At 42.5% G+C, this 278,835-nt stretch overlaps 1 protein-coding gene and 2 long non-coding RNA genes across 15 annotated transcripts; 2 read left to right on the forward strand and 1 right to left on the reverse strand.

Annotated features, from left to right (window-relative positions):
* Nucleotides 1-341: 341 nt before the first annotated feature.
* Nucleotides 342-187,957, reverse strand: BACH2 (BTB domain and CNC homolog 2). Of its 11 annotated transcripts, none has more exons than XM_068184041.1 (8): nt 187,512-187,957; nt 144,240-144,326; nt 102,325-102,433; nt 83,334-83,484; nt 49,182-49,436; nt 19,947-21,491; nt 10,531-10,737; nt 342-7,312 (listed from the first exon to the last, which is right to left on the reverse strand). In XM_068184041.1, exons 5-8 carry the CDS (start codon nt 49,422-49,424, stop codon nt 6,833-6,835), a joined length of 2,475 nt encoding a protein of 824 aa, XP_068040142.1. In that variant the 5' UTR covers nt 49,425-49,436; nt 83,334-83,484; nt 102,325-102,433; nt 144,240-144,326; nt 187,512-187,957; the 3' UTR covers nt 342-6,832. The 11 variants fall into 11 exon arrangements, with proteins under 11 accessions (XP_068040142.1, XP_068040141.1, XP_068040143.1 ...); XM_068184040.1 differs by having other exon boundaries at nt 187,265-187,957; XM_068184042.1 differs by lacking the exon at nt 187,512-187,957 and adding an exon at nt 144,505-144,532.
* On the forward strand, nt 125,916-134,238 carry LOC137470551 (uncharacterized). 3 transcript variants are annotated; one of them, XR_010997124.1, is made up of 3 exons: nt 125,916-126,067; nt 127,311-127,504; nt 132,664-134,238. It is a non-coding gene; the product is annotated as an uncharacterized lncRNA (long non-coding RNA). The 3 variants fall into 3 exon arrangements; XR_010997123.1 differs by lacking the exon at nt 132,664-134,238 and adding an exon at nt 131,409-131,594; XR_010997122.1 differs by lacking the exon at nt 132,664-134,238 and adding an exon at nt 127,758-129,391.
* Nucleotides 187,958-188,141: 184 nt separating the features above from the next.
* On the forward strand, nt 188,142-198,717 carry LOC137470565 (uncharacterized). Its single transcript, XR_010997130.1, has 3 exons — nt 188,142-188,749; nt 188,818-190,871; nt 197,695-198,717. It is a non-coding gene; the product is annotated as an uncharacterized lncRNA (long non-coding RNA).
* The last annotated feature ends 80,118 nt before the right edge of the window (nt 198,718-278,835 follow it).

Below are 278,835 nucleotides of genomic sequence, written 5' to 3' on the forward strand. Positions count from 1 at the left end.
CTGGCGCTTTAGAAGACCAAAACAAAGACTGAGCAGAATTGCCTTAAGTCTTGCACTAGGGGAACAAGTATAGATACAGCTTATTTGATCTTCCAAAAAAACTTATTTCATGTTTGCAATGGAACACTCTGGGCTGTTCCTGCAGATCAAAGGTAACTGGATCCCTGGATCAAAGACTGCTAGTGAATTAGCAGTGGGACCACTTGAGTAGAAGTCTCTTCATCTGTCCAGAGATTCACCTGGCAGTTAAAACCACTTCCAACCCACCCTCTTGCATCTTACCTACAACCCACGCATTAACCGAGCCCTGCAACATCAATTTCGGAGTCATGATGAGACAATTTACAATACATAATGATATGTCTTTATTTCATCAACAGAAATGGTGTCTAGACAAAATTCAGTTAACACTAGCAATTCAAATGAATGAAAAGGGTTGGGTGTTTTTTTTTTCATTTTTGTTTTTTTGCACAATACTGTATTTACAATGAGTAAATGACATTTTAAATTCATTAGTTCATAGCAATGCTTTCTTCCAAAAAGGTAAAAATTCTTAGTAACAGAGAGTAAGCATCAACAGCCACCTCATTTATTTATACAATAAAAATCACAAGAAACCACAGTCACCTAGAAAAAAAAAATAAAGACAAGCTTAAGAACTAGTACAATAAAATGATGCATTGAATTAAGTTACATTAATCGCATAGAATTTGTGTAAAAAGTATGTAGAAAAAACACCTGATGTAACCTGTTACAGTCATTGACCAGTTATGAGAGGTACAGAGGGTTATACAGGTAGATATGTGTGAAAACTGTCCATACTGTTTGACCTGGGGAGGAAGAGAAGAGGGGTTGCACCCCCTTGCATACACTGAAAAAACCCTGTTTTGAATATGGCCTCTGAAGTTTGTAAGGCATATATAAGAGGTGCACTTGTAACCAACTGGTTCTGGAACAAACTCTTAGGGCATCCCCACCCTTGAAATCAAAGGTGATGCTTGCAACTTTGAGTAAACAACCACGCATCGAATATCACCAAAGTGTTTAGTATCATTCCTGCTGCTCTGAGGGATCCAGAGAGCTTCAGGCGGAGCAAACGCAGCAGTGAGAACAGGACTGAAACCATGCATATTTCTCTTGGGTACATCACAGCTGCAGGGAACCACCGGCCTGGACAGGGGGTGCCAGCCACAACACCCAGCACGGGGCAGCTGCTCCCTCCTCTGCCTGCATCCCAGAGCATGGGCTCCTCCGGCTGCAGGGATGAGCCCACCGTCCACTGCAGCCCCTGCCTGGCTCCCTCCAAAGCAGGGGGGGTCATTTGGGTTCGTAGCCTGTGACCATCTCTGCTTCTAAGCAATCAATGAAATCAAACACTGCCAGTTCCCATTTCTATTTTGGGATGTTAGTTTCTTTCTGCATGCCCTTAATTAGCCAAAAGGGATAACAGTGGCACTGCATGAACCACACAGTGACTTTCACTTATGGCAAGGGCTCGGCCCACAGTCACTTAAGTTTGCACAAGAACAGGAGTCACCTAACTGGCTTTTTAGCAATTGTTTAGTTGGGGTAATAAGCCTATAAAAAGATATTTTTAGCATTCCTTCCTGCCAAAAAGTGATTTTGTTTGCAAAAATGGCAATATTATTCATGTACTACCTTAAAATGCTCATCAATAATTGACTTCAATATAAATAATACCTATCTTGGTGGAGTGTAGGAAAATACTATACACTTAATCTTTGCAAGTAATGCCATTAAAATTTTGAGAGTAAAGGAAATAATTATTCTACAGACCACCAACAATAGATCTTTTAAATATACACACAGTATTTGAACATATGCATATACACATATATTGTATTCTACAGCATCAGACCTGATGCCTGAGTCATCAAATACTCCAGGGAGTATTATAAATATACATATATGTATTATAAACAGAAAAATACACAAACACACACTCTGACTAGAATTATAGATGTATGTATACATACATACATACATACATACATGTATTTTATATATGGATGCAAAATTAACTTGGACTGTGTTGGCAGAGACAAAACTGAAATGAAGTCAAAACGTGTTGAGAAAATTTTTAATAGGAAAGAGAGAAGAAATTCTTTATGTTAATAGTTTGAGTTTCACCTCACTTCTCATAAAAATAAAACTGCTCCATACTTAGCAGATCCCCTCCCTATGCAAAGCCGCTGCTCATACTGAGCTAAAACTTCTCAAGGCAGCCCTAAAATAGAGACTTTTAAAATGCTGTAGCCATGGGCTACAACATTCACCCAGAGGCACCTTCAAAAGCATCTCAGATCAGGGAAAAAAAAAAAGGGTGGAAGCAGCACTCCTTACTGCAGTGGTAGAGGATGTCAAGTGGAGCAGAATATGAGCCTGTGGAACCTGGCAAATGTCCACTTTGTCTCACTGCAAAATTCACTATGGGTCTCCTATTCTGCAAACGCACCCCGTGCTCTCTCTTTGCCACCACAGCAGTGGATTACAAGACACAGATGAGGATGTGGTGTTGATTCTGGAATTGTAATGCTTCACCATGCTTTCTCCTAGTGGATCAGTTTTCATTTTATGACAAGATTATAGTGATTCCAGCATGCAGATTTGTTTTATTTACTAGGCAATCATGAAGTCACATATTAAAAAAATTAACAATGTATCTAGGCATTTTAACATCTATTTAAGCACTCTTTAGGATACAGACATGATGAAGTGTCACACTCCAGATTAACAACCACGGTATCAGCATTAATCATTTCTCTGGCAGGAGTTAATCCATTTAGCAAAGTTACGTATCTCGTTCCCACTCTGCTTTTTAAAGCGAAGTAGCAGTTAGCATACTAATCACTGTGGCTTGCTTTTGCAGCACATTTTACTTCCTTGGGAAAAAAAATAATACAGGGATTAGATCCAAAAATATAGTGCATCTTAAAAGCAGCATATACCCTTAGAAAGACATTTAATAAATTACTTGTACAATATATAAAATAATAGTTTTATACTGCAGCATCAAACTCTTGACGCCTGAGTCATCACGTTAGGAAGTCAGTGATATAAATACTGGGATCTCCTGATAATGCAGCCAACGTTTTTGCTTTTGTTTTGCTTGTTTTCTGTTTTATTTTCACTCTTTTTTTTTTTTTTTTAATTTATTTTTCACTACCTTTTTGTTCCAGAATCAGCTTGCAATGAGCTTTAATTGTGTTCAAGGCACCCCCAGAGAACGCAGAGAAACAAACACATTATATAGTGTAGTACTCACCTGACAAAGCATAACAAGCCTAAATGAAATGAGGTTTCCTGGCAATACAAGTATAGCAATGGCAGAGGAAAAGGAGGACTAGATACAGACTGGACAGAGCTCCAAGGACTCATGTGCCCATGGGAGAAGAGCAGTGCTCAGCGGGGAGATGGGGGTCTCGCCATGCCATTCCCAAGCAACGCCCAGCAGAAGAGATGCTGCATGTATCCTCTTTGACAAATGCAAAGAGATTCTTAAGATCACAGTGACCACTGGCCAAAGTCTTAGAATTCTGCAGTCAGATTTTTTTTTCGCTCTTTCCAATGATGTTTTGTGGTCATTTGGTTTGACCTCATGAGACAAGAATGGTTGGGTATGTAAACTGACGTCCAGGTCTGAAACTAATTCTCCCAGTATTTTCCTCTAAACGTTAGCCCAGTAACTGCTTTGAAAGCCACATGGTTCAAAATAGCAAAAAAACCTCAAAACAAAATAGAAACAAAAAACAACCACCACCATCACCAAAAAAACCCCACTGAAAAACCATGATACATGTAAATATAGGAAGCAATGACACAAAATCAGCCACTTCTAATGGGAAAGAATGAAATCAAACATCCAGAAGAGCTTGCAGAGGAGGGAAAGAGAGAGACGAGAGAAAGGTTGAGGAAGAGACACTTATTTGAGCAGTGGTTTTAAATATCAGTTCCCAAGGTAGAGGAAATCAAGGGACCCAGCACCAGTATGAGGCCAGGTCAAACCTAAGAGCTGCAGCACAATGGGTTGTGTGGGTGGGTTTTTTAAACCGTTGGAATGAGGTCAAGAGTACCAGTTGCACATGAGTTGTTAGTAGAGTAAATCTTCATGTCAGGAAGCAAGATAAAACTTGGTTTTATACTCATAAAACATTCTATCTATTCATATATATAGGAGGTCACTTAAAAATAAAAAAGGCAACAGAAAAACATCTTTAAAATACTGTGTCAGTTGACCCTTCCCTCCCGTCCATCCCCAACCCCCCCCAAGTAGCTATGACTCTATAATGTGATTCACATTTAGTTTTAAATTCTAGCTTTCGCCATGGTCTCATAGAAACAAAACTTCTCTGCGAAGCACAGAACTGCTTTGCAACGTCAACGAATTCAAAAGAAAATCAAATCCCACCCCCCACCAAAGAGCTTCTCAGTGAAGTTACCTGCAAAAGATGGTTGGGAGGGGGTTCAGATATTTTTAGGTTAAGCTATTTTAAAAAGAAAGGACAACTCCTCCCCCCTTTTCAACCGTGTGAACTAGGAGTTTATGGCATTTGTATATTTTTGAACATTTAAAGGTAAGGATTTTGTACAGTAATGATTAATACCTAAACATAAATATTCTCCTACATTATATACTAGTTTTTCTTTGTACATGCGGGGAAAAAAAGTATTTTCAACAAACATGGCACATGCTATATGCAGTTCCTCCTCAGTAGCTTGGCTACAATTACAATAGTTTGCATGAGGAGGATAAAAGCAAGACTTTGTGGCGAGTGGGCGACAGTCCATGAGCACAGTCTGAAGATGGAAGAAGGTGGAGAGAGGGAGCTGATTCCTCCTCCAGGGTTCAAGATGCTGATCTACTTGAGTGCCTCAAAAAACCACCAGCGCACACCTCTAGTGTAAACGTTAGCACAGAAGACCACATTATCACTTAGTGCTTCTGAGAAGCTGCTTCCCCACGCTTTTTTTTTTTAACAGGTGTGAACAGCTGGTCATTTTTTTTCAGTGAGAACAAACAATATCAGCCAATAAAGCACATGACAGTTGTCGTCGATAAAGCCACACAACCTGGCACACGTAGGGCAAAGAACCACAAAATAAAAACTCAGTACACTTAGAATAGTAATAATTATTAAAAAAAAGTATTAGGAGGTTGTTCTTCTGTCTACACTGTACATACAGATGTTATGCTTGGAAAGCTGCTGTCTCACACAGTCATAACATGAGTCAACATTAAGATACAAGTCCAATACAGTTACAACTAAGCCAATTCACTGAGTAGTCTCCTTTGAGACAGCGCTCTTTTAGCTGCAGTTTGTGCTGAGGGCAATGCTGCAGGATGAGAGGATCCTGGAACACAACAATTTGATGGGTAAGTGACCAAATTGGGTGTTGGCAAACGTATGTTTTGCTCTTAAGAGGATACAGTGCTAGCTGGACTTCCATAAGGAAGCCAAAGTCAACAACTAGGGGTGTGATCCTGTAACTCTGCCTACCTAGGCAGGGTCACTGACTTCACCAGATCCACCTCTGCAACTTGGGTCTGGTGGGGAGAACAGGTAACGTCTGAGGACAGCTGAGGTCAGGCTCTGGGGACTAGCCGGAGCAGCAGTTGCTTCCATGAGTAAAGGATGCAGAGTGGGGCTGGAGAAAAAAGCCCCCAAGTATATTGACGTGATCTCTGTTTGCTTTACTTCGTGGAACATTTGATGAATTGATCCAGTTGTCAAATACACTTTTCTCTAAAGAGTGATATATACTTTCCCCTATAAGACTCCAAAAGCATCATTAACAGCACTTAAACTTGGTTTGTGAAACAGAAAGAAGTCTAAATATAAAAATAATTCAAGCAGATTCTCTTTACAAATTGTTTAGTGAATTCAGTATTTGGCAAGACTGTTTTTACTACATAATGAGCTCCTGAGTGTTTGTCTATTAGATAAAAATTTTCTATTTCCTTTAAGCCATAAAGCAAAGAAAACCATATACTCAAGTTATTCTGAAGTCATGACTTCATTAATGAAAAGAGGTTTGACCAGAAACTCAGTGCAAGTGGCAAAGTTGACCATTACTGTACAGTATCTGCAAGAAAATAAAATAACTCCACATTGCTCAAGTGGCACGAAATGGCTGTGCCAAAAAAATTGTCTATAATAAAATCTCAAATAAGTTTCTGACATTAAAGTTTTATAAATAAGTACAAATTGAATGCTATTGCTGAACGGCGAACTGAGGAAAAAATTATCGTGTAACAAGTTACCAAACTAGTTCTAGCATCAAAGACAAAAAGGAATGTTGGAACTTGTTTGTACAATAGAAATGAAAGCTTCCAGTTTGTAGGATGAGAAAATTGAGGCATGCAGGGACTCTTGCATATGGATATATATATTTTATATATATTATATATAATATGTACAGTTTAGCTATAAAACTTTGATGTGTAAAGAAGCTGTCTTCAATGAAAAATTGAACATTCAGAGGAAATTCCTGAGTTAGGGTTTTGTGACATGGGCCACTGAGAAAAAAGCTGCGGTTGGGTCCTCAGAGGTGTTATGTCCATCCCTGTTAAGATTGAAATCAACATACAAAAACAGACAGTGTTGCCACTGCTTCGTTCCCTGCCTGAGCAAGGGATAGCACCATTGTGAAGAGAACTCCTGCTTGTAGAGAGGAGGGAATACTTAAAAACAGTATTGCTGCTAAGACCACTGTAGTGTGCACCAAATACGTTCTTCTAGACAACAAATGAACACTGCCACTGGCTGACTGAAGAACACCTGACCAGGTGTAACGTTAAGGTTACGAGTCACTAGGTGTAATCTTTCCTAGGTTGTTCATCTGTTGTACATTTATCAGTCATTTCCTGACAGAAGTCTACCGTGACCGTTTGGCTGCTCTGCTCTGGTGGAAGCTCTCTCTCGGGGTAAGTACCTGCGTCGGCTCCATCCAATCCCGCACCGGCCGAACAATTTTCCGAGATGTTGTTGGGCAGCCAGGGTGCTCCCAGCTGCACTGAGCCTTGCTCCGAGCAGCACTGCATGCTCTCCCCGACGCACTGCGAGGTCACCAGGCTCTGCTCCACACCAGCTGGGGCAGGGCTGATGGTGGTGACTGGCTGTAGATCCATGGGTCTGAGAACAGGGCAGTATCGGTGGAGGGCTTGGATCTGTTCTGGGCTCTGCATGTCTCTACACACTTCTTGGGAAAGACACGAGAAGTTGTCTAACAATTCTCCCATGCTTGCTTTCAGCTGGTTCCTTTCTGAGAGCAATTTCTCTTTCTCACACACCTGAAAAAGAAAGAAGGCATCTTAGGCTGACGAAGGGACATCCATTGCCTGCTCACTTTGGGCATGTATGCAGCAGTACCCAAGAACACCAGTGTGTCACACTTGTTTTCATATGGTCAGAGGAAAAGTCACAAAGACATCAAGTATTTGACCACCATGGCCTGTGTGGACAGCAGTTCGGGAAACATCTGGAGAAAAACATTTGAACTGGAAGAGGATAGAATCCCAAATTATTCCCACAGAACTGTTCCCTTTATAAACTAAGGCTGCCTGACACATGATACAAAAGAACTCTGAACAAAACATTTTGAGGAAGAAGTACCATTTCCCATCTAATCAGCAAGAAAATGGGATAATTCCTGAAGTGAGGAATGCTGCTGATGTTCAGTTCAGCCTTGAACTGTCAGGTTGGCAGCTTAGGCTGGGTGCACACCTTGGAGCCCTGTTACCACTGAGAGAGGTGAGTTTATTCAGTAGAGGATCTAAGTGTGCTCTGTGGCCTGCAACATGGCTTGTTTTCTTATGTTCTGCTGCTTAATGGTTTGGGCTTGATCTAATACAGATATTTTTATGAACCCAGCCTAGGGTTTCACCTCTAAAAAATGGTGTTGACTCAGTGTAGACTGACTGGGATGGTCCTGCTGCATTTCCTTCTGTCTCAGGCAGGTGGGCATACAGCTCAAGAGAGAAGATGAGATTTTGTAGAGTACCAGAACTATTTCCAGAGCTGAGCTGGCCCCAAAAGCAGCGCAGCCACGTATCTCACCTAGTAACACTGCTAAACCCAAGATGTCTCAGCATCTGAGGTGTGAAAGCTCCACAACTCAGATAATCCAACTATGGGTGGTTGTTGACAGCTGATAGTATTGCTCTGGGTACAGAGCCCACACTGGAAGCATACAGCTGTGTGAATGTGAAAGAGAACAGTGCACATGAAAAGAGCTAACTGCTAAAATATTGATAAATCTATCAAGAAAGCATAAAAATAATAAAAAAATAAACAGATGCTCAAGTACATCTTGAGATGATGAATTATGGAGGAGAATATGCTGTGAGTTTGCAGGGAAAAAAAGGAATGTGAGTGGGTAGATGAATGAGTGAGAGAAAGCAGGCAAAAAAATTACCTATCAAACTCTGAGGATACAACCATTTCACTCACTGTCTGCTGTGAAACCATCTGTGTCAAGAAGATGGGTGACTTACAGTAAGTAACTACAGGGGGAAAAGGGGTCTTTCATAAAAAAGACCCAGCCAAGTGAAAAACCCTTAAACCACAGCACCATTATGTAATCCATGAGACTGGAAACTACTGTTCACAAAGTGGACAGACGATAACAAAGCAATTTCCAGTGGCCATGTGTTGTGTGTTTATTCTTTTCCCTGTCCCTGTCTGCCAGCTCAGGAGGCTGGGTACCCAGAGAACAACTGGTCTTTCTATTGAGACTGAGGCAAAGAAGGCATTAAGTACCTCAGCCTTTTCCTCCTTCTCTGTTGCTATGTTTTTACTGCATTCAATAAAGGACGGAGATTCTCCTTGGCCTTCCTTTTCTTGCTTGTCTGCTTAAAAAAACATTTTTTATTGTCTTTTACAGCAGTAGCCTGATTAAGTTCTAGTTGGACTTCTAATTTTCTTCCTGCATAACTTCATGATATCCTTGTAGTCCTCCTGAGTAGCTGCTCTTCTTCCAAAGATAATAAACCTAATTTTTTCCTCGAGTTCCAGCTGAAACTCTTTGTTCAGCCAGGCTGAACAGTGTCTCATATTTCAGCACATGGGATCAGCCTGGTCTTGTGCCTGCAAGATTTACTTCTTGAAGAATGTCCAACCCTCCTGGACTCCTCTGCCCTTCAGTACTGCCTCCTAAGGGATTTTTCCAACCAGTCTCCTAAACAGGCCAAATTCTGCATTCTGAAAGTCCAAGGTGGCAGTTCTGCTGACCCTCCTACTTAATTCCCCAGCAACCAAAAACTCCATCATTTTGTCATCACTGTGCCAAAGAAGGCATCCAACCATCACTTCACCACCAGCCCTTCACTGCAAACAGGTCCAGCAGGACCTCTTGCCTTCCCTACTTGGCTCACTCACTGCACATTGCCACATTTTCAAGTCCCCTTTGCTAAATAGAAACATCAACTTTTTTTTTGGAAGAATCCCGCACCTCAAATGGTTTTTGATTCCTCAAATTGAGCAGGGATCAAGCCCACAAGGCCACTCATATGCCTTTCATTCATTCCCCTGAGATGAGTATTTGTGCAGGAGAGAGGACTTAAAATTTTTATTTTGTCTGTCTGCAGTTTACCATATCAGACAATAATAGCAATGTCACAGGATTGCATGAAATCAATTAACTCAAACTAATTTTCAAGTGAAGGCTACAGGTATAAGGCTGAATCACCCCCTGCTGCATGTCCAGTCCTCAGAGTGCTGCTCGTGGGGCTCTGGAGAGAGAGACAGGAACTCCTCCCCATCACCAGCTCAGTGCAGAGGGACAGGCATGTGCAGCTAAGACTGGATCTGCTTCTTCTGGCAACTTGATGAGGATCCATCCACTCTTTCACTGTGCAGAACCTCTGACTCACCCTGTACACACTGTGCATTATACTCAGTGCAGGAAGCAGTTGCTCACTATTTTGTTTATCTTTGTTGTGTTGTTTGTTTTGCATCAGTGGAGCACTACTCTGAACAATGTTTTGATTTTTCTTTTCTTTCCCCCCAGGGCTTCAGCAGCACAGCATCTGAAGGCTTCACAAGCCTTGATGATTTCAGCCTCCCAACCAGCTTGTGAGGTCAGTGTCATCTCCCTGTTACAGGCAGAAGCAGACAGGCACAGGCAGTAAGTGAGTAACCCAAAGTCATGCGGCTTTCTGCCATTTGTGAGGTGATGGTAACTCAGCTTCTTCCAACAAATCTCTGCCTCTTTCACACTATGTTTCCTACAGCTTGAGCAGAGAAAAAGGAAAAATGAAGCACAAAAAACTCCACCTGAGGTGTCCATACCATGACTGAAAGTGAGAGGAATTTTCTGAGCAGCCACTTGGACTTGCTCCAGTCTCCTCACTCCCTTACATTAAAATGTGGCAGCTCTGTCCACTGTGCATTTTGCTCATGAACGTACAAACTGACTGAACCCACTGAAGTCTGGACTGGAATTGCTGTTGGTGCCCTGCAGGCTACAGTGCAAGGGTGATTTGGGCTGCAGCGAGGGCATGGAACTCACCAACTTGCGGATTTCACATTCGAGGTTCTGAATACAGTCCAGTTTCCTCTTGCGGCAGCGCTGAGCTGCAATCCGGTTCTTGCTGCGCCGGCGGACATCGTGGATGAACTCGAGCTGCTCTGAGGTTAGCTTGTGCATCTTTATCATCATCTGGAAATCATTCCTTGGAAGATCTGTGATTTGATCAACAGGAAAAGGAAGTTTCACCTAAAACAAACACAAGACAAGAGCAAAGAGTCATATTTTGCTTGCTCAATGCAAGCTGAACAAGAGTGAGCGGAAGGATGATTATCTTTGCTGCCACCCCCTCAATAAACAACAAACCAAGTTTTACATTGAACAAGTTCTTCCCTTGTGGCACATTGTGGAGGTCCAGATGGTAAGGATAAGATGATAATTGTACTTAAATCAGCAACAAATATAAATACCAGATAAAAGATTTCATCTTTCTACGAAGCCTTAATAAATGATCTCATTGCATTTAAAGAAGGTTCTGTCCACTAAGAGACACGGCCTTTTGGAAAGAGTGAAGTACCTTGCTGCTATTATATTCAAACTAGTTTCAAGGAAGGGGCTATTACCACAGCAGGAAATGTGTACCTGCTTGGACTGCAGGACTGAAAGTTTGATTAAGTATGAGGTTAAAAATACAACCTGACGCCTCAAGTGGATGAAAAATAATGTATTGCAATTAGGAAAGGTCACCTAATCAGCATTTCAACTAAGCAAAACACTGTGTAAGAAGAAAGGGTCAGAGGAGTATGATGCAATATATACTATCCTGCTAAAATATATACATTTAAAAATAAACCTATATATGTTGATACTCTAATATTCTTGCAGACTAAAGAGCACTGAAATTGTATTTCTTGAAAAGGTCAGGGTCTGACTTCAAGAATCCTAGCAATTATACATTAAAGCAGAGCAAAACACAAAGCTCCCAGCAGTCTGAAGCAATGAACACACACTGTGTCAAAAGCTGAAGAATGGTGCATGTGCTCAAAGCCTTTTAGGTTTTTTTGCCCAAAATCTATCAGCTTGCTCAAATCAAAGTAAGTACCTCCCCTTAGAAACCTTGCTTCACTTAGAGCCTCAGACTGAAAACTATCAAAAAACTGATGTTCTTCAGCCAACTGTTTTATTTGGTGGTCAGATAAGAGTCAGCTGACAAAGCTGAAGGAGATACAGAGTAATTAGACTGAACCCTTCTTTTTTTTGAGTCATACACACACTGCCCAAAAGATGGCAGTAAATATTTATGTTTCTGTCCCTGTTCGGTACAATCTAACCTCTGGAACAAGGAGACTATTCCGCACACAGGCTATCAAAGAAGGTAAGTTGCTCCAGCCAAACGAAAGATATGGGTTGAAAACAGTCCTTTGATATTTAAAACATGTATTTTCTTCAAATGGCGCACTTAATAATTATTTGGAAATAAAAAAGTAACAACATGGATTAAAAGTTTTCTTCTTCAGAGAGCCGAGTTGTTGAAGCAGAACAGTTTGCTGAGGACACACGTACACCAACACACAGCAGTGGCCTCTGGCATCGACAGTCATGGACCCTCACCAGGCACCTGAGCCTGCCAGCAACCAGCTCCTCACCTAGTTTATAGGTGTTCTTGGCTGTTTTCTTGTACCCTTCTAACACTGCTCCGTGCATCGCCAAGCCTGTGGTACGTGAAGTTCTGTGCAAACACCTACCACATTGTTTGAGATGGCTTCATGCCCTGAATGTTCATTCATGCCCCTCTGCCTCACATGTCCAGGCACTGCTTCATAACACACTACTTGACAGGTCAATTTAAAGCAGCAAGGAATGCCAAACACTGCCCAAACCCTCCCAGATTCTTGCTTGTACACACAAAGGCTGACCTTAGGCACAGGGATGTGAACTACCTTGTTTACAGACTGCCAGTTAATGACATGAAACCTGTTTGATTTCCCCTCCCGAGCCTTTGGATGGTCAACATAAACTCAGTGTAACCTGCTTTTCTCTCAAGCTTCTACCAGGGTCTGAAAATGAAAACAGACAGTTCTTTCCTCTGAAAGACATCACAGTTTCACTGCAAAACCAGCCAGTTCATGTTCACAGTTTTTCCTTATTTTCTTAAGACCAAAATGGAAAGCAATGTTAACTTTATTTCTCCCTACCTCTCCCTTTCAAAACATATTTACTTGCAAGGAGATGTGCTTGCAGCTGGAATGAAAGAGAAGCAATTTAAATATGTCAGGTAGAAGTTGCTGAAGGGAAATGGGAAAATAAATTAAAAAAATAATATAAAAAAGGGATTTAAAATAAAACCATCTACACAGCATATCAGAGACTGCTATCAGTAATCCCAGCATAATCCCACTCCTGTCACAGGCAGCATTGCACAGGATTAAAAATGTAAAAGGGAAAGTGGAAGTGAGTCAGACTCATTTCCTTCACCATTCACAGCATTTTTATTGCCTGTCTCCCTCTTTGAAATCAGCTGTCAACTGAAAAAAAAAAAACAAAAAAACAACCCACCAAGCTTTTGGCACGGACACAGTGAGTAACTGCACCAGGGTGTTGCTGCAGTGAGAGGCTAAAGTGTTTTACATCTGCACAGGGCAAGACTCTCAGCTGCTATTTATCATAACAGAGTGGTGAGTCATTTTGCTAGAGCCTGCAACTGTGCAGTGGGTGGGATTCATCTGACTCACCCAGAGCTGCCTGAAATGATGGGTTGGGACTACCTAATGTCCTGCTCCCTTCAGATGGCAATGCTACACAGCTTCTCCCTCCTGGCTGCAGAAGGAGTGGACTTAAAACTCAGAAAAGATTCTGCATCTTACAGTATCTACGGGAGGTGAGAGAAACTTACCTGAGGTGTCTGAGAAAGACAATCTTTTCTAAGATATGAAAGAAAACCCCAACGAGTATGCTTTCTTGTAAAGTTTTCTTTCTAATTACTAGGATTTTTTTGTTCAAACTATTTCAAATTTAAAACGTAAGTGGGATCCCTGCTCTTTTGAGGAGTTACTCCAGCCAAAGCTAACCTCACAGAAATCCAAAATCTTCCCTTATCAGCACAATTACTCTTTCCCTGCATTTTTACACCAGCAGCACAAGCTTGCTTTCCACCACACAACAAGTAAACTGACACCTTCTACCACCACTGCAGACTCTACTGCCCCAACATTGCCAGTCCACTCTGGGGGAAAAGGAAATCTGGTTAGGATTTTGTGGTATTTCCCCCCCCCCCCTTATTAGCATTAGGATGCCAGTGGAAATGTCAATGCTTTGAGAGGCTAGGTCAGAGCAGTGATGTAGACAGACAGGGACAGTGTCTGACTCAGCACATGCAAGGACCATATATAACCAAATAATTCCTTCAAGCTTCACTAGTTTGTGCCAGCTTGGATCACATGCCAGTTACTGCTGTTCTGCTCATCTATTGTACTAGTTACTGCTGCTGCTCTCCCCCCTCTCTTTTTCACCTGGAATAAAGGAAAGAACCAAAGACCTGTATTCATTCCCATTAAAACATAAAATGTTAACTCTTGGGAATTTCTTTATCCTATGAATAACCTTAGCTTCTTCATTCTTTCTTTATATCTTAATTAAGACATCAACTCTCCCTAGCCAAGTGTTAGTAAAGGCAATGAACTTCCCAAGTGTCACTTTAACATCACAGTAACTTAAAGGACAAATGTATTATCCATAAGAAAAAGCAACCATTATGTAGTGGCCATGGGAAGGTGGAACTCATTGTACCAGTTGGTCAATTGCTCCAGAGCTGCAAGAAAAAAACCCGCTGCCTTAGTGCCCTCAAATCTTGAAAGCCTCAGACACTCAATCTTGCTGACTCCTTGGAAGGCTCTCAGGACCCATCCAAGCAATCCAGCCCAGGTGCTCAATCATATTAATGCCTTTTAAATGCAGAAATGGGTACTTAGCTTCACAAAAAGAGCCCAAGGCATTAATGTTGTGTTTTCAAGTATCTTCCTTAGCATGCAAGTCTGTCTTCCACAAACACTCAGGAAGAAATTCATTCCAGGGCAGGAGCTGAGGAGTGTCCACCTGTGATAGGGGCTCAACTGTCTACAGGGTATTTCAGGCACCACATGCGGTCCTACAAACTAGGGACCTATTCCTGTCCTGATTTCACCTGGACAGAGGCTATCTAAGAAGCACAAAGGTAATGGGCCATACTTTGTGTAAGGGATAGCCAAGATGCATTTTCTCATCCTGCTGTCTACTGGCACAGGTAAAGCCTTCAAAACACCTCCTTTTTCCAGGTGTCAACTACACCAAGATGGCAGAGGACTGCAAAAGGGGAACAATGAGCCCAGGCAATGAAGATTACCATTGTGTCAACAAACCAGGGTCTAAACTGTCCCACTTCAGATCAGAAGGTTCCACTGCAGGGTGTTCCATCTGACACAAGACAACTGATGGCCCCATAGCGGCATGGGGTGAACTCCAGCCTCACCTTGTGAGGGCCATGGGAGGCGTTTGGGTCAGCAAATACTGCCTGAGAGGGCACTGCTGTGGAGGCAGCCTGGGTAACCTTTGATTTGCTACCTGCCTCATAGAAGTGGGGGACCAGGCTAATCCCACGCCTGAGTGCTTTAACCCAGTAATCAGGAAATGTGGATGGGATTCTCATCCTTTAGCCCATGATTTGGACTTGTATTCAGACCACACACTGCTGGTACTTAGAATGCTGGGCTGACCTCTTCCCATTCACTGCTTGCAGTGTCCCCAGCTTCCAGCCCTTCAAAGGGCACAACACTATGACACTCCTGCCGTTTAACAGGCTTCTCTGAGACCAGGGATAGCACAGAAACACTGACAGAAGCCACAGGTGCACTTAAGAATGGAAGATCAGACAGTGAAATGACAGGGGATAAAGTACAGTATTTCTCTGAAAGAGTTGCTTCTGCAGCTCAAGAATTGGGAGTCCTTCAAGAGCTTGTGCAAGGTCTTCAGATTAGAGTATAAAAGAATTGGTTGTAGGGCTCCACAAAATAATACAGTTTTTAAAAGGACCCTCCTGAAATTTCAAACCCTCCGTGTTGTTGTAATCCAGCAATTCTTTGCTACCAGTATGGATACCATTCCTACTGAAGAGAGGAAAGAAAACAAAACTTTCATTAAGTTTATCTTACAAGACCAGTGTTTGACATCATTTAAACAGACATTGAGAAACAATTCCCAGTGCTCTGCTGATGCTATCCTAGTCAGGAGAACATCTACCTGAAAACAATCTGGAGATTAATTTTTCTCATTTTCAAATTTGCAAGCCTAGTAAAATCAGGAAAGCTGGGGTGACTGATCATCAAATTCTGGGGAGGTATCACATACTACAGCAAGTTAAAACCTTCACAGATATTTTTATTCCTTGCCTTTCTTTCCATGTAACATTCTTCACTGAGTAGGAATATTAAGCAGTGAAGCAGTCTCAGATGAGGTAACTCAATACAGTTACAAGAGATTTCTGGTAGAGCAGCTTTGGTTTACTCCTCTTTTCTGGGGCTCTGATTTGCAGTATTTTGCTAAGCACCAGCAGATGAACAGGGAAAGGGTGGCTGCCTGTCACTTAACATGGAGGGGTTTCAGCTCTTGCTGAAAGTTATTTACCTACAATATCCTCAAAGGTCAAATTGCATTAGCTTTCCCTTTATGAAAATTTCCTTTGAAAAGTGAGTCACTAACCCAGGCGGGAAATTCTTTTGAAATACAGATGTGGAGACATTGAATGCAACTCTCTAGATAGTAATAGTTCTTGGAAAACTCCACCTCTTACCTGCTCTTACCCTTGTTTATTTTTTTCCTCAGAAAACCCACTTATCATATTAGACTGAGCCGAGATTTCTTTTTAACTGGTTTAGTAGTACAATGTTTTTTACAAATTTTCTAGCAGATAAAAACTCTAAAGTACTTGCCGAAGAAAAGGAATACCAAAAAAAGTAGGTAGTGCAGAAGTTTCTGTTCCTTAAGTAGGTTAACAGATTGACAGACTACTTCCTTCTCAACAATTCATTATTTCAAGGCTTATTGTTTTGTTGTTGCTATTTTAAGCAGGATTGTCAGAACCTGCCTGTAATCACTGAGCTTTATGTCTTCTCTCTAGTATTATATCTCATTAATTGACTTTTCACAGTCTGTGTAGGCCTGAGAGAACTGAGTGAAAAGAGCAACACAAACTATTAAATATTTCTGTGAAGTCCCAACAGCTCAAGTAACAGCCCTGTTCCTGCAACTCTGTACCATGGGTACAGCCTACACTGCACTTGCTGCTTTTGTCAGGAAGCCTTAACAAAGGGAGATCACAGAAGAGTCCTGGTGGCTCCAGGAAGGGAAGCAATAAGCAAGGACATCCTGGAGAAGATTTACCAAGTGGTGTTCCAAGGACTGCCACCTCCTCTGACAGTTGTGACCGCCTTCTGCACCTTGAATAAGATGGAGGCTCGTCACAAGGTGGGGTCACCTTCACCCACATGGCATCGTGCTGAACCCTAGCACCCCACTTCTGGCACCAAACAACTTTGGCCATGTGCTCCGGAACGGCATCTGTCTGTGGGAAAGCAGAATGCCCGAAAAAAGCAGAGAGAAGCCTCTCACCTACTTCTCACACAATCAATACCCCAGCAAATGATGTTTTGTGACATTAATTCTGGCAGCGACAGCACTCTGTGAGCCAAATTATGACCATCTAGGTCCAAATTCCAGGGGAACTGAGAAGCCCTGTGAGATAACTGATGGTCAGAGTCCACCAGACTTATTCCTATCAGGCCATCCCACCCCAATAAAAGTTGACCTGCAGCAGAAGAACCTGCATGGCCACTCTCCAGAAGGTCAAGCATGTCACCCCCAGATATCTTATCAGGTGCTTTTTGAATAGAAGCCCAGAAAAAACTGTGTGTTCTGATATGGAGGGGGAAAGGGCCCTGTCTGTGAAGTCATCAGGACAGGAAGGGCAAAGCAACAATTTCAGGAATGGAGAAAGATTCCCATGCAGCTTGCAGGGAGGTGAAGAACAGAAAGCTGTCCATTTCAGACAGTTGTGAGTCTCTCCTGCTGTTTTAATCACAGCCAAACTGCTAAAAGCAGGTAGAGCATTTTATACAAGAACTTCCTGCTGCTGATACTTATTTTCTACTGTCTGGTTTAAGATAGCCTTTACTGAGCTTTCCACAGCAGCAAATCTTGCAGGATACACACCCAAGTCACTGTATTAATACCGTATTGTTTAATGAGGCTGCAAAGTCTGCTCTTGTATTGGTAACAGCCTTCAAAAGATCAATTTTTAAACAAAATAACAAAATCTCTACCAATTCACTGGTGTGATTTGTTTACCCTTGGCTTGTTCAGGATAGTGCAGTGCAACCTCCCAGAGCATTAATTTCCTCACCACAATTTTAATGTCTAGCAGTCCTAAACAAAATACCCTGGGGAAGAAAAAAAAAGAAAAAAAAAAAGCCTTCTCAGCAGTCCCAGGGAGAAAACTTGCTCAGCACAGTTCAGAAAATCTTCCCCAGAGGAAACCAGAACCAGAAGCAAAACCAGGAGTGGAGCAGACCTTTCCTAGCACTGTCTCAGAGCCAGATGTGTCTGCCTGCCAGCAGCACACCCAGACAGCTTCCTATAGCTGCCCGTTTGCTCCTTGTGTGTCCCTCCTCTCATCCCTGCTCTCCTGCACATATTCATGTACCTTTTTTCTAGGAAACCACCACCTATAAGCTTCTAATTTCACTCTTCCAGGCTCATTTTTGCTGAAGCATATTTCCACAAAATTAGGTAATTATGACAGCTAATTAATTATCAAATCTCAAAAGGCTAACCTCTGCCCTCTGTGCTGCCTCATGCTGAGCAAGCAGCACACATGGGTGGAAATGGATGGTCCCTGGTCCTTGCTTCCCTCTGCCCCTTGTAAAGACAGGACTTCACTGAGTAACTCAGCTACAGCCTGGGCTGCTGTAGGGCTTCCCAAATGAGATATCCTGCACACTATCCCAGATAGCCTTACAAAGAGACTTCTCTCCCTTCTGCATCATCCCCTGCTTACGTCATGAGGACAAAGAAGAACTGTCCTCTAAGAATCACTGGTCCAGTGTGACCAGGGATTAGGACACCAGAGGCTCCCCTGGCTCTTCAGCTCTTTCTGAAAACTAAGCAGCCATCGAAAGGAAGCACTCACATCTGTCTGAAAAAATAAAGCCTGGGATGTAGCTGGAATAAAGACTGAGGGATAGAATAAAGTTCACTCTTTTCATCCCCACTCCATAACTAAGCCCACATGGTTCTGAACTGGATGCTCTCAGCATATGAACCCTCCTTTCAGCATATGAGCACTTGTTGCTCCCCACACTGAAGCAAAAGCTCTCAGTGGAGTTTTTCAGCATTACTAGAGGAAGCTGATACTTGATTTTACTCAGATGTTCTCTAGGTCATGCAGATTCCGAATGAAACTGTGAATAAACATCCAGTCTTTTCCACTTTCTGGGCTCCACAACACATCTCCTTGATTTAAGTCTGCCCTAAAAGTAGTGACTTCACACAGTTTATTGGTCATGGTTAGCCAGTTATCACTGCAGCATCTTCAGCTGGCCCACCTCTAGTTTTAGAGAGGGACCCTCTTTCTCCTCCGCCTCTTGGGGGAGCTACATGAAAATTGACAACTTGCTCTTCAGCCCCAGATCATTCTCTCATCATTCCCTTAGCAATCCTGGAAATTAAAGGATAACTTCTCTCTGAAACCATTCGTGCCATGGCTGCTAGAGCTGTGAACAAAATGTCACAGGCAGGGAACATGATCTCAAGTTGTCACATAATAGAGGCAAAACCCAGTACCTGAACATGCAACACAAGCGCGCGTGCACACACACACACACGTGAAGATGACTTGAATGCCATTCCCACAGCACTGGGTGGCCAGCTATACAATTGTTTGAGTAATTTTACACCTCTGCTGGCAACATGCAGACTGCCTCTTCAAGCAAGCTGTCCAACCCTTGATGTCAGGAAAGGCACAGCTTGAGGTTGCTCAAACACACACACAGCAGTAACAAGTGGAGCTGGAAACACCTCATCAAATTAAGAATAAGAAGCAGTGCTCTGTGCCACAGAAGTGGGTGAGGGAGGGAGGAAGACAGGACACTGCTGGCAGAACCCTAAGCACATCAATGCACTCTTATCATTCAGCAGTTTGCTGTTTTCCTACACCCAGAATTTCAGAAGTGTCGAACACCTCAGAGATCAAACAGACCTATTAATGTGAAGTCAATCATGTGCACTCAGCTGATGAGGGAATGACCAGAAGTTACTCTTTACCCCTATAAACAAAGAAAGTGCTGGGGAAATGCGAAGTCATTTGAGAGAATCAAGGAGAGATTAATCGGGTCATAACAACAGTGATGTATGTACTTATCTTAAATCCCTACCTCATGCCCTCTGTCTTGCACAGGACATGATTCACTGTCTGCTTCTGAGAATGACCCAGACTCATCGCTGGAGTTTGTTCCATAGGATGGCTCACATTTAATCTGGGCTCGGACCGGGTTGTACAATCCATCCCCCACCACGCCGGGCTCCTGGTGCTCAGGCGCCAGGAATCGGGGGCCTTGGGAGCAAGGGGAAGAGGAGAGCTCGCAAAGACGCAGGCTGCAGGGAGAGCCACCGCTGCCGTCCTCTGCGTACGAGTAGGAAGAGCACGAGCTGGAGGTCCTGGTTCTGGTTTCCAGAGGAGGAGAGCGAGGGCAAACTTTAATTGGCACCGGACAGCTGGTGTTCGGCCGCATCCTTCCCGGCAAGTGATCAGCTGTCAGTCCACTGTGCGAATAGGTCTGAGAGCTGGGGAGAGACTGGCTACTGCCGGCCCACAGACCCTTTGGCACAGTCTCAGTGAGGTCTTTGTCCAAGCTGCTCACACCAGAATATGAATGCACAGAAGTGTTTACTTGGTCACAAGCATTTGAAGAGAATATAACACTCCTCCTGTCCAGTTCCCCTTCTTGCTTACAGAGAGTTTCAAAGCCGGGCCCCCTGAGTGGTGATCCCACTGTGAAGTTGGAAGCATCCTTCTGCATGGCATGGGACTGTCCATAGTTCCCTGTGAAAGGGACATAATCAGTTTTGTGGTCACCCTGAGTTGTCCCTTTTTCAAAAGGGCATGCTGGACTCCTGCCAAAGTGCTGTTGGGAAGTGCTGGGGAAGCCAACCAAATCTATGCTTTTTGTTCTGTTGAAGAAAGACCGCAAGCAAGAAGGAGAAGACCCACTTTTTGGCCTGTCGACACAAGTGAGGCTTGGCTGTTTCCTGTCCATTTCAACATCTCCTTCTTTATCCCTGATGTCAGGTTCATCTCCAGACAGGCAAAGTGTGATGCTTTCTTCATCGTTCTCTTCATTCTGAGGCTCACTTTTTATCTGCCCCATAGCAAGTCCTGATTTGAGGCCATTTCCAGAGCTCTCTTCACTGAATGTGCTTGCAAAACCTGAGGTACTGATGTGTGATGTGTTGTAGACATTCTTGGTACAAGCAAGCTGGTATTTCTTGTATCTGGGGTACCGTGTTACTGCATCTTTATCCAAATTGTCCTTGCTATCTCTCAGCATGTCAGAGTCAGGCAGCATCCCTTCGCTTTTGTCTGCTCCAGCAACAGTGGTTTCAAAATTGAAGGGTTCTTGGTGCATCCTCTCCCTTGGGCAAGATATTTTTGATGTCTCCGATTCCATTGTCTCTTCCTCATCTCCATCCGAGTTCTCCTCATCGTGCATGCGCTGACAGGTGGTATCTTTTTTGCACAGGAACAGGCCATCTTCGTTGTTCAGCAGTTGTGTCTGAAGGAAGCTGAAGCAGGAGTCCTCCAGGTTGTGCATGCGCAGGAACTCAGCGCAGTGGATGACCTCCTGGATGTTTTCCCTGCTGAGTAACAGCTTAGCAGTGTAGGCGAACTGTAACAATGGACCAAATCCCCTGACAGTGACCTGCAAAAGTAGAGAGGAAATTGCCAGTGTTACCATCAGCTTTTGCTATCATCCCAAGTCCTTCATCATGTGGTTAGATAAACTAACAGATCTGGCATTCAGAAATAAATACTGCTCAGCACCAGCTGTTCTTCTGTCACACCTGCAATGACGCTGCATCCAGGAACATTGCTCCCTTTGTGTTGCTCCTGTACATCACTGTACAGGTTGAATTGAGACTATTTTTCCCAAGTATCTTGAAGATCTATGAACTAAGTCTCTGCCCTAATAAAAGACTGACAAAACTAGCTTGGACACTATTAAGTTTTACATGGATTTCATTTTAACTCTGCTACAGCACCCAACCATGAAAGTACCAATTAAATTTTTGATTCTTCTGCTCTGATGGAAGCTCCAACGAACAGTGGTTTCAAGCTTAAGATACCACTTATCCAAAAAGTGTTTTGGGAAGGAAACACTTTGTATTACAGCAAAATTCAACAGAAAGCATCTTTCTGCCTCTTTCAAAAGCAAACAATTTCCTTTTCTTCCTCTCAATTTTTTGCAAGCCATTGCTGAATACATAATAGGTAAGTACAGACTGCATAACTTTCCTCCATCCCAAGGAGATTATTCCCCTCATACTGTTCCTGATTTTAGTGAGCCTGAGGTGCAGCTAACAGAAAAGAAATTAATATTTATAGTTCAAATGGTAGAAATTATTCTGAGTCCCACCTCAGTACTTAATTTCCCACAATTTTCTTTGTAGAAAGAGTAAACACTGTTTCCAGGAGAGTGATCTTTAGTCAGCTGTTCCAGGTCTGACTTATGCACTGCTACTCACCTTGTTTTCTTTCCATACCATCTGTGTTTAACATTAACATACCATATATTAAAAAGTACACAGTTCCCCCCCACTTTTTACAGTTGTATCTTTACATACAGCTATCTAATAAGTTGCTAAGCCACATAGTAAACTATAGATATTGTCTATTTTTGACAAAAATACTTTGACTGCCACTAACTTCTCTTACATTTCTTTCTCCCAGTGGGTATGAAACAAAGGGATTGGAAAAATTATTCTTCATGAAGCAGCAAGAGGCTGCTTCAGAACCACAATACACCATCAAGGATTAAGGTTTCTGCACAAGAAAATTCAGTGCTTTGGCCACAAGGCTGAGACGTGGAAGATCACAACTCAATTTCCCATTGCACCAACCACCTTCTACATGACCCTGGTAAGTGCCTTCAGTCTTAATTCACTGAGACACCTTCTTGCCTTTCTTGCAAATAGCACTTATTTATCTGAGTTCCCCGTGCTTTGCATACCAGGCAAAGGCCTCTAGATGGGATTCAGCACAGCCAACACCTGCATACCTGTGTGAGGTTGAGATGCATGGCCTGCAACCTCCTTCTGGATGCAGATGTCACTGGTAGGCATCCCCAGCTCAGTTTCTTTGTTTCAAACAAACAAGAAGAGGAAGCACTGCTGTCTCCCTTTTTTTTTTTTTTTTTGCAAAATGGCTAAAGACAGAAGGGGAACCTAGAAAGTAGGAGACCAGGTTCCTTCCTCAGGCTGTGAGGACTGAAATTCCATTTTCCCAGCTCCTCAGAAGTGTATATTTGGGATGGTATGGGATACCCTGAAGGTGAGTTGCTTTTTACTATTCTTCCAACTGAATTAATGCCACCACGCAAAGAATATGCTCAGAAGGCTAGTGAGCCATCAGGCCATGGATTTGCGAGGGTCTATTTTGTGACTAGAGTGTATCTGAGTGAATAATTTGGTTCATCTCAATGAAAAGCCTATAAAGCTCTATACTGCCTCAGGACCAGCAGTAGAGTTCACAGATTTTTATAGAAAATCCTGACTTCCAGAAACAAGCCTTTGCTATTCATAGATCTGTACTTATGATAGCAGATTACAAAGGCACCTCAAGTGGTGCAGATTTTGATGGGGAGAAAAATATTTTAAAACACCTCTAAAATTGCTCCCAATAGCTATTCCATCCATAGTATTACTGCTCTATCTACTATTTTAAGAAGCAGTGCATTTTCATGCACATACTTACACACTTGCACATTCCTGTTTAACAATATGCCTCTGGTACAGAATTGCCAAGATTTACAGCTGGCTATTAAAATAAAAATCTCTGCTTTATCAGTGTTACACTTTCTGCCTATTTGTTAGATTATCAGCTCACTAAAGGCCTATCTGCATTTTATCTATGCAGCATGATTAACAAAATTGCTCGAGAACTTAATGAGCTACTCGCAGGCTGCTGGTAAGATCTTCATTGTGGTGGCTTACGTATTGCTGCATGTCTTGTAAGCAGCCAAGGTCTGCAGGGACTGTGGAGCACAAACACAGCTCTCCTGGCAGTGGTGTCACTTGGCCACTAGGTGGAATGGCTGGAAAGCAAATTAGAATAATTTTCTATGCTGGGCCAGGGTTTCACCTGCCTGCCTGCCACCCCAGCACAGGCACTCTGCACAGCCTCGGGCTGACTCATATAACCCCACAGCAAGGCTGTCTCCCACGCTGACACAGGCTTTTGCTCCAGGTAAATCAGCACGATAACAAACAGCAGCAAGGCAGCTGTTAGAGCTGCTCTGTGCTGGATGTATGGGGAGCAGAGCACGAGACTGTGCCGTGGGCTCCCCATGGTGCCCAGCACATGCCTCATGTGAAGGATGATGAAAACTCCGAGCAAATGTGTACCTTGACTGCCTTTGGAGATATCACCCAGTGACACAACCTTCACTCTCACAATCTTCAGATCCAAAGGGGGAAAGTTTCTTTTCAAGCACCCGGCACTTGTCATTGCCCTCAGGCAGAAATCTCTCTAGTGCCAATTCTTGAAACTGCACAAACAATAACTTTGGAAACAAACGGGTGCAAAGCTTGCTGCCAAGTGTGAAAGCCAGTGCAAGCTCTGCCGCCTGAAGCTGTCTAAATATTGATTCGGCTCCCATGGCAGGTTCCCTGCCTCGGCCCCACCAGTTTTGGGACTGCTTGCATCTGATGCATTCTGGCAGGAAGGCTGGAATCGAGCCACTGGAGTGTGACTATGAACACTGCACATTGGGAAAGAAAAGGCTTTGAAGCTGCATGTACTACCACCACACAGACATTCCTCTAGGAAGAGATAAGGACAGACTTTTAAAATTATTTGATCTGACTGATGCATCCCAGTGAAAAAAGTTAGTGAAAACAAATTGATCTACTTTTTCAAAAGGAAAGAGATAATTTCTCTGCTATAACAGTCTTCATTTACACGTGAGAAAGGCCTTTGTTAGATGGGTAAAACCCATGCCAGCAACAATCCCAGGGGTATTTTTTCTCTATTGAAAATAAGATGCCCAAGAGTTGTTTGCTTTTAAACCTTATTTTCTGTATAAATTAATGTTTAAGCAGGCAGGTCAGTTTCTGGGAACCTCCACTGGGCACCCTGACCAAGCTTATATGCCAAGTCACTACTTCTCTGCCTTTCAATCCTTTGCCTTATTCCAATTTCTACCCATTTCTATTGTTTAAACAGAATTGACTGGCTAGTAGAAAACCAGCCAGAGAAAAGGTAAAACATACATATAAAACAACAATGCTCACATAGAGAGAAAAGCAAAGATCCTAGCTTCTTGGAGGCTTGATTTCTTTCCCTTATGTTTACTTGTTTGTTTCCCTTATGTGTACTTGGAGCATGCCGAACAGCCCACCAAGACTAAGGATAAAGCACTGTATTTGTCTTGCTTCTGTCCCAGTTGGTCTTGTATGCATTAGAAGCATCTAGTGCACAGAGGACATGGGTACTGCAGCCCTTCCTAAGGCACCTGGCACACCTCCTTGCTGTACAGCAATCCAAGAGACCAAGTCCACGTGCTGCTCCTGCCTCTGCTGTGCTGCCACAGGTACACTGTGCTCAGTGTACAGTACAGAGGTCTGCGGCAATTCAGCATTGTGGCGATAACAAGCCTGACCCTGGTTAAGGTGAGAGAAAACAACTTCTCCTGCCCTTTATCTGCCTCTTGTCTTTCAGACTGGGCTAGCTGAGCTGGGGGACGTGTTTTGTTTGGCCATGCCCTAGTGAGTGTGTGCTATTGAGGAACAGGCTGGAAACAATGCAATGATATGATCACCATCAAGAGATGTTAATCAGCATTAGCCATATTGAATTTACCAGCAAAACACAGACAGCAGCCCTGCAGAAAATAAGCACGCAAAGTCTATTGCAGTTCAGTTTGACATTGCTTTTCTCCTTACAGAGTCCTGGGGAGTGCGATGCTCTGGTTAGTCCTAATTGATTTAAGTGACCAGACTTCCACTACTTCCTTTGGGAGATCATTGCCAGACTCTACTTAAAACCTCCTTGTGAGGAGATATTTCCCTTATTTTCCTCCATCATCTCTCATTACATTTCCTTGATGCATTCCGGGTAATGCTTTTTCCTTTTGGAGAAATAGTTGTATTGTTGTTAGACTTTCTGCCTTCCCTATTTGCTGGTCATTAACAAAAAAACTGGCTAATTCAAGGAAAAGAGTATTGATCACTGTCGGATGGGAGAATAAGAAGCTGAGAAGACAGTCAACACTAAATGCTAGTAAAGGAGGCAGCATTACAGATGCAAATAGAGCATTCTCAGCAAAGCATTCTTCTGGTTCTGGGCCTGTACTATTTTAAAATGAGGAGGAGGGTTAGCTCACTTCCACATTGGGAACACCATCTTTTTGTAAGGGACTTCTGGGTCAGAAATTCTATTTTAAACGTAGCTGTACACAGAGGCACGGTGGAAGATGCAGCACTGTGGGTGAACTGGCTCTGGCTCCCTGCTGTACCCGTGTCCCCCATGAGGGCTGAATGGGCATGCCATGGAGGCCTCCGTGCTATTCTGAACACACGGGACGTGGCCTTGGAGCACATGCAGAGGGCTGACATTTCTGTGGATGGGCCTGACTCACTGTGCGCCGCAGAGTTCATCAGTGCATGCTCATTAGCGAGCTGCCCAGACTTCCAGATGTCTCAAAATCCCAGACAAATAGACAAAACCCTCCAATTCTGCACAGACACAGTATTTCTTATGGGGGGTGGGAAGGAAGGTTATTTCCAAAGGAAACATGGATGTCTGGTAACCCCTCTCAGAATGGCATCTGTTTGAAAAGCTGCATCTGGAGCAGGGAAGGTCAACCCCTGCGAAATGCCAGCAAAGTCTGACTTCAATTTAAAGAGGGGAAAAGTGATTAAGGGCAAGAAAAGATCACTGGAAACATGTAGGAATGTAAAACTTGGCAAGGCAGTATCTAAAATGGAGCAAGAGAATGTTTACAGAAATCTGATGCAAACTAACATCAAGAACAGAGAAGAACTGTCTGGTTTGCTATGGGGCGCTATTGGCATTTGCAGTGAAAAGAAATTAAAACATAGGGATTTTTTCCCCGACTCTTAACCTAACAGTCAATTCAGAGCGGTCTTGGAAGGCTTTGCAGGGAAGATGATGGATACTTTATGTCTGGGTACTGCAAAGGAAAACTAACAAAGCACAACCTTGTTCTGGAGAGCTGGGCTTTAATTTAGTAGACTTTTCCCGGGCTAATTTCTGTGTTAATGAGGGCACAGTGCCAATGATCTGCTAGAAAAGAGCAATAAAGTTCAACAGCAAATGCACATGCAATTGTTCCTTTCCAAATAAAGCATACCTGGGGCACATGCAAAGAATAAGATCATAGGTAGTGGCGTGAGAGGGCAGAACCCTCTCCTCCCCTCCAGGGATACAATGAAATCTGCAGAGCATTAGGTGCTAAATCCTACTGAACTGGGGGTAATTTCGGTGGTGAGACCTTCAGACCAACTGAGAATGCACAAGTCCTGACAGAGCAGCACAGGCGCATGTTATTGTCTTTACACATCTGAGTAGACTTGTTAAAACTCAATAAAAGCACTGATAGGTTTGCTGTGAAGCATGCAAGCTGCTTGTAGGTTAATGATTTATATTTTTAGTATTTTGATTTTCAGGTTAAATTCATCACCAGGCACCTAAGAACATTTAGAAACCCCTCATCTCTTAATTTCCAATCATCAATTCAATTAAGCCATTTTGTGGGGAAGGAAGAAAGGAAGATTGAATCAAACCTCACACACTGAATATCAAATCTCAAACTAAGTATTATTTAAAAGAGCTGGATAGAAAAATAGCTGATATGTAACTGTTTCTTGCAGAAATCCAAATGAATCAGTTATTCACATATTGTTTCATAGCAGGTCTATGAAGCAGGTCTATGTGGTACCTGTTTTACTGGCCTTTCAGCATTGCTACTGCAGTCCAAAGGCACGTGTAGAGCTTTTTAATCCATCTCAGCCCTGACGTTGTCTAATATGCCCAAGCATGTAGCCAACAAACCACCAACTTCTCACTCAGCCAGTGGGTTCCCAGCACTACAAGTTATATAATCAAACACATGCTAGAAAAATAGGAGATAAGATTAGTGACAGTTAACTGCTGCTATTTTTTTCCACAGCCTGAAGAAGGTCTCTGGGATTAAATATTAACTCTAATCTTATTCACTAAAATTAGCACACAGTGTATTCTTTTTCTTCTACAGCCAATTGCAAGTATAGCACAGAAGTTATTTTCAGAGAGTAATCTGATAACCAAAATCAGTCACCAAAGCTGTTATTCCATTAAGAATTAAGAGACTTCCTGGTTATTTACTTGGTTATTTTTACCTGGGATGGTGAAGCCTGGCTTTTTCCTAGCTTGAGCCTATTTGGTTTTGGAAAACTCTCTGAAAGATTTAAGTATATTACTGTGCTCAAACAGGTCAGTCACATGTGTAAAACCAACAGTGTTAAGACATCACGGTTTGTTCCTATATATGCACACAGACAGGAATTATTTTGAAACCATGATCCTTTTACATAAGGTGGGAATATGCAGGAGGCAGGAAAAAAGAAGAGATGATAAACAGCAAAGTACTTTTGTAAGGCAATGCCACACCAGTATTTTATTGCATTTCCCCTCTTTAATTTAACAGCATTTACATGTTCCTCACCAGCAGGTTGCAGATGTATTTCCCTTATTTATTTGCTCATATGGCTGTGGAGCTCCTAAAATGAGTAATCATTCCTTAAAAATTCCACTTGGGTGAGAAGATCAGCTGTTTTTTGTCTTATGTAAGCTTTTAAACAACAAAGGAATGTACAAGAAGCTGATGGAGAAGACCAACAAAGAGAGGCCTTTGTTTTTACTGTAAAAACATTTTTTAAAATTAAGTAGATACCCTGCCAACCCCAGTTTAACATTCTGCCTCTTTTGGTACTGCATACAAATTTTGTGCAGAAGAGTAACTTGAAGACCAAGTGACAGACATCGCATCACATTGCAGGGGTGGGAGGCCACCACATCATCACCACACATTCTCTGGGCACGAACGCACACCAGGGGAGCAGAGAAACTGGACAGACAACTCCCTCCATTCTTTAGGAGGCCCATTACCCAATTATTAATTTCAAAAGTCCCCCTGGAAAAACTGCCATCTGCACAGCCACACCCTGAGCAGTCTAAGGAGTATCCTGGTGTCTTTCCAGTGCATCCTCCACAGCAACCTCTTGAAGCTGTCAAACTGAGAGCTTTAAGAAGATGCTTAACTGCCCTTAGTGGTACTTTTACAGAAGATGCCACACTGGAAGTGCTTGTCCAAAATCCAATTTTGTGCCTTCAAAAGAAAAAAACCCTACAAGTGCCCCCCTCAGCCACCCCCCGTGAAATCCCAGCTGTTGGCCAGACAACAAATTTACACTAGAAGCCCTGACTGTCTGTGTGAGAGTAGAGGGAAACCAAGTGACTTCTCATTCTCCTCTCTCTGGCATAATGAACACATCAAGGGGCAGCGTGAGCACTTTAAACAGCCTCCTCCCTCGGCACCCGAAAGGGAAGGAGAGACCAATATCCCTCAGTGCCCGCAGAGCATTCCAATGTGGCAAGTGTGACCGCAGGAGGTGAGACGGGGAGGAAGGAGAAGTCATTCACGCTAGGCTCGCCTGGAGGATGGGAAGCAATAATCGCAAACTGTGTCCACTGCTCCGTGAGAAGTGCGTCAGCGCTGACAGCGGGGCAAGTGGCTTGGAATTGATTGCCAAGCGCAAAGATGGCGTAAACAGCCACTGGATCGATGATCATGTTACTGGTTATGTCAGCACTCGGCCACGCATGGCTCACGGGTGGAGCGTAAGAGTTGAGGCACCCACATACTTAGGTTTGTCTGAATCAAATTCACTGTGGCAATAGCCCCAGCTTTGAAGCACTCTCAAAAACCCCAGGCCTTAAGTCTGAGGCCAGTAATGCCAGAGGAACCAAAGGGGAAGAGAGAATCAGAAGATGTCTAGGAAATTAAAAAAATAACCTAGAGTGTAGTAAAAGTAAAAATAATCTCTGATCCAACTGCAATGCTTATTTTTAATTCACAACTTCTAGTTTTATTTCCTCTCAGAGTTACTGAAGCCAAATTGAAATTCTTTCAACCTTTCAAAAGTGAGACTGGTTTCAAATCAACGCAAAGAATTTACTTTTGGAAATTGTGACAGTATCCCTGCACGTTTTCACCATCTCTGAAAATTCTGAGGAAAAAGCAATTTGTTGAATTTGCCACACCTTTTGGAATGTACACTGTTTATTGAAAAGGAAGGTAGAAATCATAGGCATAAGCCTAATACTTTGCTGCAGACACATCTCTGTGCAGGAAGATGCAGGCATCTTACCAAAGATCAATGAATACACTTGGAAAACTGAAAGGCTGTAGGACGGGAAGATGCAGTGCTCTTGCATAGCAGGGATGCACTGCCTGCATCACATCTACTCTAAACATCGGATGTTTAGATGTACCTGCCAGATGTACCCATTGGGCAGCCCGAGGTTTTACCATTCACAGCAGTCTTCTGAGCAAAAAGGGACATTTGCCTGCCATATGGCTGCTCCTCTGGGCCACAGAGAAGCTCAGTCATGAGAAGTTGGGCAGCTCAGGAATGCAGCTTTGTGTTGCACCTCTCTCTGCTACCTTTGGCAAAATAGCTCTTGGACGGGAGGGGGAAAATTCTTAAACCCCTGCAAGCAAACCCACCACATGATACCTGCCAGAGCCCTTATTTTAAAATCTCCCTCAGTAACCTGTTTTGAAGTCAAATACCATTTTATTGTTTTTTTCTAACTAATTCTTTGGCTTGGGGTATGTTGTTGATGTCAAAGGTTATCCATGGCATAACAAGAACATTGAAAACTCCAAGTTATGGCCAAGAGAATACCTGCAGGCAAGCCTAGGTGAAACGACTTTGGGAGGAGAACTTTGGGGCTGCTAAGGTAAGACTCTGAGTGAAGGTGTTAAAAAGAAAATTAGAGATGAAGATGTTTCAAAGAACAGTCTCTCTGAAGGGACAACATGGCCACAACATTACTCTATCAACAAAGCACATGTAAAAACCAGTGGCACTAAGTAGCAGTTTAAACACTCAGGCATGAACTGGAAGAGGAAGCAAAGGGAAACATGGCTGTGATACCTGGCTGTTTCAAATACTTTTGTGTTCTCCAGTACAAAGTGCATGTTAAGAAACCTGAAACAGAGTAATGAAGGATGACACAAGAAGGTGGCTCAGCAGAAATGCTGCCTTTGCTCCCTGGGTGCCTGTGCAAGCCATACTGAAACCAGTGGGGAAGAAAAAAGCAGAAATGAACAGATTTTAACTGAAAAGCATCATCAGAATTAAAGTGCAACTGCAATTTAAAATTAAAATTAGTCCCACATTTTTGCAAAAGGAAAATTAAACTGACCCCAAGATTAAAAAAGAAAGAAAAACAAGAGAAAGTGTTAGCAGTAAGGGGGGGTGAGGAAGGAGTGGGAAAGCTTTCACAGAATATAAATTGTGAGAGGAGTCTGTGAAAGATCTGTTTAAGTGCATAACATGAGCCAAAGTGGGTAGAAAAAGGGAAAACAAAAGCAGTTTCAGAACTTTTAGAATAAAGAAAGAATCCTAGAAACTTCCAAATTACATTATGAAATATCAAAATAGGCAGAAAATAAAGATGCATGTAGAATTTTGCTAATTCAGGGGGGTGCTTAGAGGAGTGGTTCAGAGTTTCTGAAGCTGTAATTGATATACAAGTAAGCACAACAACACTGGAAAATTACCAAGACTTGTAAATTCACCAATATTCCTCTTTCCCAGGCATGGCAGAATGTATTTATGCACACAAACTATGTAATAGTGTATTAAACACAAAGTGCATTAAATACACTGTAATTACTTTATAAAAACAAGGAGTACTTCACAGCAAGCCGCCTCACTACAAGCCCTACTATTATACTCCATGCAGTGCAGGAGAGGAAGAAGCAGGCTCTGTCAGATATGATTTAAAAACCGCAAGGTTGCACTCTGAGGAAGAGCACTAAGTGGGAAGACAAAGGCGCTGGAGAAGAAGCAGGCTCAGGAGACAGGGCTGGGTAACATCCAAAGCAGCTCACGGATGCTCTGTCGTGGTTTCCACAGGGCTGACGACACCCATGCTTCTGGCCCTGCCTCTCACCCTGTGCTGGCATAGCACAGCAGATAAAATCACTGGCATCCTTACACTGGCGCAGCAGACAGTGCTGCCCATCAAACACTGTAGCATTTGAAATCCAGAGACGCTCTTGCTGGGCTGTAGATGGAAATGAATGTAAAAGGCTTTACTATTGCACTTCATGAGGTAACCAAGCAATTACAGCTATTAACTGGTAGGCTGAAACCCTGTAAAACTGACCCAGCTTCCTATTTTTAAAAGAAAACCTGCCAAATGCTGCATTTGTTCCCCTTTTCCTTCTCCTCCCCTGCCTTGCCATTTAATTTCTGGTATTTGGATGTGCAATTCTTCTGCCATCACCTTGTTTTTGTTCTTGCATTGCTACAGCAGATCTGAGGATTACGGTGGCTTTTGTTCCACTGCTTGGAACATTTCATCAGTGACCTGCAATGCTGCTCAGTTCAGCAATGCAGGTTTGAAAGGAGAACCAGCCACTGCTGATCTAGCAAAGTTGGTTCCCTCCCATCCTCCACGAGGAGCAGTTAACTCTTCTCTCAGTGGCCCAAAAGGTTAACTAGGCTCTGTAAATCCCACCAGAAAAAAATTGTAGGCATTTGCCTTCTTGCTGAGATTTCATGTCTGCTATGAATAAAAGGTAAATGGTTCTTTTAGTCCCTAAAGGAGTGCAGGCTTAGCAGGAATGACCCATAGTGAAGAGATCAAAGGCAGGGAAAGATGGGAAGGTTGGGCAACAGCATCCCAGTGCAGCCATGACCTTGTGCCCAGCTCTGGGCTATCCCCAAAGAAATGACTTTCCCCTTTACGCTTCATACATGGTATTTTTAAGATCTACCCAGAAGTTAAGGAGTAGAAAATGCCATGTACCTTAGAAGCCCCAGAAAGACTTCACATAGAAAAATGATGGCATTTCCAGCTTGACTTCCTCAGAGGGTAGAAGGTGGGACTTTACAGCTATTTGTGTGTGTGTGTGTGTGTGTGACTACATATGCTCACGTGCACCCACGCATGCCAGTGTGAGAAAGAAACTAGATAACGTGAACGTGTGTGAAAGGGATTGAATTAGCCCCATCTGCTCCGAAAAGATTGTTTTTTCCTTGGATTTCTATTACCATCGTATCATTGCCACACTGGAGTGATTCTAAAAGGCTACAGCTCTGGCAGCCAGCATCATTACAGCTGCTCAGATTATTAACAGCATAAATAAACTCTCAGAGACACTACTAAGAAAATATTAACTACAATTATCACTGCCTGATAAAATAACGAACAGCTAAGTGTTACTCTGCTGCCTCAGTCACCAGTGCGTATTTATGTGTGCTGTGAGCAATGAAAACCAGTTTATGTGCATACTGAAGTACTCTGGAATTGGTTCGTGATACTTTATTTTGTTTTACTTATATTTTTCTAAAGATCAAGCAGCACAGGCTGAAGCTCTGTATTCGCAGAATTCAGTGTACCCTGCCTCCTCTTGCACTGTAGATAATCCCATTAATTCCAAGTGAACAGAAAGCCATGCCTGTAGCCATGCATGTCTGTTGGAGGAGGGAGATGGGCAGTATGCAAGCTACCAGCAGCAACTCCAAAACCTCTTGATGGATTTTTACTCTTGGGCCTTGCTGGCTTTTTCCCTAGATGAGGAGCAAGGGCCCACACGATGTCAATGCCGTGTTTGCTGCATGGATACTCCTTGTCTTCACCTTTTCCACTGGCCTGCACCACTTTGGCTTTGTGAGCTTGTTTTTCCTCCCATTTCTCAGTGACACTCTTGAGTCCTGTTCTTTCTCGAGTGCACTGGGGAGATTTGGCTTGGTTTCTAATTAATAGAAATTATTAATTCCCTGCAAGCACTGGGGAAAAAAGTTCTTAATTGCGTAGAGAGCAGGACATGGGAGCAGGAGCCTCTTGCGCCACGTCCCCAGGCTGGGCTCCAGCCCCAGCAACACCCTCCTTAGCAGTCATCTCATCTTCACTGTCTGCTGGAGTTCACCACAAAGAGGAGGAAGAAGCTGCCTGGTCCTGGAACCACTGCAGGGCAGACATGGTGCTGAAGCTCCAGCCCAGGCAGATGGCTCTCACAGCCCCAGGGCAGGAGAGGCTGCCCTCCCCTGAGTGGGACCCTGTGGGTCAGTGCCCACCCTGCCCTCCTACACCTTCCATGTCTTCTCAGGAAAGAAAGGTGATGGTGGCAGGGTGACACAGGAAGAACAGGCACATTACTGAGCTGAACGCACACACTGGGACCTTTCTGCCTGAGCATGGGAGGCCAGTCCAGGGTGAGAGCAGACTCCTGGAGAAAGGGCCACATCCCTGCCAGGTATGAAGGAAAATTAGAAAGATGCTGGAGAGGGCAGCTGCAACTAAATACAGCTAGAAAGGAAGGCAAAACCACAATGCTGAGTGAGAGAAAAGAGAAGGGGGGATTTTCTAAAACAGCTTCCCTCAATCTAAGCCAAAAAAAAATCATGCACTGTACATTTAGTGTTTTTATCCCACTGCCTTTTTTGATAGTTTCTGTAGCATCTCATGCTCTCTCCCTGGTCTCTTTTTTTCCTCTGCAAGCCTTTTGTTCCACCAACCCCCACTCCAGTGCTTACTGCCAGCTTCCAGCAGCCACGGCAGGACCACCTTTCCATTTGTGCACCCCGGGGCTCTCCTTGCCTGCATTGGTACGACAGTGACAGATGAAGAAAAGTGGGGTGCAGAGGCAGGAGGAAACATCATCTTTGAGTGCCCCACTCTACCAGCTGTAAGGGAAGGAAGGACAGCAAGGAGGAGGTGACCTTCTCTCTCCACAGAAATCACTGTGAGAATGAACCTCTGCTCCTGAGAGGGGAAGAGTCGAGCCACAACCCTCCTGACTATTTTCTCTCCAGCATCCTCCCTCTCTTCATTCTCAGCAATTGGCCTCTTCTGGCCACTGAAGCAGGTTAGCTGTGGCTTGGCCTGAATAAGTGACCTACATTAATTTTTCTTCTGTAATTAAAGTTGTCTTCTGTGAAACAATTTGCAAGAACTTTGGAAAAGAAAACACTGTATTGTTTCATACATGTTTTCAAATAAAAAATATTCTCTTCAAATGAACTTTGTCCCCCAAAAAGCCTCTATGGAAGGTAAAACACAGAGAATGGTAAAGGATTCGTTGAAGAAGAACTGAAGTTCATTTTAAATCAGTGTACCATGTACAAATGCTGTCTTACAAATAGGATTATTTAATTTAAACCTTAGATCTGTCAAGTTCCATTACTTCAAATGGAGCCTGTCATTTCTTGACTTCATTATAAATCAGGATTATATTACAATTTATGTTAGGTAAAGTCTCTGCTTCCACAGGAGATGGTGAAAAAAAAATTACACAGCAGTCAGTAAATAGAGCAAAGTCACCGCACTGTTCTTGAAAGGCAAAAAGTCATCTTGCTAAATGAGGGTCCAAGCTGTCCTGTACCAAGACTGTTCCTAATAAATAAAAGACCTCTGGGAAAAGTGCTGAGCATACGCTGGATCTATTTTCAGCTTGCATCAGCAGCTGCTGCCCCTGGGATCGCATCTTTGCTCATACCCTACACCATATGTAATCACTCCAGTGCTGCAACCAGTAAGATAATGAAAGAGCATGGCATAAATCTATACTTGAGTGGAATGCTAAATGAGAAAAATAATACAAAAAAGGGGGAAATAAACCACATTTTCAAGTCATTAGGAAGAAAGACTTTGACATATGAAGTGTTGCAACCATTAATAGCACTTATCATATAGAGTGGAGACAAAGAGACAAATTAATCAAACTGACAGAACTGGGACATTTTATGCTAATGCAGGCTCCTGGGTTTTCGTTTGTATTCCTCTGTGTCTGGAAAACTGATACCATTACAGGGCAGGAAATTGCATGAATAACATGCAACAGATCATAAAAATTCGCACACCAAGTGCAGAAACAGTGCCAAAAGCACTGTAAAAACAAGGCTAGAGACCTCAACAGCGGAGCTCCCAACAGCTAATGAATGCAAATAAGTACAGGAATATTTCCCATCCATGCATAACAATGAGACATAGGCTGTGACTCGAGAGTCTCCAATAGTGTAGGTAAAATAAAGCCTGGAGAGCAAACATGCAGATAGCTGGGGGGAACTGCTGGCCAAGCCAGGGTCTGAATGTGTTTGCAGTATTGCAGCCAGCAGTTTAAAGCCACTGGGGAACTGGCACAGCCAAGTGTCGCCTCTGTCTGAATGTACTGCTATGTTAGATTTAATTTAATGTTTCAGGTACAAGAGACAGGGAAGGAGGATGTGAGAGGAAACAGAAGAGTCACAAAACAGCACATAATCACACAAACCAAAAATCCCCCCGTCCCTGTGCAAATGCACTGCACACTGTAAAACCCCCACAGATAAGACATTTAAAACACAGAATGTGCTTGCTGTCCAAAGTCACAGCCATGTTGTAAGGGGCAGGAAATGGTAAGAACTACAGGAATGCTGGGCAGGGCATGGTGTAATGCAGGATCTTGCCAAGGTTCCCTCGTTTGCTGTAAAGGCTTCTCAAGGACCTTTTAAAGCCCCTGGCAAAACAGAGCCCTGCTGAAGTGCAGAGAACTCATCAGCCATATAAACTCAAAGGTAAATGCTTTCACTTGACAGGCAGCCATGGCATTTCTCATTGTTGTTTTCTAAAAAAGCGATGTTTCCCCCCCTGTACAGCAGCTACCACACAAACCTAAAGCAAGGAAAAGCTCTGGGGGGTAAAAGGAGTAAAGCTGATACCTTGTGGAGCTGAGTCATTTCCAGCACTGCTCTCACCTTCCTCAGAATAGAATGATACGTAGCTGATAGGATTGAGCAAGAGCATTTACGTGCCAATACTATGTGCATAAAGAGGGAGTGGAAATGCCAAGGGCTGCTGCTTTCCCAAGTCCTTCCCACATTTGGTGCTGGAGAACCCCATGTTCAGAGGTGGCAGGGCAGCAGCTGGCTCACCTCAGCAGGGATGGGCATGGGGAGCACAAAATACAGACCCCAGCTCCCCATCACTCTCCAGCAGATCATTGTGGTGGTTTTACAGAGTTTTAGCCATGTGAACAGGGTTTATCCCCAAAACTCCTTCTGTCCCTTTGGTGACTACTAGAGTCCCAACAGGGCACCCGGCACTGTACCAAAAAAAGGGCATGCACACCCCAAAGAAAGCTAGTCCAAAAGCTTTCTGAGGACAATGACAGAGTAACCTTTGTTCTAATGGGAGAAATCAGAAACAGGCATTCATCTTGTAAATACACACCCATCTGACAGATGGACAAGAGTTGCAATCTGCAAATGGAATTACTTTCGCCCTTAAATGTAAAAAAAATTGATAGCACAGACAACTAATTACAGAAGAGCCTCATGAAAACCTTGGCTTTAAGAAAACAGTAGTATTGGAACAAATTGGTCAAATAGTTATAACCACTTGGATTTCTTCTGATTTTTACAAGAGAAAAGACACCTTTGGAGTCTCTTGAGAGCACATATGACCACTGACCTTTTCTGTTCCTTTACCCAAATCAGAGCAGTTTGGGAAAAGAAAAGCCTAGATATGAGTAATAGAGAAGAGAATAGAGAGGTCTTTACTACCACCTTATCATTCAACCAAGAGGCTGAAAGCACAAGTGACAAGAAACAACCATAAATTCTCACAGCCTTTTAGCTAAGCAATTCCTCTGCAAAAAAGCAGTTATAAAACCAAAATGTAACTTGGCCAAATAATTCAGATTAAAACCACATCAGAGAACTCTCATCACATAAGATGAGAGTGCAAGAGCAGATGATACTAATAGTCTGGTTCTCCAAGGCTGGGATTGACCTGAAACCCTCTGCAGAGCAGTTTATGTGTTCAGTGCCTGTCTGCCCTACAGAGCTGCTTGCAGAGGTCCACTGTAGCTCCTGCTAGGATCACCATGGCTGTGCACCACCAGCTGAAGACAAAGGCCAGAAACATAATCAAATGCTTGTCTTTAAAAATTTACTTGTGTATGGCCTCTCAACTGAGTTTTCCAATTGGAGAGTTCATGCATAATCATGAAATAAAACCTGTAAGGGAAGGATTAGGCTCATCTTTGAAAAGGAAGTAAAACTAAACCAAGCCTGAGGAAGCCCTTGCTGGGTGTTCTTCTCAGTCCTCCAACTGCAAGACACGCTGAAGACAGGGAAAAAAGTAAAGGAAGTTAGTGATTTAAAGGCTTCTGCCACTACTGAAAGCAATGCTTTCTGCTTTTTGAATACAGTGATGACTTTGTAAATGTGAACAAGTTTCTCTGTAGAGTGCCCCAGTGCTTATATATCTCAGGGACATCTCTTCATTGTTCCCTTCCTTGGACAATGGTATAGATATTCTGTGACGTCAATGGCTACTGCTTATATAAACCGGGCAAAAATGACAAGGAGAGATGGGTCTTACAAAAGACAGGCAACTCTCTATTTCTTGTGCCTTGCATTTGACAAATTAATTTCAACATTTAAAACATACCCATTAAAATATGGTTTGATGTGTTCAGTCTCCTGAAAACTAGCAAATTCAAGGAATAGACAGAAACTTCTTGATTTATGTCCAAACAAAAGTGCCATATGCAGAAAGCCATCCACAGTACAACAAGAAAATGTGCAGGGAGACAAAAATAAGGTTAAAAAATAGTTGAATTCAACAGGCAGATTGAATGGCTGCAGACCTATCCACCTCAAGTCCAGCTTCCCCTTCCAGAAACAGAAATAAGCACTAGTCCTCTATGGAGATCAGAAGGGAAGTTGTCAAGTTTTGTCTCTCCACAGCTTTTTCCTGTCTTGAAAATTTACTGGCTCCAACATTGTCCTTTGAAGGAAACAGGAAACAACTGAAACTAACTCTGTTTTTACTTGACCAGGAATCCTCTGACAGGCAAATTTTCTCTGAAGGCTGCCTGTGTATCTGAGGAGAGAGGTGGCAAGGCATGTTGTACTACTGCTGTGTGGTCAGAGATGGAAAGATATTTTGCTTTCAGAGTTGTTTAAGACTTGCTTCTTATTAGCTGCAGGCCCTTGAAACAGATAACCACAGGTCTGAATTTCAAAGGTAAGCAAAAACCCAAGACATTTCTCAGAAGCAAAAGTTTTCTTTACACAGTCAGAAATGTAGTCTCAGCCTCCTAGATGACAGTCTCAAAAATCCAGGACCACTTGATCAAAAGTATTTTTTCCAGAAACTAAGAACTGTACTGGTAAAGTCTGAATAGACAATTCTTTTTTCTTTTGATCTACTTTCTAAACCTTGAAACATTAACACAGACTGCACTCCCATCCATTCTGGGAACATAAAGTAGGAGATATATGCAGAGATGTGGGAATTTGGTCTTATCACAACTCAAAGCAAGGAAATTCCAAGCAGAGCATTACCATGTGTTTCAAGTACAATACACTGGATGCCCACAGGTCTTTGAACTATTAGCCCTGTTCAGGTCCCTTTCTGGGCCAACTCATTTATTTAGATGGTCTCCTTTCTCTTTTGCTATCCCCATAAACCCACCTCAGCCCTGTCTTTGGGAAGTACATCTGACACTGTAGGAACAGAAGGAAGCACTGAGAACACAACAGCACCCATGAATCCATCCTGGCTCACACTTGCCAAATCTCTCTGCTATCCTTACAGTAAGTCTGTACTTCTCCATTTTTCTGAAGTGTTGCTCTGAAATGATGAGCAGCTGCTGCAGGGAATGATGCGGACCAGGTGCAATATATACTCAGCTAAATATGGTTCCTTCAACACTAAAAGAAAGATGGCCTGTTTTTGATGTCCTGAAAACCTACAGCTTCCATTTGCCAATAATGATCAGCTCTCTTTGGAGGAGATTCAGTCTTGCTAGGAACCTGCTCGTCTGTTGTTTGGGATATATGGGGTGGTCTGCAACTGCTATCACTTAAACAAAATTTCCTAATTTAGCATCCTCAAAGTGCCCCAAGTCTCCTGGTGAGGGACAGGAACCCTGTAGCTATTCACAGTCTCATTCTGATCTGCCCCATGCCGCCAATCCTACTTTCCTCTTGGATATGGCAGTTTCAGCAGCTGTTGTCAATGGCAGTGCACAGGACCACAGGAGTGATGCAAGAAGAACAGGCAGAGGACACAGAGCAGACTTCATCTGTCACTCAGGACCAGTCACCCAGGTAAAGTGAGCAGCTCCATCCTACCCTGATCATCCTGGGAAATGCTGCAGCTAATCCAACAAGTTCCAGTGCCTTATAGAGAGGGAAGAAAATGAGACTGAAACTGGCTGAGGACTGATAAGCTGGAAGCTCTAGGTCAGGTATGTGGGCTGCTCTGGGATCAGCAGCTGTGCCAGCTGTGGGTTAGTCTGTTCACCTCCATGTGAGGTAATGTGAACCGGAGCATTTAGAGAGAGGTAAACATTGCTGAGTGGTTCACACAAGGTGATTTAATCATCACTGACCTGATGCACAGACCTGTGCTGTAATTCCCATCTGATGCATCAACTTCCATGCCAGCACGTGCAGAGAGGTGATGACAGTATTTTATCTGGTCACAAGAGACCTCAGAAATCTAGTGCTGAAGGTTTTATATTACTGTTATTTAACTTCAGAGCCCATACCTCTCAATTCCAGCTGTTTGGTGACACCTTGTATCTTCGTTTTACTGAAAGTTTTAGCATTGCAGTTTTCTGCCATTCTCAGTTCAGCTATGGTTATTTTGACTGTGGACCCCCAGCAAGGAGCAGGGTACCACTTCAACTGCAAGTCAACTTTCTCCACAATGTCTTTTAAAGGCTTCTAAATAAAAAAAAAAAAAAAAAAAAAAAAAAAAAAAAAAAAAAAAAAAAAAAAAAAAATTCAACTAATTTTATGTGCAGGGAAACAGACACAGCTAAATGCAGACTTTGATTCCATCAACTCTTAGAAGGTCAGATTTAGCAAAGAGAGGGACAGAAAGATTGATTAGCAATCTGATCTATCTTCTTTTAGGATATTGAATTCCACTGAACTACACCAGTACTGAGCACCAAATTTCTTAAAGGGGTGTCTAAATCTTGTTGCTCTCAAATGCCATTTACCTTTACAGTTATGAAAAAATGTGCAGTCACACATATATCATTGAAGAGTTTGTTGATAAAAACTCATGCCAAATTTTTCAGTTAATTTTAATCTGGCTTCAAAACAATTGCCAGTGGCTCTCTTGATACCTTTCTCCAGTAATTTACAACATGCTTCCTAGAGAGATGCCTGATACTTTCTTTTCATTTAAGTCTTTAAACAACCACACAAGCCTTCTCTCAGGGGCTTTCAGAGAAATTAAAACTCTCTTTTTTAAATAAACCAAGCCTGGGCTAGATCTGTAGTTTGACCAGCTACAGCTGCTCCAATTTATTTATTTTATTAAAGTAAATAAAAGTACCCAAGGACAAAGCTTTTAGTAGCGTTAGACTGCACTGAGACTCAGAGGTGTTTGCCGTCTGTCTCTTGTCAAAATAGGACAGATAAAAATTCATTACAGCACAAAAATCCTGGAATAAATTGGCCATTTTGCTCTTTAGAGTTTGCATCAAATTTAACAGAATGTTTGTGTCTACTTCTTCCTCTAAAAAAATCCTACCCTGCAAAACTCACAAAAAGCATCTCATTCCCAAATCCTTATACAATTCAATTGCCTTCTGCTCACCTAAACCCCATACTTCACTTCCAAATTGAACCATACTTCCTAGGCTTAATGTTTGTTGACTGCTGCAATGCATCATTTGTATACATAACATATTCCACCCCATAACATGCTCAATTTCATTAGTAGCTGAGAAAAACAAGCAGTCTGACAATATTCACCAGGGAATCCTTGTCAGAAAGTGCTGTATGAAGGTTAAAATCTTGTTTTTTGGGGGTCTTGGGAACAAAACCTGGTACTGTAATCACTAAGTACCTTACAGGTTGTGTTGTCTGATGTTGTGAAGCTGATAGGTGTCTTCACTGGACCTTACCTATCTGTTTAGTCAAATTCCCAGCCTGTATTTCTGGACTCTAAAAGAGCATATACCTAGTTTGAAGTCATTAAAGAAATGGAAAGGGCTTTTTAGATAAGAGATAAAGCAAAGGTAAGAGAATTGTAAGTGGAGGGGGAGGAGAGGGAGAAATCTTTCAGTCTGCAGGGCCAGAGTGCTCAGAGCTGAGGCACAGTCATGGCTCAACCATCTCATTTTTGTTCATATATATTTGAACACAGCAAATAAAAACAAAAAGCCCAAACAAACAAACAAACAAAACCAACCCACCTCCTGTTATGCATTCTTATTGCTTCTTCTCATGCCCTTAACATAAGACTCACTATTCAAGCTATCTTTTACATTTTAGATCATGTTTGTTATGTTTGACCAAGAAAGTTTCCACACTGCAAACTGCCTTTTCACTAGCAAGTGCAGTAACAGTCAATCAGCCCAACTGAACAGTAATGGCAGGCAGGAGTCTAACAGAGGCAAAAAACCTGAGTCCAGTTATTGCAGTGGTGAATTTTGTTCTGTGCATTCATCTCCTAATCCCCTTCCACAGTACACTTTTATATGCCTACTCGAATACATAAATAAATTGTACAGCTACTGCTGAAGGGAGAGAAAGGAGCTATTGCAAGATTTTCTCTACTCAACATGTATAGATGACTTCTGTTTTGCTTTTTAAAGCCTATCTCTCACCACAACATAGATGTATTTTGCTTTTCTCCACCTGAAAAGATCTGAGAATGTTATGAACAGCAAGACAGCCCTCATCAGAAAATAATGGAAGTTACACTATGCGGAATGAAAAGTATGTGGCTAGTTTCTTCATCACACTTGAGGCATGAAAAATCAAGCAGTGCTGGAAGCTTTTGCAGTGATACATGGATGGAATTTCATTTCACATCTTGAAGATCTCATTTCTGTTTTATTGCTCACCTCCTAGAAACAAAGTACATCATTTGCACTTTGTACTGTGCTACATAAGTAACACACATAAAACAACATCCTATTCTGTCTCATAGTTTCTCCTGAATTAGAGTACTGTCATGTCAGACTTCAAAGAGTACCCAAATGCTTAGTTTTACTCTCAGTGCAGAACTGCAGCCTCCAGTCATCCCTCTGTGCGGTCAGTGCCAGCACTGTGGGGCAGCAGGAAGAATAACACATTAGCAGGGAGGAATTTAACAAACCAAAGACCCAACCTTCTATCCATATGAACTGATTAAAGTGGCATTATTGAGGTAAGGCTGAAGCATAAGTGAGTTTGAAGCCTGATGGAGATAACCCCTTTCCACTACAAAAAGCTCTGCAGATGAAGGGAATAATAGCTTTCAGGTTCTTGCCACCTCCTGAGCCAAAGCAGAAATAATTTTGGCCAGTGCTTCAATCTGTGAGGAACATCAATGGCCAATACAGTCATGTAAAGAGAAAACCACATTACTGCTTTACATTCTCTAAGAGCTAACCTTAGCTACTACTAATATATCTCCAGGGTGCCAATGAAAAAGGGTCTTTGTTGTTCCCTACTGTGTTAAATATCCCTCCAGCTGGGAAATAAACTTCTTGCCCTCTTGCTCCTCTTTTCCACATTTATCACCTCTTTCACTCTATGCTCCTGTGCAGAGCACTCCCAGCTCAGTCCCTACACTCTTCAAAGATATTATATTTATACATACAAAGAATACAAAGGAAAAAGACAAAGTAAGTAAGAGAACGCTGTTTATTTCTAGAGAGATAAAAAGGAATAGTAAGTGCCTTTAGCCAGCAGGGTATATAATAGTTGACCTCCTGCATCCTGCCTTTGATTTTCTCCTCATCGCAATCATCTCTCATTGGCTAATTCCCAGCATTTTTCCCTCAGGCTGGCAGGTTGGCATGGATGGTTAGCAGCTGCCAGTGTTTCTCCTCCCTGTCAGCTACGAGCCATGCTAATGTTAGATGCCTGGCTCAGTCCCACCCAGAGTGCTGCTGCATGCCTTTGCCTTCCAACATACTCAGCTTTTGCCAGCCTTGAATCCCAAATCCGAGGTCCTGTCCTGCCTTTCTCCCAGCAAAGCTTAACCAACCGTGTGAGGGAGTTAACCCAAGCCAACCGAAGAAGCAGATGACAAATTTCACAGGACTAGACCCTGTGGGGAAAAGGCAGGTTTCGCAGCAGTGAAGGAGAGAGAATGTGGAGGAATTCAGCCTTTACATCTACTTTGAACATCATTCTCTTAACAGCAAAGGAAAGAGCTCTGTAGATAAATCCCACCACCTCATTATAAAAGAGATGCTACTTCCTTTTGCCCCTTGGAAGATGTGGGCACCACAGATAGCTCAGTTTAATCCTTTTGGAAGAAAACATTCCCAGCAGACAGTGCATTGCACTAAAAAAGGTCACCACTCTGAAGCAGATTCAAGAAATTCGAGGGATACAGGTAAAACTAACCAATCTACTGGGAAAGCAAGTTTCTAAAAGAACACAAAGGCTGGTATCAGACCAGTGCTAAAGAAAGCTTTCGTCTGCTGGTTTCAGAAAATCTTTGTTTAGCTTCATCTGAGAGGGAGACATTTGGTGCTCTCATGGATGGTGACAATTTTTTTTTTCAAATGTAAGCCACCAAATCAAAAAAATTCAAGCAACGTTGAGAATCTCTTTTTCTAACCTGTAGGAATCGAATGCCACTGAGGAATTTTACTTGTTGCTGTTTCTGTTTCTGTCTTTTCACCATTTAACTGCACCTGCAGCTTGCAAAAGTGAATAAGGTGTTTGCACAGATGATGCTCCCTTGTCCAGTGCCCAGCTTTCACCCTGCCCATGCAGACTCGCTGTGCACTTCCATTAGCAGAGTTAGGCAGGTAATAATAGCAAATAAAAAGCCCATTTGATGAAGCACTGGCTCCTTCTCAAGTAAAGTTGAGTACCACTACAGCATGAATGACTCAATCATCTACTCGAGAGCTATTACTTGCAGCGATGAAGCAATGCTAATTGGATAACGGCCTGCTGCCAGCTAATATTGGCATGACCTACAATACCCCTGGCTGACAGCCGTGTCTCTCTCCATCACACCTTTTTTTGTAATCTGGATGGGAAGTGGAAACCATTAAAAAAACCTCCTAAGTGCCATTTAACTTCTTATCATAAATTAAAAACTTAATTAAGTGCCTTGTTAGAGGAAGGAAGACCAGTTTTTGTGATTAAATAAAACAAAACAACAGTTAGGGGTATGGAGTGAATAACGAACTTTACATCTTCAAACTCAGTTCTTTGAAAGTACTAATTCTGGGTTGCATTTAACGGCACCTGCTAGAGGAAAACTGCATTAATTGCTGAAAAACACCCCGGGTAAAAGCAGGCAAGGTTCCAGTTGTTTGGCAAAACTGAAAATGAAGATAAAAGCATAGAAGTTAAGAGCTAATGGGGCCCTCTTTTATTAGCTGTAGGCAGCTGAAACACTCCATTTTTCTAACTTGCTCTGAGGGCTGATAGTTCGCACACCACGGTCACATCTGAGCCCTTGCTATTATGCAGCTGCTCTGGGCAGCTTGTCTACACACTGAAATATGTTGCCTTAACAAAAGGTGTGGTACAAAATCAAATTACCAAGGCCAGCACAAAAGGGTTTATGGAAACTCTTCAATCAGTGTAAAATTAGCTCCATACTGACTTTGTTTAAGTTGATTAAGGAAAGGTTTGAACTGAGGCCTGTTAAGACATGCTTGAACTAACCTTAAATGTCTAACACAAGATTTTGCAGGGGTTTAAAACCCTCTAAATCCAACTAGTCCCAATTCTGTGTGTGCACAATGTCTCCCTACTGAAATGACTGGTGTATTGTAAAGACTGCTCTCGCTTGTAACTGGATATAAACAAGAAATAATGTGAAAAACATCTGTTCCCTGTTTAGCTAGACAACAGTTAACAATGTCTGGATGCCAGATTAACAAAATGACCCCAACATGCTATGAAGTAAAAGAAGAAGTCTGCAGTTTAGACTTCAGAGGCAGATTTACTGCTTTGAATAATCAGAAGTAAGTTCTTTTCTTTGATGTTAAGCTTCCTCACACCAACATAACATGAATGTAAAAGCTTTATATATAAAGCTTTATCCAGCTCCAACATCAAACCTTTGAGAAATAATAGTAACAACAATGCCCTTTCTCCACAAGGTACTTCAGCAGTTTTCAAACTATGCTCAGATTTAAAATACAGTGTTTGTGTGGTTGACTAAAAAATAGCTCTGTAAATTTATGAGCAATTGTCACCTTCAGAAAAGTTTTGAACAGTGAAGACTACATTTAAAAAGTGTTTTCAGTATCTGTTTTTCTATAATATTATACACCAACATAAATTGTCTCTAAGCACAAAAAAGTAGTCACTCAGGATATTCACTTTCAACTTTTGTTTCAAATTATTCCACTGGAGGAATAACCCCCTACATAACAGAGCAAGTCAGTTTCCACGGATAGCTTAAGAAATAATTCACTGCTGCTAGAGTTCTGCAGACCACAGTCTGAAAACAGTAGCCTTGGTAAGCGTACTTAGCTTGTGAACCAAAGATGACCCTGCTAACTTCTTTAAATGCAATATAACTAAGATGGTGTTTCCTCTGCCTTATCAGCTTTTAAAAACCAGGAGTGTTTCAGTTCCTCTTGCAGGGAGCTCCGACGCTGTTGGAGGCACTTCCCGTATCTCTGCACAGGCACCTACCAAAGCGCCCAGTGCTGCGAAGCTGAGCAACAGCAGAAGAAGAGATGTGCACCTTAATCAAGGAGTAACTGAGAAATAGTGAGGTGCATCAGGCAGCTCTCCCTATCCCAAGTGACTAGCTTTTGTGAGGAAATTATTTAGCTGACCACCTCACACACAGCTATTCCAGTAAAGTAGCCACCAAGAGAACTAAGATTCAATGTGTTTAGCAGCAATTAATTTGCATGTAGAAAAGAAAGTATCTGTACAAGTAAACATTGGTAACTTTATCATTATCTCTTTTAATAGGCCAAGAGAGTTCTTTTCTAGGATGAGAAAGTCAAAGCCCTGGTGCTCTGCTACTTATAGAAGCATGTAGCAAAGTAGCAGTAATGGTCTTGAGTAAGGCACGACAATTTCAAAGTTCTTGCAGAAACCTTAAGAACTAAATTTACTACTTCTGCAACTCCACGAGCTTCACTGGAGCCGTAAAAGCAGCCACTGCAACCCTAAGTCACAAACATTTTTTGATCTTTCACTGAGATACATTCCAAAATGTAAAACTTTAATACTTCATTTATTTGAAGAGGATTCACTTAAATAGAAATTATTTATGGTTGAACTGGAGGATTTTTTTCTCAGACAGCATCTCATATAAAACACATAGAAAGGCAAACCTTTGTATTTTAAATCTTCAGTGTCATATTAACATAGGACTGGGTGACCAAGTGCAAACACATCATGACCCCTCCACTGGCCTGCAACTCAGCACCTCACTGCTGCTGGAATTAGAAATCTTCTAATTTCCAATCTACTTTTACTGAAAGCCGGTTGAAACCAATCAATGCTTGAGCCAACAGTGTCTTTTAGCATTAAAGAGAAATTCCTCCTCTCGGCTGTTTCAGCTCCTCTGCCTAACTAGAGCTGCAGCACATCTTAGTCGTCGCACCAGCAGTATGAGCCTGCCATGATCTTTTCTTCTCCTTTAGGCCAGGCTCATTCTTCTGAACATCTCAGTGACTCTTCTACCTGCTTATTTGAATGTCAATTACTTTTCTTTATGTAACAGGATCTGAATTATACAAAGAGGTTTCACTAATTCTTCGTAGAAGAGCACTGCAATTTCACACCTCTGCACCCTTGGGCATGTTTTGTCACCTCTCTGCTCCTACCCTTGCTTTGTGGCAGGAAAGCCATTCAGCACTGACTGAGACTTGATTCTTCCACTGGAAATTATTAGTGGACACTGCAGAATCAAAGTGTGCATCCTAGAGCGTCCTCTGCGATACCTCTAAACTCCTATGCAAAATGTCTGGGTTGAAGTGTCTTCATGAGTAATACTCGGTGTCAGGACTCATGAAGTCACTGCCAGTGACCTACTTCTAATGCTCTCCAACTTGTGCTGTGACAACATTACAATGCTGCTGAAGTCTCCGGAGAACTAAACCAGAGGGGGAAAAAATGATGTGTGACACTTTGGGACCTGTCATCATTTAAAAATACACCATGCCTCTGCAAGGGTGTTAAGCAAATGATGGTGAAAAACCTTCCGTATGCCAGAGTACCTTCCCACTGAGCGACTGCTGTGCTGTGCCCTGGGTACATTGTCACCCTCCTCATGCCACCCTTCCCAGCTGGAGACGCCAGTAGGCAGTGTCAAGGCAGCAGGTGATGGCAGCCCTGGCCATCAGGCATGCACTTCCCCTCTGTGGGCAGCAAAGCCACCAGCATGCCCTATGGTAGGTGTGCTGTCATGGCTCTACGGCTGTGAGGAAATTACAGTGGGGGTGGAAGCCAGCCAGTGAGATTCTGTGATAAAATAAAGTAAACTTTCCAGTGAGGTATGTGTTTTCTACGTCCGTGGGCTTCCTGCTGCGGGAGCTACGCTGCATGACAAAACCTCTGCTTTCTGACAGACTGAGTTCATGATTTCTTGGTGGAAAACACAGTTAAATCCCAAACTCTTTATGAGGGGAGCTGTGAGGAAGCCAGTCTGAATGAGGAGCAGAAAAGGGGAAAGAAGTGGAATAAAGATATGAGCTGCCAGAGAGGGGTGGACAGCAATGGAACTCCCAACAACATGACAGCTCAAATGATTTTTCAGCAATAACCTGCCATGTAGCTGTCACATCACTCCTTTCAGATTTCCTGTCTAGAAGAGCAGAGGAATATCAGGGTCCTAATACTGCCCTGAACGAGGCTACGGTAATGAAATGTTTGGTACAATTCCTTCAGCAGCAGTGACAAAGGCGAGCTGAAGCATCTTGCATCTTTGCCTCCATCATAAGGCTGGTGTGGTGTGAACATGTCCATCCTTCAGTGATTTGCAACCCACCCAAACACAAAAAGCACATTCTGAGCCATGCTGGGGCAGCCACTGACACCTGTGCCACTCTCCCTTTGGCCACCCAGCAGACCACAGAAGTTTTCCTCCCCAGACGGGAGGAAAGGGCGCGTTGTTACGGTGGTGGCATGGTGACATACTGTACCTCTTCTGGCAGGCTGACCACCAGGTCATTTTCCGTCTGCCCAACCAAGGCCTGCAAGAAGTACTCGCTGCAGGCAGCCAGCACAGCCCGGTGGGCGCGGAACTCCTTCCCCTCCACGATCAGCGTCACGTCACAGAGAATGTCCTGCTTCCGCTGGTCATTTAAGCAGAGGAGAATATTGGTACAGTGCACCGTTGACTCATACACATACATGGGGGAGTCAGTCTTCTCATCCACAGACATGCCGTTCACACCCTGCAGGGGACAAGGGAGAAGAAAGCACAAACAAGGTGGTGAGGAGCAGCATCGTCCCTGGCTGAATACAGTATGGTGAGATTCAGCCCAATATCCGGACACATCAAGACCACAGCCAAACAGCCCATTAATCCTTAAATCCAAGAAAGTTCCCAGGGAAAGATACCATGATTGATAGTGGTTTGATGCCACTGGATTTCACCCTGTCATGCTTGGATTACCTTCTTGCCCCACCAACTTCCCCCCTCAAAACTATAAATAGGGTTTAGACAGACTGAAAAGTGCTTTTCTTCAACCACCTACTATGCATCTCCAATTTCCAATTTAGTAATGGCAACAACACGGGGACATTGGAAATTTTAGAATATTTTAGAAAAAAAGAGCTAGAGTGACTGTTGGGTTTTCTAATGGTGAAAAAAAGGGCTTTGCGCTTGCTTCTGATATTTTCAGATCAAAGGGAAAAAACCCCTCAAACTCCCAAGTCTACTCTCCAGTGGACAGGCACGACACAGTCACATTGAAGACCTCAGCTCAAGTAAAAGCAAGGTGGAACTGTACCTGACGAAGACAAGCTACTAACTACAGCAACTTAATTTCTCAATCAGAATTTTAAGCTTTAAGAGGGAGAGAAAGATATTTAGCAACTCCAGAATAAATCTGTTTCCATGTATGGCTAAAGCAACACTCCTTCATTGGTAGCTTAATGCCATTTACAGAAGAGTAGATCCTCCCGAATTCCAGAGCTGCAGACCCAAAAAATCCCTTCACCTGAATGGATGTCCAGCCCCATGCAGCCCATGGGTGCTGAGGCTACTCCTGCCTGCAGGTCTCCCCCTTCTGACTGAAGAGCAGAGGTTGGAATGATGTCAAGACACCCATTACACATCCATTGCTACTGTCTGAGTCAGGGAAATTCTCTGTCTGATGTTCTGCAGTTTCTGACGTGTAGAACTGGCAAAACCTCTGAACATGGTGACTGGATTTGCAGTGGCGATGGTGGAGGGAAACAGCTCTCCCCAATACCCCACACTGCATGAACCCCCTTTGCACCTGAACACACTGAAGTCATTAATTTACCCAAAACATTCTCCCCAGGATTAGACTGAATCCTTTTTGCATTATTTTCCCATTTCAACTTCTCTGAGTAGGAAGGTGTAAAAGCCTGTGACTGAACAGACTATGTATCCCAAAACAAACTTGCTTGTTTTCAGGCTTATATGGGAAAAAGGATTATTTGTATGTATTACTCTATCTGCTGCTGAAGGGAAAGTTGTGCAAATCCACAAACCTGCAGCATTTTAAAGGAATTATTCTTCCTTATTGAGAACAACAACTGCCTTCTGAGAGGTAAAATTCAGAGGCATCAAGGGCTAAGGGATGGTATTTTGGTACAGTACCGCTGGCACTATAAATACCTGACTACCATATCAAGTAAAAGCAAAACTCCTCCTCTGCTACTTTTTAATGTGGATTGTTGCAGCATTCTCCTTTGCTAGTGCAATATAGAGGCACATCACTAGACACAACATGACTTCAAACTATTTCTCTTACTGTGAGTTCAAACTAGGTTACCATTTTCCTACACTGCCACTTGAAAGACACTAATCATGTAGACAAGAATGGGCTTAAGAGGACACACTTGATACTTATATTGACTAAACTTCTCAATGGTCACTTCATCTTCCCACCTTTATATGAGTATTTTTAAGCTAGTGGCTATGATGACTCTGTACAGAATAGGCATTTTTGCCAACAGTGCAAAACTGTAATATTACTGGAAGTCTTAATAGAATGCTTACAGATTCTCTTTTACTGGTATTTTCAATCTTTATGCTGACTCATGCTACACTTTTGAGCACTCAGCCGAAATGCTTACATGAACAGAAAAAACCCACAACCAACCAACAAAGATTAGCCCTTCAACAAGTTAACATGTAGAGAGAAGATACATAGCTGCTAATTGATCTGCGTACAGACAGGGGAGGGAGACACTTTGTGGGGGGTGAGTTATACCAGCTGGATTCTTACCCAGAAATAATAAAAAAAAAAGGAATTTTCTCCATATAAATTGAGACTAATGAGAAGAATTGACAGCAATCACGTTATTAGCACTCCACCAAGGTAAAAGAGAAAATGACACTTAGCTCATCTCACTCACAGCTTTCTGTATAACTAAACTCTGATGCTAACGATAACACTACAATGATGTTCTAAGTGGTCACTCTTTCGTGCTATGAAATGAAAGGGTTTACAAGAACAATCCAGTGGGAAAACCTGAGAGTTGCAAATGACAATGCAAAGGGGAAAGCAGTAAGCTTTTTTTCCCCCTTTATTTTCCAGACATGTCTTATGGCTGTAATATCTCAGATGATGAAAAAGGACAAGAAACCCGACACCTGGCAGATAATGAACAGAACATCAATTATATTTTCAGTGCCTTAGAAAAAACCCACCAAACCCCAGCTAGCCTGAAATTGCAATCCTCTCTTACAGTAATAGTGCAATTTGTGTGAATCAAACCCTGAATTACTTAGTTACTAATTAGTAATTTCTCACTTTTTAACTACAGCTCTCATCAAGTGTATTTTTTAAAAAAAATTGCTGCATGTGCTGTGAAGTGCTGAAAATACCACGGTGTATTTCCCCACTGGTAAGCAAGCCTGTCTTCTCTGCTAGGAAACGTGAGTGGAGCAGTCCTGAGGTGCTGGGGCTGTAAACTGCACCTGCGCTCCCAGGAAGGGCTTCCACCCTTATCATACTTTACCAAGGCTACTGTTGTGACTCCAGGGGCTTCCTGAGGGTGGATCCATGCCATTCACCTTCCCACAGCCACTGAGAATCCACATGGATGCCCTGTCTGGCAGCTGTGATCTCAGCTTTCCGCAGACTTCCCCCTGACCGTGCCCCTGACCGCTCTAGGAAGCACCCTGAGCCCTGCATTGCGCACAGGGAAACCGGGGCTGGGCTATGGCTCAGGACCACCTATTTATCAGCTTTTAATGCTTCAACACGAGTGATTTACAGTCTTTCCTTTTCCATGATCTGCCATTGCCCACATGACCTCCAGACACGAGGTGTTTCCTCTCCAAGAGGGCTTTATCCTGCAGGAAAGGTGCAAGATGGTGAAACCCTTCACTGGGAAGTATATTGTTCATTTTCACAGGGAAAGGGTTTAGAGGGCAAAGAGAAAAGGTCACTGTAGGGCTTTGGCATGTAGTAGCACAAAAATTAGAAGAATTCAACTAGTTTTTCCCCCTTTCCTTGGAATAAAAAGACCCAGGGATCTGGTATTATCTCTGAACTCTGAGGCAAGCTGGGCTGCAAGCCTTTTACACAGTGTTAATTCAAACTGCATCATTTTTTGCTGAATTCAGTATTATGCTGAGTTTGCAGAACCTTATTCATGGAAATCATTGCTACACACTTCGTATTTCTTCAAACAGAAAAGGGAATGTCTTAGCAAGCCTTTCTCTGACTCAAAAGAACATGCTGTGCATTTGTTTGCATATAGGTCACCATGCTGCCAGAAAAAGCCTCTATGAAACAAAAGTTTCCAGAAACTGGCACAAACTGTTGTGGGCAAGGAAAGCACCATTGAAACCAAGCCAAAAAAGTTGCTGGTAGAGGCCAGCAACTGCAGTGAAATGAAATGAAAAGTTGCTTACACGTTCCTTCCATGGTGATGGGTGGAAGATCCCACCAAACCCTTCTGCATGGGCAGCATGGAAGAAGCATACAAAACCTCAGGAGACCAAAAATGTTGCTCATGGAACATCCAAAGCACTTTGGTTTCCACCACATTGTCTGTACTGGCTGGTGCTCATCCAAAACTCTCCAGGAACTCATAAACACGTTGACTGAGCTGCTACCAAAAATACATTACCTATCACAAAAAACCAGCTCCTGCCTCACAAGCCTGGAGCACAGGCAATGTGGTGTCTGTTTTTAAAGGGAAACATGAGGGGAGAGAAAATCTTATCAAGACACACCAGAAAGTTCTGCATCAGAACTGGACTAATTATGTGAAAAGGTAAATCTCTATCATGGCAGAGCTACAGAGCACTTAACAAGGCAAATTATCATTGTGACAAAGCAGCATGGCTTCTGCAAGGGGAAGTCATATCTCTGATGGGCTCTATTAGAATTTCTGAAGTGTGTCAAATTAGCAGAGAGGAACATTGGTGTGTATAATTAGTGTTGACTTTCAGAAATTCTTTGACACAACCTTTAGAAATGGCTGTTAGATAAACTCAGTTGCCATAAGCTGAGAAGTTGCATCAGACTGGAAATCACTTAGGATAAACTGTATTCAACTGAGGAGGAATGCAGGGACAATTTTCAGCATGTTAGCAGTGAAATTTCTTCAGAAACTGGCTTACATCTGGCTGTGGTCATGCTGTTCAATGTGCCCAAACTTCTCTGCTCTCTGGAGCTACAACAAGGTTGGGCACACTTAATTCTAGGATGGCAGACTGCCTGGATGTACATACAGGGTCCTCACAGCAGCCTGACACTCCCTCTGCAAGGTCAATGACACAATTGAGCCAGACACTGGGAACAGTTTGAAACAACAGAGGTTTAGACTGAACGTAAGAAAAAACTGAGGAACAAGTTGCCTGGAGAGGCTGTGATACTGACCATTGAAATGAACCAAAATAGTACCTCATAGCAGGATGGTTGTTTAATTTTTCCTTGGGAGATTTCACAGTCACTGCAATAAGCCATATGTACAACTGACCACTGCTGAACATTACTGGGCAAAGAATTCACTCCATATGTAAAAGGATTAGTTACTCCTAATAAAAATATCTAGAGCCACATTACTAAGAGTACAAGTTTACATGGGATGAATATTTACATGCTGCAGCATGGATATTCCACTGTCCAATATTCCACAGGCAATATTCCACTGTCCAACAACAAATGTGCTTGTATTATCCATCCTTCCTGACCTACTAATCACTGCAAAACCCCAAATCTACTGCTTCCTAGACCTCTGCATCCTGTGTCCCCAGCTGTGGGACACAGCAATGGACATACTGCCTGGTGCTCCCCTTTCTCAAGCAGCAACTGAAGTTGTGTGGGACCAAGTTTTTGAAAACAGGCAGTAGAAAACATCTGTCCAAAGATTATATGTGGTGGGTGTCACTGACACCAGGGACTCCCACTCCCAATGGCTCCAGCAGAGCAGCTGGTTTAGGACATGAGAAGCCAGATGCTGCTAAATTCAACTCATAAAAGGTGTATAAACTGCAGCAGAAGCATCTTTGTAGTCTGTCCATGGCAAACCACCAGCAAGGATGGGGGAAAAAAGGGACCTAAAGGCATCATCTCATCCCCCTCCTTGTACCCTTGGCAATGTAAACAGCACATCACATCTACAACAGTGTGCAGAGGACTCCCAACAACTTCACTACAAAGGTCAAAAAAGGTTTATCAGTATCTCCTCATTATGCCTGTAATGCTACATTTTAACAGAGAAGCCAACAGATAACACTGGGATTCCTCATTTAGGAATTGCAGTACCTGACCTGGTGTAAAATAAACCACAGGTTTTTCTTGGAAGCATATGCTGGAGATCACATTTTATGTCCTGCTACACAAGGTGACTCCCAACTTCCTCCTTATTGTGTTAAGAGAGGATCAATTCTGAATTGAGAGTATTTTTAGTCCCAGTTTACGTTCTCTCAATCAGCTCCACTAACAGCAGAAGACAGAATCTTAGGAACAGTTTCAAGTGGCCAGCTTGAACACATCTAAGGCTCTCTGGTCAGCAGTTGCTGGAGTCTGCATTACAGGTTTGCATGTAAACGTCTCACAGTATTCCTGTTCAACCAGATTCAGGCAGAGAACGTGAAAAAATGCTCTTTTGTTCTGACATTTTCTATTATTTTTTTGCCCTCCTAACAATTTAGCAAAAGGTACTCAGAAAAAAATGGGGAGAATGATGATAAAATAATGAAAAAAAGTTGAGAGCAGCTTGTACTTCTGACAATTGGCAGCAGAAGCACATCAGACTTGACAGTTTTTAGGGATAAACATGCACTGGTTTTAAGTGGCAAGTGGGAGGAAAATAATTTTCCAGGCTTCCTTTCCCATCTCCTAATATTTTTTCTATGAAAAGACTTGTTCTGTGTAATCAACACTTTGATTTTAAAAAAAGTTATCAATAACTGACACTTCAGAGCTCCTAAAATGACCATCTTATAATTGGTTATTACGATCTCTCAATTATAGCTATAATAACAAAGGATATGATTATATTGTCACTGCTTTCCTTTAAAAAGAAACTATTGAAAGGCCTAATGATTAATTCACCATTTTTGAGAGCTCATTGTAATGACAGCAGACTATATACAAAGGTCTCTTCAGTGAGCCCATTATTCAATTAATAAATGCTGAATACTGAGCAGTCATAGTCATATGAAACTCCCAAGAATTGTGTGAATTTTTAACCAATTAATTATCAATTACAACATCATAAAACACCAGCACAAAAATAGAAACAACGAAATTTAATTATAGATTATTCTTCTTAGTTGCCGCAAATACTATACAAGACTGATTTTGATTAATAATTCATACAAGCAATAAAGTATCAGGAAAGATAATTATACTGTGCCACAATTCTCACACTGATTTCTGTAATTACAGATTACAACAGTGTTAGCAATTTAAAAAGGTTAGGGAGCAGTAGTAATTTGCTATGTCATCCTTAGCAATATTAATGTCTTCTTCTCTGAGCACCCCAGATAATTGAAAATAGACTTGCAGTCCGCCAGGCTACATGGACTTCCTCCTGCCAAACATACTGTGGGTGCCAGGGCCATTAGCAAGATTGTCTTAAGAGATGAACTTTTCACACTGATCAAGTAGCTTCTGCTGTAAAGCAGAATGTACATGGACAACTGGAAAAGACACTGCAGAGCATTCCCAGCCAGCAGCTGCAGACGTGTTGCTCCCGAGAGTGATGGCTGGTGCTCCTGACCATAGTGTCTTGAAGAAGGACCTTCACTGGACTGTGAGTGGGAAGGGGGACAACTAAGAGAAACACAGGGAGAATTGAACCACGGGCCTTCTAGACAGGCAGGTCTGGTTGGGCACACAGCAGGGCCCTGCAGACATTTGCTAACGTCTCCTAAAGGCAAGAATTCCTGTTGTCGAGGTGGCTGCATGGCTCCAACACAGTGAGCATCCAGAGCCTAGGGAGCACCTTTGGAATTGCTGAACAGCTGCAAGTGGTTCAAGGGCCACAAACTGGTCCCCCATGAGTTACACCACAGGCAGTGAGCAGAAGCACCAGTGCCTGAGCTGGCTGCAGGGCTGGGCCATAAGCCCCATTTTTGTACAGCAAGCTTCACATGGATTCCACATGGAAATGAGAATACTGGATATTCCTTCCTTAGCTAAACTGACAGATACAGGGATGTATCTCTGATCCTGCAGACCTTTAAACAGAATTGCTGAATATGACTTTAATCTGTAGCATTTTTATTCACAATGGTTTTGCTATTGGTAGAATGCACACACGAGCAAAAGTGTACTGCAGCTTCATGTCTACACTGAATCTTTTTTTTTTTTTGAAGTACTGTCAGGACGCCTGTATTCTCCATGATGAATGCTTATTTAAACCCCAGGTGTCTACTCTAAAGAAATTGTGCTTCAGGTTGTTCAGAGATTGGTACCATAAGGAGTCAGGGATTCCCAGTGGAGGTTGCTTTGACGAGTCCAAACAGATTTATGTTCCTTATAGAGATAAAACTTATTTCTCGACTTCAGAGGGTTGTGTTGCTATTGTTTCTTGAGAGAGCAACCCAGATGAACAAGGTAATGAGAGCTCACATTCTTCAGGGACTTTAGTTAACATGCAAATAATGTTTACACACAGTACATGCATTAACCTATACATTCTATACAGACCTACTAGGCAAAGTATACACATGAATTTTTTTATGACTCAGTAAAAATATAATTATACTACTAATTTCATACACTGAGTGAGTCAGGCTTAGTTTAACATGAATTTTCCATGTTCTGTAAATAAACTGATGATGCCCTCAGGAAAGAGGCATGGTAGATGTGTGGGGGAAGGCAGATTCATGGAATGGTTAGAGTTTGAAGGGACCTTAAAAATAATCTAGTTCCAATTCCCCTGCCAATGGCAGGGACATCTTCCACATAGACCAGGTAGGAAAACAGGAGGAACAACACAAAACCCATCTGCTATCCTTATTTCTCAGAAGCTACTTAACTGACATATACGAACCTGGAAAGTAAGAAACACAGAACTCTTTCCTGATAAGATCTCCTCTCTTTCCTGATAAAATCTCCTCTAGCAGCTTTCACATTGCTCTTTACAGTAGTTGGCCACCGTGAAGGGGACCGGAACTAAGTCTGCTACTCGAAATAGCTTATTCAAAGCAGAATGGGGAATGCCCAACACTGAAACACTGCCAGGAAACCACCAAGCACAACAAACAACACATTATGTTCTTCTGAAGTAGTCAATGGTTTCAGGACCTTGGTAAAAGACATAACCTTTTGGATTGTTCTTGGGTGAGCTGAAATGCCAGATTAAAGAATCTGAGAGGGAAAAATGAAACAGTGGTTTGTTTTTATTTTGCCTACCAGCTTGGTAAGATCTCTGAAAAAGTTTAAGGTCTCCACACAAACAGGAGCTGGAAATTTTGGCAAAGGCCCGCTGCTTTTCTTGCTTTAAATGAGTATTTGGGGTTTTTGCTTGAGGAGTGATACAGTGTTAGGGCTTCCTCCTTTTTTCCTAAACCTTTAAGTAATTTATGTGTACTGGTGTGGGCATATGTGTACATGTATGTATAACTCACACTGCAAAAATGCCATCTGAAATGATGGAATTGCTGAAGTACAAATGGTTTGTCAAATATCCAGGTCACTTGCCAGTATGACAATATCTCAGGATAGTAAAGAAGGTGCCTCTGTATTTGACATCTCTTTTGCTAATATGACTATGAGAACAAAGGCACAGCTGATATTGCCCTAATGCCACCGAAGTTTGGAAGCTATAAATTATGAACAACAGCACCGTGCAGCTCCTTTCAGCAGCCTTTGAATGTCAAAGACTATGCTAACAAGTTATTTGAATAGAAGTTATTAATTTCCCTTATGTTCTATTCTCAGGTTTAAAGCTCCAGTGGAATTCAGTGCTGAAGTGCTATACTTTAAATTTTAGTTGCTATCAAATGAGCATTGTTTTCACTTTTTAAAAAAAAGAAAAAACCCAAAAAATCACCAAAAAACCCTCAAATAGGCAAACAGGAAAAGTTCTCTCTCAAAATTGTTTTGTTGTTTTTTCTTTTTCTTCACTAAGCTGTTCTAATTACTGCTTTTCCAGCCTATCTGCAGAAGTGGTGGAAGAGCTCTATCTGCTTGAGAGGCAATGGCTAAAACCACTGTGAACACCTTTGACAACACAAATTGCAGAGGCTGTGAAAGCGGCCCAATCCCTTTTTTTCCTGTCATACTGCATAGTTGTTATGGGAAAAATCTGCTCTCTTTGTTTTACCCCCTAAAATGCAAGCTTTTCACCTTTGCTGCAAGTTAATAGGTGGTCAAAACATCCTTCATCCTTCCTTGGGACACAAACTGGCATGTCCTTTGGAATGTGTCTGTAGTGATTAATGTGTGAAGAGCAGGGATGCATGCAGTAGGTCACTGGGTAAATTTGGGACAGACTTGAGTAGGGTGTTAACTTTGCACCTTCTGCTCTCAAGAAAGAATACAGGTGTTGCCTTCTCCTAAGAGTGGGCCACTATCTGTCTGTGCAGTGTTTTCCACAACCAAAGGGATACCAACTGTAACGTTCTCCCTTGAAAACTGAACTAAAAAATGTTTCTTTATGGCTAGATCATTGATTCTGATCAATCTATAACAAAGTAACTAAACAAATAAATATATTCTAGTGACTACTGCATTAGGATCCACAGATTTACACATCTGAATCTTGGAAGTACCATCAATATATGCAAAAAAGTATTTTCACATGTTTTTCTAATGATCAAATGATCAGAAGATCACTGAAATGACTATTTAGACACTCAGAGCAAGTGCCAAGGGGACACCTGTGATTTTGATCCTGCAAAGATCTGAGAATTGCTGTTTTGTTGTCAGAAGTTTTAAGCAGGAGTTGCAAGCTTTCCCACTATTCTCAGAGTCTGACATCTATCTAGGTGCCTACTTAAAGCCCCTTTATCCATGCACTGGCCCTGATTCTGGAACTTGACTGCCTTTCCTGTTGTAGACAATAAAACATCCCACGGAGAAAGGTGCACAGAAAGCAAACAATTCTGCTGCCAACACCTACTAGACTACAGCCAAGGTAAGGAGAGGATGAGAGACAAAAATGGACCCTTGGACTCAGTGCAACTACAGTCTGAAGGAGCCCAGAGAAAAAGAAAAGATTTGATGCATTTGGGTACTTGTTCTGAAAGTACGTAAAGCCAACATAGCATCTGGATCTGTAGTTTCTTACAGGACTGCAAAGCCAGCAGAAGGCAAACACAAGCTTTCCTTCTCCTGTAAGATCCAGAGGAGCTTATGAAATCTTCTTTGCCATGGTAAAGAGCGAGGGATTAAAGCTACAAAGGCTGCTGTAAGAAGAACTTGGATTTTATCTTTGTTTGAGAATACTTTTATTATTTGTTGAGCTTTTAATGAAGCTTTTTGAAGTTTGTTTTTTTCTTTACCCCCACAGAACTACAATGTACTCAAACACACTTAAAGCTGCAAAAGACATCAAATCAAATCAAATCAAATCAAATCAAATCAAATCAGGGATTAACACTCCAAACCCAAAACTAAGCCATGCTTTATCCCAGGGAAACAGTGTGGCTTGATTATTTCTTATTAGTTTGAAACTCTGTCATGGGAGTTTTAATCTCTGGGCATTCCTTATATGGTTCACAAACCCGAAAGGCAGAAAGGACCACCTACTCTGGCCTCCTAAAGGCAAATCAACAGCTGCTTTTATCACATAGACTTGCAATCCTGACAGAGCAAAGAAATCCAGCAAGTTTTTTTGACAGGCTCACTCTTCAACTGTTACTGGAATTATCTGTACCTTTAACCTCCAAGTTCTCTCTTGACAGATTCTGAAATAGCTGTTCCACTATTTTACCCTGTACTGACGTCAAGTTAAACCAGCCATCAGTTCCCTGGGACATCCCTTTTATCTTTGTGAAATATTGGAAATACAGTTGGCAGCCCTCCAATTTTCTGGAATTTCCCATTTCCCAAGATTTATTATAAATTACCAGCTACTTAACAGAGCTTTTCAGCTACTTCCTTTAAAATTCCTGGATGTAAAAGTTAGTAGGATATAAGAATGTTTAATTTCAATCACTCTTGCCTCCCAGATCATCCTTTGTTATAAGCAGCATACTTTCTCTTCTTTCCATATTACTGCACAGGATGGACACATCCTCCTCCTCAGTTTCAAATACAAAGAACACTGGGGAACACTGGGGAACACTTCTGCCTTTTCTATTTTCCCTTTTTGGATATTAAACTAATAAATGTTTTATCACGACTTGTATTTCTTCATTTAACCAGAATGGCTTCTCATTAGAGTAACTTTTTTGTTATTGATGGCAGTATAAAATCCTAATTTTGAGAGCTGGCAGAATATTCTTCAACAATTCCCAGTGCGTTCAACGCTTTTTACTTTAAATGCAATGTTATGCCAACACAACAGATTCTAACTTTGGAAAACATCTTTTCCAATTCTGAGTACAGCGCATGCATAAATTCATAATCTCCTAGTGGATGAGGTACTCTGATTGCACAAGGTCACTCTATGGGATTTGAGACCCCATGATTCATGTTATTTAAGACTGTCCACAAATAGTACTGTCTGAAAAATTGCTTCCCTTCTTGCTTCATTTTCTCATGCAACAAGTCACAAACATGTATTTTCCAGTCCACTTCCAAGAGAACCACTCCAACTGAAAATATTTTGGATTCCTGCTCATGTACCACTCTCTCCAGTGCTTCTCCCATAATACTAGAAACCTGGCTAATAAAATGTCAAACAAAGTGATTCTTTTGCAGTCCTAATGGTTTAGACTCACATATACTGGACTGGAGTTACACCAGACTTACGTAAGGCTGGTTTATGTGGTTGGGTATTCACTGCTGTCACTCTCTCTCTCTATGGTTATCTACAGCCCTCGTCTGCTCATTTGTCTTCAAGGGGAATGTAATGTTGGTAAAGAAAGAGGCCACTGAAACCAGACATTCCCCACGGTCTCTGCAGACCTTAGCTCGGAAACCCACAAAATCCCAAGCCTTGTCCACTCTAAGCAGCATGGCCACCTGCTGCTAGTTCTCCCTTTCCTCTCCATTCAGGAGGGGACAGACAATCTAGGACACCTTGGCTGTACCATATCTCAGGACAACACAAAAAGAATTAGTGAGGTCCTTGTCTGCACAGTGGCAATCACCACTGCCACACTACATTTAGGACCATGGCAGCTCAGGGCTGTGTTTTGGGCAGTGGTGACCTGGGAAGCTTTGCCTGGCTGAAATGTACACCCATACCTACAGTCTGGACAATCTTTAAGAGAGACTTTTTTTTTTTTTTTCAGAGAAGAAAAAAGTCTGTGTGATTTTTCTGATGTGAATTGAGAAGCTATATTCTCCACAGATCTTGGAGACATGCAATTAAAGACTGTCAAATTTGCATGCACGCAGGATTCAACTGAAGGCTGAGCAGGCGATGTTATAACATTTCTCACTTGACTTGACAACCTTATATTCTTTTAACAGCTTTCGTGCATAATTTCCTTGCTTTAAACAAACTGAAGGTGCCATTGTGTAACCTGACCCCTGAGCTCATGAGGGTGAGGATGAGGGTAGGAGCCAGGAGATTCCTGCTTCCCAAGCAGAACTGGCTGACCATCACTGGTCTGCAAAATCCCACCTGAGCAGTCTGCAACATCACACCAAATGCAGATGGAGCAAGCAAGCACAGGTCCCCCTGTTTTGTCAGAAACACGACTTTTGAGGAAGAATTGAGCAGAAGCCATTAGCTGCCCTGGGCTTCCCTTAGCAAACTTTCTTGTTGGCCAGATGGATTTCCAGCAATGGCTGCAGGGTGTCCCCAGCCCACTCTCCAGCTGAGATCTCATGTTTTTGCTCCACAGCATGAGGGCACCAGAGCTTTAGAAGAGCTCAAAAAAATCCTGAATGTTGGGAAATCAACACATAATTTCAAGCTTTATTTTCCTTTTTCTTTCCCCCTCAGCTGAAACACTTTGGTGGTGGCTTTCCAACGACAGTCTGAGAGAACACCACAGCAAGAAAACTGTGACTCTGTGCACATGAAGTCTGGAAAACCTACTGTGGTTCAAAATAAGCCTTCATAGAGTGAAATTTCATAGAGTGAAATTACAAGACACAAGGCAGCCAGTCCTGTTTCTGCTGCACACGTAGAGTAAGAGGCATCAGGAGGTCTGCATGCAACAGGACGTAGCTGGCACATTCCAGCACTTACTTGTGAAGGTGCTGAGTGCCATTAATCTATGCCCTTTAATTAGATTTGAGATCCCTTGCAACAAGCGGGATCAAGCCATAAAAGCATGAGGACAAGGAGATTAAACTACAGATTAATAATTATATAGTATAAACAATCCGGGATAAAATAAAACTCTTATGCTCCACTGGAGATTGGCATGTTTATGTATAAAGCAGGAGATCTATAAAGCTCATTGATTAGTATTTCAAACAAAACTAATCTAAAAGCATTACAAATTATTAACTGAAATATGCAATACAAACAGCGTGCTAGGAAACAATCAATACTTCTCTGTGCTTGCAAACCCCTACAGCAATTTTTGTGCTAAAAAGGGGACCAGCCTACATGGCAAACTCTAGTGCTTGCCAGGGAGTTTGTCTCATGTAAAAGAGAACAGTCCGCAGTGTAAAAACAAGCATGCTTTTTTCTTACTTCTTCCCCCTCAACTTCTGCCTATCCTAAATGTACCTAACCTATATTGCAGACTGCAATAAAAAATAAATTAATTAGAAAATCACTCCACAAGTCTTTCTAACTAAATCACTGAACTTTGTTTCTTGGACTGTAATAAGAATGCAAACATTGTTATGCAGGACACAATCCAATCTTTTTAGACAAACTTGACCACATAGAGACATAGCTTTAGGAAAAGAAGAGACAATTTTGAGCTATCAGACTAAATGAAGCTTTTGCTATTAAGATGATTGCACTCTTGTAGTCTCAGTTAATTCATATTTATCAGAGGTCAAGATCAGGTAAGTCTCTCCACAGATTCATGCCATTACCTCAAGAATTTAAAGTGCGAGTAAGGCAGAGTTTGGTTATATGCCCAAGGGAATGTTAAAATGCTTTAAATAAATACCTGTTGCTTGATGAAATACAGGACAGTCACCACTGGACTATGAATGGCATGATGCTCTTCCATCACAGCATACTCTTCTCACATACAGTGTCTTAAAAGCAGACACATACGGGCATGTGCCTACAGTTATATATATGTGTGTGTGTATATATATAAGCATACATATATGTGTACATATATATATCCACACATATATACATATATCTATATACATGCACATACATATGCAAAATGTTTAATTACTATCTCTTAAAAATATGCATTATTATCTTTGTGTGTTTCATGTCAGCTGGCATGAGCTTTTCAAACATTAAAAAATGACATGTCTCTTAATTAAGAGTCCTATCAACAGAGCAACCCATCCTTATATGAAGGAAGAAATGCTGCTTTTACTGTACAAGTTAGATGTCTCAGTATCATTTGTAGCCATTATTCCACATATTTCTCACCTGAAGTAAAGATGCACACATGCATCGCTGCTACATATGGCAATAATTTTTCCAGAAAGAGCACAAGAAAGAGGTGAAATTAAAATCCTGAAAAATATATTTGTGCAAATGTTTTTAGTAATAATAGAAGAGGGACGTGGAAAAAAAAACTCTGAAATGGGAAAATCCAAAGGTAATGGTGAAAAGTTGAAAGGATGGGGATGAGCCAGGAACAACATCCACAAGGACACTAAGAATTGTGTTATTATAGATGTGTGGAAGGGTTCAAGAAAAAAGGAGGGAAAGGACCAGGGTTACCTTGGAGACAGAGACTGCTGAAGAGGCTAGGGGCTCATGGATCAAGAGCTGCTTAGAAAGAAAGGCAGAGGAGAGATGGCTGGAGAAGTTTCCAGGGAGAAAGGTCTGTAGTAAGGAGGCAGGAGCCCAATCCTTGCTCCATTGCTTCCAGGGAGGCAGAGGGGCTGGATTAAGAACAGGGAAATGAATTGTGAGAAAGAGTGTCTATTGTCCAGTGTTTTCAGTGAGCAAAAAGAAACTGAAGACGCTGAAGAAAAAGCATTGCATACTAGAGCGAGTATGTAAGGCTGTTGGGAGGGAGCAGAAAAGAGGGCACAGGCAGCAGAGAGAGAGAGATGTTTCACTGCCCAGAACAGAGAGGGGAACGACTGCCAAGGAGCCTGAAAGAGCAGTGGGAATGAAAGCAACGCTGAGAAAGAAGATTCGCAGAAATTGTCTGCTCTCCCTCTGGGAGGTGGGATGATGCTGGGAGGTGAGGAGAGAGGAAAGTCACAGGCACTCAGAGAAGCAAACAGGGAGAAGTGTCAACCTGGAGAAGAGATGAGAGGGGAGAGGTAATCACTGGTGAGAGGCTAGAGAGTGGGTGAGGACACTGTGCCAGAGATGATAATCCAGCTGATTAGAGAATTAGGCACAAGAGATGTCAAGCAAAAAGGCAGAGAACAGAGGAGGCTATGGATGTTGCAAGAAGACCCTGAGCTTAAAATAAAACTGTCAAGCAGTCCAAATACACCAGTCATGCACTTCCCCTCTGCCTGCCCCTTTCTCCACTGCACCATCAGGGATCAACTACCTTATTACTGCAGGGAACAAACAAAAATACAACTGCCCTCAGGCTGTTCCTGAAGGAACAACAGAATAGGAATGAGGAGAAATAAAAGCAGGCTGACAGTAGCTGCCCGTGGATAAAAGGGAGACCTTTAGCACAGCTGTGTGGCTGTATTTGATTTACTAGGGCTTCTTCATGCAAAACGAGGCAAAGCAGTGTAAATGGCTTTCTGAAGAAAGTCTCGAGAACAGCAATTCCCGCACATTAGAAAGAAAGGAAACGCGGATGTCCTGGGCTAGACTGGGATGGCCCGGGAGCTGGGCCTCCTGGCTGTGGCACTCAGCACAGAGGCACTGGCACCTAGCTGTGCCCACGCAGGAACAGCTATGCCCCGCCGTGCCAGGACTCAGCTACCGAGCCCCCAGCACCTTCTTAGGCGGCTCTCACTATTCTGATTTGAGTGTGACATCCCCTTGAAAGGAAAAGGCTCGGCTCCTCAGGAAAAGGACTACCAAGCACTGCAAAAATCCCGCTCTTACTGACAAAGATGTCCACTTCCAATTTAAGGAACAAAACACAGTAGTCTGGATTGCACACTACACCTTTTTGTAAATGTTCTTTTGTAGTAGCAAGTAATTAATCTCGTGTTAGAGCCCAAAAAGTGCCTACGAGTTTCTGAACTTGCAAACAGCTGGAAAATGCCTATTTAGGCTAGTGTGCACATCTTTGAGTAACTCCTATTTGCTAATTACCCTTCCAGAAGCTGCCAACAGCTATTCCTAACATTTTGCTAACCAGGGAGGGATATCACATTGCATAATCATGTGAATTAACAACAGGATGGTGGTGAAGAAATGGGATAAAAATCAGGTAGTTGAGAAAGAAATTAAAGCTAATTGATTTGCATAAAAAAACCCCTGCTATGTAAACACCATTTCAGAAACAAAGGACACGGCTGGGAAACTAGTAAACAAAAGTGAAACCAGCATTTGCAGAAGTTGTCAGAGTAGATTCCTTCTCTTGGTGACAGATGAGATGAGACTTAAGCCCAAGACCCCTTGCAAATAAGACTTACTAGTACTCCAGCAACCCACTGCAACCAAAGCGATATTCCCCTCTGCAACACAACAGATGTGATTCGAACTGGCAAGCCATGGCACATAAAAGCACGATGCCCTCCCCTGCTCAGCACAGTTTTTTGCAATATTCATTGCAGCGGCCCAGAGGGAATTCCAGCTCACGGTGTGCAGAAAGCTCACTGATGGTCCTGCACAGCACAGCAGAACCCCTCATGGCTGAAGGGGCACCAAAGGGCAACAAGCTGTGCTGCTGGAGGAACCACCTCGAGATGGAGCTGTCGATGAGCCGATGGGGCTCCCTTGGGCCTGTGTGGGAGATGGGGGGAGGCAGAGGAGGAAAATCAAAGAGGTACCTTTAGGTATGTGTGTGCACATTTAACTGCAGCAAGATAATGCAGGATTTGCAGTAGGAATGCCTGCTCTGAAAATGGCAAAGGCAAGTTATTACCAGGATGAACATCCTTATTCAGCATCTCAGGGGAAGCTCTGGCCACTTTCAATCAAATGTCTTTTTCTTGGAATGCTGTTAAGCTGCGGTCATCAATCCTATTTAAGGAATGGGAGGAATGGCTTCATATCACTGCTTTCCCTCCTCACTTGATGTGACATAAAATACCAGCACATTAGCACACGTGAAAGAAACGGAGCTTGGCTGATAATGGCCGCACTCATGTATTTATTAAGCAGCCCAGTGAAGGAGGCACTAGGTGCAGAAGGCGCAGCTCCTTCATGGAACGAGCTGCCTAGAGCAGCAGCTTCCTGCTACAAAGAGGTTTCCTTGAAATCCCTCCAGAATCACTCTGTAACAAAAGTGAAAAAGCAGCCACTTGCTGTGCTCTGATTGCCCACTTGAACTTTTCGAGAAGGTTGTGCGTATTTACTGTCGATCTTCAGCACTGTGATGCCAACTGGCTTGCTGTGGTAAGAACACAAAACCTGATGGCGGCACTTGCATGACCCACACACCGCCCTGCCCCTACGCCTCTGAAGGGCGTGAAGGGACATGCAGCAGCACCCTCATGTGCTGGTGGGCCACAGGCAAAACCCCTGATTTAGGAGCTTGTGCTGCCACTGCTGGGGCAGTAAGAAGAAATTATTCCCCTGACAAGGCTGGTCAACCAGATTGGTAAAATCTATTAAATGACAAGGTGATTTTCCTGATCATTACAGCCTAGACAGGAGCTGGAATCTGGCTCACACTGGCTGTTCAAATGCTTCACTACTGGGCATTGCTAGAGGGTTTAGCATCATTGCCTTCATTATCTCTCCCTGGCTTCATCTTGTCGGTGCTGTGTATACATAAGGACACATGGACCACGAGACTCCCAATGAACTCTAGCAATACCAGCTGTCAGCAGCCGCCTCAGAGTCAAGAAAAACATGCTCGTGTCTATAAACATGGCAAAACTAATTATCCCAAGGGTTCCCCTTCCTCTTAAAATTAGCAGTGTATACAGTCAGCTTAATGTAAACACATCACTCTGAATTTCACCAGCTTCACTATCAAGCAAGGAAAAGTATGAATCCTGTAGGAAGTTTCTGCTATAACAGATACTAAATCTGACATGTGACGAGTTTTACTGTAGTGTTTCTAAAAGAGTGAAAAGGGAGAGAAAACACGTGAAGCATAAAACCAGCAACACACCAAAGGTTACAAGAGAACTGTTAAATGAGAGTCCCTATGAGAAATGGAGAGGATAGCTGAAGCCCCTCCTTTGACTAAGGCAGTGGACAAGCTCCAATGAAGAGTCTAGGAGAGAAAAGAGGGAGTTAGTCATTAGATAGGACATCCTGAGTTCCAGAATAGGAAGGTGCTCCAGAAAAGCTGCTGTAGGTAGTTTAAGCAATCATTTGTAAAATACAGGACATGGAAGAGACCCCAGGACAAGCTCCCATAGTCTGAGGACTATGTAAGCCATATATCTCAAGCCAGAAGAGCTCAGAGGGTTTGAAGTAAGGATTTCAATACTTCCGGGTATTTATAAATCTTGTCTAGCTGCCACTTTTTCCAGAGACAAAAGCAAAGTACTACGTTCATTTAAGTATGGCCGTTCCTCAGAGCAGTGAACAGGACATCTCCTGCAGTGCCCAGGGGTGCTACACAGCACAGGGATAATGGGATGCATACACCCTTGTATTTAATGAAGGAGCCTGTAGAAAAGAGATATCTTCCAGGGACCACTGCAAGATTGGAGAGCCCTCTAGCATGAAATAGGAGGGTGGAAAGAAGGGCTGAATGAATCATGAGCAAGGAAAAAAGGGTTGTGGCACACCCCCACACCTTTCCATTTCAGGTCTGTAAAAATTCAGCTACATCAAGGTGATGCTACTGGCACCACTACTCAGAGAGATAGGAGCAAGCAAGTCTGAATCAATCAGAATCTAAGAACTGCACAAAACCCAGCAGCACAACACAGCACAGAGAAGTTGTAATCATTTACACAGGAATAACAAAGAAAGGTGAATCCAGCAACCTTACCCTGAGCAAAGGAATCATCAGGAAAGCCTTGCCCAGTGCAGCTCCTGGGAGAAAAGGTCAAGAGAAACATAGCCAGATTTCGGAACAGAAAATCCATTTGTCTTGCAAACCCTTTCCATGTCCTTGGGTGCAAAGGCACTGCAAGCTTCTGCAGAGGCAGCCTGCCCTGGAGCCCCACTGGAGCAGAGTGGGGGACATGACAAATGTCACAGGCCAGTCTTTCAAGCAAAGGAGCAACAACCACTTAACCAATGCAAAGCGACAGCCTCAAACGCTCGCGCAACAACGAAGCATCAGCAAAAGCAAATGGAGGTGAACAGAAACATGCTCTCGTATCCACAGCCATCTGTCCCTCTTCACCCGTTGTTTTACAAATTGACCTACTGTTCCAAATCCCAGATTTTCAGAAATAGCTCTGGGTGGAGGTATTACCAGGAAAAACGATCAGTGTCAGCTAACCAGTGTAACTGAGGAATTCCTTCCAGGAGCTGAGGCAGTGATGACAGAAACTGGAAAACCAAAACTGCAGAGAGGGAGAAGCACTGGCCACTCAGATACATAGGCAAGGAGCAGCAGGAGCAACATTTGACAGTTCAAATGGTGTTCTCTTCTGCCAAAAGCAGGTGAGAAGCTTAACAAAGACCTTTTCTGTTTTCTGGTGCAAATGATGCATTTCAACCACACTGGCCTTGGAGTAAAGGAGACCAGAAAACCAACGAGATTTCTAAAATCTATTACTGTACCAAATAAACAGCTAGTATTCTCCCATGAAATGAAAATCCTTTACACTATTCCCAAACAATTACTGCATCTCCACTCTGAACAAAGATAAATTTATTCTCCAATATAATTTTTTAATATCCTAAGTAGGCTTGGTAATGGCAACCGTGTTAATTTAATATCCTCAGAGATCTTTACCATCTCTCCCTGCTAGGGTTTTCTGCAAAGCACCCATCCTCATAATTTTTCAGTCTTTTGAGCCCTTAATTTCCTATTAAATTGTGATGTCTGTACCGGCCTGACCAGTTTTATTATGTGCTTTCACCAGTGGCAAGTGAATAAACCCCTCACATGGCTTTTGGGGGGGATTTCCCCCCAGCACTGCCAAAGGAGCCACGACTTGCCACGTGTACTCCCCCACCTCAGCACTCCCTCTCCCAATGGTATGGGGAAAAAATGAAAACTCAAAAACGCAACAGATGGTCTGAAATCCTCTTCCTGTGAAACCCATCACTACGGCAGCAAGCTTAGGCAATATTTCAAATATTTCTGCATGTGCCAACAGCGGTATCCATGACTAGGGATGATGAGGAGACTGCTTGTGAAACTCCCCCATAGACACTGTTTGCAACAGCCTAGTCCTCTTGTTGAAGGCTTTCTTCCCAATTCTAAATCCAATGAGAAAACTAATCTTCTCCAGATTTAAAGCTGACAGGTGGTACATGCATAATTAAAGATGACCTAACAGAGAATGCTCTCATTTCTGGCATATTATCAGACACTTAAGCAAAGCAATTATCAGTAGGCAATCTTTTCTGTCAACAGAGATTGGATGAAACATTTTGCCAGTCAGGAAGATACTGTAACGATGATACATATGTATTTGCAGATACTCCAGCTATATAATATAGACTTAAATCTCTCCTGTCTCAGACAAATGTCTTCATCACCTATGGAGGACCACAGTAACATCTTCTCACATTTTCATGTTCCGCTGTGCCGTTTCCACAGACTCACCAGACAAAATACATAGCATAGACCCCCACCTTGCTCCTACTCATGTCAACCTTTTCCTTCAATCCATCTGCACTACAAGTCTTGCCATTCCTCTCCACCTAGGGAAGGACAGTCTTACTGTCCTCTCAAGCTCCTGCAATTTTTCCACCTGCACTACCTGGCATGTGTCTGATCTGTGGGCCAGGAAACCTTGTCCTTCTGCCTTTTTTCCCCCCAAAACCAAGCAAACCCCAGAAAGTGTGTCCTCCCTCTTTCTTACTCTAACACAAACAAAAACGCAGCTCCTCCAACAGAACCCAATCAAGCCTCCCCCAAACATCTTCTTCATCCACACGTAGTAGTCACCTGTGGCATATCACGGGATGGGCACTATATTGATCTTTTACTCCTTGTCATAGCTTTTGTGACATGAACACCCACAGGGAAGAATTAGGGACCTCACACATCTCAGTGGATTGTTCCTGTTGTGAACAACCATGTCTTACTCAGGACCACCAGCTGAGCATCTTCACCTTGGGAGCTGTGATGGTGGAAGAGATGAGCGGCCTTGTTCTCCTTAGCTTATAGAGGGGGCAAACACAGTTGGGAATTTTATGTGGAATCAACCCAAAAACCTATACTAGAACTAGGAATATCTTCCCTGCTTTTTGGTTAACAAGCAGATGGTATGGTCTCCCAAAATAGCAGTGTCACCCATGTAGTTTGAAAGAAGCAGAAACTTTTTAACCTAAACTCTTAAAATGCTTCCTTCAAGTAGTGTTTTGCAATGAATCCAGAGAGTGTTCTCTGCCTTTTTTTTTTCTCCTGAGCAGGGATTTTAAAAAAAGAATATTTTGTGGAAGAAAGACAGGGAGAACAAAAAACAATTAGGAAAAGGAAAGCCTAAAAAGGTTAGTGGTTTTCTTAATTTTGGGAAAATTAGGGCTGTGAGAAGTATTATAAACTGCAATTACATACACACATGGGATTGCATTTTACCTTACGAAAGAGCTGCTCTTAGGGTATAAAATTGCTTTAATATTGCACTACGACAAACGTTTTTTTTAAAAAGGCTTATGATAATGGATTTTCAAAGCAAAAGTAAAGCTGCTTTTCCCTGAGAACAGGGCTTTAGAGAAGGGAAACTTTACAATGCCAGTGGTGTGCGTTTTGCTGCATTTCACAAGATCTCTCATAATTTAAATTCCGATGTATTTATGTCATACACGGATAAACGATCTTATTGTTCAGAACATGTCTTTATATGAACATCTCTGCTGTTAGAACTAGCATTATTTAGCTTCTTTCTTTCCTCTCTCCTTACCAAGTCAGAACAAAAGTGTCTTTTATTGCAGTTTTGTGAACTTGATGCAAATGGCAGTTTTTACACATCAATCGTCAGTTTAATAACACTAATGATAAGAGGGGAATTGAAAATAATAGGCTGATTTTTTGGCAAGCAAATCAGAATTTATAGAGAAGAATCTACAATGTCAAACTTCATAGCCCTGTGTTACGAAAAGCACAAGGAGTGAGAATTAAGATGAAACCACTGACTTGTTAGCAAGCTACACTTACTAATCTACAGCTTTCCTGAACCAAGAGTGATTATTTAGAAATCCACTTTACAAGATAAGAAGAGATAGTGATAGTCTTCTGGGACCAGAGGGAGCCATTTACACAACAAAATACATTTGCCAGGGGATGCCCATCTGACTGAGCAGGCTTAATATCTCTCTCAGTTAAAGCAATACTGGTTAGGCTCCCAGGCATAGTTTGGTCATTCCTTCTCCTGCTCTATCCCATTCTTGCAATCACACTACTTTGTAGCATTTGAATTCCAGTTTTGCACCTATCACTCCTCCAAGTGGCCCTGGTGACTTCACAGGTGCTGGTTATAGGCATTCATACTGCAGGACCAAGAATGGGAAGAGCAAAATGGCTGCATATGAGTAGCTAGGGCTGTGAGAACTAATAGACTTTCTGTGGATTAATGGATGACTACAGAGAATCACATTTTGAAAACACAGCTTGATCATGACCAGAGAAATAACACTAAAGAAAAAAAAAAGCATCTGCTTTCCCAACATGCAAAAAATCAGATATGTCAAAATGCCAGCTTTTGACACAAAATACCACAGGAAAAGTGAGTGACAGCAGATTTTTAATCCTACTATGAATGGGTGCTCAAGCAGGCATAGTAGTTTCCCATGACAATGATAGTCTAAGGACAAACTTTACATCTCTAATGTCTAAAATCACTTTTTTATCCAGACAGACAGACAGACAGACAGACAGAGTCCTACACCCTGGACTATTCCAACCCAGTTCTAATGCGGGAGGTATAGATAGAAATTGCTCTTTGCTTCCTCCCACTCACCTCTGGCTATGATCAGGACCCATCAGTAGAGTAAATTGCTCTACTATTGAATCCCATCCCACACAGGGCAACTTCTTTTCCACACATGCCTGACTGCTTTTCCACACAGTTTGTGGATTTGATGCTTTGGTTTCCAGCTACAGGCTGTAGGGGCTAAAACCTGTCCATGGGAGCGTTTGAACTTCTACCTTCCTAGAGTCAGCACCCTTCAGTTTGGCCATATTTCCTGGTTAATGCTCCCACAACTTGAATCACCATTTCCATGTGGAGAAGCCTGTTCTAAGGACTGCTAAAACTGTGCTGCATGTCCATCTTCCTGTCTCGTGTGGGCTTTGCCAAAAATCAAGTTTTGGAAAGGAGGAATGGAGCCTGCTCCCTTATCATTACTTATAGCATGTACTTTCAGTGATGTTTTTTATGAGAAGACAAGTGGGAAAGTATATTTTTAAGAAGGACAAAGACTGCTGAAGTTTTACAAGAAGCACCAAGATAAGCAGAGCTTACTATGCACCACAGGATGAAACACAGCATCTTCGGGGAACAGATGTTTTATCATCAAGCAGCAGTTTGGGAGAACTGTGGGAGCTGGGCTGTCTCACCCATGAGCAAACTAGGAAATTACAGGAGCTTGTAGGTGTTGTCTGTGTGTGAGGTCAGAGACAGAGAAGCAGTTAAACCCGTCACTAAGGTACTGTCCCTGTGCGGGTGGATGTAGTAGGTTGTTACAGAGAATAAAACTGTGAGAAATAACTGTTCTACTGAACACCATCACTGTGGCTGGGACCAGCATTAGCAATGGGGTTTGGTGGGCAAAAAGCAGAACAGTGTGAGAAACACACTGTGTTACATTAGTGCATACATGCTGAAAGGGTAAGTCTCTGGATTTTTGCAGCATTGTCACCATGACATCACGCTCCTACCTGCCCACATCATGGACCTCACCACACCTCTAAAGGAGACCCTAAAGTTTGTGTCCCGTGATCTGCTGCTCCTCACCACAGTCCAGCCTCTCACTGCTACTGAGAACAGTTACAACCCATCTCTCTCTACAAATCTATGCTAGAATTGCCCCACAAGCAAAATCCAGGCCAAAAAGGAAGTCCTCAGTGAAATTAAGCAATGCATTAAAAATCAATGCTTGAGCTGGGAACACATGACTAGATTTTTCTCAAGTCTGAAGAAGTACCAGTTCCTAATGAAAAAATGGGAGCTGTGCATGCTCACACCTTTTGCTGCAGGCTGGTATCCACTCCAAACGCCACCTCAAAAATACTTTTGCTTCATCAATACATTTGTAATTCAACCAAAAAATAAATTTAAATAGCATCTGAAAAGCTTTGCATGGTAAACATCAGAAAAAAACTGCTTTCCAAGCCTGCAGCCAGTTGTTCTATAATACCTTCTGCTTTGTGCTGACAACCTTTTTTCCCTCCAATCATTCAGACACAATGCCTTCAGGTCTGTCTAAGTAATGTAATTTACTGGAGTGGAATTCCCTTGATACCTTCTGCAGCACTCAGTGACAGTATCATTTATACTCTACACTGTCATGCCATGACACTGATACATTGGCTTTCATCCCTCATTCAGCACAGAGGGTGCAATTTCACCTTCCATTGTGCCCTTCTGCAGACTGTGCGTACAAATTCCCTCCATTCATCCCTAATTACAAACCTCTGCTGAAATACTCTCATTAGATTTATATTTCTCACTCCAAAGTGTCAATCTTATTTCAGAATTCCAATTTTCTGAGAGATCCATCCATTAGCAGCAACCTCCAAAGCATTCCTTAACCGAGTGCATTAAAAGTGAAGCTGGCAGAGCAGAGACGCACTTAAAATACACCATTACAGCAAATCTCCATTGCTAATGTTTTTGCATTATTTGAGCAATGCGAGGCCAGCCCTGCGCCTCCAGCAGCGATGGACAGAAGCCACCAGTCAACTTCTGTGTCCAGCTCTGCTCCCACTGTGAGGTTGCACCACATCCCAAAGCATCTGCTCCTGTCACAATCTCACAGTACAGCATGAGGTGGCTGTTCAAAGGACTCCAGAGGATGAGAGCCACAGAAAGAGTTTATGACAACTGCAAAAATGCCTGAGTACAGCTTGTTTTCTGTGGTAAAGTTAAAAAAAAAAAAAAAGCCAAAAACAAGCTGGGGTTTTCCCAAGGTAGCAGTTCTGCTCTGCAACCCAAAAGGTTGTTAGAGCTCTTCAGCTGAAAATCACAACCACATTGTTTGTATCACTTGCCCTAATCCTAATTTAGCGGCCACATGTAGGACTGTTCCCTTCAAACTGTGTACAGAAAAGATAATGTCACAGATTCCCCAGAGCAGCTCTATAAGTAGTTAAATCAAAAAGAGATCCTTCTACCTGTTCAAGAGAAAGACAAACACCTTAAAAACCTCATCACCATACAAGGAAAAAAATGAAGAGCACAGCAGTGGGTACTGATAGCTGCACAATGCACCCGATGTGCCATCTCTAAAAATAGCCTGTGTGGCAATACCCCTGGAAGAGTCCAGCATGTCTCATCCTGCTGGAAAGCACAGCAGCAGCGATCGGCGCAGGAGTGCCGCTGCCACATGACGCACATGTTGCACTCTCTCCCGTCATTATCTTCAAAGCCATCACGTTTGAACTTACCTGCAGCAGGCACAGCAGTAGAAAAAGAAGGGTGGGTGGGGAGAAAAAAAACACCTCTACAACTGTACCGAAAAAGGGAAAATTCCACAGAAGAATATTACAGCAAATGATTACGCCCCTTGTCAGCATCTGGGCACCTACAGGACTGAGATATGCAGGTGATTATAACAGAGGTAATTCCCTGCAGCAACCACTGTGGGGGAAACTTAATAATTGCAGAAGTTTTGCCCATTCCCATCTTAAATATTTGAAGTCTTGATTACTGCATCAGCTCTCTTGCCATTTGTACTTTGCATCAAGGCAAGAGCTGGTCCAATGAGCAGGCACAGATGTAAAAGCAGAAAGGAGCATTTCAGCAAAAAGGCAAAAGTGGGGTAGCCATGACAGGCACTGAGCTCTCCTAGGAGGAGAGGGAGGACTACACCAAGCTTATTTAAAGGGATTTCATATTGCCTAATGAGAGACTCACCACTGACAGCATGACTAGTCCATGGAACAAGCGCGTGTACCTCTAAGTGTCCCCAGCACCCCACATCCTCTGCACCACGTGGTGTTAGTCAGAGTGAAAACCTATTGTCTTATAAAGCGCAATTCTCAAGACCAACACCTCTGCTAGCCTGCAAAGCCTGGCAAAGCTGGGAAGGTCACGAAGCGACAAGAAAGCAGTGATGCTTAAGCTGCCACACAGCAGAAAGCAAGTTTTTAGCTTCTACCTCGGGTCCTGTAGCTCTTGGATAGATGTTCTCTCCTCTCATCCATCACAAGAATGACATCAGACTGAGAAGCCTGACACACACAGGCACACTCATTCTCTGGAAATACCACAGCTACTTAATGAGTGAAGCTGGGACAGCACCAAAGCTGACACCATGAAGCTACGAATTTCCCTGCATATACTGACATCTCTCTTTAATATTTCTCTTGGCCACGAGCTGACATATCAATTAATGTGGTCAGAACACATTTAGTAGTTCAAGATACCGCAACTGGTTTAGCGGATTCCTAACCAGTGCTACTACCTGGAAAAGCATCACATTGTGTATTTCAGCAGTCACCCTAAAAAAGCAAACCAAAAAGATTTTATCTGCCAAAAGTTAATCCTGAGAATTTGTTTCTCAAGCTCAGCAGATTTATATAGATTTTTTTTTCCTCCTTTGCTTTTTCTTTGTCAGAAGATGAAGTTCTGGATCAACAATTCAAGGTACACCAATCAAGTTTTGAAAGTTTTGACTTTAAAGATCTTTCAGTCCTCTCCAAAGCTGCTTTTTCCAGGCAGCAGAACAATTCGGTTTCCAAAATTCTTTCATCACCACCTTTAACTTATGTACTAAGCCTAACTACTCTTTTTTTTTTTTTCCCCAGTAAGAAGTTGATGAATTAACACAGCCAGACCACACCACAAGTAAGCTCTGACTCTCCTTCCAACACAGACCAATTTACAAGCATTAAAATCTGAGACTCACCCACCAGACAGAGCTGAAGCTGCAGGCAAGCCAGTCATCAGAGCTCAGAGAAATATTATGCTTGCTCCACAAATGCTGAAGCATTTGAATCTTATTTTTAGTTGTACACAAAGGGCAATAAATGGAAAATCTTATTGTAACCACTGCTTTTTCGTGGCCACCCACACTTCCAACACCTACAGCAAAAGTATATAAATGTAAAAGCCACAAAACTCATGGCTCATCTGAACAAGGAATGCAAACTAGGTAGTTGCTGTTACTTTTTTTCCAGTTTATATCTAGAGTGCCATTATATTCTGTGAAACATTGAAGACAACTTTTCACATGCTGTGCCTATCTACTGTCCAGGATTCTGCTGGATTTTCATACATTTTTCCCAGTACCAGTGTCCCTGGTAAAGTCCTTCTCTAAGTTACCTGACCACTGACTGATTTTCAAATGATGAAGTAGAGAAGGTGCTTCCCGCTAACTCTCAGTTTCTTCCCCCACTGCCCAAACTACTGAGGTACAAGGAGTTAATGCTTCACTTACCTGTGAGAAATTATGCTGAATACTCTACCCAGAAACTGGCAATTAAAAAAAAAAATCCCTTTACACTCATAACAGTAGAAGAACTTCAAACAAATTGCTGTCAAGGATGATTTCATTGTGTTTAAATCCACTTTACTTGAAGTCACTTGCAAATTACTGTTTAATTTTATACCTAAAACTCTCATGTCTACTGCGATGCCAGTTTACTCTCCTGTTTGTCCTATGCCTGATTCTTTCCATTTACAGAAAGTAACACAAGCATAAACCTAATTATCATCTGAAATCCCGCAGAAAACGAATTCAACTAACTGAGTAAAAAAGAAATAAAGGAAAAAAAGTCCATCTTAAGACCAGACCCAACACGAGGGTGATGCCATGTCTGGAGATGTTGAGAGTGAACAATTTCGTGCCATTAATCATCTTGCTGTCGCGGAAAGTGCAGGTTATTATAGCGAGGAAAACAATCCAATACGACGCCTTTACGTCTCAACACTTTGTACATCGTAACAGGAAACATGTCCTACCAGCTAGCAATCAATACTTAACTACATGATCGAAGACAAAGTGCTGGCTCCAGAAAAATGTACCTTTACCTGACCTCGCTCATCAATTGCCTGCTAGACCCAAAAGCACACCACCTTCCTGCAGCTCCTGACAAGGCAAGGGCAGAGACGGCTGCTCTCCGCGCACGCCGCTGGAATCAGGTGTGCACTTTTCTGCCGAGGATTTAGGTCGCAGGACCTGTGTGCTGAATGATGCAGAAGCGCGGGTATCTAAGTGTTATGAAAATAAATGGGTCATACACCACTGAGCTAACAACCACACCACCCCCAAGCCGGGCACTGAATGACTGTGCAGGGCTCTGCCAGAGGGAGAGGAGAGGTTGAGCCAGCAGTGAAAACAAAACTGATGTGGTGAGATGGATTTTACTTTTCACTGGTTTGGGTTACAGAGAAAGTTGGTCTTGCTGCCACCATCTCTCAGGCTTTTCTGCAAAAAACCAAAAAACTACAATGTACAGGCTGGCAAATGACCTGTGGAGATGGGCTGGCATCTCACCCCACTGGGAAAGGGGAAGTGCTGCTGGCCCTGGGCGGAGGGAGGGCTGTGACTCAGTCTCTTGGGCTGACACACACACACACCCGCACTGTCACCTGCCACAGTAAAAAATAAAAGTCCTTGCCACAACACGGCGGCCACGCGAGGAACAGCGAGTAAACAGATCAATGATGCTGCGCGCCCATGCAGCCCTTGGCACCGCTGGGGTGACAAACAAACCAACCTGTGGTCATTGGCAGCAAGGCGAGAGGTGTCAGAGTCATTCAGGTTCAGATGGCACACTACACTGCAACAAACTCCGCTGTCCTCTGCTGCTCTTAACAGCTAAACACAACAAGAGTTCCTCCCAGCCACACAGCCCGCAGTCACCGCGTGTGCCTGGATTGGGATGCCTCCAACACCAGGGGCTTGGGCAGAAACCTCCAGGAAGGGACACTGGCTCACCACCCACACACGTGTGCATGTGCAGGCACCCTGCCTGAAGCCACACCAGCACTTTCAGAACACATTTTCATCTAGATACATATTTTATTTTAAAAATCGTATACTTACATATAAGTTTTATAATATATATAAATATATATTTTATATATAAATATAAATATATATGTTTCATAAACATATATAAACTTTTATAAATATATATGTTTCATTTTTATATATACAGACACATTGTCACATAGAAATAAAGTGATATTTAGTCAACAGATGTGTTTGTATCGAAAGCTGTCCCTGGCCACCAGCCTGGCTGAGGTACGGCGGCACTGATGGTGCTGAGAAGCACCTGATCACATCAAGAGACTGACACAGAGCTGCTAGCAGTGGTCAATGGACCGGATGCCATGGGAGGTCGTGAAGGTCCCCAAGGCAGAAGACATTCCACACACACTGGTGGCATGAGGTACAAAGTCCTGATATGCCAGTACCATAAAATGGGTAAGAAAGTGCCTTCGCCCCTATGAAAACAGCACAACAACAGGAAAATGTACGAGAAAAATCACGAAATGCAGACATGGCCGCATCTCTCATCCAGTAAGATAAACCTGTCAGTGTCCCCAGGTATGGTCTTGGCACTTGAGAAAAGAGTTTGCTACTGATGGTTAGGAGTGTTTGGTAAGTCAATGTCCAAAGTGATTCAATTTTGCCTTCAGAAATCTGCTTTTGTTCTGAATTCTGTTATCTGACCTTTAAGTACAGATTAAAAAAAAAATTTACATTTTTCCCAGGCTGTGGTGGTAGGCAGGTGACAGACATTTAACCACCAATATCTGCATATTTAAAATTTTACATTATTTACATCTGCTTAGAGATGGGCATAGCATAGATTTCAAGAAATCTTTCTAAATTTTTTTGAAATACTCTGAAGAACTCATACCTAGCAAATACAAAATTTCTGGACAGAAATTTTTGAGTTTCAGGTTGCCTTATTTTTTTATCCTGTTTAAACCACTTATAGGCCCTTGCTGAATTCACAACATTGGATAAGCAGTACCAACCTGGTCTTTTTATGAGATGCAGAAAGACATTGATTGGGACGTTATTTTTGCTGCTTTTAAAGGAAAACACACAAGGCTAAAACAAAATGAGAAATGTGAGAGTATGGATACTGCTAAGAATAGTCACCTGTCTCCACTCGGATGCCAGCAGCCCTGCCCCAGCAGCTGCTCCAAGACACAGCTCTGTACATTCTCTGTCATTCGTGACTGTTTGGGATATGGAAAATGGAAAGAGCCTCTCAGCAGAGAGCACAGCTTCTCCCTGACTGCTGTACTCCCACATTACAATACACTCAGTCTAACCTACCCAGGATTAATTCCCAGAGAACCTGGAGAAAAGGGTTTTTCTTTACTACCTTGGCACATGCAGCATAACAGGGTTTTGCAATATGCTCCGTCAGAACAAGCAAGGGACATTCTGCTTTGAAGTCACACATCAGTAAGTACTATTTTTATAGAGATTTTATCCATCAGCATCCTAGTAGTATTATAGAAATAATATAATAAATGGAAGGGGGGAAAGGCATACTTATTTATCCCACTGCACCCTGGGAAAAGCAACAAGAATACAGTTGTTACAGCTGGGTCAACCTTGTGCAACTGCTCTTTCCAGCAGGACTAATTAACAAGTGAAAGTCCGCTTCTTTCTATGGAAATTGCTATAACGAGGTAATTGTTGCAAGCAGAGTCTGTCATCAAAAACAGCCAGACAATGGGAAACAGAGAAATCAAATAAGCAATGGGCAGCTTGCCCTCATGTCTACCTGTGCCGGTGTAGATCTGCACACACGACGGGTGCAACCCCAGCCAACAGGCTGTGAGGTGATGCATGGGTTTTCTAGGAGCCAGAGTACACACCATGTTTTAAAAATGATGCATAGTTTGAGCACATAACCATAGTTAAAAGAGAAAGAAGAAAGAAAAGAAATAAAAAAGGAAAGGCAAAGATTTGATGATGGCTCTTATATCCTCATACCGATTTTCAAGTTCATTTGGTCCTCAGACCCGATTTTGTTCCTTGAAAAGGAGATGTCTGATTATTCGTTGCACAACAAAAAGACAAAACTTCCCGTGCATTTATTGGAATGAGAGAGGTTTTTTCTTTCCCATTTCTGTCTGCTTTTTCAAGTCTCCCAACAAGGATGATATTTTTGAAGTTAGTTCCTCTAGAAGTGTTTTCAATAGTGAATTTGCAAGATGCCTAATGATAAGCTTTTCAAACATCATGAGAAAAGGCTGCAAAAAATTGTGAATAAAGCTTCCAAACCTCATGGGAATAGTGCTAAGTAGGACTAATGAAAAACAAGCTTTTTCCGCTTGCCTAGCTGTTACAACTCATATTTTCAAGTCTTCTTCCCTAAGACAAGCACTAAAAACAAATTTCAAGCCAGATCCAAAATTTTCCTGTTGTCAGACGATTCTTGCTGAGGGGGATTTGATTAATAACTGCACCAGAGAATGTCAGACCCTCAAGGAAATGGCAACACTCTCCCTTTTTTGGAAAACAAAATCAAACTCACACCTTGTAAGGCCTCTTTGACAGTGAATTCTGTTACTACTCAGACTTTCTCCACTGCCTACGACTTCACCATTGTTTTTGCTGATACTTATCACACCAGAAAAAAAAAAATTCCTCTCTTTAAAAACTGAATTTTCATATACATTAAAGAACACAATCTTCCTTTTGCAGTAGACTTTTCTTTTTTTTAGTAAAACTTTTAAAGTCACATAAGCAAATAAAGTACTTCAAATAAAGGTGTATTTCTAATGTAAATGCTCAGGTTCCAAAACACTCATATTTTTTTAGAAGTAGTATTACATACAGATCAGTTCCAAATATTAAAAATGGTATTAGTAAGCATTTAAGAAAAACTGACCAGTAAGGTGTTGTCTGCTTCACTGACCTGTTCTGACTAAACTCCATCATATGCATTTGTTACTGCAGTAAACAAACAAGGCTGGTAACGTGCACAATGCCACACTGTGAACCACAATTTTGTATTACCTCCTCTCGCCAAGCTGCTCTATAACAGCATTCCAAAGATAAAAACCTCTTAACCACAAAGCAATTTGGTTTTGTTTTAAAAATTGATGAAATTAAGTTGTGCTCAAGCCTTTCCCCACTCTTGTCAGCTCTGGGGTGTCCCACCCTCCACAGAGTACAGACCATCACATCCATGCCATCCTTGTAATGGTCCAGAAGCTGCTTCTACCTTAGAAACCAGAATGAGGGTTAGAACTGCTGACAAACTGCAAAGGGTCAAACCTGTTTCTCCCCACTGATTCTATGCCAGGCTGTGCTATGGAATGTTTCAGAGGAAGACTCAGTCATCGTGGGATCAGGGATGAAATAAGTGCACAAGATCATAAGCTGCTCCCCGTCTTGGGTGAAATATCAAAGCACAACAAGCACAGAGGACTGCTACTCCAGCTGAGAAGTTAGAAAGGGATCTGCAGTTCCCTCAATCTGTCCCTAGTAGATCTATGCACAACTTTCTTTACCCTTCTACAGTCAGGTGGAGCACTGATTCCACCTGGAAGGAGCTGGAGGTAGCAATGAAGATAGTTCTGATGCTTACAGAACCTTTTGGAGCAGGAGGCTGAAGGATGAAGCAGCACCAGGGCTCCTCCAAGGGAAATACTCCAGGAACCCGAAAGGAGAAGCATATAGATTTTATCATGGGAGAAACAGAAGGGTGCCTGCAGTCTTGTAGGGCAGATGATGGCCTCCAAACTCACGTGGAGCACGTGCAGCTTTGGCAGAGAACACCAAGATAAGTGTACACACATGCAGCCCGTTGCAGAGAAAAACAAAGCACAGTTAGAGCAATGGGGCGAACAGAGCTATTTTAAGTACTTCTCACTATGGTTTACCGTAGTAGCAGAACACTTAGAAAAGCCGTCAAAATGACAATCACTATTTAGGTTAAAAAAGCAAGTAACTACTTCAATAACAATTTATTCACCACCTAATGTTTGCAGTTGAATTACAGCTTTTACAGTGTTTTTCTAAAGTGTGATATTTACTGCCTCTACCTTGCCTTCCCAAGATCTTTTTTTTTTTTCCCTTTTTTCTTTCGTTTTTTCTTTAAATAGAAAGGAATTGGAATCATGACTTACATGTAACTTTTCTAGGTTTTGTGCTGGCTGAAATGTTCTCACGATGCAGGGAACAGGATCAATGGAGAAATTAAAAGGCTGCAGCAATCCATTAAGAAGTGACCCTCCAAAGTTCTGTAGGGCAGTGTTCTGGCAACTCAGTTCAAACAACCTAAAATAAAATAAAGGCACGAATGAAAAAAAATCAAGCACTGGATCTTTACAAACACGTCTTTGTTTTTTCCTTCTGATTCTACAAAACATGTTGGGGCATCTTTTTTCTTTTATATAGAAGATCTTTATGCCAAACATGGCAATTACTTTATGGCCATTTCACACTTCCTCAAAGCTTTAAGCTGTAGATACCTTCCTACAAAGACCATGTTTTCCTTTTATTTGTATAGTATGAAGCCCCTGAAAAGAATTACTAAACAGATAAGCTAACATTTCTGTGATTATTCTACCAGATCACACCACAGCTACATGCAGTGTTACGCATACATACTAAGGAATCCTTTGCTCTGACGGTGGTGAGGCACTGCAGCAGGTTGCACAGGAAGCTGTGGATGCTCCATCCCTAGAAGTGTTCTAGGCCAAGGTTGGATTGGGCTTTGAGCAACCTGGTCTAGTGATAGTTGTCCCTGCCCAGGGCCGATGGGTTGGAACCAGATAAGCTTTAAAGCTCAACCTAAATCACCCTGTGGTTCTATGAAACTGCACACCACATCAGAAAGGAGTTATAACAAAACCAGCAAATTTATCTAGTAGGCTTTAAATAATAATTAATACTGGCTTTTGTCAAAACTTTGCATTGATTTTATCAAGGAATTCAGGTTAGGAAAACGAAATTTGTTCCTTTGTTTCTCCTTTATTCTGGCGAGCTTCAGAGAAGAAACACCATCAGTGTAATTTGGTATCCCTGGGTTGATGCGATGTGTGTTGTAACCCTGCAGCCACCCTAAAGCAAAGCTACCTGTCATGCCAGTCCATGTCAAAAGAAAACCGGAGAGAGAATGAAATGCTCATCTGCCCACAGAAAATACGCTGTGCTGTCACCTCTTGCAAGGGGCTCAGGGCTCAGTCCCTGGAGGGGAGGCACTCTGGCATGGGGAAGGCTGGTGAGAGCAGAGCTGGGGCCAGGGGGCTTGGGGGGCAGGGGGGCTGAAACCCCCAGCAGCCAACTCCCAGCATCACCACACAGCCTAGATCCCACAGTGAGCACAATCCCAATCCCAGACTCTGGAAAAGGCTGCCCCCATCTATCAAGGAAGCGGTCACACTCTGAAGTGGTTGAGGAGGAAATACTTGTGGAAGGAGAAGCAATTAGCTTTAAGCTACAGGGGTTCTCAAGTTGAGATTTTCAAGTTGCCAGTGCCCAACACTTTACTGTTTTCCTGGAAAAAACATTGGAATGCTTAACTACTATTTACTTGAGTGAAGTTGGCAACTGGGAGTGGAAAGGAAGGTGGTTTTCTTTTGAACAGAAGGGGACAGCAGCAGTACAAGCAGTGGCATATATCCGTCTTCACAGGATCACTGCAAAGGCTGTGTCTGCAGAATTACCACAAACTAAAGCTAGATAAAGGGGGAGGTGAGGAAGAGGAAAATAAACCCCTAAAGTTTTTAAAGTAGATTTTAAAGATCTAATTTTTTAAAAACATGCAAAATTAACTCGTCAGTAAAAGATTCTGGTTTCTCAAGAGCTGTCTGCTATGTCTATTTATTATGACCAATGCCTGTTTATGACTCCATAAAAAAGTGGAGGGAAAAATAAAACCAAAATGCAGTGCAAATGAGAGATATTTGGTGGTTATTTTTCTAAGTATGCTGTTCCTGTTAAAAAAAGTTCAACATTTCCTGAGCAGTGATCCTACTGCATTTTACTCCAAGTCTTGTGGAAAATTGGTTCATTTATGGAAAGCAAGTTATTTCCTCTGGATGGCACCTTTCTAGATGGTTTACCAACAGATGCTCAAACTCTTGCTACCTTTAAGGATTACCTAATTAGGTACTTGAAAAGAATTATGAGGCTGTGCTAGGAACACAATGCTTGTGTTTCTTCAGTTTATAGAGTTTTTTTCCAATTGGGCATAACATTCACTGACAGACTGTAAGAGTACCAAATATTTATGGTCACAAATATACATTATTTAAATTGCCTATAAACCTAAAAATATAAACTCCAAATCCGTTCAGTCATAAATTACTGGTAGAACAAAAATAACTGCTACTTACTCAATGGCCAAAGGACTAAAACCAGGGAAGTCTCTGAATTTTCAAGGATAACTTTGTTTCCCGAGCAAAAATTGCACATGCCACGGCATATCAGTAGAAAAAGAGAATGAACAGAAGTTGGGAATAGAGAAACAAGAGAAAAAAAGGGGGCACGGAGGGTGGGGGTGGGAAGCAGACTTTCAGTACCACTGAAGCTTTTCTGAGAAGGTCTGATTGATGTTCACTGCTGTAGAAAGCATGAGGCTGCATCCCAAACATTTCATTCCCTTCTGCAAATGTCTCACTCCATACCTCTCCCCATGTTCCCCAGATATTCTTGCCCTATGCAGGATGATCCAGCCAGCATCAGGTTTTACACATGATCTAAAAGACTAAAGCAGGAATCTCTCTGCCCAGGGGTCAGCTTAGGGTAGAATGAAACTTAACCCCTGCCTATGCTCAGCACGAGGGCTTCTTCATGCTTTCCATCTGACAAAAGACTTTTCCTGAAACAGACAAATTATAAAAGGCAAAGCTGTTACTACAGCTGCAAACTTAGAGGAATACACAAAAACTGAGCTCATATGAAGAGCCAACGGTGCACCTACTGAAGAGGAACTTCAGCAGTTGAACAGGCTTATCAGCCAGGTTTGCAGCATTAGGAAGAGCTGGATCTTAGGCAGGATAAGATGTACTCTCTGCTCCAAGGCTTGCTCACATCAAGGTCTCAACTCTCAGCACAGACCTGCACATGTGGGCCATCAGTTAGCAGGGTCATAAGAGGCCACAAAATCACTGTCCTACACCAGCTTGAAGAACCAGCTCCTGCAGTCTTGGAGGTTGCAAGAAAACCTTATATTTATTCTCAAAAGAAGCATCTGCCTTAAGAGCTTTAAAAGAAATCTAGAAAATTAACAATACTTCCAACTGGACTTTGTAATATTTTAAAAGTCCAAATGGACTTTTAAAAAAACTTATATTATTTAACAACCTTTTGTACATTTTTGAACCAGGTTACCTTTTTTCTCCCCATTTCTGATGGCTTCCAGTATTACCTGGCAGCTGAAATTAGCAATGAGGAATGCAAATGTAAAGGAAGACACACCAGACACTCTAACTGGCAGAAGAATGCATGAAGTTGAAAAACCTTTTGCTTCAATAAAACGCCTTCCAATTTGGATTTCTGTTATACAGAGAGAGTGTTCAAAGGAGAGGTTTTGTTTTTAACAGGGCTTTAATGCTTAAAAGGAGGAAAACTGGCAAGTTCTTCTGTTTGCAACAAACAAACCAAGAAAGGTGAATTGAGAAGGGCATGATGAATGTACCTGGGTATTACTCCACTTATCATGAAAGATGTTTCAGACACAGAAAATTGTGCAGTCATGCTCAAGAAAACTGGAGATGCTGGGTGGGCCATGAGGGAAGTGAGCAAGAAATACACAAATTCAACAAATACACAGCGGGTTGTTTATCCTGATGTTCAGCATAGGTGGGTAAAATGAGGGCTAAGTAAAATGACCCACACAAGGAGACCAGTTGGTGAGCTTCTCTCAGATGTGGACAGGAGGAAAAAATATTTAAGGAACGCTGGGCACCTGTGAGCCAGGAGAGGTGAGCACAGGTGTGCAAACAGAGCTGGTGTTTTCTTAAGCAGTGCCTCACCTGGTGGACTGCAATGATGCTACTTACACAAATATGTAAGTAGCAATGATGCTACTTACACAAATTGATCCCAGTGAAGTCAAGGATCCTGCTCTGGTACATGCAATACCATCACAGATCAGCAAACATGTTTTCCTTATGTTTTGCGTGTCATTTCTTTCTGGTTGAAATAGCTTCATTGGAACATTTGTAGCTTGAAGGGCCGCCTGAGGCTGAGAAGGCATTTCAGTGCTCCTGACATCTAATGCATGATCTTTCCCTGAAATCTGTAAATTAAACCCAGGATGATATCAATACCTATGTCACAAAAGAGACATGGTCTGCTTCACCCTCAGTGCACCTAATTTCCTCCTAATAACCTGTGTAATTCTTCCAAAGGGAAAGAACATGCTCATCTATCGCTCCTGCTTGCTCCCACATGCACTGTTTAACCAGGGGCAGCCAAAACAGGAGTCAGAAAGGCACAGCAGCTTCTTTTCCAGTGTCCAGAGGTGAGATGCAGAAAACCAACACAACCAAGGAGGTGTGGACCACAAACAGGGAGGTACCCACCCATCCCAGGGCTGGGAGGACCAGCTCTGCAGTGCGTCCCTATCTGGGTGAACTGTGTCAACAGTCAAGAGGAGATGAGATGGAGTGATTCCCTCAGATAATAACAAAACTATGTGAGGAACCACTCTAGCTAGAAACTGTGACTGAAGTCACCAGGAGAACCTTCAAGACAACCATTGCTGGCTGACTGGCTGCAGGGGAAGGCAGCTGCTGCTGCCCTGGAGTGCTCCAGAGTCTGAAAATTGGACTTTCACTAGCTACACCTAACAAAACCAACCAGGCTTAAACAGAAAACCTTCAGAGAAGCTGGGGAGTGTGCACAGGGGAATTTTCCACCCTTCCTCATCCTCTGGTTGTAGTTAGGTCTGTGGCTAGAAGACAAAAGGCTGCAGTTCAAGAGTACTGCCACAGGAACTTGTAAATCTTTTTATGTAAAATCTGAGTGATTTTCTTGTTGGAATATACTTGATTTAAAGCCACCATCGAAAATATTTTATCTTGGGGTTATGACTCATGAAAGAATGGCTAGGTGTGAAAGGAAACTTAATATATTCTGTGAGAAAAAACCCCCTCCCCAGCAACCTTATCTGATGACGCGAGCTGAATATTTATGTCCTATGCAGTAAAACCAATAGACAGCAAAAGCCACAACCTAATACTTTGTGTCAGATCTGATGAAAATTCAGATACCTAGCTTATTTCCCCTTAAAGGCTGGAAATTGTGGTTAACACACGTGTGAACAGGAGAAAATGAGATAGTTCAGTGATGAGGATGAAACTGCTGCCCCTTAGCCTAGCATGTTTGGAAGATGATACTGGACTAACCAGCACTGGTTGTCTCGGATAAGAATGCTTCCCAGGTCATCATGAAATGACACAGCTCACTAGGTTAATGCTCCAGAACTCCTGACCCAACACATGTGACCCCCAAACCCACACCCCTGCCATACCAAAAAGATGTTCCCATGTTGAATGATTATCACAGTCAGACTTTTACTGTTGATTTCTTTTAAAAATTGCTAATTGAGAAAACAGTTAACATACAGAATGAACAGGCCAGTCGAACAAAAATTTCCCATAAGGTTCAGCATGTGGGAAACAGATAAGTGAATGCTGTGAAAGATGAACAATATTTAAGTATTAACACAAATGTTTGTTTTGGGGAGGTTTATCTGGCATCTCTACCGGTTTTCCTCCAAGCTCTAATACAAAAATAACTACATCTAAAAACAACTGGGAAGAGATGGCAGCAGCTCAACATTGCTCCCTTTTTTCCCTTTGCACTCAGGAAAAAAACCCAACTGCCTTACAATGTCACACAAATTTATTTTAAGGTGATTTAGGATGAAGCCAGCCATACATTTGCAAGTTCAGAAAGTTCAGCCAGTGGTCTCATTTTCATCATCCTGTCAAATGAGGACATATGAGTGCAACATAAGGACAGGAGAAACAGTTTTTCTCCAGCTGCACAGGTGGTCCCCCATGTTACAGCATGAAGTGAGGAAATTATCCTTTAGCTCATATAAATCCTGGATGCAATAGTTGCTCACCAAACTATGAAGAGGGAGCCCATGTTGATGGATGTACACATCTTGCCTGTGAAAACTGTGGTAGGGCTGAAATGCTCCATCTCCCATGAAGGAGCTGCCTCTTAACTTCTCTGTCTCCATCCTCACTCCAAGCAGGGGAAAGTCAAAAGACATGAAATTGTTTTGTGGGTGATCTTCAGTGGTTGTTAAAAATATAAAAAAGAGAAAGGGAGAATGGTGATGGGAAAGAGGTTCAAAAATATGTTCCCTCTTGGGTGAACTCAGGTCTTTTTAACAAGAAAAGCCAGAGAGGCCACGCACAGTAATGCTGAGAAAAAGGAAATGGTACTTCATTCTAGCCAGAGTCATAAATCTTACCAGCGAGCCTCTAACGGCAAAACGGCGAGCAGGGGAATTTTTATACAGAGATAATTAGTTGCGAGCTGATATCAGGTTTACTGTGCTGTACACTCCGTGTGTGCAACATGTTCTCAACCTGCAAAACCCTGCATGAGGCTCTGGCAGCCTTGCTGCTGCTGGCTTTGCCAGAAGGCATGCAGCTGGAACTCCCAGAAACCCTTAGGAAAAAAAAGGTGAAGATGGAAATGGGTATTTCTGCTCCAGAGAAATCTTATCTGTAGCTCAGAATGATTCTTCCAATGGGAAAAATGCATCATGTTTATAAAACCACACCCCCTCTGCTACAGGGGAGACGGACCAACAGGACACCTTGTGCCACTATTAACATCCTTGTCTTCTGGGATACAGACACCACTCACAGATCCTGCAGAGCAGGCAGATGGGTCATGGAGAAAGTTTATCCATTGAAGTGAGAAGCAAAATGTGGTTGTGGGAAATCTATCAGCCAGAAGAAAATAGCTGCGAAGATGCCTCACAAGCACCAAAGTCAATGGCACATTCCCTCCGCCTGTGCTGGGAACAAAACAGCCCACCCGCCAGTGCTTGTTCCTCGACGTCTTGCTCTGTTTCAGAGAACAGCCAGGGACTTGCCCTAGTGATTGACACGAGCAAAGACTCCACCACAGCTAGCAGTCAGACTGCACTTCCAGTCAAAGAGAAGCCGCTTTTTGGTTTCTAGATGATAGGGAGTCCAGGAGACATGCCAGCGGCACGCCAGGTGTGCTAGGTGCCAGCAAGCATCCTAGCACCTGTGAAGCTACTTTAGAGGGGACCAATTTGGTCTAGATGAGGGGGTCTGGAAGCCTTCATGCCCAAAAGATGCCCAAGTTAGAAAACAGCCCAGAAAGGACAGCAGCTTGCAAAGGGACAGCTCGATGAGAAAAGACAGCCCACCCCAGCTGCACAAGGGGCTTTGAGGCTAATGGGAGCACCACAGGCTACCTTGGTGCTCCCTACCTACTTTCTGCCCATCCCGTTTTCTTTTTAATCCCCTAGTGCAACAGGACAGATACACCCATTGCTCGATCACACTCCTCTGCTGACCCAAAACAGCTGGAAGCAGATGGGGCTCAGGGCAAACCAGCTTTTTCTGCATAGAGTTAAAGTAGCAGATCTTTGATAAAAGGCTCAGTTTGCCTGCAACTGTATGTTAAACTGAAAGACCAATCTGCATTTACTGTGCTAAACTACAGTTATGGGGGTTTTTTAATCATTCAGCCTAATGGTACACAGCTGTCACAAGAATCTTTGAACACATCACTAGCTCTCTTTGATCTGATTAACCAGATAAGGAACCACAGCCACAAGATATGAAAGGATGAGTCCAAATTTCAAACTCTCAGCTGAGCAAAGAATTTCATTCAAAGGAATGGCAAAATGAGGAGGGAGGAGGTTCACAATGCCAATGAAGGTTTTATTTACTACTGATATAAGCAGGTGAAATACTCTCCATTGCATGGTTAAAGAATCAATGGACCCCAGCCTCAAAGTGGCACTGACAGGTGTTATATCTACCACACTTACCTGTGTGGACAGCAATATTTGTATTATCTTTTTTTCAGACAGGAAATGAGGGGCTTTCTTCCACAGGGATGCTTTTTAGACTGGAGAAGCCTCCCTGTGACATTGAAGAACTCCAAGGGTATGGCCCCTTCACCCCAATTGCTTCTGTTCAGCATGATTCTTCAGATAGTATAGTATTTTTTTTTAATTCAAGACAGCTTTGTTTATTTGCTTTTATTTCTAGCATAATGTTTACTATTCCAATCAGAACATTCTGTAATCTCATCTAAATGTTTTATTATTAATTGCTGCACCCCACACCCCACCCTTAATAACTATCCTCGGGAGAGGTAAACATTTAAACACAACTTACTCTAGTTAAAGCCATGAATATGCATTATTTATTTATTTAGGTAAACAGTAATTAAGAAAAATCACCAAACCGCCTTCTCTTTGAAATGAGCTCTGCTTTACCAGCCTTGCCGTGGGAATTGCTAGTCCTTTAAACACATCTATTACTTTGTCCTCCTCCACCATGATTTACATTGATGAGCCTCAGACCACACTACAGCTGCCAGAAAAGCAGTCAGCCCCTACTCTGTCTAAGGCTGAGTGACAAGTTCAAAGCTTCCAGCAAGGATAACCAAGAGTTACCAAGATGTCAGTAGAGAAGATAGGTGCAGGATGAGGAAAAGAATGCTGCTTTCTATCACTCAATATGCTGATTTTTAAGATTTTTCACTGCAAGACAACCACTCCTAACATGAAAACACTCATGACCCTCTTCTGCCCTTTCCCTACAGATGGAGGGCTATGTCCTGACAGAGGGGCTTGTGACCACTGAAGCCCCTCCATACTAAGCTGGGTAGCAGCCAGTCCCAAACCGAGGAGATTTTGTGCCAGAACAGTCAGATAGCCCCATGTGCTATATATACATACATAAACACCTATATATATATATATATATATAGCTACACACACAATTACGCATTGGGTAATAAGCAGCTGAGTGACTCCACTCAATTCCCCTGGTTTTCTTCCTCAGTGTTACATTAACTCAAATACTACAGCATCCCATCCTGACTGATATTTCCACCAATTTGCACTGCAAACCATGACAGAATATGACAGCACCAGAGGCAATGAAACTGCTAACACAACACTCAATTTTTTAAACCAAAAAAGTCAGACATACCAAGATAGTCCTCACAGTCCTGGCTGATTATCCAGCTTAAGGATTGCACCAGCACTACAACAGAGGAATCGAAAAGTATCCCAAAGACAAAGGGATTTTCACAGATCTAAAATTGTTAGGTAAATAGATAAAACTGCGGCTGGGGCTGTGTTTCAGTTTTCAAAGCTAATTTCCGGCCACCGTTCAGAGAAATGCTTTGCATTTCCATTTCTGACTCACCTGCTTTAACAAGCGCACTCGCTGGAATTACTAAGCATGGAATCTCATCAAAACATTTCACTTTCTGAATCAAAGTGCTTTTCAATTTTACTGATGTGAACTTATCTATAAAATTTACCATGGTAACAACAGTGGCGATGTGCAGGTATGAGTGCTCAATGTGATGTGTCAGAGGACCCTTCTCCCACTGGGCATCCCACCAAGGTACAGGAATGCCTCCCAAATTCTGCCCAACCACTCGGAGCACACTGACACCAGTGTTTCACATCCCCATCACAAAGTGATACACGCTCCTAGAGACACATTTAAACATCAGGTATGAATGAAAAGCATTCCTGAAAAGAATCTGTTATGAAACTGAAAATCGGAGATCGCCGCAGCGCTATGCCTAAGTTGAGTCATCAGTTCCCTTTTCAGCGTAATAATTGACGCTGCCTTGATCAGAATGACTGATCCAAATGTTGCTTTGTGTTTGTATGTTTTTGTTGGGTTTTTTTAATTAAAAAAAAACTATTTCTTATGTAAACAAGCCGTCTGTCATCTTGCAGGAGTGTTTGTATTCTTCAGATCATGGGAAACATCTGTCAAAACCAGATTTTGCTCTCCTCAATCAACTCGATACCGTCTTAATCAGACTGTGCTCAAAGAACTGGTCTTGTTACAGAAAAAAATACGCTGCCAACTCTCAGTGGAAGCGCTGATTTTATTTCACTTTCTTGGGATTAAAGGCTGCAAAGATTATTAAAAGAGTTCCCTCCTTCCCCTGCGGGATCTCTTCCCCAAAGGAAATCCTGAGAATTTACATGCTGCTTTTCTCCTCTTTGTGTGCGATTCCAAAATTAACTGTCTTCCAGGAAGAGACAGATAGGAGTAGAATCAAGGTATAGTGAAACTTCAGAGCCTGCTGATTTCCCACCTTTTGACATGGGTACTCAGATAACGGAGTGATTCCCCTTCTAATGCTTGCAACAAATAAACACTCCCACGCGTCTGCATCCCGCAGGTCACACCTCCCCAGAATGATTCATTAGGTATTTTCACATCTTCTACACAGGGGAAGATCAAGTGGGGTTGCAACTGCCTCTAGTGGTGTTTTCTAAAGACAAGGTGACACAAAACAGAGTGGCTGCTACTACTAGGATAAGGGTGATGTTAGACTGCCATACTGTGAGTTCTCCGCCAGAGAATCTGCCTGGGAGTAGCAAAATCATTACAACAAAAGAAAGAAGAAGCCAATTAGAGAAACAATGTGAGACTATAACAGAAAGAGCAGGCTACTCCATTGGCAAGTAAATGAAGAGGAGATGACTGTGGCAGGAGGACCAGGATCAATGGGTACCAGCTAGGTGTTTTAGCTGGGGCTGTATGCAGAGCTCTGTTAAATGGACCAATAATTTATAGATTAAGGGGACAGTACTGGAAACATTCAGTAGTTTTAATAATAGTGTATACATGATCTTAATGCCCTTGGAGGGGTGAGAAATTAATTGCCATGTCTATATTAGCTTTTACCCTTAGACCTAAACTACTCCACTGGAACCATGTTGCAGATATGATGCTGAATTTTTGTATTTCATCTGGCAGTAACTCCAGCCCAGTGCTGCACACTGAGCACCTACCAGTACCTGGAGTATATCACCAGCACTGCTGGAAGCACAACTCTCAGCATGTATCAGTAACTCATGGATTACACATCATGCCACTAATTCTTAAATACAAGGCATGAGACAGGAGAAGAACCTTGGTATGCTTTGCAGAAGATGGAGGAGGACCCATCTAAACACTGGGTACTGAGAGTAATACAACACCAGATGTTAAAACAAGAAGATAAACAAAATCCAAACCTGTGGAGGAGAAGAAATGATAAAACAAATGACATAAAAAGGGAAAAGAAAATTATCTACTGGCTGAAGATGATGTTAGATTTTATTTCCCTAACTGTGGTAGATAGTTGAACACAGAACTAATATCAGACATATCTGCAAAAATTGTACTCTTTTGAATGGAGTGGAATTAGATTTAAATGAAAGTTTTGCTTTAAAAAAATCTTCAGGCAAATAATTTCTTTGAAGCAAGAAATTACTGCATGGCTACACTTATGAAACAAACCTAAGTCAATACTAAACAAGACGAAATCTCAATTGTGTTTGAGAAATAATGTCCAGAAGCATATAGATTTAGCTCTGCTCAGCACAGAATCCAATGAGTATCATCAACCTTGCAACATCTTGGGGAATCTTGTATTTTTCTGAACAACACTTTTATCAGCTTCAGGTATTTTAGAGAGGAATGGACTGCAACACTCCCCAAATGCAGCTGAAACATGGTTTTGGCCAGATTTGAGATGAGACTGAACTTAGCACTGGTTTCATCTGCCTGTCCTAAGATAACACGTTTTCAACTGTAACTTTCATAAACTCTTTGAAGTTCATTTTACTATTCTAAGGTTCAAGGGTGACAATATGAAGACGGAGGAAGCAGAAAAAAACTGGATAGGAATGAAAAGCACTTTGGACTGTCAAGCCAGCAAACGTAAGAATTGTATTTGGCTTTGTGAGAGCATTGCCAATACTAACAAACCATTTGCTGTCTGCTGCTGCATACCAGCAGGTCGTGCCCAAGCTTACATTAATACTTTGATGCATGCATAGTGGACACATTTTGAAGTGCCCCTGTATTTGCTTTTAATTTAATTTTGCACCAACTCTTGAATGTCCCAATTAAAAAATAAAGGTGTGGGAAACAAAGCGAAATAGGGTTTATCACCTCATAAAGTTAACCAAAACAGCAAAGACTGTGTTCAAATGTCTATCTAGTTCTCCCTGACAGCTCAACTCAACTGAAACCTTAGGCATGATATGAATTTCTTCTTCAGTTTCATGCCATCTGAATACAGAAGTTTAACAGCAGTATTTTCACCATCCCAGTTAACGATCACCCACAGCAGTAGTAAGAAACCAGCAATCATTACGCCACAAGCAAAGCCAACTCCATAACCAGAAAAGAAAATTATTTTCTTTCCAATCTCTCGTCTCTGCTCTTAAAATGTGACTGCAGCAGCTTCAGGGATGTCCTGCCTGAGTCATTCTCACTGCTTGTTCCTTTAAGAAAGATGTTCTCTGCACTCAATAATTACAGGTTAACTATGTCAGGCAAAAAGAGCCTCTTTCTACATTTCTTATGGCTTTTGGAGATGGAGGTCTTTTTTGTTTTGTTTTTAACTTGCATGATGAAACCCACCCATTCTGCCATTATTATCTTGTTTTATTACTCCTCATAGCATTTGCTTAAAATGATATAAAAAGTAGGCAGTTGCACAGAGAATGATTAGTACAGCATGTGCTGTAGCAAGCAATATTATATATTTTATTGCTCATGAAGTCACAGTACTGGAACCAGCCAAATCTGTTACTTTAGTCTGAAAGCACATTTTTCCTTTCCTGCTTGCAACAGGATAATTAATAACTGGGAGAAATAATGGAGAAAATAACCATGGTGTTAGGTAAGCACTCCTAATTACATAACTTTATGTTTGGACCAAAGACTGATGTTTGGGATGTCTCTCTACAAGAGAATAACAAAGTTTGCATCTCATGTGTCTCAAGGACACTTGCCACACCATCTGCTCCGCCATAATCCCAAATTACTCACTACCTGTGCCAGTGTCCTCATCCCACTAAAAAGTCTGTACTTTTGCCTGAAGCTCTGCAAGTGAAAAATTAAATCTAATGCCTTCCCATTTATTATGAGGGGCTGATGAAAAGCTCATTAATACTTGGGGAAAAAAGCTCTCTACCATTGCATCACACAGTCATAGAGCCAATGCATGATGGTCAGCGAATGTTTCCATGTAGCAATTGGCTTTACACAGCTTCCTACTTGGTAAATAGTGAGAGGATATACAGAATAAATAACTGTTTTCCCTGATTTATTTCTACACTGTGTGAGGTAAGTGAAAAGAATTTTTAGGCACTGAGCTGATTTCAGGCCTCGTCCTCTGTGGATAACTTTGCCTGCAATATTATAGGGCTTTTAATCTCACATACCTCATGGATCCTCTTATCATCACCATCATAATGAAACCAGACATTGCTTACTTCCTGCTCCCCCAGCCTGACTCCGGCCAGGCACACAGAGACCTCACTGAAGAAGGCCACTCATCATTTCACCTGCTTGGCTTCACCTCCCCGCACCAGCTGGTGTCACCTTAAGCTGTTCCCACCAATGGGCAGGTCAAGCAGCAGCATAACCCAAACCATAAGGATCAGAAGACATTCAGCACACCTTGTTCACAGGAAAGGTACAAAACAATCCCCAGGTGTTTCTGTAATTCCTGTTGCTCTCAGCACAATTAGATTTTATTGAACTGCAACCCTAGATAAGTGCATTGAATCTTACAGCTGAAGTCAATTACACTGCATTAAATAGTCTTCCTGATTTGCAAGATGAAGATCACTTCTGTATAAAACTAAATTAGCTCAATAACTAATTATTTGTAGCTTGGGCGAGGGGTTGAAACCGCAATGGACAACTAAGAAGTTGCTGTGTTTTCAGGCACTAGTCCTTTAGAGCTGCAAGCAGACTGAATTTCCAGTTTCACCAGCTGAGAAAAGGGACAAGCACTGTAGGCACAGAGAGGACATCTAGTGTTGACAGCACTGCATCTAAAACCATCCGTGTTTTCTCATGGCAAGGGACTCTGAGATGACCAGCCTTGGAAGGAACAAGACATTGGTTTTCATGTTCTGAGAAGTCCTCACACTTAAAAGTTTAACTACCAACCCAAAGGAGATAAAAGGGCACATCAAAAGGCGTGTGACTTGTCATTTCTGATTCCTTACTCAGAATTACCATCAGCACTGAGTGAGAGTATATAAAAACCCCTTAAATGAATATTTTTGCTTATCAGTGTCTGAGTGGAGGAGCAGAGGGGCTGAAGGCCAGTGGTGGTGATGAGCTATGTGGGCATCCTTAGCAGCCACACTGTGCCAGTGCACATCTTGGCAGGAGTCCATGAGTGTGACATTCCACTGGCTCGCACCACCTTCCTCAGCTGCTAGACTCACTTTTAGTACCCCTGCAACCAGCCTCAAGCACTCTTCAGTTTTTTTCTTACAAACAACCATATTTACATGTTAGAAGATCTCCACGTAAGTTGGGAGATGACAGAAGCAGTGTTTCTGATCCCCTTGGGTTGTGCTGGGCGTGTATATTGAGCAGACAGGAGTGATTCAAAGCCATAAGCAGACAGACTGAAAGGAGCAAGTTGAGAGACAGGGAATATTCCAAATGCCTGCTGCTGCACCAGGGCAGCCAAACTCCACAAAAAAAAAAAAAAATAGGCCTGAAAGACTTGGAAAGAAAAAAAAATCAACCCTTTTGAGATCTGGAAATAATGTCCTTTACTCTTTAACACAGAAATGCAAGCAGCATGGGTGACTGTCCTGTGAGGAAGCAGACCCCTTTTGCTCTAGTCTCCAGGGTGGCTTTCTCCATCGCAACATCCACATCTTTCAGCAATATCAGTAGGCTTTGTCCTCACAATGAACGTGAGGAAGATGATCACTGCACAAATGAGGAAGTCAGTCATGGGGCAGATGAAGGAGGTTGCCTGAGAACACACAGGAAACCTGTGACTGAGGCAGGGAACTGAACCCAGACCATGAGTTCCAGTTGGGTGCCAGTCAAAGCTGGGTGGCTGACAGATCACCTCTTCTTCTGGGGCTTTGAAATTTAAGTTTGGTCGGTTTTACAATTAACTTTTTTTTTTTTTTTGTCTAGTCACTACGTTTCATTACACTCACACTTCTGCTTTGTGAAGGCTTTTGATCCTGCTTCTTTTCTGTTTTGGCTTAAAAAACCAACACAACTGAACATCAAACAAAATTTACCCTTCACAGTTTGGTCTCCTCCCCTACCAACATGATCCTCTCCCTAGTGCTCAGTGCTAGGCGTCCTCTCCCTAGCACTCAGTGTTGTGTCTTGTGCACCCTGTGCTCATGACTGTGGCTTCAAAAAAAAACACCAGCAATATTGAGAAGGAGATCCTTCTTCGTAGCTTCACAGAGTTACAGCAACTGCTTATGCGAACACCAGTGCTGTGAGGCAGCAAAGCAGATCTGGTGGGAACACCAGAGAAAAGAAATGCACAAAAAAGGTAAGTTCCAAAGTGAATGTTCTGACACTGCTATGCATCATGTCAACATGAGCAATCATCTGAAGAACAGCTACCAGTAAGCCACAGCATCAGACTGCCTAGGATGTTTTACTGGCTTGCTAATGAATCACTGGGAAAATGTGAGCCATGTGCTCACTGCCAGGATAGCCGTCACAGTAGGTGAAAACAATGACTCTTTCACTATCATCATGACTTGTGCCTTAATTGATATTTTAACATTTTTTTAAGATCTTTCTGTGTAAAGCACATAATATGCACTTCTAAGACAAAATCCTTTGGTATTATACTATTTGCAAGGAGGTGCAACAAGTCAAACCACTATTTAATGAAATAATTCACACTGGCTGAATCCCTCACAGACTGTCCCAAGATCTTGAAAAGGAAAAAATAACTAATTTCCACATGTGTAATAACTCACATGGTGAGAAAGAAAAAGACTTCACATTTTTGTGAGAAAATGTTGCAAAACCACAAACTTTTGAAAGTGCCCAATATGCTATTTTCAGCTTATCTGGATGCAGCCCAAACTATCCACAGCTAACCAAGGTGCATCAGAACACTGTAATCATTCCACTCCCACCACAGGCTTTTTGTGCCCACTGTGCATCCAAGGCTGTCAAGCCCTACAAAATAACATAGGACTTTTATGCTTAAAGCAGCCAAGCAGCTGCAAAAATAACTCTGTAAAAATATTGAATACTTGGTCCCATTCAGCAGCTGGAAAAACAATTACTGACTGAAAAATTCAGTATTTGATATTACTTAATAGTTGGGGAAAAACTATTTGTGAATCATAATTAACATTTATTTAACTATTTAAAAGCATGCATCTACTGTTTGAGGCTTCACAGAGAGCAAATATGTGGCCTTCTGGCACCATTAAACAGACTAAGACAGTTAAACTGGAAGGACATGAGGCAGAAAACCACACTGGAATAGTCAATCCTTCAAGGAACTGGTGTAACTGAGATTGACTCAGCATGCAGGCAGCAACACCAGGTTTGAACCAAATCAGTAGCAACTACCCTGAGGTAAATTAAATGAATGCGCAGCTCTAGCTCCTGGTGCCAGAGCAATGCAAACATCATGACATAAACTGGATGAAAATCCATTACTAACAGTGATGGAGAAACTGTTCCCCTTGAAACAGCCTCAGGGGTTTATGGGCACCTCTGCGGTGGCATCATCCTGGGCCCAAGTGACAGCGGGGCTTCCTGCAAACAAGTGCAGCAGAGCCTGCGAAAAAGGACCAGAAGTGCTCATCGCCCTCCCAGGAGCCAGGGTCCTGCTTCCCATGCTGAAAGTGCGGCCAACGGGACTAAGGCAGCAATCATCCATCTGTACTCTGCACTGGTGAAGCCACACCTCACATCCTGTGTTCAGGTTTGGGCCTCTCACCACAAGAAGGACATTGAAGTGCTGGAGCATGTCCAGAGAAGGGCAATGAAACTGGTGAGAGGTCTGGAGCACAAGTCTGGAGAGGAGCAGCTGATGGAGCTGGGTTTGTTTAGCCTAGAGAAAAGAAGGCTCAGGGAGGACCTTACTGCTTTCCACAACTGCCTGAAAGGAGGCTGTAGCCAGCTGGGGGTTGGTCTCTTCTCCCAAGGGACAAGATCAGAGGAAGTGACCTCAAGTTGCTCCAGGAGAGATTTATATTGGACATTAGGAAAAATTTCTTCTCAGAAAGGAATTGTCAAGCATTGAACAGGCTGTCCAGGGAAGTGGTTGGGCCCCCACTCCTGGACGTGTGGGGACCCCAGCCACTTTTAAAAGCCATGTAGTTGTGGCACTTAGGGATATGGCTTAGTGGTAGACTTGCCAGTGCTGGGTTAGCAGTTGGACTTGATGATCCTGAAGGTACTTTTCAACCTAAACAACTCTGCTTGTATGATTCTTAATTATTTTATGGTTCCATGAAACCAATGGTGGCTTAGGTCAGGATTTAAATTCCAGAAGCAGACAAACCATTAACAGGTTGCTGAAAACAAACATTAGGCCTTGTTTTAAATTTCTAATTGGGAAACTGTTTGACTTTGGACTTTTCAAAGTCCTAATTTCCTTTAAACAATTTCTCCGCTTGTTCTCTGTACATTTGCCATAGCTGAAATGTCCCATCGGTGACAGTAACCAGTCCTTTTTTCATCTCATTCAACTTCACCCACGCAGAATTGGACTGAGCGATGCACCGGTCCAGCAAGCACAGAACAAGAACAAAACAGCAGCTACTGTATCTGGCAGATAACTGCAGGCAGAGCAGAGCCAAAGATTCCTGTCCAGCACAACCTCAGTGGGAGAGTGACCCAGGTGTGTCAGTTGACTGTACAGGGTAGAGACTCACAAAAATGAAACCTACACCAAAAAACTGACTCAAACTCAGTGTTTGAAGGACATAGCGACAGGATTAACATAAAAAAAAAAAAAAACCTAGTATATGTACAACAAATGCCACCTGTGGGGAATATTCTGCAAGGTGCTGAGGAATGTGAGCAGCCTGTATAATAAATATGCTTAACTAAGTGATTTGAACTCTAAGTCATCAACTCTCACCACTGCTCTCTCAAGCAACCATGTTATCAGAGACCTTTCAAGGGAAATGAACTTATGTCACAAATACGTCTCATATCATACTTCTCATAACCTGCAGCACCAGGAAAATGAAGGTAATATAAAAAGAAATAAAACTTACAAAATTTTATGTCACAAACATACCTGAATAGATTATGCTTTCAAAATGAACAGTATAAATAGCATAATAAGGTTTTTTAGGTGTACATCTCAAAGTTTTCTAGGATGATGTTATTTATTCTAAATGCAAACACATTCTCAATGCCATATACAATGCAATTGGCTTGTGACCTGAAATAGGGCCCTTCTCACTGAGACTCATTCATCACTAGGATGATCTCAAAAATCATTGTGGATCCCTTTCAGCTCAGGATATTCTATGATTATCCTTTCTGTGATAAGAAAAAAGATGCAGCTGACCAAATTCACCTCCATTCACAGCCTGCGGAGGCTCCCTAGCAATACCCCCTGCATGGCCAAAGGGACAAAGCATTGCTCTTTCTGGATCAGACAGGGCATCTATTCATGGATCATTTCAAACTGAGTTAGGAAGATCACCGTTTATGAAAACCTCCACAAAGCACTCACTCTATCAGGGCTACACCAGCACAGTTAAAATGCTGAAGTACAGGCTGGAATGAACACTAGAAAAACATGTATGTCATAGAGCTAATGACAAAATAGATCACTATGTACTTGGCCAAATTTCTTTCTAGGCTTCTATGGATCTGCCTGTTCTCAGAATTGTTTAGGTACTATGCTGGGGAATTCTAGAGCAAGAGAACAAAAAGCCTAGAAAGGGCTTTAGCTTTACACTGTGCACAGATATGGAGGTGCTCAAGTTCCCACATGCATTGTTAGTGTCTTACTAGGTGTTAGAGTAAAACTGTAAAATTACAAGAAACAACCAAAACATCTCAAAACCACCCCAAAACTGAAGAAACCATTTGATGATGCTTTTGTAAAAACACTTACTTACAACGCAGTCCTGGAAGTGATTTCCAAGCAAGCCAACTGCTGCTCTAGACAGTTAACTGGATGGTGTGGCTTAGCTCTTTCATACAAGCAGCACTTACAGTTGTATCTAGAAAAGGAAATATAACCAAAATTCTTTATGAGCAAATACACAAATAAAGTCATCTTTCTCTTTAAAACTATGACCAGGTTAAAACTAGCTTCAGCAGGTCTCAGTAGTTCTTGTGCCAAGCTTCACATGTGCTGCCTGCTCACAAGCCTCAAGGTGCAGCCAAAGCCACCCTATGGTGTGTAAGCCAAGAGCGACTGTGCCTGAGAAAAAACTCTGCGCTGAGTGCATCAAAGTGGCAAACAAACGCGCCCAGCTGTTTTTCTTATCTAGTTCTACTTAAAACACTTGCAGGAAATGCAAGACGAATTAGTACCAAAAAAATGTAGGTGATTTCAGTAAGGCCAGGAATTCCAGGCACCAACTTCTATTTTCTCTCTCTTGAGTGGGTGTTCACTTGTAAATTGTAGACATGTTAGCAATTCAACAACTGAGCGAATTAACATTCAACTTAACAGTCATTGTTAGGTTGGGAGGTTATTACTGCTTGTTCTGCTAAAGTGACAGGTTAAAATACATTTGTATCTGAAAAGTTGTTTTCTACAATACATATTCCCTGTCTTTTTGCACCAAATAATTTTCTTCCATCATGTCAACTCCTATTGTATGAACCATCACTGCCAGCTCCACCACAGCAGCTGAGATAGGCAAGGAGAAACAGCAAGGTTGAGGAGGTGAGGAGGAGACAGCACTCAGCCCCCACCATTTCTCTTTGGGCTGCCATATTAATTTTTTTGCCAGGCATTTTACATGGCTGATTTGAGACTTCTCAGCAAAAGAGCATACTTGCATTTGTAGGATGTTCTGCTTTTAAAGCAAACAAGCAAAAGCCTATCCCAAGAGCAAAGAGAGGGCTCTACTTCACCAAGTCATGAGCCTGAGAAAGCTGCTTGATATCAGGCAGTGCATGGGGCACAGAATGGAAAGTTGTGATTTCCCAGCCTTGCAGGTGATTATTATTAATGGAAAAAAAAAGTTTTTAAGGTTGATTTGACATACCACCACATGTAGAATTTTTGCAGACTCAGATCCATTTTGTACTAGTAAACGAGCTTGCATCCTTCCCTCTGTGCTTTTTTTTTCTTTCTTTTTTTTTTTAGGGTATCTCACAAGCTGCTGACAACTCACACTGTACTAGGAGCTGTTCACACTGCACAAAGTGTTTACCACTCACAAGTGATGCTAAAAATTAATTTACAGTACCGCTACAGCAAGCTTTGACAAATTGTCATGTGTTGACACAGTCATAAGTTGTTGGTTAAAAAAAGTAACACTTCCCTCTTCTGCCACTTCATGTTTGAGACCAGGGATGGGCACATTATGCAAAGTTTGAGGGTTTGTAAGCTTCACAAATGTTTGGGCTTCACAAAACAAGCTTGGTTGTGAAAGTTTTTTCTCTTACAGTTAGGCATGTGTTTATTGCCAAAAAGACTCTAGTAAGAAAAAAAATCCTTTCCCATTTCCCAAGATCTGTGTGTTGTGCAAAACTAGAAGAAAAGGCTGTAAAATAAATAACCTTGCAGGATACTTGTTCTAGATAAGATCACAGCAGTGAGAAATAGCCTGTATCAACTCCTTAGAGCTGCAGACACCACCCTCCTGCTGTAGAAAGGGAGGAAAAAAATATAGCTACAAGTAAGAGTTTTAATTGTTCTCAGCTGTCACACGACGCTATCTTAAATGAACGCATTTATTTCTCGATTCTCATACATAGCTCTATATGGAAAAGAAAGAATTCCATCAGTGGAATTCATCAGACAAGGTCCACATTGATTTTCGTGTACTCAAGATAGTAGGTGTTAGTCAGCACTCATGCCTGCCAGAGGCAGCTCTTAAATTTTAACTCCTTCTCTTCTTCCTCATGGCAGGACAAATAAACTATCTAGTTTACACTCTGGAATCAGTAATGGACACAAAGTTGTAGTCAGCTGAGGTGAGCAGTGTTTCAGTGGTGATACAAACTTGAAACATTAGCCCCAAACTAGCCTAAATCCAGGGAAAGAAAGAAAGCCAAGCAAAATGAGCACCCACAGTGCCTGCCAAAATGGGCTTCATGAGGAACCCTTAAAAGCCTGCTTCATGTTGTGCACCAGGACATCCAGTGCTCCAGTAGCTCTCCCTAAGATCACCGAATCTCAGAGCACAGACCACACAAGAATGCAGTGTAAATTCATTCAGGACTTTAGCTGGGCAATACAAGGAATTTATTTTCTCTTTTTTCCCCCCTTAACACTTGTACAAAATAGAGACCCTCTGAGTGGTTCAAAAGTCGTGAGGAAGGGCAACATTTTACCTTTGTAGAACCTGCCTTATGCCTGCATCAGTGCAAGAATGACCCACCTAATTCCTCTACAAAATTCACAACATGTTACTTCAACCAAAAACAGCTCCTGCAAAACATTAAGGAGAGATGAAATTTCATACAGACTCTTCACTTGCTCCCATTTCACACACCCTGTATAGAATTTCTTCACCATCTGAGATGTTACTCTGATAGATGATATACTCTCAGACAGATTTAAGGAAAGCAAAGGACATTTACATTGTTATAGTCAGGATGGACGTTGCCTTGCGCTGTTGACTGAAATGAAATCATCCATGCTTAATCAGCGTAGATCACTGTACATTCAGAAAAGCACTAAAGTGGCAACTCCTACCTTCCTTCTCCAAGTAACAAAAATTTATAAATATTTTTAGTGTGTCTCATTAAATGCATTATTTCACTGGATTCAGTCCAAGAGTCAATAGGGTTGAAATAAATATGATTCAACTATTAAGTCAAAAACTTCAGCTGACAAGTTACCTAGGAGATAAAAACAATTCTCCTGCACCTTGGAAGAAAACTAATAAAATCTTAAGTTTTATTGTAAGTTATCTCAACTGCCAAAATATGATTTCTCCTGTACCTTTTTACTTTGCTGTATAGAAGGGAACAAACAACTTAAATTCCCTCAGTTCTTACCTTGGGATGGAAAAAGCCCAGGACATCCAGGTCACTAATGTAATTAAGAATACTATGAGGGAAAAGGTGGGACCTGGGTTTTTCTGAAGCAATTTTTGTTTGGTTTTGTTTGTTTGTTTGGGGGATGCAACTTGTGAGCGTGAAGTAACAACCTCCAAGCAGAAGAGCCATTCTTGCCAAGTCCCTTGCGTGAGTTTGAGCTTGCTCTACACAACACAGGGCCAGCGCAGGAAGGTTCAGCTTTGGGGAAATGCAGACCCAAGATCTCCTGTGGCCTCTATGCATCACACCTTGCTGCTCTGCCCTCCAGCAGTCTTGACTGATCCTGCAGCCACACTTCCTCAAAACTGCTATGTGCAGGGCATCAGAAGAAAGCCATAAAGATGACATTCATCCCAGCAAGCCATCACCGAGATTTCAAAAGCAAAAGGAAACATATGAAGGTGTCCTGCTCCTTGATGATGCACGCACACAGCTGAAGGGGTAAATTCATGTATTGAATATGTATACCAAATATGCACTGGTAGTCACTGCTTGTATGGGATGCAGACTGTGAAACAAACTCCCCCAGCTAGAAATTAAAAAGAATCGGAGGATTTCAGCTTTCTTATTCCACGGGAACTGCTTTTCCAACAAGTGAGACAGGACACTAGCCCAAAAGCAAGTGACACCAATGACTGCCTACACCATGGGCAATCTTGTCTCTGTTCTATGCCTGTCTTCACTTCACTGCAAAGGTCAGCATGTCACCTCTGTTACACAGAGCTCTACCACCCATGAGCAGTGGGGAAGCAGCTTAAGTGGCCAACTTGGCAAGATCTCCTATGAGCATTTGGGGGTGGGAGGAAACCTCCCAGCTCTCCACTTAGTGCTTCCAGTTCTTAAACCTTAAGAGATGCTCAAATTGCCATAAACTAAAAGGATTTCAGTATTGGAATATTGGAGGTCTTTAAAAGATGTATAGATATGGCACTTAGAGACATGGCTTTGGGCTGGACTTGGCAGTCCTGGGTTAAAGGTCGGACTCAGTGATCTTCGTAGTCAAAAGATGCTGTTTCCTTCCTGACTCTCTATCCTCAGTGCTGGAGGGAAGCAGTATCTCTGGGAGCATGAAACAGTAGGAAAAAGCATTAGGTCTTTGCCTTCACCTGGAGCACACCTTGCACTTCCAGCCCTTTCAAGCAAAGGAAACTTGGTGGCCCTGTGGAGAGTGTAAAGACTTGAAAGCCAGCACCTGTGTTGTGCAAAGATCTTTTAGGAGACAGATTGGGAACTGCCTGCCCCCCCCCCACCTCCAACAAGAGTATTCACACACATGGGCACTCCTCTCCTTTGCTTTTTTTTTTTAACTGTATACACTAGTGCATTTTTCACTGCTTTCTTAGCATGACATCCATTGCATGCTATGCAACAATCACTGCCAACATTATCTATATATAGCACAGAAACATGTAATTCAGTGAAACAAGATTTTCTTCTTCCCCAGTTTCTCATAGCCAGTTTTGTTATATAAATCCATCTGACTTCCGGCTTGATTTGGATCTATTCAGATCAAATCTTTACTAAAGCCAGAAGCATTTTGTTTTTAACAAATATATTCCCATCCTCCTAAATCAAATTTCTACTTCCAGGTGAGACAATGACATCCAACTTTTACTGTAGTGTACTCCTTCTAACCAAGTGAACTTACAAATTCAGTTAAATAGCAGTGTACAGCTAAAGGGCTCTGAAAGTTTATGCATCACATGGCAAAAATAATTCTTTGTACAGCATCTCTATAAATATCCATAGGATTCTCTTGATATTTTTGAGCCACCTTAGGCCAGAAAGGTAATTAGGTAATGAAGAAAATCATGTCAAGTTTTATGAGATCTTTAGCAAAATGACTTAAATTGAGCCATGCTGGCTTATACAGTTTGAAATCCTCCTCTATATATTCCACATGGCAGTATCTTGTCTGTGCAACCTAGTTAAAAGTCAGGAGAAGGAGACAGCTGAAAACTTTGCATGACCTTTTGATCCACAATGATTTCCACAGGAGAAACCACTGCAGGAAAGGTACAAGTCAAAGTAGTTAACTAGTGGTGTACACTCCACCTTCAAGAGCTGCTGATAGTGACAACTCAATGAAAAGATGAACATATTCCCATTTCTTCTGATGCAATTATTCTTTATGAGGTATTTAAGGAGCCACAACCCCATTTATATACACTTTGCTACTTCACCCAAAACTACAAAAGCATCCCAGTTTCAGGAGTTGCTTGGCTGAAGTGAAGACATGTTCAAAGTTCTGTCTGTGGCAATGTGGACACCAGCACTGGCAACGTAAACATTGAAGAGGCATGTGGGTATATGCAAAAATTTCATTCAGCACAAAGAAAAACAAAACTAGGATAGAAGGATCCTAAATTAATCCAGTTCCTGTCTTCCCACTGACTTCCCTCACCATTGGAAAGACTTCGGTTTGGATTTTAGTCAAGTCTGGTTTACAGTGCTCAACTTCGTGTGTCATAAAAAAACACCAACCCTGCTGGAACGTCTTACTCATTACACAGCCCTGCAAAAATTATTAGCTACAATACAAGGCATTTCCCTTTGGGGACCAGAAAGGGTGAAGAGAGGGGATGTAGAGTGACAGCTTGTGGTTTCTAATGCAGCAGCAGCAAAAAAATAAATAAATAAGCAAGAGGAATACAGGATATAATGTGTTTACATTTGTCAAAACAAGTTTCCTGGAGACATGGAGGGTCCACGCTGCTGAGCTGTCACTTCTGCTTGAAACTGCTGCCTCATGCTATCAGGAGGTCAGTCACTGACCTACTTTCTGATAGGGCTGAATTAGTTTGCTACTTCTGTACACAGCCTTTTTAATTTTTTTAAAGGATTACTTAACAAACCCAAAAAAAGCTGCCTTTTATCCAACTTGGAGTTTCAACTGGTGCTGTGCAAGGCTATTACACACCCTGGCATGGGGCCCAGTGTGCTGGGGCTGCTTATTCTTTTGGAAAAATCTGTACAGAGTATTTTAATGAATTGACGCTGCAAATAACATCTTTCCTTTTTGAACTCCTACACTACACTAATACCAGCGATTTAACCCACTACACACAATAAGGGAGGCCAGCACTCAAATAGGCTGTGCTTTGTCTAGGCTGCTCCTGAAATAGATTCCTACCACTACAGGATTAGCTCCCCAAATAGACAGATGCACGGCACAATACACTTACAGGATTAAAACATAAAGTTATTAATAGAAAATAAGATGAGTAGTTGAAACTTATGAACTAAACACCAACCAATCCAGTCGTGCCCTGCACAGAGCCAGCTAATGAGTGCTCACCAGGAGATGCTGGTTCCCTTAAACTAAAAAGCATTCTTCTCAAAAAGCGAAGGGGCAGAAGTAGTAGCAAAAGATATGGCACCTACTTCCCCTCTTTGCTTAATGGCTACCTATGTGCACATAATGTCACTGCCCAAACTATTTCATTAAAATAAATCCATGGTGCAGGGTTTCACAGATCTTTGAAACACCTGGACCACTGAAATACTGGAAGTCAGCTCTTGAAATCATCCTTAACAATGCCATCCATTGAAAGCTTCATTGCTTGGGTGAACTCCTCTTCCCAGGTCTCTTGTGGGTAGCAGCACTGCTGTTTGGAAATAGGACAGCTGTGTACCAATCCGTGAAAGCAGGGCCATTCTGCGTTAAGGCTCTGGACTAACATTTGGAAGATGAGACCTCCTCAGCAACTTGGTCTCATACGCTCACCTCACCCTCCATCTGCTAAGCAAAGATAAGGATCTTCTCCAAATGCTTGGCTTGCTTAGTACCAAAACATCGTGGGTGAGACTCACACTTTCCTTTGCATTTCCCCAGGGTCCAATCTAATAATAGAGGAGGTAGTTCTGACTACCGTAATACAAGACGACTATCAGTATCACAACAGATTTATGATCACTCGAGTTCCTGGACTTGATTAGGTTCATGTTGCCAAATATAACCATGCCAAACCCAGCACTTGCAACTGCAAATGCATTCTTGCCAACCTTTTTAGCTTTCATCTGTGCATATTTACAAGCCCTGAATCTGAAGTTCAAATAAATCCAGCAATTCACTGAAACCCACCAGGATTTGAAAACATTAGGGAAGTGTCAAGATGTCATTGAGCTTGTTCTGCAGAAAAGAGTGCTTTATAGTTTCAGAAAGAAATAGACAAGGGAGCTATTTAACGAGATGGTGGCATATTGAAACATGGATAGATAAGTAATTAATAGCTACCTTCTCTAAGTGAAAACTTTTCTGAGTGAAAAATCAGCTTATATGAAAAACTACAAGTCAACTGCTGCCATTTTTGGATGGATAAGAACTGTCATGCATGTTAGCATCTCCATTACCATGAAGGATTTTACTCCTCTAAGCAATTCACAAAGACTTTCACATAGAACAGCATGTGGGAAGCAAGGAACTAACAGAAGGAGACACCAAAGAAATGCTGATATTTGCAACCAGAATTCTAATGAAGAATGTTATCAGGAATACATGAACACAGGAGAGAACTTCAGCTTCTCTGCCAAGAGAAGCTGAAGCTTTAGTCCCTTACAATCAAGAGTAACTACACAATTGTATAGGTGGTATTATTAGTGTACAAAATATTGGCCACATAATCTCTTTATGTTGGTAGCTCAAAACATTTAACTATTTCAAAAGTCCAATATTCAAGCAGCAGATCACCTAGTTAAGAACTCTCTCAACCCTGATGTGCAGGTTTCTTTAGCAAATTTCTATGCAGCTTCAAGTGGAACATATGGCACCGTAAAGTAAACAAAACAGGAGAGGGGAAAAACAGTCATGCTTCAAGAAATAGGAAGTATAAAGCTATTAATTAAGCATTTAATTTCTTTTATCCCTCATGTCTGTCTTCACAGGCTCTCTCGGCAATCAACCAATTTTGGGATTCACTGCTGTCATGCCAATCGTGGCAGTACTTCAGCTAAAAAGGCACTGTCAAACACAATGAAGTTTCCCTTCAGCTTGTTCCCACACTGGTGCTGCGTACAACACACGCGCTGCCTGGTGAGGGGAGCCAGGGGTGAGGCTTGATCTGCCCCATTTCCAAGAACTGCAGACCTGCCCTAGGTGGCAATGGCACAACTGAATCACACCAATGGTCAAGACTTTGTGCTGTAGAAACCTCACACCCTCCTATACAACACATAAATAAAACCCAGTGGTGCATTTTTGTCCAGCTTAGTGGTGGATTTGGCAGTGTTGGGTTAAAAGTTGGACTCAATGATCTTAAAGGTCTTTTCCAACCTAAACAATTCTATGACTCTTTTCCAACCTGCACGTGCCTTGGACTGAGGCATACTACAAACGTGAAAAGATTTTCCAGCATTTCACTGTTACAGCTCAACCTCTAACTTGAATCCATGGACATCATCCCCTGTACTTCACCCAGTGATGCTGCACACAGAGCACAAGGAAGGATATGGCAGAGAGATTCCCTCTTGTGAAGGAGAATATACATCTCTCTGATTCTAACAGTTTGTTTTCACAGTGGTCCTGTGCTCCGGTGGGAACTGGTGTTGGCAGAGATCAAATTGTAGGTTAGGGCTTATAAGGCTTTGAAATATATAAGGACAGTTACTGACAATGAGCTCTGCATTTGTATCTGCTGACTTGGGCAGAGAAGGCACTACTGATGTCCTGAGTGTAAATTGAATTTAAAATGCACGTTTGGCTGCCTCACCTGAACTATCCCTGCTTTCTGTCCCTAGTATGCTCTGGCTTGGCAGCTGATGCTCCTAAGCAGCTTGTGGCAGTGGCCATCTGAAGCCAGTGACCCAGGCTACTGGCTCCTGGGGCAGGGACTGTCACCCTACTGTCACCCAGCATACAGCACAGCAGGGCCCTGACTCACTCAGCCTCTGGGCATCACTGCAGCATAAATGAGGATAACCTAAATGCCAGCGGAGGGCAGATACTCAGCCCTGCAACAAGAGCACACTTTACTGCAAACACCTTGTATCCCAGAGCTTGAAATAGAAATTTCTGTGACAAAAATTTCACAGCGTGAAACTCTGTATTAAAAAATCAGCAAGCTGCACTGTTTGGCATCTTATGATTCCAAACCTTTCCAATTCCAACCCTTGTTAGAAGTCCAAATAGCTCAAATACAAATCTGTAATATTGCTCTCTGAGTAATATCTATTTTAAACCAATTTTGGCAGACACTAGGAGTCGTAAGCAGCATGCCAGCTGTATGGTTCTTTGAGTCCTTCTCCTGGATCCATCCAGCCAGCAGCGGTGACAGAATACCCTCCTGCTCTGCTAAGGAAGCTCTGACACCTTCACTTTCCTTTCAGTCCAAATGCGCTGGGTTCCCACAGGAAGGAGAGCTTGCCTTTGCTGCTCCAAGGATAGAGTAATATCACCAATAAAAATCAGAATCTTCCAAGTTTCAAAAGTTCCCTTTCCATAAAACAAGCCTTAAAAAGAGAATAGACAATGAGCCGCACAACATTTTTTTACAGGCACTCATTTGAGATGACTCACATAATTAGTTCATTTGACCACTTCACATTTCCTAAGTTATAGCAACAAGCAGTATAAAAGCTTTTACAATCACGTACAATCATGAACCATTTTTGCTTTATGTATAAAAGTGCCTAGCGTAGTCATTTATCAGCAAAAATTAACATCCCCACACAAATACATGGACTGTGATATCAACTTACAGATACCTGAGCACCAAACACTTGCTGATCCTGGTCACTTCCCTGCTCCTCTTTACCCTTCACAGCATCCTCCTCTGAAATGTCTGTGTTCATCAGCTTTCCGAGCACCAGCCAACCCAGAAGTGTGGCTGGTGCACAATTTGCCATTTAGCAGTTTCCTTTCCCTGGATCTCCAGGCTACACAAAGCTCCCATTTCAGACTCCTATTTGGGACTTCACGATGGGAGGGTAAGATTATGCTTTGAGACCCCACAGCACAAGTTACACTGCATTAAACTAAATATAACAAAATTTAAGTAAAAATAAGGAAAGGTCTATAATAAGTAAATCCCACTTTTTCAATGCACACCACAGGAAAACACATATGCACAAAAGGGATATGTGTCCTTCTTGGATGGAGGGAGGTGGAGAGGTCAAGCCAGAAAACCTGAGAAGTAAAAGCAGAATGATTCAACATAGTGATGGCATTGCAGAAAGAAGGATTATTTTTGCACAACTGCAGCAAGGCCTGCAGGGACAGGAGGAAGCGGAGGCGGTGGGAAGGGAAGATGTTCAAACAGCAGTGCTGGCAGAGTGTGAGGTCAGTCAAAGGAGGTCATGTCATTCCAGCAGAAAACCCTGCTGGAATTATCCTACTGGGCAAGAATGATCACACTCACAGAAACACTGCAATGTGCAGTCTTGGTCAGACTAAGTAACCCAGGGCTCCAGCTATGGAAAAACAAATCCCAGGAAGCAAGGCCACTCCCAACAAACTGGACACAAACAGACTGCAGCTGCTGAAACACATAACTGGAGTGACATAATATTAGAATACATTTTTGTGCTTACTAAGACAGCCACAAACCCAAGCCTGAAGCTGTATTTTGGGCACACTAGCTCAAACTATCTTTAGAAAGGAAGAGTATGTGTGTGTACAGATGTTCCAGCAGGCACGGAGACCAGAGAGCTGGAAAAAGCACTCGCTCACTTCCGGACCTTATAAAAACTGTCTGTTGCAAATAAGGGTGGGGATAAATACACCAGGCAATGTGAAACAAAATAAAAACAAAAAGCAGGCAAGAAGCCAGTAGCTGGTCAGGGATTGGTGAGGTATAGTGATTCCATACCTTCTCCAGCTTTACTTCTCCCAACAGATGTTTCCAGGTGTTATCCCCTCCTGCAGTCCCCCTGCTATGTTTTACTCTTCCTGCCAGCTCTTTCATTCAGCTTTCTATCTCACTTTCACAGCTGCTCTCCTGTAGGCACAACTGAAGCTATAAATTCATGTCTACACATCTGTAATAAAAATAGTTTTTGTAAAAGATATTCTTCTTCCCTATTGATAGTGACACAAATGACACAGAATTGTTGGCAATTCAGGGGTCTCACTGCAGCTTTAATCACTGATCAAGACAGAGAGCCATACTCTGTCTCACAAGGAAACGGTAATAATCAAACTTTATATATATATAAATATATATATTATATATATATAATATATAATATATAATATATATATTTTATATATATATATATATATATATATATATATATATATATATAATCTTGAAATTACTTCTATTTGTGAAGAACTGAAAGATACAAGAAATGGCCTCAAAGCCCTTTTTCCATGGAACAGCTATTATTCTTAAAGTAAAACTAATTATCACCTTGTTCCAGAAAACACATCCACATGCCTTCTTCTTTGCACCCTTGGATGTAAGGAAATCCTTGGGGCCACAACTGAAGCAAGAAATGCTTTCAAGGACTCTAAAGTGACTCAAGCGAGCCAACAGTACAGAAGATCTGCTCACCTCCTAAGCTCCAAATCTTTCTTTATCTTCAGCCTGTGGCAAAGCAGAAATCCCAAAGCTTGTTCTTTGGGCATGATACACAAGTGACCATTCCTGCAAGCAGTGCTCGTACAAGAAAACTGACTTGCATAGAGGCACATCTCCTTTGGGCTCAATTTGCCTTTATGGCAAATAAATCAGCCATAGGCAAGCATTGGGTTAATATTGGCAGGGCAAATTCCAGACATGAAGCCCTAGGAGAAAAAGCATAGCTTTGGGTGATGGAGATGGGCCACCAGCCTGCTATTGGTAGGGTAATGGAGGAACCAAATAAAGAAACACAACATTGCACCGACAGGAGCAAAAAGAGATTGCAAAGAGACTGATTTTAAAAACCAAGAAAGAGCTAAAGCAGGTAAGTTTGACAAACAGGGACAGTGCTTGTGGAAGAAGCTGACATGGCATTTTTATAACAAGGGCAGAGGAGTAGGAGCAGAGTTCAGCACTGGTCCTGGAAAGGACTGGTCCACCCTGGTGACTGCCTCTGCCTCCAGGAGAGGCTAGGAGCTCTCCTAAGCTCCTTGGATCTATGTGTGACAAAAGGGCTCTGCTTGCAATGCGTGTGCCATGCCACTGGTACTACAGTGTGACAGCATCTTCCCAACATGCAAGGGGATGCCCATGATTCCAGTGCTGCAGTGGTATTTGCTGCAATTTGCTGCATAGTTAGCTAAGCCACTACTGTTTTTATTGAAATTCACACATGCACACAGTACTTAAGAGAGAGGGGGGAGTTTAAACAGAAGCTGAATTGAAAGTTCAGCTTCTTTTAACTTAATTTGTTAGTAGGTTCATCATATTTTTTGACAGAATAATCTTCCAATGGTGAATTATTTTCACTGGAAAAAAAGAGGAGACCAACAAATTGCTGGATAAAATTTGTGCTTTAAATAATAAAGCAATTAATGGCATTTTAGCAAGCACACATTCTTCTATCCAGAAATAAAATCCCTATTTCATTCATCTAAATTGCTTGGTCAGCTTCAAATAAGTGCAATATAAATCTCTTTCCCATACTGCTGCTGTTATCTGTGATAAAGGGAAGAGACAGAAGGTAATCCTATGTTCTGTATTCACTGACACATCATTTTCATGCTACACTACACTGTAATTTATTTCTAATGGGATAAACCTCTTTAGTGTTCCTGCATTGTTCAGCTACACATGCATCCCCAACTGGTACCAAGATTGTAGGACTGGCAGGTGCAACACACAGGGACCCTGCTTGGTGGATTTAGGATGTCTGCTGCACATTTCAGCAAGGCTACAGCTGTGAAAATAAACAGAGAGACTGTATAATTAAGGTACGCTTTTATTCCTTCCCACCCACTGCCTCATGCAAGCAAGGCAGTCAAAGAGTATGACACTTTTCAGTACTTGTAATTTCCAACTAAACTTTTAATTTTTTATCTAATCAGTTTGAGACGATGCAAAAAGACATGTGGAGCTGTGAGAGATTAAAAGACGTGGAAACCAGTTGAAAGTGAGAAGTCCTTATGGTCTTAGCCACAGGAGAGGTATAGTTTCATACAAAGGAAAATATCTTTGATGCTCTTTCTCCTGTCCTCAACAAGAGGAATACAAGAAGTAAGTAAACCAATGCATGAAAATCAAGCTGGGGCCATGAAGAGCTACAGGTTTGTTTACAATATTTTCATAGCATTTTGCAGAAGAAGATAAAACCTATGGCTCAAGGCTTATAAAAACTTTCTTCAAATTTAGAAGTTTGAACTGAATAGCCAGTTATTCCTGATGCAGTCCTGAAATGGATAGGTGCAAACAGAAGGCTACCTATGATATTCCTGTGGAAATTAATTATAGAGAATTTCCCTATTAATTTGTACAACACTTTTCTCTGTCAAAATATGCAAGACCACCACAGATACTTAAGTTTCTGCCAGTTAATAAACACTATTATCAAGCATCATGACTTAAAGAGACAAGAATCTCAGTTTTACCATGCCTTTCACACCCACCTCTCCAGCTCTGCTGATAGCTATACTCAAATAAAGAGGACATCTTACAAAGTAAAATATTGTCTAATTTGCTGTCGACTATCTGGTTACTTCTACGCTTAATCACCCCAGCCATTTACAAAAGGATTAATTCCATCTGATTCACAGCTGTGGCAGTCAGCTCTCCAGATTCCCTTTAGTGTCAATGCAAAGTGACAGCCCCTTCCAGGGCACATGTCACACCACTGCAGGTACCCATCTTCGAGGTGGTGAATGAACCCCTTGCTGCCTAGGGAAGGGACTAAGAGCTCCACTGTGGCCACCTGCACACGGACAAACTCCAGCTCAAAGGGGCCTGGCAGCAGGAGAGCTGGGTCTGGTCTCCTGGGCAAAGGAGACCTGTGTCACTCAACTCACAGCAGTGTTTCAGCTGCTTTGCCAACTCCAGCTGGACTGGGGTCCTCAGTGCACCCCAAAGCCCTGGGAAGGATGGTGACAGCAACAGCCAGTCTGCAGAGAACAGGCAGGAGAAATACAACACCAGGCACCAGCAGCAGGGCTGCAGCTGCTTTATATTGCTTCTTGCTGCAGATTAAGAATGTTAGCTCTGGTTTACCAACAATTCATGCTTCAAAAATTTGATAAAATATCCCAAAGGCTAATTCCTCCTGAACTCCATCCCTGCTGCCACAATCCATTTGTATTATGACTTTGTTCTGGGGACGTATCCGCAACCACTTATGCGAGGGGCCCAAATGACTCGATCCAGCCCAGCCTGGGCAGGCAGTGCTGCTCACATCCACAATGGGTCACGGGTGAAGGAAAGTGGTCCCAATGAGGCTGGCTACTACTTTAGCAGGGATGCCAGCTGAGATCCTGCTAGTGAAGCTCCCTGCAGAAACCACCAAACAGCCTTGCCAGATGCTCCCGGGGCTCCACAGAGCACTGGCCAAGGAAGCTCTTGGGCAATCAGATCTGCTCCCACAGCAAGGCCCAAGCTCTGGCAACAGGCCTCTGCTGCATCCCAACCTACTTACAGGGTCTGCTGCCAGTCTGTATTCTGATGTCTGCTGACGTCAAAATTTCAAATACAGCAGATCTTGTGTTCATTTAGGTTTTACTCATCTGAAACTCCCTCTTAAATGCAATCCAGATGAGCTCTTTGGCGTGGATAGTGGCTGTCCTTAATGTCTGCAGCCTCACTTAGCAGACTGTTTTCAAAAGGGAGCAGAATAATTTTAGATAGACAGCCTTTCACTGTGGTTGGAAAGGGGATCCTTGATCATGCTCCCAAAGTCACACTCTGCTTTCTGAGCATCTCTGGGGATGGATGGCAGCATAACTCACACCACCAGCTCAGGAAAGCACTGTGGGTGTCTTTACTGAGCTGCTTGTGTTGCCTACCAGTTTTCAAAGGCAAAATGAAAATGCATGGCTTAGCTCCCCCCGGCAAACAGGTGACTTTGTCACCTGGCTACAGACACAAAAAGATGGTATCATGTGAATCGTACAGGTGTGTCTGCACCTATTGCCACAGCTCACCCTGCTGCTGTAGAGGGGGCCAGCTGCATGAAACAGGGCAGCTGAAAGCAAACCCTCAAAAGAGATTCTTGGTCCTAGATTTGTAGTGCCCAGGAGCCACAGCTATCCTTCAAGCCTACAGGGAAAGAACTGAAAGGGCTAAACCTCGCTAGATACCACCTGGTCGTGGTAAATGGTAATAAATGCCTTTGAGGCATGTGCAAGTGAAAAAGCAAGCTTAAATCTGGGAGAAAGACATTGGGATTCTCACTCCAAACACAGCAGTAAGCTTTGGTTTGGGTGCTAGAACAGTGTCCCTAGGCACAGGGCTGGATCTTCTCACCTCAACCTTTCAAAGCTAGGCTGAATGAAAAGTAGTAAGAGCTTGGCTGGAAAAACATGAGCAGCAGATGATAGAATCAGTCTTTACTGCCTTAAATTTTTAACTCTCTGAAAAATCAGCTTCTTATCCAATAGGCAGGTGACACCACCACTAGGAATGTGACGGCTGTCCCTCAGCGTAGGTGTCAAAAGAGAAGCAGCAGAAGGGAGTTAGCACAACTGGTCTAGCAAGAGGGGCGCAAACTGCTTCAGCCCTGACAAGGTGCTAAGATGCAGTGATAAAAGTAAGAGGAATGAATAGGGTCTGGTAATTTTTGTAAAAAAGCAGGGTTTGCATACAGGAACCAGAATTATAAAGAATGAATAAGTGAAGAATCTATTTGTACTATTGATTAAAAACCAGCATGGGCTGTTATTTTTGTCCCTGTGTTCTACATACTGGACTGTTTGGAACCTAAACATTTTTTTACTCTAGTAACAGCCAACATTTAAAACACCAGCTGAACTAAACTCACAAAATTGTATTAAGTATCATATACAGGCACTTCGTATGTACAGTACAAAGCTAAGGGCTACACTTCATCTCTGAAGACAATCTGTAGCCACACTTACACCATGTAAATATTTATCTATAAATAAAGTTACAAGCAACTTCTTTATTCTCAATGCAGTGTGTGAAACACAAGGGTTTTTTTCCATTTCCACAGAAACTTACTTCACCTACTAGCCCCTCAGGACAGCTTGTGAAACTAGAAAAAGTAGTGTACTGTCCATTGCTTCTAATTAAAATCTTACAGTATTGCGGTCAGAGAGCTCTGGAGAGCTGGTGAGGTCGCGTGATTTCATTGAGGTCAGACAGCAAAAGCACACTAGACCAGGGATGACAGATTTCTTGGCTTGTCCATGCAATACAGCTCTCTGCAGCCTGAGCCAGAAATGCCGTCACTGGGAAGCTCTGGTTCCTCTCAGTAACCTAACTTTAAATAGTCTAGATCTTTAAAGGAGAAAAACCCACATAAGCACACCCTCTTCTCCACCACTCCCCCAAGGGTACTAAGAGTAACTTTTTCCCCCAAAGCCTTCTTGCACCTGCAGATGTTGCTATGGGAGCCAATGTGGCTCCAAAGTCTGTGCCAATCTTTAGCCACACTCTGCAGTTTTTCTGTATCACTGAGTGCCAGTAAGTGTTCACACTGCAGGCAATATCTGGTCTGACCATTTGCATGTTCCTCCAGCTGCTTGAGAGCCCATCTGCTCAGACAGGATTGCTGGCTCCACTCACTGCACACGACCCAATGTTTCCATTGCTTACCCTGGAGAACTTGGGGGACACACTGGTGAGGAAGTGGCAGATCTTTGCATTTGTGACACATTCAGTCTGTCTCTTACCTACTATTTTCCCCAGGTATTTACCTCTGGAGGCATGAAATGTCTTTGCCTCTGGTGAATTTCCAATACTCACATCCACATGTTATGATGGAAATAACATCTGAGTGGAAGACTCCTAGTTTGGTCTTTACATTTGTATTTTCAATGACTAATTTTGTTTAAGTTGGTAAACGCAGCTGTTGCCTTGCCAGTTGGTGACATTTCCTTTTGGACTTCCCCCCTGGTTGGTGTGTCTCTGCCAAGACATGTAAATTGACTCATTCCTTGTATTCCTTTGCCTTTTTATACAATGCTTCAGTAGGAATTTGCAAAAGGTCTCTTGAGATTTGTTTCCTTAAATAATTATTAGCCCTGCAATGCCAGATGGTCTTTTCTTACATGTTTTTTGAACTACCACTTAAGCATCCCATGCTCAGGATGCTGGATCTAACTGATGCAACAGCTCACTATACTATATCCAGCTGTACTTTTTCTTATGGTGACTTGGCCATGTCACCATCCATTCAATGACAGAATGCACGCTGGTTTTATACCAGCATTATCCATGATGAACCACTCATGTAGCTCGCTACTTGCTTCAATGGCTCAAGCTTGTCAGTGACTTCACAGCCATTATAAATACATACGTGAAAATAATAGTCTCCCGAAAAGGATAATAAACATATTCTCACCAAGAGCTCCAAACAAAGAACTGCATCAAACTGGCAGGTGATCTGCCTCAAGCCAGGGAGGAGAAGGCTATCCAAAATCTGGATAGCAGAGGCCATCCAAGAACCTGGCCATTGCTTTAGCTCCCTAATTGAAATGTCTGAGCTGAATATGTAAGAGAAATAAATTAGAATCTCAGTTCTTCATTTTGGTTTGGTTTTTTTTTCATTTTTGATGCAGTGAAAGGAACAGGTCTTCTCTTCAACTTTTGCAATAGTTTGCATCACCTTTCTGAAATACTTTATCTGAAATGCAATTTCTTTGTATTAGTTGGATTATGTTCTCTTTTTTTTTTTTGTATTCCTGTATTTCTTGAAGAACTCAGCAACTACTCATTCAACCATTTGTCAATGGAAAATGGAGCAATGATCTCTATCTCCAGCTACTCCAAATTGTGGTTTTAGATAGCTTTTCACATCTGCCTTTGTGCTATGAGACAGAACCTCTACTTTGGTATTTTCAGTTCCTTTGGCAAAGTCACAGTGCTCCTCCCACCATCATCATCCTTCTCCTGTCACTAAATAGCTTTCACTTGCTAACCTCAGACAGGCCAATTGTCTGCCAGAACCTGGCCTGTTGAGCAAAGGGAATAGCTTTTTCAGGAGCTACATCAGCTTCTTGGGCAAGGCTATCTTTTTATTTCTCTTGGGGCCTCTATTCTTGTTCTGAAACTGATTTTCCTGATGATTTTGTTGGATGCATTCAAATATCCAATGTTGGTTTTGGTATTTTCATCCTTGGAAAGTCCACTGTCTGGGATTGCTCAGCTGCAAACCAGTTAGCAACATACGGCATGCTCGCTTAAGTTTTAAAACCAATTTACTAATTATTTTTACTAATTCTCCTGCAATGTTTTGTTTTGTATTTTTTAATCTTCGCAAAACATAATCACTTCTATTGCACGCTAAGATGTGCTGAAGATAAACACTGTGTTTGTCTCCATTATACTTAGACCACAACACTTCCACCAACCGCTGTGGGGACACTTTTACACTATGTCCAGGCATCACCAAGAGCACAGAGAACAGGCAGACTTCTGCCAGGCCCCACATTATTGTTCTGGAGACAGAAGACATTTGGCCATTAATTCCTCTGTTCTGTCACTGGCCCTAACCCCAAGAAAGAAGTCTCCCTTTTAGAAAGCAGATGTCAGCTAAGGAATTTGGTCCAAATCTGCTGACAGCTCTTATCTCATCACAGTAGTTGTCTGTTGGTAATACTGTGTAATTGTCATTTCATGTACTGTATTTGAAATCTAGTTCAGAGCAATCGACCACTAATTGGTTCCCAGTCTACAAGCTATTTTTCTGCCGTGGAAGTCATAATTAATGCTACTCCCTCTAAGTTATCACCATCGTGCTTCATGAATATATTATAGCTTTGTTTTCATTCTTAAGATTGCTCTTCATCAATTCCTGGTCACAGACAGTTTCCTTACTCAAAGGATTTTACTTTATTCCTCCATTTCCTTCACCTGCATCTCTTTTGTTGTTGCAGCCTTTATTTCACTGTTCCAGAAACCTACTTTCTGTGGTTAGTTTTTTTTCCAAACCTTTCCCTAAAGAACTCTTCAGAGTCTTGCCTGGCTCACAGCTTTCACCAAAGCAGGTCATATCATTTCACCCAAGAGAGAATCTGCTATTTACCTGGCACGAACTTTGCTGGAACAGCTACCTTGCCATCTTCCTCTAATTTGCCTCTTTTCCAAGGACAGCTGAACCCCAAACACAGATGTTGTATCACTGCTTTTCATCACAACCACGACGTTTGACCCATTCAGTTTGGGCCATGAGACTCTAAAACCTTGCCCACAGCAAAGTCAGTTGAAGCCCTGATTTGGCCTCTGGGTTCAAGTGGTAGCCATGCACTGCCAGCTGCCGAAGGAACACAGCAGTTTTCCTGTCACCTACATTCTACTTGATAAGGATGCTGCAAGATGAAAAGATTCCGGATACTCACATTTTACAGTAACAGCAGCCATTTCAATACCTGGCTTAAAAAAGAAACCACATCTTACATCTCAGAAATGGCTAAGTTCTGTCTGCAGAGCTGATGTAAACTGTTCATACCTTCTTCTGCATGACATTTTGCATTGCCTCCCTCCCTCATGCCCAGCACACTAATAGGTTAGTAGTTATGACCACCTGAATCTTTTTCAGATTCACATTAGGACTCCCTAAATATGGTGAAACACAGAAACTTCACAGCTACCAGAGCTGGGAGAGAAAAATTCTTTTTTTTTTGGCTACTGAACCAGTTCATATTCTTCTACACTTATGGTGCTATTTGGTTCAGCAAATGGAGAATTAAAAGAATTTTGCCAACAATTTTTACTGCCTCACATGAGAGATGTTAGCTACACTTGAGCCCCATGTGACACAGTAATTTTGGACCTGACAATGGGTGAACTGTAAGGGAAGAGCAGACTTTGTACTTGAACGGTCAAGACACAGACCTGAAATAGTAACATTCAAAAGTCAGGTTTGAGGGAGAGTCAAAATGGGCCAGAAGTGTTGAAAAGAACAGCTGCTCATCTTTGCAAAAAGCTCAGTCTTTCAGGGAGACACACTCTAAAGAGAGGAAGGAAATTTAATCCAGGGGGCCAGTACCTGGGACCTGCTAGATCACTTTTCCACAGCAAAACTGTAGTAGGGTAACTATCGACCAAACGCGAAATGAAGAAGCCAAATCAGGATGTTAGGAATTGCTCTGACACACTGAGGGTGTCATCTTTGGTACCAGCTAAGTGGGGTGGGAGATGGGGTGGGGAGAGGGAAGAGCAAAAACCATGGTTTGGGGTAAAAGAGAGTTTTCTGGTTAAAAAATGAGACCAAAAAAAAAACCTATTTCTGAGATACTGGGAAATGAGTGGTAGTCTTTTCATCATAACGGAAGACAGAAACAGGGAAGACAAAGAAGGTATGTTCAGAAGAACACAAAACCCAGAGATATCTTAATCATATTTGCAGATAACAAGCTCTCGAGTAGTATAAATACAGTCTGAGCAAGTGTAACCAATATATAGCTTGCTTTAAAAAAGACAAAGCATGTGCATTTTACCTCTTCATGTTAACACACTGTAATAAACAGCTATGGAAAGCAAACCACAAGGGAATTGCGCTGTGTTAAAAACTTTCTTGTATAACCCCAAGCAACTACTTTGTGCCTCAGCTTATATACATATAAAGGCTGTATATACTACAATTAGTGTCTGTAAGATGAGTTTAATTAAAATTTGGTGGTTGAAGTACTATTTTAGTGTATAACTTTGAGAGAAGTTATGCAATTTTTGCCATTTATGGTTATCTGGTACATTATTTCTCCCAAAAAAATACTTTTTTTTTTTTTGAAAGTACAGAGCATAAAAAAATGAGCTGTGTTTCTGAAACAGAAAGAGGCTGGAATCTATTTGTTCAAATCCAGACTTTAAAATTACATAAGCGACACCCCTAGACAGTCTGGGCCATCACATTGTGGAATTACCTCCCACTGAGAAAGAGTGACCAGCAGGAGGATACAGGACATGGCTGGTACCTGTTTGCACTAACTCCCTACACCAAGGGTCCAGGAAAGAACTTCCAGTGTAGTTTTTTACAAGCCAAAGACAGGTGTCTGAGTATATACAGGTGTCTGAAAAATCTGTGGCTAGTAGGTCTCAGAGGAAGCAAAGAGAAATTTGAAGGAAGACTGAAATTACTATTTCAGATTCCCAAGAGGTCAGCTAGCTTCTGTTGCCCCAAGTAATAACAATATTGCTTCATTTGCTTTGATTATGAATTTCAATTTTGTGATACCTGATTTTTTTTTGCTTACTGCTCTAATGGCTAGACAACAATTCTGTGCATGACTGCTGCAATTTTGTTTCTATATCCTGATAATTACACCTCTTCGATGCAGCGTGTTTTAATAATATTTGCAGATAAGCTGAGCTGCCGTCAAACCCATTGAGACTGGGTTTGTTCACAGCTTTTGATTTTATTAAGTGCAGGCATGGAAAGGCAAGAACTGAAGCATCAGCTCAAACAGGAATGAGCTCCAATCCCTGTTCCCAAAAGCAACAACTTTGACATACATGGGAACCCCAGGGAGCACACAGGGCCACTTTCGCCTTAGTTAAACTCCTCCTCCTTCACTTCTGTAACTCTCTTGTCTTCCATTTTAGCACCTGTTGAGCAGACAGAAGAAGAAAGACTTGGGGGAAGAATGCCAAGGGAAGACTTCATTGCAGAACATTTTTATTTCGTTGTTCATTAGCAGGTAGGCGACAGCCATACATATCAACGTGGGTGAGCACATGGGGCTTTCATGGAAGACAGAGCGCCAACGTTAATTCCCAGGAGACTCATCTCACTTACGAGACGCCCACGTTCACACCGCAAGCACAGCTGCACCAGCTACAGTCGTCTTGGAGCCTCTGCTCTCAAGATGTAGATCTGGTTAAAGATATCCTAAATCGCAATGCCATCTCCCATTATCCCAAGTCCTCTGTCAGCAGACTCAAAATCAGGATCCCTTAGAATAATGGAGAGATTTACCAACACCTTTACCACTAATATAATCTGCCAGGAAAGCACTTTTCATCGTCTGTTTTAAAATATATATTAGTCTGATCACTTATTCCTTATCAACATCATAAAACAACAGCACTGAAGACCAGCTATACAGGAGCTCCTGATGTTTGCAATCTGCTTACAGGACCCAAATTTAAGAGACAGCATCACTGCATTTAGAAATGTCACATCAAGGTTTCCAGCAGCTTCAACATTTCCCATTTCATTAAATGAAAGAAGGGGTGGAGAAAGGAGGAAACCATATTTCTGCTTCACTTACCTGACAAATGCAAGAAACTGCATATAGATCAACTGACACAACCTCTCTGAATCTTACTGAAACACACAAACAAAGCAAGATCAACCCAGGCAACTAGAATTTGCTGCTGTGGTTTGGGAAAATAGTTTAAAACTCAGAAGGTTTTGGATACCTTGGTTGAATGCTTCCAAATGAATAACTGTGCACAAGCATACAGTTAATAGCAGATTTCAGAATTCAGTGACTATCCATCTACACCACTTCAGTAGTAAATCAACAGATTATCTTGGTATGACAACTTAGCTACAAGTCTCAGCCTGGAAGCACTTCCCTCCCCCCTACACCTAAATCACAGTCAGAAATGCTCTGAAGGAGATTAGGGAGACAACTTTGCCAAGCACAAAACGCTGACCTAAACATGTTCCTGTTTAAGTAGGTGGAGGTTCTAAATTTGACTGAAATGGCCATGTTCAGTCTAGCCCTTTTGTGTCTTTCAAGATTTGTGTAAGCTTTTAAAGCCTCTCGTTTCTTTTAAAGCAGATTTTACTATCCCTAGATGTATTTTCTGTTCTTAGCCTTTTTGCTATAAACATACTGACAAACGGCACATACACATATTCTGCTGAATCTAGAGAAATGACAGGGTTTGTGCTTCACCTGCTACATCTGAAAAAAGCAACAGCTGCAGGTGATGGTCTGGCTCATGCCAGCACTCTGTAGTGGCATTCTAGTGTACAGGAGGGAGGGCTGCTTCATCAAACAATGTGCTCTGTAAGCTTTTACACTGTAAGCAAGGAGATCCCAAAATATAGGCTGCAGCATTTATTTTCATCCTTACAACACTGTTAAATCAAAGGGATTTACATGGATTAGCAAAGGACAAAACTGGCCTATTTTAGCAATTGTAAAATGACATTAAGATTATAACTCATCTCACACTCCCAAGATTAATTACTTCCCAACTAAATATATTGAAAGGTTCTTTCCATCTAACAGTCATGCCAAATGAAAAAAAATAGTGGGTTTTTTAATTCCCTTTTTATTTTCTGTTTTAGACATGATGTATTTTAAAACTGAAATAATTAATTGGTTAATTTTCTTTAAAGAATTAAAAAGGAGCACAGGCTATGATGCTGGGTTAGAAACATCAGACGGTGGCTGCTGCCAACTCACTGAACCCTGAACTGTGACATCACAGCTGGCCACAATGTAATTCTTTTTGGAAGATGGAGCTCTCTTACACACCAGTGAGGTTGCTGTTCCCCCCCACCCAGCTGCTCCTGAGATTCTCACATGTGAATAACTGCGCCTGTATGGGAACATTCAGAAAAAATGTCACAGAGGTTTTGAAATGATAACCAGAAAACACATTGTGGTATTAGTTCTGCTTAACTTTATAAGAGCTTGAATTTTAGTTTTTATTAGCTTCTGCAAGGCTGAATTTCCCAGAATGATGTAACTGCTGTCTCAAAATAATCTGAAAATGTTTTTTTCTGTCCTCACACTACAGCTCTACATCTCCCCTCTGCTGAGCTATGTCTAGAATAGCTAATCTGAGATCAACTCACACATTGGTTTCTAAGGGACACAAATAAAAAATGGGCTGAAGGATACCTAGGATGACGCAAAGAAATGTGTTTTGCACACACAGGGACACAACCACTTTGTAAGGAATCCTCAGGCACCAAAGGACACGTGGCAGCTGCCTGCCCGCACGCTGCTCCCCATGCATGGCCTCCACAAGCCAACCACGTCCAGCCCAGCCTACAGCCGCTGGAGCGTGGCTCCATTGTAGCTGCTGACAAACAAAGGAGTTACTTGCTGTTAGTCCAGTGAAGATTGCCAAAGGCAACAGGTTCTTAACGCGGAGCCCGCAAGTACACTTGCTCAAATATCTAGCTTCAAGTGCTGGTCAGGGGCTGTTCCTGAGGCTGTGACAAAACCCAGGGCAACTCAGGCCAAGGGGGTCCTGCTCCACACACAGCTTCATGATCCCAGGGTGGGCAACTCTGACAGCATCCTGAGCTGAACTCCTGGGAGTTGTACACCTAGATATGGCATTTTCCTCCAGAAGGCAGTTTATTCTGGATGCTTCACTTGAAGCTGTTTGCACCCACCCCTCCATCAGCAAATACAGGGGCTGGTTTACAGCCCCTGTCCTGAGAACTGCATCTCCACACGGCTGCATGTGTGCACTACAGTTAAAGCACTTTGGGACGATTCAGAGTGAAATGCATAAAATGCTAATGTATTACTAGACTCCTACAATATTTTTAAATAGCATCTCCAGTATATAGAACTATTTTACAAGCAAGTCAGTGTTCCATGACACCAAAGATTTTTATTTTATCTTTTAAAGTTTAAATATCAGTGAAAAGTGGGTGTTGATAGGATCTGCCAGCAGCACAAACAAAATGTATGAATCCAGACTAGAAATGAAACAATCTCTCCACAACAGGGAAAGTAAGGTAGAACAACAGAAAAATATTCCACAATACACAGCACCTTTAAAGTATTCAACAAGCAAGTAGAACAGAGATTTCAAAGCACATTTGGACATGTGCTTCTTCAAGCAACATGTCAAAACCACTACCTTCTCCTCCCCTTCTTCTTGACAGATGGTCTGACTGGGCCCGAAGCCACACCACCAAGCTGTGATCTTGGCAAAACCCTCAAGGTAAATAAGGCTGGGCACAAAGTACAACTGGATGGGAGGCATGTGAGTGCTGAAGGATGAGATCCTGGCGATTCAGACAGCAGCACAAGCTCATCTGAAACAATGCTCCGGCCCAGTGCCAAGAATGCTCTAGAGGTAAACACTACATAGAGAGGGCTGTATCCGTCTCCAGTTGAGGAGATGTTTAAAAGGTTAAACACTTTTCTGTTTAAAAGGTTAAACACTTCAAGTTTCCTGGGCAAATCTCAACTATCCTCCTTTTTTTTCAAGCTACTACAAAAAAAAAAACCAAAAAAAAAAAACCAAAAAAAAAAACCAAAACAAAAAAACAAAACTCCACTAAAATCTCAACATTTATTGAATTTTGTTTTCTTCTGTGCTGCTAGAGTGGTGTGAAGATGCAAGAAAGTGCTACCATGCTGTTTTGCAAGACAGGATGTGCTTTATGGGTTCCAAACCACCTCTATATGGGCTTTGTAAGATCAGCTGATTCCCTCCAAGCTAAAAAACACTGAGGATATGCCAAGTCACATTGTTTATTGTTTGGACAGTTTTTTTGGTTTGGTGTTGTGTAATGGAACCATCTGCATGAGTACCAATCAATAATCAAAGGCAACCATGGCCAGATGACAAACCCCTCTGCTTCTGCAGGTTTGAATGTCAAATTACCACTGCCATTTGAATTCTGATTCGTTTTTAACTTCTGATCAAATCTAACATAGCTGGGAAGACAATGCTTTCCACGCTCCACCTTCCCCTCCTCACTGCTCTGAAATCATCGGTCTCAAAGCCAGAAGTCTAAATGTAGTGTAGGGCAAGTTCAAAACAGGGAGGGCTGCTGGGAGTCTACTGCCAATTCCACTCTGCAGTCACAGCTTGCTCCCACAGCTCCATTAGCTGCCTGCAATCAAGGGTGGATGACTCAGTCCTGCTTGCTGTCCAGGTTTAATAGGTTCAGCTAGTTAATGAGCAATGGCTAGATTGCATTCCAAGACTTCACATCATTTGTAAAGCAATTAAGTGTACACTTTTTGGGCTCCTCTAAGAGAAGGGCCTTGTTCTACTGAGATGACAACTGGAAGGCACAATTTTCAAAACAGAATAGCACGACACAGTGGGAAACTGTTAGGATATTCACCTTCTCCATGTATCATGCTGAATGCATCATTCCTTTTCCACAAACCTCTCAAGAGCTCACTTACCTGTACACCCCTGGATTATAGATTGCTCTTGCTAGATGAAACCAAGAGCTGTAAGCCACTGGGAAGCATCTCAGTGCACGTTCAGTGCTGACAAAGCAGGCTAAGGAGCCATAGAGTTAACAAAGCAGATCTTTAATCTGAAAGCCACTGCAAAGGCAGGGGTACTTTTCACATGTATACTTTTTACACGTATTCCCACCAGAGAACTGCAAGGCTCCTTGCAAACAGCAGAACACTTATACCTAGATTTACAAAGCTCAGAAGCTAAGTGACTTGAGCCCTCAGGCATTCCTCACAAAACCAGGACCATGTCCTTAGAGAAAGAAGCTACCTCCTAAGGCAGAACTGGGGGAAAAGCAAGCATTTCTATTTGACTCACACACGCTCATTCACCCCCCACACTCTTGCACTACTGCTTTTAACCTAAGTGTGCAGTGCCCCTTCTGCATGATTGTGTATTTTTAAACTCTCACTTCAAAGGCAAAGATCCTTTTTTGTTATAGGGAGGAAACTCCTCTGGCAGTACAGAGGATCCTCAGCCTTAAATGGCTAACTCACAGTTGGGCCAAAGTTGGATCTCCCAGGGACTCTGCAGGCTGTCTTTTCCATGCTCTTCAGCTGAACCTGGGGGAGAAAGGAGTCCTACTGGCAAGGACTTGTCTAAAAGATATGCTACTTCTACATTACACCAAATGTTGAGAGCCATGACCACTAAGCTAGTTAGTAGATAGCAGCCACACTGAGAGAGCATCCTCCTCCTCACGTATGAGACGTACAAAAGTCTGGATACTTACTGGTTTATAACATCTTTACTAGAAAGGAAAGAAAACCAAGAAAATCTCCAAACACTCAAGGTCCCTTCACAACCTATTTCTGCAAAATGAGGAATCAGATTCCATTTCTCTGAGCACATCCACTATCTAAACTGGAGATAAGTTTCAGGAGGAATAAATCTTTACTCATTTACCAAAAGAACTTTTCATTGAACTTTCAAAAAAGACTTCTGCAACAACACAAGACCGGTGTTTTTACTTTAAATGCAAAACCTTGGTATGGAAAGGAAGCACAGCTGAAGTGTTATATAATTTTTTCTTCTATTATTCTCCATTTCCTTTGCACATGCCAGTCAAAACTATAAAATACTTGTGGGAGAAATGCAGAAGGCACGATTTCACATTCCAAAAGATCTATTTCCATACTGCATACGAGCCAGTCGACCACCCAGGAAAGCCAGGCAAACACACTTTGGCCCACCAGTGCTGCAGTTGCTGACGAGCAACCCTTCTCTATCAGGGCTTTGCCCCGTATTTCCTATGAGAAATAAGCGTCAAGCCTCACAAGCAGCCAAGCCTGTGGCTGCATCACCTCTAAGTCTGCCCTGAAACAATACTGAAAAGCAGACCAGCACTTTCTCCTCTTGAGAAGTGATATCAAGCGCTAAAATATTTTTAATAAACTGGCCACAAAAAAAAAAAAAAATAAGTAGATAACCTTAATACAGAAGGCCGTCACACTGTCACCCATGTATTTGTCAAACCCTCTGCCCTCCATCCCAACACTTTGAGCTCAGTTTTATTAGAGAAATGAGAGCGAAATTGGGTCATCTGTAGTCTTGGGAAAGGGTATGACCAGCTATTTTCTCTCCCTAAGAACCCTGGACAATGTTACTTTCTTTTCATACATCAATCACAGAAGGGTTTGGTAACTGTTTCAGAGTCACTAAAAATTAATCAGTCCCTGAGAGGCCAAGCTGGTTGAGAAACTGCTGGCTGAAGCAACAGAAGTAGGCATGACTTGCCTTCAACAAAGCAGAAGGCATTTGGTTTTAGTTAAAGGAGTAAAGGGTAGTAAAACTTGGCCAAGTATTTATTTATTGGACCAGAGTGCCTGCAACAAGAGAGGAGGGTGAGATGGTGTGAAGTTTTTGTAATCCCAGCCTTGGAAGAGAGGCAACTGAACTCTGGTTTCACTGTTGGAATAAGACAGCACAGAAAACCTTTGGTATGTGCTGTAGAAATTATGATTTATAGAAGCAATGGGGTGTCTGTGTGTAAAACCAAAAAAGATCTAAAAGCTCTAAAAGCCTTAAAGCTTGCCCAAGATGATACCTTTTCTTTAACCTGTTGGCCATCACTTTCTGCCAGTTCAAGACTGTCAGGAGTATAAGGAAGCATTAAGCCACTAGTGAGATTGTTGCTTTGCAGAAATGATGCTTTCAGTTCAGCAGTGGGGAATGCTGACTGGGCATCACTGAAGCGTACCCTTGGATCTCTCCAGAGTTAAATAAATAAATTTAATAAAAGTTCCAATTAATGGAGCTTTACATTGTCTTGACCCAAACGTCCACTCAGTGGTGTAGCTACTTGGTAATACTTCAGTACGGGCTAGTACGTGCACCTACCAGCTGTGAGTTTTTTGGCTCTCAGTCGTGTCCCCCCACTCGGTGTGAAGGCAACATAACAGGGGTGGGCAGTGAGAGACCCCCAGCTCTGGATTCATTTCAACTCTGATGAACACAACTGATTTTCAGTTCATGGCAGAGCACAAAAAACAGGGAGGTCCATCTGAGGATGCTGCAGAAACTCATTGGATGTGTGGCAGAGAGCAAGAAAAAACAATGAAGAGGAAAAATGGGATAACCTTGCAGCGTTTAGCTGGGACTGTCAGGCAAGAGTTAATGCTGAGGAATCTTGCAATTCTGTTTATGTTCTTTCAGCACAAGCAGGTGTTGGGAAGCCCAGGATGGGAGGGGCATGCAGATAAAAAAAAGAAAGAGGAACCACTTTTTTTTTTCCTTGTGTGCGTGATCTATTCAGATGAATCTTTTTTACTGACAGGCTCTCTTCCTGGAATCAGCACAGATGCCCAAGTGACATTCTGTGGCTCTCTGATAAACACATAGCATACTTCAAATGTCTATGTTATGTTGCTTGTTTGTAGTGGAGGTTTTGATGGGAGTTCTGGGGTTATTAAGTAATTTTTAACAGAGACATTATTAAAACCTCCCAGCTTTTTAAAATTTAGATATATTTGGTTGAAGTTTTGTTATTTTCATAGTATTATAACCATGTGCTGTAATGCTTACCATCTGAAAAGTGAGACATAAAGGACACATATCCATTAACACACATCTCATTTCTTCCCTTGGACACTTTGAATACAACTGTGCACATGACTTTTAAAGTGACAGATTTTGTACAGACGAATGCTCTAACCTGTAGATTTCCCTCCAGCTGCTGCTGCTCCTTGTCCAGTGCCACAGCCACCTCTCTCCCTTTCCTGCAGCTCTTTGTTACTGAACATCAGTGTCACTGGCTGACACGATTAGTGCGGCTGACATTGTGCCACTGCTCTAGGAAACAGGCAGAGGGCAAAGGGAGAAAAAAAACCAAAACAACAACACCCAACCCAAAATCTCTAGCCATCTTAGGCAAAAGAAATCAGGCTCAAAGAGATGTAACCAACCTCACTCTTCCCAGTTAAAGAGAAGGTCCTTGCACTGCAATAGACATGTGGCATTTCAATCAGCTCCTATGCTTGGAAAATGGGTACACTTCTGTGCCCCAACACATATCCTGGAGTGCTTTAGTTCCCAGACATTAAAGGCAAAGGTGGAATGGGGGCGGATAGGGAAGGGAAGGGGAGGGAACAGGAAATAAAATGGTTAAAACCAACCAAATAAACCAACACAAACAAAATAAAAACAAACCACAAAAAAATGCAACCCAGCATCAGACAGGAGATAAAGCCTGACCTGTGATTCAGCAGATTCAAATGCTCAGAAGTACAACAGCCTGTGTGCACTACTAAAAGACAGCAGCAGTCCATTACATGTATGGATTTGCAGCACTTTGTCAGCACTAATGATGTTACCTCATTAAAAGAGATAAATGCCTTACTGTACTACCAAAAGCATCTGCTCCTTTCTTCTCACCTGTTCTCCATCAGGGCAATCAGCAGCAGTGCAGTGAGAACAAATCAAAATACAACACTAAACTCACTTAGAGCCACTTGCTAAGGTTGCTTTGTGTTGTTTTAATGTCAACGTTTTTCATTTTTTTTTAAATGGGGTTATGCTATGCTTCCTACCAGGTACCTCTTCTCTTGACACTAAATCAGCATATCAAAGAAAACAAAGCTCTGGGAACCACCATGGCCCATCAGCTTTCAAAGGACTTCCCAGAAAATAAACTAATGTCTACTTCGAATAATTCATTCACTGTTGAGTAAAATGATGCAACTTCAACCACACCAGGTGAATTAGGCAAGAGGGTGACAATGACTTCTGTCTGCTAACACTCTGACATGTTGCCACGCTCAACACAACAATTTTCTTCCAACAGATTCCTCTCTACATGCAACGGTAGCAGTTTACAATAATGAATGTTTTATGCATTATTCCTTTGTGTATAAGGTCTCACAAGTACACATTATTGAAGTCTATTAAACTCTCTATTTAGCAGAATTACCAATGTGCCTTTGGGGAAATTATTACAATGAAGCTGTACTGGTATTTAAACTCCAGTTGTTTAACAATTTTTTCCTAATCACCAATCCAGGTATCAACATTAAAGTGCAGTCAGACTTCTTCCAGTGCAGCATAAACCTGTCTATGAGCTGCTTATGGAAATTCATTTAAAAGAATGAGTATTTTAACCTGCCATGTTTTTCATAATTAGCCTCAGATATAGCTTGTGCTTTAAAATAATAGGAACTCCTTCCTGATCCTCTTCACCAAGCAGAGCCCTCTGCAGTTAAACCTGGTTACAGAACCAATTAACTATTTGCAGCCACACCGCTGCTGTCAGCATACCAATATCTGCAAGATACCAGCCCATTCAAGGAAAACTTGGCCAACAAGGTCCCATTCTTTACAAATGGCTTTTCTCTGAGAAAAAAACCTGTACTAGATGCAAGGGATGGAGCAGTCCAAAAGCTGCCTAAACCCAGTGCATGCCCAGGTCCCTCCTCTGGTCCAGATACAACTCAGAGAGTTGAGTAAAGCAACAACAGAACATTTTCTGGTTTTTGTGCCACTCAGACCATTTCCCTTGTTCATTCTGCACAATACAGCTATAGCTAACTACTGTCTAAATGTGCCTGGTTTTGTGGCAATGAGTCAAATTTGGATCCAAATTTGTAATGTGTGTCTGTACCTGCCGTGACAAGAACAAATATTTTTCCAATGGGAAGAGTCTCACATTCTCAGGGGAAGAGGAAGTAAACTTCACCATACTAGAAATCACAGGATTCAGCTTCCTGGGGTGGGGTAGAAGAGACCTAGGTCTCAACCTTTCAGGTTTCCTCTGTGACCTTCAATAAATCACAGTGTTCCTGCCTTCATTTTTCATCAGTATGAAGTGCTCAGGTTCTATCTATGGGGCAGTAAGGCTCTCCAGCAAAGACAAAAGATGCCTTGTCCTTGCTACTACGTTACACTAACAGTTTAACAACTTCAACACCAGTTCAATTTCAGTCAACCTTCAATGAAAAAAACAGCATTTTTTTTTGAAAAAACACTGACAACAATCTTACAAAACCACTAGTCACAGAAAAAGAATATAAGTAATGGAGCCGAGCAAAAGGGCTTGACATCTTATGAAGATGCAAAATTTAGGCCATCATACATGCATATTTTGATATGCCAGAATTCAAATTCTATGTCCAAATACAGATAAAGGGAGGACTAAAGTCATCACTGGAAGTTTGTATGTATACTAAAGATTCTTCTGACAAGTATGAGTCATATACTATCTGCTATTCTTGGCTCTAATGCAGGCCTGCACAATGAAGTTTCTTCCACCAGGACCAAAAGTCCTCCTTCAGAGAGCAATCCTCAGGAAAAAAGCACAGCAAACAGGTGGGCATATTTTAGGCATACACTAATTTCCCTATAAATCAATGGACAAAAGCTCTTCCTTTCTCCAGTTACAAACCCAGAGCCAAATCACCTCTGTTTTACAATCTCATCAACATTGCTCAAGTTACATACACACCAGAGCAGATTTTGTCCTTGGGTGCACTGGGAGACCAGATCTCCCATAAATAAAAAAGGAAACAATCTGTTCACCTTCACTGAAGTGGGATGAGGAATATCCCTTTCACCTAAACAAGGAGACATATGTGTAAGAGACAAAGGGAAAATGCCACTAATTTCACTTCTTCAGTTTGCCTCTCCATTAGGAAAGACTCTTATGTAACTTTAAAAGTTTTTCAGGCTTTTAAGGCTATTTTATGCAGCTGTAGATCAGAAACTTCTCTAAGCTAAAAGTATCAGCTGTCAGCTTAGAGAAGTTGCTGGTGTCTACTTCACTGTCTTCCATCCTGTTTGATAAAAGTGATCAAGGGTGCACTCTATTGCCTGAATTTGTCAGTCCCTTTTCCTATTACTTACTTCTTTACCTCAACACTGTTTTCACAACCATGAGGTGAGATGCTTCTGCTGAGTTGTACAAAGTCCAACCCCATCTTTAGCTTAGTTTGTTGTTGACTGGCTTTACCCCATCAAGCAGATTATGGTCAGCTTCATAAGCACCAACACTGGCACAAGAGAGAATGGGGCAAGTCCTGGCCAAGGACAAGGTAGGAAGAGAAGGACAATGAGCGGTCGTAACTGGGACTGGTGTAGGCTGCCACAAAACCTCTAGTCCCTGACGCGTACCAGAAGACATCATACAAAAACACCACAAGTGCACATTGGGGCATTTGACACGGAGACATTGCAATATGTGTATCCAATGTTCTTATCTTGTTATGGCATTGTGTTGATCACACCAGAGGACAGACCTCACAAAAGCACCTGGCAATACAATGTCACTTATTCCACAGTACTGGGCGTAGATCATCATTTGTTACTGTGGCAAGTGGACCAGCAGCCACCCCAGCCAAGCTGTCACTTTGTCTCTCCTGCCACCTACTGTACTGAAAACCAAAATATGTGTCATCAGCTCATGTGCATTTCCACTTGTGTTTGGAAATACCAACCTTTAGTTCTTCTAGAAATGCCACTGCATGCATATGGGAACTCCCTGCTATCATCACTCCTCCAGCAATGCTATCCAGTGTTTCCTGATGAAGGCTAACTGCAGCACTTGGAGCTCTACTTAAATTCACTAATGCTTCAGGGTTAAAATTAGCATTAAATACCCAAAATTCTCCAGAGTTTAGAATGCAAACCTCTCTCTCCTTTTGCCCCATGGAGAATTAATAACAGAAGATTTATTTTAAACGATGAACAGGCTATGATACCCCACAAATCTCTGCCCCTTAATTTTCTATTACGTCCAACGATGTCTCCAACACTCACAGGGGGCAAAACCCAGCAGAAAAGTAACTTCCCACTGATCGCGTGATTGTTAGCCTGCGGGCAGGGGTGAAACTCCTGCTGCACTTGAGCTGCACAACTAAATCAGTGTCACCCAAGAACAGACCTGCCCCATGCCAGAGTCTGCTTCAGACCGTGGCTTACCCTTGTCCTTTTAACCTCTTGCTCTCAAAATGCCATCTGAGCAGGTCTGGCTGTGCTACCCATAACGTCCTCCCCATGCAGTCCCACTGCCTACAACATCACTGGCTGCAAAAAGGGCTTCACTGATGCTTGTGTCCAAGCAGTGCATCCTAGGAGAAGAATTCTTTAAACATAACTATCGGGGTTCTGCCATCCTACCAGACACCATTAACCATAGTGAACAGCATGGAGAAGGGCAGCAATGAGTCTGAGCTGATCCAGACTAGTCCAAGCCCACCACAGGGGCTTCAAACCCACTCACAGTACTATGTGGAAGCCAATTAGCAATCAACTCAAAACCAAACAGAAAGATATCCCATGTAAATTCTCCCAGAATTATCCCATGCCATTTTCCCAGAATGCACAAGTTTATTTTTTCAGTATTTTATTATTAATTTTGAAAAGTATTCAAATAGAAAACAACAAGCTGAATTTTGTAATAGAAATCTCATTCCTTTCTAGTAAGAAGCTACCTTGTAGGTGCTGGTTTATTTTCCCATGTATGGTATTCCCTTTTACATAATCAACAGCTTGGAGCTCTATGACAGCAGCTATCTTTGATAAAAGGAGTATTCTGATGAGGGAGGAAGGCATCCAACACTTGCATGATCCAGTAAGCAATCAAATGTATTTATTTATGCTGTGACCACAGTAATCAAGAGGTATTAAAACGTGGGACAGAGCATCAGTTAAATGCATTTTAAATCTGATTTTTCCCTGGTTGCAGTAAGGAAATTGTTGACTAGCAGGACTCTTTAGGGTCTTTACAGGCTGCAAAAAGTGAAGCAGATACAGAAGATAAATTGCTCCACTCCTGCTAAAGCAAGTCTTACTTTTGCAAGTAATAGTGGGCCTTTCATTTTAGCACTTAAAATTTGATCAAGTGAGAAAAAAAAATTAATATAATTCCACTCACTCCCAGATAAACTTCTCTGAAAAATGAAGATATTTCTTTTCCTTAAACAAATCTGACAAGGCTATAACTAAAAATATTTTTGTAACACACAGAGTTCTGTATGAACACTGGAAAACAACTGGCAAGAGCAATTGGAGTGTCTAATCCCAGCTATTTAGCTACCAAAATGCATCAAGAGCTGTGATACATCCACTTAAAACCCAAATATGGCTCACAAATAGCTATTAAACATGAATGAACTTATCAAGAAGCAACAGTATGTTCCCATTAATTGAACAAAGGCTGCAAAGAGGTTAAAAAAAGATATTTCTATAGCATCTGATCAGAAGTGACTTTTGCTGACACCAATTTAATTTATAACAAAATCAAGGCAATAAACTAAAGGATCACATTAGCAGTTAGTAATGCTACAGGAGCTATCAGTGAAAAGCTAATGAAATGAACAGAGCCTTAAAACAACTTGATATTTTTTAACACAGACTTGAAAACCTGCTACTGCAAAGGCACTGTCAGAGGATGCTTGGACATCCTCGCTAGCAACTTTCAGACAATTTTTAAGGCTCCCTAAGGATGCTCCAAGGAAATTCAAGAAGGCAATTTTATACACAAATGCTGTCTAGATTGATGTATCACTTAACAAACCTGCAAAGTTTAATCTCCGAAAGAACTTCTACCTTTGTTGTGCTTGACCACGTGGAAGGCAAAGAATTTAAGCTTGTTTGGTCTATGGCCAATGGAGACTTTCTAACAGAAATGGAAACTGGATGATAAGCAGCTAATAATCTGCTCCCAGAGTTTCCCTTGCTTTGAGAAGAGTGAAGAGACTGGGAGATTTCGGAACAGATTCTACAAACAAGCTGTTAAGAAAAGCCGCTATCCAGAAGGCTCGACAGGAGGAAAAAGGAAGCAGGGAAATCACAGTTAATGGGATTTGGCTGCATCTAGGAAACAGCTAGGTTTCAAATACATTACAAACAGTCCTGCACTTCACTGCTGCATCAATTCATTGATGGATGAGAAAAATGTACATAGATTTAAAGCTCCACAGAAACTTAAGATTGATCTGTTTAGAATAAATCTTGTCTCTCCCCTGAAATGCCCTCTGGATGAACACATGACAAAGAAGAAATTGCCACCACTACACTATAACTTCTATAATTTTCTGTTAGGGGGAACGCAGGCTAGGGATTTATTTATTTTGAGGTTATTTCCTAAGCCCCATAAATGGATGCTAGCCTCATTCACCTTAGATATCACTGCAGAGTACTATAAAGTTTGCCTAAATTTTCCAAGGGAGAGAATCACTATCCTGTCCCATCAAAAGGATAATGTGACATCAAACATAGTGGGTTACCTTTCTCCTAGTGCATCTCTCCTTGGCACAATATAAGAAGGTTGAGCAACCTCATCAGCAGGAGGTTCTCAGTGCCTCCCTTCCCAAGCCTTGGTGGGGACTTCCTGCTCATCCTCCAACCTAGGAGGGAGAGAATTAGTAGTGTAAAGCTACTAAATGAAAGCAAAATTGCCATAAACAATGTCCTCTACCCTTGCAAACCAATGCCAAGCACAAGATGTGATTCAACACGTATGAACTCCATACTTATCCCTCCTCAGATCCCAAAGGAGGCAGCGCCACAGTACATGCCAGGAGGGAAGAGGCCAGCAGCAGCAGAGAAATTTCTAGTCTAATCATGAGACAGACAGAAGAATGGAAACTATAGGAGAAGTGAGATAAAAGAATTAGGGGGCTGATAGCATCAACACACTTTAAGAAGAAGGAGAGGAAGTTGAGCGGCTGTGAAAGAGGGGGAAGGAAGAGTAAGGCTGATTTTCCCGATAGACAGGTCATAAACAGTTCCCGAAACTTGCCTAGTCGGGCTGGTTGTCTGACGTACAGATGCAAAAAGCAACACATGTGGCATCTTTGAAGCGGAAAAAGGAGACGTTGAGGACTGGGGCACTCTGTAGGGGAATGAAAGACCTACAAGTCTTCTAAGTGCCATAAATAGAGATGAGGCTAGAGCTTTCAACCAATAATGAAGGTGAATAGTTAAAAAAGGAGTTTTGCAGAATTGTCCACTAAGACAAAAATCTTAAAAACTGGCTCTTCACAAATGCCTTTTCTTTTGGAAATCCCACACCCACTGCTGAAAGATTAGCTATACAGAGTGAGAATTTAACTGGAATTGCAGCTCTGGGTAACAACAGGAAATGTTGCTCACAGCAACAGAAAATGTAGGATGATTAGATTTTTGGGAAAAAAAGGAAAGAAAGTTACAGTAACTATGCAAACAGAAAAAAATAACAGTGCTGTCCTTCTCCAGGACTTTTCCAAAGATCTCAGAACAATCTACAGCCATTCCCCATTAAAGACTGTGCTGTGCTATGGCCCCAGCTTACTGCACCATCTAGGTCCCAAGCCTGGCTGTACTCCTCATCTTCATAGTTCTGTCCCTCTGCTGATCCTCACACCAGACATCAGCTGATGGTCAGGGACCCCATAGGGTGTTTGGGCCCTGCAGGATCCCAGCTGGGACTTGGGGCGTTGCCAAGTGCTCCTTGTACGTAAGTAGTGAGGCAGCCTCATCAAGAGACAGACAAGACAAAAGGTTTTCACCAAGTGAGAAAACTCCATGCACAGAAGGCAAGGCCCTCCCCACACTGAACGTGCTGTGCTCAGCGGCGCAGCCCAGCAGAGCAAGCGGGCTGGGAAAGCCAGCCGTCTTTCAGACAAAAGTGTAAAAAAGCAGCAGGAGGAGAAAAAGGGAAAGACAAGGTCAAGTTAGAGGGAGGCAAGCTCCAGACAAACCCTTCCCTCCCCTCCCCAGAGGAAAGCACCTCAACAGACACTGCTGTGGAGTCAGCACTGCAGAAGATACTACTCAGCAGGGGAACACGACATGTTAAAATACAAACCCTTGTTTACATGCTCCCCCAAGTTCCTTAACTGTTGCTGAGAATTTTAGGAAATACTTTGCATTGGACTTGTTTTATTGCATGTTTCCTACCAATTTCCAGTTCCGGTTTCTACTTCTATTCTTAATTTTTAATCACTGCTGGGACAAAACAGTAACATTTAAATATTGCCTTGCTAAGAAAACTGGAGTAACTGGGAGTTATATTAACAATACTTAAATAAAGTCTATTTAAAGGTTTGAATGCATCTTGTTAGAACACTGCATAAATTAACCCAACCTAATTCTCTAGGCTGTAACAAGATCTGAAAAGCTCCAAGTTTCATGTTCTCTCTTACCACCCACTTAAAAAATGAAAACTAACATGCTGGGGTTAGCTTAGGTTGTAAACGAAAACAAAATTCACATTAAACTGAATAAATGCAATTCACTCCTTGATGCAACAAAGATGATGCCACAACCAGCTCAAAACCACAGCAAGAAGAGATTCTCTCCCACCCTCTCCAAGCACATCCCGCCTTGTTTTTGCTGTTAGTGATGGCCCCCCAGCTTGTCTGCTCAGGATTCTTAACTGCTCGCTCCATCCCTCCCCACTGTCTGAAACCATCCCTGGATGGAGCAAAGCGTGCCCTGCTGCCGCTGGGCTCGCAGTCTCCACCGTACCGCTTGCACTAGCGGCCAGACAAAGCAAACTCCAGTTGCATCACGGAGCAAACTCATTTTCCAGCAACCTCCCAGCCCGGAGTTTACCGCTACTGTAATCCGGTGCTGTCAACAACGCCGCCTTTGTTGCGCGCCCATGTGCGCCACTCGCTTGCTGGCCGGGTTGTTGTTTTGAGTGTTTTATGGTTATTATTATTATTATTATTTATTTTAAGAATTTTTGTTTTAAATGAGTAATCTGTTTTTGAAAGATTTCTCCTCCGTGCTGGCTCCACCCTGTACTGTAAACGAGACATTACCTTATACAAGAATGAATCTGCTGCATTCCTCTGTCTAGCTGCCTCGCAGCATATTTCCTACGATCACAGCAGCCCCGGCAGTGCATGCTCTCCCACCCCTTCCCCCCACCTTTTTCTCTTTTTTCTTTCCCCTTTTTTTTTTTTTTTCCTTTTCACTGCCTCGCTGTGTTTTTGTGTAAATGATCTCACATGACTCAACAAATCCATCTGCCTGGAGCAGGCCAAGTTTGGAGCCTTCCCAGGAGGGAGGAGAAGAATTGCTTTGTGGAAAGGACCTGGAGCTTTGCCCTTTCTCTGGCTCAAATTACCCGCTTGTCAGGCCTGACGGATTTGGCTAAAAATAAAAGGAAGCGGGCCGTGAAAAGGAGATGAATGAGCTCAGCAGTTCCTTAGATAACATGGGGTCTGGTGTCGCCCAAAGATCCCAGAGCAGGAACTTCAGATGCTGGACATATAAGTGTGGTGTTGCAGCCTCAGTGAACCTGGCTGCTTGAGAACCAAAAAAAAAAAAAAAAAAAAAAAAAAAGGCACAAAAAAAGGCAAAACCAACCATACGCTGCTGGAAATATATGGATTAAAGACACTCAGAGCAGGAAAACTTCCTGCTGTAGATTTGGGCTTGTAAATGGAGAGATTTATGGGGTTTCCAGAGGGGAAAGGGGGTGTGGGGGGGTGTGGCAGGGGGCCGTACATGATGTCAGCCTCCCGCCCAGACCAGGGAGCCTCTGCATCCTTCCTGCAAATGCCTGCCCAGCGCCCGCAGCGGGTATTAAGCACTTAGTTTGGCAATGTAATGACACACTGCAACAATCTGTAATGCGAGGCAGTCAGCAAAGCCCTGGCTCGAAAAGCTTTTTCTCCTAACCATTAACCATATGTTTGGCTCCGCCACCGCCCAAGTGAGCGGGTGTTCCAGCGCACCATCTGGTTTCTATCCACACAAGCAACTGCAAAGCACAGAGTATTTCCCTCTGGAGCTGTGTCTTCCTCCCTGGCCCCCGATCCCCACACGGCTCCCCACTCCTCTGCTCCCCATCTTTCTCCTTCCACCCCTCTCCAGCAGCAACTTCACCTCCCTGTCCCACTAATGGCTTGAAGGAGTGGCGACCACAACCACCCCACCAAAGGTGCAGCAGAAGAGCTGTCTTGTGCTGCTTCCCGTGAGTTCACATGCCTACACACGCACAGAGGGACTGCATCCCTCCTCACCAATGTCTGGGGTATTGCATTAAAAGATAAGTGTGCTCTTGAATGGTCCAGGAGCCGCTGCAGTGTCCATCACATCTCGCTCACGCACACATGCGCACAGCAAGTGTTCAGTTTGGATTACATCAACTCTGTGCCGACACTGCAAAAGGACTTCAAGAATGTACCTAACGACAGGAGGACCAATAGCAGCTTTATCTCCTGCTCTCAAGCAGGGCTTTCTATGCACATCAGGTGTTGATCTCCCATCCCACCAGAATAAGAACACTCTGCGGGGACAAAAAGCAAGTACAAAAGGAAAAAGAGAAAGATAAATGGAATGAGAGTGTGCAGAAGAAAAAGGAATGAAAATATTTACTTTTCCTGCGATAACTAAACAAGCTCTTTCTGAAATGATAAAAAAAGCTTTCAAGTGTTATATTTTAGAAGGCCTTATACCATATGTTTGCTTTACAATTTTATGAATTCTAGCTACTATTTATGTTTTTAAAGCACTTCCATCATTCCGTTTGTTTCTGAAGTACCTATAGGACATCAGCAGTAATTTTCCCTTCAGGTTGGCCAATTTAAGATTAATCATGACCTATTGCAAGTAAATATTCAGGGATGCAAGCAATAGGATATTCAGCAAATCCAACACTTGCTCCTTTAAAGTAAGTTTATATTCTGCAATGAGTCACACATACAGTGTATATCCAAGTTACCAGTGCTACAAGGGGGAAAAAAAAGCCCATTACATTTGCAAATACATACAAATCACAGCTGTAAGTACCCAAATGCTTATACCATGACTTGCTTCTATGGCTGGATATTGATTTTTTTAAATAATGTGTCATTATACTGATGTTGATACAGCAACTAGCTTCCTGGAGTATGCAATTTAATACTAAAAAGAAGCTGGCTTTAGGAAATACCAAATCCACACCCATTCATATCCTTTTTAAACATCCTTCTTGGTCATGACTATAGCAATGCAAAGCCACAACTGCTTTTTTCCTCACCTTGCACCCAACGAAGAAAATGCACTTGCCAGTTAGTAACAGCTCTGTTTAAAGCAATGAGCTTTGCTGATCTCAATAAAATACTGCAGAACTTCTTCAACTGTTGGTAGAAACCAAGAATCTACATGGGAAAAGATGATGCATATTTTTCAAACTTCCTCCGTATGAGAAATCAGTCAATGAAAAAGCACACCATAGGCCCATATCCCAGAACCAAACAGGTGTGGGGAAAACCATATGCTTGTGAAAAGCCTGATGACTTCACTAGGATTGCTTAAGAAGATTGAGGATAGGATCTGTTCCAAATTACAAACGTGGAGTGCAATTAGCACTGTAAACTCCCCCTGCCTTCATTCTACACTCCCCTTGAGTGAGGGAAATAATTAAAATTATTAAAACTGTAAGAGGTGCATTTTAGCTATAAATTTACTTTTTCTAAAAAGCAGGATCTAAATATGTTAAAGTTCATTGCTTCAAGATAATATGCTGCAAACATTAGTAGTATGCTTAAATATCACACATTAGGTTTCCTACAACCATGCAATAAGAAATTGTCTTCACACACAGAAAACAACCAGCAGTCATTCTTTAAAGCAGTAAAGGTCTAGATCTGGGTCTTTCAGCAGATAATGATCTGCTCTGATCCAGAAATCCTTTTAAAGGGGCAATTCAAGGGAAATATTCGTGGATTCAGGGTTCTGCAGGCTGAAGGGACTGCTGATTATTTGACCCTCTTCCATGAAACAGGCATAGAGCTTCCCGCCTACATCGATGAAGCTGTAAGAGCTCGAAGGAGAGAATCTCCTAGGGTTAAAAAAAAGCCCATTAAAAACCCCCCCAAAAAAAAAACAAAAAAAACAAAAAAAACAAAAAAAAAACAAAAAAAAAAAAAAAAAAAAACAAAAAAAAACCAAAAAAAAACCAGACTCAGATACAACAGCCTGACATAAAGGAGGAAGCTACTGCAGCCCCAGCATCACTCCCCAGCACTGGGCGATCACCCATATCCTCTCATCTGGTCTGAATGAATTAACAGCCAGCTACTGGGTCTTGTTATACCTTGTCACCTTCCCCTACTCCTCAGCCCCTGACAAAGGGCCACTGACAGCCTGAAACCCAGCCAGTTTTAAAGCATAATAAAAAGTGGTGTCACATTATTACCTGAATCCACTGAGTCCTCCTGCCAACAATGATGTTTATGCAATCACATTTTTCTGTTTTTAAAAACTTCTCTCTTGCCTCATTGCTCTGTGTGAAAAAACAAAACAAAAGAGAAAATTGATTAACTGCAAGCAATTATCTATTATTTGTGTTACAGCAGTTTTGCAGTAGATATTCAGGTCTTTTGTTTTCTGCCTCATCTCATAAAAACATTAAACAAGAAAAAGTCTTTTCCCCAAAATCACTAATAGAAGCAAACAGATACCAGTTTGGAGAGGCAGATGAGATACCACAGCCCACCACTTGTAGAGCTACACAGGAGAACACAGCTCTCCTATGCCCAAATCCTCTGCCCTCTTCCCAGGCCATCCTGACTGGCAGCACCGGGATCAATGCCAAGCAGACAGTGCCACCAAAAGCCGAAATACAGAGGGAGAGAAAGCTAATTAAATTTCTTTCAGTATCCACAGCAAATACATGCCACTAATAACCACAGCAGTGATGTAAAAATAATACTTGCAAAACTGCATTAACAGTAGATTACTTAATCATAAAGTTTCTCCACACTCTGTACCTACAACATTATTTAAGTAGTGACTCCACTTAAAATTCTCAAAAGGGTCTTTTAGTGTCTGTGTTTACTCCTCGCTTTCCATATTAGTAGCTTTAAGCTTTAGTGTCAAATTCTCCTGCCAATATACTTCATAGAAGACATTTAAATAAGGAAGAAAAAAGCCCGTATGGTAGAATTCAGCTGAAGACACAACCTCAACCGCCCCATCCCCAGCCTCTCTGAGTGGCCAGAAGACACAAGCTAAGTAAAGGAAACAGGATTTTCAGTACTGGAAATGCCTTTAGTATTTCACTGCTTTCTCTGAAAGCTAATTTAAAAAACCCTTCATTTAAAGAGATGCAACTCAACCGTGTGTACATGGTCCCTTGCCTACCTTCACAAGGGCATACACAATTAAACCCGGACAGAGCACAGGTTGGGGGATATGGCTGCCATACCCTTCCTGCATTTCAGGGCTCAGAATTTTATCATACTCTGTCCATTGTTGACATGGATGACTGACAGAAAGTTTTGCTGCAAGATTTTGGTCACAGCAGTCTGATTGAGACATTCCCAAAAAAGTGGCTGGAAAGACCAAATTCTCACAATCTCTGGAACAGAGTTTAAACCTGGGTTTAGCCTGATGCCACACAACACAATGAACACAGCCTAGTCCATGGTATGGCAGAACAGAAGTGACCACTACCTCTGGCATCTGCTGCCAGGGTAGGGCCACCTCCCAAGCAAGGAGGGTCTCCTGATCCAGCCTGGAGTCATCTATGCTCAAAACAGAGCAGCCAAGATCTGGGCCAGGGGATGGCAGGGTAAAACATATCAGAACAAGAAAATTCACTTAATGGGGACAGAAAACTGGAAGCTTGGATGGGGAAAGAGCAAGAATTGGGGTTAGGCATGGAGGACTGCCTGCTGGGTGTGCAGCTGCAGCACTGCTGAAGAACCATGTCCAAGATTATATGATGCCAGTGCACAATGCCATTTGTTTGCTTCCTGCAAAGTCTTTGGTGTACCACAGGTATGTTGAAGAGAGAATGCTGATGAGTTCAAGCACTCACCCCTGAGAAGGGAGGGAAATGTGGCAGGTGAGCGCTGCCTGCTAAAGCTGCCTTCACTCTTGGCACATGGGATGTACCTGAGCTGTGCATCAGGGCTTCAGGGCAAGAGTGCATGACAACTCTAACAGCTGCTGGCAGCAAGGATGGCAGCCACCCTGACACTCCCTGCCACCCTCTCAGCATCCAGGCAGATGAGCTGTGCCTTGGAGAGCTGCCATGCAGCTCCAATGAAGCACTACACCAGTCATTTAAACTCAGTATCCCTCAAGTGGCCATTAACAGTGAATTCCTAACCAACCTGAAAACCTGGCTTCTCTCAACTAAAAGTAATGAACAGTCATAGCAGAAGGGAACTGTACATGAAACACTATGGAGTATAGAGATTTCTCAGCAGCAAGGCTGAGATCCTCAGGATCTTTTGTCCTTTTAAGTCTCCTCCTGCAAAGAGAAGTGGGGCTTCCCAAACCATCTGTCAGATCCTGAAGCCTGACACTTGTAAACAGAGTAAGATCATGAGGAAATGACAAACTTCTTCAGTAGGATTTGAGTACCATGCCATAAATAAAAATTTGGGCCAAATATGGGACAGCAGGGAAAATCCAAGATGCTGAATAGGGAGTTTGCCCAGGGTTTGCAGCTACAGCTGGCAGCAGGCAGGCGACTTGCAGAAAGAGAAGAGTGTGACGACATAATCAAAAACTGTCCATGCATTTACAAGATCTGCACAAATCCATTTTATATCAAGAGTGTCAGTCTGAACTTATAGAATCATAGAATGCTTTGGGTTGGAAAGGACCTTAAAGATCAGCTGCAATGTTGCAATGTATTTTGTGCATGAAAATAAAATTACCAGTTAATAGCTGAAGCTTCCTTGGATATTATGCTACCTTAGACATTAATAGCTTATAACAGAGCACAGGTCTACAGTCAACCAAATGCACAACACAGGAAGACGGACCTTAAAGGTAAATAATTCAAGACTTGAATTCTTTAAGGTAAATAATTCAGGGCGCTAATGAATTCACTGACTGTAAATAGGGAGTTCCACTGTGAGGAACTCTCCAAACTGCCCTACATCCAATCCTCAGGAGTGCAGAGCAGAAAACTGTTAGCAGAAACATGTCTCAAACACTCCTGGCTACAGCAAGACTCAAACACAAAAGAAGTCTTGGACTGGAAGAGATAGCTTCATAGACTGTGACCATGGGCTGCTGAAAAGAATGTGTACTTTCAGAAACACCACTTGGGCAAACAGTGAGGTGGCTGTGACGCAAGGAAGCTGACCCATGTTGCATCCAACAGAAGCATTGGGAAAGCCCTTCAAGGGTAGCCAACATAGTAGTTTGGTGTAGCAGTGCTAAAAACTCACAAGAATATGGGTGAAGCTGTAAGCCCTTTGTTAAATATGACACACTCTAAATAAAAAGAAGCCAGACAACCCCCCATGTCGTCCTCACTTCACAGTCTTTCTTCTCTATCCTCTTTGACTGAGTATTGCCAAGTCCTTTTATCCACACCTGGGAATTCATCCATCAAAAAGCATTTCAGCCAACCAAATCTCATCAACAAACCACAGGATAAATCCTCATAAATTCTTAAACTACCAGCAAGTGTCAGTATTCCCAGCTTGCACTCTCTGGTACCAAGGAGCTGTTTTGCAAGTGGCAACTATTCCTGACCAAGCAAAAAAACTCTACCAAAGTCGAGATGCAGCCAACTGTCAGTCATACAGTGGTGTTGCTGCAAAAAAAACCTCAAACAAACCTACCAGGATTTTTATACTGTCTCATACTCTAAAAGTAGTATTTAAATCCACCCTAAAGTTGCCTCACACCCTCTTACGAGACGCACATGAAACCAGACTGTGGAATAAAATCCCGCCTTTAGCCGGCAGACAAGGGCACGTCAGCAACAATAGCCAAGGCGCTGCAAGGTTGCTGACGAGCCTGGAAACACGGTATGGGAACATGCCTGTGGATCTGCAGTCAAAAACACAATTGCTGTTCTTGCTCCATGCCCAGTGGAGATAGAGATCTCATCGCCAGCAGAGATCTGGGTCACCACAAGGAAGCTGGAGTTATCCCAGCACCATCATCTTTTAGGTAATGCTCTTGAAAGGGGAAACAAGTATGTGGCAAGGTTTCATCTGATGAGGTGCTGGTTATAAACAAAAACAGTAACTGGGGGTTTCGTTGCTCCTTGGTGATATCATCCAGAGGGAAAAAAAAACCCAATGAATTTCATCTGATGTCTGGCATTCAAAGTGCTTTGCAGAATGAGTTTGCTGCAAATGCAAGGCTCAGATTGCAGTTTCTCAAGAGCTGGCAAATGCACCTCGACTGACAAAGTCTTCCCCCTCCTAAACAGCAGGCTAAAAAGTATTTGTTTGCCTATTTTGTACATCAAAACTGAACACCCAAACCTGGAGAAGGAAGACACTAGCAAGACAACACTAGAAAGATAATGTTTAAATTCAAGTATCAATTTTAAACATATGATGTTTGTGAAAAACAGATATCCTGAGTCTCCACACAATCAAGTAGCTGACTATCCAGGCACAGGACTGAAAACCAGTTCAACTTTCCAGTCTCTGCTAAACAGAACTTTTGTAATCTTCCCGTATGCCATTTCCTTGTTTACATCTCACAGTACGGGAGTTCAACTTTTGGAGAAACATGAATGGTAAACCTAGAAAGTGACATGTGATATTATTTACAGAATAGGAAAGCACACTGTTCACAGGAATTTGTAGGCGCACACATCCCAATCCTGTTCCTCAGTTCAACACCCACTCCTGAAATCCTGTACCAACCAGATTAGCCGATGTACACATGCCTGCACTCTTGGAGAAACAATAGCCTCTTTCAGTCCATACAGTCTTCTGAAGAACCAGGCAAAAACGTCATGGGAGAAGTTAGGAAATATCTGCAGAAAACAGCACACAAGATGAAAGGCAGAACAAGCCTTTTAACTTGCACAAAGTGCATAGCATGGAGGATAAGCACAGAACTTAGTTACCTAGCCCCTGTTCCAAAGGGATATTTTTTTTTTCCCAGGATGGAAAAGGGGATTGTTGAAACAACCTTGAAAAAACCAAAAAACCAACCACTGGGACAGTGGAACAGCTCCCTTACAGACAGACCATTGCAAGCAAAATTCAGCTCCAGGAGCTGTGGCAGACCTGGGAGAAAATACACGCTGCCCTGAAGTGCCAGGATCTCCGGCAGACAGCAGGGATCCTGGCTGGCATGATGAGCCCTCCTGTCCCCAGCGCTCCTTCCTCCATTTCCCTCCCAAACACTGTTGCTACAGAAGGCACAGAACTATTTTTTAATTAATCCAGCACAAAGTTTGAGCTGCCTCAGGGTTAAGTGAAACATTTTCTGTCTTTACCCACTATGGCAGAACCAACTACAGTGAAAAACACTTCACCATAAGGCTAGGGAATTGAGGACAGAAAAGAAGCTGCAAGAGAGTCGCCTCTGACCTCTCAAAATTTTGCCTCCAGAACATGCAAAAATAAGAAACTGAATTTTTAATCAGCTAAGAAATGGGGTAGGGAGACACTCTTGGTAAAACTGTTGTTGTGAATATCACATGAAAGGCCTTATGGAGTTTTAACATCCACCTTCTGTTCCAAACTGTAGGCCTCCAAATAACCTATCAGAAAAAATCCAACTACCCCCACTTTCAGGAAATCACTAAGCACTGAGAGACATTTAAAAGGCATGCAGTTCTACAAATCCTTGTTTCTCCTTTCACAAGGGGCTGTAACTCTTGCAGGAAACACATGCTCCCGTAACAAAGCAGGTATTCGCTGCATGTACTCACACTGCCTATTATTTTTTTAATCATCTGGTATGCATCTTCCTAGACATGCTTATGTTAGAGGAAATATTAGCATTAGGTCTGCAGAAGAACACTGACTACCTGTTCTGCATGAACACCGTGAAGGTTAATAGTGGAAATCATGGCTTGAACTCTGCCTCTGCCTTGTGCTGAGCAGTCTATACAACCACTGCCATTTTACCACACGTGTGCTTCCTCTCTTCAACTCATGCTCATTCTCTGCAGTATTTTACTACACAGTTCATCAGGACAGTATTTTTCAGACTGTAGGAGCAAGTCAAAGCATATTTTGATGTGTCTGATCACACAGAGACGATATGAAAATGTGAAAGCTGATCACAGAAGAAAGAATACAAGTTGCTTTTTTATTTCACAGCTCCAAGAGTCAGAAAGGGTGAGCAGAACTCTGATATATACCAGATGTTTTAAAATAAGGTGGAAGAACTAGTGTCATGAAAGCTTCCTGACAGCTACCAACTGGCCTAGCTATAGTGAGCAGGCTTGTTCTGCCTGTGGAAGATTACAGGCCCAATGGAATGGGAATATTCACAGCCTTCATGCACCTGTATAATCCTACTCTGTTTTCCTGAAAATAAATTTGACAAGTCCATCACTACTATGTGAAAAAGCCTCAAAACTGAATAATTTTGTTACATATACAAAAAAGTTGGGTCTGGAGCATATCCATGGTTTTGGCAAGCACCACACTTAACCCAAGAAATGAAAGGGCAAATTTTTTTCATTTGTTTCTGTTTCTAGCAAGTCTTGAGTCCATTTCCCCCATTTTCTTCTGAATTTGTGTTTGGATATTAAAAGAAGCAAATAAAAAAGGCTTTCGCCTCAGCCACAGCCCTCACTGCACTGGGTACTCTACAAATACATATGGAGACTTCACATCCTAAAAAGACAATTTTCACCTTGTTACAAGATCGGAGGTTCTTTTGTATTTCAATAAAAGGAAAATTTCATCATTAAAACAAAAAGAAAAGAGGAAGGAGAAAAAAAAATCAGCCCTGCAGAAAAGCATCATTTCAGAGTAACAGGAATATACATCTATCACTTAAATTGGCCCCTTGGGTGAAGCCCATTGCAGAGATCAAAAGTCTTTTCATGCACTTGGGATAAAGCCTGGAGAGTTCAAAACACTGATGAGAGTGGACATCACTGTTCTTGACTGCATGGTGTAGGGGTGCATGAAGGCAAAACTCACACAACAGTCATAATGTTTCCCAGTATGAGAAACCCCAGGGGCTTTGGGTACCACACACGAGAGAGCATTTCAGACAGTGATACAACTCACTGATGACAGGGAGACTGGTAACATTTTTTGTTGGTGACTCTGCAGCTCCTATTTCCACAGCCCACACTGGTTCAAAAAACACCACAGGACATGCATGACGAAAAAATGAGTATCTCAGGCCAGGGTCAGATAAATACACACCAAGGTGAAGCAAGGTGACAGCTGGCATTGTTAAGGAATACATTCAGGGCAGGTAGCTCAGTCTGAAAGCCGCAGGTTGTGCCCTGGGTAGCAAGAGCACAAGGCAAGAGGCCACAAACTGGTGCCATGGACCCCTTGCACAACAGAAGGCACAGGGACTAGTGGTGCCAGCCAGGTGACTGGACACTTGGAGACACAGCAGGAGCCAGTGAGTCAGCAGGAAGACCCTAGACTACCTCACAACAGACTGGAAGTGCAGGAAAGGTTTCCTTTGTTTCTGTGGGGCTCCTGTTTCTGTGTTACTGCACCATGATTCAACTGCTTTAAAGATCCAGATGTCTGGGGAAACCTGGTGCTGAACTGGTAAGGAAACCTCACTGGACTGTGTGAGCGTGGTGTGAGTAGGGAGGTGTGCAGGGCACTGGTCAGGTTACCGGAGCCGCCCGCTGCCATGGTGCTTCGGTCCCAAGCACTGGAAGTGGTGGTGGGACTGTGCCTGCCAACAGTACACTCTGAATGATCCCACAGGAACATCTCTCAAGCCTCCCATGTCCAACCCAAAGCAACTTCTTCACTGAACACCACCTGAATTCTTTTTCTACATATTGTTTATGGTAATAAAAAGAGGTTTTGGAGATTTACCTAGGGCTTGTGAGGTGAAGGGATATATTTCTCACAATAGAGTTGAATAGCATCGATACCTGTTTTCTTCTCATATTTCCTTGTGTACATACACTGGCCCCTTCTTGCAGCCCAGCTTTGCCTGAGGTATAAGAATTGTCAGCTCCTGGGAGGAAATCACTGCCTCAGACTCACACTGAAATCACTCTTTTTCACACAGGACTGTGGAGACAATCCTTTGACCAATAAATAGCCCACCTTCTTCCTTACTGCTCCAGATGGATATGAATGAATAAACTGCACTCTTTCTGAACACCATCTTCTGCCTTTATTGAGTACTTCAGTCACTGCCAGCTGCACCTCCTTGCCCTACGAGGCATCAGTTAAGGTTGCTGGGTCTGATTTCCATATCCCCTGCTATAAGTCTCTTTGAGGGAAAAAAGGTTGGATGCTATTAGCTCTCTAAGAAACCATGCATTTAGTCCATAACCATGGGCTCCTGAAACACAGCTGTTATGTGCAAATCTCAGTTTCTGAAATTTTCTTTCTGCTGCCTCATTATCTTTACTACATGCCAGCAGAAACCAGAATCCCCCCGCAGGCTGAGGGAGGAAGTCTTTATGTTTCCAGCTGCATCTAACTCTGGCTAGTCAACCAGATGCAAAATATTGCATCAACCTGATGCTCACTTCAAAGTTTCAAAATTTTCCTCTTACAGCTGGGACTAGGTGCTTGTGGTTTCAGTTACCACAAGGGAAATGGAATCTCACAGCCAACACTTCAGATTACTTCCCAACACTGCCGGGCTGCCCTCAAAAGAAAAACAACCAGAAGATATCATACACAAAATGGCTTAAATCAGACACTTAGAATATGCTCTGTAACACACAAAAAGTGCAACTAACTGAAATAAATACTGAAGCTCCCTATAAATCATCATTTTAATCTTAAGAGTAGGACAGGATCCCTTAAAAGTAGCTCTGGCAACAAAGTTCTGACCACTAAACTAAATCCTGCAGGTGCTGACCTCATAACATAGTTGCCTTCCAGCCAGACTGTTCCAGTTAAGCAGCCTTCCATATTTTCATCAGAATCTATAGACTGAAACTCCATTTTTTTCAGTAGTCATGCACAGGAAAAAAAAAATTCAACTTGCCAATGAAGAACAAAAATACCAGATCAACGCATATACAGTCTTAGAATAAAACTCTAATCCCTCACTTGCTCAGAAATCTCTTTCAAAGAAATGTTTGTGCTAAAATTTAGATTTGTGTTCAACATTAATCTTAGGGAATTTAAAACAGAATGTACCAATTTTAAAAGGTTTCTACATCCTTAATGAATTCCTAGAACCCATAGACAGAAATTAAATAGGGGGAACCTACAGTGTTGGCTAGACATATTTCAATATTTGTTACCATAGAAACAAGCCAGTAGATTTAGGGTTTGGAGTTATCCTTGCTATAAAATATTAAACTTCTTACAGTTTTTGCATATGTATATTGTGGCAAGAACACTGTCAATCCTGATGGAGCCCAAAGCATCTTAATTATTTAACAGGATTTTAGCTTTTTTCCCCCATTTTTCTTAACAGAATATATTTTAATGTATTTTTTCCATGATAGACTTATTTTAACATCTTCCAATAGGAAACACTTCTGGCTGACAAAATAATATACAGGAAATGAAGACATGTTTTTCCTCAATGTTGTGGAGAAGTGGTAAATAATAGGAACACACATATAGTCTAATAAACCAGATTCAACAGTAACTGTCAAAATTGCACCAGTTAGCACTTGTGATGATTTTACCAGCTAAAAGTACATTAAACATTATACTTCATTTGAAAGACAGTTCAAATTTGGTGGTTTTGTTTTCAATCGTAGCAACGGAGAAATGCTCAAGAATGAAAGTGACTGAGATAACATCTCGATACTTCAACAGTATCAAATACTTCTGGCAGATGCCTGAGAAATGAAACAAATGCCTTGTCCTTTCACGCTTCAGAGGAGCATCAACAGCTGCATTCAAGTCACAGCGCAACCAGCGAGCAAAACATCAGCACTTCCAACAAAGTGGAAGAACAGATGCTTCCTCCAGCAACACTCCTTCAAAAAGTAAGGAGAACACTCTTGTTTAGACAGCTTCAGTGGTGAAGGGGACTCACAGGTCAAGATACCACCCAGACATGAGCTCAGCTGGGAGCAGTGGAGAAGGTCAATACTTGGGCAAGCCCAAGCCCACTGCCCCTGGGACTGGATGTATGCAAGGGATTTTGACCCTGATGTTTTCACAGCCAAAACTGGCTCCACGTCGCAGCCCTCGCTTTTTGTTTGGATTCAAGAAAATCTGTTTACAGATGACTCAACACAGTGAAAAAATGAAAAACTTCAGAGTAAAAGCCATAAACCACACAGTTGTTTCAATACTGTATTCCAGCACCGAAGTGGACAAGGAAAAACACCTAAAAAAGCAAAGCAAACCAGAACAAAGACAAAAACTGAGCAAGACTGAAACACCCTCTTCTTCCAAGAATTAAACAATACTTTTTATGAATTGTAAAGATAAGCAGTGGAACTGCCATTTCCTAATGCTTCTGAGGTCAGTCTCCTAGCCCAGCTTCTCAAATAGCCATTTAAATGTACACAGTTCTCACACGCACATGCATTCTATAATTTTTAAAAAGCCCTACAGCTCAAGTCTCTAAAAAATAATGGAAAAACTTATTATTGAAGGCTTGCAAGACAACCCTTTAACTACTGGAAAATCTTCAACACTTCAGAAGAGGAAAATGGTAAGATGGCTTAATTTTAAATGAGTAAGAATTTAAATGTCACTTCCTGCATGTGACCTCGATCTGAATAACCTTGCATTTTTGTTTTCTTTGGTGTGGTTAACAGTGGAATCTTTGTGGAGTACATTTCTATGGCATTTACACTTGCATGTTTATGTTCGGCAACTCCTTTGCATAATTCTGAACACAAAAAACTCATAAAGTGACTTTTCCTCTGTAAAGAAAAAGAAATATCTAAAAAGTAGCATGCTACTAGGACTTTCAAAGAAGGAAGGGTTGGAGAAAAATTATCCCAAAACTCAAGGGAAAAAGGCAAAACTTCTTTAACTGACAGCTGATGTGAGGTACTATGAGTTTATTTCATCTGAGCAGTTATGTACACACACTAAAGGCAAAGCAACACTATGTACTCTAAAGGAGTTCACACAAGTCCACACAGGGCACCACTATCAACCTGCAGTCGAGAAGTGGGAAGTTATTCACATGTCTCAGTAAGTCATGGAATGGTAAGAGACGCTGGCAGCACATGTTGCCAAAAATAAGGCATTGCATGCACGCATTCAAATCCAGAGTATAAATCCCCTTGTCACCCTCTCGTAGGCTCTACAGACCAGGTTTGTCCCATAGGAAGCACTACTGCACTGGATACAAGAGCCTCAAGTCTTTCCAATTGATGCTGCAGGTGTCAACACCTCAGCACACCCCCTCATCCTTCTCATGAAGTGTTTTTAAGCCAGGGGCTGGTTGGGAGAATGGCTTAAGAGACATGATGTGCCTTTTATAAAATTTTCTGTAGAATTCATAGATATAAGTAAAATAAAGCAGTCTACGTATGTGCTGCAGGTGCATCTTGGAACAAAAGAGCTCTTATTTGTAGATCATAGAATGGTTTGGGTTGGAAGGGACCTTAAAGATCACCTAGTACAAGGTCCCCTGCCATGGACACTTTTCACTAGACCAGGTTACTCAAAGCCCTATCCAACCTGGCCTTGAACACTACCAGGGATGGGGCATCCGCAGATTCTCTGGGCAACCTGCTCCAGTGCTTCACCAAACTCACAGTGAAGAATTTCTTCCTAATATCTAATCTAAACCCATCCTCTTTCAGTTTAAAGCCATTACCCCTTGTCCTACCTACATTCAAGAAGGCCACTCAGCTGATATCTCTACCTTGTTTTGTCTAAAAACCAAAAAAAAAACACCCAAAAAACCAAACGAGAAATGCATCCATACAGTGGTGGCATTTAAGCCATTTGACAAACACCTCTCCAATGTAAGCAGCAGTTTTCGGTGCCACCAGGGATGGCTTGGGTTGCCCTCCTGTGGTGGCAGGACAGCACAGAACCAGTGCCTGCCCAGCCCATACCTGGGTTCTGAACAGGGGCACTCTGGCAACGGGTGACCCAAAAAAAAAAAAAAAAAAAAAAAAAAAAGGGAGACATCAAAACCTTTGCCCTAGTGCTGCTGAGAGGAAGGAAGGTGTGCTCCAGTTCTGGATAACATGCTCCATTTTGTCTGCTTAAAATACCTGTTTTAGAGAATAAACTGGGATGATAAAACTGGAGATTATGTTTCTTGTAACTCAAGAAGAAAATTAATTTCACCCAAATAAAAATTCACTATGTGTAAAAAAAATACTCTACACAAAACACAATTTACCCAAAAATAATTCATCTCCCTTTACACCAGGAAGGTCAAGAGTCCATCTGGATTAAAAAAGAGAATGGACATGAGTTTCCCATCTCAGCAAGACACTGGAAAAGAACACAAACATCTCATGTCTCTCTAGTCTTGACCCAATAACTAAGGGGTGAAGATACCACTGGCTGTCAGGATGTTGTATTTGCCATTCGAGGTGGGGCAGGAGTACTGCTCCTTCCTCTTGTTCCTCGTCACCCAAACAAAGGGAGGAAATTGGGGTATACGGACAGGGATCTGAACTGGCACAGAAATGCATGCATCTCTTCCAATATTGGAAGATTAACGCGTGAGAGAGTTGATGAATGGGAAGGATTAAATATAGAACCAAAAAATAAGCAAAATGATTAATTGCTAGAAAAGGAAACTCATGATTTATAGAAGAAAAAAGAAATCAGTAAGGCTTGGGAAACTGAAGGGAATAAGCAGCAAGTGAGCTGCAGGGTGAGACCATCTGGTGCATAGTGCCACGGCAGCACAGAGCACATACCCACAGCTTCAGTGCCCCTCTTGCCTTCTCCCAGCCTCAGTGCATGCAGGGCAGACAAAGCAGAAATAGATAGTTTAGAGGTTACTGGATGAAAATAAGTGATTTTAAAAACAAGATGAAGTTGGTTTTAAATCATATCTTATAGTCTGAAAAGAAAATGGTCTCTTAATTAAATGTTTCCATGTGGTCCCGCAGTGGGCTGGTAGCTATCACAATCATGTCCTTGCATTCTAAGCTTTCTAGAAATTTCTAAAAATAACTGGATAGTTCTTTAACACTGTTTTCATTTATTTTATGAAGAAATTGAAGTAATTTTTAGCCTATTTATTTTTCATTCTGAGTTATAACACCTCAAGACCTTAATGGTAACCCATTCTTTTGGTCCTGCACTTCTTGGTTTTGCAACTATTAAGACAAACTCTTTTGCAGTCAGCATGCAACCAACAGGCATCCCAAAGCAGCATAAACCTGAGGAATAATCCAGCACCTTAAAGGTTATTATGATCAGTCATTTGCTTGGTATCTTGAATTCACTTGCTTTTGTGAGGAAGAAAACAGAGATACGCCATGAAACTGTAAAAGCACTGTATGTTTTAGCATGGCACCTGCTTGATTTTTTTTTAACTTAATGGCATTTTAAAATAACCTACAAAAATACTTTTTTCAGTTAAAAAAAAAGGTACAACCAACTACATCCTCTTTGGGTTATGCCCATGAATGAGCTACTGTCTGCATTACAAACAAGCACCTGGACCAACTCATGGGCATCCAGCAAAGTCCACTGGTTTCCTTTCAAAACACTAATTTACAAAAGACAATGTCAAATCCCAGCCTGTGAGTGGCCTTGTTATTAAATACAACATCTCAAGAGTGGAAGGGATGAGGTGCAGGATGCAGAGAGGCTACTTGCCACAGTGGAGCCCAAAGCAGCTGTGCTCTGAAGAGGGTATTCAGACACTGAGGCAAATAACTTTTCATACTTTTCTGACGGTCCTTTATGACATACTGTACTACAACCCCAATTAAGAAAAAATTCTGTGCTATCTTCAGAAGATCTTACATTTCCTCACACAAATCTTTATGTGCACATCCCCTTTATGCCAAATACTTCCTGTATGGAGTAAATGGCAGGACCTGGATTTGCACAGCCAGCCAGGAAAGAAGTGGTCTGAGACTGTGGGGAAGCATCAGCACCTCTCAGTCCTAGAACAGTTTTCTTATTAAACAAAATACCCCAACATTGTAGCAGGGACCCTTCCTGTCACTTTTTGTTTCATCTGGTCTAGGTCCCACACATCCTAGGAAAAAGTTTCTCATCCTTCACTACCCAGAGGGAAAGGACATGCTCGGAAGAGCAGTCACTCTGTCACCAACACATCCAAGAGGAATTCAAGCTTTTGCAAGAGGGCTGAGATAAAACTCATCACCGTCTATGCAGCTTTCTTTGCCAGTCACTCCCTTTTCAGTCCCCTGCAACTTCTGAACTTCGCACCATTCTCTTTCCCCTACATCCTCTTAGAGTTGTCTTTGGGATGAGGACACTCAGCAATATTTCAGAAGGCCTCCAGTAGCTCCCCCTTCCACCCAAGAAAGGGCCACATAAAGTTCAGTCAGGGACACATTACTTTGATGCATTTTTCTTGCTGAGATCCAGTTCCCCTCATTAGCCTTTTGAAAGAGCACCTTTCATACAACATGAAGACAATATGAAGAAGATTCTGTACACTTTTCCCTATACAAAGGCTAAGATCTAGGGAGATCTAGGGGAAAAGCACATGTCATTACCTGTGGTGAAATTTTTCATGAAGAGCAGTTATAAAAATTTTTGAGAACCTGATATATATATATATATATATATATATATATATATATGAAAAAATTAACACACAAACTTCTATTTTCAAAAACCACACCATTCTCAGTTTAGTGCTGCAGGCTACAACAGTCTGTTTTACAGTCAGTAATGCAACACAGTCTCCCTATTAACTAAATAAATTCCCATATTTGATTCAGTGGGAATATGTTGCTCTAAACAAAATATATAAGGCAAGAAGGTTTACTTAAAATGCCAAGTATTTAAAATTAACTGACAAGAAAAATAGGGACAGGCATCATAGATTTCACAAAAGGGCAGCTATAACAATAACTTACGCTGAAGTAGCCAAAAGATGAAGCAATAGAAAATTGGAAGCAATTAACATGTAATATTCAAGAAATATTAAATACATACTGAAGACTCAACACAGTATTCACACAAAAAGATGTAAAGCAGTGATGAAAAGCAGATACTTTACATAATAAGTAACAAGATATTTCAAACATGGCCATAAAAACAAAGAAGACTTGTACTGCCACACTGAGAAGAGCTGGCTGCAGAACTGCAGTGCTGATAACCTAAGTAGGGAGGGATGGGGCACATCACCCTCACCATCAGAAGAGGAGGTTAACAGCCCTACTCAAGCATCAACAGCATCTGCTTGCTGCCAGCCCAGGGGATACTTATGGCTTTGGTAAGTCCTATTCCTCTCAAGAAACAGCTCTGGGTAAATCCAGGAGAACCACAACCTCTGCAACCAGGAGAATCGCAGCACCTGATCCATGCCCACTCTTGCTGCTCTGTGAAGCCAACTTCACCCTCAAGGTCTGTCTTGACCCAAGTAGGTATCAACACTGGTATCTCTTCTGGCACCTCCTGAGGTCACGCTCTCCAATGGCTTCCCTCAAAACAAGACATCATAATGCAGTTTCGCTACCTCCACAGATCAGCACCATCCTCACAGCCTGCCAGCAGGTTTAAGCATACAAAAGCTTAGCCAGCATTCAGACCCAACTCCATCTCCACAAGTTTAGTTCGTCCAAGGCACAGAAGAGGGACTCAGGCATATGAGCGGATTTTATGTAGGCTCTAGAAACCAACTTTTACTTCTATGAGTATGAGACTTGTGTGCAGCCAGGCAAACCAGGATTTCTCCACATGCTCTACCCTTTCTTTCAGCTGATGCAGAGGAGGACACAGTAAGCACCCCAAGTGCATTATTTGCTTATCCAGAATCACAGTGCTCATTCTCTATATCAGGAACGAACACCATCTACCCTCCAAGCCACGCTTCTTGCTGCAACAAGCCCCCAGGCCTCAGTGAGCCCATTTATAACAGAATCACACCTCACAGCTCCTCTCTGCCCTTGTGCAACTCCTTGTGCATTTTCCAGGGCTTTTGAGAGCTGGAGTTCTCTGTTCATGCTCCATGGGGAAAGTCAGGAGCCTGCCAACCGCTTCAAAAAGAGACAGCAAGAAGCCTAATGAAAATGAAGTACTAGGTTTTCTGTCACAAGTTTAGGTAGAACTTCAAAATGACAAAGGAATTATCCACCCATCGCAGATGCAGATGCCAAGAGAGGCTTTTCCTTTGTTTTTCTCCTATGCTAATATTTCAAGAGGATGACACATTATTTAATTTTTTTTTTAAATGAACTGTCATGGTCTTTGAAGTACCACCACACTTACAATGTGGGGCCTGGCAAACTCAGATGAAAATGGCTAATGAATTTCAGATTTTTTGTTTTGTTGCTCTTGTGTTTGATGTTGAAACCTAAAAATGTTGGAATGCGATTATTATTCTTGCATGATAAAGGCTGTTTCTATCGCAGCCCTGAAATACTGCAGGGGATACACACAAAATGCAGAATTCTATTACTTTATCATATCAAGACCATGAAGTTGTTACCTGCAGAAAATCAATTCCTACACAGTAGTTATTACAGACCATTAATTTGTACAAGGAGAAGTGCATTCTCTCTGGATTTATAAAATTTGCTTCTAATATTACAGCCTTTTGTCTACTTGGAAAGGATGAGGAGCATTAAAAAAACCCAACAACACAAAGTTGAGTTAATTTGAGAAGCCAGCTGATTTTTAACATACAGATCTGAAGTCCTCTGGATAGCAGGGATGCACTTGGACATCCCTTTGTTCTGCGCAGTGTGGGAGCTTATTGCACCCCAGTTTCAGACACTGCTTTATCTGTTTGGGATTATCCAGCCCAACTTTATGGAGTTAAATCCCCAAGGATGCTGAAGGGAATGAGCAGGAAGGAGAACCAGTCATGGCAGGGGGGTAAAAGCCACCAGGACCCTTAAGCAGATGATGGGAAAGCTACTGATGGGGAAAGCAAGATAGATGGGGCTGCATCCCCTCAACAGAGTTTCCCTGTGCTTGGCACTGGTGAGGCCACACCTTGAGTGCTGTGTCCATTTCTGAGCCACTCACAACAAGACAGATACTGAGGAGCAGAAGCAGGTCCAGAGAAGGGCAACAAAGCTGGTGAAGAGTCTGGAGTGCAAGTCCTATGAGGAGTGGCTGAGCGAGCACAAATTGTTTAGCTTGGAGGAAAGGAGGCTCAGAGGTGACCTTACCACTCTCTACAACAGCCTGAAAGGAGACTGCAGCTGGGTGGGGATCAGTCTCTTCTCCCAGGCAACCAGAGACAGGATGAGAGGACATAGTCTTCAGCTGTGCCAGGGGAGGTCTGGACTAGACATTATGAACAAATTCTTCACAGAAAGGGTAATTAGATATTGGAATGGGCTGCCCAGGGACATGGTGAAGTCACCATCCCTGAAAGTATTTAAGGAAAGACTTGGATGTAGCACTTAGTACCATGGCTGGATTGACTTGGTGGTGTTTGGTCACAGGTTGGACTCAGTCTCGGAGGTCTTTTCCAACCTAATTGATTCTGCGAACACAGAGACAACAGGGACTAGCAGGAATGGCACAGAGCTCATGAGGAAAGAAACACGTTGTTCAGCTGGGTGGGAAGAGCCAGGTTAACATTTGCTCTCCTAATTCTGCTACGTAAGGTTAACTTGTCATGAACCAGGTTTTGACTTAGTCAAGCAGAACCCAAGCATGGTTTTCCAGGTAAATACCAAATTTATGGTGGATCATGACAAGTAATGTGGCTTTCCTTTCTTGATATGGTTTCTGGGGAGGCCTGGGGCAGGGTGATGGATCCTAAAGGCAGCAACCCTCATCCCAGGGAAGGTGCAGGGACCTGCACACACCCATGCCAGAACCTGAGCTCACCCAGCAAGCCCAGCCAGCATGTGCAGGTCCCAGGTACAGTTCATTTTGCATAAGCTGATTAAATCCAACAGGTTTGTGCTCGTAAGTACCCAAGCACTGTGGGTATTTTGGCTCTGCCTGTCCCACTCTGCTTGCTTTAAAGAGCAGGCTGCATATGTCCCAGCAGGGTCAGACAGACCCAAGCAGCTGCAGTGTCCCTGTGGCCACTGGTGGCCTTTCCTTCACCCCCATGTGCCCACGCAGGGACTCTCCTGACCTTGTCCTCACCGGCTGATGCTCCTCCCTCTCCAGGAGCACCCTGGTGCCTTTCTGTCCCCATATCCATCAGAGCAGTCATACGTCACACCACCCTGCTTAGTGCTTCTCCCCTCCAAAGCCGGCCGTAAGGAGTAAATAATCCTCTCTAAGCCTGGGGAAGGCAGGCAGTCTCCATTTTACACATATAGAAACGGAAGAAGGGGTGAAGAGGTTCAGCCTGTTTCTATCAGTAGATCCCTGAAGATCAAGCACACCACTGGTAAGCGTTTTAACTTAAGCTCTTAGGCAACACAGGGTAACCTAACAAACAAACCCAACAAGCAGGCGCTGAATGTTTATGATCTGTTTGTTTACGTGACACACAAAAAATTTACTCTGGGCAATTCCTCTGGTTATGTTCATTGTTCTGTAAGCTTGTGTGTGCACGTTTGTGGCTGTATCCTCTCCTCTAATCTTCAAGCTAATTTCAGCCAAAGAATTGACTGGAGGCAACAGGAACAATCCATGAGCTTCCTCCAGAAACATTTGCATGGACTGCACAAGCCATATTTCCCATTCTCCCAGCTATACAAGAAATATATATACACCATTGTCCCACCTATACAAGAAAGGCAGGAGGATAAATGAAAGCTGAAGAAACCACAAGGTAGTCAGCTGCAAACCTCTCCAGCACAAGTTGTCAGCCCACTGCCAGCATCACACTGGACATCCCATGGATTACCCACTCTTTGGGTTTCTCAGGTGTGTGGTTATTATGTAAGGTCATATGGTCTGACACATGTGTTCCTTGAAGTGATGGGCTTCCTGGACTCCATCCAGAGGATCAATGAGGATTCTATGATCAACAACAGCTTTGAGAGAACACTGCTGTTCAGTCAGTTGTACCCTGCTTGTACAGTTAAAGGGGATGACTCTACTTTTCTAGGAGGCTCAAGACCTCAGTGGAATTAATTAATGTGGTGGAACTCCACACCTGCACTACATGTTACAGACTGATCTCCACTACCAACGCTGATAGATTTTACCCAGATGAAATATAAAAGTTGCTTTTAAAAGACAAGAGCCTCTTAAAGCCACTTAATAATGTAAAGATTTAAAAGTCACTGAAATAAATGCTATCTGCTAACAACAACATTTAAAGTGGGCGGCAATCCTGGTTCCAGCATACTTAAGCTTTGCATCAGAACAAAACTATCATAAATTGGTTAAAAACCACAGTGATAGGCAGTTGACACCCACGTATGTTATACTGGTTCCCAAGAACAAATGATATGTGTATAATATCTCAGTATGTTCCATGTGTTATTGCTGTTAAGAATAATGTAAAGTACTTAAAATCTAAAAAAAAAAAAGTAAAATGCAGTTGGAAAAAATATGTAAACTTCTCTTGTACACATAATACATATTCCTCTACATTCTCTATCAAGTCAATATTGTTTACTAAACCATTCCTTGTGCAGCTAGCAAAAGATCAACAAGAGATCAAAATGGGGTATATAAATAAAATAAAAGTTTTAACTATGATGTCTCCAGTCCTTTCCCTGTAAGTTCTTATTGTAATACATATGCTAAAAAAAACCACAAGAATCATTATTTATAATTGTTATACAAGGATATAAAAATGCCACCTGAAACACAAAGTATTAAGCTGACAGATGTGGCCTCTGCATAACAGTGATTCCTTTGGATATTCCAAGTTATTGTAGTAACAGGAAATCAGCTAACAAAACCACCTTGGTCAGGAGCTACTGTCCTAAATGGCATTTAATACTACTAATGTGAAAGAGCAGAACATCATATCAAATCTTTCCTTTATTTTTACAAAGAATGAAGTGCCCTCTGACTACTCACCTCTAGCTCCACAATACAGTAATTCTGACTGACAAACTCATCTGATTTCCAATTCAAACTTTGCTTCATCTCGGTCTGAGGAACTGAACAGATGCTTCTCCCATGAAAAATGACATCCAGTCTGCTGTTGACACTTCACTAGTAATCCCAAAAACAAGAACTATGTACTCGCTGCAGATAAAAAAAAAAAGGTGCTTTTCTGCTAAAACCCAAGTATCAGTTCTGACAAAGTCCTACATGCAACCATCCACCCTGCTCCGGGAAGAGAAGCTCTGCAGGCTTTACCCAGCCCACACCCTACAGAGCAGCCGAGCAGCTGCTTACCTGCTGGTGCAGGGAATCTGCTCAGGGAAGGGTTCCCTGCTCTTACCTGCCTGCCAACAGTTGGCAGAACATCATTTGCTTCCTTCAGTACTGGAGAACAGCCTCTCAGCAGAAGGCGCAAGTAAACCCTAAACCCCCTTCATTATTTGTTTTTCTTTTATAAAACACACACCAGCAGGTGATGCTGCCGTTAAATTTCTCAGGATTTGAATTATCTGAAAACACATTAGCAAAATAAATGAAGGTGAAATGGCATTTCAAATACTGGCTTCCCTGGGTTTTATTCTGCCTTAGAGGAAAATTTCACTAGAGAAAAAAAAGCCTGCATCAGTTTTGGAACTGAACATTTGGACTAAAGCTTGGAAATAAACTTGGACATGAAAAAACAAATCTTTTCATTTATGAAGGGAATTGATTATTAACTTGCATAATCCCAATTTCTCTGGGTAAACAAGACAAAAAGACAGAACATGGACAAAAACCAGATATCTACATGGATAAATAAAAAACACAGGGAAGAAAAACAACCTTTTAGGAAGACCATATTAAATGCATACAAACCCCTTTTTCTCAAAGCCTAGCACTTATTTTCCCTGCATTTATTTTCCCACACTTAGCAGATAATTTCCCTAACACCCCTGAAAATACCAACACTGATTCTAGCCATTATTATTAATGAGCACAGGCTCCATCTCCTAACTGCAATAATTCTAGGCTGAACTTCATGTAGTAAACATCACATTCCACAGACTGATGAGCCAGCTCTCAGATAAACATACTTGCTTAAGTATCAAGTATTAACACCCATTGGCAATCCAAGTCTATGCACAGTGACTCAGTGCAATTATTCTGAGTGTAACAATAAGTGGGCAGTCATGCAGATTTGTAACTTACTGGTTTAAGCACAAAATTAAACAGCAAGAAAAATTAATGAAAACTATTCAATTTTAGAACAGACTGGGGACAAAATATGAGTAAGTATTATAAACATGACATAATCTCATTTAAGGAGACTGTATAACACATAGGTTTTACAAATAGTTACAGACATTAATCTTGTTACATTTATTTCCAGAGTTTTATTCAGTAACAGGATTGATTGGCTGGAAAAACAGGCTCAGACAAAAAACTAGCTGAAAGCTCTATTTTTGTCAGAGTGACAGATTCTTTTCTTAAGTAACTTGTTTTGTTGTCTTTTGTTCCAGGACTATAAACATTATTAGCAATTTGCCAACTGGCAAGAGAGACTGAGATGTTTTGTCTTCACCATTCTGGATTGCTTTTTGTACTCTTACACAATCCAAGTGTTGGGAAGAGGCAGCAATTTTGACTTCCCTTCGATGTAAGATTACCTTTCTTTTGCTCACAATTGTGTCTTTCTGCTGAAGCAGTGAGGAGAGAACTGCTCCATGGCTCTGGGAAGAGATGGGCTGCAGATCCTGATAAGCGGAACTATTGCAACCTATGAGACAACCAACACTACCATCCAGTTCCCGGTCATTAATTTGCTTCCTATCATCACTGACTTCCCACAGCCAAGCCTCTGCATGGCTTTCATGTGGCTGCAGTTATTTCTCTTTGCACCAAGAGGTCATTTCATATGTTGCTAGCAGAAGGGATGCTGCTTTCTTCTGTGACTTCAGGCAGCTTTTAGGAAACAAAGATTTCCTGCCCCCTTTCCAACTAGAGGCAAAGGTCAGGGAGTCTAACAATGAAGCACAGTGTTGCAGCTCGATATTTTAGTGCTAAAAAATTTACCCACAAAAGCAAAGAGGACAATTGCTATATAAAACTCCATGCACAAACACGTCCCATCCAAAACACATGTTTGTAGCCCAAGCAAAGATTTGTGCCCGCTAAAACAATGCTATTGTGTATACGTTTTCCAAGAAAGATGATATACTACTATGCAAAGGCCCAACACTTTAAAAGTGGTATATCTGGGGTTTTGTAAGAACTGAAAAGTACAAACCATGAGTACAAAACAGGATACCTTCCTTGCTGGACTCAGTTGCTAAGGGTCACATTCACACTTTACTTCCATGCTATGACCTGTTCCAGAGTCTCTGCCATCCCCTTGACCTACCAAAAGCATTTACACCCAAGGGGCGATTTCTTTAAATCAACATTATCTTCCACTTTTCACTAACAAGGCTACATCTGATCTACCATTCTCTCTCTGTGATATTCCTCATATTCAGGATCCAAAAGGAAACGTAATGGAACAGCTTTGCCATACATTTTTCAGAGCAATATAATAATGCCTGGAGCACCAAGGCCTCACTACATATTTATGAGCTCCAATTTTCAAACAATACCCTTCCCAGGCAAAGGAAATAATCACCAAAAACCTTCAGTGAAAACTGTTTCATTATTTGGATCACAGTTTGTAAGCATGGCCTTTGCTGTCCCATACAGGGAATGGTTGCTTTTGTGTTAACCTTCACTATAGCTCTTCTACTCCATTTGGAGGAGATGGGACCCTAAATCAGCACAGGTCAGTGCAGTGTCTCCCATCCCTTTATTTCACTGGATGCTGGATAGTGATCTACTGGATATAATATACTGCATTTTGTTTTGCTCATTTTCATTTCTGCAGAAGCTAAGTGTTCCCCACAGAGTAGTACTTTTTGTTTACATTTTTTTACAAGACTCCCAAATGCATCATTCAGAGGAAATACTGTCAATATAATAGTTTATACTGTACACAAGAAAATGCCTTCTCAGATCACACTCATGATCCAGCCCACTATCAGCTTCGGGAAATAAATCTACACAAGCTTCAGGGCAAGGTGCAAAAAGACTAACACTAGTCAATCACAGGAAAAACTACCCCATCCTATCTCTTCTGTTCCCCTTACTGTGCTGGAAACCAAGCTCTGAGGAGGATGCCTTTGCCCCAAAGCACTAGGCTGTCAGCTAGCAACTTTTTCTAACAGCTTCTACCCTGGAAAGCCTTACTCTTTTGGGTTACTCACCAGGATGGAGAAAAAGCTCATTCAAACCTCTAAGGCTTCCTCCATAAAAAAATGAAGCTGAACCACTTTCTCTGCCCCAGACATTCAGGCACACCTTCTTCAGCAGCCTCTGCGATGATCATCCAGCCACTCATGCAGGTGACAGAACTCACCATGTAAGGTGCTCATCGCAGCACTTCCCAAACTAGTCAAGCATGGGCTGGAATAAGGACGTATGCAGAATAGAAATCCAGCTGCCTTTCCTGAATGGCTTCACAGAAATTAAAATCCTCCAACTACTTGCTGACTTTCTCCATTTAAGACAATTAGTTAAATCAACACACGTCTATCACTGTAAAAAACACGTGTGTTGTATCTAGGGTTTGAAGAAAGACAAAAAATATTTACTAGGTAGATAGACTAGCTGTATATAAGCAAAACAAACTGCACTCCCTCATGCATCAACAGCCAAGAAAAAGAGAAAACTTACGGTTACCTCTTCAGCTGGGCAGAAGAAACAAGCAGGACTTCTGACAGGATGATTAGATGACTTCTTTTTTAACTAATCTCTGAGTAGGAGAGAGGTAGGAAAGGAGGTCTAAGTCCGACTGACAGAGAAGCAAAAGCATGCTTTTCTCATGCTCCAGTCCCTGAAGACCTATTGCCTGACCTGCAGCACACCCTTATTTTTTCAATAGTCCTCCATCTCCCTGCTCTTGCTCTACAGAGACACTGGCTCATTCTCTAGCCCTCTGTCCCCACATTTCCTGTCCATCCCCTCCATACCTTGGTCAAAGTAGTAGAGGAAACGACATGGACAGTTTCAGAGTGGCTGTAAAGCATGCGGGACTTCAGCATGTCCCATTCAGTGGGGTCTGACAACCAGGAGTCCCTTCTCCAGCCCAGGTGAGCCACCACAGAGTAGTGGCATGGGTTCCCTGAACCACTGGAGGGCCTGCCAAACTCAGCCTCTGCTCCAGCACAACATTCCGCTGCCCAAGGGAAATAATTTCCCCTACAGTGATTCACTGATTTACAGCTGGCTAGCTACTACCCCCACCTCTTTGGTCAATGCAACATACACAAGCACATGGTCTGCAGCTGCAGAGACAAACCCCAGGGGAGGCAGAGTGATTGATGTGCCATATACAGCCTGCCACCAGTTGAGAATGTTCCCATCTGAAAGGATAAATTGCTTACCTTCAGTGTCAGAAGTTCCTCACACTGTCTTAGATGAAGGATCAGTCCCATGTCTAAGCCAAACCCACCCTGCATCGATAAAATTCACACAGATCCATAGAGGAAAAACTTGTTTCTCATGTGAGTACCAGGAACCATGTGCTTTTACCCAGTGTTTCTCCATTTTTTGAGGACAAAGAAAGGCAGGTGAAGGGCGCTTCTTCCTACGGCCAGTGTGGGACAGGCTTATGCTGCCATCACAGCAGCTGCAGTGACTGGGACCACCAGCCTGCTGTGCAAACCTAACTCCCGCTGAGCAACTATTGTGGCCAGACTCCTGGTACCCAAATTAACCTCTTCTTAGTTAGGCCAAAAATTCCAGTATAATGCTGCTCCCCATCTTAAGCAGATCCTGTTTTCCAGGTGAGGATGATGGCTTTATGTGCTACAGGAATTGTTTTGTGCCAAAGCAGAGAACAAAATGACTGATGGTGGGAATGGGACAGAAAAGCTACACGAGTGATGGGGTGCATCCTTGCAGCCAAGAGGAGATGGGCTTGTTGAGGGTAGATTCTTGCACCTCACTACAGACTACTGATGACAATGCCAACAAGACAGAAATGAAGCAAAAAGCTAGGTCACTGAGTCTAGTAAATGCCAAGAAGGACAAAAAAACATATGCAGAAAATCTCATTAATAATAAAATACCCTCCTGTGCCTTGCATTGGGGATCCAAAATAAACACTGGGAGTTTTAAACTCTTTTCAAGAAATTACACCAAATGACATGAATTCTGGATGTGTCCATGTTTGGGTTTCTAGGCAATAAGGCTTCAGTATAACTCTATTCCATGCCAGGTACTAGTTTTAAAATGGAAGTCAGACCTCCTTGACATGTGATGGTGGGAGGTCTGAGATACTGCACATGACCAAATAAGTCTATGTCTCTGAAGACAGTGTGGGATTCCCCCCACACTTACATGAGAAGCAGCTGTTTCTTTTTGGTGGTAATGTTAGTGTGTTTTTAATGTAAACGCATTTCCCCTTCTCCAGAAAACGTTCCCAGGGTATTGTGGCACCCTGAGGGTAAGTCTTGCGTGGCATCGTGCTTGAAAGGAAAGCTGAAGTTTTCTCCTGCAGAGAACTGAGGAGACTCCACAGCCAGGGTCCTCGCAGAGAAGAGGAGCAACACATTGCCAGAGGAAAACAGAGGCCAGGAGCTCAGAACTGACCTCAGGATTTCCAATCTCCTTACCTAGTAACAATGCTATACTAGCACAATACATGTCTGCAGGTTTGAGATGTAAAAACAAGGCCCCTACAACTAAATGCTAAAGTAAGCTATGGCCAACCTCTAAAAATGAGGACCCAATTACATCAGACTTTCAGAAAACTGCTCAACAAGGACAGTTCATTACATAAGATCCAATTTTAGGAATGACTGTCATATAAGGGTATAAGAACAGTTTTCTCTTTTACTTTTGCCATTCATGGAGACTTCATGTGGAAGGTCATTTTTGCTGAGGACCAAATGACATTGCTGCAGACTAAGAGTAAACAAAACTGATGGGTGGAGACCCTACTGTATGTACCTGCTCAACACATGTCCATCTTCCTCTGACTTCCTGACCTCCTTGATCTTTTCTACTGCAATACACTGACCCCTTACTTTTACCACTTATGAGAAACACAGCTAAATGACTGAGTTTGAAATATCGCTGAAGAAAGTGGTCTTTTTATTTTTCTCTAACCTGAACATTTCATTGACAGGGGTTTTACCAGAATCACAGAATTGCTTAGGTTGGAAAAGACTTCTAAGGTCATCAAGTCCAAACATTAACCCAGCATTGACAAGTCCAACAGTAAATAATCATGTTCCCAAATGCCACACATACATGTCTTTTAAATACCTCAAGGGACAGAGCCTACCACTGCCCTGGGCAGCCTGTTAAAATGTTTGACAGCCCCTTCCATGAAGAAATTTTTCCTCATATCCAATCTACACCTTCTCTGATGCAATTTGAGGCCATTTCCTCTTGTCCTACTGCTTTTCACTTGGGAGCTGTCTACACCTGTCTACAATCTCCTTTCAAGTAGGTGCAGATAGTAATAAGGTCCGTCCTGAGCCTCGAGGATGAACAGGCTGCTCGTCCTAAAATGTGTATTTCAGACCAGCTTTGTTACCCTTCTGTGGACACACTTCGGCACCTCAAACAAGTCCTTCTTGCTGTGAGGGTCCCAAAACTAAACGCAGTATTCAAGGTATGTCCTCACCCGCGCCAAACACAGGGAGACGATCGCTTCCCCAGACCCGCAGCTATTCTGATCCAAGTGGATGTATAGCAAATGGTTGCAGAGAGGAGAGAGCAAGCCAGGAGCCTTGAGGCGAAAACTTGGCAGTCCTCTGGAGAAGCCCCACGTGAATCCATACTTTCAGCTCAAGTTGCCAGCTATACATGACTGCAGAGCCATGAGATTTTGGCTTAGCCAAATGGGAATATGGCTGCCCTATAAATTGCTTTACAGCAGCAAGAATGACGGTGACACAGTCTAACACAAGGTGTGCCACAGTGCCAGCAGAAGAGAAATGTGTGTGATGCTCTTCCCTCCAGATGCTGCGTAAGGCGTGTCCTCTGACCAAAGAAGCACAGTGCAAAAAGGTGGAAGGGCTTTTCTTTCTTTGCTGGAAACCTATCAGAACAATACCCACCTAACAAAGGGCACCACAGAACTTAGCATGCTCTTGCTGATGTTTGCAGTGCCACAGTTCTGGCTCCTAGTGCCTTGTCCATGTGCATTTCAGAGCGGGCAAGGGAATACCCTTATTTTAGTGACTAATTTAGTTATCATAACAGGCATGTTCTCTGTTCACCATAAAGCTCCTTGGTATCTGGTAAGTGCATCTGGAAGGAGAGGGAGTAAAGGGAGGAAGATACTCTACATTTATGTTTCCATTAATTCAGCATGAGAAACAGATCAAATGTTCATTTATTGCGTGTTCCAGGACACTTCTTCCAGACAGTATAGTTTCTTAGATACCAGCATCTCCCTCACCTACATATTCACACTAATCCATATAAAAGTATGAGTCATTACACAAAGTTCCATCCAGAAGAGTAAGCCATTCATCCTTTGGGGGAGGAGGAGGAAAGGGAAAATTAAGAGCTGTTTCCAATTTAATTGGCAGACTTTACATTTTTGTTCTGCTTCCATTGGAAAGTGTGGTGCTAATTTTTCTGCCACAGCTTGCAACCACGGTGAGATCTCAATCTGATTCATTTACATCTACCAGCAGGACTGCTAAAAAAATAAAATAAATCAGAACTGTATGTGCTGTGCCTCTGGTCAGTGTGCAAGCTCTATGTGCTGAACTAACGCTTGCGTAATTTCAGGGAGTCAAGTGTTTTAAAGCTCCCTGCAACTGCTAAGCGCCTTTTTCAACTGCTCAAGCCTTGGTGTGGCATTCTTGAGAGCACAATACCTTCTGAACTCTTTTTGAAAAAGAAAAGTGCCATGGATTCATGCACACTGCTCTGCAGCATACCCTTGACTTTGACTTTTATGCCATAGAGCACATTTATGCCCCACCCTATCTTTTTACTGTACCTTCTAGTCAAAAACGTGGTTTCCTGTAAGCAAGCAGCTTTTCTGGGGGCTAGTTTTGAAGTGAGGATACTTAAGAAGCAGCTAATCAGAACAGGTGTGTGGTTGTAGTTCCTACATTATCTACTTTAACACAGGAGTTTTAATTATGGGTCTCCCTTTCCAGTGTGACAGAGTACTGAATTTTGACCATCTTCTCATTTTTACTCTTTGTATAATTACTGATTTTTTTTCTCAGATGCTTCTTGGCTTTGCACCTTTTTCTCCCTCATTTTCTAATTCAACAATTCCAGCCTGGCAGCTGCACATAACATTTATGACTATTTCAACTCAACCTCCCTCATCTTGTTCCTTTTTTCACACAGCTCTTAAATCATGATCTTTCCCTCACGAGCAATTCAGGGGCCATTCCCACTGACTGCATTACCCAAGAGGCATGAGTGGTTCATTGGTGCAGGGACTATCCATCACCCTGCAGTGCTGAGTTGGGTTAATTCCACAGGCATTGCTGAGCTCCCAGGACCACTGGCAGGTAGCACTCAGCAGCAAATCCTCTGGTGGAGGATTGGAACCATCTACTTGAGCTGCTCCTGGAACTCCTGCAGTGCTCATGGAGGGACATTTGGAACACCTGATCTATACATGGATTTTGGTAAGTGGATTGCAGGGTTACAAAGAACGGCAACCCGAAGTCCAAAGCAAGTAATACACAAAAGACACCAAATCAGCACTCTTTCTGCAGGAGCTAAGCTAAAGCCAAGCTGCCATGAGACTTTCAGCACCTTTTCCCAAATTAAATCAGTTTAATTCTGTGTGACTTTGCTAATAATTCATGGATCTTTTAATGATGCATAGATTTATTGATCTTTGAGGAACATCAGAATTCTCTGCACTTACTCCCTTTCCAAAAATTTATCAAGCCTTAAGGCTTCCACAATGGTTTTGTATCAACATTTTCTAAAGTGTACAACATGCAGAGGAGAATTACTGTTGGGTACTTCAGTAGCCATCTAAGCTGACAAGGAGATAGGAGGTGGCACAAACATCAGAAAGACTGCTCTGCACCTCCGATATCTAATAGCTACAAATGACAGTTCAACTTGCTCAAGCTCTCCTGGAGCAGAGCATCTGGAGCTCCTGTCAATCAAGCTGATGCCAAATATTCCAGGCACCTTCATGCAAAAAACACACTTTTCTTCATTAAAAGAAAAAGAGGAGCATGTAAACTATATCCTGCTCATGGCAGTTCAGGACATGAAAAAAAAAGAGGAAAAAAATGAACCACAGGCACAAAAGCAGCACACCCTGCTAAGAAACAAGTGTTACATCAAGCAAGGTGTGCATGTGTAGGTCTGCTCCCTTCCATTTCCACCTCCTTCCTAACCTAGAACATGCAATTTTATCCAGTGTAGCTTGCTGGGTTATAGCATTTCATCTGAAATGTCAGGGAATGCAAGCCACATGCAATACATTCAACAAGTATTGAAGGCATTAAGAGGCACCTGAACGGTTCAGGAAAATTACAAGCCCTCAAGTAAAGACTTCAAAATTACAAGGAAGAAATCTGTACTTGCAAATGTTAACACCAAGCTTTGTGGGATAGAGCTGCAGAAGAAAAGCATCTCATCTAAAGAGAGAATGTTTCCTCACAAACTTCAGGTATTTAAGCTTTCTTTTTATTTAGTTTTAAGGCTCTCCAACAGGTCGTATTAGGTATTTAAAACAAGCTAATTATTTACTCTCAAAAAGCGATCCTTGAAAGGCAAAATTGCATACTTTTAGCTGATGAGTAATCAGGGAAAACTTTCTTTTCTCTTTTAGAAATGAACTTATGCTTCTTGACCTCTAAAATTATGGAAACTTTTAAAGGCAGAAAATGCCATGGGGGAAAAAAAAAGAAAAAAGAAGAAACGCGACACTAGATAATTTTAAACCCTTCGCATACCTAAAAAGGGCATATTAAACCACAACCTTAGTCATAAACCTCCAGTAAGCGCAAAGATGAAGTACCGCGGGCGCAACATGCAGCCGCTTGGCTGCCAGCAAGGCAGCGGCTTGGAGCACACAACACACACCAAAGGAAATGGGTGTCGAACCTCGCCTGCCTCCAGCATCTCCTCCTCCCCCCCCCACCCTCCCAACCACCTGTAGCAGCCTCAGAGGAAGCAGACATGCTCCCACATACTTTCCAGTTATGCCGTGCCAGGCACAAAGTATGCGCGCAGCCAGCAACATGTGTGAAAATACATACGTGGAGAACCAGCATCGGGTCTCTCTGCAATGATTAACTTCATCTGTGAGCAAGCCAGAATTACCTTCTCTTTTTTAATTTAAAAAACAAACCAGAAAAGCAGCCCAATGAGCAAAAGAGAACCCCTCCATCGCATTCGTGCCCTTTCCCTTTCTCCCCTGCATGCACACCTACCCACACCTACACTGTGCTGGAAAAAGGCTGTAAGCATGACATTACCACTATTGTGTCCTGGGTACAGAGAGCTGTGGTTTTGAGATTAAACACCCAGTAAATAAATGTTACCCTTTTGACCAGAATTTTCCATAAGCAATTGAACATTGGTTAGGAAAATAAAATAGAGAAATGTCTAAATTTCCTGTCATGCTCAGATGAGGCTATACGGTTGAGATCACTTCCCCATGATAACCTAAAATTAGGGCAAAAAGGACACACACCAAGTGCCAGAGAGAAGATGTCTGGCCATAGGGACCATGGTACTGGGGACACGGGGACACTGGGAACTGGTGCCAGGGCAGCACAACTTGGTTTGGGGACTCTCCTTGCAGGTGCCAGAAGGGCACCCTGCCTCTACCAGCTTCAAATACAATGCTATAAGTAATTTTTTGTCAGTGGTCAGTCTTGAAGGGAATGAAAAAAAAAACTAAACCGAGGGGGGGAAAAAAAAAAATCATGTGACACTCCCCACTCCCCTGAAAAATCCAGCAGCCACAGAGAAAGAAGTTTTAACCCTGTAAACCCCAAAGAAGAAAGGAGCAGAAAAAAAAAAAAAACAGGGAAAGTAACTTGTTTTCCAAAGGTGCTCTGGAAACTCTTGGGGTGCTTTGCCTATTCTGCAATAACGATCTTCTCTCTTTGAGCTATTTCACTTTTGCAGATATGCTGGGGGAGGGACCCATGGGTGGGGAGGGAGTTAAAAATAAAAACAAACACTGAAAAGCTATTTGTAAACTGTTTCACCCCAGTGAACCCTTCAACTTGCGGTTTCTGTAACCAACTGCACAGCACACCTGCAGAGTGACTTGGGGCAGGAGACACCCCTCCATAAATACCCGGGAGATCCCTCACTGGGCTGCACCTCCTCGGGCACCTCTCTGTGCAGGATGATGGCAACAGGTGCCCATGTTCCTGGCAATAGCCTAAACTTTACAGTTAAGTAACAAATGAAAGGTGGGCAGGGGACAAAACCACATAAATAGATACCTATTTCCTCAGGAAAAATTCCCTGAATACAATTTCAGCTTTGCAACAGTCAACACTGCCCTTTTATGGGCTTCCACAAATACAAGATGTCAGGCACCTAGTCATCCCTCCTTCACCCCACAATCTCTGACTAACTAAAGAAAGCAGCTGTGCCAGGTGTTACCAAGTACAGCTATAAATCCTACAGCCTTCTCAGCCCCATCCAGGTGACCTGCAACCTGAAGTGTCAAATCTGTCAATTAAGCTATCCCTCAAACCCTGCAGAGTCCCAGGAAAGCCAGATGCCCATCTCTTCCAACATCAGTTCAGTGTTCCCAGCCTGTTGCCCAGCATTTGGAGCAACAGGCTGGGAGCTAAGACATTTCTCACAGTTCTGGTTTACTCATAGTCCAATAAAAGGGCACTAATTCTCACCACTGGGTGGACTACTACTTTACAAACAAAAAAAACACCAAGCAAATCCCAAACCACCTTCAGGCAGTGAATCAGCCATTGCTTGAGTCAAACATGCACAGAGTGCACCAAACTCAACTGAGAGCCACACCACCGACCTCAGCCTTTGCTCTTCTCTGCCTGCCCATCCCCATCTTCACCCCAAAACTAGCAAGGAACTTCTTCACAGTACTCTGAAGGTTTAAATCAGAAATATGCAAGCAATGCTAGTGTGGGCATAGACATCCCAGAAGGCGGAGGAGGGGGAAGGTGGATTGCATTAACAAACACTGCTGATGCTGGAAAATGTGCAGGTAACCAGAAGGGGCAAATCCCAAAGGAGTGGGATCAAATAAGCATCCCTGGTATGGCTGTTTGTCCAAAGCTTCACCAAATTACTGAAACTTGCTGAGGTGCAAAGTAAGACTGGAAGGGAAAACCTTTCAGAAGCCCTAATTCTTCTCTCTGGAACATGGTTACCGGGATATTTTTTTACATGGAATGGAATTGGATTCTAGGAATCCAGTCTGGGAAAATGGATCTTCTTTTACCTTTTCTTCAAGACCAAATCATGTTTTTATTCTGACAACAGCTGAGCACAACAGAATTCTGCTATGGCCCCATCATGCTGCAGACTACAGACCCTATAACCAAAGGTTATTCTTTCCTCCCTATCAGTTTTTGCATTGCTTGTTTACAGAACTGTGGCACCAGGAAACCCTAAAACCACCTGTACCAAAGGACAATCATAGAGAAGACAACTTCACTGCAAGAAATAGACTGCAAGTGGTGGGGAAGGACAACGGGCACTTGGGGAACGAACAAGGAAATGTGTGGGCCAAGCAAACCACTTCTGGCATTCATGTTTATCACTGCCACCTTGCCCTACCCTCCTGCACATGCACACCCTCTCCAAAACACTCAAGTCTCATCTACACTTTGAATTCCTTTGCTGCTGAGTGTGGTAGTCAGCTCTTTCATGTTATTTTAGAGCAGACTGTAAAGACTTTAGTCCTATAAAGTTCTCCTATGACATTACTGACCTTGTTGCTCTTTACGCTACTCCAGTTTTCATAAGAAAGAAAAAAGTAGTTAAATTCTCAAGTGATTCAATCAAATACTATGTTCATCTTCAAAAATAACTGGCGTCACTTTGAAATCAAAATATCTACCCCACTGCTACAGAAAGACTTCATAGCTGTAAGTTCTATATAGATAACACTTCAACAGCACAGTATTTTTTTTTCTCTACCAAAACTCATCATTAAAAGCACCAGAAATATTTGTAGCAGGCAGCTAATACCAATTACTACTCTCCTTGCAAGCTATTTCCACTAAATTAGCCTTGATAGCATCACAACTTGTTGAGGTGGGAAACAATAGAAATTAACAAGCCATGGCAGTCTGGGGAGGGGAAAAGAACGATGGAAGCAGTATTTACCCCTTGAAAGTAGTATTTGGGAAGAAACAAGAAGCATTACACTGACTAAATAACATGTGGGCTGCTTGTATTTGTGCATTGCATTTGCAACCCTGTGTTTTGCTTTAGTAACAGGGGCTAGACTAAACAAATGAACTGGAGCTGTACAACACTTCATGTCAAACCTTTACTTTGATCTTACCAAATGGTAAAATATTTTAGAGAAAGTTTAGAGATTATCTGAATGATACTCACAGCTTTTTAAGCTTGGAATTTGCTGGTTGGTGCATTAAGCATTACTCACTTTCTGAACAAAGTGGAAAGTTAACACAAATTGGCAGATGACTAACTGTCCAAGAAAGATTACTGAATGAATCACCGACTCTACTTTTAGTCTAATAATAAGACAAATGAAGAGGACCAAGAAGGGGAAAAAGACAAACAAAAAAAATTTCCTTGCAAAGTGTTTAAATTTGCATTGCCCATGAATTTCCAGCTATGACAAACTATGCATACATTTCATAATTTACCATGAGTTTTACATTGGGGTTAGCTTACTGATATGTCTCACGATTACTTCACAGCCTCACTTAATTTGGATTTCTGTAAGAACTCTGCTCCACACTTTCCCTTGGTACACATTTAATAAGTTACAGGAACAAATTAAGGGATTGGAAATGAAGTTAAATTGCTGAGTTGAGTCACAAGCACTTGGCAGGATACAGAACACACAAAAGTACCTCAGGCGTAGCAGACACCTGAAGCTGACCTGAAGCAGAATTTAGGTTTCCCAGCTCAAGAAGACCTAACCAAAAGGTTCCATTTTCATTTTTCTTCAGACTTTGGTGAAAAGGTTGCCTAATGCACAACCAGCATTCAGCTTTACAGAAAATCATCCAAGGATGCTGCTCAAGAACACAGGAAAGAGGCAGCAGTGCCGTCCCCCTCCCAGTAAACAGCCACCCAGCTCCAGCAGCCTGGTGGGGTAAAGCTACAGACAGCAAATCTAGGAAATCTGGGTTTGCCCCTCAGCAACTTGCACACCCACTGCTCCCCCTTGTCTTTCCCACATTAGCTCTGCTGCTCTTTGGACCCGTGGTCTTACTCATCAAATTGCCTAGGAAAATTAGCCAGGGTTAAGAAAATGGTAAATTGATGTGTACTAGGTTGAAAAGCTGAATCAGCATAGCCAATGCACATGGCTAAGCAGGACCTCCTGCTCCCACTCAGTGGCACAAGGCATTACCAGCTCTCAATTTCACCCTCTTGTTTTGAAGGATGATGTTAGACTCACTCCCTCATCTGAATAAATTTAAGTCACTCAGGTCATCTGCTGAACCTGTTACTCAACATTGCTCACAATCATCCCCAGAGTGATAAAAGGTTGCGAGAAGACCCGAGGGTTCAGGAATGCAGCCACATGGTTCCAAAAATTCTCCATAGTCACCAGCTCTGCTCATCTCTTCAAATGTAAAATTCTCAAGAGCTCATCACATCTGGGAGATTGATGACATGACCTGGTTGCATGAGGCCAGAAGCCAGAATCAGGTAGGAATTAGAATAGTTGTTACAGAATCACAGCATAGTTTGGGTTGGAAGGACCTTCCAGATATTCTAGTTCCACACCCCCTGTCATGCGTAGGGATGCCTTCCAGTGGACCAGGTTGCTTTAAGTTCCATCCAACTTGGCCTTCAACACTTCCAGGTTTGGGGCATCCACAACTTCTCTGGGCAACCTGTTCCAGTGTCTCACCATCATCACAGTAAAAATTTCTTTCCAACATCTACTTTAAACCTACCCTCTTTCAGTTATTTGAATATTTGCAGGAGATAGTACTTCTGCATTTTGTTAACACTGAAGACTCATTTGATTGAGTTCTGCTTTCCTCTTTTTATCAATTTCAGATACAAGCTGGAAATAAATACACCAAACCTCTCATGGCCTGGGAAGCAAGTTCCTACTGCCAAGCTACAGGTTAGGTTAGACACAGGCTGCTAATGGTTTTCTGCAGAGCCACCACCTTGCCAGAGCAAGACAAGAACAACCTTCAGGAGATGGGGCATGATGCAGTGACAGTCAGTGCACTTCGGGGACCAGATGTCCCATGGCCAGCTCTAAGCCTTTTAACAAGTTTTGGTTTAATTTGATGCATTATCCAGGTTCTTGACAGACTCCACAGCAAACTTAACATGCACAAAGACATACACATACACAGAGTAATTTCCTGCCAATTTAGTTCTCACGGCTGGCCCATTGTAGGGTGAGACAGGTGCCAAGGGAAGAAAAGGCAAGGAGAGAAGATGCTGAGCAGACTCACAGCCTCAAATCTGGCAGCAACACTGTCAGCTGCCCTTCACAGGTCTAACCCTGTGATTTTGGGCACAAATCCCACGTCAGAGTCAAGAGCTCAAAACATCAATGAGATCTAGACCCATTATTCATTTGCCATGATCCAACCCTCACAGCACTTCCAATGGCAAGATTTTCTAAAGAAATCACATTGCTGAATCTGTGTCCTCTTGAACTCAGAATGACCACTGACACCTTGTTTTGCAGTCTTTATCAATTATTCTTCTGTGAACTTCAGTAAGAATTGTCCCTAAATAAATACCTTAAGTTGGAATTCAGCCTTTTATGCTATATCCATCTGAAAATAATAAAACTTGCCTATTGTTGCCATGTAACAAACAATTGGATTTCCACATGTTGCAAAGTTTTATTTCTGCAAGCTTCTGCACCTCTATTTTTAGTGCATTTCTCCCAGTAAGAGGCTAAAAGACAAAGACTCTCCATCGCAGTCTGGTTACACAAGAAACTGACAAACACATCCAAGGTATTTCAGCACAACCAAAACCAACTACATTAATATATATTAATATTTAGTGGTAAAAGATGCCTGCTGACAATGAGGGAGCTGGGATAAGTCTAGATTTTCTGAGTGGATTTTATTAAAAACACACTCTGCTTTTAATAAAATAAGAAGGAACAAAGAACCATCATGTCCTTGCAAGCAATAACTTACTAGTATAAATATTGCAACAACAGAGAAAGTAAACATGGAGGCTTCATAAATGTGGGAATTTTCACTCTAACAGGGAAGAAAATACTAGCTCTGCCTCATATATAGCCCTTAAACCTTGTAACAACACAGGCAACTTGAAAACAGATAGCAACACTAAATATTAATGCAGCAGATCAGGAGTCACTGATTGGACTACCATTCAACATACAACACCTTGAATAAAAGAATTAAAATTTGATACACTTGAACACCATGAAGGGCATGCTCTGCTTACATGAAAACAAAATAACCTCACAATCTACAAGGCACACTTTCAAACAAAAAGCAGAATGTGCTAGAGGTTGCTTCACTGCATTGAACACAGCGCAGAATCTTTACAAAAAGGCAAACAACTCAAAGGCTCAAACCTATTACTTTTTAAGAGAGAGAAACATAAAATAATTTAACAGATCACTTTCTGATTTGCACTTTTTTCAGTACCACTTTCAGTACTGGAAGATGCACGCTTCCTTCCAGGTAGTGACAGACACATCCTACAGCTGACATTTATGTTTCAACTCCTATTTTCTGTTTACCTTCCTCTCTGCATCCTCTGACCCCCAGCTGAAACAGCAATACAGGTCACTCAGCAGTCTTACTGTCCCTCTCTTCCTTCACCAGACTGGAAGAGAGGTAGAGAACAGCAGCTTGGCAAGATGAGGTAGTGTGCCAAGTCTTCCCCCAGTCGACATAAATACATTATATTTTCCAGATGCACATCTCTGACAGCGAGGCTAAGGATCGGCAATAGTCAACAGTGAAACGCAAAACACTGCGAAGAAGACAGGAGAGGGGAAGACTTTTGCACTGCAAGCAGTGGTTATAAGTAGGTTTTCTTTGGAGGGTACAAGATCTTTCACTGCTGCATAGCAAATCATTAAATCTCCCATAAGTTAAAAAAAAAACAAACTCAAAGTAATATTTTCCAACCTTTCACTACGAGTAGGGGCGAAAACCACATGTTTTAAAGGTCTTCCACAGTTTTATTATTAGAAGTAGAAACCCTACTGATACTGATGAGTCATTTGTATTGGCAGAAACCAAGAACACCCATTTTCTTCATGTGTTATAAAGCTCTCACTGTGGTTTTCTATTAATTACTGGTCAAAGTAGTTGACTAAAAACAAAAGAGTTGATAAGAACTCACCTTGTTTTTAAACCCTGTTCTATAGCAGCTGATTTTCTTTATCACACTTTCAAAGACCGCTTATTTTTTACCCCATTCCACAAGAAGAAGAAGAAAAATACACAAAAGATAACTACGAATCTAAAACTCCCTCATAGTAAATCCAGAACTGCAGATGGCTAATTCACTCCACTTCTGCAAAGGCTTTTGTGATCAGCTAAGAAAGAAAGAAGAAAGGAGGGAAGAAAAAACCCAAAAACCACAACAAGAAGATCAGTTAAAAATCATCAGTCAGCAGCAGCTATCATTTTAGAATCCTTATGAGTAATCAGAATAGAGTCTGTAAATAAAGAAGCAGTTGTACAAGAGCGAGAGCAGATGAAGGAATCCTTTCATGCTAGCAGCCAGTGATATTGCCACACAGGAGGTAAAAATAAGACCAAGAAATAGAAAAATGTCGAAAATTAAAGACAGCTAAAACCAGGTTTTTTAAAGTTTAATCATAATTCCTTGCTGCCTTTAAAGAAGATTTATGCCATTAAAAGGGGTGGAGGGTAGGTAGACTCCACAGCACAGCCCGCATTTGGAAAGGGAAAACACTATTCATAGGTTAGACTTGCCATACCCAAATTCTGAACCGTGCTACGGCGATTTTTTTGGTAACACCCCAGTCACAAAAAAACAAAAACAAACAAAAAAAAAAACCACAAAAAACCCCACCAAACCCTATGTAAAAAAAAAAAAAAAAAGAAAAGAAAAAAAAAAGAAAAAACCAGAAAACAACAACAACAAAAAAGCCAACACCGACAAAAAGACCTAAACCCCAGAGGTTGAGCCTCCTGATCAGGAGCATCAGAATGCACTTGGAGCGCGACCTCTGCAGCGGCACAATGAACTTCCACTTTAGCCTCCGCACCTAGAGGAATGGCAGCCTGGCAGAATGACAGCGTGTTTTGATGTTGCTGGGGAAGCAAACCACAGCAAAGCAGTGACCGGAGAACCGAAAATAACCTTTGAACAGCGGCTCGGCGCTGCCGGTCTCTCTGCCCGCGCCTCCCATTGTGGATAGTTTATAGCCAGGGTAGCTCCAAGCTGCACCAGACACGTGAGTCAGCAAGAGCGGCTCGTAGGAAACTGCTGACATGTTCAATTGCTCGCACACACACCGAACACACCTACCCGCCAAATAAAAAACAGCCTGCATGCAAATCGGGGTGAAGGAACACCTCTACACCTACAGTTCCTGTTTTCCTGGTTCAGGTTTAAATTTTAGAGCCACCACTAAAGAAAGAAGAAAAAAAAAAAAAACAAAACAAAACTAAACAAAAAAAAAAAAAGAAAAAAAAAGCCCTCAGTGAATGTCAGCTATAGTAAGTAGCTGTGATTAAGTCTCAAGGGTCATTTTGTTTATTTAAGCTGCTTTTCCTCTTTTCAAAAAACTAAATTGCTGCTCCACAGCCCAGAAACCCTGCGTGGTGACAGGCAGCAAACAGTTCCTGTTTTTCTTAGTGGGGAAGACTCCTTTTGAACCTGTGCACCAAACCCCATCTACCCATCACAGCCTAGCTGGTTTGTTTTCGACACTCGGGAGGAGGGAAAAAAAAAAAAAAGCTTCAGGGTTCTGTTTCAACTCTTACTAGGGATAAACTGGAAATTCCCTTATTCCCTAATAGCTTTTCAAACATCTTGTTCAGCTGAGAGCAGAGACAGTTGTATGCAAATGCTAGGTCTGAGGAATAAATCTGGGAGCATCTGACCATTTTAGGTCACCTTTCAAACTAAAAAGAAGAAAAAGGCATAGCTCAGGTCCCCATGTCTCTTGCCCCTGCAACTGCCACCTGCATCACCTCCTCCTTCTCCATCTCCTTTGAGGCACTGAATCTGAGATGTCCCAGCTGGCTCTGAGGGCAGGTTTGCACCGGCAGGTGTAAACAGCAAAGGGGGAGCGGACACAGAAGTCAGTGAGGGCTGAGGGGTTACACACAGGAGCTGCAGTTCAGCCCTCACTGTATTAGAAGCTTTTACAGACAGTCTTTTTCAAGCTAAACAGGGACACATCTATTGATCTGCTGAGATGCCAGTGCAGCACGGGTGGTGTTCTTCAGATTGTTGCTGCAGCTCCTTCTGTATGAAGATCAATACAATCAAGTAGAGGAGTCTTCTGAGCCCAATTTTTGACAGATCAAAGTTCTGCCACACATGTAAACTTTTAGCATAAGGGCTTTCCCAAACTTATTCCCTTTTTTTTTTATTTTTTTTTTTGCCTGTTCTGAACACGCGGTTGCTCTTTGATCATTAGTTCTAGTAACTTAGAAGATGCAAGTCTATCACTGGTCATAGAGGCAGCATTTGTATACATTCCTCTGCTTGCCTGCTTTAAAATTGTAATTCATAGTCTAAGAGTGGCATAGTATGCAGTGCTCTTTTCAATCCACTACAAAGATGTTTCTGCCTATCTAAAAAGCAAGATGAGCACATTGCAACTCAGCTGGCTGTATTAATACATTCTACATCTTCTTGATGCAAGCTTCAAATAAATGTGTAATATTCAGACAGCTGCCAAGGTTAATATCTCTTGGTTGAATTTAAAGGAATGACGACCGTTTTTTGTAACAACCTGAATGAGTACTTTGAGCACTATTCCGGAAATCCTGCAGGAGTTACCGGGAGAAGAACTCTACTGCCCATTCATCTACTACAACAAAATCATTTAGGCACCTGCTCAAATATCAGTAAAGAACTGCAGTATCAGAACAACACTCTACACATTCTCTTAAAGCATCTGTAGTCTACAGGAACACTGAAAGCAGCAGGAGTAACTCAGAGAAAGCATGAAGTTTAAACCTGAATTTTCTTCAGCACATCAATGGAATGATTAGTGTATTTCCCCTAACAGTTCAACTCAGAAAACCCTTATACACAAGCATCACACCCAAAATGAACTGAGCTGGAAATTCAGACCCAGAGGTGAAAGAAGCATGCATGCCTTTAAATCTAAGTCAGACCTCCTCAACACTGCAGGTACATTCTTAGTGTAAACTAAGAAGCCATTCACAAAGTATTCCTTTGAGTAAAAAGGCATACACATTTTGATATGAATATATAAACCATGTTCATACCACCTAAATTAAAACCACAAGAGACACTGTTCATGTCACACAATAAATACTATTCAATTTTACCAAGTTTATTACATAAAAATGCCATTACTACTGAAAAGATTACTTTGCATATATTAATGTTACCCATCTCATTTTTTAGCTTAGTGCCATAAACCTCCCTTTTCTATGGTCTGAGAAGCCTCTTTACCTGTACATATGTGAAGCCCTACCCAAAAAGAATGTCACAGGCACACAGTGACAAAACATCTATTTCTATTCTTGAAAAAAAAACAACCTGATTTTTTTACACTACACCTTTAGAGAAAACCTAAAAGAAAATAACAGACAGTCACACTGCAGCCTCATTAACAAAAACTGGCACTTCAGACTGAAAAATCAAGCAACAAAAGTTTTAAAATAAGCAAAGGCAAGCAACTTCTGTCACATATTCCACACTACATATCATCTATACAGGGTTTTATTTTCAGCTCTTTGTCTTTTACTGTGCACTCGGAGAAAGAGATATGTAAGATTGCTATGTATTATGGAGACTATTATTTCAATGAGTATCTGAAGACTTTTCTAATGTCAAAGAATTACCAAAATCTCCTCATAAACTCAGGTTTTATGCGTAACTTCCCTTCCTCGCCAACACAAAAGAGCAAACAGCCAATGTTTTCTTGCTGCAAAATGAATGACTGAAAGCCAAGAGGAAAAGAGAGGAAGGCATCCCCCCTACATCACCAGAGCAATCTGCCAGCATGCACATTAGCACCAACAGATGCTCCAGATGTGCCTCTGGGTCAGAAAAAGATTAGGAGTACCTGTCCTAGAACTGTTTCCCAGTGTGAGACACTTCAGCATAAACAATTGCTGTTGATTAACAGATCTGTCAGCATGTGCATTAATCATCTATTCACTGCGTGCATCTTCCCCATCTACTCTCCACAATGGTAAAAGTTTTTAAAAAAATGTATCTGTTTAACCTCAAGTCTCACAGCAGAGTTGCCCAGCATTGCCCAGAAATGCACATTCTGCTCCTCTATAGCATTTCTGCAAAAGATCCCTAAATATTCCGAGAACCACCCTATCTCCAAAATCACTAGGGACCTTTCTTGCCCACTTGGCAGCTGCGTACTGGCGTACATCTGTTTGAGTGGTTCGCCCAGCGTAATACAGAGGAAACTAACAAGAAAACTAGACCTATGATCCTGATTTTTTAGTTCTCTACTTTTCCAATTAGTCACGGCTTCCTTCCATTCCTTGTAGAGCACCTTCAGAACAACCTTTGAAGCTGAAGGGTCAAATGTGAAAAGCAATGCTGAAAATTCAGGTTCAGAACACGGCAGGGAAGTACAACGCCGATCCATTTTGCTGCACAGCTGCTCAGATCCCAGTGACAGAGGGCAGGCAGGTGGACACAAAAGGCAACAAGGCTTTTAAAAGAGCAAGCCCACATTCGAGGTGAAATTTTATTTCTATTTGTCAGATGTAAAGCTCCTAGAACAGTGGTTTAGAGCTGTTGTCTATGGGACTGTTGCAGCAAAAGCCTAACACACCACCTTATCGTTTTATTCTACCCATCTCATCTCAGCAATTATCTCAAATTTCAGTATTTACATACCTGAAAAAGTCAATTTAGCCAAGCATCACCACCCTCCCCAAACTGCAGAGCATTCCACTAGCTACGGCAGAATCTCAGACAATTCCCAGCTCAATAAAAGCCCAACTTGTTTTCAGCTCGAGCCTCAGAAGAAAAAAATTAAAATATGCACAAGTTTAGCGACAGTTCCAAAGTCTCTGAAAACGGGCTTTCATCACGAAAACACTGACACAGCTTCAACAAGAGCAAACAGGAACGCTGTAATTTCCCAATCTTTCCAACACCTTAAGGAGTATTTCTAATCAGATGTCGTCCCTGCCTCACGTTTATTAGTAAAGACTGAAACCCGGGGTTTACTCCGGAGCTTCAATAGCAAGGGCACAATGATCTCACGGCGACTGAAGCGATTTAAGCGAGACACCCGCTGCATGACCAAAATAGCCCGCTCCACAAAAGGAGAGGCACGGTTTCACACTTAGCCTCTTTCATGACAGCCAGCGTCTCCGCGGCGCGCTGCCTTGCCCGCACGCCGCGCCTTAACGATCCTCGAAACTGTAACAGGAGTTCGCATCCCTCCTGGAACCCACGGGACCGGGGGTAGCGGGGGGCGCGGCGGGACGAGCCGCCCGCCTGCCCCGGGAGGCTGCAGGTGGCCGCGGCGGCGGGGCCGGGCGAGGCGCCGTGCCGGCGCTCGGCGGAGGAGCTGCCCGGGGTCCCGCCCGTGCGAGGCAGCGCGGAGGGGAGCGGGAGAGCGCGCACGGACACACGCGCGCTTGGGCGCCCGCCGCGCACTCCCCGTTACGCAACGCGCGTATTTCCCACTTTAAGGAATAAGCGCTAAGCGCGCCTGCAAAGCCCGCGGAGCTGCGGGGGCGGGGGTGCAGCCCCCCGCCTGACCCCGCGCAACAGCTGCTGTGCTTGGGAGGAAGAGGAGAAGGAGGGGAGAAGCCACGCTGCCCCCCGCGCACGGCCAGCCTCCCCCCAAACTTCGCCCCCCTCCCGCCCGTTCCCCTTCCCCGGCGGGGCTGCCGAGCCGCGGAACAGGCGCACTCACCTCGCCTCCGCTCAACTTTCGGGGGTCGCCCCTCTCCGCTGCAGCCTGGGCGGGAGGTGGGGGAGGCAGTGGGGCGGGGTGGAGTGGGCCCGGGGGTGGGGGGGCTGTTACGGCTGAGGAGGTTTGGGGAAGGGGGAGGTTGCTCTTGTTGTTGCTGCTGCCGTTGTTTCGGAAATTCTTATTAGTATTTCTCTGCGGTCAGAAACCTGCACCCTCCCCCCCCCAAATGAAAAAAAAAAAACCCGACCCAGACGATCATCACATGGCGATTGCTTTGAACCAGCTGTTTCCAGAGCCAAAGTCTTGCGGAGAAAAATAAAGGGGGAAGGGAGGGAAGGAGGGGAGGGCTGGCAGGGGGGCCGGAGGAGGAGAGAAAGCCGCAGCGGAGGGAGGGCGGGTGGAGAGAGGGCGGGCGGCGGGAGGGGGGGGAGGGGTGGGGGAGCAGCACCGCGGCGGCTGTGTCGCTGCCGGAGCGGCACCCGGGGCCGGCGGCGGTGGCAGCCCGGCCGGTGGAGGCGGAGGAGCGAAGGCGGCGCTGCTGTGCTGCTGCTGCCGCGGCCGCTGCTGCTGCCCGGCTCTGCCGACCGCCGCCGCCGCCTCCCGCGCCCCGGCCCAGCACCGCCCCCGCCCCTCAATCGCTACATTGTTGACATTCGCAGGCTGACGTCACCCTCCCCGCCCCGCCGTGCGCTCCATTCACAACAACTCTACGCCAACGGCGCAGCGCCCGCCGCCGCGCCTACGCCCGCCGCGGCCCCTACGCACGGAGAGCGGCGTACGGCCGCTCCGCGAATAGCGGCGGCGGCGCCGCCGGCGCTCCGCCCGCCCCGCCCCGCCCCTCCGCAGGCGGCCGGCGCATGCGCGGCACGGGCTCGCTCGCTTCCTCCCGCGGCAGCGCGTGTGTGTGTGCGTGAGTGTGTGTGCGTGTGTGTGTGCGCGCATGTGTGTGTGTGAGTGAGTGTGCGCGCATGTGTGTGCGCGTGTGTGTGTGCGCGTGTGTGTGTGTGTGCGCGCCTGAGAGGGGGTGCGTGCGTACGTGCGCGCGTGCCGCCAGACCCCGCGCGGCTCGCGCCGGAGGCCGCGGGGGGCTCTGGGAGCCGTAGTCCGCCGCGAGGGGCCGCCATGGTGGCGGGGGCGGCCTGAGGGGGTCCTGCTACGACGGCTGTGGCGGTGGGGAGGCACTGGCCAGGGTGCGTCGGGCAGGGCAGAGAACACCCACCCCGGTCACCCCTGGCTGCCAGCGGGGCCGCCTCGGTGTTGATGCCTGCGGTATTTTGCGCGCTCCGCCCCCCGGAGAAACCTCATCCTACTTATAGTGCCGACCGCAAGCGCCCAGCAGTCGTGAGTCAGCCGTGCCGAGCGTCGCACGGGGAGGTGAGCGCTCCCGGGACTTAGAACAAAAACAAAACCCCGAGCAAGTGTTCCCGAGGCGGGAGCGCTGATTGTTCTTCGCCTCCTCTCGGCTGTGTGTATGCGTGTGTGTGTGTGTGTGTGTGTGTGTGTGTGTGTGTGTGTGTGTCTGTCTGTCTGTGTGTGTGTGTGAGCGAGTGAAGCACCCGAATCCGAGCCCTTTTCCCACTCCGAGGCTTGGCGCCATGGTTTCTTTTGCCAAGTGGAAAGCTGTGATTCCTGCAAATTATCCTGGTGCCGGCAGCCAGTGCTTCTGAGCGAGACCCCAAATGTCAGTGGACATGAAATGCAGTTGGGAGAACCGGTGAATGAATAAGCCGCATTCTGCAAGCCCGAGTTACTCAGCCGGGCCTGGACAAGAAAACATAAAGATGAAAGACGGCTGATAAAAAGGAAAGTTGGAGAATAAATGATTCACAATAGGGGCCGTGAGTGAGATTATCTCTGGAGACATCTCTAATTAAAGGGCGTTGGATAACTAGAGGGTTACATTTTCCTGGGTCAGTGATCTTGAAAAAGAAATTGCAGTTGCAGTAAATGTCAATAAAGAATGATGGTGACCTACTGCTAACAAAAGCACATTCAGTAATTAACATGTGCATGTTTGTTATTTTTTCTGCGTTTGTCAGTTTTCGTTGTACATTTTCATCCTCTGTTTCCCCTTTTCACTACAGCCAGATGATATACTGTGTTTTCTATATCTTTTGGAGAGGAGCCATTCCTGTGAAGTTTTCTCAATGATGTCTTTTGAAATTGCATCAGCTACCTGCATTTTTGAAGTCTGCTAAACTACAGAAAACTATGTTGTCAACCTAGATTCAACTCTTTGTATTTCAGGGCAAGCATATAGTCGCTTTTCAAAAATGTGATTCTCCCCAGTTTGCATTTTGCACTATTGTCCACTTGTGTAAAGTGGAAAGCCTTTAGTTCCTTATAGTATTTTGCCCCTACTTTTCCTAGCTACATGTAGCTGCAGAATAGCACCCCACTGGAGATTTTGACTCATAAACTTCACTTTCCTTTTCCAAGTAATGTTCATATGAAGCCTTGCTCACCAGTGCCATTTAGGTTCTGGTTCTGCGGACATATATGGTGTTAAGCATGCAAAAAAGTCCCCCACAGGGTGTAAGGAGACTCATCATGTTTATACACTAGTAGGGCTGAGTTTTCGTGTTGCCTTGTTTTTCCCTGAGACACAAAAATAATTTTGTATTGGCATGAGAGATAAAAATACTATAATGAGAAGAACAGAGAGATAAAAATAAGCCATGCAGCATTTGTAATGCTTTAGTTAGCAGGCTACATGCCCGTTATGTCACTGCATTCAAAGTGCACATATTCTGTTATTTACAGCACACTACAGGAGATATGGCTCCAGGTAGTCAAAGCCATCCAAACTGGAAACAAAGCACTCCATGTATGCTCTGCCCATAGCACAATAATTGCCATTTATCTTTCTGGCTGGTGTTTTAGAATGAATGCTACTATTTGGCTAAAAGGAGGAGTAATGTGAGAATGTCCATTTTGGGTTTTATTATTCAATCTCTGCCGTGATAAAATTTGCAGTGGCTTCAGTGTGAATCAGGTCATGATTGTGCAGGACAGAGAGATCAGCACAGAGTGAAAGAAGGTAGAGCTAAGCAGGGGCTCTGCACAGAGGCTTTTTGAAAACTCACCAAGTAGCTCTATGGAGCTTTTGATACCCAAATGCTATTAATCATTTTGTGATCAACTCATAATTCAAGGCAGAGTTCACATTCCCATAAGTCACTCAGATCATGATTTTGTTATGGCTGTTGTATCTCCATATAACAGTAGAAAACTGAGGAAAAGCTGACAGTTGTTTTCCAAATACAGAAGGAATATTATACTAACCAAAAGGAATATTATACTAACCAAATGAAGCCTACTGTTTAAAAATGCTATTTTTATATCAAGTATTTTACATTTTAATGCCTTGGCTTCCCAATTCATTCCCAAACTGTTTATATTCCAGCAACAAATCTTGTCTGATACTGTTTCCATTGCAATCAACTATCTTAGTGCCTAAATCTTTGTATATGTAACTATTTCTGGACCATTTTTCTTGCAGTGCATCCAAACATATATTCCAGAAAAATATGAGCTATTTGAAGAGGCATCATGTATGGTGTCTCAAAACAATACCCAATTTGTCAAGCAATAACAACAAAATAAGGTAAGAATGAATGGGAAGAGGTGCAATTTGGAATCTGACCCAAGAATACTTTAAGGGATAACTTGTCATGAATGCTGCAACTCATCCTCCAGAAAAGGCTGCATCCACACATTCAACAACATGTGTTGGCTCAGAGTTATGGACAAATTTCCTGGTTGCATGTTACCTTTACTAACATATTAATTAGGTGGTTACTCCACACTGCCATGACTTCATCTCTTTGAGGAGGACTGCCTGCTATGGCACTTGACCTACTTTTTCAGTGGTTCCTTTTTGGATAACACAACACTTTCCAGAGTAGCTGAATTATGAATACATATTTCAATCATATTTCATATGTAAATTTAAAAGATTTTAAAGTGAATCCAATATTGTAAAACATGTCCCAACATCCCTTTCTGAGATCTCATTTGCATATCAATCTTGTAACTTGAATAGTCTTAATAGTGCCACTTGTTGGAGAGCTCTGTGTATTGCAAGGTATTTCAGTCACGTATTTATAAAAACAAATGGTTTTTTCCTAGTGAGAGGCAATTCCTAATTTAAAGTGCTATGGAAAGACAAGTACTGCAGTCTTGGCTTCAACCACGCTGACACAAAGACTTTGAATGAGCAACACATTAGTGGATCTTATGCAATTTGATCTTTACAATGGTAACGAAGGAGTGAAAAGGGAAAAATAAGGACAAATTTTGCAAGTTTTAATTCAGGAAGTTGTTATTTCCTTCTAAAGCACATTTTACCCTGCAGCATTTGGGTTGAAAAATACCAGTTTTCCTGGGTAAGCCCTGGTCCTGTGCTGAGATCTAAGTCATTATTGTTAATTAAGCACATATTCTCCTGGGTTATGCAGGTAGACTTAATGACATTGCATCATTTTCTTCGCAGTGATTAAGAAATTCACAGTTGATTATTGATTATGCTACAGGCACCGTATGTCTTCACAAGCAGGTCCTAACACACCCCAGGTACATTACGTTTCCTAGAGCACTGACAGTGCTAACAGCACGCCCTGAGTCAGTGGCGGTGACAGCTACGAAGGAGGCATTGTCATGGTGTGCAGTATCAAAGATCCACAGCGTAGTGTCTCTGGAGTGTGGCTTGACATCACATCAAAAGCTCCGCAAAGGAGCATTTGTCATGCACAGAGCTTCAGATCCCTGGCATGGTATTTTGAGGATCTGGTGAGATATAGTATTGGAAATATATTGAAGTATCAACATTGTTGCTGGGACTAAACTTACAGTGACAGGAAGCAAGGTAGGAAAACATGGCAGGCACTGACCTTTAAAAAATTGATGCAGGTAACATGATGAAAAGGGAATATAAGGAACTCTTCGTATGTCAAGAAACAGAGGGACAGGAATCATTAAGGTTTACACATTTTTTCCAAAAAGTATTTTTTGGTCACTGAGAGGATTCACTGTTTTTTATCTTTTTCAAAAAGAAAAAGAAGAAAAAAAAAGAGAGGTAAATTGTTCACATCATCTGCTTGCTGGGGTGACCCAACTTAGGTTTCACATAGCTTAATTTACACAAGTAGTTGCAACACGTATGCTAGACAGGTAGGATGAATGAGCTAAAGATTATTCTTTCCAATGGTTTTACAGGAGATGAGAATTTGTTAGCCCCAAAGCAAACACAGCCCTAGCAGCCTGCTGGTACTTTGAAGTTCAGTTCTGTGAAAAGCAGTGCAAATACAGCCCACAGCAAATCCTGGAAATGGCTAGCCAGGTTTAGGCTTTGTCCTTCCTCATTTTGTTTTAAGTCAATGCTATCTTCTGAGAATTTCTTCTGTTACTGCGTTCATCTTTTTTTTTTTTTTTACTTAGTGTGCTCATTATTATTTATAAACTGTGAGTTACATTTTAGAATTTGCATTTAGAATGGTATTTTAAAATATAACATAAAACTTCTTTTTTTAAGAGTTCTGAATGTCAACTCTCTCAAATTCCATGATTTCACAGGTCAGGATGATCCCAGAGTCTGTTTCTAAAAGCAAGGACATCTGAAATGACTTATTCAAATCTCAGTTCACATGTTCTCCTATCACTAAGAATCAGCACAGTCAAATGGTTTGAGGGCAGTTGTGGGCAAAATCTTGTTTTAGCTTAGCTTGTAATCCATCTTTTCAACAACACTTGGCCTTCAGAGTTATTGTATTAAGAGTATAGAAATCTGGCAGAAACTAACTCCCCTTGGTTTCCAGCTATCCCTGAGATCAGAGGGGCTGGGTGAGACTGAGCTTAATTTTAATTTTTGATTACAACCAATTTGATGCTGTAAATTCACTTGCATTCATTAAGATCCCAGATGTACAAATAGTTTGAGTTACACTGTAAGTCTGGTCTCCTTCACAATCTCAGATTCACAAATAGTGCCGTGTGCAATTCAGCACTGTAAGTCTGGTCACATTCAATAGGAACTTTCACAAACACAGATTTACAAACAGTGCTGTTTATTGGAGCAACATGTTATAAATTCTCCCTAGATTGCTGATGGTAAGTTCACTAGACCTGCAAAATACTAGCATGTAGCACTAAGTATGTGAGTGTTCCTGGTATGCTCCAATGCAGTCAGATGCCTAAATCTTACTAAAAATATGTTGCTGGCTTTGGGGAAGAGAGAGGAGCAAGCCCATTGACTTGTCTGCAATGTGAGGGATTTACAATGCCAGCTTCCACTTTGTGGGAGAAGTGGAGGTAGTCAAATATTCTATTACTGCTGTCATAAGTGGGGAAGGGGGGCAACCACTTCATGTGTAAATGGACAGTTACAAAGAGAAAGAGTACAAAGTTTGTGGGTCCTGTGCAAGGCCAGCACACAACCATGACACCTTGCTACCACTCCCTCTTCCACTTGGCCAATTGATGAGGGTCATCCATCCTCCTGATAACTTATTGCCCCATCAGCAGACCATCATGTCCATGGTAAGTCCTTCACCACTGTCTCATGGAAATCCCTTCACCATATCAGTTATGGCATAGCTCATGGCTGTAGGCCTCATTCCTAACCCACTTATCCAGAAAAGTGAAAATATCTGCAGCAAACTGTGAGAGGAAACAAAACATCTGCTTTGTCCAGGCTGTCGTTCTGCGAATCAAGGGATGCACAAAAGGATTAGAAAAATGCTTTTTTTCTCTTGAACAGTGCCAAAGGAGGGAAAACATCTGGGACTGGAGAACAAAGAGGGCATGCAGAGGTTAATCTAGATATAACATAGTGGTGTTTGTGTTCTAGATACTAAATGTCAGGCTGGAGACTTTTTTCCATTCAAGACCAGTCTAGGTCACAATTCTGACATGTCACAGGACACCAGTTATTTGGCAAGATTTAATTCAAATTCATTATTTTGGGAAGGAGCAGAGGATAAATAGGAAGAAAAGCACTAATCTGTAGAGAGAAATTACTGTTTCTAAGGACTCTTCTACTCCACGTGGTCTTAAATATCAATGGGAGTTTATACACATGTGCCAATGGCTGAATAAACTTAAATCCACTTATTAAGAGTAAAAGCCTAGAGGTAATTATTACTCACAGAGTTACTGAGTTGGTAACAGTTGTGACCTTCTAGCACCCATGATTCTGCTTTCAGTGCATACTGTAATAGGGGCTTTTTCTTTCTTTCCTGGATGGACTGTGCAGCCACAGCAGAGGACATCTGGCTGTTGTCTTATGGAAGTCAGGAGGAGTTTAATCATAACTGGCAGTTCTGTTGGGATGTCTGACTGGATGCCTGGCTTCCTCCTGTGCCTCTGGCACTGTCTCTCAGTGCTGTCTGGGCTGCTGTCATGGTGGCTGTGTGCTCCCTTTGCCTCTACAGGAGGAGGAATACTGAGCAAGCTGCTGCTTAAGCCTTACCTGGAGAGGTATTTCTGGTGATGAGTCATGCAGGATGTAGCAGATGGAGCCATGGGGACAATGCAGTGCTGGTGTGACTGGGAGAGGAGCCTGGAGCACTGGGGTTGGGCAGTGGAGATGGAGGGGAGGGCAAAGCAGAATGCAAAGCCACCAGCTTTGTCAGAGCCCGGTGGTAGTAGACACAACTGTGTTATGGGGGAAGTCCGAGGTGTCCAGTGTGTCTTCAGAGGGAAGGGTGGGAAGTGATGCACAACAACACTTGGGAAGGTAAAATTTAAAAGTCAAGCCTGATCATCGTGTAGTTTAATAACAACATGTGCTTCATGAAGCTGAAACATGACTGGAGCATAAAAAGGCTGGTGCTGGTTGAGGATGGCTTCTGGATGAGCAGAGACTGGAGAAGGACTGGTGGGAGTGCTTGGGGGAAACACGGAGGGTGCAGATGTACTGGCACTCAGTAGGCACACACTGGCCCTGCTGGCATGGTGGCTCCCTCTGCTTCTGAGGGCCTTAGGGAGCTGTTGGAGTATTTTGGACTTGTTATTAAAGGCTAAATGCCTGACATGCTGCAGTTCCGAAAGGGTCTGGGGGGTTGGAGTGCTTCAGTGCTACACTGAAGGCTTTGGCTTTTGCAGGGTTAGTTCATTTTGCTTTTATCTCTAATACTAACCAAAGACTTGGGACCCCAGTGAAACTGGCTTTCCACTGACATATTTAATTATCTGTTTGATTAATTTACTTTTCACATTCATTTCTTTTGCTTTTTACAAGAATGCACCTTAAGCAAAGACCAGGGCAGAAAATATATTTCGGTAAGGATGAAGATAGCTCTTTTCATGCAGAGGGATTTATAAGCTGCCTTCAACTATTTTTTGATTAATAGATAGTGTTACTGAAGTGTTAACACATAAGGCAGAAGTCAAGCCTCTGTTATTTTTCTCTCTTAGAGGTGAAAGCAGAGTGCATTGGCTTGCAGTGTGTGGTGTTTTTGTGGGGTTTATTTAGGAGCTGCAGCAAATAATTGTGACCTCTGATTAGAGGAGCGATTTAAAACTGCTCTTTGCTATGTTAACTTGAAGTTGTGAACTACAAAGGTTTGCAGTGAATAGCTTATGAATAGAAAAGGGACTCTGTTGGAACTCGCTATTATGTTTGAAGTTGGTAGAAACTAGAGATTGAAAAGACCCGCTGGTTCACTGAATTAATTCATTGCACATGCAAGACAGAAACTCCTGGCACACTGATATCCTTCCTATGTTTCTCAGGAAAAAGAAAATATGTTGAGATGTTTCTGGACAAAATGCTTTGACACAAGGCAATCCATTAGGATGTCTACATTTTGACCCAGTCTGCCATCTATTTAATTTTTACATTAAATTTTCAGCGTCAGTTGCAGAATGACTAAAAAATTAAAGCTTCATGTAGAAGAAAGATGATTTATTATGTATTTCTCTTTCTTGCAGTGAAAGGAAATGTTATTTTGTAGCTACTTCTGTTCTGATTTCCTCTGAAGAATAGTTAGTTTAGTCTAAATGTAGATGTTGTGAAAACATAAGTGAAACACAAGGCTGATAACGTTTTTATTTTCTTTTGGTTTTTTGTTTTTTTTTAAATATAAGTCAGAAAATAATTTTTGAACAACTGGCAACCCACGGCTTTTGAAATCCAGTAATGATACAGTAAAATCTTGTAAGCAGTAAGGAAACAAAATATTGGTGATGTTTGGTGATTATGCCAAGCGAAAAGAAGAAAATAAACAAAGTCTGTAAAGAACGGTGAGCAAATTCCATGTGAAGAAATTTCACTTGTCTAATCATTGAACCTAACTTAATTTAACTAGATGTGTCAGCCAAGAAATCTTTTCCTTGTTCCTTTTTTTTTTAAATGGACTTTCATAGGAAGATGATAGAGTTCCTCGAAGGAATAGAATTGCTAGCTTCAATTTGTGAATGGTACAGCCTACTTTTGTCTTTAGCTTATGAAATTTGGTCTATTTTGTCATGACTACTTTATTTGTTAAAAGGTAAAATGCACATTGGGCAAGTGCTCTATAGCGATTTGCATAAAAAGTGATGACAAAGAACAATTAATTCCTCATTATTATGCAGTGAAATGCTACTTTGCTCCTAAGTGACTGTAGAGGAAGGTTTTTTCCCTGTGTGTAAATCTGTTGCGGCATTGTTCTAAAAATAGTACTTAAGAGCCCTCTGCACTCTTTATAAATCAGGGTCTTTGACACTCCAGTCGGTTCTCAACAGAGAGATTTTTGTCACACATGCTGAACACTACAAGTATCGCCCCAAATATTCATCACAATAATAAGCATCAGAATTTTGTTAGATAAGACAAGATAGAGTAATTTAGTATTTTGTCAAATTAGATCTCTATCCTTTTTATCTGGAGATCAGTATTCAAAGTACACTCAGATCACACACAAATAGAAACATATTCCTGCCACACACAGCTAGTCTGTACAGAACAAAGAGTCAAGATATCGTTGTCTATGAAGGCTTGATTCTGAGTACAGATTTCATTACCAGCTCACCATAGGATAATGAAATTCCTTCAGGGCAAAGATGAGGTACATCAAAGAGGCAGCATGGAGAGGCAGACTTTGTTAGTGCATGCTCTGTCACCTGCATTACTGGTCCTTGCCTGCCTTTAATTTGTAAGGAAATGCTAGTAATTCAAACCCTTTTATTGGACCAACTTATATTTATATATATCTACGTGCATAAATGTGTGTGTATACACAGAGAAATATGTATTTTTTAACATACAAAACCTTCTGGAAGTTGTTTGGCTTTGCAGCTGAAATGGAATACAGAAAATAATTAATTTCTTGCAAGCAAAAAATTGCCCATACAGGTCCTAAAAGCATCTTTGTATTTACTAAATAAATGCTGTCTGCGCCATGTAGATAAATAACCCTTCCTGCAACTTTGCCTTTTTATTTCTGTAGCAATTCAGAGTGACTTTAGTGCCTATGGAAATGAGAGGACAATGTTCAGCAAGACCAGGAGCTGCTGAAGACATGAATCACTAAAGCTTTCCCACAAAGCTTTGCCAATTTGGGAACAAAAGGGTTGCCCTACAGAAACACATCATGGGTCTATCTAGTCCAGCATCCCGCCTCTGGCAGCGGCCAGTAACTGATGCTTCAGAGCAAATCAAAACCACAGTAAGCACCTAGCTAATTATGAGATGCGATGCGTAGAGGAAAAAAAAAAGGTTGGTCCTGACTCACAAGAGAGCAGTTTATGCCCTGAAGCGTGAGGTTTGATTTCCCTTGTATCCGTTTGCTTAACTCACACAGTTGCAAATACTATTTATGCTTAAAAGAGTTTCTAATCCTCTCTTGGATTCTAATCAACAATCTGCCTCAATAACTCGAGAGTTACCAGGAAGTTCTCGGGGCTGAGCACACACTGCATGAAAGCTTTCTGCTTTGCTAGTTTAGGGAAAGTTTTCCAGCCTTGGCCTAACACCCACTGCCCCGAGGATCATACCTAATTGTCTAGATGAAAAATACCCAAGCTACCACTCCCTTCCCCCTGAGCCCTGCCTAACTGAAGCAGTTAATTCTTTCCCAGCCCCCACTTGCGAAACCATTGCTTTGGAGACATTTCTTTTGCTGGCACTGGGCAGTGGCTCCCCCTTTCTATCCTTCTAGGTTTGGACAGGTTCCTCTGTGTGTCTTACATCTCTACGTGAGAGGTCTGCCAGCAGTCAGAGGATGCTGACTGGCCATGCTGCCTCCCTCCCACTGTTGCAAAGGAGAGAGCAGTGGCAGGGAGAGGAACAGGGCATAGGGAAGGTTCACAGAGGGCAGCAGTGATGTCAGTTTCTTTCTGCTCTTTCAGTATTTCCTCATGAAATAGCAGGAGTTCCACTTGGACTGCTCTGTGTAAACATGCAGTGCCTATGAGACTCCCTCTTCTTCCCAGCTTAGTCCAGATTTTCTCCTCTCCTGGGCAAGAATGCCAGCAACGCTTTCAAATCATCTTTTATGATGACCTTGCATGACCTTGAGCAGCACTGCAGCGTGATCCTGGCTCCATTACAGCAGAGTGATAATCCTCTCTGCACTCTCTCCATTCCATGTGGTTTTCTATTATGTACATCGCAAAATGGTTATTTAAATCCAGCACATGGACCTTAACAGCGATACCAGAAGGTAAAGGAGATCAAAAAAGGCTTAACTGCTCCCCTTGGGGCCTAAGTGCTCAAGCCTAAAGGTGTGAGCCTGAGCTCCTAACAGAGAGGTGGCTTCTAAACAAGGAGGTTCCCAAACTCTGCAGGTTTTCATCCCAAAGTTTTGCCTTCACAGCCTGAGGCAGTCATTGCTGCACAGGTGAAGGAAGACAAGCCTTGGTTTTGAGGTGGCCAGCAGACTGAGGGTGTGCTGACACAGCTCCAAACAGCTCTCATGGCACTGCTGCCATGGCATCCTTGCCTCTGGCTGTGTTTTTGCATCCCTTCCCTGCTCCTTGTCCCTAAGGCAGGCACTGGTGTTGCAGTACACCAGTTTGAGACCTCAAGTGGCTGCACACTTCTTTGCAGAACTAGTTTTCTGCCAGCATAACTTCCTGAACCAGCTGACCAGAGCAGATAAGACCAGGACATGTGCAAAGGGAGGAGTGGGAATGAGAGTCTGGGGATAGGGCAGAGCACCTCATCTTGATGTGGATCCACTGCCTCGAGAGCCCAGCAAAGAGGCACCCCTGCCTCAGCCTGGCACCCCAAAAGAGGCTGATCTGCCTGCTTGGTGCTCCCCTCTGAGGAGGCTCCCCAGCATCTGACCAAGGGCAGCACCTCTGCGTTTTAGTGAGGGGCGGTGCTGTGAGTCCAAGAAGAGAGGCAGTTTGGTGCAGTGGGGAAGGAAGGAGGGGAGGGGACATGGGGGTCAGGTAGTGGGCTCAGACAGTGAAGAAAAAGTGATGAGTCTGCTGGCTTATTGCAGGCTTAGAATGGGGAACTCTTGAACCTTTTGTGCCCTTCTGTGTGAGGCAAAGACACTGGGCAAGTTGGGAGTGCAGCAAAGACTGGGAGCAAGCTGCTTGCATGAGCAGTGAGGGTGGGCATATTCGTGTTTTGCTGGCTGATGTCCATTTCCCTTCATGCTTTCTCCGTACCTAAAGTCAGCCATGCTTGTTTCTACCAGCTTTCCCGGGATGTCTTCAGCTGCTGCTTCAGCTATGGCAAACGACAGAACTAAAGCCAAATCAGACTCCAGTTCAGCAAAGATCTCCACACAGAAGAAACAGCCTGCCAAATGCAGAGGTCTGAAACTGCCTGCAGTGTGTTGGTCTGTTTACCTAGCATGGCTCATGCTATTTTATTTGCTAAGTGTCATTACATGCATCCTGGGAGAGGTGGGAGGAATGCCTTCTGCAACCTATACTGAATTTTTCTGAAACCATGATGTGAAAAGAATGCCATTTCATGTCAAGAAACTGTTATTTCACCTAGCAGCATGTTATTTTGTATTCCTCAGACTACATTTTACCTGCCTGGGGTGTATATGTGTGATCTACTGAAATCACTCGCCATCTTCCATAATTTATGCTGCTCTTCAGTCTTATCAGTTTGCATAAACTTCAGTGACACTTTGTCATTCCTCTCTAAATCATTTTGAAAAATCATTTGAGGAACAGCACCAGATCCATGGTGTTCTGTGTTTCTCCTGCTTCACTTCCCAGACCAGGTTCTGAGGTAGCAGGATGACACAGCAGAAGAAAAATCACAGCAGGAAGGTGTGTATTGTCTCAATAGTAAGAAATTGGAATGTATAATATGGTAGCATGAACCTTGGCATACCTATTCAGCCTAGCAGTGTCATCCCATGGTGGTGGAGGCAAGGAGAATCCAGCTGAAAGAAAATGTTCCCCTTTTTCTTCAGGCAATCTCTTCATAAAACCTCACAAGGAGCAAATAAACATAATGGAAAAGGGGAGATGTGAGGGGTGATCTCTAAGACACTAGGGGCTCAGCATTTACTATTGTCACACAGGACTGTACCCAGATTATTTGTTTCCTATTGCTTAATCCATTTATAACGCAGTGTACAAATCCACAGTTTGTCATTTGACCCACTGCTCTGCTATGTGGAGCTCTGTCAAAGGATTTTGACCTGCTGACACTTTCTGCTTCCTTAATTCAATGGGACACTTTTGCGGGTTGGCGGGAGAGAGCCGCAGCTCAGCTGGCCTGATCCTTCACCCCAAATTTACATGGTCTGTGGCTGCACATAGTGAGCATCCTCAGTGCTGGGGTTGACCCTGCCTACCTTCCTTTCTGTCTCATATTTTGGAAGAGAGAAATTCTTCAGTCTTGAAAACACCCTTGTTTATCCACATCGCATGATCTTGCCAGTCTCTCTGTTCTGAAGTTTAGCTTCTGAACACTCCTGAATTCTTTTAACTTCATCAGCTTAGGTTTTCTTAACTTGCTGCAGTGCCTCCTCTTCAGAAATGTTTATCTTCATAATAGCACAATCAGCATTTCAATAAATTTCAAAATCCCCCACTACAGTGAGAACAAATGTAAATAATAAATTCAGCTTCTTGAAAATGTCTTAATCCTTGTTAATTGTGTCCTTAATTCCGTAATGACCGGAGGGCTTACGGAGACACACATGCAGTTTTATTTTATTTATGTTTAGTCTATTTGAATAATTATATATCGTTTATCTTATTATCTTTGGCTGTTTGCTCCCTCTCCTCCCTCTGAATTACTGTCTATTTACAGTTTACTTGTGCTGAGCTGGTTTGGTCAGAATTTCTAACATGTCTGTGTGAAAGCTCCCTCAGTGCTGTCCTGGAGGCAATGTCTCTGAAGTTCACAGAACCACATTCTACTACAGCAGCTCCTGCCTTGAAAGAGCCTTCAAGGCACTGAAATTTTTTATAAAGGTTTGTTTGCCTCAGTTCAGTATGATAAAGAAGTCCAATGCAATATTTCAGTGAGGCATTTAATTTTTAAAATATAGTTATCATTAACAATGATATTAGCCAGAAGAGCAACTTTAACTTAAGGTTGTCAGATACTTTCCTCCTGTCAACTGCATGTAATTCCCTCATTTTAACCATTGCAGGTGGTTTATTCTAGGCTCTGTGTCAATCTCATCTATTAAAACTGTCTTTTTTTGTGAAGAGGAGTGGGCATTTTTGGAAGCAAGGAGGGCCAGGAGGTGAGGGAGGCAGTGAGAGTGGAGCTGAATGAGAAGCTGGTAGGAAACACTGAGACTACCTGACCCAAGGACCAGGGCTGAAACACAGCACCTGCACCCATCCGTCTCCCTTGGCTGCCTGTGGGGGTGATTTACAGCACTGCCCTTTTGGAGTTTGTGATTTGTACAAACGAGGCCCAGGATGGGACTGCAAACTTAATTTGTATGTCTGATGTAAACTAGCAGTGAGGCAAACCTGTAAAGATGCACAGCTAGTTCACTACCTTAGCCAGCCTTTAATTCCAAGTAATTTCCATTTCTACTCACCACTGAGAAGGTCACAAGAGAAAAACTTTTGACTAAGTAATCTTTGCCTTCTTTTTACAGCTTTGGTACAAAAAGGATTAATTAAAAAGGAGAGGAAAATAATCTCTTCCTTTCTCTTGTCATGAGAATTACATGTGCTGTGTAGAGAGTCAAAAGAAGCAAGTGCTCTAAGTAGAGGATTATTTTATGTATTTCATGGGAAAAAGTTGTTCAGCTCTTTTCAAAGCAAACTATGCCTACAGTACTTTAAAGGGAAGTAGGAGGAAATGATAATAATTATATCTGAACTGGCTTAGGGCTAAATTCTGCAGATGAATATGGGTGTGACTGGGCAAAATGTTGTCTTGATGTTAACCTGAAGGGAAAATGAACCTATCAAACCCAGATTCATTTGGCCAAAAGTGTTACATGTGTTTTTGTCTATTCACACAAGCATATTTGATATTTTTTTATTTTTCTTATCTGAATGTGCAAATTAGCCTATTCTTTATTCATCTTTGTAGGAGAATATTCATATGCAAAAGTATGACAACTTAGTTTCAGTATCTCAGTCTTGAAGATCCCAAATAGCCAATATAAATATTAGTGTAGAATATAAAATTAAAAAAAAAAATAATGACAACTTGGGTATTTGTGGATTTTGCTCAGAAGTAGATAGGAAAGTGAAAGACCCATAAGCTTATCCTTATCTGTGGAATTAGGAATATCTGTAGGATAGATGGGATTATGTTATTGATCAAGGCAAATAGCCATGTTCATAAAGAGTAAGAAATAAAAAAAATATTAAAGGGAGCTTAAGAATGTAAAACTTTAATAAGTTGGACATTATAGACAAATCAAAGAAGAACTAAAGGATAAAAGAGTCCAGTCACATGTGGTGAAAAAGAGAGCTGTGCTAAAAAGGGTCCAGTCCCATATGGTGGAAAAGAGAGCTCTGCTGCAGCTCGTAAGTGTAGCAGTCCTGGTGTTAATGAAAAGCAAGGTTTTTTTCAACATCCAGAATTGTATGGGTTAAAAAATTCTCTCTCAACTGACAAGAGCTCAGCTAAACAGATCAAAAAGAGAAGGAAAACCAAAACACAAGCTCAGAAGTTGCCTTTGCCTTGTACCAGGAGTCAGAAAGTGTCAAAAGATGTGTCATATCTTAAAAGGCTAAATGAAAAGTTATAGTTCCTCAGTACACGAAGAAAGAAAAGCTTTATTGAAATAGTTTCTTTGTCGCATCCGATAAAAATATTATGAGGACAGCATGTATAAAAGAGTAAGAAAAACAGAGGTTACTGGAAATTCATGTAAAGACAAGTTTCTCTATCTTACAGCATAACAAGAGAAAGCCATCACTCACAATACAAGTATTTCTAATTATATGGTGGTTTGGGGTTTTTTAAAGTTTCTGGACTTTTCTGCTAAAAACCTATGGCACTTCCTGAAAACTGACTGTTACAGATGTTACCAGAGTAGCTGGAAAACCAATCCGTCTTTCTGAACTCGGATTAAGAAACGAGTATATTTATGTTCTCCAAAAATGTGTTTTTTGAAGTGAGTGGCCAAGATTTTCACAGATGAATTTTGCCATAGCATCCACAAGTAGTGCCATACCAGGGGCCGTTCCTTCAGCAGTGCTGTGCAAAACATCTTCCCCTGCCACGGAATGTGGCTGTGTTTGCAGAGCTGTGTGGATGTGCATCCTCAGTGGGGCTGCCACTGCTAATTCTGGGCCAGTTTGCTGTAGTGAGACCTGGAAAAAGGCTGGAGAAAAGGTTGCCTCTGGCACATACTGAAGTTTCAGTAGTTCCAGCACTTTGTTTTTCAGTCTCACTCATTGTGCTGACTCCTCCGGCCAGGTCTGGATGAAAGTAGTTGACAGAGTTGACCTTGTCCTAGTTTAAGGCAAATTTGGGAGGAAACCTCCAAATGGAGTCCCTCTAGAAAGCAAATTCAAGCAGCGCGCCCCCCCACCCCACCCACTGGTTTGGGAAAGGTTTCCTTTTAGAAAAGTGGAAAAAACTGTTTATTTAACAAGCAAATTATTCACAAGTATAAAAAATGAATAATATTATGCTATAAAACCTCTCGCTGTTCTGAAGAGATGACAAATTCAGAAAGTCCTTCTTTAGTTCAGAGAGAGCCCTCTGTGGGTGTTTCTCAGCTCACTGAGTGTCTCTCAGTCCCTCCAGTGCTGGAATGCAGCGTCCTGGGACCTGGCGGGCCACAGGCATAAGCTCCCAGTGTTTTTCTAGGTTTTTGGTCCAGAGCAGGTTTGAACAGTTCCAGAGAAAGAAAAAGCCACAGTCCAGGGAACTTTTCTGCCTCAGCTAGTTAAAAAACTAATTAAAAGGAAAGGAGAGTTGTCTCCCACTCCATGTCTGTGCTGCAGACAACACACACCAAGAGAGAGAGAGAGCCAAAGCTCTTATCACTATGTTTTTGAATACGGCTGTGAGAAAATTCTACCCTTTTTCCTTCTCCCCCACTTCACCCTCAGATCTAGTTTTGAAGGCACAATACTTATTTCTGGGCTAAACAGACTAATGGGGATACAATTCAGCATCATAAAGTCACTCCAGGAGAGACCTGTACACCATTTTTGTAAATCTGAGAGATTTCTGCTCCTTGTTCCACTGGAAATACATGAGTGGGACTGAAGGAGCCAAATGAAGCTACTACTTTTCTCGGGGGTGAGCACTGCAATATTTCCCCCTAAGACACATGTTGTAGGTTTGAGCTATAACATTTACCTGCAACTGATTTGAAACTTAGTGGAACTTTGAATGTGTGCTAAACAAAGTAAGTGGGAACCATTTATTTCTAAATAGCCCAACTGAGTCTAGACCTTCTTTCAAGACAATTTGGGATGCTACTTAAGGCCTAAGTTGCTGAAGAACCCTGGTATTCACCCTGAAAATTGTGGTGAGATGAAAAGTAGGTAAAGCGAGGGAATACTCAGGTGGGCTTCTGAGCCTGTTTAGGGCTGCACTAATGATGGTGAGGGCAATGACCATTGTCTTTGTGCCTGGTGTGACAGACTCTCCCTGCCACAGCCATGTGGCACAGTCAGAGCTGGCTGGATTTGAAGATTTACAGCGTTTCTTAGAAATAGCCCAAGATTGCTACTAGAACTACTTGCAGAATTTGTAAGCTGCAGCAGCCTAAATTCAGATTGAATGCAAACACAGTAAGGATTTTGGGGAGTTAGGATGCAGGCATCCTCAAGAATCCCAGCTCAGATACCAAATAGACCCTTTTCCTGACCTATAATCATGTTGAAAGATAAACAGGGAGAAATTCCACCTTCAATTAGATAAATTTTCACTTCAATATTTTCATGGCTTTTTGCATGCTTACTCACTGATACCAGCATATATGAGTTGCTAGGTCACTTCTGAAACAGGAATGATTTGTATCATCCATGCACTGGAGAAATGGCTTTGCAGCCCACTGGATACCCAGTCTTCACCAGGAGATACATGACTGTAACTGGGACTGTTGCTGACTCCAGAGACCTTGATGAACACCATCCATTTCCTCATCAACTATGCTTTTTTGCAGTGAGACTAGAAAAGGGCATAGGTACCTGTAAAGATGTATCCAAAATGCTGTGTTTCTCCTTTTTTTCTAAGTGCTGCAATCTCTCTTCCTCATCTTCTTCCCAGCCAAGAAAATACTGTTATAGTGCTTAACTGAAACCAGGTATTTCTGACATTTTTAGGCTGCTGACATGTACTCTGGGAGGAATTGCTGCATGTCCTTCTCCCAGCTGAAAACCAAGTAAAAGCAAACACTAATCATAATACTGATTAATAACTAGCTGTGGTTTCTGTTAACAAAGCTTTTTTACACACACAGTGGAGAAGCAGCAGACTGTGTGTTGTTAGCAATATATTGTCTTCTCACTATTGTTAGAATGGCATTTCATCACCTCATTTTATTTGTTCCATCTGTTTCATACTGACTTTGCTATAATGCTACTTTGAGAATACTGTGATCGTTTGTTTGTACTGATATCAGAAGTAAATATAAAATGTTTTTGAAAGCACCATAAGGATGGAGGGTTTGATGGGATTATGGTAAAAGCAAGCAAGCTGTGAACAGAGACACAGGCTGCTGCAAGAATCCCTGGAAGAAATTATTTAGAGGTTATTAAGGGAGAAAGGAGAAGAAAGATGTTCTTGTGACTAGGGCACTGGACTGATATTAAAGAGGTCTGGTCTCTGTTCCTGGATACGTTATTGGATTCCTTTGTGACCTGTGACAAGTCACTTAGTCTCTCATTGCCTCAGTTCTTCACCACTAAAATAGAAATAAATAAAATTTCTTTACCTCGCCAATCTATTTCAGAGACAAATCCATCCAAAAGTTATGAAATGCTCAGCTGTTAAAGGGATGAGGACAGGGGAAAATGAGTAAATCACTGAAGTCTAACTCTGCTTGTGATGAGTTTAGTGAGACATTTCTCCAGCCAGTGAACCTGCTATGAAGACAAACACTGGCTTTTTCCTAGTCAGAGAAATATCAATGACCATTTTTTTTTTTGTGAAGTCATAACAAAGTCTGAGATATTTTTAATGATAATGTATCAGTAAAGGAAAAAAAAATGAAACCCCGTTTTTTCTTATTACTTCAAGGAAGAAAAGACCCAAGAGATGGAATGATAGATGTCCTAACTGTATGAAATGAAAGCTTGAATAGATAAAATGTACAACTTTTCTTTCACTGGGAATCTTTTAAAGATTAAGACATATATGAGCTTGACTTTTCACTGCCAGGTACCTAACACAGTCAATTACACCCACTAATGGTGTGAATAAAGTGCTTCACATATAACTGGTTGCATTTTATATTCCCCTTGCACCATAAATGACCACACAAGGCTATAGGCATGGAGAATCCATTTCCCATAGATTTCCAGCATATCACAACCTGAGGATGTTGCTTTATTCTTCAGTACCATGTTTGTCACCAAAGCTAGAGAGATATGAGGTAAATTCTATCTGCAACTCACACCCAGAAAGCTTCCTAATCCGAGATAACTACTACCTGATGTCATATGTGTTTGGAACTGATAAGGAAATCTTTTAAATTTCCTGTTATCTTTGATTAGATATGGGTTTCGGTTTTGATTTAGTGTTAGGCACCTACTGTGAGGAACAAAGGAGGTGTCACAGATAACAGAGAGGTAATTGTTTTTGAAAGTGGGATCCCTAAGAGAATAAAAAGCAAGTTGTTGAATTTCTTCTCATTTTATTGATTATCCTTTCACTATGATTATCCAGCTGTGGAAACATATGCTTTCAAAGGAGATAATCTTATCTATGAGATGACTAACATGCATCTAAATTTTCCATTGTTACATATCACTGACATGTCTTTAAACTAGATCCTTCTCCTGAATGTGTCCAACACCAATGAGACTGACTGGTTTTCCTTTAGGATGAGGACGAGCAATTTTCTTTGAATCGCTGTGCTCTTCCTGCATGGCTCACGTGTTTGAAAATTATTTGCAGGCAGATGCTGACAATTTCCCAAAGAAACTTCATGGTTCATTACCTCCCTTTATGATAGCAGCAAAATAAATTGCTGTAAAGTCAGTTAATGTGATAGAAAATGTTCACATTTCCAATAATAATAATAATAAAATCTCAATCCTGCTTTCTAAACTCTCCCAACATACTTTCCAAATCACCTCCCCTTCTGCTTTTGCATGCAGATACTGAGTACTACTTTGTGCTAAGTAGAACTAAGGTTGTCTCGCCGATGCAAATACTGCTGGTTTATGATGCTGCTTAAACAGATTCTTCAGGAAAAACATAATTTAGTGCAGCTGCAGGATGAGCAGAGTAGGAACAAGGAGTGGGGCTTGTTGCTTCTGCTGTGTGCTGCTTGCTAAGTCACTCACATGAACTGGAATTACAGCAGGCAATAGAATATTGGTTAAATACATGCTCACATTTTCCCTAGAGAGGGATGGATGTAATATAATAAGCACATAACTACTGTGTGTATTCTGGTGATCACAAAATGAGGACTGGAGGTACAGTAAATAAGAAAAAACAGACAACTGGGCTTTGCCAAGTTCCAGTGTCTTTGCTATACTTGATATTAGCACTATTTGGAAGTAGCTGTACTGGTTTCTATTTTCCTGAATGGTCTGATGGCCAGATTTTTAGAGAGGCTTTAACGGAGCTGACTCTCATGTTAAGAGGGAAATAATATTGGGGTACTTTGGAGTTTGCTCCTGCAAGTCAGGAGAGGGATTTTCTCTGGGATAAGCCTGGATTCCGGACTCTGTTGGCCCAGCCTTTGCATATTATCATGGCTCATGACTCTCAAAAGGGCAAAATGCAAGGAAGTGGATAAAAATATTTGCTGCAAGTGGGGGTGGGTGGGTGGGGGTGTGGGAAACATTAACTAGAGTGGATGCTCTTGATCAGCAAAGAAGATGCTGCCCAAACAAAAGGACAAAAGCGGTGTAGCCAAACATGACCTGACCCAATAAAGGAAAACTAATTTGAAAAATCAGTGCTGAAGAGCTTGCATGGGAGTCAAACAGATGATATCCCTCTGTTTTTAATAGTAAAGCAACAGATTCTGTAACGGTGGCCGCACCCAGGGCGGGCAGGTAGTTATGACCTCTGCAGTGTATTTGTGTGTGGGCAAAGCATGCAGGTAGAAAATCACAATCTCATAGTGAGCAAATCATTCTAAAGAGGAGATTTACATAGTCAAAGCCTGCCCTAAGACAGAATACAGGTCTTCTAAAGCTTTTATTTATCACATGTAGCACATGTTTAACTCTGGGTGATGTGACTTCACTTAGTAGTTGAGACTGCTAGCGCAGCTCGGACTCCAGGGGTACGCAGAGATGAGCAGAGTTTCAAAGTGTGGATTGCTGGACTGACTGACCGTTTCAGATGTAAGAAAGAAATAGGGTTTCCAGGGATTGGATGAAGCCAGGGCTTGTGTCCTGTTTCCTATTTTTCCATTAAGCCTGATCAGTACATAAAGGAATAGAATTGAAATGCAGACCTGTAAGTTCATTGCTGAGATGAAAGAAGACACTCAGCATGAAGGCACAAAGGCACAAGAAAGAAAGACAGGGAAGTAAAAGAGGAAGCAAAAGGCAAAACTTCAGTAGAAAAAATCCAAAGCATCAAAATGGCTGATTTCAGCTTCAGAGAGTCGCCCTGAGCATACATTAAACTGGGTTCAGCTGCTGTATGTACCATCAAATATTTCATATTAATAATTAACTAGTCACTGGCTGTCAGAGCAAGATTCAAATGGATGGAAGGGGAGTTTGGGTCACCTTCCCTAGGACTGAGAGTTTTAATGAAGGGATAGCTTTACTGCACTGTTGAGGAATGATGAAATACTAGGCAGAAGGATTAAGGGATATACATCTTGAAGGATCCTTCCATGCTTGCTCCCCCACAGGACAGTATTTAATTTTCTCTTTTTATTCTTCTCCTTGATACCCTGCCAGTGTGTACACATAAAGGGCTTGGTGTCGCCAGCCAAAGTGTGATGTACCCCAATGTACATGTCTGGAAAATCAGCTTACATATATGCAAAGTCAACAGCAAAGGCACTGTGTATCAGGAACATGACTGCATGCAATGGCTGTTATAAATCAGAGTGCTTGGTGTGTCTTTGCTGGACACATTCTCATTTATCAAGGTGATTTTTAAACCTGTGCCTAATTCCCATGCGTGAGAAATGGGAATTCACTGAAATCTCTTGCAATGCCTTGTTCTGGCTTTAGATTTTCTCCCCAACACCCCTGTTCACCTTCAAACCTACTTGAACATGAACATAAATGATAGACTACGAGGCACTGGGTTTATTGCCTTCCCATCGATCACTGACGGGCGGTTACAACGCATGCCGTCACATGAACAGCTCGAAATGGCACAGTCAAACCCCAGGCTTTCCTTGTTCCTCTCATGGAGGGCAGAATGAGTCCAAAGAGACACCAAAAGCCCTTTGCAGCCTTGGCTGTAGGGCCCAAAGTGACCACTGCTTCAGAGAATTGCTCCAGGGGAAGCAGCAAGCAAGACTTAAAAGAAAAACTGAGGAAACAACAGTTTCAATCAACTGGAAATGTTTATGAAGTCAGGCTGCCGTTTGCATGTCTGGGTTAGGGTGAAAAATGAGCATAAAAGCTATGCAGAATTACCTTTTTTCTAGTCCTACAGAAGGACAGACAGACACAATGACAAACTCTGAAAGCCTAGAAGAAAAAGTGGCACATTTCAAAGAGCTAATTACAATTTCTTTCCCTTAGAGATTAATCCACTGACTGTAATTAAGCTCCCTCTATTTTTGAGATCTTGGCAAGATCTAAGAAAAGCGCGAGCAAACGAGAGAGTGCCCTTGCTAGCCAAGCAGATTTTTTTTACTAAGCTCTATCAGCCCTAATTAATAGACCTTTGTGTAAAACCAATGAGAAATCAGATTTCCAATAGAGCTGAATCAAATGGCCTTGGCTACCTCTGCACACACAGTGTGTAAGGAGCTTGGCCACAGCCAGGATTTACACATTCAGAGGATGAAAAGGAGGCATGGAGGAGAGGAAGGATGAACAAGCTCCCTCTGCCCCTACTCCTTCTTCTCTTTTGCTGCTACTTTGTTCTGTTTGTAATCTTACCAGATGGCTAAGGCAACCTAGAGAAGTGATTGCCTGAGACAGGCAGGTGACGAGGCCAGCAGTAGGGACTCCATCAGTGATTGAAGAAACTGATACAGCTCTCTAACCCTTGCTGCTAACAAAAACCTTTGTTATTCTTTTGCTCACAGCTATGTTGCATTTTGGGCCTTTATGACAGATAAGAAGGATGCTGGAAGCCAGATCCTCAGCTGGCACAGGCGAGGTAGCATCACTAACATCCCTAGAGCAGGGCTGATCTGTGCTAACTGCAGCTTTAGCCCTTAATTGCTGCACAGCCCAGCTCTACTCTTCTCTTTACGGCCTCTCCTCTAAGTATGCAGGCATGCTTCTCTCAGAGCAGGGAGGGCCTAGCCCTTTCCAACAGCTGTACCTGGCAGACAACATGTTTTTCTTTCCACCCACACCAGGGTAATGCTATGGGCAAACAGCGGTGCAACAGAAACTAAACTGGGTCACAGAGAGCACTTAGAGATCCCCAGAAATCTCTAGAGACAATATTGACTATGCCAACACCACCCTCAAGAGCAGACTTGACTGTTTTCTATGCTGGGAGTCTGTAAGCACAGTGTCTGCCTGGGCTCAAGGTGTGCTCTCTACAGCAGCTGCAGGGATTGTGCTTGCCTGAGCCTGCTCTGTGGGCTGGGATGCTCCCAGGTGCATCCAAACAGTCCAAGAGTAAACTGTTTGTGAGGCAGCTGTATGGACTGAAAGTGGGTGGGATGTGGGGCAAAATGTGTTCACAGCCACTCTGGGGCTGGTTTTGAAAGCCACCAGGCCTCTTCATGTTCAGTGATCCTTTGTAACACAGATCAAAACCATGGCACTGCCAGTAAAGCTTGAAGCAACTCATTCTCCATTTCCATTGTAGCTCCCAGCAATTCAGTGTGAAGAATTAGCCCTTTCAGGAAAAAAAAAAAAAAAAAAAAAGGAAAAAAGAAAACACCCAACCTGTCAGGCATTTAATTCCATGCAATATATTTTGTGACCTTACTCTCATAAAAGTTAATAGTGAAAATCCAGTTGACTTGAATGGGAGCAGAATTAGGTCCTATAACTGCACTGATTAAGCTGTAAGAGCAGAACAGGGCCAGCAATGCTTTCCAGTTATTGTTTAGTCAAAGACCCAGCTTTATCAGTTCTTTGATTTGTGGATCATAACGACATAAAGTACATTTATGTGCTAAACAACAATAGAAAGCTTGTCTTTGTAGTTAAAAAAAACAAACTGAAAGCTCCAAAACAAAAGCTGAAATAGCATTAAAATAAGATAGGCATATTTTTCATAGCTAAGCTTATATACAGTATAAATGTCTTTCTTTCTGGATAATTAAGCATTGGATTTAAAAAAAGAAGGAAAAAATACTATTTATTTTCTTAATCCTCATTGTAATTATCTTTTAATCCCTTACAAAACTTTTTTTTAAAAAGAACCTTAATAGTATCAGTTTGTCACTCTATATTATTGCCAAACACTGCTAAGACTTCTTGTATATCTTTTAGAAATAGAAGCACTTGCACTCAAAATGTGGAAGTGTCTATTTGAACCAACAACTCTTGAAAAACAATAAAGTTTGGACAGAGACATCTCATATAGGAGGTTCTTCTCTGACAGTTTGAGAACTTTCTTCTATAAATGCAGTGATCAGGATGGTAAGAGCATTACCAGCCCTTTTTACCTCTACCACATCATATTTGTTTCTTACCTGTGGTCATCTTGAAGTGGGAGTGACAAGATCTACAGAGAGAAGTTAAAGAAAAAGCTGATGATCTCACAAAAGATCAGAAATATGAATGCTGTTTTGAACTTTCCTTGATCTGGCCGGTATTATGGCAAATCTTTCAAGCTTTGGCAATAGAGATAGGCAGGGAGCACAAGAAACAAAGAAAGAGGCTGGCAATTTGTCATGGTCAGAAGCAGGAGAACTGAAATTCTATCATCACATCTGGAGGTATCAAGTCACCACCAAGTGCTGAATCAGACATTTGAACTAAGAACCTGCAAGAACCAACTGGAAGAGGGGACACACAGGGGGTGGAGTGGGAAACTGAGAAATCCTGCTTGTGTAAAGCCAGACAAACCTCAGAAAAGCCCATAAGGGCCTCCCAGCTGCTCCCAGTCAAGACAGAAGTTACAGAGATTCATCAATCCAAAGGGGCTAGCAGTGCATATGGCTCTTGGAGGAGCAGGTGTATCCCACAGCAGTTTTCTGCTTCCCAGAAGTGAAGGACAACATCACAATAATAAAGGACGCAGATGTCGGGCATCCCAGGTTGATATATGTGGTGGGGATCTGCACCAGTGACATTAACTTCACTCAAGGCACAGTCCATTAAGGACATTGGTACGTTTTAGACCATTACAGATCCTAACCAGCCTCTCTGAAAGGTTATAGGCTACACTTTCGAGCAATGAATTAAAGACTTGTTGGTGTTAGTGAGCATTTATTAAAGTGCATCTTATCTTTTGTGCTCTTAATCTTTCTTTATAATGTGCAGTAAAACTGCATTATCACACACCACTTTCTCTTGGTGCACATTGACTAGACTCTCTTGGCCAGTAGCAGCATTTCCTGAGTTTCCAGAAATGACAAATGATTTCTTAATGCAGAAGTGCTGTGGCTTCACTGCAGTCACAAAAGCAGATTAAATTAGTATTGACCTTGGTGCTGCAGTAGCCGTGCGGGTATCAGGAGAACATATGACGAGTCTGCATACTGGTTCTCATTCTGCTTGAAGAAGATGAGATCATCACTGACCTAAAAATTGGCAGCTGTGCCTGCACCAGTGAAATCAGCCTGGTTTAACTGACCTTGTAAAGAAAGTACCAACATCTATCACACGTATTTGAAACTTCAAAAGGGAGAGTTTTCCAGAAACTCAACCTTCTTGGTGACATGACTAATTTGTAATATGGGAACCATTGCCTCAAACCGAGGATTGTTTTGTGCTGTCCTACTGGCATTCCTCAGCCTTGGTTCTGCTGTAACATGGGGAAGATGTGCTGCTGGAAAGATTTCCAGGCTGAAAGGGTGGATAGACAGTGAAGCTAAAAACTGTAAATAATGCCCAGTGATAGGGGGATCTGAAGGAGCCACTCATAGCTTGGGACTAAATGGCTAAAGGCAATAAGACGGCGTCTTTGTCATATTAAGGAAAAAATCTGTGGGTCAGCTAAGGCTCCACTGCTGCTTGCAGGTGTGTGAATTTGATCTCAAAAAGGCTGACATTTTCAAAGAGATTTTTGTGTTGTAGGTGGGGTGGAGCAGGAGGATATATCCAGCTCAGATGAAGTTAGAGCTGGGAGTAGAAACATCTGAAGTACAGAAAAAGGTGCATGAAGCAGCATCTGCTAAAGATCACAATTTTAAATCAGCCTATTCAGATTATGCTTAACTAAGAGGATGAAAGGAGTGAGTCAAGGTGCTCAGAGCTTGAAAAAGCTGGATATGTAGGCAGGGGGCAAGCAGTGTCATTCAGGGAAGTATGAGACCCTGGTCAAACTGTTAGAAGACTGAATTCAGGACTCTAAAAACAATAAACCAAGCTCTAATTACATCCAAAATGATAGCAAATGTAAGTCAGTGTGGTTTCAGGTGTGGCATGTCTCATCACACAAACCTCTAGCCCTTTTTTGATAGGATTACTGGTCTGCAAAACCGCATTGATATCTATGCTTATATGTCTCAAAGCCGTTTGACTTCATACCACATTATCTTCTGATTGAAAAACTTGCACAGAATGAAGAGCCCTTTCTTGGAAAGTGGTACTGAACAGAAGGGCATGGGGGTCATTGCAAATAATTATCAAACCACAAGCACATAAGGCACTGTGGTGGGAAAAATTGGCCAATGCAACCCATAGATGTATAATAAAGGAATATGAAGTAAAAAAAGGAAAGTGATTTTGAATTAATGACAGCTATTACTATACTTTGTCCACTTCTCATTTTCATGCTTCAAGGAAGATGTGAAATACTGCAGGAAATTCAAAGGACAGATACAGAGATGACCCAAGGGCTGGAAGGCAAGCCCCAAAGACAAGGCTTATACAGGCGGAGAGGTGACATGATCTGTATTTATAGATATTTACACAGAGAAATGAGACCTAGGGCAATATTTTAATGCCATATATAAAAACATAACAAGATCCAATATCTGTAAGCTGAAGTTAAATGAATTCAACCTTGAAATATAAGCACTTTCCTAGCAGTGGTGGTAAATAGATATTGAAACAGCTTACCACAATGGTGATGGCTTTGACACTGCTTCATGTCATTAGAATGAGATCAGTTGCTTTTCTGAATGGTGCATCTCTAGCCCACTGCTGTCAGAATGTCTATGGTGGTGCAATTGCTTCTGGCCTTGGGAGGGAGGAGGCTGAGTCCCACACCTGAGATCAGCCAAAGGTGTGATGGAGGCAGGGTTAGAAGGGATGCAGCTCTTGGGTGGCATGAAGGATTGAGAGCCAGGTTGGTAACTCAGGGCTCTGCATCAAGGGCAGAAATTTGCTGTTGGGAACCTTGGAACATTAGCCCCTGATTGCTTCTTGTCTGCAGTGGTGGCCACAGACCTTGCATGAAATTGGTATTTCTCCTGCACTGGGCCTGTGCCTGGGAGTCCCAAGGCTTAAATTAAGTTTTTAGATCTTGTTTTCCTCACATTATTGAGGCTACATAAGGTTTATATATGTTGTTGCAGGCAATCCCCAAACTAATAATTAGCATTGACTCCATGATTCACAGAAGGCTGATCAATTTATGTTATATTAATTATATTATATTATATTATATTATATTATATTATATTATATTATATTATATTATATTATATTATATTATATTATATTATATTATATTATATTATATTATATTATATTATATTATATTATATTATATTATAATTATCCCATTGTTTTTATAGACAATTATGATTCACCTGGACCTAATTGGTCCTCTAATTTAAACACTATCACTATTGGTTAATTAAGAAACTACCTTTTGGTAAACAAATCCCCATAATACATTTTACATGTTCATAACAACAGGTGTAGCAAGTGAAGATAAGAATTGTTTCTCATTCTTTTCTTTGATTTTTCTCACAGACTTTTCCCCAGGACAATGCCTGGGAAAGTTGTTTCTCTCTGTGGCCAGAGAGCTGTTGCCACATATATACAGGATGAAAATTATTCTTGTTATAAGGAATTTTAAGGAGCAAAACTAAGATAACTTTTAGGTGGTGATTAACTTTATGCATAGAAGTTTAAGTAAATTTAAGAAAAGGTTTGACAACTATCTGTAAAGCATGAACCTCTCTGATTCTGACCAGGGAGCACAGCTGTTTTCACAGGCTGGCCTGAGGGACACCCATGCAAGCCAAAGCCCAGTTTTATGATAACCAAATTGATATAGCCAATGTCTTCGAAATGCCCCGCTGTCTCTGGCTCTTTGTGGTCCCACAGCTTCCTTCACTGCTACCATCTGTGTTTGGCTTGCCTGATCCTACTATGACCTGGCCAGGGCAGAAAGCCATGGGAAAACTAACCCCAGAAGAAAAGGTGTGCTGCTCCCTGCTTGTTCAGCTACTGTACTAAAGAATCATATGAATGCCAGCACCCTGGAGGAAAGAGAACATGAGTAACGCATTGGGATGATGATGAGGTGAAGGACTGCTCATTTTGGTGACGGTTTGCCCTAGGTATGATGTCAGGTTATGCTCAAAAGCCACATGGGCTCACCCATGCCACTTCCTAACCTCGGAAGAAGACCTTTCCAACACTGGAAACATTAAAGGCCCACAGTTCAAGGAATCACAGAATGGATAAGGTTGGAAGAGACCACAGTGGGACATCTGGTTTAACCTTGCTGCTCACTCAGGGTCATCCCAGAGCACATGATATAGGATTGCATCCAGATGGTTCTTAAATGTCTCCAGTGAGGGAGACTCCACAATCTCTCTGGCCAGTTGGTTCCAGTGTGTGATCTTCTTGTTCCAGTGTGAAGTTCTTCTCCATGTTCAGATGGAACTTCCTGTTCATCAGTTTCTACCTGTTCCTCTTGTCCTATTGCTTGGCATCACCAAAAAAAGCCTGGCTCTGGCCTCTGACACCCTCGCTTTAGATACCTACAGACTTTGGTGAGGTCCCCTTTTAGTTGTCTCATCTCATGTAATGAGATGAGGCTGAACAGGCCCAGCTCTCTCAGCCTTTCTTTGTACAAAAGATGCTTCAGTCTCTCAGTCACCTTTGTAGCCTCTGCTGGACCTGCTTCAGGAGCTCCAGGTCTCTCTTGTACTCAGGAGTCCAGAAATGGACACAGCACTCCAGATGTGGCCTCACCAGGGCTAAGTAGAGGGACAGGATCACCTCCCTCAACCTGCTGGCACTGCTCATCCTAATGTCCCCAAGACTGGGAAGAATTGGAGTACACGACATCATCCTGTCCTTTCCAGTCCAATTTGGCATGCTTCTACAGTAAGGATGGAAAAATGTCAGCTGACAGGAGGACAATGAGAGCAGAGACAACAACATGTCATGTTGGTCTCACATCAAACATGGAAAGGCCTAGCCCCAGCTCTAGGAAAAGGTACAAAATAGTTTTTTTCCTGAGTTCCATTGACTGGCATGTTGTGGACAGTGCTGGCACAGCCAGGGTTCTTCAGGGGTGTCTCAACAGCTCTGTTTTCTTCTAGTAATTCTGTGTTCATATAAATCAGGTCAGAAGAGAATCTAATGGTTCTAGGCTATCAGACATAGCCACAGTTGGATCTGCTCTGTTTGTCAGCAGTGCTTATATGTACATTAATGCACAAAGACATCTTACTCTGAGATTTTTCTACAGGGATCATAAATTTATATTTGAGTACTTTTATTATAGTCTGCTTTTCTTGTCATAAAAATATCAGAGTATAATTTAATCCTCCCTTCTTGCTGCCTCTCTTTTCTTTTTCTTCCCTGAAGAGAAAAAGCTTTCAGTAAATAGTGGCCAGAAGATGCCCTGAGGAAAGCATGGGCCCCCATAAATAGGAAATGAAACAGAAAGCTGCAAACATGAAATAAAGGGCTAGAAAAGATTTTTATTAACATTCTTCAAAAGGTGTCTTGTGAACACTCACCACAATGTAATCCTTGAACATTTAAGTTCTCCTGAAACATTGCATTTTCTAAAAGTGAGAAGAAATATTTTTCTCCTGTAGTGTTTCTAAACCTGTGTGATTTTTTTAGCAGTATATTTTCTTATAAAGCTAGTACACGAGAAAGGGAAAACAGGTCAAAACACTTGCAAAAGCTTGTACCAACACCAGCTGCTATGGTTTGCACCAACACCATCCTGTGCAGTTGTTATTCACATTCCCTTCCTAAAGTCAGTGAGGTCAGCCCTCAGGCACTGACTGCTCTGGTCTGAGGGGCTGGCTGGGACACTGGCACAAGGCAAATGTTGCAGGTTTGGCTGTTTTACAGTTTGCTGGCAAAGCTGCATAGAACTGTATGATACCTCCAGCTATGACCAGAGTTGCTGAGTAAAGGCCTTCTGTCTTAAAAATTACCTTCTAACCCTGAGGTTGCCACTCTCCCAAGAACAGCACAGGCTGGATTTGACGTTGAGGAGGCCAGTAGGCCACAGTGCCTTTCTCAGCCCTGAGGCAGCCAGGGATCTGCAGCAGGAATTACCCTGGAAGCTGAACTCTGAGCTCCTCTGCACCCCTCTGGTCTCCCAACACTGCAACGCTAGGCACTGCAGGAAGGAAAATCCCTGAACAAAAGGCACACGTTAAAATATCCTAGTGAAGAAAGATATTCTGCAGCACAGGAAGCAAGCACGTACTGGTCAAAGAATTAGATTACTCAAGATGATGACTCACCCAATAACTATTCAGTATTTGTGGTTGAAAGGGAAACCTTTGCCAGAAAATGACTAAAATCCATTGGCACAGGCTCTAAAGGAATCATGACTGGGCCTAAATTACTATGTACGCAAGTGAGTTATTTTTCCACCCCTTTCCACTGAAGCAAGGCAGAGGATTAAAAAAAAAAGAAAAAAAAACACTATCCCTGTTTACGTAGGTTATTACAGTGCTGGAGTTGCCTCCAGGGGCCTTTCCAGCAGCCGCTGTCGCTGGGGCCAGGTTCAGGCTTACATTTCCCTGTTCAGGCTGGGCTGTGATTTTTGTGTTCATTTTAAAGGCTTGAGTTGGCAGTGTACAGCTAGCTCTGGGGCATTAATTCTTGCTTCACTGAATGGTATATAGGAAGAGAAAGAACAAAATCCAGGATCTTGCAGTTTTGCCACAGAAATGAAAAACAGAATGACTGGCTTTTGCAGGCTGCACCAAGATAATCTGGGACTAATCTCGGCTCGATCTCTGCAAACTGCTGAGAGTGGCTGTGGCTTGTTGCTCAGCATCTGGCAGGATCAAACCAAAGTCATCTCAAGTAACTTGGAGAAAGTACCACAAATATATGCAAAAAAACAAGGACATGGTGTGATCAAGAGATATATGAGATGCCTATTTTTCTTCCTACTGATCTCCAAAGTTGTTTTCATGTTACCCTTTCCTTTGTTTAACTCTGAGATCCCCAATGCCCTGATTTTTTTCCTCCCTACAGCCTAGCAAACCTTATTTACTGTCTTTGTCAAAGGTCAGTGAAATATTTCGGTGGCAAGGGCTGTCAGCAAACATGCTTAGAAAAACTTGAGTGTGTTTGGTTGCTTTTGTCAGATTTTTGTAACTGTAAGGGAACTATGCAGTAAGGCAATAGCCTGGCATACATAGACGTGTGTTTGCCTCCAATAAAGGTTAAAGGACAGCCCTGGCATCATTTAGAGAAGCCTTTCCACACCTGCTTTTCATTTCCTTTTGCTATTTCTGGTAATGAAAATTGGAAGTGTTGCCATAGATTTGGGATCTAGAAGGCCTGCTACATGCTTTCTTGTTCCTTAAAGGCAAGCCTGGAATTAAATCAATATTTAAGACTTAAAAAGATGAAACCAGGGAATTTCTGGAAGGAGAAGAAAAGGGAAAAAAGCCTGGTCTCTGCTATTATTTTTTACTATAGCTGGGAAGCTCAAGTTGCCTTTCGTTCTTTTCAAACCTCCACTGGTTTTGCACCAGACAATCCCACTGTGTGCTGGAGCTGCCCCTTTCTAGGGTTTAACACGGAAACAACAGAACTGCAGTCTGTTTTACGACAAACCATTGAGCTTCCTGTAGCAACAAATTCCTTTCCAGCACTTTCTTCCCCTGCTCACCAGTCTGCCTTTTGTTCTCTGTCTTTCAAAGCTTGGCTGTGCCGCTTGAAGGAAAGGGGCTGGCCCAGCCAGATGCACTTTTTTGCTGCTTCCACGCTTCCCCCACCCCAACTGCTACTCAGACTTCCCCGCAGATTCTGGCTGCCATTTGGGTGCTCAAATTCCTCAGGGAGATCCTTGATTATGTCTTCCCCTCCACGATCACTTGGCGTCAGCAGGATCTTTGGGTGTGTTCTGTTTTCCTGGGTGGGATTTCTCAAGCCCCTAAGGGAGAGAAGTACCAGATTCCCACCAGCCCTGACAAAAGAAACTGCTGCTCTAATGTCTCTGTAAACAGAGCAGACAAAACCCTCAGAGCAACACTGCATGTAAGTTCCTATCTCACCTGAGTGTTTGGACTATTTCCCCAGCACACACAAAGCCCAAGCTTAACACTTGTGCTGCCTTTTGGAGAAACTACTTGGAAAGCTTGCATTCCGTGGGATCCTAACTTCCCCAGCAGGGTATGGGCCATTACAGCTGGAATGTCCTCAAAAGAGGAGAATCATTTGAAGTGTTTATAGCTCGGCAGCGAGGGCAGCCTGTGTAGATGGTGAGTGTCCTGCACTCACAACCCGCTCGCATCAAATGCATGGGGCTGTCAGCACAGGTGCTTTCCCAGCTGGTGCTGTGGCTGTGGACTGATGGGCAGACCAAGCTGGGACAGAGCAGGAAAGCTCTTTGCATCCTATACAAAATGACTGGGCAAGTTTTGGGAGCCAGCTCCAAGTGAGAATTGCAAAAGGAGCAAAGAACATAGCTGTCTTTGAGGGGCTTTGCCCAGTCTGCTCTGGGTGCTAATGGCCGCCTACTTTCACTCCCTGCTCACCCTGCCAGTGTTTCAAGAGCTCACTCTTTGGCTTTTCATGCTCTGCACTCAGCCTGTGGGGAATGTGGGTTCCTGCCCTGCAGCTATGATTCCTACAGATCTGAACCACTAAGTCAGGCAGCACAGAGACTGGAGCAGATTTAGCCTCGGGTATGTCAGCACTCTCAGACGTGTTTGCAGATCTCATCCTATGATTCCAACCTCCTCTTTCCTTGACAAGGCTTTTGGTCCTCCACAGTGTTTGGTCAAATGATAGTGATGTGATGTCTCTGTCCCATTTTGAGTAGATGTGAATGTGTTGATCGGAGTGTTTCATCTTAAGATAAGAATGAGACAATCTCCAAAGGTTTCTGCCTACCTCAGCACCTCTGTTATTTGGGGTGTGAGATTTTATATACAAAGTGACATTACTGCTCTTCCCGCTCTCTCCTCTTTTAAATCCCTTTTGGTGCCTCTCTGTGCTTTTGCGCTCCATTAAGGTTATTAGCAAACACTTAGGAAGAGCATAGTTTGGCTTAGCCACTCTGAGAGCATCTCATCTAAATGAGAACTTTATAGGCAGGTTTCAAACCCTGCAGGTCAGTGTAGTGTTTTCCAGACTGCACGGTCTCTTTTAGCATTCATAAAGCAGACTCCATCACTATCTCATGGCCTGGGAAGGGATTCTCTCTGCTAGCTAATAACATGCAGGATAGAATCCCAATTGCTGTATACAAAGAGCAAAACTGAAGATGACAGGCCTTGAAAAAATGAACAGGATCTGGTCCCTAGTTAAGTGCAGCACTGTGCTTAGCTCCAGGGAAAGCAAGAATGATGCAGAAAAGTGATCTCCGCTGAGGCATTCCTTTACTATGGGTTTTGTAGCTCATCTTTATTCTCTGTCAGGGTTTCCTCCACCTTCTTTAAACCACAGTGGATTGTGTGTGTTCCTTTGAAAGAAACATGCAATTGTTAATAAGTATTTGTGATGCATAAAGGAATGTAACAGCAGAAGCTTTTGACTTCAGCAGTATCAAATTGTCCTGACTTACTCGTGGTCTTTTTTTTTTTTTTTCCTTTTTTTTTTTTTTTAATAATATGTGCTGAAAGTGCTCTAACATCCTCCATCACTGTAAGGATTCAGACTTTAAACAACAACCCCATCATTCTATCATTCTGCCTTTGGCACTTTTTTCTGCTTAACCATCTACTGTCACCCAAGTCGTGGTGAGAATCATGTGCTCTGCAGTGCTGACTGAGCAGGTGACATTTGGCATTACCAAGCCACAGAAATACCTAAAGCAGTGTCCGTGCAAAGCCCAGGGTCCCAGACAGCCTATCTATTGCAGGCTGGGCAGAAAGCTGAGGGAAGCACCAGGAACCCCAGGTGCTGTGAAGGGCTCTGGTGGTGGGTGCTGCCGCTGTCCACCTTGTCTGTGCTTCCCAGATGAAACGTTTTCCTCATGAGGTGCCCCATGTGATTAGTCTTGCTTTGGTTTAAACATCTCCAAGTATTATTGGAATATGACATTATCTTCTGTGTTCAGCCTTTCAAACAAATGGCATTCCCAGGAAATAATTGCTGTGAATATGTGATGTGATGTGGTTTTTTTTCTTACCTAATTTTTTAAGAGGAAAGATTACAAAGTAAATGGCACTTGGTCAAGAACACTCATTTGTGCCGATCAAGAAGCAAAAGTTTGAAAAAGGGAGCTGACCTTCTGCAGCAGTGTTGCTGCTTCTTTGCTTCAGGCGCTTGTTGATTTTCATTTGCTGTGGTGCTCTTAACTCATAATTTTCTAGAAGAAAATAACTGCCATTTACCTAATGATGCTATTCTAGACAGAAAAAAAAATAATAATATCATACACAGCTCACCATAATAATAGATTACATAAACACACTCCAAACACTCCATCAAAAAAGACCCTAAATGAGAACATCTACTTGCCTTTTTTTCCCCCTTGATTAAATACCACACACCCCTTTGAAGAGTGCATTTGAGGATGAGACATATGGATGTTTCACTTGGACACATGCATTGGCTCCTAGGTAAGGAGGACAGGAATCTGGTCTGGGCTGCTCTGGCAGAGTGCAGAGGACACCAGTATCTCCTGACTCTGGGCAGGAAAAGATTTTTTCCAATCCCAAATACATGGTAAGAACATGGACAACACCTAGGTAGGGCTCCATTTCATTGATCTCCTCTAATGCCAGAGGTCTCTCCTGATGCAGGAGAGCTTATTAGGACAGCTTATTTAAGCACCCATACTTCAAGACTAAAGGCCCTCAACAGCTTTCTGCATGAGGCTGACTCAGGATGCAATCGGCTTTGGATGGAACCCTGGAAGCAGTGTAATTGTGTGCAGAAAAACAATCTAACAAACTGGGTCAGGAAGGGAACACTTTTCCCACACTTGAAATTACCACAAGGACTTCAGGACAAAGAGCATCACCTTGTCCTTGGAAATCTGACTCAAGCTCAGCCTTTAACTCCCCCACTGAAAGTGTATCTGATGGCCCTTTCTCACTTTCTTTTTAGCTCTTAACAAGATGCCTGTTGCACTCAGGTCTCTATACCTAGGTGATTGAGATCTTATCCTAAAACCAAGAAAACAGAAAGAAAAGAAACCAACAGTGCAATTCCAATAGGTGGAGAACATAAACAAATCTCCGTGGAGTTTTTAGTTGAAGACAGAGCCCCAGAACACATGATGGAATGAGCAAATGCATGATAAAAACTTAACACATTCCCTGAAGCTAATGAATCAAGCTCACAACTTTAAACAATCCTCCAGTACCTCCAGTGCTTCTATTTAGGATCAGTGCGTTATTTTGCATTCTGGTTAAAAACCAGGCATGGCTGGGTAACTGTAAGGAAACCAAGCAGCAGAGACAGCTCTTATGTTACTGTACAAAGTAGTTATTGCCATTAGGAGATAAAGGAACACAGCAATTGCCCTTAATTTAGGAACAAAGAGCAGAGGGATGACTAGCAGCTGAGGGAGTCCACACGCACGTGCACTAACACAGAATCTATAGCGTGGGGGAAAGAGGATGCATTTTCAAGATGACATGGAAAGAACCCACTTTGAAGTTTCCAGACTGAGTAAAATCAATATCTAAATGTTTCAGTGAAATGTGTTTGATGTTGTCTACATGTAGAAACCCAATAGAGGCCACTTATTATTGAATAGTACTAGACTGAGCAAAGTAGGTCATATTACAGCTTTGTTTGAGAGGCAGCATTGTACCTGCCAGAACAGCATCCTTAATGCATTGTATCTGGCACTGGAGAATTGGTAGGATATGCACCCAAAACACCTGCAAGAATGACTAGAAAGATGAACAGATCTCATCTGTGATTGTTTTCTGAAACAATCATTGGTCAAATTGCCAGAGTCTGTCAAGTGGCTACTTGAACCCATCTCACATACCAAACATTTGCAGTCTATTTATAGAGGGACTGTGAGTGCGGTGGTGCTGAAGGTCTGTCAGCGTTTCCATTACAGGCTCTTATAATTTGGCAGTACAATACCCACTCCAGGCTACAGCGTGATGTGAAGGATGAGCTCTTGTTTTAAAACAAACAATACTTCTCCTTACCTTTGGGTTTATTTCCCTAAATGAACTAAAAATTGTTGATCTTTGTTAGACTTTTTTGTTCCTGTTCCTTAAAAAAAAAAAAAAAAAAGGAAATTTAAAAAGAAAAAAAGTATATATATATATATATATATATATATAACCCTGATTTTTAAAACAGGATGGCCAGAGACCAAACTATGTTTTCCTGCAGGGAAAACAGAGATGTCTAGAGAATTGGAACTGGCAAGTGGCTGCCCCTGTGCATTATTAACATGGTTGCTGGCTGATAGCTGAATGTGACACAGGGATGTTGTGTTCCTGCAGAATATGTGAGACACTCTCCTCTAGCAATGCGGAGGACTGTCAGGTGTTCCTCACAAACTATAGAAAACTGCTTCACTGCTCTGCTTGACACCCTCTAACACCATCACGTGTTTTGGGGCATAGTTTTTCAAGCACAAGTGAGTCTGCCCACACCTGAGTCTGGGCATGGTCCCTGCCCGCATGGACACATCTGAGTTGAAGGAAGAGGCTTCTCTCATTCCTCAAGACCCCTTGAATCTCACCTCAGGGAGAGCCTGGGACAAAGACAATCCAGCCAGTTTGCACTGGGTACCTCCACCCCTGTGTGCTGCCTGAATTGTGGGTGACCCCTGCTGTGGCAAGAGTGCTGTGCTCACAGCCACACTGCACGTGTGTCAGTACATCAGGTGTGTCTGGAGAGCCCTTCTTTACAAACAGGAGGTAGAGTGGTGGGGCAGAGTGTGAAGGATGCCTAGGGCACTGCTTGCTTCCACAGGAGGTGTTTTGCTGGTGTGCCTTTCCTCGCTCACTGCCTTGCACTTGTTGTCTGGCCCAAGAGGGATTGCAGTGCCTGGCAGCCCCAGCTCCTCGCCTCTCTCATGTAGAGTCTGGATGTGTATTGATTTTTCTGCTTTTCTCAGACTGCACTCATCCATCATTTTATATTACTGGAGATACCATTAACAATAAAATAAAGGATGAAAGGTACAGGACCCATTAGAGTGTGTTTACTTCATGTGTATGAGAGAGTGAGTGAAACAATTAAAAGCATATCATCTTTTAAACATGCTGATACAGTTATTAGTGCAGTGAATAACACACAGAGCCTGATACCAGGGGATTGAGATGAAATCTCCCCTTTCCTTTCTCTTTCCTTTCTTGGGAAGAAGAGAGAATGATCTGATATTTCATAACCACGCTGAATGTATGCAGCCATAGATATTGTACATGAGCAAGATGAAAAGAAGATTAAATAATAAAATAAAGGGGCATTATACAACCACCAGTCCGCAGTTGGCTTCCACGTAAATGAATTTCAGACCCACAGTGGTAAAACTAGAGTGACAGGAAGAGTAAATGTAAAAGGAATACACAGCAATACTGTCCTGGAACTAGTTTCTAGTAAGCAGGGAAAAGCTTCAGCAAAAAAATAACAAGCTTGATTATTCCCATTCATGGAATGATTTAACCAAAATTCTTCTAAGATTTTGATACCCTGAAAGGGTGATACAAGTGAAAATAAAATGTGTGAAAATATTAGATAAGCAGACACTCTCTTTTCTTGGCAACTCCAGTGTCATTTGCAAAGAAAAACATCTGCTCTGTGTGTGTTGTGGCTTTTGTTTTCACTGTCTGCCCTTTTCTCTTAGCAACCTCAGGTGACATGTATGGCATCTGGAACCACAGGTGACATCACTCCAATCACTAGGAGTGAGCACAGCTTGTTGGTGGTATCAGGTCCCACACCCTGGGGTTTAGACCCTCTTACTCCCAAGGGTTGGTGTATGTTTGGTGTCTCTGTGGGCCAGTGGCCCCACTGCAGATAGTCTGGCACTCCCAGGTATTGTCACAGATGGTTAGGCCAGGTTAAGACCAAGCCATTTTCCAGGCTGACAATGCTTGAGAACTTGCATGGAACAGAAAGTTATCAAAGAGTTTCACTTCTATTTGGGATGGGAGAATTTAAAATGTTTTTTCTTATTAGGTCAGTGTTGAAAAAGCATGGACTTTCTGTGTTTTTATGTTCCTCTTAGTCTTCTCTTTTTAGTCTGTGACACCATTTGGAAAAGAGCTCCTACTGTGATAATGTCCTAGATGATAATGTATGAATGTGGGGTGGGTGAGTCAGGCACGACAGGGGTGCAGAGGTGACACGGTTAGCCCAGCTGACTGCACCACATGGTGGGTGAACCTGTCCACAGCCGCTGATGCACCCTCACCTTTCACACTTTCCCTGCCCTGGGGCACGCTCTCCTTGGTTAGAGCCTACAGCCCGTGGTCCTGTTGATCTCTGTTCTCATGTTCTTGTGGTTCAGAGCTCATAAGAGCTGGCAAGCCAGCTGAGCTCAGTAAAACTTGAGATTACAAGTTATGTGGGCAGACATTGGTGTCCACAAAGTGCTCTCTCGGGCAACCACCTTCAGTCTCTCTAGAAAAGGATACATACTCTGCAGAAAGTTGGTTGCTAGCAATTAAGGAGTTTGTGCACACCCAAACCTCTGTGAGTTCAGTTGCATCAACACAAATCTCTCTGGACTGATTTAGGATGTGGTTATACCCATTTACCTTGCTGTTTGTGGAGAAGACTGAGTGAAGACCTGTAAAAGATATCCATGTACAAAAATCTACCCCAGGCTCAGTGAGAAGATGATCATACTGGCCAAAACCTGCTTAGTATCTCACCTATAAGCTAAATGGAAACAACAGTGTGTTTACATCAGGCTTAATAACTCCCTGTGGAGTAAAGCCATGGTATCCCAATGCATGAGTTTCTGCTTGACAAAGGTATACATGGCAGAAGTTAAAGGGGAAATAAAAGAACAAAAATGCCCTCAAATTTTAAAAGTTTGGTAAAGGGAGATCTGCTGTGAAGAAAAAAAAAACAACCCAACAATAAAACCCAAACTTGTGTAGTGCTTTAATTCTGCTTTGAACAACAAACACTGCAATCTTTTAGACTCTGATTCAACAACATATGGAGCAGAGTAAGGGAAGACAATGTAGATCCTGCAAGCCTGAGCGTGTTTTGAGAAGACGCCCAGTGTCAGGACATTTCCATGGCCCTGGGGCAGATGGCAGGGTTGCAGCACACTAGGAGTGGTGGGAAGGCTCTTGCCTTCCCTGGTGAGCAGGAGAGAAATGTGCACAGGGAAGGCAAATCTCAGCCCTGGTACACACATACCTCGGTTCCTGTTGTGGGATCAGGAAGGAAATGCTGACTAACAGAGGAGCTCTCAATAGGGTGGTTTTTGTCACTGATCCCCCAGCATTAAGCATGATGACTGACTCATTTCAGATGTGCCAAGAATGGAAAAGTAACTGAAAGATCCTAAATCTGTCAGAAACCTCCTTTTGATTCAGGTATTTGCCTACCCAAATATATATAATGATCACATCAGAACAACTTCATGCCTTGGTTTTTGTTCTCAGGGAAACTGCCAAATGCAACTATAACTTCCCTTTCTTGTGTGAAGAAACAGCACCAAATTTTTTAGGTCATTAGGCCATGTGGTTTACCATTGTGTCAGACAAAGACGTGCTGTGCAATGCCTCCAGTTTTGTGCTGTGCAATGCCTCCTTTGGCTCTGCCAAGGTCCTGGAGGTGCTGAGCGTGTGTCCCAGGGGAAGGGGCTCTGGGAGCCAGCAGGGCTTGCCCAGAGAACTTGTAGAGCAAGATCTGAAACAGCTGCTTCACTGGGTGAACAACTGGGTACTGGGGTGAGTCAGGTAATTTGGGATGACAAGAATCTTCCATGTCTCCTTGGGATGTTGGGACCCCTCTTTGCCACAATGCCATACCATGTTACCCCGTGGCTGTGCAAGGGCTGTGCACTCGTGAGAAAGGGGGTGGTAGCATCTGGCTGCTCTTGTTTACAGTAGATTTGGCCTGCTCCTTTGGATCTCTGGGAAAGGGAGTGACCAGGCCATGGGATGTGTGATGAGTCTGTGGTCAGTCATCAGGGTGTTGCTGATAAATGGTAAGTAACACACTGTTAAAATGGTCAGCACAGATTCTCAGGGGGAATTTCTGTGGAGCTGAAATACCTTGTTTAACTGAAAAGATCCTTTATTTACATAATTTTATTTTTCTTCAGAACAAGTAAGATGGTTGGAAATAGAAAACCTTGTGAGTGAGAAAATAGAGAAACAATGAGAAGTACAGGAATAAGCCAAAGCCACTCAGCTCTTTGCTTTGCCACAATTATTTCCTGACCTGTTTATTGCAGTAAGTGCCTATTAATGGGCTGACTCCAGCTCTCAGATGTGTGAATTCCTACCCCAGTAGTTATGCTGAGGTAAAACCAAAGTGTGAACAACAACCCCAAACCCTCCACAACCAGTTCTTGGCATTCAAAGAGTTAGCAAGTGCTAATGTAGTAATTAAATGTACCCAATGCTTTCTGACTTCACAGATGACATTCTGTGGTTTGCCTGCCCACCCAAAATGTGTGGGAGGGCAAACCCAAGTCGTAGAGCTCTAGCTGCACTAAGTGTCTCATCACTTTCCTTATCAAGATTTTCACAGTCACTGGGAAAGGGTTGCAGCCATCAGCAGGAGACATTCCAGTGCAGGAGGCAAAATTACTTTCCTACCATTCAAGTTGCACAGGATTCCTGCATAATCATACTCCCTATCTCATCTTTTTCTGCTGTGCACTTTTTCCCTCCTATGAAATTTTGCATCACTTCTGCATCTAAATATAATGGAAACACATAGGAGAAAGCAAAGGTTTAAAGCAAAAATAAAAAACTACAGCTCCATAGACTCCTTAGAGGCATGGCTGAGGTTGTTCTACAGTGATCCTGAGGACTTGTACTTTCAGGAAGCCTTTGACAAAATCCCTGTCAAAAATTTCATGGAGGAAGTAGTTACAGGACCAGGGGTGTTGTATTCGATGGCTGGGAAGTGCAGGGCAGAAGTAGGCTGGCAATTCTCAGTGTGGCTAAGCATTAACAAGGAGAAGCTCCCAATACCTATCTAGAGCAAGTGTTTGAAACATGGAAAGGAGGGGAAACCACTGCAGCCACAGATGTACACAACTGCCACGGGTTGGTGACTCAAGAGAGGGCAGCGAAGGGCAGCAAAGAGGGCTGAGACAATAGAGCGAGATGGCTGCTGGCAACAGTGGTGTAACACTTTTGGAGGCTTGGCACTGCTGGGATGCTTGCCTGGCAGCTGTATGGAAGGGTGAACTTTTCTTCTGCATGCCCTTAGTTTTTAGCAGTCACATAGTTTAAGCAGTATTTCTGTCTTTGGATACGTGTATTTTGAAGCAGATGCATCACAAACATCCTCCTATCTTCTTGCTGGGGGTGCTCTGTTGGCTTGGTGCTGCTGACAGATGCCATCTCACTCCTCTCTCCTTCCTCCTCCTCTTGCTGCTGCTGTCAACCAGGACTCTCACCCTCTTTCTGACATTGTTTTTCAGGCTTGCTGTGGAGCTGATCCAGCTATCTGATCCATCAGAATATGTCCTTTATTTCTGATGTTTATTTCCTTCTCATTTCAGGAACTGGTTCAGCTTGGTGAGAGTTCCAAGAAACTCTGGTGCTGCAGGGTGGGAATAAGTGCATCTGTAGGGAATGTAGAGGTGTTGTGAGGATGAAGTGAAGCATCACCTCCTGGCAGAAGCGATCCTGTCTGACTACAGCTCAGTCGGGATGCCCCACCAGAGCTCAACTTCCTTGGTGGCCCATCACCAGGGAGAGACTGGATTGAGTGTTCAGGTCACTGAGTGTACTGCTCTAACCAAACTGGAATTAAAAAAAAAAAAAAAAAAAAAAAACAAAAAAACAACCAAACCAGAAGGATTTGTAAGTATTTTGTAAACAGGAACATCAGGAAACTGCATGCTATACCATAGCTATCAGAAAACAAGCAATGTGCTTCAGACAATTAAAAATGAGTGAGGTGATACCATTTACATGTGTAAAATCATTATAAATCTGTCATGCAAGGTATGCTCATTGGGAGGTGGCCCAGTCTTTCTAGAGAGGACACAGAAATCCGGTGATACAACAACTGAAGTGATGGGCGACTTCTTGATGAAAAGTTGACTAAAAGGGCTTACTCTTGTTAGACAGGAGGTGAATAGAAAGGGACAGAGCATCCCATGGCACACAAACAATGCACAGAACATTGCCTGAGATAAAACTAAAGAGAAACTGAAAGATAACTATTTTCAGTCAAAGGTAAATACTTTTTCAGCGATCTATCATGTTCATTGCTACAGGATATGAAGAAAGTAAAGGGACTATCAGGCATTTAGACATTTATATAAATAATAGAATATGTGCTGTTAGTATGTGTAAGATATCTGGAAAAATTAAGGAGATAAATACTCACATTGCAGATGATAAACTACATTCTCTCCCTAGTGCAGGTAAATTGGAAACTGTTTTGAATATCACACTACTCCACAACTGCTTAATAAGGTCCTGATATCATGATATCACACTACTCCACAACTGCTTAATAAGACCCTGGCACCTTTTCCCAAAACATCTGGAATTGGCCAGTTACATGCAGTACACAAAATGCTTTAACCTTCTATGGAAATGCTCCTATTCCTAGCACAATAAAAAAAAATCCCATGTGAACACAAGTGCACAGGATGTTGGCAGCTCATTTTTCTCACACTAGGAACCAGGAATGTTTGAAGGAATGGGTAATGGTGTGACCCCAGATGCTCATCTTTGTCTCCAAGCCAGTCATTATGAGGTGCTGTGACAGCCACTGAGCAGCCATATAAAGGCATTCAGGGCAGAGTGCAAGACCCATCCCCTCTTCTTCTTAGCTTTAACTCAAGAAATATTCAGCAAATGGTGTAACCCAGAATTATAACAGATTTTCTCAACAAATGGCACTGTGGGCCTGTGTGATGTGAGGGTCCTCTTGCCACTGAGGCTAAGAGAAGAACAGTACCCACCCTTGAACAGCATGTGCCAGGAAACTCAAATTAAAAAGCCTGTTCCATGTTAGATTAACAGCTCTTAATGGCTTTTTGATTTGCCAGTCCATATGAATTTATAGTAAAAAAATAACTTGGTTTGGATCCATAAATAATCATAAACAAATGTTGGACCAGATAATCTTGCTCCTCCATACAGAGGAGGATTTTGCAAACCTTTCAAAAACATTGTGTCTTGTTGAATTTGGGTAGAAAAGTTAAAGTTGCCTTGAGGCAGCTTTAACTTGTGTGACTGACACTTACAAAGCAAATCACAGTAGGTTTTGCTGACCTTGACAAAATCAGAGGTCATATTTTCACAGATATGCCCTTTTAGACATATTCCCCTGACGTAGTCCCTGAGAAAAGGTTTTGTACATCTGTGGAATGTAATACATGTCCTCACTTTCATTCTTCTCTCTTCAAAGTATTACTGAGGCTATCGAGAAGGAAATTAAGTCCCCTTTAGAATATTTCAGTACAATTATTCAGGGCAGGATTCTCTGCCACGCTTTTGGGTATTTTTATATTTATGAGTTCTCTTTAAGGATTTAATGGGACAGCAGCCACAGTAAGATGAACCAAATAGGACTCTTAAAGAGGGACTTGGTACATTAGGGGCAGATTTTCATTCTTATTAGCCTTATAATTTTGAATCCTCTAAGCAGTGACAGTGATAGCAATGTGACTTGTATTTGAGGGATGTACAATTTAGGGTGAACCCAGTCTTCAGAGTCTCACCCTTCCTTATTCCATGAGAAAAGCTCAGCCCAAATGGCAGTAATTTCCTGTTGAAAAAGAGCTGATAGATGAGGGAGGTTATTGGATCAACAGATCTTCATTTTCTCTATGACATTTCAGGTAAAATAGAGATGAAAAGAAAGCATGGAAAAAGAATAAGGTCCACAGGGCTTGAAGAAGCCAAATACAAAACATTCTGCTTCCCTTAATACTGTCTGTGAGTTGTCCCTTTTAGTTTGAAGTAAGAGAGCACATGATGCCAAGGCAGGATGGCGTAGTACCCTAACTGTGTGTGCTCTCATAAATTTATGGTAAATCTGAAGCAGCTCATGGAGATGGGCTTTCAGTCAAAAGCACTAAGCTGGGTCACATTTAGCACAGCCTGAGATCAGTTCCTGCAGCTCAGATGATGCAGTATGAAGGGACTGTGACCACCCAGACCAAAGCCCCAGCTAACTCAGTATCCTGTCTCTGACATTGACTGATAGTGTATAGGAAAATGGTTTTGGGGTGCCAGTGATACAGGTATATTCCCATTTTCTGACAATCTCTAACCCAGAATCTTCCTGAGCTGGAGGTGGCACCGTTATGCACAGTAGCTCAGGATGGTCTTTTTCCACGACTTTGTCCAACTGCTTTTTGGAACCCATGCAAACTTTTGGCATCTACAGCATCCTGTGGAAACTCATCAGTGTATCCTTATTGCTGTGAAAAATTGCCACTTTTGCTTTGGAACTACCACCTTGTAGGCTCAAGATGAGATGTTGTGTACTTCCCACTGTATAGAAAGTGTGAATAATCTTTCCCCATCCAACTAGTCTATCCCATTCAAGGTTACCTTTCATTTCCCTAGTAACCTCTCTGGGTGCAAGACTACCAGGTTGTTTACTCGCTTCTTGAATATTTTCTTTCATACTTTTAATCACTGGTGGTGTGTGTTTATCCTCTTTGTAATTGTATCCTTTTTTTTTCCCCAAGATTGATGAAGGACTGGAACTCTACAGATGCTTCAAAATACAGGAATAACAGAGATTCTGGGTTCTGCTCCTTTCCTAATAGTTCCAGCTGTACCAGTTGCTCCTTTGGTGCTGCCAAACCCTGACATAAAGTATTTGTAGAAAAGGTTGTTGTAAGACCAGGATTACTTTCCAAAGGGTTAACAGGCACCTCCAAACCCATCACTTATCTCTGAATTTAGGGTTGATTTTCCTTATATACATACATACTGTGTTCATAGACACCAAATTTTGTGTGACATCTTATTGCTCTGTTTCTTTTAATTGTAGCACTGGATTGTGATTCTGCACAGTCATCACTCATTTTTACTGCTTCAGTGGCTTAGTATCATCAATAAACCTCATTAGCTTACTCTCCACTGCCTGTTTTTGATGGTTAGTGAACATGCTTAATGACTAGCAGAACAGATCTCAACAGGACTTTCAGATTTATTCCTCCTCTTTGTTTCTTTTAACTTTAATTCATGAGAGAACTTTCCCCCTAGTTTAGCATCTTTATGAGCCCATGGTAAGGGATATTGTGAAACCATGTTTTAAATCTGGTCCTACTTTATTAATCAAATGAGCTACCCCTACATGTTTATGAAGTCCTTTAGAAAACACTGCTAAATTTGTAAGACACAGCTTCCTTGCACAACATCCTTCATTATTTTTTTCTGTCACATTTTTCCATGTATCTACTTGTTTTATGCTTTTTTAAAAGTTCCTACTTTCTTTTTTCTTCTTGTTTTTTTTTTTTTTTTTCTCCATACAGCTGACTTTGATAGTGATTAGGCAGCTCCCAGTTTGCCCTGTTTTTACTTCATGAAGCCACATGACAACCAGTGATGCCAGAAACATCATGAAGAGCAGCCTGGAAGACAGAGTCATTCTGAAATGTCCAAGAGAGGCAATTATTGCTACAAAGACATTTTCAGGCCTCCTTCCTAGAACTGCCATCTGCTAGAAGATATGTGAGCATCAGTTGCTATGGTAGCACACAAAATACCATGTCCAAACCCTGGAAACATGGAGTATAGGTCTAGAGCTGGGCTGTGAACCAAGAATCTCTGCAAGGTCTGGAGGATGAGCATTTTATCCCTTTCCTGGCCTATGCAAAGAAATGTTTTTACTGTTGTAAAGTCTCACAGCTGCCATGAATTCAGTGGCAGACTTTGTCATCTTGGTTGGGAATGACAATATGTGGAGCTTCTTGTAAAACAAGCCTTACTTTTGTTTTGCAAATCTCCCGGTGGAGAGGCCTATAAGGAGCAGCAATGGGCTGCAGTGAGACATTTTGGTGACTGTTTCCCACTAAACTTATGCAACAATCCATTGTGCTTGTGCAGCCTGTTGCAAAAAAAATGGATGCCATCTCCAGAATGTTGGCTGAATATTGATTTAGCAAACGGTGAGAAAAAGAGAATGAAATAAAAGGCTATTGTAGCTGGTACTGCATATAAATAGCTGGGAGTTTAATTTATGTTATTTATGGAAATCTAGAATAGTGGGAATGCTCTAATGCTTATCCCAGCTAGACTATTAGTACTGTTCTTATATGCATGCATCACCATGTTATCTAAATGTCGCTAAGCCTTCTTTAAAAGCAGTCAGGCAAGGCTTTAAGCAGACTAGAAAGGGGACTGTAAAAAAGTATCATTCTGTGTAACTATTTATAAACCTGAAGGGATACATGCAAAACACATTACACAGAAATGTTTTTATTTACCAAACAGTAGATAAAAGCTGCAATAAAAGAAGAAGAAAAGGGTCTACCTCTCCCAAAAGAACGACAGCTCAGGGTGATTTTTTAAAAAGCATATAAATCTATTTGGCTAGCTTTAAGAAAAAAAAAAAAATTCTGCTGGAAGGGTGCACATATGACTAGTGAAACCTCTCTGAACAAAAGAAAACCCTTCAGACCAAACTGTGTTCAGTGTGGATTTGCCTTGAACAAAACACAGACTCCTCACTCCTTTGGCTATGCAAATAAGATAAATTAAGAAAAATGCAAATGGAATATGTATCTTTTCTCTTACTGGAATGATAACCACAGCACTTCTATGATAGGCACTTTGTTTTGCTCTCAAGCCTTCTCTTTTACAGGCTTGTGGAAAAGGTGTGACAAGGAGATCCAATGGTGAAGTCACTGTTCTACATCAGCTAAAAATACTTGCTGGTCAAAGCAAAGAGCAGATGGGAATGTGCCAGCGGTGGGGAGGGAGGCGAGCCTGCAATGTGTATAAACAAATGCCCCAGCGACAACTGGAATGTATACAAAGCCATTGTTGGAGATTTCCTACACCTTCAGGGGCTCATTCCTCTGCTGAGATGCACAAACACAGATGCTTTTCTGACAGGTATCTCAAAGAGTGTAAAAGCAAAAGCCACCTCTAAATATAGAAGGCTGTCACATGCTGCCTTTAGTCACATTTCAATTTATTGTAAACTGCAGCATGCCTCACACCATGGTTCTTTTAACCTTGGCGACATGTTTGAAGGCATTTTTCATTTGGGCATATCACTTTCTCCCCTCTAATTTGGAAATGCAAATGTAGATGTGCAGTCGATAATCAGGCGATTTGGATGGTCCTGTAGAGCTTTAAAATGTGCAGGCATGTTTGAAACAACATGGGAAGTGGTGGTGAAAAAAGAGAGCGAATGGATGAGTCACTTTTAAAGCAAAGCAGGCAAACTGGGGAAAAAATAAAAGAAAAGATCTGTGTCTTGACTCAGTGCCCAGACTTTTAAGATGATGCTTCACTGCAGACTCTGAAGTTCAGCTTATTTTTCCTCTCATTTGTTCTTTTATTTTTATGTCTTACATAATGGAGCTTTGATTCATAGAAATCTATTTATATAGTCTAGGATTTGGGCCAAACCCTGAAGTCCTAGCTCTGTCTTTCCTCAGGCAAAATGGGCATTGTTGTTAGTGATACAAATGAGGCTTGCTAGGACTGTGTTCAGGCCTGGGCTACTGGGGGGTTATTCTTGTTCACCCTACAATTTCGTATATCCTCACTGGAAGAGTGATTTCATGTAAGGAACTCCAGGCTGTATTGCAGTTGGAGGACAGATTTCCTGAAACAGACAAAATATCCCAGCTCTCACTGATGAGGCCAATAGGAGCCTATGCTCCCTCTGCATGCCCAAAGGCTGCCAGTCAGCATTTCAGGTCCCAGCTTTTTGCCTTCTTCCCCTCTCTTCACATCAGTCCTGCAAGAGCACAGATGTGGAAGCCACATGCCAGCTGTTTGCTGGGAAAGCCCTGACAGGATGGGGGTGTTCTCCCCCTTCTTGAGGCTCCATGGGATATTTGCTGTGGAGGAGGAATGGCTGGACCAGGAGGCACTGGCATGGCCCTGCTGCAGTGTGTGTTTTTGAGGACTGCACTTGGCTGGTGTAATTGAGGACAGGCAACTGAATGGGATCTTGGAAGCAGAGAGCAGGAACTGGCTCCCTTCAGGGCAGCTTTACTTGGGGCAGCTGGGTGTGAGCAGAGGACCCCACACGGTGGGTCTGTCCGAGGAGCTGGCAGAGCCAGCTGACCTTTTATCTGACAAGCTGGCAGCAAGGAGATGGCTGCCAGAGAGCTTCCCACTGACATCAGAGTTATTCTTGGGGCTAGAGGGAAAACAGCGAGAGATAATGCTCTTTGCTGTAATGATGAGGCTGATTTCAAATACTTTGCATGAAAATAGCAGCCCAAGCCTAACTAAGTAGGTCAGAGGAGCAGAACTGAGGGAGATTGCTTTGCTGTAGCACCATGACCAGGGGCTGGAGGTTTTCTCTAACAAAGTACAAACCCTAAAAGAAGCTCCTTCAGGGACCGGAAATGTCCAGGAATATTCTTAGCAGTCTGCTAATACCTCAGCTCATCATCCAGGATTTCTTGCAGTGTAAATGCTCTTATACTCTTGGTTTTTTATTGGGGTTGCCTGGTTTGTTTTTTTGGTTTGTTTGTTCGTTTGTTTACAGCTGCTGGTAAGAGTGCAATATCTATGACAGTACTACCTCTTGGCCATATTTGATGACACAATGTTCATATTTTTTAGCCAAACTAAAAGAGATCACTGTAATGATTCAGGGAGAATCACAGAAAATATTTTCAGTGTATGTTGGAATACACACACGCGGCTGCTCGTTACATCCAGGATGCAACACACACATACACACATTTATATATGGCTCTCTCTACATATATGAAGATTGTTGTCTTTTGTCTGATTTGTCACAGTCCAGAATGCAACAGCCTTAGAGATAAGTATGCCAGTTTTTGACAATACCAGAGTAATGAGATAACCAAACAAGCACTCCTTAGTCCTTCACTTCCTCAGCTATTATTCTTTGAATGCTGGAGATAAATGTCATTTGTAAATCCCACTCCTTGCTAACATTATTACTATGCATATGCACTTCCTTTGTCAAGTAACCCTGCCAGTGAAATCTGTAAGACAGCAAACTTTAAAGCTCTCTTTTAAGCACGGGTAATTACTAATTGGGGGCATCTGTCTCTGCTGAACACCCACACTCACTCTTCTTTAAGTGTTTCAGCTGGGTGACTTACAGTCAAAGAGATTTGAAACATTTGACGTCCTTTCTCCTAATTATGAACTTTGTCATCAACTTTCCCTACTGGAGTGGCTTTTCCCTCCTTTCCTTTTCTTTTTCTATTTGGAGCACTGGCTAAGGCTATGGCCCTTGACTATGCTCCTTTTCACATACAACCCAGCTAACTGAGCTGACCCACAGGGTATAGGACAGCTCTGAAAGACCTGAGCCCGTTGGCTCAGCCACTGCTTGGGCTCTTGCCAGCTCTCCAGAAGCACCACGCAGCAGACAGCAGAGCTACTCTTGTACAGTGTTGTCTCATGTCAGGAAATCTGAGGACCTCACTTGTATATTGGAAATCATCCCTTCTTCACAAGAAAGGTGATGTTCCTCAGAAACCTGTTTTCTCCAGGTAGAAGTTTGTGTCTGTTTTTGTTGCTACAGGAGGTGCCTTGAGGGGTACAGCCCATGGAGATAAATAATTCAGTCCAGTGGGCAGACCTACTCTGTCCCTCAGCCCAGAGACAAGAGCTGCATTTTCTCCCTGTGGTCCTCTCCCTGGCTTTACCATATCAAGACAGGGGCTGATAAGTTGCCTCAAGCCAGTGTCACTTGTCTGCTGCTGTTCTGGAGTGAAAGGGCTCTGAGGACATTCCAGATCTGAAGTCTCTTAAGGTCCCATGAATTGTCCTCTGGAGTTGCCTGCCTTTCTCCATTGGCTCCGGACAGGTCCTTGGGAAACTGGCCTCTGAAGTTAGCCCTAGAGAGGAGGCAAGCCCAGGTATTTGTGAATACCTCTGTCCCTTGTCCTTCCCAGCCATCCTGCCTTGAAACTATTGATATTGAGGAAAGGATGGAACCAGAGATTTTTGTGAAGATGTGAATTGTTTTCATACTCTTTATGCTTCATCTCTATCTTCCACTGCTGTTGCATTTTTGTTTTATCCTGTTGTATTTGCTGCAAGCTCATCTATGTTCCTAGTATTTTTTTCCTAGCAAGAAGTTGTTGTTACTACTAGAAGGAGGGAAAGTCCTAAGTTGCTGTTGGGGTAGATAGAGAAATCCCTGCTGGGTATTTAACCTACATTTATTTTCAATTTACAGAAATGTTCAGGTTCCAAGTCTGCTGTTAAAGATGAAGTACTTCAGGTAGTTCAATAGGATTTAGCGGAATTACTGTAAGAGCTACATTAACAAAAATTGTAGTTTCTTTTCACGGAGGTCATGAAGTCTCAAAATAGAGAGGAGATTACTGGACAAGTTAAATTTCCTTGGAGCTGACAGCCTTACCTTTCCCCAGATAACAGCTCATTTTAATTGTAAAGGAAGATACTCTCTGCTCAAAGCTCAGCATTTGACTGATGTATCCAACACCACACTGGCAACATTAGTCCCTGGCAGCCCTAGGCAGGTTGATGAGAGAAGCAAATTCTGCAAAACAGGGAAACAAAGGCAAGTGGGAAGCCGCACAATGCATTTCTTGTCTGCATGTATGTGAAGTTCATTGTCAGAAGCCATCCTTTCCTCCAACAGTAGGAGAAGGCTGCAATTGTGGAAATTCCCAACAATGCTTTTGAAGTAACAGAGGCTCCAGGGCATCTAGGCAGAAGTACTGCATGTTCAAAGGGACAAAAGGGAAGGGCCATTAAAGCCCAAGAAACTGTAGCAAGGAAGGATATACGCATAGTTTCTCTACATAAAGCCGGCAATTGACCAGCTTCCCTTGTAACTCCCAACACTCTTCTGGCAGATTCACTGTATCTCATAACACAGAATTTGTTAAAGGCAGGGCAATCTTTTAAAGTTCTGCTAAAGGATTTTGATTAGAATTTGTCTGCATAGGAAATCTTTTCCTGATACAGTGCTGTCTGAGCTTTCAATGTGAGTCTGTAGTTTCACATCCAGACTGTAAGTACAGAACGTCTGTAGGGCCATGTATAAACAGTCACAGTCTATAAATAGTTGGCAGTGGACAAAGGAATCACTTTGTTGAAGCAGGTAATTGATGGGCAAGGTACCCAAAGGAAAAGCTGACTCTTCTTTCCTGAGAAAGGCATAAAAGGCCTTCTGGCATAAGGATTTTTAGATGTTAGTGGAAGCATTTTTTTCTTCCAACCTAAGTAATTAGTATTTTCTCTTAAAAAAAACATGCCAAGTTTATGCCTCAAAGATTTCTTGTTCATACTTCATCTTCATATAATATTTCCTGGCTGGCTGGCTTCACAGCATCTCAGCATCCAGCAACTTAACTTTTATTGCAGCAGGAACCTTGCTGCAGTGGTCATTTCCTTTGCCCATTGCTTAGACTACCCAATCATCACTTTGTCTTTGCTGGCTCCTTTCTCTCTGTGGTGATCACATCCCTGCACTGGCTCTCATCTCTTTATGATATCAGGCAGAAATAATTTCTCTTTGCTTGCAAGCTCTAATAGAGCCTGTCCCCACCCTTCCCATAAACCTTCATTCACTGTCAGGAGGCTGACTTCCACCTTCATCAGCCACAAGCAAGCACCTCTGCTATTTTCTCCTTGGGCTTGGGTGGAGCTCCTGATTAAAAATTTGTAATGCTTTCTCCCTTTCTTCCAGCTCCTGCTTTCAGAAAGACTCTCATTTGAACACTGCAGGCCAAGATCTTGTCTGTAGTTTGCTGGACCTGCAGGATGGCTGAAATTGTCCTATGGTTTGTTGTGTCTTTGGATCTAGTTTTTCATGTTTGTGTTGTGTTCATGTGTACTGAATAGTACAGTGGGGATCCCAAGCCTGTGACAACCACCAGTGACTCATTGCATGGGAGCGTGCTTGGGCAGAAAGAGAGGAAGGGAGGGGAAGGTGCACAGAGGTTTTAAGAAGCTCCTTTCCCTCCCTTTAAACACTCTCTTTGATGCACCTCAGCACCGTCCCTTGGGGGGAATGATGCACAAACCTCACAGACTTTTACTCCAGCCTCCAGCTCTGGCCTGGATTTCTCCAGGAACACAGGGAGCTAGACAGAATGCTTTCAGATATTGCATTACAGTCTGAAACCAAGGCAGTGCTTTCGAGTGGAAAGCCCAAGTCAGCCTCAAAGAATTGGGAATTTGGTCAGTAGCCAACTCCTTCTATGTAACTCTGCTTTTCACATCACCCTGCCCTCCCTTTTCCTTTAGGCTTAGTCCTGGGGAGAGTTAGGTTCTCGCTTTCTCCAGGAGTTTTGCTATTCTGAACAGTACAGAATTCTACTGTCAGGTGCATCCTCCCTCTGCAGCTATCCCTGTGAGGAGAAGCAGCACACACAAGAGAGAAAAGAGTGTTGTGAAGGACTGTTTATAAATTACTTCAGTGAGGCAGAGTGATGTGTCATTCTGGCAGAGAGCCCATTAAAGAGGAAGCACTACTCTTGAATGCATTCATCTGGGGTTTCTGAGAACTCCTTTATACCCACTCATTATTCATTTCACATTCTGGAAGTGGATGGTCATGTTTGCCTATGTGACGCAGATCTTAATAGTTTTCTTCAGTACTACATCATTTAGCTCTCAGCTAATACAAACCCAAGCTAGTAATTAACATTAAATACTGAGAAATGGATCTGATGTGATGAACACTCAGCACATAATGAGAATGCTGTGATTTTCTTACTTGGAAGCCATTGTGGTCTTACAACATAACCAGTTGTTACAGATGCCCAAACAGAATTGGGATTAACAATAGGATCTGGTTACACTTGCAAACCTAATTGCTGCTAGTCTGGTAGAAGTTGCACTCTCAGGCTCCACTTTGACAGATAACAGCTCTGGCATCTGTTGTCATTTCATAATGGTGTAATGCTATTTGTGCCACAGAAATCCCAGCTGAGCCATGAATTACACGTAGATCAGGCACACCACAGAAAATGCAGCTGTGCTGGGGGATGAGGCTTGCAAGCAACTGCTCTGCAAGGCCAAAGTTTACACCATGGAGTGGGACAATGTAAATCTACCATAATAATTATTAATAAAATTATTAAAGTGCCATGAAAACTGTAACCTGAGCATGCCAGACACTGCAAAAACAGCAGCTGGTTTCTGCTGGACAGATAGACAGCCATAAAAAAAAAAAAAAAAAAAAAGCCTTAACAATGGGTAGTCTGGAGACTTTTTTCTTGATTACCCCTAAGAAGACAGGTGCCAGGAGGAGGTAAATACGCTGCAGCCCTTCTGTTTTCTGATGCTGTCGGGATACTGGTGGTGGTAGTGACTGTGAGGGCTCCTGTGGGACCATAGTCTCCTCAGGGTTAAGGATGAGAGTACCAAATGTTCTGGGATGAGCCCTGAATACAAGGGCATGTTCCCAGCATCCCTGTTCTTCAGATTAAGCTATAGGAGGGAGAAGCCCCAGTTTCTTGCCCCATGCAATACAGCTGCAGAGCTCCAACCTCTCCACACCACGAGGTCCAGGCTCTGAAAAAAACACCCAGGGAAGACTTGTGATAGAGAAATGCAGAGAAAAGCTGTCCCTCGCTGTAAGAGGGCGACCTTACACAGAGCCCTCACCTTCCCTGATTTAGCTGCTGCTGCTGCTGCTGCATTTCTTTGTAAGAGGGGGGAAACTCACTGGGGCAGAGGCAATGAAGGGACATGGCCCTCAGCCCATGGATTGCTCGATTGCCCTGTGTTTCCCCAGCCTGGATGCTCAGTGCTTGTGGCAAGGGAAGAGAAGGGACAGAAAGCAGTGCTTAAGGAGAGTAGGGTGGCCTCAGCTGCCAAAGTACCTTCATCTAGTTCTCCTTCCAGGCAGAAATAGGATGCTATTTGCTGTGTTTAAGCACAGCTAATAATGTGATGGCAGCAAAAACGAGACTAACTGCATGCTGCTTGTGGGATTTGTGTCTTGATTTAGGTTTTGAGGGGGATTCCTCTGTAGGGCTGTATCTCCAGTTGGAAAGCTGCAATGCAAATGGAAATAAAAGAGAAGTGGGAGAAGGGGTGAGGAATGAGAATATGGAAGAAACCAGATAAAAGCAGAGGGTGAACCCAAAGTGAAAAGATCACAAACAGTTTGCAAAGACTTGAAACAAAGGTTTGATCAACCCATGCCAGAGAAAAGCCAGCCTGTACTATGGAAAATTTTGAGTGCACTGTATCAGACTTGAGACTCACCCTGACCAAAATATTCCACATTCATGTCAGGCAGATAATAAGGTAAGTTCTCATGAAAGTTCACACATAGTACCAGCTTGGAAAATACAGTGATGTGAATCCTAATGGTGTAAATACAGATAGAACACTGATAGGTATTCACTGAGTTTACCCTGGAAAAATTAAGCATTGAATGGATTCTACTAAAATTGGAACTTGTCTCAAGTCCAAAGGCTGGATCACAAAACTTGCCTTCCTGGTGAGTGCAAAGCAATTCTTTGCATATGGTCATTAACCATGTAGCTTACCATGAAATATTTTTCTTTTCCTTCCCTGTTAAAAATACATTGTTTAAACTGTTGTAAACTGAGCTGAATAGAAACTTTTGTACCAGATACAGGATGATTGAAAATACTTCTTCAAAGGCATCTCTCTTGGGCTTATGGCTTTGCATTGTATATTTTTAAGATTTTGTTTGCTTAGAATAGCCTCCAGTTGAAACAGCAGGCATTATAATGTATCCACAGTCCCCTCCTTGACTAAATTAATCCCAAAAGACACAGAAACAGGTTCTCAAGGGGGAATTTTTATGTACCCTATCAGTCAGTCCTTCTTTTCTCTGTGCTTCTGTTTTTCAGTTTTCAGTGTAGAAATGTCACAGTCATGATCTGTCTTGTTTTTAGGCTGGTAATTCCATTTCCCAGCTTTGTTCAGTTTTCCTTGAGCAGTTGGATCCAAAATGCACAAAGGAAAAAATAAAAATATTTGAGTCCATTGGGGAAGCCTAAGGTCAGCTTTGGGCCCACAGTATGAATGGGGAAAGGATAATCTCTTGCAATGTGCCTTCATGCACATTCTACATTGGCATATATTAATTTTTAATCTGTTAATTTTCTAAATTATTCATGTCAGAGAAATAGAATAAAAGGAGGAAAAGAAATGGCAGACAGTACCTAAAAACAGTGTTCTAGTGCAGCGAATGATATCTTTTCTCTCTTGGTGTGCTCTAATTCTCCTTCTCTCCACTCCAATCCTCTTGTGGATACAGCTGTGAATGGACATGTGCTACCTGGCAGCAGTGGGGGTACCCAGACCTGATGCTCCTGAAGCTGAGCTTTGCAGACACCCCAGTGCTGGTGTCAATGCCAAATCAGGGACCTCCACTTCACCCTCAGCCACTCTTTTCACCGCTGTGGGGATTCTTCCCCATACCTGTGCTGACAATGTTGCTTGTGTGTCCCTGCTGTAAATTAGATCAGGCATCTCTTCTGTGTGAAGAAAGATGCAAATGTGTATTTTTGAAGTTCCTAGGCCAAAATCCATTTAAAATCGGTCTAAGAATGAATATAGTGCATGGGCACTATGATTTGATGAATCAGGTAGCTTTTCTTTGACACCACCTTGTTTAATAGTGTCAGTGCCTGTGCCTGTGGATGATGCTGTACAGACCTGACCTCTGGCTCCTTCAGCCTCTGTTCATCTGTCTGGTGAGAGTTGCTGTTGCCTCACCGTGCTATACAGATCAAAAGCAGCTAGTTAAATATGCCTACAGATTTTCAGACCTGCATCTACATCTCTCTGTGTATTTGGGTGACACACAGCATGACTGATGCTGATCTCGATTGCACCTTTTCTGCATTACTGTCAAACAAACAATGAAAGAGCCACGAGTGGAATCCTCTAAGGTATTGCAGTCTGCATGCCATCTCCCCGCTTGAGTTCTTCAGGTCGGGAAGACTGCTAGATCAATCCTCTGCAGGAGCTTTTATTTTAAATTAAAGATGCTACAAGACTATTATGTCATGAGGCATCATGAAAAATACCCTTTCAGGAGATCAGATTGACACTTCCACCCTGCAAGCGCACAGTGCAGCAGCTACACACATTGCGAATGTTTGTGTAGGCACTGTGCAAGGTCCTCGAGGGCAGGCAGGGAGGCACTGCTTTGTTCTCTCACCTGCGCTGAGTAAAGAGTGTTGTTGGTGCGCTGGCAAATCCTGCCACAGTCCTTTGTTATGCTTGGAAGAAAAACAATGTCATGTGGTACAAAGCCCTGTAGGTGATAAGAAGAAAGTTTGCTTTGTTTTGTTTTAAATAGGGGTTGCTTTGTGCACAGGCATCTGCATAAGGGGATACACAGTGATGAGGACAGCCAGGTGAGGAGATTGACAGCTGCATTTAGAGACCTGAATTTCAGCATCTTACTCTGTGCTCTTCTCCTGAGCCATTGTCAGCATCTATCCAACACAATCTAACAAAAGTGGCCCTGCTGGAAAATTCAAGGCTGATTTTTTTCATTGCCTGGGTGCTCAGCTACCAAAGCAGTGGGCACACCAGTTAACATCTCTAGGCATGAAATCTGTAAGAAACTTGGCCTACTGTTTGCCCTCCATAGCATCCACTTTTATAAAGATAGATAGTGTTCTGCAGTATCCTCTCTGGAGTTTGCTCTGAGTCATTTACGGAGCCCTGAAGTTGTGAGAAAAGACTGCACCTTCTTGCATTTGGCCTCCACAGAACTGCTGGGGCATGGTCACAAGATGTATCCCTGTGTATGGCCTGTCTGGAATCCTGGTGCTCCTTTTCATACTGAAAGAGTAAGTACAGGATTGCTGCATTGGAAAAGCCACCACTGCAAGGAGAAGGGAAGACCCTGAGGAGTAGCAATGCAAGTAATTCTGAAGATGGTTGACAGGAGAAATGTGACTGCCAAGTCTTGACTCTGGTGCAAGACCATGCATGCACAAGCCACAGTTATCCCCACACCTCCTCTGTGCATCAGGATGGGTGTTAGCAGCTGGTCTTACCACTGTGAGCCCAAGGGCTCCTACCAGGTAGCCCCATCTGTGGGATTTCACCTTCTGAGACAGGCAAGTGAGTGAGCTGGCTGTGATTCTCCAGGTTGGTAAAGGACATATTGAAAAAAATGAACAGGACCCAGAGGAAGATCACCAGGATATTTTGTGGATTTTTCTACCCCTTCAATTTTTTTTTTTTTTTTTTTTTTTTTGGTTTGGTAGGGTAGGGTAAACTGTCTTATCACTGTTCTTTCATAGATGATGGAAACAAATCCACTTTACCAAGAAGATGGATGGATTGCTTATAATCTGGATTTGACACCTGACATAGTAAGTCAGAAAGAGCTAGAGGCTCTCATTCTTTATTTATTGAACTTCTTCAGACCCTAAAAAAGTGCTAAAAGGACAGACTATATTTCTTACTTATTTTTAAACTTTAGGTAATGTTACAATTTTATGCTTTCTGTTCTTCTGCAGTGGCCTATTCCAGTCATAAACCAGTGATGGCCTGGGCACATTTAGCCTGACAGAATTACAGATGGCTGTCATAATGGAGAGTGACCAGTCTTTCAGTGTGTGGTCTGTGCTTTATCTGAGCTGGCCAAAATTTTAAAAAATGTGATATGAAAATACCTCTATTATCTGTGCCTTCCCCAGCAGGGAAGTCTGGAACTTTTGTAAAAGTTTAGTGTTGTTTTTAGTCATTAATGGTGCAAAGCTATTAAATGTGGACTGTTTTAGAGTTTACCCCTTGGCAGTAACCTTTCTGCAGGGCATCATTATAATTTTCTTGCATTAGAGAACAGAGGTTTTTGCTTTTGACAATTGCAGGATAATTTTGCACTCTACATTTGCTTATTAGTTTGATTTAGAGCCCTGGACAAACTCTTAGTTCATGTACTGTCTTCCATCCCCTCTGTGCAAAAAGAAGTGAGGGTCATGGTTGTGCCCTGAGCTTGTCAAGTCTGAACTTGGTGGAAAAAGCCTCTACAAATTTTCAGAGCTCCTGGTGCAGGGGAAAGCAGTCTACCTGGGGTTCTCTGTGTTTGATCCCAAAATGGGTTCCTTTCTGCTCACCCATATCAGTCCATCATAGCACCATGGTCAGTGGGAAGCTGAAGGCTTGCAGGGATTTGGATACCTAATGTGTCTGTACTTACAAGGATTGGGATCAGAGGATGTAAACATGTCAGCTGAGGGGGTAGTGTGAGAATGACCCTTTGAGCTGAGTTGCATGGTCAACCATATCCCTGATCTGATGGCAGATAGGGTGCCCGAACAGCTTGGACCATGGTGGTGGCCTTCAAGAGGGACCTCAGCAAACCGTGTGGGTATTGCCTGAATGTTGTCGGCCTCTGTTGTGAACATAATGGAAGACAACAGCTCTTTCCTATCTCACAGAGACATTGCATTTACATTTGTAAGGTTTTCTGCAATGACAGATAAGTAATTATCTAAGTAAGGGAAACTAAGTCCCTAACATAATGGCATGAATCTTCTCATTTGCTTTGACTCATCTCTAGCTGGACTAACTCCAATCACCAATTGTAATTCTCCCACTCCTTATAAAATCAATATTCCACTAAATCATTTTCTTTTTCAACTCCAAACATGAACATTTTATTGCACAATGACATCTATCTCAAATCCAGGCAATCTGTCACCCTGAATGCCCATAAATTTTAGGGACCAATATTCGATGATGTTGAGCATAAAGTAAATGAGCTACATTAGATATTTTGGTCTAAAGGTTCCAAAAAACACTGATGAACTTGGAAGAAATATTCCGTTAAATGTAGCACAGAGTGTGCTCTAATATGGCATGAGCACACCATCTACTCTCCCTGGAAATATGATGTGATAATTTACTAGTCAAGTAGTTGTCTCTGCACACAACTGGTCAGCCTGCACCATATGGGAGTCACCTGCCCATGCCTTAATTACACCTCGTAGTCTGGCACCAGAGCCACCCTCACCAGGCACCAGCATGCAGCCCACATTCTAGCACTGTCAGACCTTACCTAGAGAAAGGGGAGAAAGCCTTGGGAAGCAATAGTTATGTTCTGGCAGAAAGGCTATAAAGCAGTGGTGGGCACTTGTGGGTTTATCGCTGGCAGGTTTCCAGTGCTCAGAGTGGATGTACCTAAGTGTGCTCCCACCACGCCATGAGATGGGGCAGGGCGGGAGATCACAGTGTTGGTGTGAGCACCATAAAAGCATCAGAGCTTGCTGGCTTGGCCTGGGTTGTCACCTGCTCCTGTGTGGCCACCACAGCTGCTTACGGCAGAGCGGTCTGAAAATCACTGCAGGACTGCCACGACTAAAGGTATACGCTCAGCAGCATTGATCAGTGCCAGTCTTGATCTAGTGTCCTGCCTAAAAGCTACGTGACATGTCAGGACAATGGCTTGTTTGCATCTTTATCCATTTCTTTATGTGAAGATGACAAGTTTATTGAGTCAAACTGTGAAGCTTTTGTCTGGAGTGGTGATGTCTCTGCTTGACTTGAGAGGAGCTTTGCCAGAACAAATTCTGAATGAAAAAGGAGGCAGGGCTTCAGGTTTTTGTGAAGTGCTTTAGCTGGCATTTTGAGTTGAAACACATTTGCAAGGGGACTCTGACTGAAACAAAGTTTTTGTGGTAAATACATCAATTTGGGAATCAAAAGAATTTGCACAATTGTTGCCATGTGTGCTGAATCTTGTTCCATGCAGGAATCCTTCAAATAGGCTTTGACTAGTAGAATGGGTGAGACTAATAAGGATTTGAATAATTTGTATCACAGAAATATTTTTTGTGGGGGTTTTGCTCTTCCTAAAGATCTCTCAGTTGGACTTTTAGCCACAATGTCTAACAATTTTGAATACATGATTTCAAATACTTAAACTTATAACAAGTATGCAAGGCTTTTGCAAGCTATTCACCCAGAATAATAAAACCTGACCAGGGCACAAGGCCTCCTTTCATGAGATCTCCCATGCCAGTATCTTCTGAAAACAAAGGCATAATGAAAGTATAATTGTGTTCACATCACTTGCACATGTCACAGAAATGGAAAGAAGGAAAATTTTACCAAGTAAGGAGGAAAGGAAAGATTTTAAGTGGGTCCTGAGTGGGATTCTTTTCCAAATGGAACTTATTTACCATGGCCTTAACACAGAAGGAGAGCAAAGACGGGATCTTGGGGCAGCCCTGCCTCTAGGCATGTCGCAAATTAGAACTTCTACACTACAGCTTTGTGACTATGTGTACAGTGACAGGGGTGAACAATGTGGCACCTGCAAGACATGGCCTGGAAAGTTGAGGAGAAAGCCCGAGTCAACTGCTGACACTGCGATGTCCACTGATAACCCACTTGGTAGGATCACGTCAGTGCTGTGGGTAACACCCTCTTTTCTCTGGCCTCCTGCTCACAGAAAACTGCCACTGTCTGCATCCTCACATGCCCGCCATGTTCATGTTGCTGCCCAGCAGATCTTTGAAAGAAGGATCTTTTGTTTGCTGCTGCAGGGGTGTAGTGTCTCATCATGTTACACTGTGGTTCTCACTGACTCTTATAAATTTAGCTATAATATGAGTAAGTCTTCCTGCTGCTGTCGATAAGAACACTAGCCCTGAATCTGGAGTTGAAAAGGCAAAGGTGCACAAGTGATGTTTCAGACATCAGAGAAGACCTAGATGAGAAACTTCCTGCATCCTTGTGAGAGAGCCCTTGTTCCTTGCCATCATCACTGTGTCTTGGCAAGACCACAAGAAAGAGCTGAGTGAAAATGAGCAGACGTTATTATAATTATCCAGTGGACCTCAGTAAAAATGTACTGAGTGGTCTTGACTGAGAGAAACATTTTTCACACTGTAATGGCCACACGGCTCTCTAAGTGGGAGAAGGAAGGTCATTTACTTCACAGGAGGAAAAAAAAAAAAAGTCTATGAGATCATTTATAACATTACTCACAACCATTATCTATCCCAGATCATTCTTATGCCTTGTCTGTGATATTGGCTGTCTTGCAGTGCTCTGAGTTGCTCTTTACATAAAACCCTCTCTTATTCCTTAATGGCATACCAGCTGAAATATTTAAAGCATTTGCAGACAAATGGATCTAATTGTATCCTAGATGCAGGAAGGCCTCGGGGAATGCTAACTGCTGCCACAGTCACATTTACCTGCCCTGGGGGAGGCTGTTGTTTCAGTAAAAACCCTGTCAAAAACTGGTTAGTTAATAAGAAAACACTTTTCCACAAATAGAGCAACTTTAGGCTCATATCCTGCAGTGACACACTCCCACTCCTCTGAGTGATAAAATCTTCCTGACCTGTCCCACAGCCTGCTGGTCCATAGCAGCCTGGTGAAAGGGCTTCACTGGCTGAAGGGCTGTCAGCACTTGCCTCACCTTCCACCCACACCAAAGTCCCCCATCGCCTGAAGGAAAGGGGGTTTGTGCATTGGGTTGTCCTGTCCTTCCAGAGGCTTCTGCATTCAAAACTGGCTGTGAGAGTGGGATTAAATACAGGTGCAGAAAGAAAGAACAAGAAACTCATTCAGGGAAATGAAAGTTTCTTGCTTGATTTGTGTTCCAGTCCTGTTTCCCATCCCCTTGTGAGATTCTGGTCTGTGTGGCATTGGTTCTTCTGCATGACCCCAGCAGATACCTCCAAGCTGCAGCCCACTGTGATGGCTGATCTAGTGAGTATCTTGAATAGTTTCTTGTATGGTTTTCAGTGTCTTCTTTGCTTAGTAGCAATTACAGGATGAAGTCTTGTACTCTACGTGAAGGACTGGTAAGGATCATTCACAATCTCCTGAATTTTTTTCCTCATTCACTGTCTTTATTCGTCTGTGAGTCCCACCCTGCACTTTCCATAGGTTTTGACTCTCCATGCTGCAGAGCTGCATTGTTGCATTGCAGGACCCTGGGGGAGTATCTGGGGCTTCCCTCCAATCATCATCATGTTTTCTTCAACGATGCAGTGCAGTTTTATCCTCTGCCTGGGGCTAGTGAATGGGTCCTATTTACTGTTGCCAGAAAAGTTAGAAACGATGATGTGCCTTTGTGAGGCAGGCGAGTAGGTCATCCAAAAAGAAAAGGACTCTTTGATTACCCCAATGCAAAGAAATCACAGCCATTGCTAAAGATATCTGCAAACAACCCACTAACCCTGCTTATTCCCTAATACAATGAAAATTAACATCCCTCTAGTAAGAAACTATTTGAATAGCAGACAACTGTGGAAACATTTGGCAAGAAAGTGTGTGGGAAATAACAAAGCAGTTGTAAACTTGGACTGTCGTGGAGTGTTTGAAAATCCTGCCCAGAATGTTCTAAGGGGAAAATGTTACACGTGGTGCCCCAGATTATTTCGTATGAGACATGAATATTTGTGCTGGTAATGACTATCACTTTTCCCATGCTACTGGTGGTGACCTAAACCAAATGAAGGGCAAAAATAAATTGCCCTACCCAGATCTTATAACTGCAAAAAAGCATTGTAAGTGGCCCAGAGTAAAAGTGGTTGAATGATCTACTCTGAGAAACATGACTCCAGCCACTTAGTGGCTTCTATCTCAGGTCATCCTGGTGGAGCTCCAGTGAAAAAAAGGAAAGTTGAGAGGTGGGTGGAGAGCAACTGAGAACACCATGAATGAGCACGGATTAGTCCTAAACCTGGGTTAAGACTTTCAGCCAAAGAATAAAAGAGCTGGTGAGACAGGGAACATGTTGTTCTCATTATCTGCCAGTGGTTGCACATCTGCACTAAAAGTCAACAAAAGGGCATTTTTTTGTACAATTGTACATTGTGTAATAAGATAAGAATAAAACTAATTCACATTTATCTAGAATTTCTCAGAATGGTTGCAGTCCCGGTAGACATAACTGACTTTATAAAATGTGAAGGTCTGAGTCACACCAGCAGATTGTACATGGCAGGGAAACTAATCTGATGTAATAGAAATGTTTACAAGCCCAGTAACCCTTCTCCCTCCACCCTCCTCCGCTTTAAAAAGCCACGTAAGGCCACGGATCAAAGCGGTGCAGCAGCAGCAGCATGCTGAACACTGAAACAATAACAGCCCTGACTTCCTCAGACGTCAATAGTACCAGTTACCAGTGGATTTTTGCATTCACTGAAGAAGGAGGTAATATAATCATATGCATCAAAGGCTGGAAGTGGAGCTATCACTTATCACAAAAATATTGCTAAACATGATTAAACACGGTTCAGTGGAAATATCAGAAGCTGACTACCCAGTGGGATCAAAAAAGCAGCAAACGGTTCAGAAACGTGTGCTCAGTTAATGCTTACCAGATGCAATCAATTTAGATAGTCAGTTCCAGTACTTAATTCGTAGCTTTATGAAATGAGTACAGATACACTCCTCCTATGTCTAACAGTTTTCCTGCCTTTACATTTCTCTTTCTTTTCTGAGCAACACACCAGCTTTTGTTTCTCAAACTCTCTGCCACTCCCTAAGAAAGCTGTAGGTTCCTTCCAGATAGTAGGTTTGCTATTGCTTCCTGAGCAGATCTCAGGTTTGGTAAGGGTAAATGCGATGACACAACACATTTAGGGTTTTGTAAGACGTGATTTCACTGTGCAGGGTGCTGTGAAAATAAATGAGATCTGCAAAGTCAAAAGAGCCCATCCTGAATAGATTAAATGTTGCACGTAAATGAGAGTTTGTTCCCCTGGGGGCTGTTCCTTGTAGGGTCCCACAGGTTTTCTTTCTGGTCCTGGCTGAAGATCTGGAGATAAAAAAAATGGTGAAGAAGCATTAGGCATAGGTCAGCTAGAAAAATTGATGTGGATTACTTGTTAAAGGAAGGTCAGTTAAATAGTACACGTTTTGACAGCCAAATGAAAGACCATGAAGCTAGGGATAAATAAAGGCAGCTTACCTACAGGAATAGGGGCTTTATCCTAGAAAGTGGTGGTTTAGCAAAGGATTTAGGTGAATAGGCTGCTAACCAAGCCTATGGGAGCTCTGGGGATAATTCATAGCATAAAGACCGATTTGAATCTGAAAGAAGAGCAGTGATATATTTAGCTGCCCTACTAACATGCTGGAGAAAGCTCAGACAAAAGCAACAAGAATGATTAGAGGTCTAGTAAATGTGAACTCGGGGGAAAAATTGAAAAATGAGACTGTATCTACTCTGTAAAAGAGAAGGAAATAGTCTTCAAATATGTAAAATGTAGCTGCGACGGAGACTGTGATAAATGTTGTCCATATCTAGTGGCAATAGTACAACATGTAACAAGCTTAATGTGCAGCAAGGAGGATTTATTTTAGCCATCAGAAAAAATTTCTAATGATAAGGACCATGGAGCACTGTAACATATTGCAGACTACCACAGGAATAAGAACTGGTTGTGCTGGTGGTTTCCAATATTTATTTTGCACCAAACTTCAGCTGAGAAAACTGAGAGGGTTCTGCCTCCCTTTGTTAAATGGCAAAACTGTTTTGGCACAAAACAAAGAGTCTTAAAGGCTTTTGGATACTGGGAGTGATAATGGAGATGATGATGACACATGCAAAAGTTACCACACAGGAAACTCACCATCTCTATTAAAAACAAAGGAAAAGTTGGTTTGGGAGTTAATAATCTGTTTGTAATGGTCTTTAGGAGTGGGTGAGTGCTGGAGAACTGACTGGGGTGTGAAGAAAATGGCACAGTGGTAGAAGGTGGGGGAAGAGGAGTCATTACAGACAATTGTTATGAGTCCATCTTGAAGCAAGCAAGAAAGGAGTCTTGTGGCTAGCCATGGGATTACTGGCAAGACACAGTGCTGGGAGCAGAGAGGACCATTGTCCTCCAGAGGACATGACATGATAGTAAGGCAGAGAGCACAGCTGGAGGGCATTTGTGGCTGGGTTGCAGCAGCTTTTCCACAGCTGCTGTGACCCCATGGTGCACACCTCACAGAAGAGATTCGCAGCAGAAGCAACTGTGCATCTCTGAGGGAGGCTCAGACCCAGTCTTGAGGTGACGTTATTCAAGCAGACCTTGTTATGATTGCAAGTACCGTCTGAGCAGACTTTGTCAGATATGTTGCCCTTGCCAAGCACACAGCTTTGACAGCAGAGCTGCTGTCAAAGGAAAGGGGGGCATCTTTCTGCTTTTCTGTGCTTCTTGCTCTGCTTAAATTGTATCTTTCCGAAACCTACGGAAATATATACTGATGTAAATATGCACTTGAAAATGCGGAGGTCCTGCTCTGCTGGCCACTGAGTGTCTGAGCAGATGGTGCCCTCAGTTATCCCTTTCCTGATGTGTTCTTGCACTGCTTCACTCCTACCTCCCCAGCTGAAATCCCATATTGCTCATGTTTGGGAACTGGAGTCACGATCTCAAATGTCGTCACTATAGCTGAGTAGAGAAATGCCAAGCCTCCCACTATGTTCGTGTGGGTAGAACCTTTTCTTTGATTAGCTCAGAATACTTTCTAATAGGAGTTAACCTTCATGACATCCTTGAAGGACTGGCCCACTGTGATTAACCTTAAGATCTCTATCTTACAAATAGGAAAATTAGTGCCAAAACTTGCCTAACATCGTCCTCTAAATCATCGCTTTAGCCTGGGAAAGACTCTGCTATCTCTCCTTTATTTATTTATTTTTCTTCTCCATTAGTTGCTTTAGCAATTAAAATGCACTACTGGATATAGGGAAGAAGACAATCTGGAAATGCAACTCCTTAACAACATCTGTATGCTAAAGAAGGCCTTACTGCTACTGTAAGCCCTGTCTGGATGGATCTCTATATCCTCTCAGTTCCTGACCAACAAGAACTTGAAATAAGTCTGGCTGAAGCCACAAGCCCCCAGTGATGTCCCAGCATGGTATATACTGTGATTCCTCTTTCAGGGAGTCCCAGCCTATTCTCAGCATCCTGGGAATAAGAAATGCTCAGAACTGCAAAAACACAAATCACAAAACAAGTTTGGTGAAGTTTGAAGAGCAGTTTTTGAATACCCCAGCATGGACGGTAAACCACAACAACAGTAACAGGAAAAGCAGCACCACAAATGAAAACCCAGTACTCCATCTGAAACTAAATTAATTTAATAAACTAAAAGAAATTGCTCAGAAATTAAAATCTCCAGCACCACCACCCTGACCACATAAGATACCTGAGAATAAACAGACTTGTGGGCACACCTCAAGCAAGCTTAAAACAGCAACCTCCTCCAAAATAGTCTCCACACCCGTAAGGTGATCTCACTGTCTGGTACAAATAATTCTTGTTAGCTAACTGTAATCAATCTATTTCACAGGAGAGCTTGCTATATATAAAAATTGTGGTTGGTAACATGGGCAGGATGTTTGAACAAGACCACTATTTTCAGCCCTCAATGAAGAGCCAAACTGAAAGTATTTCTCATGGAAACCAGTTTTAGGTAACAGATCAGGTAATAATTTGGGAATTTCAGCAAAGGATAAGTCATAACTCAGCTAAGTCTTCAGAAAACATTTGCGGTTATTTTAGATTTGGTACCAGAACACCACCTGAGGTCTGCTTTTGCAGAGGTTTCCAAGAAATTAGTTTTATTCTTGCACTGGCAAAAAACCCCAACTTTGGAGAGTGGATGATCCATCTGCAGAGCCAGGTTATAAAGGGCATGAATGTTTACTTGCTGTAGTGGATGGCTGGTAACCAGGAGACCCTCTCTGATGCTGAGGCACAGGACCAGATGATTGAGCAGAGTAAACATCAAATTTCTCTAACCATGAGCAAGACTGTACATGTAGACACACAAGTGTTGTTTGAGAAAAAGGTAAAAGACATTTCTTAGAACTAATAGTTCCATTATTAGTATCAAGGAGTTGATGGGTGGAAGTGGAAAATCAATAAAAAGTATGCAAATCAGACAGTTAACCAACATTTTCTATTAATAAGCAAAACCCCAACTGCTTCAAATGTGCCTGGTGTTTTGTGGGGAATGTTGGCTAGACAAAGCATCAAAACAAGTTTTGTACCTACATCTAATGGATGTATTAAATAAGGGAAGTAGTAACTGTGCTTAGTGAATGGACAGGCTGTTACTGGTCACTGTGAACTAGATATTTAAAGACATATATGTCCTTAAAGATAGAGGTGAGCTCTCTATGGCATTTTCCAAAGCATCTCACTGGAAATTAGTGACAGTTGTGTCAAGTGGGAACCATACCTGCTTGAGCTGCAGTTTGGAAAGTCTCAACCACATCCTTTATGTTTCTAAAATGAGTATGTCTTGACCTTACCCACCTGCTTCTAGTCACAGGCTGGAAGAGGAAATGAGCTTTACTGCTTCTCCCACTCCCAACTGATTTCTTAACTGTGAATGAATCCAAATGAAGAAAGTGGTCTTTTTTTCACACCCATTAGCTAAACTGAAACCAAAAGTCACTCCACTGGGCATGTTTCTGCATAACAGAAAACTCAAGTCTTTGCATTTAAAAAGGGAAAAAAATCAGCGATACATGATGGTTCAAAACAATCTTAAGAATTAAAATTAGGCTCTTTTTATCCTGTGCCTTTGCATCTTGACTTGAAACTGGCAAATCAAGGGCAACAACTGGCAAAGCTGAAGAGAATGGTTTGTCTGAAACGTCTTCTCTGCATGACCTCTTCCACTGGGCAACCTGGACCATCTCCACAAAAGAGCAGGGCCTGATGGCCTTCTCCCAGTGTGCAAGATGTAATGGAGATTGCAGATGGAAAGGACAAAAGGGAATGGAAAAAGGAATGTGGTGGGAGTCTGGGTGCATTGTCTGAGACACACAAGAAATTCGTGGCATTCAGGTAAGCCAGCCATTGGCACCTGTGGAGGGGGTGTGCTATTTCAGTGACTCTTCCCCAAGAAGCCAACTCAATGATATGTGAATTATCAGCTGTCACCCAAGTGTCCCTTCACAGTGACATTATCATTCATCAGCTCCTGGTAGAGTGTGTCCAGAGTGACTTTGCAGGGAAAAAACCCTATCTTTTGTGCTAAGTGACATTCTGCTGTATTTTGCACAATGCAGGAGGTATCAGACCATCTAACAAAAAGGGAAGTGGTGGAAAACCACTTAGTAATACTGTCAGGATACATTTGATACCTAGCAAACCCATTTCTCTCAGGTTATTGACTAATTCAGCCCAATGCAAGCACACACAAGCTGCTGGGCTACATCAGCATGTTTGGGGTTGGCACTTACCACGGCAGGAAAATTAGCCTTCACAGTGGAGGTCATTTGGCAGGAGACTGTAAACTACTGTATCTCATCGCAGCCAGTGAGGAAGGATTCTCTATTTTGACAGCAGCTCTGCTACCAAGAGAGAGCACTACAAATACCAATGAGAGCACAGATTACAACTAATAAATTGTCCTGAAGGAGTTTCACATTTTATTCCTGGTAAATTATTATCATTAGCTGGGGAAAATGAGGAGAGTTACCTGCCTTTGCTAAGGCCACAGAGGTAGGTAACAGCCTAACCAAATTCTTGTGTCTTGTTTACAGAGATTCCCCTGGGTCTCTTTGCATCCTCTTCACATATACTCCACAGCACTGAGGCTGGGGAATAGATGGATCCTACAGGTGAACTTTGCAAAATAGTGAGTATCAGGTATTACTTAAATTCTATCAGGCTGGGGAAGAAGGAACAGGGAATGGAAGAAAAACATGGTATGCTTTCCTCAAGAGCAGTAGGGCAGTGACTACAAATGGAAAATGGTGAATTTTCCTTTGCAACGACCATAAATCTGGACTCCCTTCCTTTACTCCCCACACCCTCTTGGGAGCATCTGCTGAATTGTAGCTCCCCTGACATGGCCTTCAGAGCAGTGTGTGGCTTTCAGCCACAGTGTTTCTAGCTCTCTTTGGGATACAAACTTTGGGCTTCATTCAAGAAAGCACTTAGGCATGTGTAATTCTTTAAATTTCAATGTGACTATTCATGAGCATAGAGTTAGCACATATTTAATTGCCTTCCTGAATATGAGCCAAAATAGAGAGAATCCCAGGAGTGCAGGGGAAAAAAACTTAGTTTTCATTGCTTTAATAGAGATGGTTGCTCCACTTAGATGCATTTGCAAATGGTTTGGGAAGGTTTGGGACTTCCAGCATGCACATCTTTAGAGGGTAAAGCAGGCAACCAACTCTACCACAAATGCAATGAGGATCACTGGTGTCTGCAACCGCCCCAAAGGGGACGACTCACATAAAAATTGATACCTTTTCTCATTTTTTACATGTCTGCCCAACAAGCCTCATGTCCAATGCTCTCCTTATCTATTTTTGAATTTGTCAGTTTTTATTAATGTCCTTTTGAGAAAAGCTCTGGGATTAAAGTATTCAATTGTGTAAGCAAAAATAGAAGAGAAAACTTTTTAAGTGCCTCATTTTTAAGACTCTGCTTTCCATTTTAAAAATAACTTGAAAATGATCAGAAGAAAACCATTCTTTTTATGCTAAGTAAAACATGGTAACAAAATAGAGGCACAAGACCAGTAAGGACAGTGCATTTCCTCCTAAATCCCACAGACTTCCTCTGCATTCAAATGAAATAGTTATTGAGTAGGAAAACCCATCAAAATCTTTAGTTTTTAGCACCAGTTCTTGGCCAAATACCCCTTCTACTTTTCAAAAATGGCTCTAAAACCTGATGTGAGTTGACAGTGAGTAGCAGGAGTTTCCATTTGGCTTTTCAATTGTAAATAGTGAACATCTGAAATGATGATGAAATTTAAAAGATGGAGCATTTTTCCAAGATCTACATTCATTTATCCACCTATTATGGTGGCTACCTCCACATCTACGCTGAGGATTGTCTGGTCTTAGAATAGATGTCTCTTAGATGACTAATTGAGGCTGAGAGATCATTGCTTAATTTTCGGACTCCAGTTTGCAGCATTGGCAGCAAGCAAAAAAAAATCTCTTTTCCTCAGGATCACTTTGAGTGGTAGCTTGGCCCAGGCCAGCTGTGACCCAGAGATCAGCACAGTGACTGCTCCTGGAGGCTCGCGGGGTTTGGGGTGGAGTCACATGTGGCAAGGCTTCCCCCCTCATCACCAGTGTTATTTTCACTGGCTCGCAGTTCGAGGTGGTGGAGGAAGGAGGTTAACCAGGACACAGGGCGTGCGTGTCCTGCTTGTGGCAGCATCGGATGTGTCTGCTCAGCACTCTGGGGTGGAGGGCGGGTGTCTGGCCTCTGCAGTGGGCTGGAGAGGGCATGTGGTTGATGCCTTGGTAGCATGAGACTCCTAGGGGGTAAAGTCCTCTTTCTGTGGAGAGAGGCACAGCCTGGCATAGGGCTCTTCCTCTGCTACGGCACTGCAGGATACTGGAGGGGACATGTGGAATGGCTGGGATGTGATGGGGTCTCGGCACAGTGCCTGTGTATCCCCCCTCTCCTGCCCTCTCTGCAGATGTGCTGCTCTTCATAATGTAAAGGCTCCTTCAAACCGAGAGGATCCCGGGCCATTCCCAATTTTGCAATGGGCAGAGCTCTTTGGGACATAAGGGTGAAAGCCGATTAACCACGGTCCTTCTCTGTCCTGTAGGAAATGGGGTCAGTGTGCACAGGAGCGTGGGGCTGATGATGCTATGCAGCAAAGCACATTGCTGATTTTGCAATGCACTTCTCTGCCTGAGGTGACACGGGAATGTCTCCCTGATGGAGGCCAGAGGAGTGCTTTTGAAAGACGCATGAGAGAATGCCAAATGTAATTTCTACTTTAGCTGTTTCTGAGGAGGATGGCCCAGAAAGGGCAAAACACAAAGGCGTACTCACATTCACACACAAGAACATTTTGTTATGTTGTATGTGAGGATGGTGATCGTGATGGAGAGAGGTAACAGAAAGTTTGCCCAGGAAAATGGCAATTCTAAAGCAAAGCTGTCCTGTGCAAAGGAAATACACTACAACTGAAAAAAGCTATTTTCCAATTAGAAAACCTTGATAGTTCACTTTGTGTGTTTTTTTTTTTTTTTTTAATCTTATTTCTAATTATAAAACCGTGCTTATAGTGGCACCTAGTGGCTACTATGCTTATGGAGTTCTCTCCAGGATGGCTGCAAGGGTAGGGCAGTTGGCAACACCAACCTTTGTGTCCAAGGTTGACTTTCCAGTATTTTCTTGTGCTGACACTTTTTATTAGAATATTGTCTGATGGACCAATAAAAAGATCAACACTAAAGTCAGAGGAGTCCCAGACTTCAGGGTGAATGTTGGGTTAGAGTGCCTTAAAAAAAAAAAAAAGGTGAAGTTCCTGATTCAGATTTTCACTTTATTTCAGAATTACAGAGGACAACTTCAAAGAGAAAAAAAATTAGGGTGGTTCATATTGATGAAAGCTGGTGGCAGCTCAGATCCAAGTTCCTATTTTATGTGAACATTTAATGGGTCAGGAAAGGGAAATCCACATGGACAGGTTTACTAAAGGACATGTGAGCTAGCTTCTGGCTGTGACCCTTCTCATATTCCCTAGGGTCCACTCAGTGGGACAGAGTCAGGGCATTTGGTGAGAGATGGGCTGTGCCTTCTCCTGCTACTGAACACCCTTAGTAGAACACTGACAGCCAGGCTGCTGATAAAATGACCCAGTAAATGCTCTCAAGAAACTAATCTTGTAGGAGAAATCTTCCCACAAGACAGAAGGAAGGAAGAGAGAGGTCAGTGTGACCCCATGCCTGTGGCCCTGTGGCTGTCTCCTGTTCCTGTCCTCCATCTGCAGCCACCTGACATGGAGGGAACACTCTCCCGCCTCTCCTCTTGGCTGTCTGCTGGCCCTGCCGCCAGGGCAGCCTGCTCCCGACCCAGCTTCCCTGCTCCCGTCACCCCAGCTCTCCTCAGACCTCCAGCCTGCCAGCTCCTCACTGCTTACAGCTCCTGGCATTTCTTTACCCCCCTCTCAACAAGCTCCCCAGCTGTGTTTGTCACTTTCTAGTTCTGTGGATATCACCAATAAAATATTAGGGTTTTGATGAATTTTCTCAGTTTTCCCAGTGGAGGTTCCTCTTCTGGTTTATCTATCTTTGCACTACCTGATCTCTCCACTTGCATTGAGACCTACACCAGGAATTTAAGCTCCTCATTTGGCCCAAGCTTGTCTCTTCCCCTGTGGCACTTCCTGCTGTCCCTTTCTGCAGAGCTCTGCAGGTTTTGCTAAGAAAAACAGTGAGGTCTGCTGTGAGCTACCATCTCTCCTGTTTGACCCACTCTTCCTTTTACACGAGCACAGCTTTGACTAACACAGATATTCTGGGGATTACAACCTTTCCTCCTGCGAAGGTCAGACACATGTAGCCATGCCTCTGCTACAAAGCTCCAGCAGCAAAGGAACAGGGCCTTAAGCAGGGGCATGTCATGCTCTGTATGGTTAATTAGCAAGGTCTTGACACACTAGAACTCTCTCTTTGGTGCTGAGGCATACTCCAGGAATATTCCTAGCTGACAGCAACAATTGGACAAGGTTACCCAGGTGCTGTGAGAGGGGGGGTGTTAGACTCTGAAAGCAGTCTCAGGCACATTTTATTTACTAAGGTAGCTGTAATTAGTCTGATCAATACTGTTATGATGAATGACTCACTCATCAGCCAGAAGATGAAACAATTCCTCACTGAATAGCTCTCTGCTCCTTTCCTCTCAGCAAACCAGGGCTGTACTGGCATGGCTGTGCACCTGTCATGAGACTTGCCCTTCCTTGACATGCCTATCAAAAATGTGTCACACATTTGAGGAAGCATTGAGATAAACTCACAGCAAAAAACACCCACCAGGGAGCTTTAGACTCTTCATTCTTTCTTCAGAGATTCCCAGATAACTGTGAGATGGGAGGACGATCACCTCATACCTGCTCTGTGTCTGGCATGGTTCCCCAAGCATCCCCCACTGGCCAGTCTCAGACTGTGGATGTGCCCTTGATGGCTGCTCCTCTTTGCTTGCCCTGTATGCAGTCTCAAAAGCAAGTCCAAGGACAAGAGCACTAAGGGGGATGTTTTCTTTAATGTGAGGACAGATAGAATTGCACACAATAAATGTTAATGTTAAAACAAGTCAGACAACAACACTGGGGAAGACTCAGAGAGCTCATATGCTGCAGAAGCCCAAGGGAGTTTTTTCTTATGTGCATACCTTATATTGTAAAGTATGAAATATTGTAGCTAACGAGTCCCATTTACCTGAGATGTTAATACATCCACATCCTGTGCCACTTTATCTTTTGACATTTTAGAGCTTCCTTTTTTTTTTTTTTAATGGAAGCCACAATTTTCTTGAGTATATTATAATGAATTCATTTCAACACCTAAAAGCTCAGCTATACTTTAATTATGACATAGATATTGGCAATATGAAATCTGATTTTGCAATGCAAATGCCTGTCTATTAGCAGAATATTGTAAATTTGAATTGGACTCTGGAACAGCAGCTGTTTATTCAGTTCTCAGGTTTCTTGCGGTTTGTGGTTTCTTGTGGTTTAAACATTTGCAGGGTGTAGACACTAACGAGAGCACTGAATTGTTTATGGTGATCTTTGAAGCAGAATTGCAGATTTGTTATGAATTTTTGCCAGGCCAGCAGAAATATACTAACCTCTCCATATGCAAAGTCCCACATGCAGAGTAACATCTCTAATCCAGCACTTTGGGACCATGACATCATGCAGGTCAGTGAGAGTTTATGCTGCTACTGTACAACAGCAGCTGGTCACATCCTTTCCTCTGATCTCTTATCTGAAGGATGGGCTTTTCCTCAGAATACACCATTCTGGCATAAAGCAAAAAATCCCAACAAACCAACAACTCCTCAAAATTTTTGTAGTGCTCACAGCAGAAGCCCATGTAAGAGCAGTGGATAAGGCAGCAGGTTAGTGGTCATCTCAGCAACTCATGATCTAGCTTTGGAAAGCCAGCTCTGCACTGGGAGTGAATGAAGGGATCCTCCTCACAGGAAACATGAAATTGTCAAAACAATATTGCCCTACGGAGGAACGGGAAAATTATTCTCAAAAGCCTTTTCAACCCAATTCTTGATGACATGTCTTCTTATTTTAGGTACATAGCAAAAGGGAGCCCTCTAGAGTAAGTGTCATATGGAAAGATCTTGGTTTCCAGATGCTTTGCAGTTGGTTTCATTTTGTGCTTTGGCAGCTGTGAAGGTTCATGGAACATGGTGATTTACGTTGCAACCTCCAGCTCAATTAAAGCACAAGCTGCTCACATGGGCCTGGGACATCCTGCCAGAAGAAAGATCTCATCATCTGTGCCCTGTTTCTCTAAGCATCCATCAAAGACATCATCCATCAAAGGCTGGAAGGGTTGGGAGACCACTGTACTGCCTCAGACTGGCGATTCTCATGCTCCCTAAAATGAGCAGGAGAATGAATGCTAGAGAGTAGACACCCCTCTTACCATACTAGCTTTCACTTTTTGCTCTTCTATGAATCTGCAATGATTCTCCTTTTCCCATTGTTATCCATCACCGTGCATTGGCTCCCAGTCCCACTTACCTATGTGCTGCCAGTACTGCAGCACAGTAGATGACATGACACAGGTGTCATGATCTGTTTATTTCCTTTTTCTGTAATGGCCATGCCTTTTCCTCCCCCTGCTCTAAGACTCCTCCAATAAACCAGCAAACCCAAACTGCTCAGCTTGTGTTAGCTGCAGTGGGGGGGAGGAGCAGAAGGGCAGGAAGAGAAGAGTTGGCATGGTATCAATGGTGGGCCAAGGAGAGAGATAAAGGAGGATAAAGGGACAGCTAGAAGGAGTGGGATGAAAATTGAAAGTAGAACTTTGGCCCTAGCAAATCAAGTGGCTTCTGGTTTATGTATGGTCTCTTCCATGTTGTTGACTGAATGCCAGACTCAGACCTGCTCTGTTCCTGTGACAGCAGCCCCAAGGACAGGAAGGTGCAACAAGACCCTCAGTGCCCGGTAGAATGGACATCCTCCAAAGGGGACATGGCAGACCTTGTCCAGCTACAGCCCTCCTGAGCTGCCTCACCATCCCACCCATCCCAGAGGCACCACATCTGATGGGTCCTGCAGCCTCCTGATGTCTCCTCGGTACAGAATTACTTGTGCCAAGGCTAACAATACTCCCTCCATTCCCCATGCCATTTGGGCTAAAGCACAGGTAAATTACAGGCCTGCACCAAAAATTACTGGGTGTAACTCCCTGGCCTGAGTTGAAAGGATGATAGACCTGAGGATTGTGCACCTGGGAAACCATGAATTGCCTTGTGGAGCCTGTGGCTTTTCACAGTATTGCAAAGTCGTCTCTTTTTCCAGTCCCTTTTGTTTACAACCCCAGTGGCAGTGCTTTCACCATCTCAGTCAGCTGCATAGCTAAAGGGTTACACATCTGTGTATTCTCTGGTCTTTCTTTCTAACCCAGAAACACCATAGACAGTAAGAAATTCTTGCTCAGAAATTACTGTCAGGGAGGCAGTGTAATGCATTTTGATTTTAATGGGATTTCCCATTTCTTCTTTTTCAACTCTCACATCAAAGTAACAGAAACAAGCAATTGTTCCTTGGGTGCCAGCCTGTGGTGGCTTCTCCAACACATGTGGCAGCTTGGCCTTAGGCTTCTACCAGGACTGAGTTCTCTGCACAGTGCTTGGCTGCAGGCAATGAAATATGTGAGAGAGTGAAGTTGTTTGGGTGAGAAAGACATGACAACTTTTGTTATTGCCATCCTTTCTAATATTGGACTAGAACAAGGGTAGCAACAGCAAAATGAATTTCCATTTCTTTCCTAATCAGATGCCATAGCAGAATCAGAGATAGTTATGTGAAAGCTTCCTCTCAGACTTCACTGCTGCCCTGGAGTGGGCTTTAGATTTCCATGTTTTAATTTCTCTAAAATTTTTATCCAGTTTTGTACTGGCTTAACTTGGGAGACATCCCTGTGCCAATATATGCGCCTCTGCTCTCTGCTGGGGTGTCTGGTGAGTGCTGTGGGCTAAGCCCATCGTGCTTTGCCCTCTGCCGGGATGCATCTCCTGTCACTCCTCACTCTCCCGTCTGACTGAATTTCTGAGCTGCATCCTGGTTAACACACAAACACAAAGGGACTCCAGGCATGGGAACACGGCTCACAGGAGCTGGAAGTGCTCCACTGGTACAGCTTATAATGAGATCCATCTGGAAGAGAAGGCAAAGAGAGCACTGACTGGCAGGGCAAAACATTTTCAGGAGTTGTCATCTGGCATAGTGCCCTTACCTTCCCCTGATGGGAACAGCCTGTCTTCATCAGAGAGGCACGAAGGCTTCATCTTGAGTCACCAATGCCATCAGTCTCCAAAAATACCTTCCTGCTGCTGGCACAGCCCTGGTTATTAGGTCAAGCACATTCAATACCCAGTAAGTAATACAGGAGTTTGGCTGTGACACATACTGATTGCAAAAGGCTTCACCTGATGAAGAATTGCTCAGTTAATTAATGAGTTGCTCTGAAGGAGCAGAGAGTGGCAAAAGATCAGATTTTGAGGTATTGGCTGCCACTTCTGGAGTGACAAAAATCAGAGTATAAAATGGTGTACACAGACAAGTTGGACTGTTTCCAACTAGTGTTCTTGTCTCTGAACCAGAATGGGGGGATCAGGTGTGACTGTCTTTTCTTTCAAAAAGGTCTTTCCATCCCAGCAAGCTCCATGTTCCCAACACTTATGCTCCTTTTTATCCAAATACTACTTCTCAGGAAGAAAATACTTCAAAAAGGATTTGGCATTTCAAAATAGCATCAACCACTGTATTACAAAAATTGGTTTGTCAGATGCTCATACAGATGTTGTAGCTCTAGAGCATTTAACGAGGCAAAGTGTAACTCAACCGCTCCAAATTGGCTTTTAGAGGAGGAAGCACTGTGCTTGAGGCTCACCAAGAAAAGCAGCATAAGCAACTCTTCTGAACAAGCAATGCTGCTACACCTCGTGATGCTTCAGCCTCCTGTGGTGCCAGATGTAGCTAGTGTTTTACTATTTCTTTCTTCAAATAGCAGTGCTCAGGGGGGATAAACTTTACTTAACCTAATTAATTTTAATCACAGCTTTCAAATCTCATACTGTGCAAAGAATTACAAATTGGAATACATTAATAGAAGCCGTGGTTTATGCTGCAAGCTAATCGGGAAGTATGCATTTATATTTTCTGCATGAGTTTGCAATTACCATTAAAATAAAATTCAGTTATGTCCTTTTAAATTACTAAAATGTGAAGAACAGATTGAGCTGGTCCCATTTGTTGTAGAAAATTACTTGAAAATGGACTAGATTTCGAAGAATTAAATGATTCTTAGTGAATAAGAGGTTTTAGAAAATTATTTCCAGTCATCTAGAGTTAAGGTGCTTCCAGGCGTTCTGGTTTAAACAATCTTTCTTTAAAAAATATTAGATTGCCTACCTACCTGCCTCAGTATAGGTTCATGGAAAGAACAGAGAGAGTTTTCCCATGAAGCCTTGGCTATATCCTCCTTTAGGAGTAAACCAGAGAAACATTGCAGCTGACCACATGCAAAATCTAACTCCAAAATACCACAGTACTGAGCACTAGATTAGGAAATTTTCTTCCCAGTGGGGAGGTTCCTTTTTATGTTGTGAAAGAGGGGTGGGTTGGGAATAAAAATACCCCCAAGTACTAAAATGAAGCAGCTCTGGATTATCGTTACAAACATACAACTTCTCCATGTGTCTTTGAAATTGCAATTCTGGTGGGACCGGGCAAAAAATTTTCCAAACACCCAATGATTTAAGAGCCTTTGTCTCATTTAAAAAGAATAAATGCATGCACTTGGAAGACTGATCCCTCTGGCCGCTGATGGTGACTGGGGCCCATTCCCCAGTGCCTGGCTGTGACATCACTGGACTACTTTTCAGCAATGCCCACTCTTGTAGCTGGAAAGTCAGGCATCAAATTTCTGTGGTCTGTGTCACCCCAAGGCCGAGGGCACCAATGACTACAGAAGAAATAATAATAATGAGCCCCTGGCTTTGCTGATACATTTGCCAAAAGACCTGATTTTTTGTTTTTATGGGATTGTTGCTCCATATAAAAATGGTTTGGCCAACTGGCACTCATCTTCAAAAGCAACTTAATCTTTTAGGAATGTGTCGTGGTTTGACATGGAAGTGATTTTTTCAGGAAGTTGAGTCAAACCAATCAGTGGTCAAGTTTGGATATTGGCACCTGAAGTGACCACTGAAGGTGTGGATATGCCTCTGAGAACACAGGGGGTTAAAAGCAAGAACTCCCAAGAGCTCGCTCTCTTTGGTTCCGGTCAAGGTGCTGTGCAGACCTCCCCTGCCCAGCCATGGGGTTGGGTGGGGGAGGGGGAGCCATGAGGCCTGGTCGAGGTGAGCTGAGGGGTAGAAGGACTGGAACCGAGCCAGCTCCTGTGGACGGAAGGGTGGAGAGAAGTGGAGATGTTTTTTTTCATTTCCCCCCCAGAGGGAAGAGATAGAGAGTCTGGACGGCACCTGTAACTTTGCCGGCGCGGAGGATAAGGGGGGGGGGAAGGCGCCAAGCCTTGGCCTTGGGAATCGGCTGCTGGGCAGAGATATAAGCCGTCCAGGGAGTCTGAGCTTTTAACCCTTTCCTGAGAAATGAAGGCTTTGTAAAATATTACTCCTCCTTGATTTGAAGTAGAAGAGAGACAGTCTGGGATCTGAGATGATGGAAGAAGAAATTCTTGAGTTGGAAGGAGATGATGGAGTGGCTTGTGGCTGGACTTTTCTTGTTAGCCATAGACTGAACCAAATTCTCCTAACAGAAGCTGCACTTAGGGGGGTGCATTGGTGTGCCAAGAGACTTGTTTCAGTGATTACCAGCAGAGGAGTAGAGAGAACAGAGGAGAGTTGGAGAAGGTGTGGAGAAGCCCTCTATCTTCAAGGAAGAAGAAGAGGAGAAGAAGACCTCTGTTCTTGGACCCTCAGCCCCAGGGGAAAATGGAGGGGACTGTAGTCCCAAGATGAGAAACTGAACTGTTGTCTCTTTTGGTCCACGGCAAAGCATCCTTAAAGGAGCCCTGTGAGCAGTCTGTCCATGCACGGTGGTGAGAGCACTGTGACATGGAAAGGAGAGTGTCACCATGGCAGATTTTCTCCGGGCGGTTGCCATGTGTGACATGGAAACACAAGGGTGGCAATTGTGTTTCCTGGGGAGTCTGTGGCATAGGAGAGACTCCTGTCTCCCTTGAAAGATTGAGTATTTGAATATCTGAAGGGTAGCAACTTGATCAGGATCCTGGGTGGTGTCTCACTGTTGAGTTTGTTTGGAAATTAGGTGGGAGGAGGAGGGGTGTTTTGGAAAGTCTTCATCCAGGATTTAGTGTTTGTAGTTTTTATAGTAGTAGTAGTTTAATAAAGTTCTTTTCTTTGTTACTGAGCTTGGGCCTGCTCTGCTCTATTCCTGATCACATCTCACAGCAATTATTTAGAAAAGTATATTTTCATGGGGGCGCTGGCATCGCGCCAGTGTCAAACCATGACAGAATGCAAGTCCCATCCACTTCAGTGAAATGTAGGTTTCAGGGGGCCAAGCACTCTGCTGAGCATGGAGCTCAGATCCCTAAGTCATTCAGTTCTTTGAGAAAGTGTTATCTCATTAGAAATGGTCTTATTTGCTAGAAAAGTTGAATTGCTCTGACAGGAACATTGTCCTGAGGAAAGTATAGGGGTGCAGTCTGACAGTGTCCAAAGCTGGCTTTAATATAAAGCTTTATGTCATAGTGATGATGTTCAAGAGAGTACAGCAGTGTTTGTATTTATTTTCTGGCATAAACATGCTGCTGCGATTTTCTTTTTCTTTAAATTCAAAATCATGTAAAATGAGCAGTGCAAACTCTAGGGGGAAAACCACAGTGTCATCATAGTTTGTACAGACACAGAAACAGTTTAATCTTTTGTATAGCAAAAAGGTCAAAATGCACGGCTTTGAGGAAAACACAAGCAGATGTATCTATTATAGATGATAACCTTTAACTAAGTTGTAAGCTCCATGCTTATTAAATAATTGATATTACATCAGAACTTCAGTAAAGCCTTGTTTAACATGCTGAGTTTAAATAAAATGGTTTGTCATAATACTTTTTTCTAAAACATTATATAAAGAACAAACACTGACACAGAGACCGACATGATGGAACATTTCCATATTATTAAACAGATCACTGTATGTAAAATAGCACTAAACCTCACTAAAATCTCTGGAAGAGGAAAATTAATCATGTTTTCATGGTGAAATATCACTTCAAACTTGTATTTGCAAGAGGAAGCTTGCCAAGGTTGTATACTCTTTAAAAATGCAGCCCAAATGCTCTGTAGAGTGCTCATAACCACAGAATGATATAAGTAGCTTTAAAGGAAATGATGAGCTGATTCTTGACTGATGTAAATCATCAGAGCTCTGCTAGAGTAAATGGAAATTTATTCAATGGACAATTTTAATTTTAAATAAGATACAGATTGCAGATCCACCAAACTAGTTTCCATATACTTTCTTTAAATTGCAATGAGAAAAGTAAAATTCTCTTTTCCACCCTTCCAGTTTCCGTAGGTGACTGTGAGACTCTGTGCTCATTTGGCAGAAGGAAATGTAAAAACACACCTCATTTTCCTCTCTGTCACGCTCCAGTAAATCGCTGTAAGTTTAAAACGGTTGCAGTGCTGCAAAAGGTAGTCAGAGGGAGCATATAGTTAAATGCAGAGATGCTTCACCTCCAAGTGATTCATCTGCATCTTTTATGCCAGGTAGGAGGATGAGAGTGGTGCAAAAGTCCCACTTCTGCCTTCTAAAGAGCCCTGCCCACTGCTGAAACAGAAGCTGGACTCCAGCAAGTGCTTTTTGAACTTCTCAGGGTTAAAGGTAAGCAGCCACTATGGATATGGAGGCCTACACCAGGGCTTATGATGGAGCAGGAGAGCCCTGCACTTGTCCTTCTACTCTTTGGCAGCTTCTGCAAGTACTGCAAGAATCCTCTGGTCATGTCAAAGGCTACTCTTGTGATTCATCTTTGGGACTTAGGTACTGTGCTATGGTTTGTTTGGTTTTGTTTAAATGTGGAATTTTCTAAACCAAAAGAAACACACAAGGTATTTATGAAAATAAATACAGGTTAATTTCAGATACCTCTGAGATTAATGCTTCTTAATGGCTATAATCCAACTTTTTTTTGAGTTCAAGCCTGTCCAGCTACAATCACGATCAGCCTAGATTGTAAGTAGGCTCTTGGTAGTAGCTGCAAAACTTGGCCTCTGCCCAAGAGCACATTTTCCTTGTTCTTACATTATTAACAATGTCTGATTTTAGACACAAAAAACCCCCAAATCATTTTGCACCCATTAGAGATGCTTTGTGCATTGACTAGCCTCCATGTGATGTTCCTTCCCACCAATTCCGGACCATAAGGAGGAAACCACTGCAATTTCCATTTCCAAGTGGTAAAACAGCTTTCAGCACCACCAGCTGACTACTTACTGCATTTTAATTAGCTCGAGAGCGTTCCCAGGCCACTGTGTTGAAATGAAATGTGCACACAACTGAAGACTTGCTCATTGGCAATCAAATTTTTAAGTTACCAGGCCTGCCGGGTTCTCTTTGCAGAGCAAAGCCGCTTCTTCAGAAGCAGTGATTTTCCTCCAGGGACAAGGGGAAAAAAAAAAAGGTCCTATTTTTGCATAATCACTATTTTCAGTCATACAAAATTCACTGCTCTTTGGGAAATGGCAAGACAAAAAGTCTTAGTAAATATGAAATCCTCAGTGCTCTGGCATGTTAATGCAAGGGAAAAGTTGCCTTGCACAAAAGAGATTATGAGGGCTATTTGGCACCATTTCTCTGTCCCCAGGTCATTGCTCAGGGTCTCATCACTGTTAAAGAGCAGAATTCCATGGTTTGAAGGGCTCTTCGAGCTGTATAGCTCAGACAAAGGGCTTTGTCCTGCTGCTCAGCTCTCTTTCTGCAGAAGTCTCTCACCTCCAGGAAATCCAGGTTATAGCATGATGTAATTTAGCCCCTGCTGGCAGTCTCAGTATTGTTTAATTAATTTTTTCAAATTTATTGCAGTTTCTTGCAGATCCAGTGTAAATGCTGTGTCTTGGCTACTGCAAAGCTGACACCAAAAATTTTTGCAGAAAAACTACTTGCACTTATGATCACTTACATAGTGAAGAATACTGCTTTTGTGTACTAGTGTGCTCAGTTAAAAAGGAATAGCACATTTTTCTTTTCCACTTTGCCTGAATTGAAAGGCTAACATGTGTCTATCATATATTTATTTCTACATATTGGCAAATAAGGTCAATGATTAGGCAGTTTAAAACTCATGTGTGCCCATATCCAGTCTTAAAACAAAGATTACAGATAGAGGGTGACCTAAGACCTCTGTACTCAGCTCAGCTTCAATGATAGAAGAATATGGGAAAAAGAAACCAGAGCTGGGCATGAAGAAGGCATTGATCACAAAATTGACTGATCCTTTCAATCACAGTTAGGGTATAGGTGGCACAGGCTGAGGGCATATTCCTCTTGGACAGACATTGGCCTTGGCTGGCTCTCTGGCCAGAAGCCATGAGGATGGGTAACAGAACCCCAAGCTGAGCAGGCACAGAAATTTCTGCAGGACTCAAAAAGGTTCTCCAGGAGAGGTCAACTCTCCCAGCAAGAGATGATAAATCAGATCTTCACTAACACAGCAATGATACACTGAGAGTAAACCCAGAACAGTGCCATTGCTAGTGTGCTGGATTGTGGCTGTACCTTCCTGAATTCAGCTGTGTGCTTTGGATTATTGCAAGAAACGCTGGCATTAATATTTTATTTTTACTTTTTTCCAAGTAAAGGGAGTTTGACCTCGTTTCTCAAGCCAAGTAGGCCACAGTTCTTTCAAAATGATGGGCCTCCAGGGAACCAACCAAGTGTAACTGAGCTAAGTCAGGAGACTCCCACAATTTACTCTTCCGTAGAGCCCTAAAGGTTTTCTGCAGATGTAAGGGAAACATTTATTTATTTAATTTTGATTTGCTAACTCACAGGCATCACAAGAAATGATTGCATTTTTATTTACAGCTTTGAAATCACTGCTAGATTAATAAAGAAAAGATGATCTTATGTTTCCTGTGTTCTAAATAGCAGAGAAGATAGAGTTTGAGCTCGGTGAGAAATTCTTTCTTCATATGAGCACTGCATGTGGAGATACAGCTTTAGGCACATTCTTTCCTAACTGCACAGCATTTAAATGTAATTAAGCACAGTCACTTGTACCAACCAACATCATGAAGTGTATAACATAAATAGATCTCTGTTAAACTCTTCCATCAAGAAAAAGTGATACCTTAATTGTAAATTATTTTGCAGAATTTTTAACAAGTAATAATGTGTTTGGTTTAGAATAATTTACTCTCTCCTTGAACTATAAAGTTCTTTGAGGCATTACCAAAATGTTGTCTCTTAGGTTTTTTATTTCACTAGCAGTTATGATCCTGGACAAGATTAGTCACAGTCAGCTAGTTTGTAGCAAACCCAAAATTCACGGTCTTCTATTAAAGCCTATTATATGTAGGAGACAACTTACCTCATACTAAAATGTAATTCCATCACCCACCCTGCTATGCATACCCAAAAGATGTACACATTCATTCACTGCTATCCCACTTTCACAATGACAGCTGACCTGGTATGTAATTGGTTTATTTCCATTTGCTTCAGCTTAATCAGCTCAGACAGTTGAGAAATTAAAAATGTACCCAATCCTCGCTAGCTAAAAGGATGTTTCCTGGATCTAGCTAAGCTGGGTCTTATGTTAATGGAATGAGAGGCAGGAAAGATGAATCTTATTCCTAAATTCTTACTCCTTTCTGGAAGGTCAGCTGTGCTCCCTTGGGCCTCTATTTTCCTGTAATCATGCATTTTGGAAAGCGATTTGAAGCCTTCAGGTGAGAAATGCTCTGCAAGTGTTATATATCAGTAATAAAATAGACCTAATGACCACATCTTTTCCCCTTAAAGGCTTCCCATGGAGCCAGCATCACCCATGGAGGTGGTTCTGTAGGATTTTGCTGGTGTTTTTACCCTAGAAGTCATTGCAAGATGGGTTCCAGTTACTGGTTTATCGTTATAAGCCTGTGCTGAGACTTGTATCTAAATACTGATAAAAATTTAATCACCAATGTAAATTTCCTTATTACTTATGTTCTGTGCATTGCCAAACAAGCTTTTGCCTCCCGGTTGCTGCAATGACATTTTTTACAAGGCACTGCTGCCTGTGAGACCAGATGACAGCGCTAATGACCCATGTCCTTGTTCTCCACTTCCCCTGCTTACGCCTCTTGTTTCTCCACACTCAATTAAGGAAAAGGAATTGAGGTTAATATTCCCATCCTTGAAATTAAATCTACCCTTGCCCCACAGTGCAATTAATGAAAACAACTTGGATACAGAGCCTTTCATCTCTAGTTCACTGGTTTATTTACTAGGAGTTTACAATGACTCACGCCATTAATTTGTCTGCTGAGTGGCAACCACAGAGTGAATTAGCGATGTTAGCTGGGATTGTAGGCATAAACCTTGCAAAATCAGTGCCATGAGTTAATAATCCTGCTGCTCTTTGAGGTGAGGAGTTGTGGTGATACTGAGGCTTCTCCTTGTGTCACAGGTCCTCCTGCAGCCTGCCTGCAGATGCACAAAGGTTACGCATGGCCTGTGCTGCTCTTGATAATACTAATTCCAGGGGTAATTAGATAAAGATGGCTATTATAGATCAAACATTAGCCTTGGTCCAAATAACAGGGCAAGTTATGCTATGCACTCATACTATGAGAAGTGTTAGTCAATTATATATTTGGCTATTAAAAGATTTTAAAGTCCAAAATAATGTTCAGCAGCAGAAACACAATAGATGGGTCAAAATGAGTGTAGGTATCATCTCTGATTTTCCTCACTGGCAGATGCTGATGACTGGGGAGTTCTTAAGTATTCACAAATGCTAAAGGCATCTGAGAGTAATCTCTCCTGTATCCACCTGTGTAGCCTCACTTGTAAGGCAGAGACACTTACTTTCTGCACCATCCATTTCAGGACTCTGAATTAGGCTCACAGCTTGATTTACCATGGAGGAATACGTGTCTCCCTTGCCTGAAGCAAGTGGGAGGAAGTATCTTTGTGAATACTTCTACCAGCTCTCCAGCTACTTGTTCCAAGGCTGAGCTCTGGGAAAATTGTTAGTATGGGAAGACTAGTCATATACTGAGTAGAGACAATTCTTCTGTGACATTGAAAAGATCTTGGCCAGCCCTGGTTCTCTGGGAGAGTAACAATATCTCAGACCAACTGACAGAGCAGAACAAAAGCAAATTTTTTGCAACACCATCTCTCTTTACAGGTGTGATGGTAACATGAGATTTACTTCCTTGCCAGCCAGTTTTAGACATCTGGATTAACATGCTAAAATGACTGCAAATTCCTTTTCCTCACTGGCATTTTCTTCCATTTTTCTTGTCAATTTTTGAGATTTCAGTATTTTGTTTGATTTCAGAAATTAACTAACTAGGTTTACTCTCTATGATCCCAAAGCTCTGCTTTTCCCCAGCAGATAATTTCAATATCCAGACTAGAAGTAACTGTTCAGGCCAGGGAAGCTGCAGCACTGGTTAAAAACTTGCAACATCAACACCAGCCATGAGACTACCTACCTGATACCTACCATATCTACCATATCTACCTGATAAAGATATTCTGAAAATCACTCACTTCTTGTGAAATCTGCCCCCAAATAAATTAAGTAAGGGCTAAACCTCAGTAGAATAACCTTCTTTAAAATAATATTTTGCTACCTTCCTTAGCAACAATCTAAACTCTGTACGTAGAATCACAGAATCATAGAATCATTTAAGTTGGAAAAGACCTCAAAGATCAAGACCAACCACTAACCCAGCACTGCAAAGTCCAACATGAAATCATTTCCCTAAGTGCCACATCTACACAGCTTTTAAATACCTCCAGGGATGGGGACCCAGACACTTTTCTGGGCAGCCTGTTCAATGCTTGGCAGCCCTTTTGGTGAAGAAATTTCCAATCTAAACCTCCCCTGGCAAAACTGGAGGGCATTTCCTCTTATTACTTGTGAGAAGAGGCTGAACTTGGCTACACCTTCCTTTTCAGGGAGTCGTAGAGAGCAACAAGGTTCCCCATGAACCTCGTTTTCTCCAGGCTAAACACACACAGCTCCCTCAGCTGCTCCTCACAGGACTTGTGCTCCAGACACCTCACTGAACCTTGTTGACAGAAACTAAACTTGTAGGAGCTGGATAGAATACAGAAAAGCTGTGTGCAATTGGTTATATTTGCATCTTTTCTCACTCTGGCACTGGGCACCAGGGAAGGAAAAAAAAATCACCAAAATCTGAGTTTTCAGATGGTTAAAACCAAATCAAGTTAGATTCTTAATGTTCATCATTTTTTCCACCTTTTGTGATTTACCACAAGAGGATTTTATTAAAAAGATATCTTTACCTGAGGTCCTGCTCCAGAAATATTTAGATAAAATCTTCTGCTTTATGGAGGGGCAAATTCAGCTGTGAAGACGAGGTGAAGGCTGAGGTTTATCCAGGAGGTGCACATTACATGGTCCTAAAACCACTGAATTAAGGCAGCTGAGATTGAAACCTCAGTTTCACCTCTAGCACTTTTTGGGGAAATTATGGCATAATGTGCAAAATTATGAATAAACCAGACACATTCATCTCCCTAGCAGTGTTGTTATGGCTTTTCCTTCTTTTTCCTCTTCTTCCTTTCAGGTCTGAGAACTCAGAGGCCTCAGGGAAGCAACCATGAAAGCCTTTATCACTTGTTTCACCACATGGCTCTTTTGGTAGCACATTCAAAGAAGGCCTTGTGCCAAGGATACAGGCATACTTCCCTGATGTAGAGATGTGGGATACAGTGCTCTCAATGACCCTCACTCCATTTTTTTTTCTATCTCAAAACAAATAAACAAAATCCCTCCTCAGCCATCTCTTTGGAACTAGAGTTTTTGATAAGCATACAACTACCACCCTATATTTCACACTTCACAGCAGCTTTGGTGTCTGCCAGCATGCAAGGACACCCAGAGGGGTGGCTAAAGGCTACTGATGAAAAGCAGCAGCCCTGCTCTCACCACCAGCCCTGTAACCTCAGCCACAGCACTGTGCTTTGGTGCAAAGCACAGCAGCACTGACCAAAGGGGTTCCTAGTGCTGACTCTTCTTCTGAGGTCCCATCTGAACCCTTCCCTGACAGAAGCAGTTTGTTTCCAGCAGCTCCACAGGCCCCAGACAGCCCTCAGAGGATGAGCTGAATTATCTACACCTCCTACCTCATGAACAATTCCTGGCTGTGCCAGGAATTTACTAATTATGAAGGCGATGTAAGAAACGAATAAGAATCTGATTCACATGTGGTGGCATTGCAAATATGGATATCCCCAAATGATGATTTATTCCCTCTTTTAGCCTAATCTTTGTAACTTTGCCTGTTTTTGGAAGGGAGTTTGAGTAGTCTAAAGCATCTACTGTATAGATACAGTAGCAAAGCTGCAAGAAGTGTTCTTCATTTCTTAAGCACCTTTTTGGCCACCCTTCTTTCCACACTGCAGGAGCTAGCAGGTCAGTCATGCGGCTTTGCACATCACTCAAAGGTGGCCACGGTTGTGACATCCACACTGCTACTCTTAATGAGAAAGAAGGGGAACAGACCCAGACAGAGCTCTTCGCATATACACCTCATCACAGAATGGTTTGGGTTGGAAGGGGCTTTAAAGATCATCAAGTTGCAGCCCCCTTGTCAGTGGCAGGGACACGTTTCACTAGACTAGGTTGCTCAGAGCTCCATCCAGCCTGGCCTTGAACACTGCTGGGAATGGGGCATACACAACTTCTCTGGGCAGTCTTCTCCAGTGCCTATTCACCCTCTGATCAGAGAAAATGTAAAGATTATATAATCTCCAAGCTGCCTACAGAGAGGAATTTTTTTTGAATTTTCTGGTACAAACTAAGATTTTGTTCCACAGCACATGCTAAGCCCATAGGTTATATGAATACAAGTCACCACTCGGTCCTTTGCCCAATTACCACAGGAAAGCAGTCTGTGCGCATTTGCTCCATTGTTTTTCCTGTTCAGTATCAGTGGGAGGGAAAAGCATGACCAGGCAAAGAGAAGGCCAATGCATTTCCACCAGCACATCAGTGTTTATAGATTCACAGAATGGGTAAGGTTGGAAGGGATGACAATGGGTCACATGGTCCAGGCTGCAAAGGTCTCCTAGACCACACTACTCATGATTGTATTCAAACATATTTTGACTCTTTCCAGTGAAGGAGACTCTATGCTCTCTCTAGGCAGTCTGTTCCAGTCCTTACTCAGCCACACAGTAAAGTTCTTCCTCATGTTCAGGTGGAACTTCCAGTGCATCAGTTTCTGCTGTTGTCTCTTGTCCTATTGCTTGGCACCACCAAGAAGAGCCTGGCTCTTGTCACTCTCCTTCAGATACCAATAGACATTGATGAGATCCATTCTCAGTCACCTTTTCTCCATATTAAACAGGCCCGGCTACCTCAGCCTTCCCTTGTGAGAGAGATGCTTCAGTCCCATCATCATCTTCATTGCCCTCCACTGGACCAGCTCCAGTAGCCCCATGTCTCTTCTGTACTAGGAGCCCAGAACTGGACACAGCACCTCACCAGGACTGAGCACAGAGGAACAATCACTTCCACAAACCTGCAATGCTTTTTCTTATGCACCCCAGGACACCATGTGCCTTCTTGGCCACCAGGGCATTGCTGGCTCACAGCTTGTTGTCCACCAGGTCTTTTCCAACCTTAATGATTCTGTGATTCGATGATGTGCTCCTCTCCACCCATCTGTAAAAAGAAATGGTTCCCAAGGGCATGGCTCCCTTTATTCAAGTTAGAAGAGGAGTACTAACAAACTATGTGGAAATATGCAGACATAACCCTGTTGTACCCTTTGTAGTATCTCCAATTTTTAGCTACTTAGTGTAAAGCACACAGCTATGAACAAAAATCTTTTCCTCATTAATGCCTGTTTAGCTAAAGCCCTAGGATTAGCAGTGCTCTAAATATTTTAAGACTATTTTATTAATAATTAAAAATTAAAAGTACTTAGTCTAAATTCCGTTTTGCTCTTTCATTAAATACTGCTCCGTGACCAGATAGATGTAGGTTCAAAGTTAAAAGATGTCTAGCAAACCTCTCCAAGTACAGTGGAAGATGTGAATTGTCCCTGCAAGAATCAGGAAATTGCTACATGGGCACAGAAAATAACTGATGCACTCTCACATATCTATTTATCTGCCTCTAAAGAACGTGATCTTCACAGGCATAGAATATCACCCATCTAGTGACCTTACTGAAGTAAATAAAAACTAAAGAAAGCTTTTTAACTCTGATTTTGGAAAAATAAAAAGACATCTATCAATTCTGATCTGATATATGCAGCTCTCTACAGAATCATAGAATCAATGAGTTAGGAAAAGACGTCTTGAGATCATCAACCTATGACTGACACTACCACATCAACCAGACCATGGCACCAAGTGCCACCTTCAGTCTTTCCTTAGGCATCTTCAGGGATAGTGACTCTACCACCTCCCTGGGCAGCCCACTCCAATGTCTAATCACCCCTTCTGTGAAAAAATTCCTCCTAATGTCCAACATAAATCTCCCCTGGCATATCTTAAGGCTGTGTCCACTGTTCTGTTGCTGGTTGCTGGTGAGCAGAGGCTGACCCCCACCTGGCTGCATTCGCCTTTCAGGTAGGTAAGAACACGCGAGTATGCAACACCGTGTTTATATTTGCATATACATCTACACGTGTTTGCTTTTCTAAGATCCTCCTCATCAACCTGCTCACCAGGGACATCTCTATTCTGAGGGGTTGGGTGTGCCACACCTTTTTTCTTTCCCCTTAGTTTTTTCAAACTTTCCCGGCAAGTTAAGAAGGGCACCTGAAAGGATCAAGCTGTTCAGAACACTTCAGAACAGATGTGAAGCACAATTCTGTGATCTTCACAGGCAATGAGACACTTCTGGGGGTCATCTCTGTCTCTGGTATGGCAACAGAACCTCTCAAGCTATAACAT

This window comes from Anomalospiza imberbis, chromosome 3, assembly GCF_031753505.1.
Source record: "Anomalospiza imberbis isolate Cuckoo-Finch-1a 21T00152 chromosome 3, ASM3175350v1, whole genome shotgun sequence".
NCBI classification, from domain to species: domain Eukaryota; kingdom Metazoa; phylum Chordata; class Aves; order Passeriformes; family Viduidae; genus Anomalospiza; species Anomalospiza imberbis.

What these genes read in the sequence shown, in the direction of transcription:
- BACH2 (XM_068184038.1), bottom strand. Translation starts at nt 119,148, where the DNA reads ATGCAAAGATCTGCCACTTCCTCACCAGTGTGTCCCCCAAGTTCTCCA. An exon ending in ATCACTTCCAGGACTGCGTT is followed by an intron (nt 83,485 to 102,328) that starts GTAAGTAAGTGT and finishes ATTTTATTTTAG; the next exon opens with GTTGTTTGAACTGAGTTGCC. An exon ending in TGGTCAGCCTGCCAGAAGAG is followed by an intron (nt 21,492 to 49,181) that starts GTACAGTATGTC and finishes CTACTTTTGCAG; the next exon opens with GTCACTGTCAGGGGATTTGG.